The sequence below is a fragment of the Solea solea genome, chromosome 8 (genome assembly GCF_958295425.1).
Source record: "Solea solea chromosome 8, fSolSol10.1, whole genome shotgun sequence".
NCBI lineage: Eukaryota > Metazoa > Chordata > Actinopteri > Pleuronectiformes > Soleidae > Solea > Solea solea.
In genome coordinates, this window is record NC_081141.1 from 14,458,319 (window position 1) to 14,742,062 (window position 283,744).

The 283,744-nt window shown below is 40.2% G+C and overlaps 23 protein-coding genes and 2 long non-coding RNA genes across 37 annotated transcripts; 16 read left to right on the forward strand and 9 right to left on the reverse strand.

The window, feature by feature from the left end:
* Window positions 1-7,488: 7,488 nt before the first annotated feature.
* hic2 (hypermethylated in cancer 2) lies at window positions 7,489-25,939 on the reverse strand. Its single transcript, XM_058635965.1, has 2 exons — window positions 25,643-25,939; window positions 7,489-15,335 (listed from the first exon to the last, which is right to left on the reverse strand). The coding sequence occupies exon 2, from the start codon at window positions 15,241-15,243 to the stop codon at window positions 13,495-13,497; it is 1,749 nt and encodes a 582-aa protein (XP_058491948.1). The 5' UTR covers window positions 15,244-15,335; window positions 25,643-25,939; the 3' UTR covers window positions 7,489-13,494.
* Window positions 25,940-27,190: 1,251 nt separating this feature from the next.
* LOC131464271 (beta-2 adrenergic receptor-like) lies at window positions 27,191-29,655 on the reverse strand. Its single transcript, XM_058636674.1, has 2 exons — window positions 28,689-29,655; window positions 27,191-27,977 (listed from the first exon to the last, which is right to left on the reverse strand). Exons 1-2 carry the CDS (start codon window positions 29,546-29,548, stop codon window positions 27,926-27,928), a joined length of 912 nt encoding a protein of 303 aa, XP_058492657.1. The 5' UTR covers window positions 29,549-29,655; the 3' UTR covers window positions 27,191-27,925.
* A 2,683-nt stretch (window positions 29,656-32,338) lies between these two features.
* On the forward strand, window positions 32,339-33,763 carry LOC131464454 (C5a anaphylatoxin chemotactic receptor 1-like). The gene is made up of 2 exons (XM_058636930.1): window positions 32,339-33,362; window positions 33,461-33,763. Exons 1-2 carry the CDS (start codon window positions 32,473-32,475, stop codon window positions 33,510-33,512), a joined length of 942 nt encoding a protein of 313 aa, XP_058492913.1. The 5' UTR covers window positions 32,339-32,472; the 3' UTR covers window positions 33,513-33,763.
* Window positions 33,764-35,200: 1,437 nt separating this feature from the next.
* On the forward strand, window positions 35,201-36,643 carry LOC131464399 (delta-type opioid receptor-like). The gene is made up of 2 exons (XM_058636853.1): window positions 35,201-36,290; window positions 36,376-36,643. The coding sequence occupies exons 1-2, from the start codon at window positions 35,422-35,424 to the stop codon at window positions 36,431-36,433; spliced, it is 927 nt and encodes a 308-aa protein (XP_058492836.1). The 5' UTR covers window positions 35,201-35,421; the 3' UTR covers window positions 36,434-36,643.
* Window positions 36,644-37,618: 975 nt separating this feature from the next.
* Window positions 37,619-38,772, forward strand: LOC131463831 (mu-type opioid receptor-like). Its single transcript, XM_058635883.1, has one exon. The coding sequence runs from the start codon at window positions 37,900-37,902 to the stop codon at window positions 38,770-38,772; it is 873 nt and encodes a 290-aa protein (XP_058491866.1). The 5' UTR covers window positions 37,619-37,899.
* A 2,621-nt stretch (window positions 38,773-41,393) lies between these two features.
* LOC131464488 (kappa-type opioid receptor-like) lies at window positions 41,394-42,449 on the forward strand. Its single transcript, XM_058636980.1, has one exon. The coding sequence runs from the start codon at window positions 41,537-41,539 to the stop codon at window positions 42,422-42,424; it is 888 nt and encodes a 295-aa protein (XP_058492963.1). The 5' UTR covers window positions 41,394-41,536; the 3' UTR covers window positions 42,425-42,449.
* A 2,002-nt stretch (window positions 42,450-44,451) lies between these two features.
* On the reverse strand, window positions 44,452-50,418 carry LOC131463401 (protease-associated domain-containing protein 1-like). Its single transcript, XM_058635083.1, has 5 exons — window positions 50,191-50,418; window positions 49,831-49,931; window positions 48,111-48,220; window positions 46,367-46,534; window positions 44,452-46,281 (listed from the first exon to the last, which is right to left on the reverse strand). The coding sequence occupies exons 1-5, from the start codon at window positions 50,264-50,266 to the stop codon at window positions 46,161-46,163; spliced, it is 576 nt and encodes a 191-aa protein (XP_058491066.1). The 5' UTR covers window positions 50,267-50,418; the 3' UTR covers window positions 44,452-46,160.
* Window positions 50,419-52,540: 2,122 nt separating this feature from the next.
* On the reverse strand, window positions 52,541-54,793 carry il12b2 (interleukin 12B 2). Its single transcript, XM_058636824.1, has 6 exons — window positions 54,712-54,793; window positions 54,361-54,609; window positions 53,829-53,928; window positions 53,541-53,728; window positions 53,112-53,260; window positions 52,541-53,021 (listed from the first exon to the last, which is right to left on the reverse strand). Exons 1-6 carry the CDS (start codon window positions 54,791-54,793, stop codon window positions 52,899-52,901), a joined length of 891 nt encoding a protein of 296 aa, XP_058492807.1. The 3' UTR covers window positions 52,541-52,898.
* Window positions 54,794-57,958: 3,165 nt separating this feature from the next.
* On the reverse strand, window positions 57,959-60,954 carry LOC131464213 (transcription factor BTF3-like). Its single transcript, XM_058636577.1, has 6 exons — window positions 60,863-60,954; window positions 59,752-59,820; window positions 59,543-59,656; window positions 59,077-59,278; window positions 58,935-58,991; window positions 57,959-58,312 (listed from the first exon to the last, which is right to left on the reverse strand). Exons 2-6 carry the CDS (start codon window positions 59,818-59,820, stop codon window positions 58,266-58,268), a joined length of 489 nt encoding a protein of 162 aa, XP_058492560.1. The 5' UTR covers window positions 60,863-60,954; the 3' UTR covers window positions 57,959-58,265.
* Window positions 60,955-61,097: 143 nt separating this feature from the next.
* On the forward strand, window positions 61,098-65,722 carry utp15 (UTP15 small subunit processome component). Its single transcript, XM_058636576.1, has 12 exons — window positions 61,098-61,280; window positions 61,660-61,767; window positions 61,861-61,953; window positions 62,105-62,289; window positions 62,653-62,831; window positions 63,165-63,290; window positions 63,383-63,518; window positions 63,697-63,781; window positions 63,998-64,153; window positions 64,343-64,444; window positions 64,673-64,806; window positions 64,910-65,722. The coding sequence occupies exons 2-12, from the start codon at window positions 61,678-61,680 to the stop codon at window positions 65,199-65,201; spliced, it is 1,578 nt and encodes a 525-aa protein (XP_058492559.1). The 5' UTR covers window positions 61,098-61,280; window positions 61,660-61,677; the 3' UTR covers window positions 65,202-65,722.
* Window positions 65,723-66,332: 610 nt separating this feature from the next.
* LOC131464630 (rho guanine nucleotide exchange factor 28-like) lies at window positions 66,333-103,771 on the forward strand. Of its 8 annotated transcripts, none has more exons than XM_058637219.1 (41): window positions 66,333-66,531; window positions 67,744-67,776; window positions 69,963-70,104; window positions 71,729-71,838; window positions 72,453-72,639; window positions 73,990-74,173; window positions 74,564-74,765; window positions 74,977-75,052; window positions 75,817-75,851; window positions 76,738-76,810; window positions 77,274-77,315; window positions 84,842-84,963; window positions 85,121-85,455; window positions 86,107-86,281; window positions 87,880-87,991; window positions 88,221-88,301; window positions 89,190-89,232; window positions 90,457-90,546; window positions 91,136-91,259; window positions 92,419-92,563; window positions 92,797-92,852; window positions 94,251-94,308; window positions 94,884-95,016; window positions 95,162-95,289; window positions 95,420-95,560; window positions 96,084-96,334; window positions 96,405-96,530; window positions 96,625-96,742; window positions 97,087-97,341; window positions 97,431-97,507; window positions 97,593-97,771; window positions 97,865-97,962; window positions 98,163-98,354; window positions 98,971-99,099; window positions 99,397-99,527; window positions 100,422-100,469; window positions 100,741-100,845; window positions 101,004-101,168; window positions 101,286-101,537; window positions 101,631-101,985; window positions 102,751-103,771. In XM_058637219.1, exons 2-41 carry the CDS (start codon window positions 67,744-67,746, stop codon window positions 102,936-102,938), a joined length of 5,496 nt encoding a protein of 1,831 aa, XP_058493202.1. In that variant the 5' UTR covers window positions 66,333-66,531; the 3' UTR covers window positions 102,939-103,771. The 8 variants fall into 8 exon arrangements, with proteins under 8 accessions (XP_058493202.1, XP_058493201.1, XP_058493205.1 ...); XM_058637218.1 differs by having other exon boundaries at window positions 66,334-66,531; window positions 99,394-99,527; XM_058637222.1 differs by lacking the exon at window positions 90,457-90,546 and having other exon boundaries at window positions 66,334-66,531; window positions 99,394-99,527.
* Window positions 103,772-103,813: 42 nt separating this feature from the next.
* Window positions 103,814-115,163, forward strand: osmr (oncostatin M receptor). Of its 2 annotated transcripts, none has more exons than XM_058637227.1 (17): window positions 103,814-104,041; window positions 104,135-104,289; window positions 104,463-104,616; window positions 105,023-105,292; window positions 106,815-106,944; window positions 107,673-107,821; window positions 107,968-108,095; window positions 108,615-108,756; window positions 109,234-109,319; window positions 109,411-109,624; window positions 110,242-110,424; window positions 110,504-110,605; window positions 111,086-111,253; window positions 112,476-112,634; window positions 112,771-112,852; window positions 112,947-113,031; window positions 113,101-115,163. In XM_058637227.1, exons 1-17 carry the CDS (start codon window positions 103,954-103,956, stop codon window positions 113,512-113,514), a joined length of 2,709 nt encoding a protein of 902 aa, XP_058493210.1. In that variant the 5' UTR covers window positions 103,814-103,953; the 3' UTR covers window positions 113,515-115,163. The 2 variants fall into 2 exon arrangements, with proteins under 2 accessions (XP_058493210.1, XP_058493211.1); XM_058637228.1 differs by having other exon boundaries at window positions 103,873-104,041; window positions 110,519-110,605.
* A 256-nt stretch (window positions 115,164-115,419) lies between these two features.
* Window positions 115,420-119,877, reverse strand: sb:cb288 (uncharacterized). Of its 3 annotated transcripts, XM_058637231.1 has the most exons (5): window positions 119,372-119,860; window positions 118,899-118,953; window positions 118,227-118,298; window positions 115,782-115,866; window positions 115,420-115,551 (listed from the first exon to the last, which is right to left on the reverse strand). In XM_058637231.1, exons 1-5 carry the CDS (start codon window positions 119,444-119,446, stop codon window positions 115,503-115,505), a joined length of 336 nt encoding a protein of 111 aa, XP_058493214.1. In that variant the 5' UTR covers window positions 119,447-119,860; the 3' UTR covers window positions 115,420-115,502. The 3 variants fall into 3 exon arrangements, with proteins under 3 accessions (XP_058493214.1, XP_058493215.1, XP_058493213.1); XM_058637232.1 differs by lacking the exon at window positions 115,782-115,866 and having other exon boundaries at window positions 119,372-119,871; XM_058637230.1 differs by lacking the exons at window positions 115,420-115,551; window positions 115,782-115,866 and having other exon boundaries at window positions 117,872-118,298; window positions 119,372-119,877.
* Window positions 119,878-121,212: 1,335 nt separating this feature from the next.
* ykt6 (YKT6 v-SNARE homolog (S. cerevisiae)) lies at window positions 121,213-124,990 on the reverse strand. The gene is made up of 8 exons (XM_058637229.1): window positions 124,794-124,990; window positions 124,241-124,415; window positions 124,050-124,132; window positions 122,900-123,000; window positions 122,694-122,798; window positions 122,534-122,599; window positions 122,143-122,244; window positions 121,213-122,046 (listed from the first exon to the last, which is right to left on the reverse strand). Exons 2-8 carry the CDS (start codon window positions 124,342-124,344, stop codon window positions 122,011-122,013), a joined length of 597 nt encoding a protein of 198 aa, XP_058493212.1. The 5' UTR covers window positions 124,345-124,415; window positions 124,794-124,990; the 3' UTR covers window positions 121,213-122,010.
* Window positions 124,991-128,463: 3,473 nt separating this feature from the next.
* Window positions 128,464-135,384, forward strand: gck (glucokinase (hexokinase 4)). 2 transcript variants are annotated; one of them, XM_058637161.1, is made up of 10 exons: window positions 128,464-128,628; window positions 131,530-131,692; window positions 131,820-131,974; window positions 132,082-132,201; window positions 132,334-132,429; window positions 132,547-132,646; window positions 132,739-132,922; window positions 133,595-133,750; window positions 134,097-134,330; window positions 134,533-135,384. In XM_058637161.1, the coding sequence occupies exons 1-10, from the start codon at window positions 128,581-128,583 to the stop codon at window positions 134,672-134,674; spliced, it is 1,398 nt and encodes a 465-aa protein (XP_058493144.1). In that variant the 5' UTR covers window positions 128,464-128,580; the 3' UTR covers window positions 134,675-135,384. The 2 variants fall into 2 exon arrangements, with proteins under 2 accessions (XP_058493144.1, XP_058493143.1); XM_058637160.1 differs by lacking the exon at window positions 128,464-128,628 and adding an exon at window positions 131,194-131,383.
* Window positions 135,385-136,147: 763 nt separating this feature from the next.
* myl7 (myosin, light chain 7, regulatory) lies at window positions 136,148-138,873 on the forward strand. Its single transcript, XM_058637162.1, has 7 exons — window positions 136,148-136,255; window positions 136,415-136,516; window positions 136,886-136,961; window positions 137,056-137,160; window positions 138,281-138,359; window positions 138,472-138,520; window positions 138,602-138,873. The coding sequence occupies exons 1-7, from the start codon at window positions 136,253-136,255 to the stop codon at window positions 138,704-138,706; spliced, it is 519 nt and encodes a 172-aa protein (XP_058493145.1). The 5' UTR covers window positions 136,148-136,252; the 3' UTR covers window positions 138,707-138,873.
* Window positions 138,874-140,033: 1,160 nt separating this feature from the next.
* Window positions 140,034-141,178, forward strand: LOC131464655 (uncharacterized). The gene is made up of 3 exons (XR_009241193.1): window positions 140,034-140,114; window positions 140,215-140,257; window positions 140,996-141,178. It is a non-coding gene; the product is annotated as an uncharacterized LOC131464655 (long non-coding RNA).
* Window positions 141,179-142,029: 851 nt separating this feature from the next.
* Window positions 142,030-147,928, reverse strand: agpat9l (1-acylglycerol-3-phosphate O-acyltransferase 9, like). The gene is made up of 14 exons (XM_058637265.1): window positions 147,838-147,928; window positions 147,077-147,333; window positions 146,910-146,976; window positions 145,803-145,951; window positions 145,572-145,714; window positions 145,283-145,357; window positions 145,116-145,205; window positions 144,926-145,019; window positions 144,726-144,841; window positions 144,390-144,445; window positions 144,080-144,165; window positions 143,855-143,983; window positions 143,444-143,523; window positions 142,030-142,501 (listed from the first exon to the last, which is right to left on the reverse strand). The coding sequence occupies exons 2-14, from the start codon at window positions 147,218-147,220 to the stop codon at window positions 142,393-142,395; spliced, it is 1,338 nt and encodes a 445-aa protein (XP_058493248.1). The 5' UTR covers window positions 147,221-147,333; window positions 147,838-147,928; the 3' UTR covers window positions 142,030-142,392.
* A 2,857-nt stretch (window positions 147,929-150,785) lies between these two features.
* On the forward strand, window positions 150,786-173,801 carry adamts12 (ADAM metallopeptidase with thrombospondin type 1 motif, 12). Its single transcript, XM_058636179.1, has 24 exons — window positions 150,786-151,103; window positions 152,017-152,378; window positions 157,184-157,361; window positions 157,537-157,748; window positions 157,873-157,956; window positions 159,924-160,048; window positions 160,184-160,333; window positions 161,320-161,463; window positions 162,556-162,700; window positions 162,789-162,881; window positions 162,999-163,144; window positions 163,238-163,407; window positions 164,109-164,242; window positions 164,400-164,520; window positions 165,428-165,672; window positions 165,801-165,942; window positions 166,044-166,170; window positions 167,331-167,541; window positions 167,611-168,744; window positions 169,555-169,707; window positions 169,861-170,034; window positions 170,938-171,084; window positions 171,181-171,334; window positions 172,558-173,801. The coding sequence occupies exons 1-24, from the start codon at window positions 150,968-150,970 to the stop codon at window positions 172,671-172,673; spliced, it is 4,803 nt and encodes a 1,600-aa protein (XP_058492162.1). The 5' UTR covers window positions 150,786-150,967; the 3' UTR covers window positions 172,674-173,801.
* A 6,792-nt stretch (window positions 173,802-180,593) lies between these two features.
* On the forward strand, window positions 180,594-187,308 carry LOC131463448 (fibroblast growth factor 10-like). The gene is made up of 3 exons (XM_058635161.1): window positions 180,594-181,053; window positions 186,099-186,202; window positions 186,506-187,308. Exons 1-3 carry the CDS (start codon window positions 180,594-180,596, stop codon window positions 186,695-186,697), a joined length of 756 nt encoding a protein of 251 aa, XP_058491144.1. The 3' UTR covers window positions 186,698-187,308.
* Window positions 180,854-185,080, reverse strand: LOC131463449 (uncharacterized). Its single transcript, XR_009241043.1, has 3 exons — window positions 184,798-185,080; window positions 182,806-182,896; window positions 180,854-180,995 (listed from the first exon to the last, which is right to left on the reverse strand). It is a non-coding gene; the product is annotated as an uncharacterized LOC131463449 (long non-coding RNA).
* A 2,996-nt stretch (window positions 187,309-190,304) lies between the features above and the next one.
* paip1 (poly(A) binding protein interacting protein 1) lies at window positions 190,305-197,299 on the forward strand. The gene is made up of 11 exons (XM_058637195.1): window positions 190,305-190,713; window positions 192,122-192,273; window positions 193,332-193,529; window positions 193,614-193,726; window positions 193,819-193,930; window positions 194,633-194,758; window positions 194,843-194,949; window positions 195,055-195,172; window positions 195,259-195,313; window positions 195,693-195,780; window positions 196,199-197,299. Exons 1-11 carry the CDS (start codon window positions 190,509-190,511, stop codon window positions 196,296-196,298), a joined length of 1,374 nt encoding a protein of 457 aa, XP_058493178.1. The 5' UTR covers window positions 190,305-190,508; the 3' UTR covers window positions 196,299-197,299.
* A 6,821-nt stretch (window positions 197,300-204,120) lies between these two features.
* On the forward strand, window positions 204,121-221,035 carry LOC131464482 (integrin alpha-2-like). The gene is made up of 30 exons (XM_058636973.1): window positions 204,121-204,230; window positions 207,292-207,415; window positions 208,142-208,251; window positions 208,338-208,429; window positions 208,890-209,004; window positions 209,891-210,018; window positions 210,113-210,261; window positions 210,489-210,639; window positions 210,829-210,994; window positions 211,098-211,174; window positions 211,587-211,725; window positions 212,741-212,886; window positions 212,966-213,109; window positions 213,271-213,474; window positions 213,567-213,697; window positions 213,806-213,969; window positions 214,198-214,349; window positions 214,465-214,575; window positions 214,864-214,949; window positions 215,230-215,371; window positions 215,543-215,626; window positions 215,706-215,782; window positions 215,863-215,946; window positions 216,042-216,144; window positions 216,251-216,361; window positions 216,487-216,597; window positions 218,758-218,871; window positions 219,004-219,093; window positions 219,308-219,424; window positions 220,172-221,035. The coding sequence occupies exons 1-30, from the start codon at window positions 204,185-204,187 to the stop codon at window positions 220,247-220,249; spliced, it is 3,546 nt and encodes a 1,181-aa protein (XP_058492956.1). The 5' UTR covers window positions 204,121-204,184; the 3' UTR covers window positions 220,250-221,035.
* A 3,148-nt stretch (window positions 221,036-224,183) lies between these two features.
* fsta (follistatin a) lies at window positions 224,184-229,461 on the forward strand. 2 transcript variants are annotated; one of them, XM_058636822.1, is made up of 6 exons: window positions 224,184-224,330; window positions 225,504-225,701; window positions 225,863-226,081; window positions 226,217-226,441; window positions 226,946-227,176; window positions 229,154-229,461. In XM_058636822.1, exons 1-6 carry the CDS (start codon window positions 224,240-224,242, stop codon window positions 229,237-229,239), a joined length of 1,050 nt encoding a protein of 349 aa, XP_058492805.1. In that variant the 5' UTR covers window positions 224,184-224,239; the 3' UTR covers window positions 229,240-229,461. The 2 variants fall into 2 exon arrangements, with proteins under 2 accessions (XP_058492805.1, XP_058492806.1); XM_058636823.1 differs by having other exon boundaries at window positions 225,504-225,695.
* A 1,405-nt stretch (window positions 229,462-230,866) lies between these two features.
* Window positions 230,867-251,586, forward strand: ndufs4 (NADH:ubiquinone oxidoreductase subunit S4). The gene is made up of 5 exons (XM_058637188.1): window positions 230,867-231,016; window positions 234,855-234,933; window positions 249,762-249,934; window positions 250,035-250,108; window positions 251,380-251,586. The coding sequence occupies exons 1-5, from the start codon at window positions 230,934-230,936 to the stop codon at window positions 251,481-251,483; spliced, it is 513 nt and encodes a 170-aa protein (XP_058493171.1). The 5' UTR covers window positions 230,867-230,933; the 3' UTR covers window positions 251,484-251,586.
* The last annotated feature ends 32,158 nt before the right edge of the window (window positions 251,587-283,744 follow it).

The window sequence follows — 283,744 nt, forward strand, 5'->3', positions numbered from 1 at the left end:
CCAATCACCATATGCCAAGAATGAGCAGAGGAGGCTTGGGGGAGGGCATGGAGAAACTTGGGAGCGAAGAAAACACGGATGAATCCATGGGCTCCACCATAAGCTGCCACTCATTCATTCACTGCAGGTTCCATTATCTCCTGAAGGGTATCAGACGCGGAAGTATCCGATTCCACAGGCACAAACTGACGCTGCAACAACACACGTGCGCGTGCACGCGTGCACTTATTACTGACATCAGCGTGCACAAATACAGGATTGCTCTCGTAAGCTCTCACTGAACAATGCCACCACAATTGCTATGTAAGCATTAGCATAGTAATGGTGTCTTGAATACAGGGTCAGGCACAGCTCTCAGGTTATTAGACCCCCTCCAGGTGCCTCAAATCAAAAAATGACCCCATTCAGCTGTGACTGTGGGCTGTTTTTCTGTGTCAATAAAAACTATTCTTTGTCAGGGCTCGCTGATATTCATGGAATCAAGTATGCGTGTGTACATAAGCAAGCTAATTGTAGTGCAAGGTTCGGGGGCAGGAAAGGATTAGGATTCTTTTTAAAATTATCTTTTGGTTTGCAATGTCCACTTCTGTGTCTATTCTATTGGTGTTAAGTAGAATTAGAAACAGAAAGAAAATCTACAGCTGAATATTCTTGGTAAGACAACTCCTTTTCTTTTCTATTTCGGTCTCTATACATTGATTTAAAAACAACCTCACTAAATACTGTATAAAAAATGGATATTCCCAGGTTTTAATTCATTGTGTGTTGATGAATTAAAAAACATTTTGTCCAACATGATACAAACAGGTTTATTGTCTAGTATTAACCCCATTTCCTCTTGAACGCCCATGTATTCACATGTAATACATTTTAGAATGTCGGAATTATTATTATTAATGATTTTCTTTTGCTTTGCTCTGAAACCCATATCATGAGGCTCTTGGAGCTAGATCATTGAGGTTGGTTTGCAGTGTTTATCACATTAAGTCAATAAACTGGTTTTTATTAATATAAGCTCCATTATAAAGAGGTTCATTAATGAGATTTACTTCAAATGTGAGAATTTATTAGAATACATTGTTGCCATTTTCTCCACAGAGTTCCGACAACAGTGGAAACAATCACAAAGAAAACACCCTAACGCTAATGCATGACTGTTTTGCATTAATATTACATATTGCTGGGAAGGCCAGAGCAAACAATCTAATCACTCCTCCCTTGGGTGAGACTACCTCTGCTCCTTCCCATAATGCTCTCTGGTGGCCTCAGAGCAAAGGGTGTAGCTCTTTGCCACAAGAATTTCCTCCTGCCAAAAAGCATGGCTCTCCTTAACTTAATTTCATTTCCCCTGCTTTCTTCCCAGTTCCTGCTCTTTCTCTGGCACTGAACACAAATTAATATCTTAAAAGACAGTGAAGATAAGGGGGCAAGAGAGGGCAACGCAGACAATGAGCAAAGCTTTCAAACAAAAACACTGACTCTATATCATTGTAGGGAAAGATAGCAAGATAGAGAATTAACCAAAAAAAGGAGGAAAACAAGGACAAATGAGACAGAGGAAAGAAAGAGAAAGGAAAACAGATCAAATTCTGTCCAATTACAGAGGGAGCTGAGGCGTAAAGTGAAATGGGTAGAGGAAGGATGAGGTACTCTGACTAAAGTAACTGGACAGGAAGGAGAGGAGAGGAGAGGTCAGTGGACTGTGGTATTATTTGTTGAAATGAAACATGTAGGTGATCAGTTTAGTAAAGCATGGTCATATGTGCAAATATACCTATTGAACAATGTCTAAACAACACACACACACACACACACACACACGGTATTTTAATTCAGCCTTCTTCCCAATTAAGCTGTTTTCATATGGAACAAGCATGAAATAAAACTCAGTCCATCGAGACAGTGTGTTAACCAGCAGTCACTTCAAAGACATAGCACACTCCTAAGTTATCGGTGTAGTTGGCAGTGCTGGGGGAATGTGAAAGTAAAAACAAACAAACAAGAAACTGTTTTTTCTTCAGACCTCCATGTGAAACCATGCCTGCAAAAACACATGCACATGCATCACAAACGTGAGCGCAGTGTCTAACGCTAGAGCTTGTACACAGCACAAACTGTTCTCATGACTCATTCATGGGTAAGAAAAGCACCAACCTTGTTATTATTATTATTATTGTTATGCCAGTTTGAGTTGTGATAGAAGACCCAACCTGCCTGTCAACATATCTGCCTACATTGACAAGTGGTTCAGTCATCTCACGTGGAAGAAAACTGATTGTTTGAAAAGACTTTTTACATCCTCGCAGCTTCCACAGATAAAAACAACTAATGTCTGTAGCATTCGATCTGTTGTCAAACAGTTCTGATTAAGACTATCAGCTCTACACAACTACTGTGATTCTTAGCAAAGCGTGATTAGGTTTCCCCACGCTACAGAGAGGCAGACACTCCCCTCAGTCACACAATTAATATCATCAAGAACTGCTTTAATTTATTCATTGCAATTAGTATGTAAAGAGCATTTGAAGACATAATGACAATAAAGCTTGTGGCAATGGCCGTGCACAGTGAAAGAGACGACAGACAGGTTTGCTTGAGGATCTGAAGCTGGAAAGTATCCAACGTTTGTCCAAATACAGTAATCACTCATTTTTTTCTTAAGTAGTTGAGAAGAAGCCAGAAAGAACCGCTGATTGAAACATTATATTCACATACAAGAAAGTAATGTGTCACTTTTTAACTGAACTTTAAATGCGTTTCTTCAATGTTTTGTTTTAGGTTAGAAAACAGAGAGGTAACAACTGTGTTGTAATTAAATGAACATTCACGTTTCACTGCATGTAAACAGCAGCCATTCATTTAACCGCAGTTTTTTTTTTTCCACAGAAGACAGTGTGAGCGATTGTGTGCACGAGTGTTTCACTGTGTTTGTGATGCACACACTGATTAACACTCGAAGGCGGTCAGCGAATGACAAATTAGGAGCAAGTTTTAATTCATTTCGCCCACTGAAGGGAATTACAATCCAAATACAGAGATAGATCGACACAGAGAGAGAGAGACATAAACAAATGAATAGAAAGGAGGAGGAGATTAGAGCAAATGAGTTTACCTACAAGCCATGACGCTGATTACTCTTTGAGACAAATATATTTCTCATCGTGATATTCTCCTCCTCCGTCTCCCACGGATAATCTCATAATGGCTTGACTCTGCTTTGTGTCTCATAGTCAAGAAACAGTTGCAAACAGTGGGTGACATCATATTTGTTTTTGCACAGTGAATGAATTTGATATTTGTACCAGATGCTATGAAACATTAATGATCTGCTAACTGCCGCCAACGACTCTTTTCTTTATTTGTTAATTAGCTGACGTTAACAATACATCAATTTGTCACCTTCCCTTTTGACCTTGGAAAGAGCAGTCCATACAACCTTAAAGCAATTCAGTGTTTTTGTTGCTATGTTGATACACTTTGTCTGCGCAAGGGCAAGAATGTCCTTTAAAACACAACATTTAAGCTGGATAAGGGTTTTTTTGAAAAATGTTAACTTATAAACATCTGTATTTCCATGACAACTATTCACTGATGATATGAAGCTTGTGTTGTTGAGAGGACAACTGGCTGTTTCCCAAATCGTACCACAGTGATACTTGGCACCAACTCTGTACAGAGATTAAGATTAAGATTACCTTTGCTTTCCTCGGAGCAATAGGTACGTGAACAAAGCTGAAAAACTGAGACACTGCAATGAAGCAGGTTAGCCACTCGCTTGTCCTTATTTAGCCCTGAAAATGGGATAATGACGATAATGAGTCTGATTACTGAGATGGAAGTCTTGGAGCACAATAAACTAAACTGTCTGTCACAAAGAGAAAAAAAAAGCATTTTTGTGTGTGCCTGTGTGTTACAGCATACAGTACCACTCTGTAAACGAACTGGCATTAGCATGCTCTGAAAGGAGCAGAGCCTAGGGTTGAAGAGAGCAGGTGAAAATCTCACTTTGAATCATTTCCCCTCCCGGACCCTGCCATTGTTCCTGTCCACACACATGGCAGAGGCAGAAAGAAAGGATCCTATTATTCCAGCCCAAGCCTGTTCTCCTCGTTTATCGTTTAAAGAGGGGGAAGAGAGGGGGATATTCTGATGGAAAGCAGGGCCTCTGTGGCAGCCTAGCAGTTGTGTGCCAGCTCAAAAGACTCTGCGGACTGAAGCCGCGGCGGTGCCCACCACCTGCCGAGTTCTTTCTCCTTCATCTCTCCCTTCTCTCTCTGCTCTCTTTCTCTGCCTTTCACCATCAAGCGCTCGGTGACTCAGCAGCTTGGTTCAATTCAGGCTGAGGCCTCGGGAAATAAAGAAAAAAAAAGACGGTTACAAAAAGAGAGAAAAGATTAATTTCTTGAGTGGGGAGAGTGAAAAGCGGTGAAAGAAGCAGACACATACATAGGTACTGTATTTTGTTTTGCCAAAAAGAGAAGCTTCGGCTGCACCTGGCTCTGGATCTGGAGGTGATCTTCAGGGCGGATTGAAGAACTACAAAGTTAATCTCAGTGTACATGTCTTATATAGATCTGAATCTGTGTCTATTTGGCCTCAGCTTCTTGCCAAACCTGCAACACAATCTTTGGACATCCTCCCCGTGCAACATAAACAGACTCGCTGAATTTAAGATCAGGTATTGATGCTCAGAGTGTACTCAGTCCCCATCAATACTGATGGGTTATTGATGAAGGAGTGAGTGAATCCTTGTATCGCACCATAATGAGACCAGTAGTGAGTGAGCGTATACGAGCATGACGAAATAATGAGATATGTCTTAAGTGAGGTGTTTTCATACATACCGTACGTGTGTGGACTCACACAGCAAAATCAATAAAGTCCTACACAAATGGATGTGTACATATATATACCTTGCCTGCAGCGTTGCACTTTTGTGCCAAGACACACGTCCGTCCACTGGGACCAGATCTACTGCACTCTTCCCTAAGGAAAAAAACTAGGAGGAGGGCACATTTAACTACGGATGGAGGGAATGGCCTCACAGGCAGAGGCAGAGGGAGATGAAAAGATGAAGCCGAGATGAAGAAGTGTTGGAGCCTGGGATGCACAAGACTGAGCTTTCTATCAGGGGTCAAGGTAGCAGTGAATCAACATTTCCCCGGATCTTTCCCCTGCTCCACCATGATGCTTATACAGACAACATGGTGCTCTGAGGCATTAATTCAACACACTGTTAATAATTGATGTGCAACGAAGAACACTGAAACATTGTGTATATGTATGTATATATATATATATATATATATATATATATATGTTCAATGTTCTGATGCAATCAGTCTCTCTCTAGCTTTCCTTCATGCTTTATAGCAACTTTGGACCAATAGTAGGTTTGCCTTCAGCGCCTGCCGTCTCTGCTAACCAATTTTTTAAAACATCTATACTTGAAATCACTTTAAAGAGCACATGCAACGGAAAGTTGGTTTATAAAAGGTTTATAAAATTGCATTGCCATTGGTCTGCCTATAACTGCTGTGAAGTACCATAATAAGCTGCACATGTAATGAGTAGAAAGGTGTCTTTACATTTACTGTATATTAGAAAATACACATTTAATGATAAGACGGGGGAAAAACAAAACAGCGAGAAAGCAAATACAGCCTTTTTTAAAATGTTAAATATTTTCTCATATTGAGGTTAAAACAGCCGGGCAACCAAGACAAGAGTCCCTCTGTTAAATATCAGCATTGGAAAAAAGCCGTCTGGTGTTGTAGATAAAGGTGGGTGTGGGATATGTTCGTGTGTGTGTGTGTGTGTGTGTGTACCACTTAAAACAGACGCTGTCCATCTCCCTCGCCCAGCATGGGCAGGCCAGGCATCTTTCATCTACATTCCTCTGATTATAGAGGGACAAGCAGAGGCAAGCCTGGACCCACCTGGGCAGACCCTGGTAAATTCCACTCATGCTCAAAGACCCACTGGGATAAGAAAGTTGGGGAGAAGTGGGGGCGTGTTTTTTTTTTCTCTTCCCCAGCTGAAAAAATATACAGATAATTTACATATGTATCCGCTATGTTTGGGGCCGGTTCTTGAGGAGCCACTACAGCTCTGAACGTGAATGACCTCTGGCAGGCGAACAGGCACTCCAGGTTTTTGCAGTGGGTACCCACCCACCTCAGCCACCCCCCAGCTTTCGCTATTGTGTTTGCTTGGCGCTCATGTTAAGGGGAGAGAGGGGCTCGGGATGGGGGAGGGCAGAGTAGGGCTATCGACACCAGGGCCATTGTTTCTCAGCGACCCCATTCAGGGTCATTTAACATGTGACACCTCTAAGGGCATGGTGAATATCTAATGGAATAGAAGAGCAATAAATGTGCCAGCTCCCTACACTCTGATCAGAGTCAGAATGATATGAAATAAGGCAGGATAGATATGGGGAAGGAGCAGTGAGTGGCAGAGGACACTCACTGGACACTGGACACAGACACAGACAGATAGACATAATGGGAGGGTGGCAGTGGGACAGAACAATGTGAAGCAGACAGCCATTAAGGTGGCTATCTACATACCTGAAGAGGGCGTGTGCATGACTGTGCTGAGAATGTGTTTACTGTGAGTGATGGGTAGGCCGGCAGCCCACAGCCAAGGGCATTTCTGCCTGGGCATCAAAAGAAATATTACAAAGAGACAATGGAGGGAGGGGGCTGCTGATACCCACGTCTGCCTTATAACTACAGGGGGTGGAGATGACAGGGTGGGTGATGGGATTAGTGATAGCAGCATAATTATCTCAACAGGTGCTACTGTTAAAGCTGCTGCTATTTTACGACACTATTTCATTACAAAAGTGCTCTTCTTTGAGACTGGTTCTGCCACAAGTGCGTGCTCGTTGGGAACTGTCGGGTTTCTCTCTGTAATATTGTATGGTCTCAGCCTTTAAAAAGGTAAAGTGTGTACAATTTAGCGATGTTTATTGGCGAATTTGTTGTTGTAGTTGAACATCTCTCACCTCACCCTTCCCTTTCAAGTGAGTTGGAGAGCAATTGTAGCCTCCAGTTTGTGTCAAAACTCAAAATAAAGCCTCTGTACTGGAGTGCCGTGAGATAATCTAAATTGGCACTATAGAAGTAAAACAATGTAATGTTATGTTGAATCTAAAATAATAAACATTATTGTCACATGTTTTTTTTCTGTCCGATGCATGTTGTAAGTGCCCATTTACAGGAGGAATCATCTAAGTTGAAATAATCGTGACTAAATACTGCCAAATATAAGACAACTTGTCCATGAGGGACCTGGGACCACAAGTTGACATGTACAGGCAAAAAATACTTGAGACAAGACACATGTCACCTGTGTGGTGGGGGGGGGGGGGACATCATTCTTTAGGTATTATCTATGAACAGGATCACTTTACACTCACAAAACAATAGAATGACACTTGAGTTCTAAAATAATAAAAAAAAAGAATCCCATAGACAAAGCTTTGGTTTTCAATCAAGCTTTTAATGAAAAGATCATAAAATAACAGTTTATTTTTCCTCACTGCTGTACATTAAGACTGCAAGGTTGTGAGTGCTGAGGTCAGCTGTATTACACTTTTATGACACTTTGAGTTTGCGAGCCCCGTCGTTATGCACGGCGGTAACTCTGACCTGAATACGAGCTCTCAAAAGGAGTGGAGATAAAGAGAGAGCCCAGCCTGGGTGCTGCCAAAAGCCACAAAAGGGGGTCCAAGAGCCCCACCTTAAATACTGGTGTGTGCAGATTAAGTTGTGTTTGAAGTCCACGCGATTGCATCGGTGTTTGCATGAGTGGAGGTGTAATGTGCATGCATGCCAGCAAAAGTGGACCTGGGTGTGTACACCTTTGCATACGAAGTGTGTTTGCCAAAGGGGAGGACTTCCTGGACTTTAATTATTCATCAGCAAAGACACTAAATGTCCATTCCGGAGCCTCTCAGCCCACAGATCCTGATACATTATTGAGAGACTGTTCCTGAAGAAAATGGACCAGAGGGGAAGCTTGATACACCCATATCATGGGCACCTCCACTAATCAACTCTTCAAGTACTACTGAGACACTGACACTGAGCCTTAATACATTTAAAAACTGACTATGTTAATATGTTGCTACAAACTCCATTTCAGGAAAAAAAACACATTTTGGTAATAGATGGACGGCAAAGAAACAGCGGGAGTGAGTATAAACAGTGAGATGTGATGTGAAAAAATAGCACATTTCTGTACAACGTCTGAGGTAATTCTGTGTTTGAGTCACAACTGCACGTCGTCAAGGGAGTTACAGCTGATTCTTACGTGAAATATAAAATGCGGCAGGGCAGAGGGTACAGTCGCCTGGGCATCAACAGAAATGACAGAGGGTCAAAGCGCTAAAGCAAAGGGTCAGACGAATCTGAGATAAAGCAAGGGACAATAAAGCTTAGAGAAGTTTTAATGGCACTGGAGGCCATTTTGAAACTGGCTTTGGTTTAGTCTGCCGAGGTAAGAAGGAACAGCTCCATAATAACTGGACAGACCAGCCCCTCAACTATACAAATGCCTGGAGAGGATGGAAGTAGAAACAACTGTACATGGTGCAACAACAACGCCGAGAAATGAGATGGCAAATTGAATGCTTAGAGCGGAGCATAGTCTCAGTTGAGTTTCCTGCTTTGTAAATTCATTTTAAAGCTTTTGTAACACTGCATAATGATATTTCAAAAACACACAGTAACAATCAAAGGGTGAGAAAATAAAGTCTAAGAGAAAACTACTGTATTGGTAAAATGGAGCGATATTGAAGCACCTGGGTCTTCCCAGAGGCCGTGAAAAACGTACAAAGTGCACTTAGTAAAGCTATCTCACCCATGGTTTCTAAAAACCCTCCACTGTGGAACAGACAGACACTGAACTAAAACATTAAACTTCTTGAAAAAAGAGATAGGAGGAAGTGGCGAGTGGTTAAAGACAAGAACTGTAACGACAGTCTTAGAGGAATATTACCGTTCAGTGGAAAGAAATGTTGATTATGTTCATGTTTCTACTGTGTAAATGTCTTTTGTTTTTTTAATGGTAGCAGCATGGCAACACCCAAGGAGAGCATGTTTGAAAAGATACAGTAGCCTCCATTCTGCACAGGCAGGTCACAGTGTCCTGTCTGTGTCCACAGACACACAAGGAGTTAAAGTTCATCTCCCCTTACGTGCAGTCATTCAGCGAGAACTCAAGAACACATGGGCAAAAAAAAAACACCCAGAGTGAAATACATGAAATTAAAACCCTACAGACTGTCATATATAACTGAGAAAAAAAAAAGATATTAAATGCCATAGACCATTTTTTTTGAGTTCAGAAACATAAAATCAGTTCTCCCTCCAAAAAAAAGTCAACTTCACAGATCATGGTTAATGGCTAGGTATTGGGTCTCAATTTTGATTCTCAGCTAGAAATCCTTATAAACAAAAACAAAAAAAAGGGGGTCCTGCCTCAACCTCAGACTCACACACTGAGCTAAATCTTTGCAGAGGTGAGGGCAGGACCAGAAATAAATACATTCATCACTGACAATAGACATTTGATAAAAAAAAAAAAGAAAAAAAAAAAAAAGAACACTGTCAATAAGTGTTTGCACCAACTTTGTGTGAGGGCCCGGCCAGTCAGAGGTTTGTGCTGCTTTCACCCCCAGAACTCAGGCAGCTAAAGAAAATAGTTTCAAAAACGCCATAAACGCAGAATATAACATTAACATTCACAGTTAAGACGACCAGATGAGCCTGTTTTACATGCAGTGAACAAATCAAAGCTACATTCTCCACATAGGTTTTAGGAAGAGCCAGCATAAGAGATGTACCATGTCACTCGAACAACCCAAACCATACATACACCCACTTCTACATATTAAGAGACCCAAGCAGCAGAGTTAGTCTTCAAGAGCATTTGGGTAAACACAGAGACACAACGTTCAGCTAAAGACCCTGACTAACAATGCCTTTTGATTAATACATCAAGGATGCACAGCAGACCCCCACCAATGCAGCTCCATCAGAAGATAGGCCAGAGGGCAGGGGGACTGGGGCGCAGGGTCACCCCAAAGCCAGCTGGCAGAGGAGGAGGAGGAGGAGGCAAGGTGCCCCTAAAAACACACACCCCTCCCATGAATTGAATATACAACAGTTAAACCTATGTTTGATGCTATGCCTTCATTTTTGGCAGCAACCTCTGTAGTAAAGCATCAAAAAAATAAAAATAAAGACACAAGATCAACCCTCTGAATGGCCGAGCCCCGACTGAGGTCTGTAAAACTGTAAGAGTTTATGTAAACAATGAGATAAATACATACGTTTCTTTTTTTAGAGCCACACATGGTTCCATAATCATTCAAATGTGCTTTGGTTTAAAAAATAGTTTGTGGATTTGGGTATGAGCTTTTCTTTTTTCTTTCTCTCTCTCTCTTTTTTTTTTTTTTAAGTTCTTTGTACAACTTTGCAACTATTTACTGTGTAACTAACTCAAATGTAGACTTGTTTCAAGCTGCCTGGCCTTTGTCAAGGCTCTCTGTGTTAGTTGATAAAGTACCCCCCTGTATATCTTAAATATGAAACTAGTGTTTTGCTTTTCCCATATGATTAAAATACAGAGAAATTGATACAATACTATGTCATACAAATGTAGCTGAGAGTCTGCATTCACAGATGCGGAACAATCCCTGAAGTATTTGAATAGTAGTAGTACTAGTAGTAGTAGTAGTATTAGTAGTAGCAATAGTAGTAGTAGTAGTATGGTCACAGTTTGGAGTTTGGAGGTTTTTTTTCTTCGTTATGCGAGCATTCAAATGCAGCTGCAAAGTCTTCTGCAGAGATGGCTACAGATCTTGTTCTACAAAAACACCTTTTGCATGACAGACATTATGCTGTACTGCACTAAGTGCTGACAAGTACATGTAACATTTGAAGGCAATGCATTGTGGACTCCCTCTAAAGCCAGAAGAGAACACAAGCAACAACAGATCAGGCGATAAATAACATGTTTGTGGTCGGGGGTTGGGGGGGTAAGGAGTGTGAAGATTTCACAGATGTACCATGCAATCCCTAAAAATGTGACAGCTCAAAACAGCAAGACACCAACATCCATCATAACCAAGTAACAACTCTGGGAGTCCAGGACGCAGGTACCTTAAAATGAATGTTCGTAACTGCAGTGGTATCCTGATGACAAATATTTCACAGACCATAACATAAGGAAAAAAAGAGGAATTTCTTAAAAACCAAGAGGACACTTAATCCAACATAATAGAGGAATGCCTATACCAAAAACTTGTAGTGAAGGTTCATGCTCCACAGAGTAACTGTTTAGAGTAGATACACTGGACAGGTTTCCGTGAAACCCCCAGAAAAAAAGAGGAGTCATTCCCAACTCATGGTTGTTTGAGGTAAAGCTTTAAGGGTTCAAAATAATTTAAAATAATTCTGTGATAAAATGAAATACAATCTAAGGATGCTGTAGGAGACAATGAGTTGTCCAGCTGTCCAGTGCATCTCTGCGCCTCCCTTCTTATTACAAGTTTTCACAAGTCTGGCTCAAAAAAAACTAACAAGCAACTTGAACTTCACATTTAAATTCTGATTATAATTCTTATCTTTTTTTATCTTTTGTTTTCTTTTTTTTGGTCTGAAAAGAACATACACAATGTCATCATGTCCTGTTTTTAAAGTCAGGGAATATAAAGTGATAAGGACTCTGGGGGGGAAAAAAAACAAAAAAAAACAAACATGTACAGGGGACATGTTTTAAACTTTACCAGTTCCGTAATGTGGTAAAGTTCACATTATACCGGCCCACCAATCAGCACAAGCTTTCCTTGCAAACTGCAAGAACCTTCCTCAGTCTCAGAGTCATTGGCCAAAACTCCATCAACAGTGGATTTCTTTGTCTGGACTTAGAATATAATTCATAATTTGTTTTATACAGCAAAAAGAAAAATCAAAAGCAAAATAATTTAGTATGCTATATATCTTAAGTACATCTTTTTAAAAACTTTGGTTATGAACTTGTCTAGCAATGTTTGTTAGTTAGCTCTGTTCTCCTCAACATTCATAAGATCTTTGGAACACTATACATCTACACTAACTAACTAACTATTTGCTCCAGGCAGGTAGCTACAGTACACTTTGAAGCGGGGCCACACTGAGCATGGCACCCAAAAAGCTATATTTGACAAGTAAAACAATAGTTAAAACAATATTAAAGTGTAAAATCTATGACCATTAAAAAAAACCTGTGTTGAGAGTTGGGCAGGTTAAAGCATTCGGTGAAAAGTTACCATAATCTACACACTTTTTACAATTAATTACATATGAACTTTAAACTAAACAACAGAGTTTGTAAGAGTAATCAGAGGTAGCAAGGTCAGAAGTCTATACAAATAGACTTTTTTTTTCTTTTTTCTGAGGGGAGGAAAGCTATACAGACAAAAAAAAGCAATAATCAAAACGTACCCACTGAACATAACGTCCAGACTAAAACACCCTTTTCTTAGCCCCATTAAATCCCCACCCCAAACCAAATCCCTCCCCTCCACAAGTTAAACCCCAAGACCTTCCAGTTTTAACATTCACTGAAACATTACAAGCTCTTTAAGTAAAACAAGTACCTCAAAGGGTTCATCTTTCCAACCAGTAATTTCTCCTGGAAGGACTAGCAGGCAAAATTGAAAACAATGAAAAATCCCCTCTCTCTATATATATATATATTAACGTGAACAGCTGTAGAGGACTTAGAATATTTGTTGCCTGTAAAAACTAAATCTTAATTCAATGGTATCCCACCATGGACCTTCTTTCAGGACTTTCAGTTAAAGCATGCAGATGGTCCCAAACCCAGTTATCCCTTCTGTTACATACAGATCCCCATCACCAACATAAAGGATATAAAGCTGTCAGGGTAAAAATAATCTTTTTGCTGAATTATTGCCAGTACTGTTTGCACGGGTTTTTGGTCAAAATAGCACTGAAGAGGGGACTCTTGAGTTCATCCGTTTGAGGAACAATCTGAAAAACTCCAAGAACCATCACTCAGTATAGAGCAGTGGAAGGTTGTTGGTGGGGGTATGAGGTGGTGGTGGTGGGGGGGGGGGGGCTTTATAGTAGTACCCACATTCACATTTGATAGACTTGCAGCACGGACAACAGGTCATGCCACTCCACCATGGTTTCGTGACTTTGGAGAGTGACAGGAGTAAATAGTTCATCTAGAACTCCTGAGAGGTGAGCAAATTATATAAATGATGACATGATTCTTGCATCAACAAGATCCCACTGTCACCAACGGCAACATCATTCACTTAGCCGGGGCACTGTAAACTGGAATTCATATGAAGTACTATGCATGTCTGCATGTGAATGTGTTTGTGTGCGTTTCTTTCCTGTTGAGATGGAAAAAAAGTAGAGAATTTTGTTTTCTATTCCCAGAGTTCTTTGGCTTGATGCAGTTCTAAGAGGGTGAGGTGTGCATTCTCAGGTGACTGATGAGGTTACGCTGCTGGGTAAACTTCCCACCGCACAGCTGGCATTCATACGGCTTCTCCCCAGAGTGAACACGCATGTGCTCTGTCAGACGGTACTGGCGAGTGAAGCGCATGCCACACTCTTCACATGCAAATGGCTTTAGGCCAAGGTGGCTGCGCATATGGCGTGTCATGGTGCCCCTCTGGGTGAACATTTTGCCACAGATGTTGCAAGGGAAAGGCCTGGTCAGCCAGTGGCTCTTTTCATGTTGTCTCAGCGTTGCTGGGTCTTTGTAGCTCCTACTGCAGACTGTGCACTTGAATGGACGCTCAGAGCCTAAGCTGGAAGGACCTACTGGGGCAGACAGGTCCTCTGCTTCCTCTTCATCTTCCTCTTTCACAAAGGTCCCTCCTTCCTCTTTGATGTAGAGCTCATCCTCAGTGTGCGTCTCCACGTGAGCATTGAGCTGCTCAGAACTGGGGAAGCCCTTACCACAAGGAATGCACACATAGAGGTTGTCTCCAAATGCTGGCTCAAAACCTTCCTGTCTGTACACATAGTTGGTGTTTTGATGTCCCCCTCCTGTTCCTCCTTTACCTCCTGCACTCTCTCCATCACTCTGACCACTCTCATCACTGTGGTCCTGGCCATTCTCTCCTCCTTCTTCCTCATCTTTACATTGGAAGGATTGGTCAGAGGCAAAGCTACCACCACTACCCCTGCCAACCCCAGAGGAACGGCCATCTTTGGGACCAACTATCACCCCATTAACCAGAGGCCTCTCATGGTCTTCAGGCTTTAACCCTGTTGCCTCTCTCTTGGGCCATTCATTCTTGCGAGAACCTTGCCGGGACTTCTTCTGGGGTGGGGCACCATCAGGCTGGTTTTGGGTTTCCTCTGAGGTTTTAGAGGAAGGGTTGAGCTCCGTGGTTTCTGTGTCTACACCTAGTAGGGTGGCAGAGGAGTCATCCAGTGAGGCACTGTTGGTTGTTGATACTGAGGCAGATTGAGGGGATTCTTGTGAGTTACTATGTGGGCTCAGGGCATCAGTGGCTGTGCCCGAAGAGGGAGGGCTCTTCTTTGATAGGTCTAGTCCAAGGTCTGGTTCTCCAGCACTCCCTCCACTACTGAGGTTACCGTTACTGCTGCCATTACCACTGTTCCCATTCTTCCCAGAGCTGCCGACAAACATCTCATCATCTGAGAGTTTGTCCCGAAGACCTTCATCTGGCTGTGGCTGGTCTGTGTCAGGTGTTGGAGGATAATGGTTGTTTGGGCCAGCAGGGGTTGAGGAGGACAGTCGTTGGTTGTTGATACGTAAGCGGCTATGGGGACCTGGAGTGGAAGGTTTACCTGGCAGAGGTTTCCCACCACTGCGCTTAAGCTTCTTTCTGCACAGAGCAGCGAGGTCATGGAGCTGGAGGTAGCTGGCTGCGGTTAAGAGGGCACTGAAGTTCTGCTCACTGCTCTGGTCCGATGAGGACAGGAGCTTCCCAGTGTAGATGAAGTCCAGCACTTGTCTGAATACAGAGGGATTAACCATCTCCGTATCAAGGTTAATGAGGTTATCGTGGAGGACCAAAGATTTGAAGTAAATGCTGCTTGCGGCCAGAATGTTCTTGTGGGCACGGAAGAGTGCATTCTCCACCACAATGATAACATCACAGAGGAAGCCTTTGGCTCTCTGCTGGTTGAGTTGCAGCAGCAGGTGTTTGGCATGATTTGGCAGTTCCATTTCCACCTTTCTTCCTTCTTTCTTTCTTTCCTTCCTTCCTTCTTTCCTTCTCTCTCTCTCTCTCTCTCTTCCTACACGAACACCACCTGAAGCTGAAAGAAAAATAATGAAAAAAGTGATTAGTATTACATTGCAGACATTAAGAAGTGATAGATTGGTATCAAATAATAGGTTACCCAACTGTGTATAAGGCAGGGAAATTAAATTAATGTGTAATGGTCTTGTACAGAGAACACCACATTTGAGCTGGTAAACATTTGCGCCAAACCCTTGCGTTCCTCAGCCTTTAGTTAAAAAAAAAAACAACTCTGACATATCTAACAGTGAAACTCCACATGTCCCGTCTCCAACTGTGAGTACATCAATCCAAGCTTTTAGCTCTCACAGGAAATTAGCAACCTGTTAGCACATCATGCCACACAATACCATGGCAACTTAGAAACAAGAACCCTCCTTCCCTCTCATTTTTCTTTTCATGCAAATTGCAATCCTACATGGGTCAGGTTCTGATTGCACATATTGCACAGAAACCGAAGGCTGGAGAAGAACAAAGAGTAAAGTAACTACTTTTCGAAAAAAGGTGCCTCCTCTCATCTTCTTTTCCATATCTATGAGGTGCAACTCCAGTTTCGGTGGGATGCCCTCTTTGGAAAACACATCTCCATTAGGTCATGGTAATGTCAGCCCTGCCCCATTGTCTAGAGGCGGGGAGGGTCAGTGGCACAACAGGGCCTGGGGAGAGGGATTAGGTGACACCTGAGCAGGTAAAACTACATAGGAGCTAGGGCAGAAGTGGGTGGGGGTAGGTGGCTCAAAGACAAGGACAGTACCACTCGATCCTCCAGAGAGGCACCCATTTATGGAATTAGGGCAGATGAATCTCTTTCACTGTTAAACTACATACTGATGACCTATTACACACCATGGTGCTCCACTTTTATCCTGACAATGAGGGCACACTTTTTTGGAAAGAAATTTAGCAGAACTGATTTGGAACCTACACACAGCTGTGTGTGTGATGGTAACAGTCGGGTTAGTCCTGCTTTAGACAGCAGGGCATGTCCCTGACTCATGTTCAGCATGCTTTAAAGCCCTGAGCCTAAAATGAAACCACATCTTTAATGCCCATTATCAGAGTACAGTATGCCATATTACAGGAGATTACAGAGTGATGCAGAGAAATGCTTAGCTGAAGCTGTAAATACATATGGATGTGTGCCATTTAAATGCTGTGCCAAATTAGAGATTGACTGAAAATCATATTTCATTATATGCAGTAGGAGAAAAGTGGTTCCTTTAGTTGCTTGAGACACACACACACACAGACACACACACACACACACACACACACACAACTACACAAAACTGAACTCATAACCAAAACATCTCAGAGGTAATGCTGCATCTGAACCTATCAGACCAAATCACATTCTATAAATCACAGAAATCAGGGTTGCTTGTGTAGTCTGCAACAATGCATTTTTTAATACTAATGAAGAACAAATATTTATAAACGAATATAGTTCACCACCAATTCTTTTTGGATGGAAGAAATGAGAATTCAGGTAGCTTATGCTGGATCTGCGAGTCACAGAAACTGAAATTTCCAACCTAACATTCGTAGTTGAGTGAATAACTTTAAAACTGCAAACTGCCCTAAAGAAAGTGATAATAAATGTAAGACTTGTCAAACATGGATGTTCAATATACTGATGTAAAAGTAGTTCAGAGGTTAGAGTAAATATTGTGCAAGAAAAAAACAAGGGTACTTTTGTAAAAGGGAGACGTCTGGTTGATGAACCCAAGTCAGCTCTGTGGAACATTCATGGTAGCTGATACAATCAGCTGGAGTGATCATTACTCTCAGGACCAGGCCTGGGCTTGCCCCTGATGCTTTGACACTACCACTCATGGCCGTCTTCACCATCCCCCCATCTTTCTGATGCTTTTCTCTCTCCTCCCACCCTCACCAGTTTCTCACCGGGCATGCAGACACATCCCAGAAACAGTTCACAATGTAATTCACAGTGACCCATTCTGCAATACATAATCAAGGTCTGCTGCACTTAATTGCAGAATGTGCTACAGGGGCGTATGGCACTCAAACCTGCAGGCGGTAAGGGATAAGAGGGCTGCGAGAGAGAAAGGCCTCTGCTGCGATGCCAGCCAGGAAGCCATATATCAGTCAAGTCTTTCTCTTAACACACACACACACACACACACACACACACACACACACCTCTGTGGGCTTTATGGGGGGATTCAAGAGGCTTTTCCAGCAGACCGACATAAAAGGGGGCTGGGCTCAGAGTAGAGAAGCCAGCTCAGGAGGAGAAAAAAAAAAAAGAGCCATCCCCCACCCCCTCCTCCTCTCATCCTGAGTCCTCGCTCTCCTCCCCCCATCACCCACACAGCTACCCTCTCCAACTGGCCTCTCCAGTGCTGTGCCGTGCCGGTTGGATTCCAGGGAGCTGCTAATGGATTACGGCTGATCTATATGCAGCTAGGGTGGTACACGTGTAGGCCCAGCTCCCCTTCCAGTGGCGCTGCCCAGGAAAACAGGCTTAATACCACAAGAGACAGATAGAGCGACCATGATGGTGCAGACCTATCAGTGAATGCACAGTGCTCTTTGTGGGAACATATCATTTCAAGATGGATGTTCTATTACAATAACAACACAGCAAGCACTATGGTTAAAGTGAAAAGTCACCGACGGATGAACCCTTAGAAAGATGATGCTTACGCTGGGTATGCACGTTTCGTTGTTGGCAAGCAACAAGGTATTATGCCCTGGTGAGGACTTCCTCAGACCAAATATGGCACTACATACCAACCAATACCAGTGCTTATGCTCGGACTGCAGACCAGGGTAGATGTTGCCCTTCAAGCACAGCTACAGGATCAACTTACCTTGCTGCAGTGTAACCTTTTTATGACATGTGGCATAATGATAGAGGAGCCAAGTGCATTTTAAAAACACAGCAACCTTCTGTTGAGCCTAAACATTAACTTGGTTCAGCGGCCTGCTGATGAATAGATGAGCAGGGATGTTTACCCCGACTTGACAGACAAGTTCTGGATAACATATCCTGTGTGTTGAACTAGGACTGAAAACTGTTAAAATATGAGTCAACTTGCCCCCAGCAGTGACTTAATTTCAGTCCTTTTAAAATTAAACTGGTTACACTAGGGATCTGGACGATCTGGTTTGTCTTCATTTACTACTGCCTGCCCCACTGCATCCCTTTTCCACGGAGTTTACAGATTAAACAGTGACCAAGTAAACCTTTCAGAGTCAGTGTTCATGCAGCGAAGGTGACAGAGAGCGGTGGGCTGTGGCACTAATCTCCTGAGCAGAGGGTAGAGAGCCAGGAGTGAGGGGCAGAGGTGAGGCAAAGTCCTGTGGCGGAATAACAAAACACACCCTACTACTGTGAAAGGTCGTCCACTAACAACCAACGGAAAGCATGGCCAAGTGGGATTTTAAAACATATTCAACCTGGGCTTTATAGCAGGGTTCTATGGTTCATACCAAATCCTTTACATATTTTACAGTAATGACTTTCAGAACTGTGTAGATGCTCACACTGCACAAGGCAGAATTGGCAGAAGAGAAGGATTTGCAGGTAAGCAGACAGAGAAAGAGAGCCAGTCTCAAGGCCTGTATTTGATGTGTGTGTGTGTGTGTGTGCGTGTGCACACACACTCAGAGACAGTGCACTTAAAGACATGCACACACGCCTGGAGTGTATGCTGGTGGGCAGAGGGAGTGGGGGAGGGGTTAGGGGGATGGTACAAAGCCAGTTTGAAATACAAACACAGAGCGACCACCTCTGAGCCATTTCAACATGGCTGACGTTGCTGTATGGGTAAGGTTGATCCGAGCAGGACTCCTGGGTACAGCAATTATTTGAGTTTCACTTCTCTCGTGAGTGAAAGGACGGCTCACTCAATGCAATGAGGAGATTAAACCGAGCAACTGTGGGGGGTTTTTCCTGCAGCCCATTCTGCGTGCTCCTTTACACCTGTGTAATACCTGCTACGTTACAGGAAACATCACAACCATTTCTGTAAATGATTTGTGATTTCATTTTCAAAAAACATATTTTTGAAACTTTGACAGGTAACAAACAGATAGTGGGTGAGCAGTTTGACACCTATATAATTTTTTTTTGTTTTTTTAAAACAGCGTTTTGGACTGACAGTATTTTCTTACTGTACATGTTTCACACATAGAATGCTGTTCTGCTGTGAAAGCCAGCTGACTTGTTTCGGTTGTAAATCGCAGTTGGGTGTTGGTTACAAGGAGGCACGAATACGAGTAATGATGTTTCCATTCATCCAGCAACACTGCTGTCACAGCGATACCATCGCTGCCAGGTCTTTGTCAGGCTCATGGACACAAGTGAAAGTCTTTTCATGAAGCCTGTTGCGTGTAGAAATTAAATATTTACTCCCTGGCTGAAATAAAGCAGCGCTAGCCCAGTTTTCTTAATACCTTTGTTCTTAGTGTATTAGTAGTATTCAGGAAACCATGTTCTTGCTTGAAGTAGACAGTGTGCAGCTAGTTAGGATAAAGTAAATGCACTGATTTGCCCTGCAATTAAAACAGTCATCTGTTTAATTTAATATGTCTCCAAGGTTCGCAGCACATTAATCTTATATTTCAAAAAAAGCTGTGTGTCGTTGTAGTCACTTTAAGTGTCATTGTTGCTTTCCACTGGCAGCCCATAGAGAGAGCATGGCTGTTCAAACAGGTGCCATGTTGTGCAGACAGCTTTTAGTCAGAGACTACAGACGGTGAAATAATAAGTGAAATCACCTGCTGTGGGCTTTTCTTAGACTAAAAACCTTGCCTATATGGCCAACGGTTTGAAAAGCTTTAATACAGGGTATTTGCTGGAATTCTGGACGTGGATCCAATTCCAGTTACGAAGGCTTCAGAAGAGAAGTTCTGCTGAAGGGAAACATGAAGAGAAGCAGCAAAACGTGGATCTGTCCTGTGCACAAGATGGATTTCTGCCGAATTGTTATACAAGATATACATGCTTGTGTGCAGGTATGTATAGTCTTGGTAGAATACACACACACATACACACATAGGACAGGGCATTAATACCAGTGGGAAAAAAATGGCAGCAATGTGAGTCTTAACCCTTTTTTTCCTCCATCACATCACAACAGGAGGTCATGAATGAATGTGTTCTGTGGTGTACATGTCAGCCACAGGTAACACTAGACACTAAAGCCACAGCCAAGTCTAGAGGGAGTAACAGGTATACAAGTGTGCTCTCTCTCTCATGTGTGCATAAATAGCACACACACACACACATCAAAATGTTCCCAAAATTCCTCTCCCTCACATTCGCTGTTCAGTCATTCAAAGCTAATTAAACTTCTTAGGTCCCTTCTCATTTAATTCAATGTGGCATTAGCTCCAGAGATGGGACAATTTAAAGTCATGATTAAAAGGACATGATAAAACATCAATAACAAGCTATCGGATTACGACACACACACACAGCGGAGGGGAGATGACTGGAGCAGAAGGCCAGATGTAAGCAGTGCTAAAAGGAATGTTAATAATTTCACTTCAATTCCAGTGTTCAGGCAGCGCTAAACGGTCATTATATGAGGCTAAAAATAAAGTGCTAGTGTCCAGATGTCCAGTATTTTCTGTTTTTTTTTTTTTTTTTACAGTGTTTTTACCTTCTGTCTTTCTAGCAATGCAGTACTCAAGAGATGTCACTTACTGCCAACCTCTTTTCAATACAGCTTCATTTTCAATTAGGCTGTTCCCATCATCCACACATTAAGCAGTCATTTCCAAGCTGCTGCACTACAATCTTTATTTCAGAGCAATGCCGCCTGACAGATTAACCACATGTATATAAAAAAGTTAAAAGGCAACGGCTGAGCTGTGACTTCTGCTACATTTGCTTATAAAGCAATCACTCTGGGAGAAATCTTTGGAGTGCATTTTACGTCCATGACAGCTGCTGCTGTGTGGTCAGTTGAATGACATGCCGAGAGAGGCGTGCAACCTCAAATGGAGAAATACTGGCTTCCGAGTGCAACTAGGGTTCATCTAAGCAGATGCTGGATTGGTCACAAGGTGGGGTTTTTTTTTATCCAGGAGAAAAAGTCACTTAAGGAGGGTTGTGAGAATGTGTAAATCTAGCAAAAAACGAGGTAAGTTTGCAACACTGCCTGTAAATATCCCCTGATTAAATAATAGAAACGGTTTGCGGCAAATCACTGTCAATCATCATTGACAGAGCAGTGGTTGATGGGGAGACTCCAGCACCAGCAGTATATACACAAAGTGAGGCAAAAAACATATAATAAAAATATTTGAATGAAAAAACTAACCAGGTGGTACTAGTAAGGCTTATCTTATTTGTTTTCATAGTACAGAATTATAATGGATCTAAAAATCAAGAGTTAAGTCTTCATATCAACATATCTTAATCCTTTCAAAATACCTGAATGGGTTTGTCTTTGTGACACAATGGATCCAAGGAACTTCATGAATGTTGACGTTCAGATCACATGTATCCGATTCACACTGGTCAAAAAACCTGCATAATCCCAAATTTAAACAGGTCAAATAAATAACTGGTTTTAATCAGCTTTGGCTCTGAATGGCATTAGTGGGAATGCAAGACAAAAGTGAATACGCAAATATCTTCTTAATCCGTTTCATTTTTGGAAGTGATGCACAGTCGGGCAAATTCAGAGTCGGACTCTGACACTTTTTTAGCAGGTTTGCACAGGTTTATAAAAATCCCAGGTAAAACTGCTAACGTGCAAATCCAGGTATTAAATATAAGGTTACTACGGTCTTTCTGTTGTGCGTGTTTCTTTTTCACTATACTGCATTTATTTTGTGACTCAATCGCATCTTATGTTCCCCGTGTAGAAATGAATTAGAGACTGAAGAATGCTTAGACTTTCACTAAAAACACCAGCGATACTATTTAGCAGCTGACACACACACACACACACACACACACACACACACACACACACACAGAGAGAGAGACTGTACCCATCTCTGTGAGCTCAGCAACGTTCTGTATCATCTAAGCTTTTTTTATCCACAAGAAACCAGCATTGAAGGAGCACCGAAAAGCTATTTTTAGGTCCCAAAGTGAAAGAAAATCTGAAAATGTCACCCTTGCAGTTTTGTGTATATACAACTAATATGCTATATGACGTCATCTTCTTATTCTTATGTTTGGAGTGTGTTTGGTCACTTTATGATGATTCTTTCCTTTCCTTAGTCCCACTGGCTTTCTTTTCTGTGATGTGTATACACTGTAATATATACTTGTCTGAATAAAGCTTTATTTTAAAAGAAAATTGATAAATAGCTGTGTCTATGGAAAACTTTTTTTTTTTTAAATGAAAAAGATTATACAGGGAAAGTTCTGTTTCCATGTGGATTTTTTTTTTGTGTGTGTATTTTCTCTCATTTTCGTCTGTCCTGTTTTCTTTGTTCTATCCTGATACTATTGTTGTTTGTTTGTTTTTAACCGTGTCTCGTTGTATATTATCTCTTTTTCAAAATGGAATAGGGTTTGATTATAGAAAAAAGTGAAGTAATCACCTACTTCACTAACAAGCAAACATATGATTAGTGTGATTAAATGCCCTCTGTCTTTCGGGAATCAATTCTGATGACGAGATTAAAAAGAAAAACCTACATAAAAAAGCAGCAGACCCACATGACCCAATGCCTAATGTTTAGGTTAAGGACAGAGGGCACGTTGGGTAAGGAAAAGATCCTGTATGGTCCGAGGTTTTACAGAGCTGCGGCCGCCCCCCTCCTCTTCCTCCTTCAGCCTTTACACACTGCATAACCTTCTGGCTATCAGCACTACATTCCAATGACTGTCTTCTTCTTTAAGAACAACAACCCTGCCCTAAGGAGTTTTTTTTTTTTTTTTTTTTCACCATAGAACAAACCAATCTGCCCTGGAACAGACAACACCAACACACAGATCTGTACAGACATGACAGCAGCGCACAATCTTTAAGTCCTCGTCCAACATGTCAGCAGAACGCATTGCCTTCTTCACTGCATCGTGTTCCTTACACATGCCACTGTAGGCCATGGCCACAATGTACACAGGATACTACTGTGGGCCTGTTTTGAGAAGAGGAAGGGACAAGTAGGATGAGGCAAGACCAACGCACTGATCATGAGAATCATGAGGCACACACATGGGCCTCATATTACACTCCAGGCTCCACTTTGAAATCCATAGTAATCAATCAAACTAGTCACACTGATCAGTTGTCTTGATTAAATCAACTTAGATGTACCAATGTGTACATGTCTACATTTGAAACTTGGCAATACAATATGGCGGTAAATTGACAACTACACATTTTGGTCTCTTTTCTGCTTCTGTGGAGTCCAGGTAGTGATACCAGTGTGTGATTACCTGTTAAAGTTAGTTAAATCCCAGGGTGATCACACGGACTACACTCATGATGGCAGTGCAGCCAGGAGCCGTGTTCCGGCTTCACAACGCCTCAGCAAACGTATAGACGGTGTAAAAACTCACATCCATTACGCCAAGCCTCGAGTTCATCTGTGTCGCCCAAAAGCTGACAAGCAACGCTGAGCTAATTGGCCGACAGGCGGTGGCGACTACACAGTGTAACTACTCATCTGGGAGGTGTAACCTATCACAATATAGTCCTATAATCTTCATATAGACTGAACCACACTTTAGCCCCGAGCAGGAAGAGAGGTTATGAAAATAGATGTTAGCGTGATCTTCGTGTTTGCCCTAAAGTGGCGACTGAAGTTGTATGAAAACTAGTGTCTCATCATTAAAAGAACACGGAAACTCTAGTTATTAATGGAGGGGGGAAAAAAGGCACCGAGTGTCATAAAAGTGAACACAGTGCTAAAAATAAAACATTATTAATGCAAACTGCATGTTGTTGTTGGACAAGTGAGGACCACTGTCCAAAACCTTTAAGTCAAACATCCCAAATATAATATTTCATAAAACAAACTGTCAGAATGACTTACATTGTATACAACAGAAGAGGCAAAATAGGACTATATAATGTGTTTTCCCTTCCCTGTAAATGTGTAGTGGACCGGGAACGATTTTCACACATACACACAACTGAAATTGTGGTTAAAGAAAACCACATTACTGGGATTCCTGGGCCTTATTATCTCCAAGCCCCTTGGTACTTTTAACCACTCTAATCACCTGAACAGCCGAGCTGCGTCCACACCTGAGCTCATGCATTGTTTTAGCAGCAGCAGCATTCAGGAGCCAGGTGAACTAATGTTCAACCTTTGTTTGTGTTTGTGTGAAAATCAATATCATGCAACAGTGTTTTATAAATAAAAACTAAAATGCAGAACACAAATAAGCCACAATGTAACGTTACACCCACACTGTACTCACAAAGATAGTCGATGGAGAGCAGTAGCTCACCTATAAAAACACACACACTGTATCAATACGCGATGCGTTTAGGAACCTTATAATGTAACCGTGTGCACACCACGGTGGCTAATTATGTGACACAGTTTTGATTCGCCTTACCTAACACTCGTGGATCGTGTGCGACACATAAACAATGAAGAATGAACTGCTACATCATCATCATCAACATCAGTGATTATCAGGATGAAAGCGCAACAACCCGAGCGTAAAATCCACAACAACACTGCGAAATCAATTAACGCATTAATTGGAAACTATTGCTCCATATGTATGCATGTAGATATAAACATTTAGGGGGGGGGGGACAGGTAGATGTATCATAACATGACGGCGATCGATTTACACGAAGCCTTCACTTGATTAGCTCAATGAACTTATTGGATAATGAGAGAGAGAAAGAAAGAAGTGAGGAAACGTGCTGCGGCCACACGGCGCTGGATCATTTTCTGTCGCTTTACCAGAAAACCTGGTTCATTATTTCATACACACACACACATACATACATACACTCACTCGCCCAGAGAGACAGAGACAGAGAGAGAGAGAGAGAGAGGTGTCTCTTACAAATCGCACGACGCCAAAAATAAACAGCAAAAAACATTTTTGCAAGCGTTAGATTTCACGGCGAAGAGACGCGGAGGTAGAGTCGTACAACCACAGCGAGGCTTCTGCCCCAGCGTGCCCAGCAGACTGGTACAGAGCCACAGCAGAAGCTTTTTGTTGGCACGCTGTGGAGAGAAAAAAAAACACACACACACACCAACGAAAACCGTGCGATTCGTGCAGCAGCTGAGAGAGAGAGCGAGATAGAGAGGGGGAAAAAACACACAATCCGACGCGTATAAACGTAAAAAGGACATCGCGACACATTCACACTCCAAGTCAAAGAGGAAACGTTTCTTTAAAAATACCTTATCACATCGGTAGGATCGGTCTCAGGCGTTCTTTACCATCCTCTAGCTCATCTCACAGCTTTCGGGACGCCATGTTGCAAGCTTATGACGTTAGGCTTCCTCACCCCTGACCCACATTTGAATAGGAACCAGCCCCAGAGTGCAGCAGCAGCAGCAGCAGCAGAGAAAACGTCCCACTGTGGGAGGGTTTGGCCACTTTCTCAGCAGCCCAGGACCCCCGGCAGGCAAACTGTACCTGCTGCAAGATGGCAGAGAGGAAGAAAGACGAGAGAGGAGGGAAGAGGACGATCTACTTTCTATACCATACATATAAATATATAAATAGAATCTATAACATTGCTGGGTCTTCAGCAGCACCAGGCATGACCATCTCCTCGCGTAAAAGCTGGATCCTTGTCTGTGCTGCAAACAAATGAGCTCCTTTGATAACGTGTTTTCAGTCCTACTCCCTCAACAATAATGAAACAAACCACATTGTTTTGACAGGGCGGTGGAGAGACTCGCACCTTCACTTGCCATAATAATAGCACGTGCTGCATTCGACATGGTCGTGCATTTGAAATAAAAAAAAGTGTATCGTTGATTTATTTTATGCTTTATTAAAGATAAACACAAATAACATAGATTAAGATTAAGTTGACATGTTTTTTGCAGTGTGGACTGTTTTTTTTTTCTGGCCACACAAATTCCCATATCTCCCATATCAACATCTAACCTGATTATACAGTATATGTTTCTATTTTTTAAATGAATTTATTATCCACTGTGCATATTTTAGGTTGCGAAATATAAAAAAATTCAATGAGTTTATGGGGTCACACATACAACATGTGATTGGTATGTTTTTTGTTTTCTTTTCTCCTGAGATATTGGTGACTAGATGAGATGATTGTGGGCCAGAAATTGGGCACCAGATGTGCGGAAGCGTGGAGATCTGCTGGCTCCTCCTCTTAAAACACACACACACACACACACACACACACACACACACCAGTCATTCATCCAATAGAAAACAAGACACACACCCATTATAACGCAAGCTTTATTTGACCTTATATCTGCCACATGTTTTATTTTAATAATAGAATCTGGTTATTTTGTTTTTAACATATGCATGTATTTTCTTGCCAGATCACAAGTCCCACACTGATCCAAGTATCTCACTTCCTTCACACCCATGTTTCTCACACCGTGACAGTATGCCTTCATGGCGCCGAGCCAAAGTGCTCTTCTGACACGTTGTGGTTGCCGAGGAAACTGCATCACCAGTGCGTAAAAGTGCCCTGTTTACACTCTCTGCACATGTCTCTGGATTATTAGCTCACACGTGTTTAAACAGAACACAAATCATATGTTCTATGAAGCTGATGCATTTGCTGTTAATGTTTTAGTGACTTTTTTTCCCCTTTTTATTTATTCATTCTTTTCCAATATTTTCACTTCAACCAAACCTCAAAATTGATGAATTGCACATAAGATGCATCAAAGCAGATCTCACATTTTAATAACACAGACAAGATAAACAAACAAAACATTAGCTCAGGTTCATATAAATGAAAAATCATGTGTTACATCATATATATATATATATATATATATATATATATATATATATATACACAATAAAGATAGTAAACAAACGCCCGGTATTATGGTGGCAGAAATACCAGGTTTTAAACATTTCATACAGAGTTCCCAGACTAATAAAAACTTGTCTTTTTAGCACACATGTATGTGGAACTAGATCACACTCCTCTCTGTCAGCGCTTTATTTTTTGATCCACTGCAACAAAACATTTTTCCTCACAGTGTAGCCTAAGTAAAAAAGTATGTACAGTCGCATTGTTTCTCATGACACATGCTTTATGTCCGTGTTTATGCCCTATAGGACGTGACCAAAAACAAATCATGCAAGTGCCATTTCTTGTTTATGAAGTGGTTGAAATGCCAATAAGCACACATACTTCCCATTTGTATCCAATACAACAAGTTATTCTGAATTGAATAAACACAAAGATCTACAAACAAAAAATGACTGAAAGAAATGGGGAAAAAAGGTTGTAGTTGACTTTATGGCTATACCACAAAAGAAATAAGCCAGTTCAAAAAAACACTCCAGTGATAGTTTGTGTGTTCATTACACACAAACTACCTTCATTGTCCATCACTTCTTTGGGGATTAACATCTGAAATGCATTCACCGTGAAATGAAAACATCAAGACAAAACAATAGACAGACGCAACAGACAGCTGTCCTGCTGAAGCCATCATGCAATTTGGTCACTTAGTAATTGCCTGAGTCTTTCTGATGGAGCTGAATCGTCCAAGGCACCTGTGAAAGTGAAGGGGACAGAGACATGGATTTAAAAACATCTTCAGCAAGATTTATATGTAACAGTCAAACATATAAAGGCATTAATTTAAAAAAAAAAAAAAAAGTGCCACATGTAGAATTTTTGACTGGCTACTACTACAGATATTTACAGTGAATAGTTGTGTCACTTTCAATGTATTGTAACTAATGCAAGTCATGCCATATATTACAGTGATTTACTAGTATTAGTCCTAAAGAAATACTGTATTTAACTGTAACTGCACATGTCATACACAGTATACTGGTGATTAGTGTTTTCCTTCATAAATACTGTATTTCAAACACACTTCAGATACAGTAAATACCCTGCACAGCCTATATCCATTTCACAAACTGTGGTATTATATTGTAAATAAGGCCTGCGAAACCATAATGATGTGATTAATTGTGAAACCCTGGAAATACTTTACAGCGTATGTGTCAACATGTGGTTACATACAGAGTATTAATGCCTGTGCGTACACGTATTTGCACTGTAACACCTGGGGCAGTCTGAAACCACATTTCGATCTCATGCGTAAACTGGAAAATGAGCTGAACTGAACTGAACTGGCCCCAAACTAAGTCATTAAATATAAAAAGAAGTCATTTATCTGCTTTTCTTATTCTTTTTTTCTTTCTTAAATCACGTTTTAAATATCACCCTCCTCCCCCTCCCCCTCCTCTCACCTCCCGCAGCAGGGTCTCCACACTCTGGTGAGCAGCGTGGCTCTGAGTGGAGAGCAGCCACAGATGTACAGGATGGGGGTCAGTGCTGCATTCATGCGGGGCAAAATGCGCAGAGGGTCGGTGCCTTCGTTCTTAAAGTTGTAGCAGACCGAACCAATGAAATTACACACGATGATATGACAGAATATCGGAAGCCACGTCGCCAGGAAGAACACAGCCACGATCAGAATGAGATACACGGACGCGCGCTTGGTCTCCCTCTCTGCAGAGTGCGGCTCCCTCTCCAGCTGGTACCTGGCGACGATGAACAGCTTTATATTCAGCCCGATCATTATAACCACTGTGAATATGTTGGCCACGAACGAGCTGATGCCCGTGATCTGCTTGGCCACACCAAGTGCGACCAGGTTGTGCAGAGCCACAATAGCGAAAGCATAGATCCAGTACGCACAGATGACTATCACGGTTCTGTTTCTGGTCATGCGCTGCGAGTATTTGAAAGGTGACACCACTGCGTGGTACCTGTCGGCCTGCGCGGCCAGAATGGCCATGTAGGACAGACCTAAGAAGGTGGGTACGATGTGTAACGTGCTCGTGGGGGAGTTGAAGGCGTCCCTCACATCGAGGACGCCGACATAGTAGTAAGACACGCCGGAGCAGATGTCACTGAGGCAGGTGCTCAGCATGTACATGAAGCGGTTCTCGCTGCGCAGCGCCCTGTTCAGTAGGATGGAGAGAGACACGGACATGTTGAGAAAAATGATGGCTGTGGCCAGGAAAACACTGAACAAAAGCACCATCACATTCCCAAAGCTCGTAGGGGGGAGAACAAGAGACAGGCCCTGGCTGCGGTTACTCATCAGTGCGAACAGAAACCTGTGTCTGACTATGAAAAAGAGTTCAGATCTTTATCCCTCAGCAGCAGCAGCAGCAGCAGCAAAGACAGGCAGCTGTGCTGCTACTCTACATGTGGCTGTTCAGCTGTGGCAGGTGCACTCTCATCTGATTTTTGTAGTCAAGCTTTTTGGTAGCCAACGGTCGACATGGGTGACTTTTCCCCACTGAAAACAAGTCCACAAGCTCCTTAATGATGACACACATCAACAACAATTGAGGCCTATAAATAAGACAAAACTAATCTTAGTCATATTTATTCCATATTTATTTTTCTGCACAAATACTACTATGGAATCTATGTTTTTATCTTTGTCTATGTACAGTTCCTACTATCTATCTATCTATCTATCTATCTAAATACGGATGTACTTGGATAGATATCACGAACTGTACCGATACCGATATCAGTCCGATACAGTCATTTTAGACCTGAAACTATGACGACACAACAACAACAACACATTTAAGCCGAGTCATTCCAAAAATACATAATTCTCCGACTGTGTAACAAACATTGTTCTCCCAAAAACAACACATAAACAGTCCAAACATGACTCAGCTAAAATGCTACTCATAATGATGTAATCAATTTTGAAATCCTGGAAATAATTTACAGCATGTGTCAATATATAGTTACACATAGAGTATCAATGTAGTACATACACATACTGTATATGCACTGTAACACCTGGGGCAGTATGAAACCACATTTTGATCCGAAGGAACTGAAATAGCCCAAAACTAAGAAATAAAAATAGGGGTCAGTTTTCATTAGCATCTGTAAGTGATTAAATTAAATGATTTGATATTTTGCTAACAACCGCCTCTGTTGCATGTCTTTAAAATTCGATTATGCAAGCAATGTATTTTCTATTTTTTTCCACACAAGTTTAGTAGCCATTTAATAATGAAACCTCTGGATTCCCATCAATAAATCATATTTGGAACTTTTGTAAAGTAGTCCTGTAAGTATTCAACAATCACCACATTTATTGTGCTGTTTTATTTTGTATTTAAATCACATAGCGTTTATGAATGAAAGCATGTCAGTAAAATGTATGAAAGCTGCCTGAAACATATAGGGTAGACAAAGACTTTTATATGGGCCTGTTTAACTTAAGGACACTACAGGACATGTCAAACATAAGAAGACGCAATGAAGTCCCTTTGTCACTGTGGCTACTCAGACCTCACATGCACATTGACAGCTGATTCTGTGTTCAAACAATCATTTAGACCTTCTACTATATCAGACAGATAGGTGATTTAATGAAGTGTGTTTAAAAAGTCGATAACGCAATGAGCAGAACACATTTAAATCCACAGTAAGTGGATTATATGTACGGATTTACATTTCTGGACAATTTAATTATACTGAATTGGAAACATAAACAAAACACATTTTCAGGCCATATATGAGCTACTAACATGTATATTAATCTATCCAAGCTCTAGTTGAGATGAATACTGCTAACAATCTCTGCTGATGTGAAACAATGGTTTGTAGCTCCTTCTAGTGGTTGTAAAACGTATAGACTTCCATCAGGCTGCAGTCAACACTCACTAAACGTTGTACACTGCTTTAAAATGTCTGTAATGGCAAGTGAGTTGTTTTTATGATTTAATGAGTATGCGGGATAACCGGAGGACAAACATATGCTGCATCATTGTTTTGTATGGCCAGTAACTTGTATTTGGCACAGTACAATTTAACAGAATCACCCACAATCATATTATATTTCAATGTGGCCCATTGCATTAATTCTCAATTAAAAGCTTGTACTAATACCCCACAGTATATTTAAGTTGGAAGTTGTTGTTCTCACACAATCATTTTGTAAAAAGCCAGTACAGCCATAGCAATCATGTGCACAAGTGTATGTCACTGAAATAAACAACTATGTAAGTGAGTAGATTTGCCTCTGTAACTTTCTTCTTTTTTTCCAGTGTATAATTGTGAGGGGGTGCCTTTTTTAATTGAGCCACTGCCCCCTGAAATCTCTGTGCACACCACTGGAAAGAAAGTGCTACTTGGAAATCATACAGAGACAACATTTCACCGATACTATATTCTGACTCTGGACAAAGTTGTGTGGGTCATTCACATCCCACAATCACAATCTTTGGAGACTTCACCAGAAACAAGGGTTTTGCTGAAGAATATTCGTGTTTTGACTATTTATGATTGAGTTTTGCGGAGAAAAGTGGAAGAATATTGATAAAAGGGAGTGTTGGAGCCATTATACGTTGTGTGAAGCTGTGAAGTAAAGCCACACCATGGGTTACGTGCACATGTATGGCTCACAGACCGGTATTGTTTGATGGTATTTTTGACCATGAGGCTTTTGACCACTTTTACACCTATGGTTAATTTAGAGTGTCCAATGCCTAATCCCCCAATCTGCATGTTGTTGGACTGTGGGAGGAAACTGGAGAACCAGGAGAAAACCCACATGCAGAAGGCCGTTGTTCCAACCGGGTGGCGAACCTGGGCCTTCTTGCTGCAATGGCAAGAGAATACGTCCAATAACTGTCAAACAATACTCATACTAAGGAGACTACAGACCTAATGTGAGAGGGAAATCATTTTACACAAGCCATGGTTACCCACGACCATGTTGTTTTCACCATGTCCTTCTTACTACGGGCCTGTCCTGTCAGAACATTCATCCATTGACAATGGTCTTTGAACTATTATGGAAAAGGAGAAAACTCACGCACACACAAGGAAAACGTGTAACCTCTGTTACTGTGGGAGAAGATGGTAACCACCACACCACCCACGCGTGGTCCTCCACTGAACATGTCACTTGTTTATGTCAAAGCCTCTGTGGAATAGGAGCCGTGCGTAAAGTCTGACAAACAGCTGCCTATTTAAACATGATCGATGCTCGTCCTCTGCTGGAGCTTCACGATGCTCCTAAACGCCACCGTCACTCTGTCGGTGGACTTCAATACTCCGGAGGACTTCCTCATCTTCACCTTCCATGTCCTGTTCGCCACCAGCGCCGTGCTCGTCGCCGGCTCGGTGGTGATCGGTATCTCCTCCACTCGGTCACTGCGGGGCCAGAACCGCTTTATATTCATGCTGAACACGAGCATCAGTGACACACTGACAGGCTTCTCGGTTTACTACCTCGGCCTCTTCGACGTGCAGGAGGGATATCCCTCCAGAAACGGAACATTTTATATTCTACCCTCATTCCTGGGGGTCAACGTGTTGACTTTCCTTTTTGCGCAGTTTGACCGCTACTTCGCCGTGTGCCACCCGTTCTTCTACAACCGCTACATCACGCGCTGCTGCGTCATAGGTATTTGCGTGTTTTGCTGGACTTACACGTACACAATCCTCACCGTGCAGAACATGGTGCCAATTTCAAAGGCGGCTCAAATAAACGCGTTCGGGGTGATGACTCTGCAGATTATTGTTGTCGTTAAGGTGCTGATGACAGTTAAACTATACATCATCGCCAGGAATCAACTGGCGAGGGAGGCGCCCACCGCGGACAGAGACAACAAGAAGGAGTCGCTGCGCATCATAGTGTTTGTGGTTATTTGCTTCTTGGCTCTTTGGTGTCCGTCATTTGTAAATATTATAGTCAGACAGTTGACTAGAAAAGGTTTGACGTTTAGGAATGAGGCCACTAACCTGTTCGCCACCATGGCGCGTTTAAACGCGCTGGTCACGCCTGCCCTGTACATCTGGGGCAGCCCGGCGCTGCGGAGTGCAGTGTGGAAGACAGTGTGGCGGAGGGTCTGTCCCATGTGGAGGACAAGGTCAGTCCCAACAGTCAAGTTGTCAGTTGTTTTGCGTAAAAAAATATATATATATATATATAATGTAAGAAAAATAACTATGTCCACCCTCACCTTAGGTTTCTCTCCAGAGTTGGTTTCACCACTGATGGAGTGACAAACAAACCATGAAGGAGCATCTGCATCCCCGCATGCACGAAGATGAACTGCACTGCACGTGAGGCACATATTGTGGTTCAATCACGTTGTAAAAAGTTCTCAATCATTGTGTGTGTGTTTTTTTGTCTTTTTCAGACTGCAACACGAACCTGCACATAGAGGAAAATGGTTTTACTGTATGTGAAATGATGAATCAAAGGTGAAAGAAAGACTGAACGGTTTAAGCTTTGGTGACAGAAAGTTAACTACACGTTTTAGACATATCATAAACGATGTTAAATGATTAAATTAAATTAAATTAAATTAAATTAAATTAAATTAAATTAATTTAATTTAAAATGGTTACCAGGGCAACAAACAAATCACTCTAATTATCATGATGAATCTGAAATAATAATAATAATAATAATAATAATTTTTCTCATGCAATGAAGGTTAAATAAGCTATAGTCCATTGTGGTTTAAACACCTTGGTGGACACAGAACATGAAAAACGCAGAGATGCGTTTCACACATCTGAGGTGCTATCACAACATGTTGAACGATTGTCTTTTTCCAGGTTTTAAGAAAGAATCTTGGGGAAATGACATCAAACTTTGTAACTCAATCCTTCGCAAGTGAGTGAAAAAACAGTCATACTGACAACAACATGTAAAATATGTGACATTTTCCCCTCCGGTGTACTAAAGATGACATTTTCTATCGCCAGGCCTAACTTGTCTTGAATAACACATGATAGGCTGTATAACCTGAGTCTCGAGATCATGTTTGAAAGTGGAACCGCATGTACCTGTAAGTTCAGGTTCATATTTATTCATAATTTGACGGTGTTTTACAAAAAGGCCGCTGTCAGCCGCACGTTCAGGACCATGGTCAGCTCCACTGTCACCTGCAGCCACAAGACTCCAATTGTTGTTGTTTTGGTGGTTTTGTTTGTGTGTTTACCTTGGCTGTAATGAGTGGTTATTTATGTTACTGTTACCATTCATTTTGAACCAGTTTGATCGCTGACCTCTGATCTCTGACCATGTCTGCATGCCTAAATCAATATTAGTTTTGTATCAAATTCAAAACTAATTCATGTGCATTGTTTACACCATACACTGAAATGCAATGACTTTATTTCAGTTTCTGCATTTCCACTTTCCTTGTACAAACCTTGTCAGTGTTTAAGATACTGAACAATGGTGTGTTTTGTAATTTAAATGACAACAATTATTTCTAATATTCTATTGCTTTTTCTTTTTACCAACACCAACGGTTAAATAGCAGATATTCTGGGTCACAAATGTTGTGTAAATATGCTTTACGAGTTATAATTTGCCTAAAAGAAACTAAACCTTCATTTTGCTATGGGCTTCGAGTTTTTGTTGGTACTGAACCGATTAGTGCAATCTACACAACTGAAATAAAAAAAAAGAAGAGAAACGCAAACTTGTTTTAGCACTCAGTGCAATTAGAGAAGATAAACCAAACAAACAACTATCTTTAACTACAGCAAAGCTTATTGTAATCACGATGATGGAGCTAATAAATGAGATGAGGTCATGTCTTATGGGAAAAGACGTGAGGTTCATCAACGAGCTATAAGACAGTTATTGCTTCTCTCTGACACCACAGACCCTCTGTCGACTACAGCAGCTCCCTGGATTATCTGGGGGGGGGGGTTATTTCTCACCTCATTAGAGCATCATTATTTTATTTTTATTGTTGCTGAAGTCATTTTATCATAATTGCACCATCAAATCTGATAATAATGTGCTGCATGCGAATGTGGAAATGTCGTTCACGGTGAATCGAAATCTAATTTTATAATCTAATCTAAAACCGCATGATATGAATAAGGCTGTTGTGACTTGTTTTATTTATTTATTTATTTTGGTTAAATAATGGCAGCGCATCTAAGTGACGCCCGTGAACAATGCTCTTCTCTAACCTCTCCTTAGTCCCTCTCTCGGTGGACTTCGACAGTCCCGAGGACTATTTCGTCTTCATATTCCAAATCGTGTTCGCCACCACTGCGGTTCTCGTGGCAGGACCGGTAGTCGTGGCAATTGTGCGCACCAGAGCGCTGCGCCTGCAAAACAGGTTCGTTTTCATGCTGAACACGAGCATTTGTGACACTCTGGTCGGACTTTCAGTCTATTACCTGGGTCTGTTTGATGTTCAGGAGGGGTTTCCGTCTAGAAACGGCACTTACAATATTCTGTCTTACCTCCTCGGCGTGAACATCATGACGTTTTTATTTGCGCAGTTTGACAGGTATATCGCCGTGTGTCATCCTTTCATTTACTCCCGGTTTGTAACCCGGCGAGTCATCGTCGCTATAAACGTCTACTGCTGGTTTCACGTGTACGGACAGTGGATTATTTCCTACACTATCCCCGTGTCCAAAGCCATTCAGCTGTACGTTTTCACTATTGTCTTCTTACAGGCCGTCGTGCTCACCAAAGTGGCCATGACTATCAAACTGTATGTCGTTGCCAGGTACCAGCTCGACAGAGACCCCCCGAGTGCAGAGAGAGAAAGCAACAGGGAGTCGTTAAGAATCATCATTTTTGTTGTCATAAGCTTCTTGGTGTTGTGGGGTCCCTCTTTTGTAAATATTATACTCAGACTGATGGTGGGAAAGGGGCTGTCGTTCAGGAACGAGGCCACGAACCTCTTCGCCATCATGGCTCGTTTGAACGCAGTGTGCACACCTGCGGTGTATCTGTGGGGGAGTCCGGCTCTGCGGGAGGCCACGATGAGGACAGTGTGGCGCAAACTGTGCCCGAGATGTAAGAGGAGGTAAGAAAGACGCGGCCATGTCACCAGTGCCGCCGTTTCAACAGCAAACATGTTTTAAACACATTATAATTCCCTTCGTTCACAGAATTGGCGCAACTCGTGTGAAAGGAAACGACAAAGGGAGGCCGATGAAGAGTCACTGACAGTGAAAACAAGGAATCCTCGGCTTCAGTGACACCATGGACATTAGATTATTGTTTTCAACAAGAAATATACACATAAATCATTTTCTTTGCAGATAAATATTGGCTGTTACTAGAAATAAAATTCAGTTTGCCTGTGTTTGGTGCAGCTAAATCTGCAGCGCTTTGTTTTATTTTATTTTCCTATAAGCCCGATAAGCATTATTTAAACACACGCGCACAGTTTACGGGTGCACAGTGAAGTGATATATTATTATGGGGTATACATTTTGAGTTTTAAAAAAGAACTATTTGTCATTTGACTTATTTACGAATGGCTCTAAGATGTAAAAGTAAAATGTGGGCGAGTTCAGCTTCAACTATGAAGTAATGGCCTTCACTGTATCAATTTAGAGAAAATCGACACAAGTCGTACACCTTCAATCTCAGCAACGCTTGATTTAAATCAGGCTTTTTTTAAATTCTAAAATGTTGCACCACCTGTTTGTTTGTTTACCTTGGCTGTAATTAGTGGTTATTAAAGTTACTGTTACCATTCATTTTGAACCAGTTTGATCGCTGACCTCTGATCTCTGACCATGTCTGCATGCCTAAATCAATATTAGTTTTGTATCAAATTCAAAACTAATTCATGTGCATTGTTTACACCATACACTGAAATGCAATGACTTTATTTCAGTTTCTGCATTTCCACTTTCCTTGTACAAACCTTGTCAGTGTTTAAGATACTGAACAATGGTGTGTTTTGTAATTTAAATGACAACAATTATTTCTAATATTCTATTGCTTTTTCTTTTTACCAACACCAATGGTTAAATAGCAGATATTCTGGGTCACAAATGTTGTGTAAATATGCTTTACGAGTTATAATTTGCCTAAAAGAAACTAAACCTTCATTTTGCTATGGGCTTCGAGTTTTTGTTGATACTGAACCGATTAGTGCAATCTACACAACTGAAATAAAAAAAAGAAGAGAAACGCAAACTTGTTTTAGCACTCAGTGTAATTAGAGAAGATAAACCAAACAAACAACTATCTTTAACTACAGCAAAGCTTATTGTAATCACGATGATGGAGCTAATAAATGAGATGAGGTCATGTCTTATGGGAAAAGACGTGAGGTTCATCAACGAGCTATAAAACAGTTATTGCTTCTCTCTGACGCGACAGACCCTCTGTCGACTACAGCAGCTCCCTGGATTATCTGGGGGGGTTATTTCTCACCTCATTAGAGCATCATTATTTTATTTTTATTGTTGCTGAAGTCATTTTATCATAATGCACCATAAAATCTAATAATAATGTGCTGCATGTGAATGTGGTAATGTCGTTCACGGTGAATCTAAATCTATTTAATAATCTAATCTAAAACCGCATGATATGAATAAGGCTGCTGACTTGTTGTTTTATTTATTTATTTATTTTGGTTAAATAATGGCAGCGCATCTAAGTGACGCCCGTGAACAATGCTCTTCTCTAACCTCTCCTTAGTCCCTCTCTCGGTGGACTTCGACAGTCCCGAGGACTATTTCGTCTTCATATTCCAAATCGTGTTCGCCACCACTGCGGTTCTCGTGGCAGGACCGGTAGTCGTGGCAATTGTGCGCACCAGAGCGTTGCGCCTGCAAAACAGGTTCGTTTTCATGCTGAACACGAGCATTTGCGACACTCTGGTCGGACTCTCAGTCTATTACCTGGGTCTGTTTGATGTTCAGGAGGGGTTTCCGTCTAGAAACGGCACCTATAATATTCTGCCTAATCTCCTCGGCGTGAACATCATGACGTTTTTATTCGCGCAGTTTGACAGGTATATCGCCGTGTGTCATCCTTTCATTTACTCCCGGTTTGTAACCCGGCGAGTCATCGTCGCTATAAACGTCTACTGCTGGTTTCACGTGTACGGACAGTGGATTATTTCCTACACTATGCCCGTGTCCAAAGCCATTCAGCTGTATGTTTTCACTATTGTCTGCTTACAGGCCATCGTGCTCACCAAAGTGGCCATGACTATCAAACTGTATGTGGTTGCCAGGTACCAGCTCGACAGAGATCCTCCGAGTGCAGAGAGAGAAAGCAACAGGGAGTCGTTAAGAATCATCATTTTTGTTGTCATAAGCTTCTTGGTGTTGTGGGGTCCCTCTTTTGTAAATATTATACTCAGACTGATGGTGGGAAAGGGGCTGTCGTTTAGGAACGAGGCCACGAACCCCTTCGCCATCATGGCTCGTTTGAACGCAGTGTGCACACCTGCGGTGTATCTGTGGGGGAGTCCGGCTCTGCGGGAGGCCACGATGAGGACAGTGTGGCGCAAACTGTGCCCGAGATGTAAGAGGAGGTAAGAAAGACGCGGCCATATCACCAGTGCCGCCGTTTCAACAGCAAACATGTTTTAAACACATTATAAATCGCTTCGTTCACAGAATTGGCGCAACTCGTGCGAAAGGAAACGACAAAGGGAGGCCGATAAAGAGTCTCTGACAGTGAAAACAAGGAATCCTAGGCTTCAGTGACACCATGGACATTAGATTATTGTTTTCAACAAATGTATACAAATAAATTATTTTCTTTGCAGATAAATATTGGCTGTTACTAAAAAGAATTCAGTTTGCCTGTGTTTGGAGCAGCAAAATCTGCAGCACTTCCGATTTTCCGATAAGCCCGATAAGCATTATTTAAACACACGCGCACAGCTTACGGTTGCACACTGAAGTGATATATTATTGTTTTAAAAAAATAACTATTTGTCATTTGACTTATTAACGAATGGCTCTAAGATGTAAAAGTAAAATGTGGGCGAGTTCAGCTTCAACTATGAAGTAATGGCTTTCACTGTATCAATTCAGAGAAAATCGACACAAATCGTACACCTTCAATCTCAGCAACGCTTGATTTGAATCAGGCTTTTTTTAAATTCTAAAATGTTGCACCTCAAAACCTGAAGAAAAACTAAAGAAGAAATTAGAGATTAAATATCTCCCTTTTTTTCAGGTTTGATGATTAAAACCATTCATTCTGTTGAACTTAAAGGCATAATCAACACATTCGTCTAATGTTAATGTGGTCAAGACAACAATGTTATACCATCAATCACAAAAACACAAAATGAGAAGAATAAGTATGGGTATTTCATTAGAGGCACGAGTATAAGAATATTTTGATATTTTATATTATTAAGTCCTTTTATTCCACTACTACATTACTTTGCATGAGTGCAGCACGCACGCACACCAACAATGATTCTGCTTAAATTATTTATTTATTATTTATTTATTTATTTATTATATGGAGCAAAGAAGGATGAACACATTCACAAAGAAGCAGCTGGAATATCAGACTACTTGGTTTGATTATTTAAAATGTAGATCAGCGCTGGGTTAACACTCACTTTGTGAGGAGGTTGATCCGAACATTCCTTCCCGTCTCTGAATCTTGGATACCTTTCCTCTGGGCAGGTTTTAACGTTCCTGTGGGCAAAACTATAATGAGTAAATGTACATTTCTACATGCTAACAGTTAACAGAGGAAATGCTACAGCTTCTCCTTAACTCACTCCTGGAAAAAAACAGTCCAATGTCACATGGCCTTCTTGTCTTCATGTTCTTTAAACCTGTGAAGGTGATGTACTCTGATGTTGCTCTAATGACAAAATGCACTGCATATGTTGGTCCTATAGTACAAATTTGAAATGGACTCCAGATGACTGTGAAAAAAGAAAGCAAAATTGGCAATGCAAGCACCAAAAACCAAATAAACTTGTTTACACAACGTATAGCTAAATAATAATTGTTATCTAAATGTTACCATTTCATGAACTGACGATAAAGTCACAATGTGTCAGTGGAGACAGAAAAATGCAGTGGAGACAGGGATAATACAATGGCCCTTTCGAAAATATATCTAATTGCATATCGTTTAGAAATGTCAGCTTGTTTTAAAACCTTTCCAGCTCAAATACTCTAAATGAGAGACATAAAAAAGTAAATGTTTGTAGCCTACATTTAAGCCTTAATAAATAATGTTGTATCCAACAAGAACAAGGACACTGATATCATTGACGTGCATGGTTCGTTTTCTTTACAGCAAAAATGTTTAAGCATAAATTCACTGCACAGTTTGGATAATAGACAATAGATAAAAGATAAATGTTAATGCAGAGTCTGTGAATCTCAGTGAAACATGAGGTGACAGCAGTTTGGACGGCGTGGACAGTTCCCGGTGCTGAAATGACAGCCTTCTAACTCTCAAACTCGGGTCCACAGTCATGTCCTGCAGCCCTACACTTATTCTAAAATTATAATAAAAAACTGGTCCAAACTGTAAAATAGTTTTTTATATTTTTATTTTTATTATTATTATTATTATTATTATTATAATAATAATAATAAAAATAATAATGATAATAATACATTTAACATTGAATCATATATAAGGGTGTATGGTGTTTTAAGTAATGGTCTACATGTAATGTTTGATTTCAAGTTTTGATTCTATTTGATTTCCGTCTGTTTTTGTTATTTACAGGTTCATTTTGCATCCTAAATAGTTTTAATGGCACCATCATGACGGATTATCAAGATATGATTTTCATTTATAATCCTTAAATAGTATTTTTCTTTCCCCTAAACTGTTCAGACTGGTTATTATAATAAAAATACATTTATTTTTTAAATACATTCTAATACTTTGAAATGTGTGGACTTGGTTCATTGTAAAAAAAATCCTCTCACATATGATTTCAGATTGTTGTACAGGTTTCTATTTAGTGCAAATATGAATTCGAGAATATGTACCTGCACGTTAGATTGACAAATGCTTCGTATTTGGTGTGCACGTGTACATACATATAATATGGTTTGTGTGACTAAATAAAAAAAAAAATACTATCCCTTCTCTATTTCAGACACCACAGCGCCCTCTGGTGTCCCGTCTCATTACTTGTAATTTGTTATTGCTTGGGGCGTTTGATTATATGACTATAAGTGGATTACTATTTGCTGTATCTGCACCTTAACTTACAGAACTATAGTACAGCATCCCACGAGGCTGGTGACGTCACAGTTAAGATATAAAATAATTGCAGCACTTCACTGACGCCCGTACACAATGTTCTTCTCCAACCTCACAGACTCCATGACAGGTGGAGTCCGTCTCTCTGTGGACTTCGACAGTCCTGAAGACTATCTCATCTTCATATTCCAGATCTTATTCGCCACCGCCACAGTCCTCATAGCGGGAACAGTGGTGATCGGAATCCTGTTCACCAGAGCGCTGCGCCTGCAGAACAGGTTCATTTTCATGCTGAACACAAGTATCTGTGACACTCTGGTGGGGTTCTCAGTCTATTACCTGGGCCTGTTAGACGTGTATGAGGGTTACCCGCCGAGAAACGGGACTTATAATGTGCTGTCGTCGCTCCTCGGCGTGAACATATTGACTTTTTTGTTCGCGCAGTTTGACAGGTACTTCGCGGTGTGTCACCCTTTCATCTACAGCCGCTTCATCACGCGCCACTTTGTCATTGGCATCAACATCTATTGCTGGCTTTACAACGCCGCGCACCTGCTGGCCAGGAACGTGCTGCCACTGTCCAAAGCCATGCAGCTGTACGTGTTCAGCATCGTCTTCCTACAGCTGATCGTGCTCACCAAAGTGGCCATGACCATCAAACTGTACGTCATCGCCAGAGTGCAGCTTCAGAGAGACCCTCCGAGCGCAGAGAGAGAAAACAAAAAGGAGTCACTGAGAATAATCATCTTTGTTGTCATAGTCTTCCTGCTGTTGTGGTGTCCCTCTTTCGTTAACATTATCATCAGGTTTGCCGGGGGAGGCGCAATGTCGTTTAGAAACGAGGCCACTAACCTCTTCGCCATCATGGCTCGTTTAAACGCAGTGTGCACACCTTCGGTGTATCTGTGGGGGAGTCCGGCTCTGAGGGAGGCCACGATGAGGACAGTGTGGAGGAGACTGTGCCCTGGATGCAGGAGGAGGTAACAGAGGCACAGCAACACTCTCCAGAATGTGGTCTATTTACCTCTCTGTCGGTGTAAATATAGAATTTAAAAATACATTTCTATGGGTTGATTTTTCTTGTCTTTTTACTGTTTGTACATATGCGTTGCGCAACAATTTGGTTATATTTCTATTTTATTCTCTGTCCTTTAGCTGCTGCAAAATGTGAATTCCCCCAGTGGGGGATCAATAAAGTCTAAAATAATCTAATCTAATCTAATCTAATTATAGGGCCGGTCCAAGGCTTCATGGGGCGCTTTATCAAGGCCAATAATAAAGCAGTAATTATATGAATTTCTGCACAGTTGTAGCCATGTTGCATTTTCTTATACTTATGACTTTAATCTTAAACGAAATCAAATCTTGTGTTCAAAACACTAAAATGTGAATATGGTGTTGGCCCAATTAATAGTAATAAAATAAAACCACAGAAGGTGCATTTAAAATATACTATTATAATTATTACAATAATGATGATATTAATAATTCTCATTAAATATTAAAGTTAAAATAAAATGACACTAGAATGAAAGTCAAATATAGCAGCACCTCGTTGATTCACAAATAAGTGCAAATGCACAATCAATAATAAATAATTTAGAAACACATACTTCAATAATAAATGGAGATGGAACTGTAACAAGGAGCCGAATGGTTTAAGAAGAAAATATGTTTAAACAACTTAAACCATGTAAAATTGGCAAAACACTCACTTATGCACAAACAATTCAATTGAATTCAAAAATAAGATCATGAAATGCTCAATATGAAATTGCTTATACCTTGGTAACAATAGTAATAAGTTTATAATAATAATAATAATAATGATGATAATTATTATTATTAGTATTAATATTTTGAACAAATATTTTGATAGTTTAAGATCAAATTTGAACATTTTAATGGACAGATAACAAATAAACACTTATTAGAAACATCTCACAAATCTATGCATTGTTTCTCAAATATCCTTAGTGCTGTGCGAAAGTCTTAGGCAACATCCAGCTTTGTTGTTTTTATGTCAGTTAAATCCTGTCACCGTCGTCATTTGGATTTGAATGATGTGATTGAAGACATCACTTTCATTAAAAAAAATTTATTAACATGAAGCGTGAAAAATTAAGGTTTTTTTTCCACCCATTTTTAATCATTTAACAAAGCCAGAGCCGTTCTATTGTTCAAGTGTAAGTGTTCAGTCACACTGAATATGTAGGTTTCGTTTCTTAAAGAATTGTTGTTTTAAAACTGCATAAACGTTATTCCATTTAAGTGACAGAGAAATAAATAAACTGTATATGGTCATTACAGCATTGGTAAAATAACAAATCAAAGACTGTGTGCTTAAGACTTAAGCAGAGTACAGTATAATGAATATATTGTTATTGAAATACTGCCAGGCACCAGACTGTGAGAGAAATCAATATAGTGATCAATAAGTCAATACTCACATTGTGACTCTTTTCCTCAGAGTGGAATCCTTTCAAGGGAATGCAGATAAATCAACCAAAAATTGATGGACATAACAAGAACCCATGAAGACTCCACCTCCCATGTTATCATCCACGCGTTCTTCATCATCATCTCTGCATCTCCCTCTTTTCCTCCTCTGTCTAATTTTGTAAAGGCCAAGTCGTAACAAAACAACACAGGAAACACACTTTTTCTTAAAAAAACAACAAAAAAAAGAACTGTAACTGAGGGATTTGTGTCCTGATCGTCCCTCTATAAAATGTGAAACTACTGCTGTCGTGTTGCTCTGTTGAGAAGAGAAATCTAAACTATAAAATGTAATAATAATAATAATAGTAATAATAATAATAATAGTTGTATTTCATTTATTACCAACTTTATCAAAGACTCACAAGAGAAGCAGGTAATAAACAAATACAACTTTTCCAGAGTAGATTGCTGTTTTAATGATGTGTTTCAGGTGAACAGATCATGTTTCATTGGTGAGTTTAAACCTACATTAAATTAACAAGAAAAAAAAACACTGGGTGAAAGGGAACTGTGGAAAACACATAAACACTGATGGTTTATCTTTGTTGTGAGGACTGTCGTTGTCCAGTCTGGGTGGATGTATTTATATTTATACATTTAGAACCACACAAATACCATAAATACACTTTCTGAGCAAGATTTAAATATAAAGAAGTTATGTGACCTCCATGTGTATTATTTTTGAAAGAAAAGGGGAGCAACTAATGGCTTAATTTACAGTGACAACGTGCAACTATTTGTACCTATATTTTTTACAAACATGTTTTTTATCATTGCTGCAATAGCTTCTCGTCACAGGCTGCAATCTCTTTAAATCTTAACTAAGAACATTTGAAAAACAGTTGCAGTGAGTTGAGTAAGTTGTAGAATTATTTCATTATAGAATGTTTGGAGCTTTTAAAGAACAATTTCGATACTTTGGAAAAACAGCAGATGTTCTGATATTGTCATAAATTGTCGTACCTTTCAGGAACATTTGTAGAACTGCTCACTTTTCATTATTTTCACGCAACTTGTTCATCTGATGAGTATTAAAACAATACATTTGTTAGTGCGACATAATAAAAGGAAACATAGTTGTGCTTATATCAGTAGTCTTGGTGATGCAGGCAAACGTACAAACAAATGTACAAAAATGTATAGCCATTTTAAAAAAGGTGTACATCAGAAATGAAATAAATGACTGCTGTTCTGTAAAAAAAAAAAAAAATTGTGTGATCTCGTATTTATTTACCAAAAGAAAAAAAACTGATCAGAGTTTCACCCTGTTAGTTCATGCAGATAAACAGAAATGTATTTACATTTTCATACTAAGATGCCATATAGTGGGCAACATAGCATTTGCAGTCATAGGCTGTTTTTTGTTTTAGGCTATGTTACATTTCATTCTCATACGTTACTATCAGATACGCAGTGTATAGCAGCAGCTTTCAGACTTGCATGTATGAACACAGATGCACACAGAAGTCACTTTGGAGATTCTCTTGATATTCTTCTGCCAGCTTCCTGGTATAACCTCTGGTAATTGTCAGAGTGAGCTTGTGTCAGAACGCAGAAAATTCACAGCATCTCCTCACCGGCTCAAGTTGTTGTGAACGTGTTTCACTTCAACAAGTCAACCGCTGCGTTCATCCACATTTCAACGGCAGACTCTGTTGTCAGAGAGTACTTCAGTTTGTATGTGTTGCATTCATCCTAATCACTACTCACTACTCACTGATGACCAACATACCATGAATACACATTCATGCCCACTCATCTGTTTGACTCACAGAAAATAAAAGTTAAAATAGTATAATTTATTACACCTACACAACCGTCTGATGTCAAATAAGCTATGACTGAAGCTCTATGTCGGACAGGCACAACTTAAAAGGGCACTGAACAAGTATTTCAAACTTCAGCTTAGCACCTAATGAGCACACGCATGTCTCTTGTTTCTCTGTCTTCAAATGTTACCAAAAACTCCAACAAAGAGGTTTCCTCCACATGGCCCTGGTTCTGTGTGGAGGTGTGATCTAACCACGTTATCGTCCACTTCGTGGGCCAATTTTTTTATCTGTTCATCTCTCGTGTGAAATTTCTTTAACCAACATCGATGGCTTTCCTGTGAGGCTGTGCGTGCATTCGTGGCTGACAGGATATGAAGAAAGAATGATGAGTGACTGACTGACTGACTGACTGACTGACTAAGAAAGGGGGTGAGTGTGAGTCACTTCTACCACAGTGTCCATGGCGGTTGCTTCAGAGGGAATGAAGCAAGGGAGGAAACGTTGACTGGAATCGAAATAACAGCCCAAGGCAAAGCTTGTCTTTGAAGAGATCGTCTGATCATCATCCTATAACAAAAAACAGGGGAAAGGGAAAGTTATGCTGAGATAGAACAGCCCTAAATGACTGTGAATGTGCCTGCGTCTGACTTACCCATCACGTCCCAGTAGAAACAGAGCAGGTATGTTCGGTTTGGCCGAGGTTCCATCGGTAATCATGTCAAGGTACTGACTGTCATTGTCCACTGCATTATCAGCAATCAGAACAGCTTTGCCTCCTGCTTCTTCTACATAATGTGTCTTTTGTACAAAGGAGCACTCTCTGGAGTAAAACAGAAAAATAAACACTCTTAAAATGTCAGAGCAGAACCAAAATAATTATATTATATGAATGTTCTTGTGTTACATATTTCTTCAGACGATTGAGACTATTGAGAAATGGCCCCATTCCATCTAGAGGTTTCCTTCACACATAAAACCTCTGTATGGGGCTTGAATCACAGTATTTAACATGAGGAATATTATTTTTTACACATTAGTATACAACCAGTGATCCGCATATTTAATTGTATTATTTGGTTGTGGATTTTGCGAAAAGGATCTACAGTAAATGGCTGTGGTGAATACCTACTTCGGGAACAGGAGGAGCATAGAGTGTGACCTGTAAGAGTGGAGATAGACTGTATACTACGCAGGAGATGCCGTCTGAAAGAGATAGGACATTGCAAGGTGATGCCAGGGGAGAAGGTGGAATGGTGGAAGTGAAGCGAGTGTGAACATACAACTAAAGTGGTGAGGGACACAGCCAAGAAGGTGTTTGGTGTAGCTAGGAAAGAGGATAAGGAAACTTGGTGGTGGAACAAGGAAGTACAGGCAAGTACCCAGAGGAAGAGGATGACAAAGAACAAAGTGGAAAACACTTATAATCAGTTGTATGAGAGACTGGAGACTAAGGAAGGAAAGAAGGATTAATATCGATCGTCTCAACAAGAGAGACAGATCTGGAAAGGATGTGAAGCAGGTTAGAGTGATTAAGGACATTGATGGACAAGTGAACAGACTGCGTTGAGTAGTTGGAAGGAGCTGATTGAGCAAAGTGAGAGAGAAAGGAGGAGAGATGGGATTAGTAAGGAGCAAGTGAGGGCTATGAAGAGGAGGAGGAGTGGGAAGGCAGATGGTCCAGATGACATACCTGTGGAGGTATGGAGATGGAGAGAAAGCAGTGGACTTTTCGACCAGTTTGCTTGTGTGGTGGTATCCATCTTTAAGCACAAAGGTGATGTGCAGAACTATAGTAGTCACAGATGTATAAAGTTGATCAGCCACACAATAAAGATGTCTCATTTAAGCCTAATTAAGGAAAGAAGTGAAGATCAGCGAGCAGAAGTATGGGCTCATGCCAAGAAAGACGCAATCGATTTTTGGGTCAGAAGTCACAGAATTACACTTTGTGGATCTAGAGAAAGCTTGTGATCGGATGCCAAGAGAGGAACTGTGGTACAGTAACAGGAAGAATAGGTTTTTTTTTTACATGCATTCCACCTAAGCCCCTCGTAACCTGTCTCCCCTCTACCCGTCTCTCTTGTCCATTTACTCCAGAGACTGGGTTTGGACCCACAGATGAGTGGATGCTAGATGATCATTTTGCAGCCCACTTTTCTTCAAGTCTGCCCTCACATTTAACCTCACAATCATTAATTGAAACCCTTTTTATACGATTTATTGTCAGGTGTCTCTGCCCCACTCTAGTTAACCTTTGATATTTATATATGATGTAAAACACCTCGATTGATCAAATGGATCCATCAAAGCCTACGTGCGGTTTACCTTCATGGTTTTGTTTTTACATAGACTGACTTATACAAGTGTTGTATACATGCTGAAGAATGTTTGAATACCCTCTTTCCACCAGGATTACTTGTCCTTGGATGATTTCTCTGTCCTTCAGCTCTGAGCAGGCATCTGCAGGCTCGGCTGGCACCAACAATATCTCATCATAAAACGAAGTCTGGTATAAAAAAACAAAAACAAAAAAACAAACAGCAACATCATCTCAGGTTTGATAAGGCTAGTTTGAAGTCATTGGTTAAAAATATCCATGTGAAAACCAGTGTCACTGCCTCTACATTTCCATGCAAAGGGCAGTGTGTCAGATGTTAAGGAACCACAAAGATCTCTGGTAGAATCCCACATGACAACAAAGAAATGGAGATGACATCATGGATAATGAAGAAAGACACAACAGGTCATATTAACAAGAAATATTTTCTAATGTTGGAGTAACAGATACTTCTTCCAGGATAAAGTGCCTCTTATGCCTTAAAAACGAACAACAACAAAACTACAGGTAGTATTCATACCGCACCACTCGAACTTGGAATACAAGATCAACTGTTATACTGTATGTTCTGATGTACAGTATGTGTGTATATATATATATATATATATATATATATATATATATATATATACAAACATACATATACATATATATAAATATATATACACAAACATATATATATAAATATATATATATATACACACATACATACATATATATATATATATATATATACACACATATATATATATATATATATATATATATATATATATATACACACATATATATATATATATATATATATATATATATATAGAGAGAGAGAGAGAGTAAGGCCCATATATATTTGGACAAAGGCACTCATTTAGTCAAGTTTGCCTCTATACACCACCACAATAAATTTGAAATGAAACAGTCACCGTGTGATTCTCAGCTTCAATTTGAGGGACTGAACAAAAGTATTGCATTAACTGTTGAAGAACTATAAGTATATATATATATAAATAATATTGTCCATTTTCAGGGGCTCAGAAATAATGGGACTGTCAGACCCATTTGGGACAGAATAACTGTATCTTTTGTTTTGTTAAGAATAAGTGAGTCCACAGTTTATTCGTATCATACTTAATTAAGGTTGTTACAGGTAACAGGGTTGCCTGTGCTTGTTAGATAGAACCACTGTTATTTTGCATTTATTGTACTTATCATGGCCCTTTGTATGACAGAAGAAAGTTTCAGTAGACAGTAAAAATGAAGAACACGGTCTAACACGGAAAAGCACATCATCATCGTCAACTAGTATATGCTTGGATTCTATGGCTTAAGTGGACATTTTTCAGAAGAGACGGAGCCACAGTAACAGGGACAATTGACTAAAAAGCAGTTTCATGGCCAGGTATGGCCTGTGACCTCACTATTCCCTGGTCTGTTGCTGACTGCAAGTGTTGAATTTGCATGTTCCATGTGTTGACTAATATTTTCAATAAGAGGTCCAAAGACCTGCCAACGCAAGTGAAGAAGGCCATCCTTTGAATAAGAAAACAAAATAAACCTATCAGAGATACAGCAAAAACATGTCTGGCATTGGCCTGTCAAGGGAATGATGGTGGAAATTATCTTTGACTATAATCTTGCTTATTTACATTGATATGTTCATTATTATGTACTGTCCCACTATATGTGATATATATGTGGCTGTACACACACACACACACACACACACCACATGGAATGAAATAAAATAAAATAAAATAAGGAGGGAATAAATGACTTACAAAATCTCCGCCAAAGTCTTTGGCAGGTGCTGCACTGAAGATGTAACCAATTTCCTCTGGACTGATGACCCGGAAATAAAGCAGCTCGTTGATCCCAAGACCTGGCGGAGCGTTCCAAGAAATAGAAAAGAAAAGACAAAAGAGATGCATCACCAACCATGTGGTCAGTTCTGTGGATAGTGACATCAAAATGGAAATTCACAGGGGATGATGACTCAGTTCAGACCTCGATGCGTGATTCAAACAACAGCATAACGCATGTACCACGAGTTTTTAGCTAACACCGGACTGTTCGCTAAATTAGCCACTAGCTAACACCGATAGCTCGCCTCAGCCCTGGTGATTGAGTCTTTCTCTCACCTGATAGGCCACTGAACTGCACGAAAACACTCCACAGGTATAAAAGTAACGCTGCAGCACGAACAGCGTTTGCCATGTTCAAGACATTTGCAACATGAGACAGACTGGGCTTCAGCGTGGCTTCAAATGTGTCACATGTACTGTGTCCATTTGTTGCGTTTATTGTATCTGTGCCAGTGGACAACAAACCCGCAGGTTGACACCATCAAGTCTCCTTGTAATGCGCATGCGTCAGTTGCAGAGGCGGCTCCAAATGCTCGGGCGCCGCCAGGCAACAATGAGCATTTTGGGCACCATTGAATGCAACGGAAAACACAGGATCGGCCCAAGCTTTCATGGGGCCCTAAGTAAAAATTAGATTTTGGGGCCCTTTATCAACACCAATAATAAAGCAGTAATGCCATGATGTTTGTGGGGGAATTCTGCACAGCTGTAGCCATGTTGCATGTTCTTACCCTTATAATGACTTAAATCCTAAATGGTAGCAACATCAAAATAATGCTCTTGTGTTGATTTTCACATTGTATTCAAAAATGGAACATAATAATATGTGAATATCTATTAATCAATTAATCAATCTAATTTAATTTATATAGTACTTTATAGTATCTGCAAGGAATAAAAATAACACTTAATAAGTTAGCAGGAGTAAACTACACAATAAAACAGTAAGGAAAACCAATAAACCAATAAAATAAGAATCAATAAAATTGGAAAAGGTACAATTAAGAAAGTGAAAGTGGTGAACATGGGGCCCTTAGCAGGTGCTTAGTTTGCTTTTGTCTTGGGCCGGCTCTGGCAAATGTGAAAATCCTATGGGCCACATGAAAACAACATAAAAGTATATCAAGAAATTAATTAAAAAAATTCTTAAAACAGGGTCCTTATTGTCAGACGGCAAAGGGAGGATTCAAATTTAAATATTTCAACTTGAGCGAGTGACGTGACCGAAGCATATTTGCATTGTGCTATTTGTGTTGTCCAGCATCACAAAATCAATATTTGCATGTATTTGTATTTTGTATATTTGCATTAACTTTGCACTGTGTGTTATCTCGTCATGGGAAGAAAACTGCATCATGTTCGATGTGACTGCACCGTTAATCATTTCCAATGTTTTATTTTTACAGGTACTAACACAACAATAGCTAAAGCAAAAAATAATAACAATAACCACAACTCCATTCTTCATGTAAAGAACATAGCGCATAAACTATGATAGTTTTAGCAAGTGAGTATTAAACACACACCACGCTCATACACAAAGACACATGTCTGACGTGACTTGGCCTCTTCGTTCCTGTTTTCCCCCCTTTCTTCTTGCAGTGGTCTAAGGAGCCAGATGGCAATTCTTGACAGCATTATTGGTCTGTTTTTCTGCTTTTGCACAACTTTTGCAAAGTGTCACCTGCAACAAGTTAGTGAGAGATCAGAGTTTGAAATTATTGCAAGAAAAGTGAAAAAGCTTAGCTGTAAGTTTTACAAACTTCACATTCATTTTGGCTATGACTGTAAAAATGGCTTATGAGCTGTAAGATAAGTAAGATTTGCACCAGGTTAATCTTTGTGACAAAAGGAAAGAAAATAATAAGTAAACCTGTTGATTTTAAATGTGAACCCTTTTCCCTTATTTCGGCTGCTTTTTTCCATTACTATGTTAAAACATACAGTATATACAGAGGCTGTAAGAATGTGCAATATAGAGTGTCTTATATCCTTTTTTTACAACACAACCTCAGCAATCTGATGAAACATGTTTTTTCATTTCTACTAACAATATAAGCACACCTGAGCAAAAAGAGCTGTTTAAAATTGGATTGTATTTGTGAAATTTGGAAATACGTGGTAATTCCAAATACGTATAAGCATCTAAAAAAAAGTTGCTTATAAGGCCTATTCAAGAGATACTTGTCATAGTAGTCCTTGTTTCTAAAATAAGTAGTAGGGTTAAATATAAAACCTAAAGTGTATTCTGAAAATTAGCTATTGCTCATTCACTATCACTAACATCAGCTGAATGTTAAAAAAAAACAATAATTCACCCAATACATAAATTGCCTAATAAACAGTATTTGTATACTATTAAACAAGCATCCTGTTGATTTGTAATGAAAAGTCCTATCATCTAGTTAAGTTTTTGTCCCTTTTTCTGGTGTATAGTGACTTTTCCATTTTAAATTCCTGTATATATCATTTTTAAACATCTGCTGCTTTAAAGGAGCAGACATTTTGTCCACCCATTCATGTAAGCTACGTAAATGTGGTTTGACACGGCGTAAGACTGAAGGCAGACTTCTGTTTGTTGACTCAGAAAATGTACAAATGTCATGACAATCACATATATGAGGAAGGAAGCACAAGCTTTTAATAGACATGGTTTTTTTGCACATCAGATCGCCAAAATACACAAAAAATATCAACTCTGAACTCTGAAATACTTCTCATGACAAACGTACCACCCAAAATTGTGGAACATACAGTATTTACTATAAATAACAAATAAATAAACAAATAAATAACTTGAACATGGTCAGGAATAAAAATAAATAACACATAAATGCTTTGTAAATGAAAACTCCTGACTTATCCCTGAGCTTCTGGTGAGTGTTGTCTTATCTCTTGGCCAAAGGGAGACATGTGAGAGGATGGAAGAGGAAATTAAGGACAAAGACAGAGCAGTAAGCAGACCGTTTCAGCTTTGAATAATATCACTGGGTTACATTTTTCCACGGAGTCCACTCGCTCCACTTTGAAGACACCAGCAGGTCTCTGGACCGAACCTTCATCTTAACGATGCCCTTTGGTATCAGGGCAGACAGAGAGCTTCCAGCCTAAAGGTCAGACAGGTCACACAATCAGAATACAAACTGCAGTGGACAGACAGACACACGTGAGGAGATCAGTGCAGAACTTGTTTGTACCTTGCCATCATGTTTACGTATGTATTTGATTTCATGCTCCAGACGGAAGAAACTGAGAGGAGTGGACCACGTGGACGGCGGGTCAATGGTCACTTTCAGCTCCTGTCCCACGTCCTGCCACTTGACAATCTTGGGACTATCGGGTCGGACTTGACAGAAAAAATTCATAGTAAAAAAAAAAAAATGAAAATATGTCAGTAATGGACAGAATACTATAAATGAACTGCAAAAATCACATGTATTTAGAAAACGGTGAACAATGTAAGCATTTCTTAATTACCTCTGAATTTTAGTGTTGCATTTTCAAACTTTCACAGTTGTTTAATAATTCTTTGAAATTGATTTGCCCATCATTTTTGATTGTTGCACAACTTTGACTGGCCTATATCTTCGGTTGAATGCCTCTAATGTGGTTCAGCCTTCACTTACTGATGTCTCTGAGATAAAACGTCTTTTTTATCTTGTGGATGGAGTGGTTCAAAATGGCCTGGGCGGTGAGTTCGAGCATGGTGCTTTCCTCAGCGTAGGGTGAGAGGGAGTGTGACAGCACAAACTGGAATACCCCACCCTGGAGATCATAGCTGCTGACCCAGTGACACGACTTCCCACCTTCAGTGCTGTAGAGCCAGGGAGTAAATCACACACTGGGTGAAATGTGTACCTGAGAAGGATAACATACTTTCTATCAAGTGTACTCTTTTTGTTTTCTTAATTTACCATTCAGGGCCCAGTCCAAGACGCACTGAGTATCTAGTGTCATTCCAATTACAGGTGAAGTTGCAGTTATAAGAGTTTGCCCTACAGCTGATCAGAGAACCTGTAGAGACACACACACAGTGTGAGTGAACACACGTTTAATGGAAAATGGCTTGACTCTGTCATGAGGAGCAAACATTACTGAATAAAAGAAAGTTGGTTGTCATCGGGAGGTAATGGTTCTTACTTTTTCTTTTTTAGTAATTTACTAATATGATAATTATCAATTATGTTTCTCAAAAAAACATTTTTTGTGGATGTATGACACAGGTTTTCTCATTTCTAACTACCAAGCTTTGAGCTGGATATTACTTTGGAAATAACAGTATTACTGGAATATTCTTTCCTTAATTATTATTATTATTATTATTATTATTATTAATAATTATCACCATTGTTATTACAAAGTTGGAAATTGCAGTTGAAATAAGATGATAATAGCTTCCTCATTTGCAGACAATGGAATAAGTGAATCATGAAAAAAGCATCTCACCTAAATCTTCTTCCTCCTGAGCCTCCAGCAGTAGATAGGTTGAAGATATCATCTTCTCACCAGCCCAGCAGCTGTACTCCCCCAAGATGGGTGAACCGACATCTGAGAAGCTCAGATTTTGACCTTTGTGCTGAATAATGTCGTCCCCATAGTCTTCTAGCACAAGATCACCATGTTTCCATGTGACAGGTCCCTCCGTTCCACAGGTCAGTATGACGGGCTTTGCATCATTCATTTTTGCCACAACAACTATGCACACACAGAGCGATATACAAGGTGAATACATTTATAACCTTTGAAAATATGGAAGAAATGCATATTTTCAATGATGTGGATCTACATAGTACGTACAATTTTCTGGAAAGCGGCTTAGTCCATGAGTTCCTGTGATGCTAATGAGCAGAAGCCCAGATATCCACAGAGACATGGTCATCTAAGGGACGGCATGAGGAGACCATTAAAAAAAACAACTAATTATGTCATCTTAAATTGCCAAACTAAAATAAATCACTTCATCAGACTTTCCAAACTGCTGAATGCATTTGATTATAAAATATGCAATGTACAATATGATCAGAAAAGCTAATCAATTATTTATCACAGACTATTGAAAAGAAATAATCAAACGAAACATTTAATTAGTGACTTTTAGTAGAAATACTATTTCTTACTGTTGAGATGCAACTGGAAGAAGCGCTGCCAACAGGTTTGTAGTAATCCTGACGGTTGAATGCACTAACTGCCCTCTGAGCTTCATATTTATATCTAGCCATAGAGCATGCATCATCATCATCATCATCATCATCATCATCGCTGTTTCTCCCCCGAGAGAGAACCTGTGATAATAAACTGATTATAGAGGTGACAGGCAGTGCATTTCCTCTGTATCGCTTTGCAAGACAAATTTTGTGAACTAAAGGGACTGAGAGGTGGAGATAAGAGGTATTAGTGTGGGTGTTCAGTGAGGCGGGGGGTTGCCCTCTGCCTTTAAGCTGGAACGCTGTATAATGAGTGAGAAGTTTTACAAATTCATCACCGCACTGGTCATTGTTTTTCATCCATTTATTGTTTCTTTCAAGCCATTTTCTTTAAGGGAGACCATATCTTAAAAACATGGTGGATTGTCCAGCGACTGGGTGTTTTCAAGCTACTGAGTCATTTTCTTAAAAACTAAAATGTCAGATCCATGTTAAATATATTAAAAAATATATTAGTAACTTATATGGTATACTGTGGAAAAGGTTCAATCCTAGAAAGTATAATGAAAAGACACACACACACAACCTTTAAGAGAAAGGGACAGACAAATGGACTTCCCCTGTACATATGGGGCAACCCAATTTATTTTTCCAGCCAAATGTCAGCTTTCAAAGAACTAGGTCATTCAAAAAGAGAAAACAAATTTGCATTTTGCTCATGTGTTGATCGTCATCATATAAATCATGCGTTCACCCATTAGGTCAGACAAACAGAAATAGTTCCTCTCATGTGTCATTTCCTTAAAAGCCTAAAGCCTGTGAAGAAAGATTCTAAGTAAAGCCACCCATGGTATTTCTATGTTAACTTGCTTGAGGTTCTTGCAGATGTTTCACTTGTCACTTAAAAGGCGTCTCCAGTTTCACACGAGAGTGCCATATCAACAGCTATATTTCTGTAAAACTATGATTATTATTATGCATGACCTAAATGCACTTGAATAACCCTTTTTTTCAATCGCTGCAGTGATGCCAGTGAATGTTTTGGCTGCAAAGACATCAAACTATTTGAAACATATACGTTCTTAAAATGTTATTGTGACCACAGAGGTGATGAAGGTCACACATACTGTATACTGGACAACATTGTTAGTACGCTTTGTTAATGAAAGAAAAACTCACAATGTTCAAAAACTATTTAAAAAGCACACTTATGAAACTGGCCGGACAAAAACGATGATACCCTTAACTTAATATTGTGTTGCACAACCTTTTGAGGCAATCACTGTAATCAAGTGATTCCTGTAAGTCAATGAGACGTCTGCACCTGTTGACAGGTATTTTCAGAATAGTCCAATGTTTTGTTTTTAGCCATTCTTGGGTGTTTTGGGTCATTATCCTTTTTTGGAGGACCCATGACCTGCAACTGAAACCAAGCAGCAAGGCAGCCCCAGAACATAACCAAGCCTCATCCATGTTTCACAGTAGGCACAGTGTTCTTTTCTTTGTATGCTTAATTTTTTCTGATGTGACTTGTTATTATGTATTTTGTATCAAATTCCGATCTCACTTTTTTTATGATTTGCTTTAAACAGTGGTGTCCTTCTGATGGTGTGATCTGACACTGATGTTGGAGTTCACCTCTTATCTCTTTGGTTACCATTCATATCATCAATGTTCCTCTTGCGGCCACGTCCAGGGAGGTTTGCTTGTGGACCTTGAACTTCAGAATCAAATGTGCAACTGTAGTCACACGAACATGAAGCTGCCTGGAGATGGTCTTACTTCTTCTTTCTAATCCCCAGAGACAACTCTCCATGTTCAGTGTGGTACACACCATGATACCAAACAGCACAATGAATACTTTTCACCCTTTAAATACTGACTGATTTCACACTGAGGACACCATAGTTTAACATTAAATTATTTTCAATCTTTTCTAGGGTACCATCATTTTGGTCCAGGCCAGATTCATTCATTTTGTTTTGTAAATGATTCTGTTAAACCACAATTCAAAAGCTGTCTGATTTCCATTAGTATTATAAGTATAATGTATTCTTGCATATTTCCTTGTCAGTTTCAAGTTATTTTAGTGACCACTGTGGGTTTTTCTTTCTTTAACAGAAGGGTAAGTCCCAACAACTTTGCCCACATGTGCACGTGTTAATGTTGGCTGTGACTATAGTCTTTATCGGAAATGTCAGGTGACAGATAGTGCCATAACTTTAAATATTTACAACAGAATATTCAAGATTTACTTGAGGCCTATGATTACTTGCAAGAAGCTGAGCATCACAGATATCATGTGATATACATTAGCACCGATGCAACATGACCCATGTCGAGAGATGGGGTCACCTTGCACTTATGAAAGAACATTATCTTTTAAAAACTGTGAAAACATCTGGGTAGAATTTTAAAAACACAGACTGATACTTTTAACATTGAAGGATTATTAAACTGTGTTTTTTTTCTTATTGGCACCAACAGCCCACCACTGTTTTAAGTTTGGTTTATTCACCACATACTTAGGGACATTTAGAGGGAACTTGGCTTGTAACCGGAGGGTCGCTGGTTCAAGTCCCCACCAGGTCAAAAGATCCTAATTCTAGGATCGGTCAAATGCAGAGAAATAATTTCCCTAAGGGGATTAATAAAGTATAAGACTTAGAAGATGCTATGTTTAACTCATATTTATACTGTCTGGGTTGTAGGGAAGTTAGAGCCAATGAAACAATAGGACTACTGAAGCATAACTTTGCTGTTAACTGCCTACATTTCATGTTGTTCAAGTGCATTTAGCATTTAGTATTGTCACTGTTACCTTAAGATTTATATCGACCAATGATGTCATTAAACTGGACATTCTCTCAGTAAATAATGTGGACTATTAAAAAAAGTGATAAACTTTAATGTAATCTTTATTACATGATTAATTCCAACAATGCAATTTTGATGTGTGGGCAGGAGAGGCAACATGAGAAAGACAAAGCTCTGCACATCGCACCGAATTAAATAAAATCACGTGTACTGCGGGATGAACTAAATGAGACAAAGGCATAGGTCACAGTTGCCATAAAAATATGTTTTTACTTGTTTTACACCAATTCTAGGTGTTACAATAAAAAATGAAGTTTTGTTGATGACCAACTCCATATGCAGAAATGTGTGTGTGGAGATATGGTGAGACAAATGTTCAAGGGTGTTTTGTTAGTTGGCCTCATCCTTTGAAGCTTCATCGAAGTTTTCAACAAGATCTGAAAATTAAAACAGAAAAGTGTAAAATATTGGCTTAGAACAGAAAACATGAATAAATCATAAAATAAACCTTTAAGTACACTACGAATGTAAAAAAGGCCAGGCTGTTCCTGTTTGTGCAGTTTTAGCACCCCCTTGTGACGAGTTCATTAATACTGTTTAGTTTATTCAGGCATGTTTGTGGCCACCTAAATCTAGGACCCATGCCTATATTTGATGGAAAGAAAAAGGGGTTTTGTTCAAGTTCTCCCTCTCAATTGTTAAATCACTACATGTGCGTGCATTACCAATTTATTTTCCATTTGTATTTGTTTGAATTTGCAGAAACCACACACATTCGAAGTAAACACGTTAAAAGACAAGTTGGCCTGGTTATTGCTCAAATGGACAATATTATGTTCTAACCGGACATACTGCAGCGGTTATCAACCCCCAAGTTTTTCCTACCAGCTTAATACTTTTCAAGGACTTAACTTACAAACTCATAGGGACTCTGATGTGATTAGAAGTAAATACCAATAACAGGTCACCTCTCTCGTGCTCTTGTGGACTGATACGACTTTGGTTATATGGAAGAATGAATGCAAATTGGTTTAAAACCGGTTGTGTATATTTGCCTACCTGGAACTTCATCATCCTCTTCTTCAGCAGCAACCATGGGGGCTTTGTTCTCTCCAGCTAAGAAACAAGAATCACAAGGGATTTAGTCACAGAAAACAGACAAAATTATTGATGTATGTAAACATATCAGTCTAGAGGTTACCTGGTTTAGGAAGGGTCTCTGCTAATCGCCTGAGGCTGGTAAGACTGTCAGCTCCCAGCTGGTTTAAGATTCCAGGAAGCATCTCTGTGAGCTGCTTGTTCTCAGCATGCCCTGTGATGGTAAAGGTGTTGGCAGCCAAAGAGGCCTGAACCTTTGGATTATTGAAATGGATCACTGTGCCCTGGTTTGTGAACATATTCACCTACAATGAAGTGATGAATGGAACAAAGGGGAAGAAAAATAAGAGGAAATTGAGATCTGTGTCAGAAGAGATAATGCAACAGCTTGACAGGCTGTGTCCTCTTCAGCTTATTCAACATTTTACAGCTGCGCTAAAGTTGTTGATACACTCAATGCTTCCAGCATTTAGTGTCTTATATAATAATAGTAAATGTACACAACTGTAAACTGACAGACATTTCTGCATATTTATTACTGTGCATTTTGGAATCATATGGCCAAATACCTCCTCAATGCCAGAGATGTTGTTGACTCCTAGTTTCTTGAGGGAGAACTGCAGCTTCTTGTCGTCTGCTGTTGCTGTTCTGTGCACCACCTTCTTCTTTCTGCGGGCTGACCCCTACAAAGAACAACAATGAGCTTTGATAAATAAACCAGTAGCCTGATGACTAACATTTTCTTACATCTGTAACCAGCATGTGTGCACTAACTCACCTTGCCGCCTATGCGGACCTGCGCCTGCAGTTTGGCAAGCTTCTCCTGATTCATTATCGACTCCTTCATCTGAAACGGCACATAAACCATTTTCATTCATATAAAAATGGGTCATTTCATTATGCTGTTGTCTGGAGATACAGTGAATTATTCATTATTAAATCAATCACTAACAAAATTGATAACTTATTAAATAATTTGTGTTTTTTCAGCTTCTTATATTTTTGGCTTTCTTGATACTTGATGACAATACTCTGAATATCTTTAATATGTGGACAAAACAAATAATTCATATGAGGCTTGGGAAACAGGTGAACATGTTATAACTCTGAATTGTAAGTATTAAACAACTACTTATTAATCCAGAAAATAATGGACAGATTATTCAATAGTGGCAACAGTAAGTTGCAGTCCTAACACGACACTGACATGATGGGGATGTTTAGCCAATGCAGATTTACAACAACACCTATTTTCTCATGACACATTTCACTCACGCACGCCATTGTGATAGCGGGAATTAAACTATGAGAATAACACTTACGCAGAAAAACCCCCCCCAACACATGTCTAACTACACTAGACAAAAGGCTATATAATTCAGATGAAAAAAAACACCCATTTAAAACTCAAATAACTGCAGACGGACGGTTTCCCCCAATCTAACAAGAATGCACAGCTGTCAGGGCCCCCAAAATAGCTGCACATACTGAAGACTCGACACTGCACGAATAAGACAGAGATTAGAAGCTAAAGTTGATGGCTAAGTTCGGTTCACAGCCTTTCCAGAGGCGAAAAGGGGCGAATCAGCTAATAACCACGTCGTGTCCTTATTTTAAGTGAGTCCTAACGAGAAAAGTCAAGCGTGAACTGCCACTATTTGAAAATGTTAATAAACCCAGACTGTGAGAAAATGATGTCACTGAACTGTCGGCTAGTTAGCAAACCATGCTAGGCAGCTAATTTAGGCCAATCAAACAGACGTTCAATTAAGATTGAACATTTCCTCACAATTCAACACACATTTACAATGGAAACTGTATTTTCTTCATAAAATCTAGACCATCTGAGTGTGACACGATTGAAAAAGGCCACAGAAACACCAACTGACCTGTGAGTGTGTAAACACGCGGGTTCCACCACCGACGGAAGGTCTCGGAGAAAGGAACGAAGGCCGGAAGTGACGCCCCTAGATTATTTCACCTAAAGGGAATATAATCATTAAAAATGAATGTATACTGCCAGTTGATATATTTTTTACACAGAAATAAAACATACCAAAATAAATCAGCGTAAGAATGCAAAAAAGAATAAGGATTTCGAATTTGTAAAAAGGATTTCCTAGTTTTCGCAGCGGAAGTAATTTTCGGATACAATCATGGCGTCCTCCTGTTCAGTTAGAGGCAACGTGATCACCCGTTGAAATAATCAATCCATGGTTTTATTGGACTGTCGGTGTCTGTATCATCTGATTTCAGTGCACCCTTCATAAAACAGCCGTTGTTGCTCCAGGACATTTTCCCGTAAAGGTGAGAATCGCCATAAGAACCAGATTAGAAGAGAATGCTAACTGGCTAAAGCGCAGTTTGCTAACGAAGTTGTGCTGCTCAGACCACGTTGGCAGAGGAAAATGTCTCACAAGTTGCTTTTGTTTTCAAACCGAACACAGTAACTATCATTTATCCTCCGGGAAAAGTAAAGTAAACGAATTGTATCTTACTTCCACAAATGAATAACAAATATGACATTTATTGTCATTAATGTTGTAATGTGGTAAAGTCCGATAAATCGTGATTATGATGGTACAACTTTTACACATACAGCTTCGGCTGTAAATGTTGTACTGTCTCCATTGCGATGTTTGTGTACTGTATAATAATGTTCCTTTTAATTTGTTTGTATCATCAGACATTAATTACCACAAAAATGGCTTCGTTCAAACCTACAAAAGTACTACTGTATCCCAAACTTGGAGAAAAAGTCACACAAGACACGCTGTATTGGAAAAACTACAAGGTGAGTCTATTCTCATGTATTCCATTTCTATCACAGACTTTATTTTGGACTCATCCCTTACCTAACAAGACATTATTTTTCCTCCTCCCACAGGCTCCGGTGCAAATAAAGGAATTTGGAGCAATCACAAACATAGACTTTTCTCCTGTGGCGCCACATAATTTTGCAGTGACTGCATTCACAAGAGTATGTTGGTTTTGCTTGTATTAAATTCATATATTTTTTTCACACTTCAAACTAAATTCACTTCAAAATCGGCCCTGACTGAGCAATTTGGTATTAATAAGGTAGCATTTGTTAAAGATGTGTCCTCATTTTAACGCTGCTTTCTCTACAGATCCACATTTATGGGCCGTTTTCCCAGGAGCCTGTGAAGACATTTACAAAGTTTAAAGACACAGCGTACTGCGGGAGGTTCAGGTCAGATGGCCAGCTGCTCGTTGCAGGATGTGAGGACTCTGTTGTCCGTCTATTTGACGTCGGTGGCAAGGTGGCACTCAGGATGTTCAAAGGGCACACAAAGTAGGTGTTGATGGTGGTGGTTTACTTTTACTTTTTCCTATTTTCAGTTGAATAGAATCAGTGTAAGAACCACATTGACAGACTCTGTATGTGTTGTGGTGTTTGCACGTGGATTTTTCCTCTGATATTATGTGACAAAAATAACAGTTTGCAGACCACTCCTCTCACCCACCAGTCTTAGCAGCTGCACAGCACTAGAGTCTGCTATTGTCAAAGAACTGTTGAATGATGATATCTTGAGTGATCCATCGACTGAATTTCATGATGAGCTCAAGAGTTCTGACAACACACAAACTGTCATACTGACCTATAAATGTCTCTCAGTGAAAGGTGGCTAATGCATATTTCTTCATCCCTATTAAGGGCTGTTCACGTAGCGGACTTCACGTCGGACAGGTACCAGATTCTCACCGGTTCAGACGACTACACCTGTCGACTTTGGGATCTTGCAAACGCAGCAGAACTCAACACCTACCAAGAACACACAGATTACATCCGCTGTGGTGTCACGAGCAAGCTCAACAGAGATCTCTTCATTACTGGTCAGAAGGAAGCTATATTTGTATACTTTTAACAGCCAGTATGCTTTAATCAACCAGTGTATGATGTGGCTTTTAGATTTAAGTGACATGACAGCCTAGTATTTTTAAAATTGGATTTCTAACAGTATTTCTTCTCTACGGGCCACAGGATTCATAAATAATGTGCAAAAAACTAACATGAGAAAATATTACCTTTACAAACTTGTCAGCTTTAATAATTTATATGCAAAATTTGTATTGGCTGCTAAAAAGTTCTGAGTAATGAAATTGAGGATCAGGACAAAGTACCTTTCTCTGTGTATGTGTGACTAAATATTTGTTGTCTGATCCTAGGATCATATGACCACACACTGAAACTGTTTGATGCCAGGGTGAATAAGAGTGTGATGACCATGGACCATGGTCAGCCGGTGGAGAGTGTCCTCCTCTATCCCTCAGAGGGTCTCCTTGTCTCTGCAGGTAGCCTGCAATATAAACATGATTGTTGTTATTTTCAGTGATGTTCACAGAAAACATCCGAAAACTTTTTTGGACAAATTCTCTCTCTGTAGGTGGGCGCTATGTGAAAGTGTGGGATCTGCTAAAAGGAGGCCAGCCTCTGGTCTCCCTGAAGAATCATCACAAGACTGTCACCTGTTTGTGTCTCAGCAGCAACGGACAGAGACTGCTCTCTGGTTCTCTGGACAGGTATGGGACGGGTGAATGTACAACATGTGCCGTCTGACGTGGCAGACGAATGGAGACAAATCGTAACTGTAGAAATCACAGAGGCCACTCTTGTGTAGCGGTTTCATAAATATTTATGATTGAATACTTCAAATTTGAAGTTGATCTAATGCAGAGTTCCGGTTCCCGTGTCTTTCAGGCATGTAAAGGTGTACAGCACAACCAACTATAAAGTGGTCCACAACTTCGACTACGCCACCTCAATCCTCAGTCTGGCTTTGGCTGTAAGAAATTTCATTCAACTCTTAATCATCTGTATTCCATTTTTATTTGAAGAGTAGACATGAGTGAAGCATTATTTGTCTTGTACTTGCAACCCCTTTGGATTTCCTTGTTAAATTGCCATCACAGAGCTCACTTCTCTGTGAGGGATGCGCACAAAAATAGTTTGAATGCCTGACGGTAAAAGTATCAATATATGTTCATGTTTTTCTTCTCAGCCGGATGACGAGTCCATTGTTGTGGGTATGACCAACGGTATTCTGAGTTTGAAACAGCGGAAAAAACCCGAGGACTCAACGGAACTCTCTGACCAACAGAGGCGACGGCCGTCATATCGTGTTTTTGTGAAGGGGAAGAACTATGTCCCTAAACAGGTACTTTTTTTCATTTAGAAAAAAAGCAGTAGCTGTGGTTTAACTGTCTGAGCCACAAAGAGGTCCTTTGAGTCATTGTCCCAAAATGAAGTGTAAGGTCAAGCTGTCTGACACTTACTTCATTTTATCTTGACAACTTTTTCCGTGACTCTGGGTTAATTTATTACTCATTTCTCTTGTTTTTTTCAGGATGATTATCTTGTCAGTAAACCAGTGAAACAGCATTTGGAAAAATATGACAAGCAACTGAAGAAATTTAATGTATCTAAGGCTTTGGATACAGCTCTGGAGGTATATATTTTTTGTTTGTTTTTTTACATTAGCAATGAAATTGTATCAGTTGTAATTACTGTGTTGAGGTTTTTAATGTGTTGTTTTTTCAATTTGCAGTATAAAAAAATCTAAATCTATTCCATTCACCTTATCATGTAGAGTGGAGTGTTTTATATGGGGAAGCCCCCCACCATTTCTGATGCACAGTGGGGATATTAGTTTATAAGTATATCAATTTCTTTATAGTCATGGACAAGATTGAAAAAACCAGAGATCACAGTGGCTGTTGTAAAGGAGCTGGATCGAAGAGGAACGCTGAAGAACGCTCTGGCAGGAAGGGACGAGCAAGGGCTCTCTCGTATTCTTAATTTCCTCATTGGGTAAGATAAAAAAAGATAAAATCAACTTTGTCACCTCGTGTTGACATCCTGTGTTATACGAAGTCATGCAGAAACATCGTGACGTTTTGCTGCTTTTATGCAGGAACTTGGTGGACCCCAGGTTTGCTCCTGTCCTTGTTCCAGCGGCTGAGATGATCTTGGACATTTATAAGTCAGTGATCGGCCAGTCACCGGTCGTGGACCGACAGCTGCTGCGTCTACAGGAGCTGCTGGAAAAGGAAATTGACTACCAGCAGAACCTTCTGGAGGTGCTGGGCATGCTGGACACAATGTTCGCCTCCTCCATCCCGAGGAAGGAAGTGCCCTGCTCCGCCATCAGCAGGTCTAATGGCTTGGCTCAAGGAGAAGCAAGGCCACAGCTTCAGGCCACCTGAGGCCTGCAGCAGGAGGAGACACTGCTTTTGGACTGGGCTCGAGACCCATCACAATTCTATAAACCTCTGTTTGAAACGTCAGACACAAACTGACATGTCGGGCTACATGTCACCAAATGTGAGACAAACAAACTAAAGGGGGGTCTCATTTTGGAGTTTTAACACAACATGACTGACGGCACAACAGGCGGCATAGAGAACATGCGTCGACTGTATGAGAAATGTGTGGCTGTAAAACGAGGCGTCACTTATACTGGAAGTGTAAATTGCACTTTCAGTAGTTTGTGCCTCAGTGTGTGCATTGTAAATGTCTGCTTTGATTTTTCATAATATTTGACATTAAGAACTGTTTTATAAGCAAATGAAATAAAATTTTGTAATATTGAAAGTGACAAATCACAAATGTTTTGTTAAAACTTTTACTGTTAAGCATTTACTCTGCCGCAGCATAACTAGTGACTGGTTTTACAGTTTTGGTACATCTATGTGTTTTTGGCTCACAAATAAATATATAAAATACACCTAATGGAGTGGCACCTGATGTGGTCTCCTACTGCTGTAGCCCATTGGCTTCAAGGTTTGAAGTGCTTGATGTTCAGAAATAGTCCTCGGTTGTTATTTTAGTTACGATTGGCTTTCTATCATCGCAAACAAGTCTGCAGTCTGGCGATACTCTATCTGCTGCACTGCACACTGGATTTTCTCTTTTTGGCTCATTCTCTGTAAATCCGAGACATGAATGTGTGTCAAAATCCCAGTGGAATACGAGTCCCTTTAATCCCATTCTGATGCTTTCTTTGAACCTCAGTAGGTTGTTGTTTTTTTTGCAGTATCTTAATGCGTTGAGTTGTTGCCACGTGATTGTGTGATTAGATATTTGCATTTGCAAGCAGTCTGACAGGTGTAACTGAAGGTGGCTGGTGAGTAGTTGTTCATATGTCAGTGCATATACAGTACATGTACTTCCAATGGGGCGGTGTGTGCATGACGAGAGTGAGTACTGTTTCTTTTTCCTGCCCTCGTCACTGTCTTACCTTTATCCATTAGAGGGCGCTGTAACTTCAATCACGAACATATGAGGAATTTGCTTTGCATTGATCAGGAAGGAAAGACCGGCAGAGCGGAGGCGGAGGATGCTGCTCCTGCTGCTCCTGCTGCTGCTTACACTGGAAACAGAAGCAACAGCTCCACTGACTGCACTGAGCTTTAACACCGACTCTTGAGGGAGGATGAGTCCCAGTTAAAGCCTCTGCTGTCTGCTTCTTTTTTTTGTGTTTTGTTTTAAACGCACCACCAGGTTTCTTGTGCTGGAGTTGGAGCCTTTGTGAGGGTGAGTACCTGAGCAGCACTGACGCTTTTCTACAACTCCAGGACAAATACATTACATGTTTTTTTTTGGGCGCGAACAGATGCCAATAATGTCTTATCTGTTGTGATGAGTCATGAAGCCAGAATGGCGCTCGTATTTTGAACTTTGACGTTTGGTCGACATAATTATATCAATAAGTGCTTTTTTTTTGTATAACTACTTAATTATATTTATATCTTTTGCTACTGCCTTTTATATATTTGTGTATTTGCATGGGGAACAATGTCTTTGTAAAATGGTTGTTTTTGTTTAGACAGTGTTGTGTTCAGTTTAGAAAGTGACCAGTGATGAAGAACAGAGACCTTCAATTGATTTCCCTCTCTCTCCTGGAGACTTACTCTAACCTTAACCATTATAACCACTGACCTAATCCTAACCCTGAACCTAATCTTCACCTTGAAATGTAGTCATTTACGTTATGGGGACTAGATTTTTGTCCCCATAAGGACGACAAGTCCCCTTAATGTTTTTGTGTAAACAGATTTAGGTCCCCACAACATAAGGAATACCAGGTAGACGCACACAGCTGTTAGGACTGCGTTGACTCATTTGGACATTCTATCTAAAGCCTTATCTATGGCCTAAACCACAACCACATCAATTAATGCCTTACCCTAATCTTAACCTAACCACAAATCACATCTCACTAACCCAAACCAGAGCCACCGAAATGAGCGGTTTACCTAATTAGTACTGAGCTTTGATCTGAAAAGAGGACTACTGGAGGCCACACAGAGGTGACAAACAAACAAACACATGCATACATTACACTGCATACTTTCTACATATCATATTTGGGCACACTAGGTTAGGGCTGTAGGAAGAAACCAGTTAGCTTTGTTTTTAAACGTGTGATTGTACAATGCACAAACATAGATTTTAATTTAATTCATTAATTACATTTTTCACTTAATAAGGTATTCAAATTAAAAATATATTGGTTGTGTTATTGCCCAGACCTACATTTGGTCTGGTATCATCATTAAAATCATTACACACATCACACTGGTGATCAAAAGATTATCCTGTCTTGTCAGACAACCTCTGACTCTCTCCACATGGCACAGATGAAGGTTTGATAATCTCCTTTGGATCAAAGGAGCAAACAGAGTAAGTGAACTAAGCGAAGACTTTTTAATTGTTGCATAATTCCTTTGTTTCATGTCTGTACAGATGGAGCTGAGCAGGAGGAAAGTGCCTTTGTATGTAAGTATTATGTCCTCCGGTTTGTTTACAGCCCAGTTGAGCCCAGAGCAGCTTGTTTTCCAGTTAATCCGAAGGGTTTGTTATCGCTCTGGAAAATCTCTGAAAATTGGGTTTGGAAAGTAGCCAGAGATCAACAGCAGCTTCATTTATATATATATATATATATATATATATATATATATATATATATATAAAAAATAGGATGGAAATGATTAGAAATGAGCTTATTCAATGTACAGCTCAGGTTCAACAGTTTGAAGGGGAGGGAGAGTGATTGTACTGGGTAAGGGATGTTGAAGATGGAGCTTCCTGGCAGCAGCAAAAGAGGAAGACCACAGAGAAGGTTCATGGATGCTGTGAAGGAGGACATGAGCACCGTTGGTGTAACAGAAGACAACACAAATGATAGGAAATGGTGGTCCACTAACTGATTGTATGTGTGAGACGGCAGATCTGTCACAGAGGTTGATGAGGGCAACGTTGTGAAAGATGTTTCTTTCCCTGTTGATCAAACAAGGCCTTTATTGGTCTTTTGATGGAACAATTGTTGGTTTAGCTGTTGGATTATTTGAGCACTGAATCATAGTTTCTCCAGGAAAAAAAATAAAATAAACGTATCCATCAGCACAACAGTGACAATGACAGCCTGGCACTTTTGTGTCTAACTAGCAAATCAATAGCTCTGTTATTCATTCACAGTGGTGTTTTTTGTTTGTATTTGACTTAGTCAGCGTTGGATAGGAACTCGTGTTTGCTCGCAGTTTGATTCGTGATGCATCGGGTCATGGGAAACAGTTGGTTAAGCTGTAGTCAAACAAGGTATTATACAATATTTTATGGGTTTCATTGAGTAGACACACATTAATAAGAACTAATGCTCTGAAGGTCAAAGACGAGGTACAGTTCAACATTTAGTCAATAATAATTTGACATGTTAAATGATGTTTTCCTTTTTCGTGAGGTTACGTAAAGGTCACTATGCTTTGTTTGTTGATGCTCCGCCTCACAGCCTTTACATTTAGGGAAGCAATTGCTGTGCATGTTTTCTCCAGATGCCCACAAATGAATGCGCAGATAAATTAGTGAATGCATTTCTGCAGCAGAGGATAGTTTGCTGCAACACAGAGTGAACTGTTGATTTAACAAGAGTGGCCCACATTTGGCCTACAGTGGCCTTGGAGCAAAAATGCTAACAAGCCTAGCCCAGATGCTCACAATGGCCGTGCTAATATGCTGATACATATCAGGTAAATCATATTACTATGTGAGCAAACAACATTTGTTCATGGCATGAAACAAAATAGATTTGCCTTGCAATTAAAAACAAAATTGTGGGAACACGCAAAATTAATTTGACCAGTTGTTGACAAGAAAAGTTCCACTTCATGGAGGGCTGCAGCTACCACTTCATTTTTCTTTATTATCAATTAATCTTTTGGCCACACGGTTAGTGTAGTGGTTAGTACTTTGCATGTACGTGGGTTCTCTCTTCGACAAATTGCACACTCTAAACTGACCATAGGTGTGAGAGTGGATGGTTGATTGTTAAGCGGTAGAATTAAGCGGTAGAAGATGGATGGATTCATTATTTTCTCGATTCAGTGATGAGTTGTTTGTTTCATAAAAACGCACAAAATGGCAAACAATGTCGATTGTGTTCCCCCAACCCTCAGAAATGACGACATCCACGTCCAAGTTTTATGGACATGATTAGAGTTTGGGTAGAGTACTGGCTCTAGTGTCCAAACTTCCAATTTACACCGTAGATAAATCAGTGACCCGAGAGCAACTCACCCTGAACTTCCTGACCTGCACAAGTGTTTTTTGTAAAAAAAAAAAAAAAGTACCAATCAGTGTGCATATCCGTGTGAGTGTTCAGGCCTTTTTCATGTTCCTCTGCCTCTGATCTAAAGTGTTTTGCCTGTTGGGATCAGTGCAGGTTTCCACAATAGACACTTAAGACATTCCTGTTTTTATTGAGGGGTAATGTTTTATTATACCCTCAAGAGGAATGCTATCAGGAGATTTGGTGTACTTTAGAGAAAAGTAGAACATTAGAACACCATACTCTAAAAATGAGCCTGCAGCTATGGGAATAGATTTCTTTTCTTTCTTCTTTTTTTTGCTCTGTGGCATGTTCCTTTATCAATTTGCCCCACAACCTCTCTCACCTTTCTTTGTTACAGGGCCAGGCCAAGGTGTTTGCATTGCTGGAGGGTTTGGACTCTGTGCCGCTGGATGCAGAGGTCTATATTGTTTTGGAAGGATCCACACTTGTCCATGTCACCAGGGCTCATAGTGATGTCATGCTCTGCTTTATAGTGCCTGGTACGTGCACAAATATATCTGTATCTGCACATGTACTGTATTTCATTATATGAATGTAAAGTGAAAGGATGGATGGATGGATGGATGCTTTCTCTATTTGGCCAATTTATGATGTTAAACGTCCAAGGAGAATTTATCTTGCACAATATCCTCATAAGTCAAACCGCACATACTGACAACCTCAGGTTTTTTAACTCCATACTGTGTGGAGCAGTGTATCCCTAACCATAACCCTATAAAACTTAATACCAGTTCATTCCAGACCCCTACCATAACCTAACCACAATTCATATCTCAGATCTAAACTCAACCAGTTCCTCAGAACTGAGGTTCTGCCTCATTACGACCAGGTTTTGTTCTATTCGAAGACAACTGGTCCTGACAAGGTCATTGTTTATCCCAGAAAAGGTCCTAAATAGGTAAGAAATACAAGTAACACAAACACACTCTTGATACATACAGTAGTCTGTGTTGAGGTCTGGAACGGCACAGAATCTTATCAGCTTCCTCTCAGGAGGGAAGCTGTACCATATAAGCAGTATGTCATCATTAGTGAGCCTCTGTGTAGGCCGACACAGACAGCAGGAAGTCCTGCAGGCTTGTGCACAAGCCTGATGGAGTAAGCAAAACAGGTCTCGCTGTCTCTCTTTGATTATATGTAAAGAAAAAGGGAGAACATTTGAATTACATTGGGGCTTTTTCAAGCACTGCGGCATGTAAGGCATTACAAGTAATGAGTTGTTTTGTATTTATGACAGACACTGTGTGTAATTGTACTTGTTTGACACGTTATTGTAGTAATCAATTCAATAGAAACAGTGGACTTTCTCCATGCTTTAGAGCTCCTGATGTCACGTGACCCAGTTTGCCCACAGTGCTCCTGAAAAATGAGCAGCACCAGTGCCAGTTTCAAGCTTTAAGAGTTCAATGCACACTTTAAATCTGCAGAGATCAAGCAAAACATTTTTTTTTTTTAAATCACAGAACCTGTCAGACTGAATATATCTAATCCTTACAAAACCCCCGGGGGAATTTCATGAGTATGGAAACAGCTACATTGGGCATTATTCCAGACTTGCGGCATTGCATCCTCAAGTTTCTGATAAACTTTCCCTCATTCTGCTCCAGAAAACACTTACACGTCACAGTTAAAGCATGTAAAACAAACAAGATATTTAAAAATGCATTTTTCTATCATGTCAGTGTGTCTTAAAATACAGTAAGGCTTTACGTACACATACTTTTACATCAGTAAGATGAGTAAAAATGCAATGAGGCAACAGGTATTTGTGCCCATGAAGCATCGATGTGGTATGACTGAAAACACAAAGAATGGAAAACTACTGCTCGTTCAGTCTTTTGACAGCATAAACACTTGTTGCCCCCACCCGCCCCTGAGCTGCTGCTGTATACATACAGACGCCCTGCTCAGTCAATGCTGATATTTGCTTGTTGGCCCATTTTCACTCATGAATGAGTCATCATACAGATAGCGTTACAGGCTTTCTGTTCACAAAGACCAAACAGGCAGAATAATAACATCACCAACAAGAAAAACAGAATCGCCAAACCTTACACAGTGCAGCTTTAAGTTTAGCTTTTGCTGTGTTGTATTTCTCTCTAGGACATAACAAGGCTGAGATGGTCTCTGTCCAGGCCTACCTGTGCTCTAAAACCACACCCCTCATCTGGGTGGGCGGAGCCTCACTGGAGTACGTACAAGACGATGCCCAGGTAGGGACAAATAAACACACACATGATCGCATATGGTGCACACAAAATAACAGTGTAACTTAGATTTTGTTCTTTGCAAAATGAAAAGTGTTAATTAGGTTTTATGGTATTTGTAAATGAGGGCACCATTATGAAAGATGTTTTCCCTGGTGATCAGACAAGGCCTGTATTGGTCTTTGGGTGAAACAGTAGTCAGGTTGTTCTTGGATTATTTGAGCACTGAATCATAATTTCACTGGAAAAAAAAGATTTTTTTTTTTTTTTTTTATAAATGATTAATCTGTTGATCATTTTCTGTATTCATTGATTAGTTGTTTTGTCTGTCAGATGTCAGAAAATGATGGTCAGTGGTTCCCAAAGTCAAAATGCTAAAGATGGAGGGAAGGGATATACGAGTGATTTCTGTTACATCATTTCTCCACATTTCTACAAGCTGATAAAACAAATCTGACATAATATTCACAGGTTTCATCAAATGTATGCTTTTTCTACTGGGTCAGTGATTCAATTACCTCAAGTCATATAATTTCCTATATTTGGCCTGCAGCAGCTTTTTTCATCACTGCTGTTACCTGTTATCTCAGTTCACATCTTCACGGCTGCTGTTTTCTCAGGACCTCGCAGAGCACCTGGTAATCCACGGACATTGCCTGAGCCCCACGGATCACAAAGAGCTCAGGAGCTTCTTCAACGTGGGTCAGGAGAGTTCTCGCTGGGCTATGGATCGCCGCGTGGCTCTGGCCATGGCCAACCTGGACATCCCTCAGAACTGGAATGTACTGGGGAGCCACAGTGGAGAGGGTGAGCGCAGGATTATCTTACCTTGCCAAACGGCATTGCTGCACAGATCTGTTTGATAGTAACAAATTGGTGTTTATTTTCCAAAGAGGGACCTAATTAGTTATTAACATGTCGGTTAATAAGCCAAAATTCTTGAGGCTGTAGTTACTGAGCATAGACACAGGTTTAATGACATCTTCATCTGTGTGGCAGGAGAATGTGAACTTTTCAACTCTCATCCACCCTCCTATTTTTTCTCCGCCATCATTCCCATTTTCCATGCTCACTGGGCTGAAGTCGGAAGTGAACATGGTCATGTGACCTCCTGTTGAATTCATCAAAGTCAATCAAGCAGCGTGTAATGTGGTTAATAGAGCCTTTCCAGCTGGAAGTAGCCCTCGGCACATCTCAATAAACCTGTGTGTGTGTGTGTGTGTGTTTGACCACTATGACTACTCGATGCCACCATCTGTTTGTATGATTTGAGTGTTTGTGAAGAGCCACCTACATAAATAACAAACTAGATTTAGCACTAATACTGTTATGGCAGTCTGTTTCATCGCAGTGTCGCCCGCCTAAATGTCTGTGTTTAATTCGATAATGTCACCCATGACATCACTTCTTTGCTGACGCGGTGTGTGACTGAATTTTCAGTCTCCAACTTTTCTGTGGTGTTTATTACATCAGCATGTTTTCTCTGGAAAAAAAAAAAAGCAATCAAATTCAGCCATAGTAAGCATATGCTTCCTTATGGAATCTCTTCAGGAACGCGGGTGGATATTTATATTTATATGCAGAATATCCTTAAACTTCCACTTCAGTAAAGGGCTTTTTGGGGGTGAAGACCTGGTTTTAGATTTACAGTTAGAACTGGGTTTAGGTTAGGGTTAGGGTAAAGTGCAAACGTGTGTGTGTGTGTGTGTTAGGGTGGGGCTAATGATATTGTTTGTGTGGTCTCACTATGAGTACGCTTGAGACTTTTTATTGCTTACTTTATTTGTTTTCGTGTCCTCTTTTTTCCCTTCTCTGCAAAGCACATTGAGTTTCCTTGTGATAAAATGTGCTCTGTAAGCAAAGTTGCCCTAAGAATAAAAATAAACACACCATTAAATACTGTAAATGTAATTATCTATTAGTTTTGAAGTCTGTTTTTCGAGGTATGCTGTTGGAAGGAGACACAGAAAAGTGTCTCTTAAAGTGGGTCAGTGGAGCAGAGAGATTCAGAATATATTAATATTTAGGTTAATTATCATGAGGAGGTGGTTGTTGAGAGTTGGGGTTGGCTCCGCCCCCACCTCGAGGACCCTGTAATGTGTGACTGGTATCATTCTCCTCTTTTATGTCACACTGTATGTCTTTATTCATCTGCAGAGCACAGTCCCAGGGAGTCCCTCCTTCACCTGGCCGTGCGTTGGGGTCTTTGTCGACTGGCGGAGCTGTTGCTCTGTCAACCAGGGGGCTTGATGGCTGTAAACCTGCCAAACGAAGAGGGAATCACACCACTGCAGCTGGCACAGACGGCAGGCAGCACTGAACTCCTGGAGCTGCTCACACAGTAAGATTATACGCTCCAGCAAAGGACTTCAGTGAGAGACACTCACAAATGAATTGCTGGTCTATCGTAATGTGATGAGTTCAGTGAAGAGTCCTTCAGAAAACAAAAAGTAACCAAAGTTAGAGAAGGTTTTCCAAATGTGAAAAAAAACAACCCACTTTTGCTGTTTTTTATTCACACCTAGTGTGAATCTTGTACACTTACCATGCAATGCTCAAACTCGGCAATATTTGTTTCAGTTAGCCTGGATCCAGACTTTGTGAGAATATAACTGATGACAACATTTAACACTAATTATAAACACGTTCTCATCACTAAGACATACTTTGAGACTGTAAAATCGGTAAATTGAGATTTTTTGATTAAACTAATCCAGCTGTTGTGCTCCAGCCCACCCAACCCTTTAGCCACGCCTCCGGCAGGTCTGTCCCAGGTGTGGGCAGACCGAACACGCTTGCTGAGGTTCTGCCATGACACGGGGAACCTGACTTTGACCGTGCGACAGAACCTGAGGTGGAGCTCAGAAGAGAGCCGGCACGCGGACATCCTGCTTCTCAGAGAGCGACTCAGAGACGAGGACTTCCTCAGAGCGGTGAGCACATCTCATCAGTGTTACCAGATAGTTGATATGAGCTCTTTACTTTTGTATGTCTTTAAACTCTTGGTTAAAACAGAACATTTTTTATATGGTGATGATAAAGTATTGAAACAAACTGGTCATTTATAGACTAAAATCACCAATAAGATATTTGTATATAATTTATTGCATCTTATTATTTACAATATGACCTGTCTTCCCTCAGATCAAGGCACTAAGGAGGGAGAGATTGGAGATCAGCGTTGGGAAGGAAGAACTTGTGGATGATCCTGCAGAGAATGGTATCATACACTTCATAATCGTCCTGATTTGTGGGATTTGGCCTGGCTAAACCAAGACTCACATTTGCAAAGACTAAAATAATTTGGCTGCCCTCTTCTGGGGCAATAGAGGTACTACATGTGTGTGGAAAAAAAATATCCAGAGAGCAGCCAATCTGTGCAGTGTGTTTAAAGCAAACTTTGCTGGGCAGCAGTGACCTCTACAGCCACAAGTGGTTATTCATTCTTGGATGCTGTGACTTCAGGGGTTAAGCTTTTAATATGTACAATAAAAGGCCTATTAATCTCATGACTGATAGTCTGCACACTCCCACCCCTGAACTGGAACACAGCCAAACAGTATGCATTCCTTATGATTCGTTGAATGATTTGTTTGAATGAAACACAGACACACATTCGTCAGTTAGGGGCTTTGTTAAGTGTTTTCCTTGCGATGACATCTTTGTCTGGTTTTTACCTCTATATTTACTTAGTGTTTTTGCTGAAGCTACACATTAAACCACCCTTACTTGAAAGTGTATGTCGCTGTGTGATCATACAGTACACTGTGTCTTTTAAACTGGGATCCACATGGTAGAAAAGCTCAAATAAAAGGAGATTAAGGCCATACGCTAAGAATCGCCTCAGGTTATGAAAAGTAAACTAACATAAGACTTGACACAGCATTGTTGGAGACTGCCAAACATCTGCGCTTACTTTAGACTCTTTTTGAATTTTTGTTGGCTACGTCTGAATATGTTCTCTCTTCTTTCATCTGTATCCAGATATCAGTGGAGGAAATTCAACAGTGGAAGAAAATGTACGTATTTGACAGTAATTGGTTTTGTCGTCATAATTCACGTACTCAGACAATCAATTTGTTCTTATAACGCAAATTCATAAATCACACTTTGCATGAAGTGATTTCCTCTGTCCTTAGATCTTCAGTTGGTCAGAAACTTTAACAAGTTCACTGTTGTAAATGTGATTATATACCTTTATCTATTGAGATGAGCCATGAGTGGAATATACCGCTGCTGTGGTGACCCGAAAGAAGATTACATTTTGATCAAAAACATACGGTCAATTTAGAGTGTCCAATTTACCTATTCCCTAAATCTGCACATTTTTGGACTGTGAGAGGAAACCAGAGAATGTGGAGAAAACCTACGCACACACAGGGAGAACATGCAAACTCCATGCAGAAAGGCCCCTGTTTCGATCGGGTCATCTTGCTGTTACTTGCCCCGACCAAAACATCCATGATCATTTTGTTTGACAGTCTATTTTGCCACTGGATGGCTTCATTTCGAAATCCAAAACTCTCAAAGCTCCATTCAGTCTCCATGAACACCTGCATGCGCCAGTGAGCCACTGCATCCACGGCTAATAACACAGGACTTTGACTGCTCCTCAATGCTGCACATTGTTTCACATTCATTGTTGAGGTGTTGGAGTTGACACCTCGCACATGCCACTGAATAGGTGACTATGTTCGTCGTCAGGTGTCAAGCGTGTATTCCACGTTTAATGTGGTGCAGGTGGTAACATAAGTCAGTTTCTATACACTGCACTTGCCCAAACACTTGCATTTCTGTTCATTTGCACGGCTTTTTCTTTAGTGCATGTGTTAGCCTCGTAGCTTGGTGAAGTCTGAGTGCGGTTGCACGCTGATGAGTGAACTGTTCCCCCGTTTCTTCACTCAGGACGACGAGGAGCCGCTAATGTTTTGCCTGAACGGGGAGAATGAAGAGGACGATCAATCACAGTCAGACTCTGGTAAATATGTCTTTTTTTTAAAAGTCTTTTTTAGCTTCTTTCCCAGCAAGGTCACTTTCCCTGTTCCTGGATATGGTTTTGTTGTCTAGCTTGTGGTGCTTCAGCTGTAAATCACATTTTGCGCTGACTGAAAGCGATCGTTGTTTTTCTAGGTGTTGTTATATTCATAGGAAGTCATCCAAGTGGCTAACAATCAGGAAGGAAACGTTTTGTTTCCTGAACAGAACTTGAAACTCAGCTCTAGTCCTTGCCTGTGGCTGTCCACTGTCCCAACAGACTGAAAGATCACATTTCAGCCGCTACCTGGCTTTTCATGTGGCCCCCCCCCCTCTCTCGCTCTCTCTCTGGAGAGTCTTGTCACTCTGTAGCTCATGTTCAAGTTGGAAATGTTGTACCACTATTCCCCCTTTGTTATGTATAAAAGGTAAAAAAAACAAACAAATTGGGGGCGTTCTTTTTACAGCTTCATGCTGGTGGAATGATGTAGAACAGAACAACCAACAAGGTAGGACAGGATGATGATGATGATGATGATGATGCTGTTGCATGTCACACCTCTGATTTTGCGTGCGCCAGCTAGTTTGGTGCCGTGTAAACAAACAAAGACGGCATGACGAACCGTCTTCTCGACAGCAATAAAGGGGGATTCTGTGTGTGGATGTTTAGTTATTCCTGCCAGGAATGACAGGGAGAACAGGCAAAAAAAAAAATCCTAACTAGGTGGTAGAAGGTGGCTTCACTCTGATCTGCTTTTGGATGGGAAGGGAAGGATTTGGGTTAGAGAAAGGGAACATCCTGTGGGTTAATAATTGGCTCGTGTTCTGCAGGGCAGACTGATGCCTTAGTGTAAGAATGCTGTGGTTACAAGCTGAGGCTTCAGGCTTTATAACACTTGGCGCTGGACATCTGCAATCTGAATGTCCTGTGGCTGGTGTTGTTTTCCATGCTATATTTCCATTTGTATGTGCGTTTGTGTGTGTGTGTGTGTGTGTGTGTGTGTGTGTGTGTGTGTGTGTGTGTGTTGGCTGGTTTCACATTTTCTGTGCAGTCATTCAAGGCTGCCTGCCGATGACCCTGTTCAAATCCCTCAAAGGCCTTTTGTGGTTCAGACGAATAACATTAGTCACTTGATTTCTGTTTTCTTCAAGTTTCCCTTCAAGTTTCTTCCTGAATTGTTCGAATGAAGAAAAAGAAAAATGGATTGAAAATGACTCAGGATTTATTCATGCCATTCTTACGGGATTACAGTGTTTATTTGATTTTTTCCTCATTAGGCTTTTTCAAAGTGACAGTTATTCCAACAGAAATGAATCATGTGTTGTGATTCCAGCCTGTTTTCTTTGCATGCAATGTGGCCGTTTCCTTGCGCTAATGCGTCATCAAATAGACAGACAGAGCTTCTATAGCCCGAGCTTCAGCAAGAGATGTGGAATTTTGAACGTAGCTGTTATGTCCTTTCCTCCCTCTACTTGATGTCAGCGCTTTCCTCTTTTCAGTTGGAAATGACCATGATTTTATGAGCACGACTGAAATTAGACACAGACCACATCTTTCATTTTCTATACCAGCTCACCTCTGCCCTTCTAATTCACCCAACATTCAAATCCCCCACCCAAAACACACTCTTGCACCCAGATACCTACACACACATTTATGCCACCGTACATTCCCTGTCCCATCTTCTCAGGACAGCATTTTAATTTGGGTTCAGTGAACAACAAGCAAAAGACACTTCATCCTGAGGAGCTCTGCTGAAAGTTGTTGGTGTGTGTGTGTGTGTGTGTGTGCGCGTGCGTGTGTGCACACACACTTATGTGTTTGAGAGGGAGCATGTGGTAGGAAAGAGCACGCTGAGGAGGGCAAGGAGTGTGGGGAAGTGAAAAAAGGGGTTGTTTGTAGCTGAATGGAGGTTGCCAGGGCTTTGCTGAACACAGTCTTCCCATCAGTATGTTGAGGTCCCCAGAGAGAGGTGAGAGTAGGAGTGTGTGTGTGTGTTTTATGGGAAAAATAGTTTGGAAGAGTGGGAATTATTTGTGATATAAATAGTTTGGCATGGTGACATAAGACAATGAGCGAAACAGCAGGAACACTAACAAGCTCTGACCCCAGCTGAGGGATCTAATTGGGTATGGAAAAAAAGACAAAGTCCTACACAGACCCCTCAGTGGCAGCATGAATGCTCTGCAGTACAGTGCCAGTACACTCACCACCCACACACACACACAGTTTTATATAGCTATTTTAGTAAGGACACTCAGAGACATGCATTCCTTAGCCTCTAATCGTAAACCTTCAACATCACAACTAAATAACTAACCCTTATCTAAACCTAATTCTAACCCAAACCCTAAAACCAGGTTGTAACCCACAATCAACCCATTTACCATCTACGTCCTCACTTTTTGTCCTCACCTCCAGGGTTTGTAAGTCAAAATGATATACATCCAAATACACACACACACACACTCTTTTTCTTTATCACATTCCTTCATTTATGTGCGTTTATAAACGCATGTTTGCCCTCTTTCCAGAGAGCCTTTGTACGGTGCGTCCCTTAAACCCCCTTTCACCGTCCCATTCTCATGATTATACCGCCTCCACCCAAACTCGGATGCGAAATTTGCTGTCGCAAATATGGAGCTCTGTACGCTCGCAGGTTGGCAAGGGGGGGGAATAGACGGAGAAAACAGCGGCGGCTCTCACTGCCGTCTCCATGGTGAGGCTGCTGACCTGCTGATACCCTCCACCCACCCCCCAAGCACACACACACACACACACACACACACACACAAACAAACAAACATAGAGAAAACCCTTTTGCAGCTTGACTCTAGAATGATAGAATATATAGGAGGAATAGTGTGATCCTCAGGCGTGTTCACGGTGAATGAGTTGGCAGCGCTCCGCAGCTCTGCAGCTCTGCAGCCTTACATATCTGTGAGACAATCATGAACTCACAGGGTTAATGATTTCTCTTGCGTCTGAGACTCACCTCCACTAAGCTGTCTGTGCTCATGTTTGTCTTCCCTGTAGGTTCTGAAGTCACTCCTGTGTTTGACTTTGTCTCCCCCTGTTTCTTTCTCTCATTCCCTCATTCTTTCCGGCTGTCAATACTGTTCTCCCCCCCCCACCCACCCCTGCTCTCGCATTGGTGACTCTATACCTCTGCCTTCATACTAGAGGTTTAGCGAATGAAAGTAATCGGAGTGTGGCACAGATTTAAGTGAGACAAAAAGAAGACAAGGATAGAGTACGGAGACTGAGAGAAAAGTCACTAAGACGAGAGGACGCAGAGTTTGGTCCCGGCACTGTCTGACAGTTGTTTCAGACTTGTGCAGGGGGGAGGGGAGGCTTTTTTAGGGGGAGGGGTGGATGGGGGAGACAGAGGGGAACATGCTGCCTCAGTCCTGAAGTGTCAGTGTCTACAGTGGAACTCTGGGAAAAGCAGAGTGAGTGCTGCACTCTGTTGAGCCATGAGGGAATGGATGTTGTAAACTGCTCCTTTTTATTTACCAAACACCTTGAAGTGCTTAGATGAAGATTACCTTGAAGGCATCATATCATGGATTCTGACTCGGACTCTCCTTTCAACTACTCTTGGCCGTCTTTCCCCAAGATGAGGATGCGCAGGAAGACAGGACAAAAAGGTAACAAAAGGTGGAAAGTCACTCTTGCTTCCCCTGTCACTCTCTGACAGTCGCAGCCAGAGATATTGGCCGAGCCACTTTCCACTTCACAGGCAGAACTATTCATGTGACATGTTGATATTTGAAGTGTTTGGCAGACTTAAGACGCGTGTGGATAGAATTTCAAAGCGAGAGCCGGCGAAATGTACACAGAGCTAAGCCTTGTAGCTGCGTCACGTTACAGATGACAAATGGAAAACTTTACTGCAAACTGCACTCTTGGCAGACACGTTTCACCGTCCACTGTGGAACAATAAAGTTAAAGACCATTCCCATTACAGATTTTTACTCACCGGCCTCCACTGCATCACCAAGTCGCAGAGAGTGAGATAATGGCGTGTTTGCCGGTGATGTAACCTGATATGTGACAGTATGTTGGGGAATGTCAGATGTCCACTCGAGGCTGATTAAGTGGCTTGGGGCTTTAGGCATTCTCAGGCCACACTGGTGTGCATGAATGAACCCTGGTGAGGAGTTGTTGTGGCCTCACGTGACAGCTGGAAGTGCAAAAAAAAGAGCTCATGAGCTCAGGCACGCGCAATTGATAATCAATGATAATCAGTTTTTTGTTTCAGGTGTCAGTGATGTGTCTGTGTGGGAGCTCAAGTTCAGCCTTTACCACAGTTTTACAGTCGAGTCATCAGAGACTGAACCACCGCAGGGAAGTCAAATCCTGGATGCTTCAACTTGCACAAACTCAACACTGAGCCAGAGCAGTTGGGGAAATGTCTTTGTACTGAAAGAGAGCGAGAGAAAGAGAGAAAGACAGACACAGGGCAAGATCAGGTTACTGCCATGTCTGTGTCGTGGCTCAACTCCAGTGATTCTTTTCCTCATCTTTCACTCTAAACCTCTGCAAGATTATACACGTTATTGCTTCTTAATTGTGATTGACGTCGGCAAAACTTCACACAGTCTGTTGGTGCTATCCAGTTGAATAGCAGAAAAAAAACACCATGTGAATTCGGATATTTTTAGACCTTCATGCATTTGAAGCAAAACAGTGCATCGGCACAATGATATGTGTTTTCACGTGTGCTTGTTTCTTCACTCTGAGGACCGATAGCTGCTCTCTTGGGGGGTTTCTCTCCTCCCGGATCTCTCGATCCGTGTGACACGCTGTAATGTAAACACAGTCGGAAAACACACATGTGTGATGCTTGGATCGGGATCATCTGACCACAGGTGTCATAACTCGGAGTGAGTTTGTAGATTTTGGTAGATAATAGTGCTTATAATTGAAATGGCCTTTCCCGGGATACCTCTCCCTTCACCATGTAATAGCACCCTCTGTTGTGATTATTTTTCTCCCTTTTTTTAAGACTCTGCTTATTATTTCATTCTGCTCCTAATTTCTCCCAGCTCTCTCCAAAGTGACGGTTGATTAGTGTGGTGATTTAAAACGAGACTTACATCATAAAAGAAGGTACAGCCTGGACAAATAATCCTTTTATACTCATAATAAACAAGCCGAGGTGTTTACGCACTTAAAATCATAATCCTGTGTTTATATTAACCTTTTTGTTTTGCACTGCAGCTCCTAAATTAGAGTGAACGCTGAGAAAGAACCCCTGTGACAGCCCGTCCTCCCCCTTTTATCCTGCTTTCCTCAATCTCTCTCCCAGGGGTGTGCATGGGTTGAAGGGTCACACTCTGTGTTTAACTGCCCTGTTCTGGAAACCTGGCTGTGACTGCTGTCTTTGTCTGGCTCTCTGTAAAGCTCCAGCTTTCTCTTTCCTCTCTTCTGCCCGCTCAAGGCGCTGCTACTGTATCGGGTTGGCTCGCACTCGGGGACATAAATATCACAACACTCGAAAGTGTACTTTCTAATCCCCATTCAAATAGCCGCGCACACATATATGCTCTATACGCTCTTTAAAAGTGACTCTGTCTCGACGAGCCTCTCGCGACGAAAGATTGATTTTGTGCGGCTTAAACGTCGAAGTAATATGAACTCTCTGCTTCTTTGTTATTCCACATGTTTACTAATGTTAAACACAGATCACAGTGCCTGACAGTAATGTTCACTGGAGCGGCGTTTATGGGTCAGAGGTGTGTGAGTGATCGGGCCCACGGCGGCCAGCTGTGGCTTTGGATCTGGCCCAGAACTTCAAATATTAGGTCTGTCTGTCAGGTTCCTGAAGTGAGTTGATATGAAATAGTATCTGCTTTCAAACAGCAGTCTGACCCACGTCCAGGACGTGACCCCCTCCCTGGATCTGATTTTAGACTTAAACTAATCCTGCGATACGTAGTAGGCGATCTAATGTGACTTGAGCAGGTATTATGGATTAGGGTTCAGGTTCACACACTGTCTAATGTTTTCATGTAAGACCTTAGAAGTTGTTGATAGCAGAAGAACCAGTTGTACCGTTCAAACGGGCTTATTTCAGCTCTAGTTCTTGGAGATGACATACGTTTGGAGGCACAGTGTTGGTGTGGAGTGGTTAAACTGGAGTCTGTTCCTTTGCATTTGGTGTGGATGGAACAGGCATCATCTGGTGTCCTCATCAACGTCCGCTTGACTCCGCGTTGCCTCTCAGATTTATTGGATTCACCGCCTACAGGAAGCACAGCCAATTGTTGGTCTGATTTATTTTCTGTTGCAGATGCTGGACGTGGCTTATTTTTGAGGAGTCTGTGGCTTCATTTGTTTCTATGAATGGGTTTTAAGTGAACATAGTTTACAATTCATATATAATAACGTATAATGTGAAATCACCTATTCGGCGTTGCACCTGTAATGCATAATAACATGGTCATAACAGGTAAGCTTTAACGTTCACCCACAATCTGTTTCTGTGAGCTTTTATAGAAGCTTCACTGGACAGGGATTGGAGATTTATGACAAGTATGAGCATTAGGTCCCTTGTCATTTAGTGCTGCTAAAACTAGTGTCCATAAATAATCTTATTTGTTGAAATCCTGAATAATAGTGTCTTTTTTAAAAAGAAACGGCATTTTCACAATAAACCAGAGAGGCAAACACTACTGAAGCAGAGAAGATAGAGACAATAGCCAGATATATGTTTGAGTGAGTCACAGACAACTGGCCAGCTTCAGTTTTTACTTTAATCTTTACAGCCTAAACATTTCCATTTCTTTATTCTTCTCAAATGATTTGTGAACTAATGTTCAAGTTAATATTAAACTGAAAGTGATAAAACTGCAAGAAAATGTTGTTTACACAGTGTGTGGGACGCACCACACTGACTCTGAGATTTGGTAAATTTGGACAACAATGTTATGTTCCCTTTTAGGGCTGAAACAATTAACAACAATTAATTGACTATGAATCGATCACTAAATGAATTGTCAACTATTTTGATATTGGATTAATGTGAATATTTCCTGGTTTCTTTGCTCTACATTATAAAGAAATCAACAAGACATTTGACAACACTGAGCGCGCGATTACTCGAATAATGGACACATTAAACGATTGAGAAAAGAATATTTAGTTGCAGCCCTATTCTCTTTACACCTGGTGGAAACTATGGCACATGTGGTACTTGACCTAAGTTAAAAGCGAAGGTTTTCATCAAGAAAACACCCTCCTCCGCCTTTGGAGTTACAACCTTAAAAACAGCTATAGAGTTATTGAGAGTTTATTCAGTTCTTTATGTTTTTGTTGAGCTGAAACCTTTTTGTGTTTGTTTCCCACTACAATTTGATTCACTATTTCATTTTATTAGGTCTCCAGACACTGTACAAATAAGCTTCAACAATACATCACTGTGCTGCGTGAACGTCTCATCAAAGGTTTGTTGTAGTGGGGCTGTGGTTGAAAAAAAAGCGCTTGGCTTGAAAACTCTCTAAGAACGTGTGTTGTGGAGAAGCTGGTGCACAGAGCAACTTCCCAGAGGGAGCTGTGTGTGTGTGTGTGTGTGTGTTTTGAGAGAAGGAGTGTTTTCTTCTGTTTAACAGCAAAAAAAAAACTTGCCGACGGCTCACAGTGACTCTACTGTGCTGAGAGACTTCAAGTCAATGCTACTGTGTGCTCACCCGGAGTTATTTCCACTCACCCAGTGTAGCGAAGGTAGGGTGGGGGGAAAAAAAACATGCCGACAGATGCCTACTCACAAGTCCATGCACACCCATACACGTGTGTGTGTGTGTAGAGCCTTTCAGACAGACACGCACATAGAGAGACTCATGGTTCAGAACAATGACATGCAACTGCCCAGGATGTCTATGTCACTTCCTGTGTTTGTGAGGAGTTATTTGGTGTCGCTGTGGAAACCAAATGTAATATTGAAAAACCCTTCTCTCTCTCTCTCTCTCTCTCTCTCTGCCTCCCTCCCTCCCTCTCTCTCTCTCTCTATGGCTCCCTCCCTCTCTATAGAGAAAAGCCAGTCCATAAGAGAAAGCCAGGCCTCATCCCCAACTCTGGCTGCGGCTGCCAGACTGACGGCGATGATACACGGCAAAGATCGAGTGTATGCCAACGCCATGCTGGTGGACCAGGTGAGTTGGGCTTGGATTATTTATTCAAATTCAAACTCAAGTACAGTTCAGGTCATTAAGTCAAAAAGAAACCCGAATGCAAAATCCAGAAGAGACCAGTTGTTCCGTGAAATACTTTTTTTCTCTTTGCCACTAATTTCTCACGTTTCTGTTCCAGGTGGAGGAAGTGGACATTAGATACCGCTCTCCGGGACAGGAGGAGGTGAGCCCTTTCTCCATGACTCCCCCAGACTCAGGAAACTGTCCCCAGCACCGGCACCCATCCTCACCTCATAATGAAGAGAGGCGAATCCAAGGCCCCAGTCAGGAGAACCATCGTATGTCTCCCCCTTCTCCCTGTGCTTCCTCCCCGTCTTTTCCTTCCTCCCCCTTGGCTTCTGCCTTCCGTTTGTTTGAAGGAGCACATAGGCGTCAGAAACAGTCGTGCCTCCCAGCTTCTCCTAGTTTAAAGCGCAGAGGATGCAGCTCGACCGAGGCAAGCCGCGGCCTGAGGTAAGACGCTATTCCTCTTGGTTCTCGATTTAAAAATCCAATTCACTTTTATTATGAAATAGTGTTGAACACCTCACAACTGATTTAGTTTGGGTTTTTTTTTTATTTTAATGAGAAAACTCTACACTATGGCCAACTTTATTCCTCAGTGATGATGTCTTATCACAAAACAGTCCAGTGACTTCATCCCACTGAGACAGCAGTATCAGATGTTTGGAATGTTAGCAGAAGCACTTTTTGATGTTCCCATGCCGTGATTGTTGTCAGTGAAGGTGCGGAAAATGGCAGGAAGTCTGGACACGATTGAGCTGTTTGTTTTGCAGTTGCTGAACATTCCTTCCAATTTCCTCAGAGCTGCAGCTTTTTCTGTGCTGAGACATGTACAGTGCGACGACGGCCTGTCGGTGGTTGTTCGTGATGATTTTTATAGATCGTCTGCACTCATCTGTGCTCAATGGCGAAGGTCAATACGTTATTATGCTGTTGTGGACCAGTCGGAGGCGTCAGACTTTCAGAAACTTAGCAGTTTCATTCATGCAATGTCTGATACCATAACATCCAAAAAAAAAAACGAGATACAGCCATTGCGGAATATTGTAGCTGCAGGCTCATAACCTAAGCATGTGTTTGTGTGTGTATTTATATAAATAGTCCTAGTCTGGAGTGTGACAGTGGGGAAGAGGACATACTGGGACATTCCTACCCCTGCTCCTCTTTAAAGCAGCAGCCATTCCTGCGCTCCAGCTCAGGAGAGGAGAGGGATTCTTTCAACGCGTCTCCGGACATAAACTGCATGCAGTCCAACAGCACACAGACGCCCACCAAGGTACACCATCGGTACAAATGTGGACAGCTTTCATGTGAGGGTTTGAACAAAGGAATCACATTTACTCTGAGAAATTATAAGCAGTTTTATGCATTGTTTTCCATTTTCAGGGGCTACAAAATAATAGGACAAACTCATATCATGATAAATAAAAGGCTTGTTTTGAAATGACTGCCTGAAGTCTGGAACCCATGGATATCACCAAATGCTTTTCCTCCCTAGATATTCTAAGCCAGGCCTTTACTGCAGCCTTCAGCCTTCAGTAACTGAAAAACATGAGCTCAGGTGACTGACTTGGTCACTGAAGAACATTTATGACTATAAAAGCTCACATTTCATTACCTTTAAAAGCTCTTGTGCATGCTTTTGCAGCATGTGTTGGGTCATTATCTATCTGCATGGAGAAATGTTGTCCTGTCAGTTTTGCAACATGTGGCTGAGTCTGAGCAGAACGGACTCTAACCCTGTACACTTAGAGCCTGGTCCACTTGCGCTGCCATAACACTGCCTCCTCCATGTTTGACTGATGACCATGAGCTGTTCCTTTCCTTCTCCAGACTTTTCTCTTCCCATCATTCTAGTACAAGTTCATCCTTGTTTCATCTGTCCAGAGAATCTTTTTTCCAGAACTCTGTAGGCTTTTGATAAATTTTAATTCTAATCTAGCCCTCCTGTTCTCGAGTGTTATCACTGGTCTCTGTATTTACATTCATGAAGTGTCTCTTGATTGTCGACTTTGACAATGACACAACTACGACCTCCTCAGGTGTGTTCTTGACTTGGCTGGATGTTGTAAAGTGGTTTTTCTTCACCGTCAGAAGAATTCTGCCTTCATCCCACTTTACTTGTCTTCCATGGTCTTCCAGGGTTTCTGCTGTTTCTGAGTTCACCAGTGGATTCCTTCTTTTAAAGAATGCACCAAATTGTTGATTTGGCCACTCTATGTTGGTTTCTCAGTCGAATGATGGCCTCCTTCACTTGCATTGACATATCTTTGGACATCATATTGATCATTTCAGTAAAAAGCCACCAAACGCAAATTCAGCACTAGCAATCAGCTGCAGACCTTTATCTGCTTGGTCTGACAGGAAATAGTGAGGTAACAGGCCACGTCTGGCCATGAAACTCCTTTTTAGTTAATTGTCCAATTATTTCTAAGCCCCTGAAAATGGAAAATAATGTATGAAAATGCCTATAATTCCTCAACGGTTAATGTGTTGTTGTTTTTTTGTTCAATCCCTTTAATTAAACAGTCCACACACCTTCACATCTTGATTTTTAACAGTTGTCTTGGTCATTTTATAGACCAATTTAGTAATTAGTTAGCTGATAGCATCAAATTACACAGGCCATCTGTGTACCATACTTCCATTACATTCATTTAACTTTTTAGTTTTTTGTTAGCAGACTATTTTGCAGCTATAAAGTAAATACAACATCAGAAACACAGGGAGCACAGTGTCATACATTCAAATATCAGCTGATAAACCAAGATCCTCAACAGACGTTAGTCTGTCAGGATTCTGCTGACAGTCTTTTTAACAACTGAACCTGTAAACATCTGTTTACTGCTCCGTCTGATCTCCTTGCTCATCCAGAACCCAGAGGAGGCGGAAGTCCGTCTGCGTTCCTACTCCTACTCTTCCCCCAAAGCAAAGCCATCAAGGCCGCTGCTAAACCGAGACGCAGCCGTCACTGACCTGGCAGAAGGTGAGTGATCTTTGACCCCTTTGCCCTGTGACCTTTCTGTTCTCAGGAGCCAGCTGAACGGACACATGTGCCACATGTCTAAAGAGGGGGGGAGGCCACGTGTTGTAAATGAGCTCTTTAGCGTATGTGTTGTATGTGGTGTGTTGCAACAGTCGACTTTGGTACAGCACCACTAGTCCCTCTGTGCGAGCGAGTGTGCAGCATTAAGGCCCTGCTTTGTCCCACATAGATGGTGCGTTCAGCAGCGGCAGTCGTTCTCTACTTCAGGCTTTATTTCTCTCTAAATCCCTTACTCGTCTCAACCAAGTTAGTAAGTACAAGAGCAGTCCTGGTTGGTTGGCTGGTGAAACACACTTCTCTACGTCTTTTTGGCTCTTTCTGGGGACAAACTATGGGACAATCTTCTGATTATCAAGAGCTGCACAATTAAAAGGCTCATTTTGGTGCATTTAATAAAACATTTGCTATGTTTATACACGCCAAACATGCCTCAGACATGAATTCATTTCAGCCTATGTTTAACACATTCTCTACATGGAAGTAAATGGAGTAGAGTGAAACGGGTTTTTCAATAGTCACAAATGTTTTGGATGTAAAACGGTACACAGCAGCCTTTCTCGTTGTGGCCATAATTGTGCATCTCTTAATTTGTGGTAAGACGTTTTCAATGTAAATGGGAGTGTGTTTTGGACGTGCTGGTTAATCAAAAACACACTTTCTCCAAAGTTTAATGCCAAGTCATCTTAATAAAAATCCCATCTCTAAAAATGACTCACAAATAAAGGTCTGAATCTGTAAGATTTCTATATCCCAAGGCTTTGGAAAAATGTTCTCCACATAACTCTGATAGTTGATCTGTAGGAGCAGTTGTTTCTACTCTGAGGTTTCTTTTTTCTTTCACTCTTGGTTTTTTATTTTTTTCCATGTTTACTGTCATCTGGATTTCCAAGGCAGAACTTGTTTGCTGTTTGTTCTCTCTCTGTAGAGGCTTGCGGGATACTGACTGCTTGAGGGATTCTTGTATTTCTAACTCAATTTCATTTGGAATTATTGACCTTATCAGCTGATTAACTTTGTACTATTGTCTTCATCTTTGTCTGATTGTAATAATGTCTTCATCTTTGTCTGATTGTAATAATGTCTTAAAATGTCTTTTTGCCTGGGCTAATTTGCTCGTTCTTGTCTCGCTGCGTTACAGAGCAGAGAGCGTTCACCCAGACAGAGACGCTGAGAGAAAAGAGGTAAAACCAGTGTGAAATTCCATGAGTTCAGGCAAGATCCGCTGGACTGTGCAGGGTCTTGCAAAGTTGCCCCTCCCTTTTTTTTGGTATCAGTGTTGATGAGTGGTTAGAGGTTGGCTCAGTTGGGTCTGCATGTGTGTGTATGTGTATCTCCAGGGTGAACTGTGTGGTTGGGGTCTGACTGTGCAGGATGTGACATAGACCGGGGCAGGAATAGGCTTTGATTGCAACCTCAAAAACAACCGTAAACACTAAACGGCAAAAGCCAGGGTTTTCCTGGACACAAAACCTCAGAATCGTCCTACTCGTTTCTGGATCACATGGACGATGCTGGCGTTGTATACTGTATTCTATACATTTTTACCGCGTGTACTGACTCACCATCCAGTCCTTGGGGAAAATGTTTGTTTTCTCCGGCAACTACCATAATCCATATTCATGTGTTTGTTTACTTCATCTCACAGCCTCATACATTTATCATGTGCTAATATGCTTCTTGTTTGCTAATAACTTTGCAGTGCAAACACTTTTGAAGATCACATTTATCGTACTGGATAAATTGATTGTTGTCTTAGAATAGGCCATGTTAACACTTTAATGTTAATATCAGACTGATCACAATAATTCGATCCATCCATTGTTCACAAAATTGTATGTCCTTCACTACAACTAAAAATGTAGCACTAATAAGTGCATTTGTGAATACTTCACCAGGCCTAGAAGAGGTTTGTAGACTTAAAGGAATACTTCTCCCATTGGCATTTAGCTTTGTATTACTAAAATAGGGGTAGTATTTTTGAAAAATTGTGCTTCCCAACCTCAGTTTCATTCCTTTTCTTTGTTACGTGCCCACCAGTGACACACAAGGCTTGAAATTGCAACGCTAATTCCCCACTCGTAGGGGGGCGGGACCACATTCCCAGAATGTAAACAATGTCCGCCATCTTTGCTAACAGTTACGCTAACAGGACCAAGTATCACTGGTGGGCATGTAATAAAGAAAAGAAGGAAGATATTTCTCAACTCAGGGGAAACTGAGGTTGGGAAGCACAATTTTTCAAAGCTGCTACCTCTATTCTAGTAATACAAAGCTAAGTGCAAATCGGTGAAACGTTCCTTTAATCATAGATGACACACACACACACTCAAACACACACACATTGTTGTGTCTCCTGATGAGCGGACGCTCAAAAACCTGGTCTGAGGTGTGTTATATCCATGCAGGGTTTTGGGTTTCCGTAAGCGGGCCCAGTCAGCAGAGGAGGAGAGCAGCGCTTCACTCCAACACCTCACTCTCACAGAGTTCCTCAAAGAGTATGTTTTAGCAAAAACAACCCCGCGGCCAAGCATGCGTGGCTTAACTCATTCTAACCCCATCAGCAAAAAAAAAACGTTCTCCAACTCATCCATTAACCTTGTGGACATAAAATATTATTAAATTAATATCACAATGTAGGTTTGAATGTGATGTTGCATGTCATGTTTCTTTTTACTCTCTTTGCTTTGTTTTGCTGCCTCGCACTGAGAATGTCTAATGCAACAAGCATACGTTGCTGCAGACACCTGACACATTAATAATTGCATCTTGTCAAGGTTGTACTATAAATAGTATCCACTAGAGTCCATAGTGACTTCCAAGCATGCCAAGCATGTTGTTATGAGTAATAGTCTGTAGAGCAGGGGGGGCTAGAAGACTGTCTGGACATTCTTTCATTCCAGCATGACACCAGTAAAACCAGATGATTAACTAGTATATTAAAAGATACTGAAATAAGGATTTGCCTGTGTAAATGTGTGCATGTTGAGTTGGAAATCTGCGGTGTTCCATAAGCCAAAGTTGTAATATAATGTGCAGAGCTGTGAATAAAAATGACCACTGACTAAATGTTGGCCACCGAAACAGGATTGAGGATGAGGAGTGGGATAAATACATCATCCCGTCCAAGGTGGAGTCGGAGAAGTACAAAGTCAGCCGGACCTTCAGCTTCTTAAAGAGCAGGATGTCCAGCACCCGCAACAAGACCAAGGTGAGGTGCTGGTGATAGCCTGAGCGTGAGTGGAGACGAGGATTTGCAGCTGGATGTAACGATGTATGAGCTAATATCCAGCTTTTATACATTATCTGAGCTGTGTGTTCTAAAACAAAAAACCCCCGTCTAATTCTGTATTTTGATTAAAGGCAAGAATACTACAGTGCTTAACAAACCACCCAATGTAAAAAAATAAAAAAAACATCAAAAAATAGTAACGCACATTATTATTTCACGATTAAGATGACAAATTATAGTTATTTACTTGCATTCATGAACAGGAGCCCAGTGAGTTAATGAAAAGATGAATTCAGGTTGTTCTTTGCCAGATAAATAACTTTTTGAAACATTTCTAAAATATTTCAGTTTTCTTTGTGGGGTGGTCTAATACATTTGTTAAGCATTGTGTATGATTGAATGAACTGTGGTTATTCAAAGATAGCTGATAGTGTGAAAGACTATCAAACGACTACTGAAAAAGCCCTTTCGTGGACGTTTTGGAGTAAAGGTCAGACTGGAAGACTCTTCCAAAGTCGAGCAGTAAAAGGTTTATCACTTTTCAGACAAGCCAGGTCAGAATTCCTGTGCTGGGGAGCCATTGTATGTTCACTGTGCCTTTATTTGGCAAGAGAGAAAATTCTCTCTCGACAGGTCTTAGCAACGGGATACAGAGAAAATATCCTCTTACATAATACATAGACCCCCCTCCACACAGCATGAGGAACCAAAACACATTCCGTAGTATACTTTCAATTATATAAACGTGTACATGTGCTCGACGGCGTTTTTCCACGTATGTCACAGACGCGCGATGCACACATGCAGTCAAAAAAAAACAACAAACACGCTCTCTTAGACTTCCCTGTACAGTCTCATTTGAAAATAAACATTGTCGTATGGCAGACATAAAACAGAGGATAAAGCTCCACAACAGCAGCTGTCCCCGTGGACCTTAAACAAGTAAATAGAAAAGTTCATTCTGAGGCCTCTTTATCTCCACTAACGCAGCTTTAACAGGTGTGTTTCAGCAAGAAGACGACCACCACATGTCTCTTTCTGCCTGTGGCTCAGAGTCGTGTTATTTTTAATTTTGACTTTGAATTGATATCGTGGCACTGAGTTAGTAAATTAGGAATATTTATGACTTGTTTCTCAGGTGAAGGGGAAAGAGGTGAAAGAGGGGAAGGAGAAGTCGGGAGCTGTGAGTGGACACCAGTTTGTTCCTGTCTCTCCATCTGGTCCTGCTCTCTGTGTGGCCTGTGATAAGTCTGTTTCTGGGAAGGAGCTGCTGCAGTGCTCCAGTGAGTATTACATTGTCAGTGTTTCTGTTGTTTGATGTCTTGTGGTGGCTGAACTGTTTAGGATTTGTGTAAATCTCTTTGCTCGCGTTGCCTTGATGTTGGGAAGAAGTCAGTTTCCTCCCTCCCACAGAAGAGGTCACCGTCGACCATGAGTGGCAGAACGCACGCAGCAGAAACACATCTGGACACGTGCTTTTATTATCACTGAAATGATCATTTGCCTTCGTCTGCAGGCTGTTTCCTGAACGTCCACAAAAGCTGCAGAGAGTCAGTTGCGGCCTGTGTAAAGGTAACTACCAACATCACATGATGAATCTGAAAACTTGACTTTTAAAAGGACAAATCCATCCTGAATTATTAAATGTGTTTTTATTTTAAAAATGGATAAAGGTGCATGTAAACTAGATATTTCAAGACATTTGCGAGGATGACAAATTATTTAGTGAGCCGAACTCAGTGACCGTTTTCTTTCTGGGCCATACGTCAAGTTTGAGAAAATAACTTATGACAATCCTTGGTTGATCCTGGAGACTGCAAAGTTGTTTTGGACTTTATATACAGTATGTCATTTGCAAATCCAATCAATACGTTCCCAATTGCAACTTTTGTGTTCCCTAGTTTTAACAAACATCACAAGTGTATTTCCGTAATCATCAAAACAGTTGATGAACCATGAATTATGCTTCTGTGCTTCGTGCTGGGGTTGAACGACCGTTTAAATGACATGTACGGCAGTTCTGTGATTGCGATATAACTTTAAGTTGAGCTTCAGTTCAATATACGGCGTGTTATTGAGTGAGAACAAGATGGAGCGCCGCCACGCGAGATACCATCAGAATATTAACCACTCTGCTGTGATGCAAGGATGACAACTTTGTCATTTTCTTATGGTTTCTCGTGGCTATTTTTGTATGAAAACCAAAATGTTGTTCAGCTCTACTTCATATTGTATATCTTAACATGACATTCGTACAATGGAAGATTCCTATCAGCTTTTTAACATCCCCTCTCCCCCACTGGTCCACTACAGATATGGCCTTTGCTGTCTGGTTGCGAGCCCCTCTTTTAAAAGTCTTTGAATAAAGCATCCTGTTTCCATCAATTGTCCGTCAGTGGAAAGTCATCAAACCACTGCTCACACTCACCCATTTGTGTCCGAGACGTAATGGAACCATGGCTCTGCTGTGTTAACGTTGGTCAAAAACGTCAAATATTGCCTTTAACTACAGTATTAACACTTTCTGTCCACTGTCCACTCCGTGTTATGACCAGAGGACGTTCACATATTATCACTTGGTTGTCAAAAATTCTTCTTTAAGTGTCCACTGACTGTGTGGCAACAACATCCCAAGTTCAAATCTGGCTTTTACTGCAGGTCATTCTTTCCATGTCTCCCCTCGTGTTTCCTCTCACACTCGGAGTAAAGGCTTGATGCCAAAAACAATATATATGAATCAGTCAGTGTAAAGTAGAGGCCGACTGAGAGGAGGTGGGCACAGACAAAGGAACTCCTGGAATGTAATGAACAACAACAAAAAGGGTATTGTCTGTGTAGACGGGGGTCTATTTAATGTTCTATCTGGACATGAGTTGACTCCCGTGTCATACAAGCACAGCAAGTCGATATTTGCCACAGAAAACTGTGATTTCCATCTGCTGTCGCTAATATGATTATGTCGTTCCCCAGAAGCCGCAGGAGAGGAATGCACTTCTGGTGAAAAGCAAGACCTTGTCTCTCCCACAGAGTGAGTGAGAAATTACAACGTGTCTCCCTCCCCCCCCTCACCTCACCTCTGCCGTGTCCTCCCCTCCTCTGGTCTTTGATTCATGTGGTTTTCACCTGTCCTCCCTCGTTTTACATGTCATGTATTAAGTAAACCATTTCTCCTCACCCTCCACTCTCATTCCCCTCCTCCCTTTTGTTTTTTTTCCGAGGTTCAGAACAAGTTAAATTTTAATCTTTCTCGGTAGGGGATCTGTCCAGGATTGTGTTTACACGTGTGTTTGTGTATTAGTAATTGGGACGAGATACTATGTCATCAGCAGAATCATGTTATTTCTCAATGTGAAGATCTGTCTTCACTGTTTTGGTGTCTGATAAAGGTCAAATCCAATGTTTATTTCAAACTGTATTTATCATCACATCATATACATCAATAGCCTGGAGTTGTATAAGCCAGTTGCTGCTGCATTCAGGGACTGCACAGACGCAGACAAAACACCGAAACACAAAACAGACTTTTGAAGTTTTTGTTTTGTTGAAGTGGAATGCGTCCAAAGTGTTGCTGAACCTCGCTGCTGCTCCTCATTTCCTATTCAGACTTGATGAAGGACAGCTCTCCAGCCTTCCTCCTCTCCTCCTCTTCAACCTCTTCACTGCCAGCGATGACCAGAGAGAGAAGAGACACTGTCGCTCCCTTCACAAAGAGCCTCTCCATCTCCATCGACAGCAGGTATCCAAACAATACTTCCATGTGTGACATTTTGAAACGTGACAACTCCTACGGGGTAGTTTTTCCGTCTTCAGCCTACGATGAAATAAAATGAATAAATAAAAACCTTTGCACACCATCAACTTTGTGATTTGTGTGGCCACAGGCGTCTGAGTGATTCGGCGGGGATTGACGGAGAGTGCGCGGCCTCGCTTTGCTCTAACAGCTTGTCTGATGAGGGGACACCAGTCACGACGACTCCCCCCGCCACTGACGCGCCAATCGCTACGCAGGGTGAGTGAAAGAGAATTAAAGGAGTCACATGCCTCCGTCAATGTAGAGACGACTGTGATTCAAGGTCTCAGTATCACTTTTCTTCATAGTATCATATCGGCTCATCCCTTTTTTTTAATTGTTCTCACAGATGCTGTTGATGCTCCTCTGATGAGCGACTTGTCAGCAGACCTGCTGGGACTCGATGCGGAGTCATGGAGTCTGGCAGTAAGTCCGGAGTTCTGTAGACAACACGACAGGCACACCGTCAAACGACAGGATGTCATCTACGGTGAGATTCTTTCTCTCGTCTGTCCTTCAACAACTAAACGTGCTTTACCCAAAGAACCTTTGCTACGTCTGGCGACAGTAGACCAGTCCATCACAGAACACCCATTCATTCTCATACTCAATTTGGACTGTCCAGTTTGCCTAAGCTCCAAATCTGCATGTTTTTTGGACGATGGGAGGAAACTGGAGAACCCAGAGAAAACCCACGCAGACACAGGGAGAACATGTAAACTCCATGCAGAAAGGCTAAAGCAGACCCTATTTGGAACTTATTTTCATTGAAAACAATGGAAAGCCTGATAATATTCACGATACATACAGAATATCCTTATTGAGTCCAAAGACATCTGTTTTTAAAAGGTTAACAGCCACTCTCTCCATGTGTTTGTTTGTATGAAATTATGTTAAGTGCTGATAGTTAATATAAATAGGCTACTGTGGGTTCTATAAATAAACACATCATCTGCACCTGGTAACATTTTCACAAGATGTCACCATAATAACTTTTCACTGGTGTCCTGCAGAATTGATGCAAACAGAACTGCACCACATCCAAACCCTGACGGTCATGTCAGAGGTGTTCAGGAGAGGGATGCTGGAGGAGCTACAGCTGGACATGGACTGCGTGGCCCGGATCTTCCCATGCTTGGATCCCTTGCTGCTCTTCCACAGGAACCTCTTCGGAGCGCTGCAGGAACGCCGGCAGGCCGCAAGCCAACCCGACCACCCCCAAGATTATCTCATCCTTCACATCGGCGATATCCTGCTCCAACAGGTTGGCGAACACTCATTGGTGCGCGTAAACGCATAGACACAGTACGTGCGTACTCAGCGTGCTCTCTCAGTTCTCAGATGAAAATGCTGAGAAGATGAAGGAGGTTTACGGCGAGTTCTGCAGTCACCACACTGAGGCTGTCAACGTCTTTAAGGAGCTGCAGCAGCAGAACAAGAAACTGCAAAACTTCGTCAGAGTAAGTTACTTGGAAACTATTAAAAAACAAAACAAAACAGTAAAGGGTTTTACAGTAAAATGTCTTGACTGAGTGTTATTTTTGCTTTTCACAGCAACAAAGCAACAACTCTCTGGTGCGACGGCGAGGGGTGCCAGAATTTATTCTGCTGGTGACTCAGCGCATCACCAAGTATCCAGTGCTGCTGGAGAGGATATTACATTACACTCAGGGTAGGTCAGGTCTATGTTGTCCTAAAACTGTCAATCAATAACCTTTAATATTTTTTGATTATTTACTCATACATTACTTCTACCACTCTTACTATTACTGCAACTGTGTTAACTACAGGGGAAACCTATGGTGATCACACACAAGAGAGAATGACGTGTAGATATGTATTATACAAGTAACAGAAATGAAAAAGTTTATAGATGTTTGAATTCATAGTATGAGGATGCCACATGGTTAGCATGTATTGTAATTGTGTGAAAAATCCTCAACTTTTTTTATCTTAACTTTCGTTGCAGCATTGCTGAACAGTTTTTTTTTTCTTGTTCACTTTTTCCCTTGACAGAGGGAAGTCAAGAACACTCTGACTTGTCAAGTGCCTTGTCCCAAATCCGTGACGTAATTGCTGCAGTGGACCTGAGTGTGAGTAAGTATGTGAGGTGTCAGGAGCTGCAGGAAGTGCTGGCCCGGCTAGAGAACAAGAGCTTCGCCAAGCTGAAGAATGGCAAGGTCTTCCGGAAACAGAACCTGCACAGCTCACACAGGGACCTGCAGTATAAAGGTCTGGTCTACTGGAAGACTGCCACAGGACGTCTAAAAGGTATGTATGATGTCATCAATACCGGTAAGATTTTTTTTTTTTCTGTTTCGAGATGACCAGTGCACATGTATTTCCACTCCTGTTTTCAGATACTCTGGCACTCCTGCTCACAGACGCACTGGTTTTCCTACAAGAGAAAGACCAGCGCTTCGTATTCGCTGCTGTTGTAAGCTCCAAATCCTTTCAGATCGGAGACACACTTGCTCTCTTACTCTCTCCATCCCTTTAATTTGCTTTATCCACATTTTCAGGACCAGAAGCCTCCAGTAATCCCCCTGCAGAAGCTCATTGTGAGAGAAGTCGCCAATGAGGAGAGAGGGATGTTCCTTATCTCCGCCTCCTCAGTGGGACCAGAGATGTATGAAGTTCACACGACCACCAAGGAGGAGAGGAATGCATGGATGAAACACATACGTCAAGCTGTGGAGAGGTGTGTGTGCACACGTGTGTGTGTGGGGGGGGGGTCAGTGTAGTGTGTATGAATATGTGTGCGTTACTGATTATCTGACCCACTTGTTTACAGTTGTCCCGAGGAAGAGGAGGAGGAAGAACGAAGTGTTGAGTCAGAGGAAGTTAAGCGAGCTGCGGAGGCCAAGGTTCAGAAGATCACCAAGTTCCAGGGTAAATGAAATAATACAATACACAATAACACAATAACAATAATGGGCTGTAAAATCGCTTGAAACAATCAATGGTTTCCTTAATCTGTGATGACATTTTATAGTACATAGAGCCACTGTAACAATTACCCGTGTGTATCAACGTGACAGATTTCATGACGTAATCCATCATCGACGAAACTCCACTGTATGTTTGTGTAGAGACACTGCTGGGTCAGGATCAGCATATTTGCAGCAGCCTGGAGGAGAAGCTTCATTTGTATGCTGAGCTCACAGAGTTAACCCTCCACTCACCAGAGCCTGTGCCACACCGCCACCTGCTGGTACAGCCAGACACGGACAGCGAGACGCCACAGCAGGCGTCCTCACTTCTCACAGCTGCGCTCAGAGAAGGTGAGGGTTCTTGCTGTGTGGCTTCAGTGTCGCTCTCTGAGTTTCATCTCTACACAGATGTGAAATAACTACTCACCCCCCCCCATCCCCACTTTTTCCACTTTTTGTGTTATTTTGGTTAAATAATAACACTATTGTAAACCCCTAATATTCAACCATGGTTCACCTACACTGATACTATTTTGTAATCCACAGATCATGTTGTGTTGACATTACGTAGTTGTTTTTATGTGAACAACTATAAAGTGGATATGGCCTCCTTGGACACCAAATAAAGCAACCTAATCGAATTAGAGAATTCATTCTGGCTCTAAGAAATTCACTTTCACTTTAGTTGAGTTTGGAAAAACAACATTATTCCTTAAGCTCATCAGTGCTGCAATGTAAGATACAGATACTGAGCCTTTGTTTTATTTTAAAATGTCTTCAGTTTCTCTGTAGATATCAATATCACACAGTATTGAAGGAAACAACTAAATTCAAAGACGTATTGCATTATTGTTGTTGCCATTTGGAAAAAAACGTTTTTTTTCCCCTAATAATATTGCATTTTGACTTACTATATCTATATATATATATATATATATATATATATATTATATTTTGACTTTTGCAGCAGAGAACCTGATCACCATCCTTCAGGCTTCTGCTAATGCTGCACAGAGTCAGGAGTCTCCTGTGCGAGGACACGAGTGCTGCAGCTACAACAGTCATGGCAGCAGCATCCAGGAGTCTCCCTCTGAACGTGAGCCACAGATATACTGTATGCTGTAGTTGTGAATATGACTTAATATGATTTTTGACTGAAATTGCGATGTGATTTCGCGATGTCAGAGGGAATGGAAATGTTTTTAAAAAAAATAATTTTTATTTACAAAAAAAAAAAGTTTACTGGGTGATATTTGTGTAGATCTGTGAGAATCAATGTTGTTTTCTTCAGTCTGTTGAATATTGGACAATATTTAATCTAAAAACTACATAGTATAATCTAAAGGCAGTGCCATTCACCATGTTCACTCAGTATGCCTTGTTCCTACAGCAGATTATCTCAGCACGCACAGTGTGAGCTCCACCTCTCTTGGATCAGACACCGAGTTGACGGGGTTGGACAGCGTGTTGTGGGGCTCCGCTATTGAGCTGACAAGAGGAGACACCAAAGGGACGCTGTTAAAGGTTCGACTACTGCAGTTCCTCATTAGCAACATCTGTGAATGGATAATTATATTTAACCCTTAGGACACAGAGCATTTCGGCTGCTTTTTTCCATTACTATGTCAAAACGTACAGTGTATACAGAGGGTATGAGAATGTGTAATATAGAGTTTCTTATGTTCCTTTTTTTAGCACAACCTAGGCAATCTGATGGAAAAAAAGTACTCAAAATGTTTAAAAGATGTTGAAATTTGGAAAATACATCACCGTTCAAAGTTCACCTGGCTCGTTTTTATGAACCAAAAGAAAAGAAAAACGGTGTTTTTTGATTATTTACTTCTGCACAATTATTGCTCCTTTATATCACTACTAAAACTCTAAGGGTTAATTGTGCCATTGTGTAACTTCTGTCGCCAGAACACTGCGAGTGTCACCAAGCTCCAACATTGGGTTTTCTGAATTCATTCAGTTTTTCAGAGAACTGGGGGCAAGTCCTTAACCTAAAGTTTGCCACTGTCTCACTCCACTTGAGTGTCACCACAGACGCGGAAACAAAATACTGTGCAACGGTTTGTTTTGCATTTCCATTAGGAATCGTACCAAAATAACCAGCCCCAACTGTTCCATTTTTCAGTACGGCGCTGGATGTCCTCCATTCTTCTTTTCTGCTGTGTTGTTGTCACTTTTGATGTTGTTGTTCACTGTCGTCGCACTGGTGTAACATCACGCTACGTATAAGTAAAGGTAAAGGTTCAGAAATGCAGAGAAAGTCATGTGCAGCTGAAAGGCTTAATCCTCAATGTGGGAATTAACTTGACAATGGCTAAAAATGTAGCAGATATCTGTTTAAACTGAAAAATGACACACCACAGCTTTAACTGTTTGACGGGAACTCATACGCCCTTTGTTCTGTAGGTGGCAGAGAGCGTCCAGAGCCTGACTCAGCTTCTCTATAGTCTTCAGGTAAGAAAACAAACAAGACAGAGAAAAGGAGTTGTTTTGATGTGTGGCTACCTGAGTGAGTTGAAAAGACTTGATGGATGATGGCGTTGTTCACCTGCTCAACCCTGTTAAAATTGTTTACAGCAGAGGTCAAACATGGCAGATAAGATAAGAGATAGAGGACTTGAATAGATGTAGGTTCAGATTTGAAGAGATGCTTTTCAATTCCCAATCTTAAGGTGGTAGCGTTCACGTGAGACGAGACGATTGAGCAGGTGTTTCCTTGTTGCAGGCTGCTGTAACCCTCCAGGACAGCTGGTACGAAGTCCATAAACTCCTTCTGCAGGACGGGGAAAGACCACATCTACGAACTCTCTCTACCCTCCAAAACAGTCTGGTACCTGCCACATTATTTGCATGATAAAAATGTTTTTACCACATACTGTATAGGCTACCAGGGTGTAGTCTAAGGGAACTTGGACTGTAATTCTGTTGCTTTTTTTAATTGTTGAATAAAGTCAGAAAAGAGAAATCCATTTTCTGTTTTTAACCCAGGAGCAAGAGAAGCAGAGGAGCCTTGATAGGAGGAAGGAGGAAGCTGAAAAAAAGGGTACAGACAGGAAGAAAGAAGAAGTGCATGAGGTGCAGAAACTCAGTATGAAGCTGAAACAAGAGCAGCAGCGCTGGGACAAAGAGTGTCTGGTCAAAGAGAAACAGCAGGTGAGCCTCTCACATTCAATGGAGCACTGGTTTAAAGTTTGGATCAGAGCAGTTTAAAGCTTTTAAACTTGTAAATGCTGCTGTTTTCTGATGTGCGTATGTCCTGTTTGGTCACAGAGTGAGCAGGAGAGTGTACTGGAGCAGCGAGAGCAGCAGTGCCTCCTTGAGGCCGAGCGTCTGCGCTGCGAGCGTGAGGAGCTGGAGGCCCAGCTGCTGGAGTATAAGCAGAATCTGGACAGACTGAGGGAGGGCCAGAGGAGTGTGGAGAGGGAGAAGGAGAGGATTGAAGCACAGCAGAGGCTTCTCCAGAGCTGGAGACACAACCGCCAGAGCAGCTTGCCTGTTGCAATACCACTGGATGGTTTCAAGGTATGAGAGGGATTAGGAGAATAGGTGAATACAAAACACTGAACACTGCTGAGCATATCACGTCCCTCATGTCTCTGATTTCCAATGTCCCAGGTGTCCGGCCACAGCCGCTCAGGCAGTCTGGACGGTTGTTCTTCGGTGTACAGTGAAGCGGCCCTGCTCACCTCGCTGCAGCAACACCAGCCCGTCAACAACAACCAACACCAGTGTCTGAGAAAGAACCGCGACGACGCCGTGCTCAGCTCCAGCTACGCAGCCAACCTGGAAATCAGCGCCAGCCTCTACAACAGCCTCAACACCCTGTTGAGTCAGGCCCACAGCAAACAGCCCCCTGACTGTCTGACGTACCCCAAATTCGGCAACAGCCACAGCTGCCCTCAGCCTCTGAATGACTCTGTCCACCCGTTCAACAGCAGAGTCATGGCACAACCACAGCGGACAAATACGAGTAAGACTATTTACTGTACATGAAATCATACAAGTTTGTAAGAAACCTTACAGTGCCTTAATATGATGCCTTACATCATAACAGAACACATTAAAGGGGCTAAACTTAACTGAACTTGACGCTGAGCTTAAACTGTTCTCTATGAGACGCCACAGGAAAGGTTTTTTTTCACTACGGTGAGCTCGGCGGCGATTGGACAAATGCGGCAAAAACGTCACTTCCATGGAAGCTCAGCTTCTCTGGGATGGCTGCTGGGCTTCTGCATGATGATTGGAGGAACGGTCTGAAAGGCGGAACCAGTTTTTGAGTGACAGCGTTGCAGAAACCTGTGTGTGAGAAGTCTGGAGACAAATAGCTGGTCGTTTGTGTGTTATTTGTTGGTCGATATAGTTCATTTTCATTCATACATATACACTGTAAATAAAAACACTATTATAGCATTTCGGTTTTACATAATTATTGCATTTAAATATTATTATTTAAATAATAAAATAATCGACACAAACTACAACAACTCCTGAGGCACATGGGTGCATAACGTCCCATCCTTTCGTTCTTCACTGAAAATATGATCCCATTCAAATTCTTATACTGTATGTCAGTCTACAGGCCATTGAAGCCAACAGAGGAGGTTGCAGACGGTCTCATTTTTGAAGTCACTTTACGATCTTTTTCATTAATTGGCATTAAAAAGGATTAAGACACGAATGATGTTACATACTGCATCTGCAAATCACTCATGACGTTGTCTTCTTCCTCCGTCAGGTTTCACTCCACCATCGGACAAGCGGTCCCTAAGTCCTTGGAGGTTTGAGGTCACAGGTCATGAACTTTGCGAGGACTACTCCTCCACCTCACCCTCTCTCACCCCACTCCTTCACCCGCAGGCGTACCTCTCGCTTGAAGGACAGAACGGGGAGGAGGGAGGCGAGGAGAATGTTGTGTATCTCTGAGAATCATGTGAGAGGAACAAACAACACAAGCTGCCTGACGTATATAACTGGACCAACATTAATATATATATGTGTGTATATATATATCTGTTGCTTATATGTATGTGTTTGTGCGTTTGTATCCATCTGTGTAATCACACAAGGGAACAATTGTAAGGAGGAAGTCCTATTTGATGTGCCTTAATTAGCCATTACTCATTCTCTTTGTGATCAAACCATTGTGCCTTTTTGCAAACGAGCATTTCTATTTGTATTTGCTGTGTTTTTAATTTGACTTGTTTTAATATGCGTTTGATTTGTTTGACGGGAGAGGAACCTTTTGTTCTGCAAACACTGGGAGCCAAAGTGTCAGGAAATCTGGATTATTATTTCCCCCCCTAAGCACTTATACGGAAATGGAAAATATTTGAGAAGAAGCCAACAGAGAGGGCTGTTATTGTTCATATGTCATGTTCAGCGATATTTATTAGCGGTTGTGAGCGTCTGGAAGATATAAATTATATACATGACATCATTGTATAAATAATAAATATATGTATAGTGTTATGGACAAGCTACCTATGCACAACTTCCTTTTTCTTTATTTTCACACAAGTGCCAAAAATCTTCTGCTATCTGATATGCTCTAATTGTTTTCTGTAAAGAACGGCTGTGTTTAGTTTTTCTCTGTTCACCTGCTTTTCCTGATAATTTATTGTATGTAAATGACTTCATACACTATCAAGATTAATAATATTGTGTTTGATATGTGTGCTCTTGTAATCTTTGTAATCAAAAGTATGACGCACCACATTCGTATTGTGCTGTATATAAAACTGTGGTGGCAAACGTTAGTGTTTTTGTCTGTGTGTGTGTGTGTGTGTGTGTGTGTGGGGGTTATTACGTAATACTTTCCGCTGTAATTGTAGGCGGGCCGCCAATAACTGTTCATTTGTGACTCTGTTAGATAGTGTGTACAGTGAATGGATAGCGTTTGACTCTGGTTATACCTCCGTCATTTCTCTACTTAATTAGAATGAAAAGTTTCAGGATATCTTTCATCAACCTTTTGTGCTTGTATCTGAGGTTTTCTGAGGATCACGGCGGACGCTGCTCTGACACTGGTGAGTTTGAATCGTTTCAATTCTCTACGTCCCTGCTCAAAGTGTCCTTAAATATTCCCCTGTCACTTAACACCCATTGTGCACCACTTTCAGTTTGGCAGCTACCGGAGCCAACTATCAGTCATCTGGAGGCTGTCAGTGACAAGCAGAGCCTGGTGGTGAGCTGGCTGCTAAACCACAGTAGCTCTGCGGGTGGCATCAATGAGATCCAGATTAGCCGCACTGAAGACCACGTCATTATTTACAATGTGAGTAATTCGTTTTCCATCACGGTCATGCTGTTTTAAGCCTCTGTATAGTTGCATCCCTGTCACTTTAACAGTACTGACTATTACTACTTTCTTTAATAGGATTTGCTCTGATGGTGACACCAATCAAAACGTATTATCTGTTATATTTCTATCTGTCTTTGGTTATCTAGAAAAATGTCAGTGCGCGGTCTGTCGGTTCACATGGATACGAATGGACCTGGACCTCAGATCTGCCTCTGGAGTGCGTGGATCACTTTGTCAGGGTGCGACATTTCTACAACCGGTCTGTTCCAAGTCCCTGGAGCAAATGGAAAGCTAACAGTGGTGAGATGATGCCATTCTGATCCTTGAACTTAATACAAGTTAACACACAGGGGACACGTTAATCATCAGATATTGCAGTATTTCCTGTTTTCTGCTCTCGCCATTCTTAATATCAGTGTTTCACAACAGGAGTTGCAGCAATTGGAAGTGTCTTTTGTAATGCACCTTTTGCAATATGTCTATAGTGTGCTTGCATAGGTAAAGGTTTAATTGTAGGAGTACAGTAGCACAGTGTTGTTGTTTTTTTCAGTTGTTTTTTTTCATGTATATGTGACATTATGTACATTTCTCACATTGTCTAGTATCTCAAACTAATTAAGGAGTGACAGCAGAGAAGGTTTCAGTAGACCTGGCAAATATTTCAAATCGTCTTCACACTGCATGGTAACGACTCTGTGTCCTGCAGGTGCAAAGGCAAAGACGATCACAATGTTTCCAAGGGACCAGATGCTAAAAGTCGGCAGCAACGCCACATTCTGCTGTGTTCCCCCGGCAGGAGTCAACATCACCAGCATTACCCTCAGTGACCGGGAATACCCTCTGATCAGCATCGGAGCCGGAGTTAAGGCCATCGCTGTAGAGAACCTGCGTTTCCCAACACATATATTTAAATTCCTAATACTCAATTGCAGGGATTCAACAGGCATTAGCAGGTCCATCATGAACCGTGTCAGCTGTGAGTTTGAACGCTCCTTCACATTAATGGGGAACACTTTACGTTACAGTACAGAAACCGGAATGATAATATTATGGTGGTTATTTTTGTTTTTGGGAGGTATTATTATGGTAATGGCATATTATTTGTAATTCAACTTCCAGCTCGGTGATAACATTAACAACAGGTGTGGGTTTACATCGTACTAAATTATGTCTAAAGTGATATCCAGGTTATAGGTTGATAATAATAAATTACTATAGGCTACCATGATTAATTACCATGTTATAAATGTGAAAACCAACCTCCCTTATGCCCTGCACACATTTTCTATTATGATTACTACAGAAATAAGATGTTATTTCATATTACTATATTACTATAATAGTATTTCCATACTATTGCCATACAGTCAGAGGTGCAAAGAGTACTGAAATATTCTTCTAAAGTACCACTATTTTGATAACATTTTACGGTAACACTTTATATTAAGGTACACATATTCACCATTAATTAGGTGCTTACTAACATGCATATAAGTAGCATACTAGTCCTTTATTAGTAATTATTAAGCACGTATTTTGACACCTTATTCCACATAACCTTATTCTACCTCTATTATGACTGGTTATTCACACCATTATTCAGAAACAACTATTGCATTCATTTACAGTGATAGAGGATAATTAGGAGTTAATTTCAGGAAAAATCTTAATTAATGTCCTAGTTAATGGTGAATATGTATACCTTAATATAAAGTGTTACCCATTTTACTTAAGTAAAAGTACGGGTCTAAACATGTTCTTAGGTTAAAGTAAAAATTTTCAATAAAGTTTCTTGTCTCGCGCAAAACGGACAAGGGGACACAAATCTCACATGAATTGTTTTTAATTAAATGCAAAACCTTTACAAATTAAAGTGCTGACAGAATAAAATATGTAAACACATAATGTGTCAGTCAAAATGGGTCGAAGGTCACAAATGTTTTAACTTTCTCACTCAGGGACCTTAACGCCAATTCACCTTTCCTCATTCATTCATTCATCATTCCTCATTTTTCATTCACCTGTCCTCAGCATTCACCTGTCCTCATTCACCTGTCCTCATCATGCATTCACATATTCTCATCATTCACCTGTCCTCATCATTCATTCACCTGTTCTCATCCTTTACTTGTCCTCATCATTCATTCACCTGTCTTCATTATTCAACTGTCCTCATTATTCAACTGTTCTCATCATTTACTTGTCCTCATCATTCACCTGTCCTCATCATGCATTCACCTGTCCTCATCATTCATTCACCTGTCCTCATCATTTACTGCCAAAGTTTCCAGTGGGTGAATTTGACTTTTTAAATTCAGGCCAACATTTCTTTACCCTTTAAAATGTATTGAAGTACAATACTTCCAAAAAAGCATACTTCAGCAAAGGTAAAATTACAAATTTTAAAAAGTACACAAGAAACCTACGCACCTACAGTAACGTGAAATGTAATTCATTACTTTCCACCTCTGCATACAGTTTTCTATGTTTTTCTGTAGTTCCTCCGCAGAAGCCCAGAAACCTCAGCTGTGTGACCTCATCTATGACAACTGTTACCTGCACCTGGGATCCAGGCAGAAAACTACACCCGAATGACCGCAACAAGCGAACATACACCCTTCATGTAGAGTAAGCACACACGTCAACAAATGTTTACATAAAGAATTTATACAGAATGTTTAAAAAAAATGAATCAATCAGTCAAAACACAGGGTAAGGTTATTGTAGTTAACAAAAAAAAAAACTTTAACTGAAATAATAATTAAAAAAAGATAACTACCTATTTCATACGTAAGCCTTTTGGGTTCATGTGCCGTCAATTTGAAAGGTTGAATTTGCATTCATAATAAATGTTCTCAATTTGTTTTTGTTTACAATGTGGGAAATAAGGCAATGCGTGAGTTAAACACAACATTCATTATTGGGTTTATGTGTGTCTTTAGTCTGTTGGCTATTTGATTTTTACCTGACACACTAACTGCATCCAACCTCAGCAGTATTATGCACATTCTGCACTTCAGGCTAATTTCTTGTAGACTGTTGTATTTGATCCAGAGATGGTTGTTCATGTGTCCTATAAAATGGCATCTTTTGTTGGGTTTTTATGACACACAATAACACTGATTATGACCTTTTATTCATCTTGCATACTCCATATTACATACGTACAACTAATAAATACTAAGCATTTACATAAAATAAAAACTAGCAAACCCACAAAAACTAATTAAAGCTAACTAATTCCAACAGTGAACCTGAGCAACAGATATAAGGTCACCGAATAATAATGTTCTGTTAAATATCTTTTAAATATAGACTTTTTTTTTTTTTAAATGTCTTTGTTGGTGTAAACACAGGAATACAGACCTGGCTCCCATCGAATGTCAGACATGGTCTTGTACTTTCCCGTCCATACCACACCTGAACGAATACAACGTCACTGTGGTAGTGAAGGACAAGCTGGGAGAGGAGGCACAAAGCTACAGCTTCAATATCTCCGACCGAGGTCAGACTTTTTTCAAACACCAATGTCAGTTGTATGAAATTGTGATGTTTGTGCAGTTTGCACAAACTACATAATAAATAACCATAATATCGTGGGAAATGACCTTTTTATCAAGTGTGTGGGTTTCATGTCTGTGTGGCTGTTAGTGTTTCCTGTTGTGAAGTGGGACAGTGTGAGCCCAGGAGTGACAGACGCCACCATGTCATGGATCATACAAGGGAACTTCACGCAACTCTGTTGTCAGCTCACTGTCAACACAAAGGCCACCACAGCGGTGAGGTTCATCCATTTTAAAGCTTTTTTTTTTATTATTTTTTATTGTTGATGTTATTTTTCTACCTCTGATTACTCTTCCTTAGTAGAAAAAAAAAAAAGTATCATTATTTGTAAGCTGCGTCCTGCCACGCAATACTGTCATACCTTACCGAGGGAGCATTTGTGTGTATACAGCGGCACCACAGGGCTGGGAAGGTGCAAGAAGCATTTATCCCATCAAACTTGCTCAATGACAGGTTTTTCAAGCAGCAGAATTCACTTCTGAAACTTTTGTGGGTGCTTTCAGTTTATTTTCCGCTCCGCTTTACTAGCGATGTAGTGCACTGTTGCCTCCGTCTGTGTTGACATGAAACAAATCACCTCCTATACTCCTGTGTGCAAGTGCAATAATGTCATTGGGCGACACAAGATCTATGTGGAAAACACAGGGTCGCGGGGAGCTGGTCGACGTTAACAGTCTGAACTCATTTGACAATAGTTTGAATGTAACAGAGATTTGTTTGTGTGTTTGTCAAAGCTGAACTGCAGTGGCATAAATGGACCCTGCAAAGTCAAAGTGGAGCATCTGCTCCCCAGCACTCACTACTCTACCAGGGTGCGCTGCTCTGCAAATGGCATGCTTTGGGGAAACTGGACGCAGCCAAAACCCTTTATGACGCGTGAGTACAAAACGTTCGCATCACATGTTGGATTGTGTTTGTGTTCATGGTGTGTAAAAAGTCCTTTGGGGTCAATGAAGTTTGAGTCAAGACCAAAGAGGGCCCACAGAAGGCATTTTGCTTGTATGTTATCAAATGTTATCTTTATTTGAAGCAGCTTAGGAAATAAAGCCTTGACATCACAACACTGGTTCAAAGCCAAACTCTAGCTTCCTGCTGTACCATCATACTGGTAGTTATACCATCATTACATGTGCACTGTAACATTATGCACAACAAGCTCATTTTAAAAAATAATAAACAATAAATCCCAAACTAAACTCACTTTCTTTAATTATCACAATTATCTTTTTCCTTCTTTTTGTTGTTGTCTTTGTTCGTGTAAGTTTGTACTGTTTTCTATATCATTGTCACTACTCTTCATGTATATGTGTGCACTAAATAATGCAAATAATAATGTGCATGTGCTTCCCTCAGATCCACTGGTGACCTTAAACTTATGGAGGAAAATAAAGCAGCTGTCTTACCCCTACACTCGTCAAGTTACTCTATTGTGGAAAATGGTGAGACTCTGCCTGAAGAAGTGGTGCACACTCTTTGTTTTTGTTTCAGTAGAACCAGAGCATCCACTGTCATGACCACCTCTGTTCCCAGGATGTTTCTGGCTCAGCGGCCACCGAGACTGCCAAAGCTTACACAGTTCAATGGTGGCCGGAGGGCAAGAACAAGACTGTGTGGACAGATGGTGGACAGACCCAGGCGCAGGTTTCCATTGGCCCACAACAGTGTGACTTCACTGTTAAGGCTGTTCTCCACGCCGGCTCCTCCATCCCTGCTCGTATCACCATCCCAAAGTTGGATGACAGAGGTGGGCGAAACATGGGCGTCAGCTGAGATCCTCTCATTTTCAGATGCTATTAGAGCTCCAACTATCGATTATTTTCATAATCGATTAATCTGTCGATTGTTTTCTCGATTAATCGTTTGGTCCATGAAAGATCAGAAAACCTTAAAAAATGTTGATGGGTGTTCGTCAAACCTGGAAATGATGATGTTCTCGAATGTCTTGTTTTGTCCACAAACCAAAATTATTCATGATTCAATGATTTCTTTGTTATCCAGAGCAAAGAAATGAAGAAAATATTCACATTTAAGAAGATTAAACAATCAGAAATCTTGAAACTTCAAACCGATTATCGATTATCAAAATAGTTGCCGATTAATTTAGTAATCGGTTAATAATCGATTCACCGATTCATCGTTTCAGCTCTAGATGCTATCGCTTTCATGTCTTCATCTTTACTTCCTCTCAGATGTTTTTCAGGGGATTTTGGGGCTCCTCCTAAGCAAAGGGAAAGTTATGAGTTTGGCAGCAAGTGTGTGATCCACGGCTGGTTGCTTGCCGTCTTTTGAACATGGTTAATTACAGAATTAAAAGTGACAGAGCACTTTGACATAATTGTATATTAAATGTTTTCTGTCTAGAGAACCTCCCAGAGGAGAAGCGGTTGAGCAGCGGCTCAGCTGCTGGTTTCAATCTGTCCTGGTCCGAGTGGGACCAACCGACGTGTGGCTATACAGTGGAGTGGTGCATCCTGGGAGATCCTGTGTCGCCTCTGCAATGGAAACATATCCCAGAGGGAAACAACACATTACTCCTCCCTGCTGGTAATTGTTTTTAATACAAGTTCATCATATACGGCATATGAATTGTGGCATTGACAGTCAAAGACCTTTATCTTCTCAGGGCATTTCAAACCAGGATGTAGGTATACCTTCAATATCTATGGGTGCACAGAAAATGGACACAGACTGCTGGAGATACAGACTGGATACTCACAAGAGCTTGGTAAGTGTTGATTCTGACTCTGTGAGTGACCCTTGTCCTACGTAGAGCTGGTGTTTGAGTCGACATGGCGAAAGCCAGAGAGCTCTTTAAAAATAAAACGTTGCATCACAAGGTGTAGAAGCAAAGCTTTTGACACAGGATGTCTTCATCTGAGGCTCTTGTGAAAACATCATCCAGCTGTGACCTTTTCTTTCCTGTTTGTAAGATATATAGAGAGGAGGTAGCAGACACAAGAAAGTGATAATAATCTTGCTTTTTGTAAACATGCCGTAGTTGAAAAAACACAGCATAGCAGCATATTTTTTTATTATCTTATCAGATGGAGGCCTTTGCTGCAGATCAGCACTCAGTGTTTACGTATTTGAAGTTGTTTTAATTCTGACTGATGTGTCTCATGTTTGAAAGAGTAGGAATCAAACATATCTGCTGTCTCATTACATGTGGCAAAGAAAAAAATAAAACACCTCATTTTCCCCACAGGAGCAGTACCGTCCCCGAGTCTGGTTGAACCTGTTCAGACTACATCCTCATCTGTGACATTAGAATGGCGTTACAGTGAGGACGATCCGTCCCATGTGGCATTCATCACTGGTTACCTGGTTACTGTAAAGGAAGTGGGACCTAACATGCTGCCATGTCATTCCGCAGGTGGGTGCAGAGGAAGGATTACAGGGGTAAACTTTACAATGACTCCCTATGAGGTACAGGACTGAATTATAATCCTGCTGGATGAAGCTTTCAGTGGCCAAGTACAGGTGGCTCCTCTCCAACCAAGCAATATTAATCTGGAGCTGCAAAACCAATTTGACACATAAAATGAAAATAACATCACGTATATTGAGTTTTATGCATCGATATACTATGTATAAAGCAATTCTAGTTTGTTACATTTATGAAATTTAACGACAATTTACTGTAATTGCTGCATTTGCCTGTAAACAAAGGAAAAACAGTACTACGTAGGCCCATTTGAGTCCTTCCATTGTTTGTGGAAAATGAATGAAATAAATTATAACCCACTTTGAAATAATAATATTTTCTTCATTTCAGTGCTGAATGCCTTTGCGTCGCACAAAAACAACTTTGTTGGGTTTGGGGAGGTTTTCAGTGTCACAGTTGACGTCATAGACATAGGATGTGTCACGTATTTTGACCACATATCAAAACACTTTAACGCCTTGATCTTTAGACAGAGGTGTTTCTTTGAAAGACGCAAGTTGAATCATATAAAAATAGACATGTTTTTTTTTTTTCAGTTGTTTTTCAAAGCTAAAACAACTTTACAGTTGTTTTTCAAAGCTAAACAACCTTAAACTTCAAAGCTATGAGGAGCCACTGCAGTGGGGCGGAAGAGCCACAGGTTGCAGATCCCTGGCCTATAGTTCCAATATAGTTCCAATATGAGTGTATCAAAGACATGTTGACAGATACAGACCAGCTTGAACTCCCAGATCCACAACTCTGAAGTGTACCAAGTAGATTCTATTCTGAAAAATAGACACTCATCGCTGAACTCACACGTTGTACGTCTTTTTTTTGGATCTATCAGAGCTGCAACTAGCGATTGAAATGATGTGGTTTTGTCCACAAACCAAAATGATTTACTTTTAATGATTTCTTTGTTCTCCAGAGCAAAGAAATGAAGAAAATATTCACATTTCAGACGCTTAAACAATCGAAAATCTTGTTTTAATCATGAAAAAAGCTTCAAACCGATGAATCGATTATCAAAATAGTTGTTGATTCATTTAATAATCGATTAAAAATCAATTAATCGTTTCAGCTCTAGTATCTATGTTTGTTTGTACAGTGCCTGTTGTTTTTATGTCAGACAAGGCCTCCTTATAATAGATTTAATGCACTTTTACAGCGATGGATGTCTTCAACATATCAGTGGCCGACCCTCGGAGGAAATCTGTGACCGTAGAGGGTTTGAAGCAGAGCCAAGAATACACTTTCTGTGTGAGTGCTCTCACTAAGAACGGGCCGGGACAACCAACCAGCATCACCATCGCCACCAGAACCGACTGTGAGTGCCATTGCGTCCACTCAAGTCATACTAGATTCAAAAATATCATTCACTTTATTGATCATATTCCAATACTATGGCTTGAGTTCTGCTATTTGCTTTGTGTGCACTGCTCATCCCGTGTTTCCTTTCCTAGACTCCACTCAACTGGTCAAGATACTGACTTTTACCCTGTTTTCACTCAGCTGCATCATATTACTGTGGTGTCAAAGAAAACTGTGAGCAGCTTGATATTTAAATCTATACATCAGAGTTCCGTCCTGCAGAAGATGACCAGCGACCACATCTGTTATCGTTTTGTTTCACCTTCAGGTTGAAAAGAAGACTGACAGAGGTTTTTGTTTATCCTGCTGGTATGAGCATCAAAACGCCTGAGTTAATCAGCTTCCTGCAGCAGGTATGGACACATTTTTTCTCTTTAAAAATTAATGTACATTAATATAATTCACTGTACTTGTTTGCATAGACTGGTGAGAGGGTGCCCTCCCACAAGATGGAGGAGTGCATCACCTGTGACATTGAGATCCTAAATTCTCACCCTCCTCTGGTCAAACCATCCACACTGAGAGAGAACCGTCCTGTTTTCATGAGCACACCTTCTCCTGGTTCACAGTCGTCCGATTCATCTCCGTCGCCTCCGTGTGTTGTGCCGGTCCAAGACTACTGCCCACACTCGGTCACACCGCTCCGCGAAGGACCTGCCCTTCAGCAAATAACTTGCATGGCAAACAAGAGTTACTTTTACCCCATGGTGGAGGAATCCCCGGAGACACAGGGAGAAACGACGTCCAGTGAAGTCAAAGCAAGCTTCGATCTTTCCGATGGTCAGCAGAGTTCATGCACAGTTACATATGGTTATGTCTCCAATGATACTCTGTAAGTACAGAGTCCATTTTAAGTCTAAATACTATACAGGGATGCTTTTTTGTTGTCGATAATTTGAATTTGCAGCTAGTTTTTTAACCAAGTAGTCCATAATTCATGCTATTGGTTGCACTCGTTGTGCAGCGAGTGGAGATAGTTTTTTATTATTATTATCTACAGGATGCTGATGATACCAGTGATAAGGCAGCTAAACATATCAGGCGGAAAGAGAACTAAGAGCTGTGTTGAATTATAAAGTAGGACGAGGATGATTCATTCACGAGCATTATGTTGAAAATGATTGACCATATTAATCTTATGGTCAGGAGAAACCTTCCCTTCAGTTCTCTGTAGTGGAATCTTACACTCGACTCCTACATTTCGGAACAGGTCACTTGCTGATAGCGGAAACCTGATTGACTGTCGGTGAAGTCAGCGGAGTGAATTCTTCTCACACTTTACACCTTCATGAAGAAAACACACATAACTGGTTCACAGCAGGAAATCGGTCACTTTACCAGCCACTGCTGTGTTTCCGCATGTTCCGGATTTGGACTAGTTGTGAGAAACACGTCAATACTACTTTTAGCCTCAAAATTCTGTCAATTCCATCAAACAACAACAGCTTCCTGTGAGCTTCTGCTCCGGCTACTGAAGTTCACGGACATATTCGGAAAACCAGTGTGAGACTGTTGACATGTTACATTAATATACTAGTCGTTACCACTAGAGGATACTAAAAGGTGACCAATAAGGGAAGCACTCAACTCATAAAAACTCATGCCAGGAAAACCTTCCCGAACACACCATTACACCAGAGGCAACAGCAGCAGTTTCAGCCTTAAGCTGTTGCCAAAAGGCAGGTTTGCTCTATCGCTTTCTGCTGTATACACCAGATATTGACCTGGGAGAAGAACTCATCAAACCAGGTTGTGTTTGATACAGCCTCTGATTTCTGACCTTAGCAGACAGAAGTGGAGATGGCCTGAGATCCCGTTTTCTCTCTCATGCCTGCACACCATCTTAAATTCCAGAATGGTCACAAGTTATGATTTGCAGTGTTAATATTTAGTATGACAACCATAGGTTATTGAGCAGTTGTCTCATTTGACAACACTATTCCAAATTCCACCAAACCACATTCCCTGCCCAATACTTCCATTTGTTTTGTTAAGTTGCAGAACTGGTCCTGAAAACTGTCAGACCTCAAACCTGGAGCTGTGACAGAACTTATGGGAATAAAAAACCCCAAACATTTCAATTTAAAAAGTGTTAATGTGAGTTTAATTTGAAGTGTCTCTAATACTGCACAGTAAAAATGTCTACTTTCCTGTATGTTAGTATTCATACATGTCCTGGTCAGAACTTATGGAAAGGTTTTGTGTTTTCTTTTTTTATTGCATCTCAAAATTGACAATTTTGTCTATATAAAAAGTGCAAATGTGGAACTTTTAACTTTTAAATTTCTCTAAAACTGTACAGTAAAAGTGTTTTGTTTGTGACCGTCAGACATTAAGTTTATACAGCGACATCCACTAGAACTAACTACAATTTATTGTAAAATACAGCAGCTCCAACACCCTGAGTAAACAACTAAATAAACAATGTGGATTTCCATGAAGACACAACGAACAAATATTCATTTAAAGTAAAAAAAAAACTTTAAAAAACCCCACAACAATTTCCATAATAAATACTGTCAAGTGGAGACGATTGGGCATTAGTTTTTCAAATCAAAAAATAATTTAAGTGTGTGTATTGGTCACAAGAGTGAGATGTGGCCTAAACTGAACGCAGTGTTGAAAAGAAAACAAAAAGGGAAAAAGCAGCACAAAGTAACCTACTAAAAATGATCTTTGGATCCATTTGGAGAATCTTCAGTGGCATATTTTACCACTTGGTTGTTCTCATATGACTGGGAGCAAAGTCTGCTCTCAGATTGGAGTCTGTACCAATACAGTCTTACATTAACCTGCTGAACAGATGCAGCCTGGAGGCCAGTCTTCACACAGAACTCCTCTGATGTATTCTCACCCGCACCTTGCTGTGCTTTCTGAAAGGGAAACACAGTGAGTGAGTGTTTTTTTTGTTTTTTTCCCCCATGACAACTACAGTTGCACAAGCGCACCAAATAATATGAGGTGATAAGTATTGCTTGTTTTTATATGCTGGGTTACATTTGACACTAGAATGAAGGCCGGTGAATAAGTGACAGTTCACAAGATCGCTGGGTTCGACAACATCAAAACCGAAGCTCCGGTAAAATCTTTCCCCCGTCTTTACCGTTGTGGTGGCGACACCATGCACTTCCAGAGGACGGCATATAGAGCAAGTAAAAGGGCGATGAACACTGTAGCTGCAATTACACCTAAAAGCAAAACAACATGGTTTTTTTTACAAGTTAAAATAAAACTTTGTTACACAATCATACACATGCCCTAATAAAGGCAACAGCAGTGGTGCTTCAGTTTTGTTTTTTTTAAAGATCTTATCTTCTGCAGAGAGTTCCATAGAAAAAATGTGTTTACTTGCTTTGAGCCTTGTGTGATTTATGTGCATGCTCATTTGTGTATTTGTACTCGTCATTTTCATATCCATCCTCGCTGCATGCAGGAAAAACTGGTCTGGTCTTTTCACTTCCTAGTAAAGCACTCCTTTTTTCCTTACACTTCACTTTATTTGTGCTATATACACAGTATTGTCATCAGTGCTTTAATGACCACACAGTATAATTATGATTCAATAACTTTATTAGAACACATTCCCAGAGTGGACAATAACACTTGAATAGTATGACCCAGGCTCTCTTAAAATTTAAATGTCAGTGGTCAAACCTGTGTTTGTGCTGCTGTGAAAAAGCTCTATTACTCCAGGTTACACTGGGTTTTATAAATACGACGTTCCCTGAGATTGTGTCATCGTTTAAACGTCTAACGCGGTGTGTTGTCCAACTGCAGAGGTGCAACAGAATCTATAAACAGAACCTGTAGGAAATATTTGCGATTCTGTTTTCATTAGTCTATTATCAGCTAAAAATGAAGAACTGTTATGTTTTCATTACACTAGAATAAGACCCTTATATACAACAAGAGCCAGTTGTTGTCGATTATGATTATGTGGCGCAAAACTGACAAATCAAACACTGGCTCGAGGGAGGTCTTTTTTTTTCTACATATTGTTGGTTGGCAGGTTCAACCACACACGTACAATTACAGCAATGACAATGGGATGTTGCGATACTACATGCAAGGATGATGTAATGTATTTATACATAAACAATATTTGTTACTTTGTCTGGTGATAAGGGTGGAAGTCAGGGTGAGGCAAATCGATGAAAACCTGCTGCTAACTAGTGGTTGGAGGCTTAAATATCCATCCATTTTCCACCGCTTTATCCTCCACAGGAGGGTCGCGAAGGTGCTGTGCCAATCTCAGCTGATATAGGGCGATCAGTGGGGAACACCCTGGACAGTTTGCCAGTCCATCACAGGGCCATATATAGAGACACTCACTCCTACGGTCAATTTTAGTGACCAATTTACCTAATCCCCATATTGCATATTTTTAGACTGTGGGTAGAAACCAGAGAACCTGGAGAAAACCCACACACACACACACACAGGGAGAAAAATGCAAACTCCATGCAGAAAGGCCCTCTTTCCAACCGGGGCTCAAACCCAGGTCTTCTTGCTGCAAAGGCAAGAGTGCTAACCACTACACCAATCATGTGGCAGGCTTAAATATACAAGGGAAAACACACACAGCTTATGGATATGGCGCTTCAAAGAACCGATACAGTATCATGTTGTGAAATATTGCAGTATTTTCTTACATCCCAACTAAATAACAACAAAAATATTACATAGTCTAATATTTAGTTTGTGTTGGGACCAGTTTATTTAAGCTGCATACACAGTGTTTTATGATAAGTTGATGAGAGCAGTGGCCAGTGGGTGTGGTTTTCATTGTTCAGTGGTTTGGCAGGTGGAGAGACAAAGATAAGGGCTTTGATCGGCATGTCTACTTTCAGTTTGTATTTGTTCATTTATTTTACATAAATAGTCAGACAACACAATTACACACACACACACTAAAAAAATACTAATAAAGTGAGTTGTCAACACTGAAGTAATCTGGTTTATGTACTTTCCAATACATCATGACAGTTAAGAGACTGGGTCGGGACCCACATATGGGTCACAGGAAATTATTTTTTGGTCTCTAAATAATTAGCAGAATCTGTTGTTGGTGGTGTTACAGAAATGGCACTAAAATTGTCAGAAACGTTTCCTTTTTTCCCAGTGGTGTACACAGAGGGGGCCCCTGGTGCCCTAATGTCCTATCAACGCACATCAACGTTCCCTCTAGAGTGGTAAAAACATGAAGTGCCCTACTGGCTGCCACTCATATGTGAGCTCTAAAGGAAAATATAAATTTAAAAACAAGTATTGTTTCTAAAGGAGTGCCTTTCTGGTGTATTAAATTGATGCAGTGACCTTAAAGACGCCCTTGCAACTTCGTTCTCAGTCATGTGCTAAAATGACCTGCCAAATAAGATGTTTTCAGACCGTGTTTGCCGTTGGTGGTGTAACGTGGCTCCTTTTTTATTTGTGAATTGCAAGTGAAGTAAGTGGTCTTTGTTCGCTGTTGACTCAGGGTGGCATGTCTTACAAATCAGCTCCTGGATCTGTACAGACATGACATGATTGTGGTCAGAGTGCTTCTCACCTGGGATGATCCCACTGCTCTGGGTTAGAGACTCCTCTGTGCTGGAAGGATGAGTGACAGCTATTGTTGAACCTCCACAGAGAAGAGAGAGAACATTAACAACAAGGCTAAAAGCTGCGAGTGTTGAGCATTGACCTATTCCACAAGTTTATTTGGAAAAATATTAATATTTTCCAAGACAATATGCAGCAATTCAATTATGTTTTTATAAAACCTACTAGAATATGCTTATTTGTGAACAGGTTTTATTCCAAACAACTGTTAGTGAGCACATGGACTGCATTGTCTGTGGTTATTTATATATATTCAAGTTCTCTACACCGATTTTCAAACAGCAAAAATCAATCAGTTCACTCTCCTGATCAGCTTATTTACAATATATACATTTTAAGACGGTCATATTATACTGGTTTTACAATTAGTATTAGTATTAGTATTAGTAGTGTCTGTCTAAGCATGTTCAGTTTTGTCTACTACTGCTGCTCTGAAAGAAAGTACAATTCTTGGATAGCTTTGATTAACATTGATGTTGACTGGGAGATCAAGTTGAAGTACTTTTAACTGGGATTTGACTTTTAAGTGTTTTCCCAACTGTAGGGTGTGTATTTATGTGCATACTAAACATACTCAATTAGAGCTAAACATTTGAAGACAGAGGAAATGAGCCCTCACCATTCCTCTGCTGAACAGCGTGTAAAAGCTGTCGTGGAAGATCTGGCTCAACCATCTGAAAATGCAGCAAAACATTCGTGTCCGAATAGAAACAAAAGGTAGAACATGGGGGCAAAGACAGGACAGCACACACACCACTTCCAGGCTCATTCTGTGCAGCTTATGCCACTTATGTTTGTTTGGATCAGAGAAATCGAAAGAAAGAAAAACAGCTGAGATGAAACCTGCTGCAGCAGCAGAAGGAAGTCCAGTAATGTGGAAAATCTGAGGGTTTATTGAGGTAAGACAGAAAAGAGGGGACATTACAGAGTTCCACAGAGACGTAGTAGTGGCTTACTCTTAATGAATGTGTGTTACATGTACATATTTGCTTAAACCCCGCCATGTAATGCCTGTAAACAAGAGTGTAAAGTGTCAGTAAAGTTATAAAACAACAATAACTCCAGCCCCTGTATTCAAGTTCACACGCTCACCTTCGAGCCGTTTCGAACGTAGCTCTTGTTTTTCACCTCGGTCCACATTTGTGAGCTTGTGTTTTCAGACTTCATCACGGTGTTAGTTTCCCTCCTTCACCTCCTCTCGTGCTGCGTTCAGGAGCTTCTGCTGGAACCAGTGCTTTAACACACGCTGTGTAGACGCCAATAAAGGCACATGTTGTGAATTTGAAGCTGCGCTCTACCTGACGCTCGTTTCTCCGCGAGCAAACTGACGCGGAATTGTAACGCCCTCCTTACGCAGAATTTACGGTAAAAGCCTGCGCACCAATGACTCAAGCTCATTTGTTAGGATATCAACATCCGGTTTTCAAAATAAAAAACACCGAGCTCACTATCTGATATGGGAGAAATAATGAAACCCCCCACAGCTCTAAGTTCCAGAGGACTAATAATGTGACTTTTTTTTATGGCCGTGACTATCGGCCATACAGTTAATAAAATTATTTTCAAATTTGGAAATGAGCTTTTTTTAACCGTAAAGCCTTTGTAAGGAGGAAACGTGTAGACATATGATTTGGATACAAGGTGTGGAAGCGACTGCAAACGCTGTTATTTGTCCATAAGAAAAACCCAAACTGAATGTGTTCTTTCATGAAGGGTGCTTTAAAAAAATAAAATAAATCAGCTTACCTTCCTACAGTGAGGTGGAGATGAAATGTTGACATAAGGTATATTTAAGAACAGGTTTACCTTAACCTTGTTTTACAGGATGTTCTGCAACTACACACCACTACCACCTGAGAAAACGCTTTCCCATTTGCATGTTTATTTTTTTCTGTTTATCTGAATGAGATCCTATTTTCTGCATTTGAACAAAACTGTGTTTCAAGTACAGACTGTTTATACTGACTGAGAAAATAGCTGATTATAAGTCTTTCTAAATATTACATTTGCAGATCACATCCACCTGAAAATGTTAAATGTAGACTGTTCAGCAAGAACTTGCCTGTAAATAGCTAGAGTAAAACGTAATATAGATTTGCTCCCCATTACCTGCGATTTGTGAAGACAAAAAAAATCAACTTAACATCTCAGAAATAATCCTTAAATGAGTTAGTCATTAAAAATAGCAAATACAAAGGTGAATGTATTGTCCTTTATGGTAAATATTTCAATTTTTTCTCTTTGCTTTACACAGCAACACCAACAGTCTGCAGAGATATTGCACAAATGTTTACACTGTAAAAGCAGAAAGAGCAAATTCTGATCGCTCGCACACAAACACACAAGCACTCAACATCATTGCAGCCTGCGGATGGTGTAGATCAGCAAATCACATACATACTGCAGAACGGGAACAGAGCAGATACACATCTAAAAACACACAACCAAAGGCATGACTTAATTTTAAAATGATTCTCACCACTCAGCCCAATAACAAACAGTCAGCGGTGGAGTGTCTTACAATATGAAATTACCCATTTATAGTAACAGTATATATAATCAGAGGACAGAGTGCAACAGCACTGCCGGTTCCTAAGATCCATGTCTCAAGGACAGACAGTAAAACTTCCATTTTGGTAAGTTTGAGAGATGTAGACGAGCCCTGGTGGGCCTGCGTGGAATAGTGAACAGTAAAAACCTGTGTTGTGCGGCAGCTACCACAGTGACAAGCATGGTGCACAGATCAACAGAGAAAAGCTTACAAGTCCCATTCTGCTCATTAGATGACACAATTCTTAAACAGGACAGGAAAGTTACACATTACTCACACTGTGATAACGCTGCATCTATGGAGAAACATGTATCGACATTTAAACATCTTATCTCCATCTTGACATTGTATCGCTCAATATAACACAATCACCAAAAGCAGGAATGTTTAAGATTTTATTTACCACTACAGGACAAAAAAAAAAGCAAAGAAATCCTGTAACTCAATCCAGTATAATTAAGATTTTTTTTAAAATCAACGTAAAATTCTGAGAGATTTTGATATCACATGTCCAAGCAGCCGCTTCCAGGCATCTTGGCTGTGCTTAGGTAAACCTCAATACTGAAGCTCAGTTGAACACTAAAGTAAACAGGGCCACCTAGTGGACATAAAGGTTATGTCTGGGAGTAAAGTGAGTGTAGAAGAACTGAACCGTAACAGTGACACACTGTATGAGTTCACAAGATAAGAAAAATCTGGGATTGTCAGAGTTGCATTGACGCAAAAGCACAACTGTGGTTAATACTCTGTTGGAGGAAAAAAAAAAAAGAAAAAGAATTGAGATCAAACTATAAAAATTTGATTCAATCCAAGTAATATTAAATGATTTGAAGATAAAACACCACCAACATACAACGTCACACCATTATGTCCTCAGCTGGTTTTAAAACACCATACAGATAGTTACCCTTTGACAAGGTTAGTAATAATTCAAACGTTACTTCTCCCCCTGACTAAACCCCATCACTCCTTCAACCCCCCATCAGTCACAATCCGGATAGGTCACACTTAAGACAGTATATCACCTTCCACCCTCTCCTGCTCTCATCCTGGCACCCCACTCCTTACAAGACGTTTGTTCTGTCCGTTGTGTTGAGAGCTGGTAACCAGTGCATGATGGGAGGTGTAGGAAAAGCAGAAAGGCAGAGACACACGTTTCCAAAAGGACGAGGCAGTGACATCACATGATTTCACAGCATGAGTTCTGTTTCCGTGCCTGCGAGGACACACATGCACACAGTCAGGCATCTTAACAGCAGCCGGCCAACTGCCTTTACAGTTCAGTGCTAAGATGATGGTGGTCAGTACTCACAGTCTTGTAGAAGGCTTTAGACTGGTTTCCCAGGTGTTCTGACTTTGCCACAAGATCATCCAGTTTCTCTCCTCTGTCCAAAAGACTTTCCATGGTGTTGTGCTACATAAAACAAAAGTTAAATATAGAAAGCACACATGAGAGCGCAAATCTCTGGCAAGGCCACACAATTTACCACAGTATTAATACATTCCCCATAACTTCCTCTGCAGAGTTAAATAGGTCATGTGTAGTGAAAAGAGAATGACTTGATAAGTTAATAGCAAAAGCAAGAAGGTAATTCAGACATGTGGAGTCACAGTAAATAATGATAAATTAAACTGATGAACTTGTAATAGATGCCATCCTTATGTTGAATATGCTGTTTCAGAAGTGTCCGGAGGTATTTTACCAAAATGATCTTTGTCTCATCCAGTTCTGCCTGCACTTTGGTCATTGCATCTGCTTCTCTAGGGTTCTGGGAAGAACAAGTACAACAAAAATAGTTAAAAAGATTCTCTGATTGATGTAAAACCTATCTGATAAACATATTACATTACATACACACTGACCTGGTATTTAGACAGGTGAATATCTAAGGCTTTGTAGTTTATGGTTTCAGGATTACCAGAGGGCCAGTCTATACTGTCCACTTGCCTGGAGAATTCCTCTAGTACCTAAAAACAAACAAGGAACGAAAACAGGTAACCATCTCTTTATACAAGATAACATGAAAGTGCAAAATGATGCGTCTGTATAGACATGTTTTTGTTCAAACCTTTTCCAGCAATGTGAAAGAGACTCTTTGTGGATACTCTGTATCTGCAATGACCACAGCACCCAGGTTATCATTCCTCACGTACACATGGCACAGGTATTCTGAAACAGAAAGAAATCCCATATTCCACCATGAGCAATGGCCTTTCTTGGCTTCATGGTGCAGCTGAACTCAGTCAGTAAGTGCACTTTGTTAAGAAAAACAGAAATAAAACACAGTCTCTTAAATAAAGCTTATAATGTTGACCCTAAGACTGATAAGCACACATGCAATTTGGCTGTGCATTCTGTTATTTAGTAACTAGCTTCGTGTCACTTGATTTGGCATTATGGCATATCTGATGGCGAGGCAACATATTTTCTACAGCGACTTTCATTTAGAGACACCATTTAACTGCTCAACGCAAATATCAAATCAGCTAATCACACAACATCAACTCCATGGACTTAGGCATGGAGACATGGTGAACAATACCTGCTGAAGTTCAAGCTGAGCATCAGAATGAAGACGAATGGTGATTTCAGTGACTTTGAACACAGCATGGTTGTTGGTGCTAGATGGGCTGGTGTGAGTATTTCAGAAACAAATGATCTACTAGGATTCTCATGCACAAGCATATCTGGAGTTTACAGGGAATGGTCTAAAAAAGAGAAAATATCTAGGACAAAAATGCCTTGTTGATGCCAGGGGTCAAGATGAGGATGTGCAGACTGGTTTGAATGATAAGAAGATAATTCAAACGTAAACCCATTAAAATCGAGGTGTAAAAAGATCATCTCTGACTGCACAATGCGTTGAACCTTGAAGCAAATGGCCTACAGCGGCAGAAGACCACATCGAGTGGCACTCCTCACTTTAACAGGTGTTCCTTGTTGAAGTGGCCAGTGAGTGTATATTTTGTACACGTGTGTGTTGAAGACCAATTAAGGGGACAAAATAAACACAGGACTTAGTGATTGGGAAATGAATCCACTGCCAAAGCTACAAGTCACAAAACACAGATGTAATGTACTGATCTGTTGAACACTATAAATTGATAAATACAATGTGTCCCATCTAGACAGTGGTCACTTGTTAGCATCAGTTTAAATTTGAGTTAAGTCCAGAATTATTGTTTCCATTATTATGGGTCGTTTTGTTGTTTTTTTACCTTGTTCTTTGACGGAGGCACGGCTTCCTTGTGTTGTTCGTTCAACAATTAAGGCACTGGTGAAAGTCATGAACTCCTGAACACTAAAATCAAAACAACACAGTCACTACAAAGAACACCCACATATGTTGAGCTCCACAGTCAAACCGAAAGCAAAGATGAAAAAGTAGTTGTTGATCAGTTAGACTCACCTGGAGCGCTGAAAGAAGCTGAAGGAGGACAGGTCATAGGCCGCTTTGAGAAGGTTGGCTTTGGATGCTCCTTTGTAGATGATGCTAAGACTGTAGAGCTTCATGCTGCCGCCGTATCAGTTCAGAATCAGTCAAGTCTCTCTTTCTCTCCCTCTCTCTCACGCACACCACAGCCCTGGCGACCCAATTGTGGATATAACACAAGCAGAATCACATGAGAGCATTAATCCTTGTCCAGCTCAGCCACTCAGTCTCTCTGCTAACGACACGGCTACAGAAACTTAAATCAAATTCACCTGACTAGTGAAAGTAGCCGAGCCGCCCTGCTAGAAGCTAACAAGCTAACTAGCTATTGTTAGCCACGATACACTAAAGCAAGACTTTTCTTCTCGGGCTACAATTGATCTGACAGCGCCATATTTTGACTTATCATACAGTGACGGTGATGCAGATTAATGTAAAAGCTTGTGCATACTTGTGAAATCAAGTCAACCACAGTCAGTGTTAGCTACAGATGTTACCCTGGTCTTCGTTCGGGCCTCGGGTAACTTACCAGACAAATTAGCAGCAGACAGTACAAGTCTCGTCAAAAGAAAGGGATAAACCTGTTACTCCACCCGAGATAGCTTATTCCAACAACTCAACCTCGATCTAATTTTGCAAACGTAATGTTTTTCGCGATAGTACTTGGTAACCAATCACCACGTCACGATCATCAAACAGTCCAACGGCTCTAGCGCTCCGGTAGAAACAAATGCGCCACTGTTTTCATAGTTCCCGTAGTATCGGAAACGTCTGACTTACTCAATGTAAAATATTCACATCTACAGAACATCTCGTAATTCCAGTTATTAATCTTACATTTAATAAATAACAACAAAAATAATAATAATAATAATGATGCCTGGAAGATTTACTTATTATTTTTGAATAATATCATATCATGATATTGCTGTAAAGGCACAATTCAAAACACAATTCCTGTTCTCGATCGTCTCAACTACCTGTCTGGTCATTTTCAAGTTCATTTACTGTAGCATTTTTGATAATAGCATGCCAAATTATGAAATTTGATTGTTTCTAAAGGTGAAAAAAAGTGATTCAGTGCCCTATACAGTGGTTCCCAACCTTTTTTCCTTGAAGCCCCCCCTTGCTTGTGTCCACGACAAACCAGGCCCCCGACCCGAACCCCTGTCCAGGGCACACACCACCACCAGTGCACAGTAGGTGCCCTTTCCCTTTTAATTTTTCGAAGTAGGGGCCATATAATTTTTTGTCCCTGCTCCTGAACCCCCATCTCCAACCCAACACAGTTAAACACACAAAAGCATGCAGTAATTTCATTTATTCACCAGGGGGGGCTCATCATCTGTGTAAAAAAAAGTGAGTTTGACAAACAGGGGAGCACATAGGAAGAATTCATATTCAAAAAATAAATTGACTTTCATGAGCACCAAACCGAAACTTATAGGTTATAAAAATGCTAACTTTTTTCTGAGGCTACATCCACACTGATATGTTTTCATTTTACAAAAGTCACATGTCGATTTAGAGGTTAACATAAAACGTTGGTGTAATTTAAGAACACTCAGTTTCTGTTTGTCCACTTGAAAACACAACCCCACAGTTTCCAAAATAAAAGGAAGGTGCAGGTTTTGTCCACACTAACAGACATGCCCAACGATTTCAGAATAAATGTCAATACAGTTTCTGTTCCACACTAAAAAAGAGCCCCGGGGATTCAAAATAAAAGCCAGAGGTCAACGAGGCATGGATGAAATCTTTAAAAACGTACAAAGGAGTAATTTTAAACTTTTAACTCTCCTCTTTATCCTGCCGAAGATGAAATATAATGGCCTTTTTGATGTATTTTATAATTACAGATGTAAACATGAAGGGAAACTTGGAGGGAAATGTGAATATTTTGTGCCTATAGCATATAAAGGAGGAGACTGATTGATTGATGACGTACAACACACCTGGCCATCTTCAGGTGTTTTCAATCAGCTGATAACCGCGGCTTCTTCCTCCTCTTTCCCCAGCCAAGTAGGCTCAACGCATACTTCGAAGAGAAGCCCCTTGAACGAGCCGCAAAACGATAACAACAAAACTGCCGGAGTGACCGCAGACACTGAAAAGTTAGTTGCGTATAAAAATGTAGCAAGGACGACCTGGTTCACGTTGATGACTCGTCCAGAATGGTGAGTAACTTGGGCTCAATTATATGCTCAAAATTAGCTTTAGCTCCATGTTAGCCAAGCTGTTCTCCTTAATAAGATTTAATAACCCTCCTGCTGCCTTGTGTGGGTCAGTTTGACCCACTCGGTTCCGAATGACACTGTTCCCCCTGGCTGTGGGATATGGAGGAAGCAGGAGGGCACTTTATTTGTCTGCAGTGGGAAAATTTACAATGTTTTTTTAATGTTTGCTAATTTGCCCAATTTCGGCTTTGGCTCCATGTAATCTCACTGTTAACCCAATTATGGTTTAGTGTTTGATTAAATATTAGCCTTGATTCATTGTTGTCTACGTTGTACCAACATAAATACATATTTGAGCCAACAGGATGAATTATGTCAGGTCAAGTGTGGCTCATTGTTATCTGAATTGTTAGCCATTTTTTCAGGTCACAGCAGGCAAATCATTAGAGTAAATTGGGCTCGACTAATGTGTTTCATCTGTAAATTTTCTTGTTTGGTCGGTAAAATGTTTGCTGTTTCTCAAATTTCTAATGATATTCTCAATCCCCAAATTGTTCAATTTCAATGGTTACTTTTATATGGAGCAAAGAAATTGGGTAATATCCACATTTAAGAAGATAAAAAAAAAAAAAATGATAACCCCCTGTTGCAGTCAATCATTACTATTGAGTGTTGGCGTGGTGGTGGCTGCAGCAGATCCCTGCATCAGAGGACTCCATGTTGAGTACCACAACCTGGTAAAGTCCCGTCCTGGATGGCTGCGGTGAGGGCCTTGCCCATGGTGAACCGATCCTTCTACAATGACGCCTCTTTGCCATGGGATGTCTTTAGGTATGTTTTTTTCAGATAGTACTTACTTTTGTTTAATCTATATTTACATTATACTAAAGTAGATGTAACGACCATAGCCTTCCAAATTGTACACATGCCTCAATGGCTGCTACATCACTCTGGCTAACGGGACATGGTCACAGATCCAGCTCTGTCATTTTTATATTATTTTTTTAAATGGACTTTACCATCTAAAGCCAGAAACTCGTATAACCCCCTGCCCTCACTGACCCACAAACACACATCAAATGCAGCACAACACTAACATATAGACACTGCTACTTTCAGCCTGTAATGATTGACATTGAAACCTGTTTTTATTGCCATCTTTTTATCGAGTTTTTCTTAACTTGATGGTTGACTTGTATTTTTTTTTTCTGTGTTTTGTATTGACAAGTTAGTTCTTTGAACTTAAAGATATGGTATTCTTTAAAAACAAATTTTATTAACATGTTGGTGTAGACTTGGCACCCTTGACACTGGGATTATACAGGTGCTGCATAATCGTAGATGTCAACATTAACTTTTATATTCACCGGATCTCCTAAAATGCAACTTGAACTAAATGAACAACAATGTGTGGAGGTCCATATAGAGGTCAACATGACTATAATATATACAGTATATGAAAACACCATGTTGACCATGTCATCCACTACTAGCTACTGCTTTTACTGATGTTTTCTTCGTAATCTTGCTCCATTTAACAATGTTCCCGGCCACTTAACTCAGTCAGTGGTAAGTGTTTTCCATGGCAGAAGTGTGTCTGTAATGCATCGCCAAGGCAACACATTGAAACCACTTCAACATGGAAACGGCAAAGCCCCGGGTGCATCTGTCTCCCTACTATACCGGGGGATTCTTTTCTTTCTTTTCTCTGGTATAGCGTCAGTTGCTGAAGTTGAACCCATGATGATAACAAGTAGCTGCCAGTTTCGAACTGGAACTTAGTCATAATGTTTTTCTCAATTTTTGATGCCATGAAATGTTATGTTTTATTAATGAAACGAAGATTTGAATGGGATTTTAAAACTACCAGCTCATTTCACGGACATTGGATGATGGCACATGTGGATATTAACTGGACCATTTAACTGCAAGAATGAAGACAAATGCACAGGATTTACTTAAACCTTGAAAAAACATCTGAAAGGCCTTTTCTGTTACATATAACCTGTTTATAATGTTTGGACAGTTTCCCATTTACGTGTAACATTCTTTACAATTCATGCAGGGGAAACACTGTCCTCGAAGCAGAAAATTTTACAACTCTTATAAAAAGGAGTGAACTTTCACCGCAAAGCCCTGATGTTTGGCAGGACACTGAGGAATCTTCGTTGTGATATGATGGAAAAGGTATCTATCTGTGAAATTATTATAATAGTATCTTCCAAACAAATGAGCCACTGTTGGGTAAAGCTAGTGAAGTAATCTATATATATATATATATATATATCAAAACTGTACTGTAATTGCTCATCAATGTATCTGATCAACTATACAGGTTATTGGGTTTAAGTCGGTGGTGATCTGTGTGACTGTGTTGAGGCCCATGGCTACATAATGTTATAGTAATTTATTGTTCAACGGCCCTCTAAAAAGAGCTGCCTTCATTTCAAAGGGGGATAAGTAAAGGTACAGAAGCTATGTGTAACAAGCCTCCACCGACAACTTTCCTCTATGCAAACGTAAATGAATCAACTCACGTGGAGCAAGGAAGAGTTGTGACACAAATTCCTTGATGTATAGTATGAGGTAATGTTCCACAGATCTTTGCATTTCCTTTTCCCTGTAATCGAGTAATGTGTTGACATAGTCATTTACAGCGCAAAAGACAGCTGGCTGAATGGAAGCGCATCAGGCAGCTCCTTGTGCAAACAACCCAGTTGGTTATATTAAGCAGATAATCTGCAATTGACAAGCACTTGGCACACTTTCAACTCTTACCTGCAAATGAACACAACAAAGTGAGTGTGTTTTGAGTGCAACTTATGTGCACATGTACCTTTTTTAAAATTCTTTATTTCTTTGAGCTCTACTACTGCTTTATCCTTGACATAGGGCGAAAGATGGGGAAAACCACGGAGAGGTCGCTAGTCCTGTCTATCGTAGGGCCAACATATAGAGACGAACGCTTGCACAAAATGGGTAGTTTAGAGTGTTCGATTAACCTCCTGGATGTTTTATGGACATGAGGGACAGAGTTCCTGGAGAAAACCCACGCGCACACATGGATAGCAGAGAACGGTTCGGACCGGGACATGAACCAGTAAACCTCCTTGCTGTGTGCCAACAATGCTAGCCACATGCACCACTGTATGACCTGTGTTAATCATTATATAGATCACATTATATTTAAATATAATTGTATATTACATAAATTATAGGTAAAACATCTTGGACATATTCCAACACCACATGCTGTATATTAGGGGACTGTTTTTGTGAATTAAAGGTGTACCTTAATTAGTATGTGACTATATGTCTTTGGGTCAGTGTCACCATTTATGTTTACTTACAAAACTCCCAGTCAGGACACTGGGGCAGAGGGTCACTGTTGCCTCACAGCCCAGATGTCAGAGCTAAGAAAAGCTCTGACCTCTGGTCAATTAAACTTAAACTTCTGCTGATAAGCACAGAAGGCCCTGACCTGCAGCATACTATTGTTAGTTTTAGAGGTCATTCATCCCTCACTGTTGCTAATTTTAGACCTTTTTGTTGAACAAATATATATTTAACCCTGCCTTTTGAAGTACCTGAATTGAGCAAGGTTTCTAAAAAAAGATGATGGCTCAAGAACACAAGTTTCACATCAAAATGTATCTTTTTATTTCTATTTTATTTTGTCATGTTGCTGGGCTGTAAAATGTTTTCTAGGTCATCGCCACATGAAGGCAAAAAATGATTCACCAAATCATTTAGGTGATGGTTTTTGCAAAGTTAAAAGTTAAAACTGTTCATGAACAGTGATCAGCATTTCATTTTTGACACTGACAGCCTCGATCACAACCTTTATTGTTAGATCGTCTTTTTCCTTATTTACTTTAATTTAACTAGAAAAATGTCTTTTGAAAGGTTTTCAAACCTAAGGTAACAGCAATGAAAAGAAATACAGACAAAACTACATAAGCCAACATGTTAAAAACCTAAGTCACAAGTTCAGAATTAGATTTGAATAATGTATGATTACTTATAATATAAATTCTATCACTATCCATCTATTCACTTTTTTCAAAATAATGAATCGATTAACAATTTTGCATAGTCATTCATTGTGTATATACATGTTACATGCTTGTGTGTGTGTGTGTGTGTCTGCTTGTTTGTGTGTGTTTCAGGTATTACTTTGTTGTAGGGGCCATAAAACATGAGTTTACACAGTCATATGGGGACTTATCTACAAATATCAATCATGTAAATGATTACATGAGTAAATTTCAAGGTGAAGACATGATGTATGGTTAGGATGGTGTGTGTGTGTGAGAGAGAGATTGAGTTACATGTTTGAGTTTGTGCTGAGGGTCTTTTTCCTGTGTATGTTAACTGTTTTAGTTTTACATTTGTCTCACACCAGGACTTCTTGGGGAAAGTATAACTTTGATGTATTATGAGATAAAATGTGTTATGTATTTTTTAATGCTTAATGTATGTAGAGTATCTTGTCCAATGTAAACAAAATCAAAGGTGGAAAGCATATATTTAAACAATTATTTTAAAAAAATATATATATGTTCTGTATATATGATGAAATCATCATCTAATCAGTGATACACTGTAAAATAGGGTTTTTAAACTCTGTACAGAGGTTGTGCACCTGCATGTGTGCGTCCAGATGGGGTGATGTTAGGAAGGGGTGGGCATATGTCGTGGCTGATGCATCCAGCCCACTTCACCTGAGCATATAAACAGCTGAGGTTCTCATTCAGAGTCACTCACACTTCACTGACTCTGCTCTGCACACACGGGTGGACTCACACTCACAACACACCTAGAAACACACACAGAAGCTCATTTAGTTAAACCTGTAAAGATGCTGTGTGTCACCTCTCATGTTGACCAGATGGTGAAGAAGCCTTATAGCTACAGATCTGTGTTTGATAAAATCTTAATGGTAAGATTTTGTTTTCTGTCTTCAGTTTGAGATTTCTATGATATACGCTGATATCACAAATCTTGTGTCCAGTCATAGAACCAAAGGGAAAGTGTGTGTTTTTGTGTGTGCAGCTGCTGACCTGCTCCTCTCTCCACTCATTACAGGTCAATCAGATTCTGTCAGAGTTCCAACTGAAGAAGGAAGAGCTCAAAGAAATCATGAAGCGGATGCAGCAGGAAATTGAAAGAGGACTGCGTGTAGAGACACATGAGGAGGCCAGTGTCAAAATGCTTCCAACTTATGTGTGCTCGACCCCCGAGGGCTCAGGTAGAAACTCATTTTTCATCCTAAAATGACCCTTTTTGTCCTCAAGAATCAAATGTTCAGGATTCAGAATATTGGATCACATAATGCAGTACATGTATTCAAATGCCATGTATGTGTGTTTTGACAGAGGTTGGTGATTTCCTGGCTCTGGACCTGGGAGGAACAAACATCCGTGTCATGTTGGTCATTGTGGGTGAGGATGAGGAGAGCAAATGGAGGGTGGAGACCAAGAACCAGATGTACTCCATTCCTGAAGATGCCATGACGGGGACCGCTGAAATGGTCAGTAAATGCAGAATCCAGTTTTCCACTTGTATAGCTGATAAAGGTTTATGACATCTGTCGTCAGGTCTTTGTTTTATAAATGCTGAGGATCTCTTTTTTTGTAGCTGTTTGACTACGTTGCAGAATGTATGTCAGACTTCTTGGACAAGCACCACATCAAGCACAAGAAGCTTCCTCTGGGTTTCACCTTCTCCTTTCCAGTACGACATGAGGACATTGACAAGGTAGGAAGTCAAAAGTAAAATGTGTAACGGTGACCTCCACCAACACCCCCCAAAAAATAGAATGCATTTAACTCATGGTCTGTAGTTATTATCAAACTTTCACATCTGAGCTTTGTCTCTTTCTTTCCACAGGGAATTCTCATCAACTGGACCAAAGGGTTCAAAGCCTCTGGGGCAGAAGGGAACAACATTGTGGGTTTACTCAGAGATGCAATCAAGAGACGTGGAGTGAGTTACATTTAATCACAGTCTATCCTTTAAAAAAAGTAAACAAGCCAGTGAAGATGTTTACCACCTGTACGTAGATGGTTGTAGTTACATTGTTATCCTCACTATATCATTCAGGACTTTGAGATGGATGTAGTTGCCATGGTGAATGACACAGTAGCCACCATGATCTCCTGCTATTATGAAGATCGCAGCTGTGAAGTTGGAATGATTGTTGGTAAGAAGTGTTGCTCTTATAACCCTCATGTTCACACACACACTTGCTGTGATATTGCAGGTCTAACGTCTGTTGCTTTTCTTTTAATCCAGGGACTGGCTGTAACGCCTGCTTCATGGAGGAGATGAGGACTGTCGAGTTGGTAGAAGGGGAGGAGGGGCACATGTGTGTGAACACAGAGTGGGGAGCTTTCGGGGACAACGGGGAGCTGGAGGACTTCAGGCTGGAGTATGACAGGGTGGTGGACGAGACCTCGATTAACCCTGGACACCAGCTGTGAGTGAAACATTTCCTTCACATGCACATGTCATCCAATTTACTTTGCATGTCGTTCAGCTTGCTCTGCTGTATATGCGCATGTGACGTTTATTATTTATCTGTTTGTGAAACTTAAAAGGGGGGTGTGTAGTAATTAAAAACATGCCAAACACATCCCCTTTCACTCAGCCTGAACCCATCCCACCACTTATCCTCTGACTGTTGTTCTAGATTAATCTTGCTTTTGTGGCAATACTCACCAGACCCCTATCTGAGGTTACTAGGAAAGTCCTGAGCTACCAGCTGTTTTTGTGAGGATGTTTGTAAACGGCCAGGGCCCACGTACGTCATTGGCTAACCAGCAGGTGGATGTGTCAGATTAATGATCTCTCTCTCGACTGCTTGTCATGGTGCCTGTCGGCCTAATGGTTGTTTGCCTTTTGCACCGGCGGCCCTTTCACACTGAGAAATGCTGAGGCCAGCCTCAGCATTGACGTTGTCATCCTCACCCCCTCACCCCTGTCTGTGCAAAGGAAGATGGCTGTTTGAGAATGAAATTTGTTTGCTCATGCAGTGCACGATTCACTTCCTCTTTGTTCCCCCATTTCAACATCCTCTTTTGGGCTCATTTACCCTCAGTATTCCTATGATTTTGAAGTGACCTCTCTTCGTTGGTGTGGCCTGCTGCAGGTACGAGAAGCTGATCAGTGGGAAGTACATGGGGGAGCTGGTCAGACTTGTTCTGCTGAAGCTGGTGAACGAAGACCTGCTGTTTAATGGTGAAGCATCAGAGCTGCTGAAGACGCGTGGCAGCTTTGAGACACGTTACGTCTCACAGGTGGAGAGGTGAGCGTCAGTGGCTCTATTTTTCCAACAGCTTATTGTAAAACGGCTACATACAAAGTGAAAGTTGCCTATCAAATAAATAAAATATTATTCATATAGACAGTCATTGCATTTGCATAAACGGAGGGGAAAAGCACTACAAAGCATCTTTTGGGACGCATCAGTTTATGCTGATGACATTCAAAAATGTTTACATAAATATTAATAGGGGAAGTTAAGAAGCATTTTCACCTCACATTACTTGAATAGACTTGATAACTACAATATTGAGCCTTTGAAACAGTGGGATATTTTTTTTTTTTTTACAAGCTACTTCTCTAAGTTTTGCCTTTTGCTCTTTTTTTAGTGACACTGGTGACAGAAAGCAGATCTACAACATCCTGTCCTCACTGGGTGTTTTGCCATCAGAGATGGACTGTGATATTGTGCGTCTGGTCTGTGAGAGTGTTTCCACACGCGCCGCTCACATGTGCGGTGCAGGGCTCGCTGGTGTGATCAATAGAATGCGGGCGCGGCGCAGTCTGGAAGCCCTGAAGATCACGGTGGGGGTAGATGGATCTGTCTACAAGCTGCACCCCTGGTGAGGAATGCTGTTTCTCACATCAGTTTTCTAAATAAGAAACTACAAAGCAGAGAAGCAAAGAAAAGATGCTTCTCATATGATGATTTAACACTTTTCACTGGCCTAACTCCCCAAATCCTGTTTTGTATGATGAAATAATGAGGATGAAAGTGAAATACAGGAGGCGTGACGGATTCATTATATTGTTTCTCTTTCTTAGTTTCAGTGACAGGTTCCACAAAATCGTCTGGGACCTCACGCCTCACTGTGAGATCACCTTCATCCAGTCAGAGGAAGGGAGCGGACGGGGGGCAGCCCTTATCTCAGCAGTGGCCTGTAAGATGGCTTCATGCATGAAGTGAGCAGTGAACTGAGCTACTTCCCTGCAGGACAGTGGTGAGGTAGACCCGAACCCTGATCTGGCATCACTGGTGACATGTCATCCACAGACATGACGCTCTGGCCTCTTTCAGGCTCAGAGAGATGTGCTGGATACTCATGGTTGGAGGATGAATTGACAAGAAAGCAGTCAACTGTTTGTATCATAGACCACTGTATAGTACTGGACCAACTGATGGCAATGTCTGTGTTATTGAACGTTAAGAACTTGTTTACTGTTGGACCCAAAACTTTTGCTGGCTTCTTGTGTGTGTGTGTGTGTGTGTGTCACTGTCTCTTGATAGTATTTGAGTTTGGACTGGTCCAGCTCATAAATAGCAAATGTAATATTGATAATAGTGTATTATAGTACCAGTGAGGACTGGTTGATACATTTCATTTTTGTAAATGCTCTTGTAAACTATATGGATAGTATCTAATATATTCATTGCTCTATTGTGTAGTAAGTTCTGCTTGTGAAGGATGACATATTACTTTTGGTATTATACATTTTAATATTATGTGTGTGTGTGTGTGTTAGCTTGTTGGTTTTTTTTCATGATGTCCATGATAAAATATATGATGAATACTATAAACTAACTGTAAAAAAAAAAAAGTATCTAAATAACTGAACTTCAATGTTATTGTTTTTATGTTTTTTCCAAATATAATAAAGTTAAAATGGATTAGCAAATCTTTTACTGCGTTACACAAATCCTTAAAGCCCAGTGAACAGTGTCCATTGATGTTATACATATGAAGTAACATCTTCCAAGCATGAATATAATTTACTTTCCTGTATATACAACAGTTATTGCTATAGTGTCACTAGATTAACCATAAACTAATAGTGTAATTGCACCCAGTACAGTTATTTATATTATTTAACCCCTTTGTACAGCAGATATTTTGACATTTTTCAGCAGGAACAGTACATAATGTTACTGATCACGTCAACCTAGGTTCTGTTCAGTCCATACATGTCAGGACAGTGTGACGGTGAACCAGCATGTGCCTTGAAACTGAAAATGCTAAATGAACTCAGCCTTTAATATTTTGATTATTTACACCTGTGACTTTTCTACTGTGAGCTTTTTTCTTTTTTGAAAAGAGAAATTGAATAAATTATAGAAACACCAGAAACTACATATTATACAAAAAAATAGTTACAAAATATGAGCTACTCCACATGTTGAGACTCCTGAGTTTATCATATCTCCATTTGTTGAGAGTATTTTTTTTATTTTTTATTTGCAGACCTAAGATGTCTAATTAAACTTTATATACATTGAATTTCAAACAGAGGTCACTTTCCCCCTGTCTCCTTGCTCAGTGTTGGCTACTCGTATCTCTATTTTTGTTTCCAGAGGAATCCTGGCTGCTTCACCTCTTATCAGGTCCCTTTACTGACACTCGCACAGAGCAGAGCAGCTGTGGCCATGTAAGGGACTGTGCTGCCCACCACAGGCTATAATGGGATGGTAGAAGATAAGATGGGATATACATAAAACCCACCCCAGCATCACACCTCTGCTGGGAGTCTGTGTCAACATCAGTCAGACATGGTAAGTCTTTTCCAGTCTTTCAATATTTGAAATTTGAAATTTTTGAAAGGAAAGCCAGATAATGTAATTGTTGTTGTAGATTTAGTCATAACTTTGCAGCGGTGAAGACGGTTGTTTTATACACTTTTATACAAACATGACATGTGTTCATCAACTCAGGCAAGTAAGAAGGCCTCTAATAAGAGACAGAGGGGAGCACAGAAGTCCTGCTCCAATGTTTTCTCCATGTTTGAGCAGTCCCAGATACAAGAGTTCAAGGAGGTGAGACAAAGGAGAAATTGTTTGTTAATTTAATTTCTTCTTAAAGGACGTGCATGAACAAAAAGTATATCCGCATTCTAAATCATGTTTCTACATGTTTCTACATGTTGCACCGAACAGCCAACTTTTTGTTGGAAAATGGTAAAAATATTACAGTATTGAGTTAAAAGCGTCAGTATTTTATTGACTCTAATTATCTTTGACTATAAGCAGTTCTTTGTACAACGGGTCAAGATCAAGAGTAAAACAGAAAAGAGTGGAAAAAGTAATTAAATATCGGATTAAGGGAAGAAAAAAACCCTCATTTTGTGATCTACAGGTTATGTTTCAATATTACAATTGTAAAAACTTTGTGCTTTTACCTGATAGGCTTTTGGTTGTATTGACCAAGACAGAGATGGTGTTATTAAAAAACAAGACTTGAAGGAGACCTACGCACAGCTGGGTATTTATTATTATTTACCTTTTCATTTTATGTTTTTTAAAATATGTTTTTGTACATATACTGTATCTACAAATGGATTGTGTGTGTGTATCAGGGAAGCTTAATGTCCAAGACGAGGAACTGGAGCAGATGTTGAATGAGGGGAAAGGTCCTCTCAACTTCACTGTGTTCCTGAGTCTTTTTGGGGAGAAACTCAATGGTAAGAACATTTCACATGAGTTTAAATACATGAATGATTTTATTAAAGGTCTACAGGGTTGTCCAGGTAACAAAGGTGACCTTCACATACCAGAAAGGATGATGTTACTCTTTGTTAAAATATAAGCCTAATGCTTTAAAATGTGAAACTTTTTCCATTATACATTATACTATACATTTCTAACACGTCTCGACTCAGCTGCTTTTCCATAAGCAATAGCCCCTGGTTCATGTTACTTTTTTAGTACCTGCTCCAGTGAGCTGATACTAAAATGTGACATCGACAGACTGCCGGCCACTGATTGGTCAGAGAGTGTCGTCAATGGAAGAGTCATTAGGGCGACGTCCGACACAGGAATCAAACCGAACAATGCCGAACTGTAGATCAGTTAAGAAGATTTAGAAAGGAACTATGGAGTATTGGACAATGATGAGCTGATACACAAACCAGCCGAGACGAGTCGTGTTAAAACTGTTTAAAGTGGAAAAGTGCCATTAGGTTCTCCTTTCAGCGTGAAATATGACTGCATCCCAACCAAACTTGTCATTATACACTTATACAGACACATGTGGGGAGTATATTCAATTTCTGCCGAAAAACACTTCTCGAAGCTATGACCTTAAACCCTTAGAACACAGAGCATTTCGGCCACTTTTTTTCCATTACTATGTTTAAACGTACAGTTTATACAGAGGTTATAAGAATGTAGGACAACCTATAGGCAATGTGATGAAAAAAACATTTTATTTTCACCAATGGAAATACGTCACAGTTCAAGGTTCACTTGGCTCGTATTTATGAACAAAAAGAAAAGAAAAACGGTAACTATTTTGTGACTTCTGCAGAATTGTTGCTACTTTATATCACCACTTAAAATGCGATATAAAATGAATCATAACTCTGACTCAACAACACATCAGAAGATGGGAAAAAAAAACATTTTTTAAAGCCTGAATATGTGACCTTTAAACACACACCCCCAGGATGTCCATATAAGGAGTTGTGTATTATTCCCATGGTAGTTTACCATGGATGCACCTGTGGCACAGGTCCGTGCCGCGTGTGCACTAAGGGTTAAATAACAGATTTCTAGATTATAATAGATTTTTTTCTCTGTCAGGTACTGATCCTGAAGAAACCATACTTGCTGCCTTCAAACTTTTTGATCCAAACGGGACAGGCTTTGTTAATAAGGATGAGTAAGAACCTTTGTTTGTTATTATTATTATTATTATTATTATTATTAAGAAGCTTCCATGGCAACATCTTATTGATCTCTCCTTTTAATACTGTTATATTTTGTTCATGCAGGTTTAAGCGACTGCTGATGACCCAAGCTGATAAGTTCACACCAGATGAGGTTTGTTGTTTTCTATCGTCACAGAGCCGGATGTTCAGAGTATTTCCTTCAGATAATAACCTGGACTTACTAAACCTCCAGGTGGATCAGGCCTTCTCTGTCGCTCCCATTGACCCGACGGGTAACATTGACTACAAGTCACTGTGCTACATCATCACACATGGAGATGAGAAGGAGGAATCCTAAGAAGAACGGCCATCCATGTTGCCAGATCCTGGGTCGTGTAAACCTGCAGGAAACATGAATGTTTCAAATCCAGCTGTTTCAAATCGCAGTCCTGTTGGTGTGACAAACTGTTGAAAACTTATTTGTTTGCATGATGTGAAAATAATAAAAGTGTTGGCTCCTCCAAAGCTTCTTTGCTCAATCTGGTAAACACACACAGATAAAAGGAAAACTAAAAACTCCTCATTACGGCAGTGATGTTTTCACTTTATCTGACATTTTAGAGACTATTCCCATTGCAAAAGACTTGTAGCTACCTCTAGGTTAGCTCTTAAACCCAATGAGTGATGAATTAATAAATACACCAAGAAAACATTTATTCATTCAGTCAGAGAGAGTGGGAGACTGTGCAGACGAGTTGTCAGCTACTGTCACTGAATACTCCAAATACTGAGTCCCTGTTTAAAGCCAGTACGGTAGCTAGTCTTTGGATTCATCACATTCAGAGAGGCCTTACTGTTGTTCCATTCTTTTGGGACACCGTTGCCACGGATACCACAACAAACATCCCCATAAACTCCATGGCCACTTTTTTCTTACCCTCACTGCAAATGGCCAGTCAAGAAAAGGACGTGAGCAAGATTATCTCAAAGTTATCTCATCGAGCACCTTCCAAATGACAGAGTTTTTCTTTTTTTTTCTTTTTTTGAAATCTCTGAAATTCTGTTGGCAAAGATGCCTATTGCATCTGGAGCTGCTGGCAGGGTGGATGTAGGAGAGGATGTAAACACAACATGGACACCAGATGGACTGAAGAGGAAGCCCAAACCTGCCTACAAGAACCATATCTGCAGCGGTGGGTAGATTCCAGCTCCGTGTAATATTGTGAAAGAATATTGATCTACGTTTCACAGTGTTTTCCATTTTTCACCAGTCGCCACTGTACATGCACTTTTCATGACTTGACAGTTTAGTACCTTTGTTGTCTTGATTCCTGCTGTAATTCCTCTTTGGTATCACAACAAAGTTGAAGTTTTCCAGTACAAAAAACAATACTTTTGTGTAAAAGTATGCAGGTATTACTGCAGGCATTACTATAACCAAGCAAGTGCTCATTTTCAGCAGCTAATTGAATATGCAGATTGTCACGTGGTAAATTCACGGAGATCTGTGATGGAGCTGGTTTAGAGTTTTTACTGCTCAGAGATAAAAGCAGCTTCATCTCCTTTGCACGAATCAACAGCACTGTGCAGTGGCCCTTATCTGGCTAATAAATACAGCAGTTTCTCTTGACTGTGTTGATAAAGGAAATTAGACTCGGCTGAACTTTCTCGGCTGTCACATGTGTGAACTTTTTCTCCTGATTGTTGCCCTTTGCAGGTATAATGCACTCAAGCAGAGCGAGGAAAACAAAAGCAGTGTTTTACACGTAAGTGCCGTCATCAGGTCGATGCCCAAAATGAAACAACGCAGGAACTGTCATGGTCATCACTGATGTGATAAGAGGTGATGTTTGTTTTTACACACAGGTCAAGCAGGAGAGCGCGGAAGAGAGTCATCAAGAAACTAATGGTGAGACTGCTGACTGTTTGAAACTGATAAAGCTCCAGTGTGCAACTTTTGTAGGTCAACTCTAGGTCAACATTCAAACTGTTCTCTTTTAACATTTATTTCATCTCGCTCCCTCACTCATGTTTCAGGGAATTTGAGTTAAGTCCTTAACCTTAATTTATCATTCACGTTTCCCCTAACCCTATTTCAGAGAACCCCAGTTAATGCATTAACCTACGGTTCCTTACATCTCATGCTGTGTTCACACCAGGTGCAATATGTTGCCGTATTTTAAACAGAAGTAACGGGCATTGCTTTTCACCATCAGCTAAAGCACTGTTGCACTCTCTGTTGTGGAAGCGTCTGCAGAGCAGAAACCGTCGTCTTGTGGTCTTGACGACGGTTTCTTCTCTGCAGACGTTTCCACGAGAGATAAAGTTTCGTACAGCTCAAGTGGCGCTTCATATGTAAAGTTGTCGTGCGCTAAATTTGCACAGCATCACTCTGTTAGTGTCACTGTTACTCAGCCTTCCCTCCATTGGCTGTGCTGAAAAAGGCATCACTCAAAAAAAGAAAACACAGCTTTGTTGAGGGACGCAGAGAGAGAGGGAGTCGTGTGGAGCTGATTGGCTTAATCAACGTCACGTGAACTCCTTTGATAATGTCTTAATGTGACCTGACGATGGATTTGTTTACATGAAAACGTTACACACTACAGCTTTAAAACAAATGATTGTTTATTTGCTTCCTTTGCCACAGAAGAGACCCCAGTGAAAAATGGAGACAGTGACGGTCATCACATCATGGGAAAACCATCAAGTGAAAAAGCATCTAAAAACTCCAGACTGTGTGCTCTCCTTTAAGGATTACATTGCTGCATTCAACATCAATGCAACGCCTCTGTAAAGACCATTATTTGTTCCTGAGGAACATTGAGTATGTTGTTGAGCATTGTTTTCATTTGCCCTCTACATATGTTGCCCTGCTCCAACACACCTGATTCAAATCGTCATCAAGCTCTGCAGAAGCCTGATTACGAGCTGTTCATCTGAATCAGGCGTGTTGGACTAAACATGCAGGGCAACATCTAAACATGCAGGGCCGTGTTCCCTGAGGACCAGGGTTGGGATACACTTCTGTATGTAGCTGTGTGTGTATAGCTGAACAACTCAAAAACACCCACCATTGCTGTCACTCATGTAGAGGCAGCGACATAATTACTTCACCGGAGTGGGAGTGAAGTATTTGTGTCTGTGTATTCGTGTTTCCGCACTTACACTTAACAATATGACCAGCAGAGGCCGCCAGAGGCTTGTTTGACCTGTTTTCAAGATGAGTATCTGTTGTCAGAATTTCTTAAAGATCACAGCTACACTTGAACAGGGACGCTTGTTTGTTACAGTGTATTATACTGTAGGAGCTGAGCTGGAAATAACCAGATCAAATAAAAAAACAATCTTGCCAAAATTCATGGCATATGCATGAAGACAAAATGTGAAATCACCTGAATAAAACAATCCCTGAATCAGGAATGGAGATGTATACGGAAGGTGTTTCCTAAATTGACCAATGGTGTGAGAGTGAATGGTTGTTTGTCTCTGTGTCCCTGTGATGAACTGGTGACCTGTCCAGGATGTAACCACGCTTTTCATCCCTATGTCAGCTGAAATTAGTGCCAGCGACCCATGCGACCCGCATGTGGAGGATATAGAGGTAGAAGATGAGTGAGTGAGTGTTCTGTACAACAAAACAGTACAACTACAAAGATCTTGTGTAATCAAACCATGACTATGTCATTTGTAAACTTAATTTTATTTTAAAAAAAAAAACAAAAAAAAAAACAACAAGCAGCTACGAGTCACGAGTCAACTGACTGACCATTATGACATTCATGTTTCCAATGACATCTGCAATCACATATTTTTTTTGTCTCGGCAATAACACACAATCACATGGTCAATATCTCTCACAGCAGTAAAACAAAGAACTGTCTCTCTATCGAGTCATTCTGTCAAAGGTTAATATTGCACATGTGCACATTTGGCCGTGCTGTATCCCACACTCTGTCCAGCTAAGAGAGAGGCCTCTTTGTAGTGTGAACCGTCCAAAAAAACACAGCAAAGGGCTTGTCCATCACCGTGGAAACTCATGGCACCTCAGTCGCTATTGCTGCTGCTGTCGTCTCCCACCACCATGCTGCTGTACTCTTTCTGCTGCTGCTCTTTAAACGTCTCCTTCACCTTTGCTCTCTTCAGGCCTCCGTCCCTGCAGAGACAGGACAGACTGTTCAGCCACATGCACTAAACTGATCGCAGCATTCATTTCATGCTTTACATTCATACAAACAACTCCATGTTCCTCTGGTATCACTTACTTGTGCGATAAGTTAGTGGATTGACATTTAAGATGTCCTTCCCTTCAAAAGGGCTATATGTAATAGGTCTATTATGTTAAGTGAAACGAGCATGAGATGTTAAATTAAAATACTGGCTTCAGTGACAACAACTGTGCAGCCAGTTAATTGATGATTCAAATCTTTATTTTGTGGTTACACAAACTCGACTCACAAACCCAATAATGCAACTCCTAGCACTTCGACACCCTGGTTGTCAAAAAAACACAGAACACAGCTATGTGTTGGAAATGTTGGACATTACCAAACCTCACTACGCCTCACGACTGCTTTCCAAAACGTCTCCAACAGAGGAGTAGAAAACGGAGCGTGTGCAGTACATATGCGTTAAAATACAGATGGCTGAAACCAGAGAGGAAGTTGAAAACACATGCTGCTGAGGAGAGGAATAACATTAGTCACTTGATTTCTGTTTTTCTACAAAACAGGGAGCTTCCACCAAGTTTAGCCAACGTGGCCTCGCTCTTTTATACACAGTGAAAGTGGGTATTTAGCATATATGATGTTTTTATAGCTAGTTATTGTTGCCATGTTGTCTCCACTGTATGTGTATGAACGCATTGTTATGCTGAGTAGAAGCGCAGCTCCTTCTTTTTCCATGTTTTGAAACTTTGGCACCTGTCCTCTATATTGCTGTGAAACGGGAATGCGGTAACTATTTCAAAGGCTAAAAGGTCACTGATGTTCATATGGCACTTATGTTCCCTTTAATGGTCTGATTTATTAGGAAGGATTTTATTTCAAAGAGGACAATTTCACCAGTTTGTAAATAAAAGAAAGCAGTAGAATCTCACCATTGAAGATCTAAAAGTCCCCCCTGGTGAGCGATGGCTGACTTCACTCTGTTGGCAAACTGGACAGCGTCTTCCCCCTCCTTCCATTTTGGAATAAACAACAAAGTCAATCAGACGTGTGTGTGTGTGAGAGAGAACTAAAAACTTATAAACCATAGAGAGTGGCTGGTCCTCACATTCTGTCACCCCTTAAAAGGGCTTTTTGAGAGTTAAGACTATATTTTAGTGTTAGACATTCAGTTGTGATGGTTAAGGGACTAGGGAATGCATTGTATTTATGAGTGTCCTCACAAACCTTTGTGTGTGTGTGTACAGACAAGTAGGGGTTGGAGTCTTCCCCTGTGGGCTGTCCATAAGGATTTATGCATGTATATACATGTGCTCACACGTTTCAGGCCACTCTTTACCCACCTGTTGATGCATGGCTGGCAGGTACCAGACATTACAGACAAGGGCCCAGCTGGTCATCATCCTCAGCAGGTAACTGACCATGCTGTACTTGGAACTGTTCCAGAAAGCATCTCCAAACTTTGGGTCATACTGAGAAAAAAAAAAGTTTGCAACAATTGACATCAGAGGACTTGAAAAAGACTGAATTAGAAAATTGGGCATGACTGACAGATGGGACTGAAGTACCTTAATGGCTACTGGATATATTGTTGCTCCTATTTCAAAACTCCCTTTTTTAAACATCATCACAGATGTGTTGTTGACACAGGTCCCTGCAGAAACCAGACATTGGGTTATTAAAGGAGGCCGAGTTGTCTGAGCTTTGTCCAAACCCACATTAAAAAGCTGCTCATTTGTCACTGCCCAGTGGCCAGACTGCCGTCAAGCCCAGAGCTGAAATAACAACCCTTGCCGAGTCTTATCTTTGATGGTACAAAGGCAAACATCAGACGGGTGTGGATAATGTATCTCAGTCTCTCTGCATGGTCACACTTACCCTCTGGAAATATTAATATGGGAAGCTTTGTCTTGTCATTCACATGATCCGTCAACCTGGAGGCAACACAAAGAGATCATGGAAAACATTTCTTGACTGGTAAGTATCTACAAATTGCTTTGGAGAGGGTTTTTTTTTTTAACCCTAACCCGAGGCCACAGCTGCAGCAAGACTTTTGGCAAATATATCATATTTTCAGATATAAGAATCCAAACTGCAAACTTTCAAATTAAAAATATTCCTTCTTATGAACTTTATTTGATTTTACAGCCAGGAAAATGTCAAGAAAGTCATGCAGTTTCAAGCATGAGAAGTAAAGTCATGAAAATAACTGACCTTTTGGTCACTAGGTGGCGATCCTTCATCTCTGCTCTCTCAAACCAGACATGAGGACAGGACCTCACCATGGCTCTCTGCAAAACTCCCATCAAGCCTCCATGGATTTGTCCCACCTGATAAAGGAGAAATTAGGACAAAATGTCATGATTCAGCACAGACAATGACTTGAAAACAGCATAAGAAATCTTCCTCCCTACCATGGCATAACATGCATCGTTGCAGAGAATCACAACATCGATAGGAGAGGTGTGATTGGCAACACAGATTCCCCCTTTTTTAGGTATGTTTTCCCTGTGGTTAAGAGGAAAAGACATGAAGCCAGAATCAGAGGATGAAGCTTTTCCTGGTTGTTGTTAGACAGGAAACGTCCTGAGAGTGCACACCCACCTGTTGTGATAGTGAATAGTGGCAGAGAGTCCTCGAGCACAGATTCTGTAGCACATCACATGGACCCATTCACTGAGCCACGACTTAACGCTGAAAATCCACATAAGAAAACAAACTCAACTGGAGTGTAAGATACAAAAAAACATTATTGAACTAGTTATAATCACCTTGAGTTTGGAAGAAATCCCACTGCCGATGTTCCTATGACCAACCAGCTTAGGCCAATAAGTGCCAGTGTTATCCTGGATTAAGTAACACATTCAGTTTAAATTTTCAATGGACAATAAATAAATAAATAAATAAATAAACAAATGAATAGTATAAGCTGTTTTCTTTCTTTAGTGGGACTATAATGGACTTTGAACGTGCTATAGTTGTCATAGCTTTATCTCCGTGTCTAAACATTGGTATTGTAAATCTCACGCTGGAGTATTGTCATATGTGCATGTACAGTACCTGAGTGGGGCAAGGATGCAGTATCTCACAAAGATGCCGAGGCCGTAAACCAGTGTCAGCTTCAGGCTGATGTACTGGAAATCGTTGGTGCGAGTTAGTAAGTTCCAGGACACCAGTTCCTCGGACGTGAAACGCTGCGTCACCTTTAAATAAAAAGCACAAACAAATGAAGTCTGAAAGGTAAAACCACACTCGCATGTATTGTGTTCTCAATAATACATGAATAGGTACCTCATCCTCTACAATGCTCTCAATTCCTTTTAGAGTGAAATAAAAACAGTCACTGAATGTAAAATCACCACCGACTGGTGGCTTGGGACGACTGCGTCTGAGTTCCCCCAACTCTTTCTCCATGGAGCCATTTCCCCTCTGTATAAGACCTGACACACACACACACAGAATCAAACTCAATCATCATGATCTCCAAAGCAATCTGGGGAACAAAAGTCAGCCAGGAGAAGAACTCAAAGTTAATTTAGGAAAGCAGTGTTGTACGGTGTAAAAAAAAAAAAAAAGCTTCTGCATATGTCAACATGAAATGATGGCACTAATAAGACGAGATTGAATATTTTATGCCATTAACAGTTCTTGTATCTGTTTGTATCGAAACATCAAGAGCTTAGCTGTCAGAGAGTTAAGACAGTGAGAGAGAGTGTGCAACACCTGGGATCTAACACTGGGATCTCAGAGCAGTTAAGACTCCACACTATCTGACAACTCAACAGGCAAAGTCCAAAACCTGGATTATCGAACTCTGCATTCAGCATTCATTCAAAAATGTCTGAACAAAGTCTGCCTCATCTATGCCATGCAACACTTTCTTTGTTTTTATTTAAACAAACAATCACATTTATTGAACTTTGCATAGACCACATGGGGCCTGACATAACGTGCAGTGTTAGAACAGGGGATACAAGCCTGTGTAGCTTAGTGTGACTCATAAAATGGTCTGCGATTGCATTTTGCGAGAAACTCAAAGTTTGCATGGCCACCTCACCCTGATGTGAGTTGTGAAGTGACTGAGTCACGGTGCTAGACCAAGACCACAAAAGCAGAAGAAAATGCACCAGTTCAAATGTCTTTGTGTGTAGAAAGTCATTCTTTCACAATAAATGTCCATCACAACTGAATATAGGGGTACATGATGTCACACTCCCTGTCCAAACTTGCAATCGAGTATGTTAGGAAATTCAGTATTGCAAGGCACGTAACTGTCACTAAATCACTGAATCTTTCACAACAAAGGATATGATTACTTTTTACAGACACACCCCTCTTTATCTATCTATCTATCTATCTATCTTGAATAGCCTCTCAGACAAGCAGTTCTCATCTCACTGTTTGATGCGGAGACGTTCAGTGTCCGTTCGACTGTGTTCGCCCTCTGTATCTTCAGAGTGGCCCACTGTGGAGAAGGACAAACAGGAGACATCCATGGTCATTGCTCATATATACCAAATATCCTCATAGCTTAAAATACGAGAAGAGACGCTGGATGACGGTACCTCTAGTGTTTTGACAAGAATGTTCATATATGTTTCAGAAATGCCCAGTGAGAAGCCGAACATGGCTGGAATCATGATGAGGCCGACAATGAGGTACAGCCAGACCCTCAGTGCCCAGAGGGCTCCGGCCCATACGTCCTCCATCTTCACCCTGTTTCCTGAGTGAGTGAGTGAGTGTGTGTGTGTGTGTGTGTGTGAGTGAGAGAGTGTGCAAGTGTGTGTGAGTGTGTGCCCTGTGGCTCAGCTGTGATGTGGGTCTGAAACATGTATGTAAATGTCACAGTAATCAGCATGTGGAGATCAACGTCAATCACAAAGACAAGAGAAAAACATAGTAAACACAATGTTGTAGTTGAAGTAATCAGGAGTAAACACACAAACACACACACTGGTTTTGCATTCTTTGTGTTGACACTCGTAGACATAATGCCTTCCTTAGCCCCTTTTCCTAACCTTAACCAACACAACTAAATGCCTAACCATAAAACCAGGTCTTAATTCTCAAAAAGCCCGTAAAAGTTGTGTGGACCTGCCAAAATGTCCTCACAAGGTCAAAAATGTCCCCACAAAGATAGGGTTTCCTGACAATTGGTTCACACAGCCTACTCAAGACATGTACACACACAGAGACAAAACACGAGTATTATCACGTCCTCTTTTTAAAATAAACTTGTGAATAAACCAACTATGACAGAGCTTTAAACAGCTTGAAACTGCAGTTTTTTAAGGTTTCTGAAGTTACTTAAACTATCGTATCTTACCAACCGACCGCCAATCCATGTCCGTGCTTCCTGAAGTGTAAAGGGCTGGAGCAGCAGCTGAGTGACAGCTCGTTTTACTACTAGAACAAAGTTCAGTGGAGGTGTGCGCAACAGCGCCTCCCGTGGACACAGAGGGGAAACGCAGACACGTGGACCTGGGAGTAACTCGAGTAAACCTGCATGGTGGGGGAACTATTTGGTTTATTTTTGTTCAGTGTGTAAAGGACAGGGACACCTGGACTTTATTGTATATTTACCTTTGAGTCAAATTTAAATGTGTCATTTCATGGTAATGCTTGTGTGTTCTTATGAAACTAAAACACAATTGAATTCACTTTTGGTTGAATTTAGATTATTTAACTTTAACAAACAAAAATGGGTGAACCCTTATTATGAGGGCCACCTATTTGTTTTTTAATGAGAGCAATTTGCTTTGAATTGACATAAAGACCACAGTACATGGCTTAAAATGTGTGTAAAACTGCTCAGGTTCACTCTTTTAGCATCCACTTTACTATTTCCTAGATGAAATGGGCTACTAACCTATGATTCAAAGGTGGTTTTCACTCTAAATAATGTGTTAATAATGTTTTTTTTAGGCAGAGATACACATTTTGAATTTCTACTGTGTTCCAGATTCATTTACTCTCATGTCTTGACAGCTTCTTTTTTTTTAACATACAGACCATGTATGTAATTGTGAAGATATACTACTCCATTCATTTTGAGTAGGTAATTCTGGACTGGAGGGAGAAAAAATAGGCCTTGTATGGAAGAGGTTAAAGACAAAGTATATGTTTTGCTGATGACAAAATATGTTAAAAACTGAAAAGAAAAAGAAAACGGATCATTGGTTATATCATATTTTATCATTATTTTTCCTTTGTCTGTCTGTGAGCACTATAACTCTGATAATTGAGGGAAGTAATTGTAAGATTTTTTTGACTGTGATCTGGATATAGTTTGCACTCTCTGAGGGTTTTCTGAAGTTTTTCTGCGGTCATATAATGACAAATTACCTTTGTCACTTTGTCTTTTAAGCCAGCTGCTTGAAAAGATGTATTCATGGAACCACTACGACTGAAGTAATAAACCATAAACCTTCAGACAGTTTAGTGACCTGCACAAAAGGAATGATAAATCCCGGTCTCTGTGGTACAGACTACCTGACACCTAGACTAAAAATGTCTCCAGATGGAGACATTTAAAAGTCTGTTGCACATATTGTAACGGTACTTCACGGGGGTCAGCATGGGTTATATCTGTGGGAATGACAAAGGATAGAGTCATAGTGGGAAACTAATACACATATAGAGCTGTCTGGACCATAACCCAGCTCCTTTTCAAAGAAAGATTGGCTCTCTGCCACAGTAACATACCAAAAGAATAATGTTTGCCATATGATGAAACAATCCATGTCGGAATAAAAGTGTTACATCTTCATCCATCTTCATGAGACATTCCAGATGTGTAGTAAAACACTTGCTAATAATGCACTATTTACCTTTAATGTGAGGGTGTGGTAGTTCTTCTAAGGCACGACCGTTGTTTTTTTTTATCTTCAATCCTCAACACAAAGCGGTTACTACTGTAGGGAAACACCCCAGTATGGTTCATTAACCTCATCCTCCTTGACCCTCTTTTTGAGGTCCCTGTTCAAAAATGAAATGCCCAAACTATATAGACTATATCTCTGCAATTACAAGGTCTATGTGAATTATCTTGGTCTCAAATATCACCTTTAAAAATGTGCATTAGGAGCTTAAAAACTCATGGAAGTCATGTAACAACGTGTGGACATTAGCTGTGCAAAGTCTGATGATGCTGAAGTGAAGCAGAGTAAAAATACAAAGGTTTTAGTGAAGAGATGCCTAGGCGAGACTAGTTTGGCACTATCTATGAAACTATATGAAAAAAAATTATTAAACCTATTAATTAAATTTTATTTACATGTCACTATTGGTCTAATAAAAACTTGTTTTGAATTAAAAAAATAAAAAATGATTAAAAAATCTATATATTTGGGGCATTTTTCTCTGGAGCGTCAGCCTGTTCAGGGCCATATCTCCGGCTGTGATTGGCCAATCTGGGTGATTGACAGCTCGCTTTAATCATCAAAGCCAATAGGATCAGGCTGTGGATCTGGACTGATCAATCAGACCAGGAAGAGGCCCCAAAGCATGTTGGGAAGTCTAGTTCTCCGTTAGAAGCGGTTTTGTTCTGGTGAAAATAGCTTGTTTTGCTCAACAACAAGGGTAAGACAACATTTCTGGTTGTATTACTTGAAAGTGAGTTGTTGTTTTGCTCTTATTTTGCGTTTGGACCCGTGAGGTCGTAGAGTGATATAAATGGTACCGTTGTAATCTGTGAAGTCTTCTGTTGAGCACATGTTTTCGGCTAGTGTTGGTTAGATTACTTGGTGTTTAGTCTGTGTTTGGTGAACATACAAATGTTTTTTATGAGCTTTTAGCTGAGTTTCTGAGCTTCCTGTGGGTATGCAGCATGTCGATATTGATCAAAGGTAAATGTGCCATTGATTAATTTGCGTCACGGTGAGTTTTTTGCCCCCAGTACCGGGGGCTACCGGGAAGAAGAGGAAAATCACATACACAAACAAAATAAACAAACACAGAAAAAAACCTATACGAACTCCAATATTCTGTGTCAAGAAGAGTAAAGTTTGCAAAGTTGTGCTCCTCTTGCATAGAGCACAGTGGGTTTATTTGGAAAGTATCAGAATATAGCCAATTTCAATTAAACAACCCACTCTATTTGCAGGCATGCAGTGACAAGTCTGAACATAAAGCAGATCAAATGAATGAATCTTCTCCTTCCTCTCCTCTCCTCTTCTCCTCTGCTCCCCCTCACTCCTGTGAAGAAAGTAGCCAGTGGCTTAAAGAACACTCCCCCTCCTCCTCCTCCTCCTCTTCTGTGAGCCGGAGCTTTCTCCCTCTCCAAACCATGGTCTGTCTCTCAGTCAGTCTACCTCTGTGCATGTTGCCCTTACTAAGCCGGGACTTGTGAGCGTGTTCATGTCATGACACAGCGCAGCGCACGATCCAAGTGGTCGCGGGAACTCCTCCACTGCCCAGGACTCTTTCCCTGCGCCTTGAGTTTGGTTACGTGAAATATGCGATGTTCGCAGGAGTGTCCGGTTCTTTCTCTGCTACTGCACTTTGTTTTCCTCCTGGCATCCGGCCAGGAAGAGCTCCCTCACTCTGGCAGCAGCAGCAGCAGCAGACTCTTCTCCTTCTCCACAGAGCGAGGTTAGTGCAGACACAAGCTGCGTTTCTGGGCATGTCTGCATCCTTTAATGCATGGCTGGAAACATTTGTATGGTTGGATGCATATTGGAGCTGCAAAGAGCAACTTCAATATGCATCCATAAACTAATGCATAAACCCATCGAGTATTAATCAGTTGATTAGTTGTCAACTATTGATAATTGCAACGATTATTTTCATGTTTGATTAATCTGTTGATTGTTTTCTCGATTGGTCGAGTAGTACTTGTTTGGTCCATAACATGTCAGAAAATGATGAACAGTGTTTCCTCAAAGCTGGAAATGAAGATGTTCTCAAATGTCTTGTTCTGTCAAACTGCTATACATTTTTTTCTGTTCTCTTTTATAATTTCACAATTTTTATGCTATATTTTAGTCATCCAATACTTTAACAGTATCTGTTATATCCAAGGAGAACAGACCTGCTGTTCTGTCTGTTTGTTATCGATTAAATTTGTGGGGAAAAACTGAATATCTTCCGTTTATTTGAGGTTTGGGAAACTAGATAAAACTAATCGTTTAATCCAAAAAAAATCAAAAGATGAATCAACAGTGAAAATGATCATCACTTGCTGCCTTAGTTAGGGATTAACAATTAATCTGTTTCAAAATGGAAGCACAGTTTGAAGCAACACACATGCTGCTGTATGTGACTCATACTTGTTGGAAAGAGAAGTTTGATGACGTCGGATGGTATGATCCACCACAGTTTAAATCTCTTACACTAAACCTAGAATTACAAGAAGTACGTCACTATTTGAAGCGCAATTTACGTCACAATCGCAAACGCAATATTTGTCAAAAACACATCAACTAGATATATTCCCCAAATCGTTCAGCCCCACTGCATTTCAATGTCATTAATCTGCTTTGTTGTGTTGTTTTTCCTTCTGCAGGTCAGTTGGTGCAGTCAGAGTCAGCTGTGCCCATTTACCCAGAGAAAACTGATGCACATGGAGAGTTCATCTCCCACTCACTGGCTCACCACTTCCAGGGTGGCCGAGTCAGGCGTGACCTGCAACCCTCTTCACCTGAGGGGCAGGTTTACTACAGGGTCAACCACGAGGGTCGAGCTTTAATGTTCAATCTGACGACAAACGACAACCTGGTTTCAAATGACTACATCCTGGAGAGGAGGAACGGCAGTGCCGACAGGACGGAGCATCGCCGCTCGGGGGGGAATTCCTGCCACCTCCATGGCACCGTGGAAACCTCTGATGTGCGAGGATCTGCTGCCATTAGCACCTGTAAAGGACTGGTAAGTTATGTTACTACACAACAAGCTAAAGGAGTCAGCGTTAACCTCGGTTTTATTCAACAGATTGAGCCTTTTAGTCCACTTAAATCTACATTGGGGACCACATCCCTCTGTGACTTTTAACAGGAAGGGTTTTTAATACACAGAAGAGAGAGGACGTCTGTCTAGAGTAGCTGCTATCTGGTTCAAGCTGTTCAGCAAACCCTTACATCAGACAGTGCCCCGACTGTTCGCTTGCTCTTCCACCACTTCCTGACACTATTTGCAGACCAACTGTTCTGCAGACCCACTTACTGATCACTGCTGCTTTTCAGCCAACCATGAGATCCCCCTTTCTTTTCAATTCTTTTTCTTCCAGGTTATTTTCCTCCTTACTTCCACCGCTCACTCGTCCATACACATATCCGTCTGCTTTGCATAAATTCTTTGCAGCCAATCCCACACTTGTGTGCAGTGCATGCAGCGATACTTTGTTCTATATGCTGTGGAGCTTTTATCGACTGGAGCAATAAGGTTTAACAGATGGAGACCTGGGAAAAATGGCTTTGCTCTTTGTAGAACTTTTCTCATCGTTGAAATTGAGATGAAAGAAGACAGCTGAAAATCAAATAAAGATGAGTTATCAGCTCAGCACAAGAAGGTTTTCTTCTTATCGTTATTTTAAGACATATAATACGGAAAACGCGGCAACGTGTTTCAGTACCTGTCAAATTTAAAACCGTCATGCACCAAATAATAATCATTAAGAACAGGTTTTTTTTAGACTCGGAATAGGAAGAGGGTGTTGAGCCTGTGAAATGATGGGACGTGTCAGTCTTAGTCCTGAAGAATGTTTCGGTGTTCGTGTTTGATTGTGTCCCAGCAGGAATGCCTGTCCTGCATGATCTTGCCTCCTGCCTCTCTGCAACGCTTGTGTGGGTTGCTCTGCCTCTTCCTATCACATCCTGTAAATATAATTAATTTGCTACGTCTGACTCAACCAGACTAAAGTGACAGAACTCCTCGCACCGCCGTGATTTATATGCGACCCACTTACGTACCCTCACCTGATCCTTGTGTCATTCAAAAGTCGATTTATCTACAACCTGCCGCGCTGAGACATTTGGTTTCTCCAACAATCCTGAATGTAACCCTTCTCTTGAACGTACCGGGGAAACCACTGTGAACTATTACACAGATTTTCTGCCCTGAGATTTTATAGCAGCTAAAACCACTAAACATTGAGACTCAGCCAGACAGATGTTGGGAGTGAAACACTGTCAGCTGTTGTGGAGGTTATTCACCTTCTGGAAGTAGATCGAGATGCAGCTTGACCATAATTTTTAAGCTTGTGTAGAACACGACCAAAAGTATTAAGAAATTGACAAACAGAAAATGATATGTCAAGCATTTATGGAGACGTACTGGAGCATAAAACGATTATTGTGCAGCCCAAGTTTGGTGGATGTGGCAAAATCTGGTGTGAAACTAACATGAAACATGAATCCCATGATAATGTAATCAGTCCTAACCAAACCATAACTTTGAACATAATGTAACAAATGGAAAACAACAGCTTCTTATTTGAAAACCTCTAAATTACTTAAAATAAGTAATTTGTCAAAAATACAGTCCAGTTAATTGTCACAGAATGAGCCTCTTATATCAAAACCCTGCCTCTGGCTGAAGAAAGAGATCTCAACAGTGGGAAATACCATAGTTATCTTAAGTGCAACGCTATGACTTAACTATATCCAGGTTACCCTTTACATCTACTGTCAGGGCAACTGGGCGGAGGCTGCTGTCACTATTTTTTCCTCTTTCTTTGGGAAAACCTCCAAATCAAGCAACGCTTTGTCAGTGCAGTCTTTCATAATCCCCAAGGCATGATACAGAGCATGAACATGCAGGTTCAAACCTATTACACTGGTATTTTCCTCACTTAAATGCATGTTTCGTCTCACTTTGTAGATGGAAAACTATTATATCTTTGACCTCTGTGGAACAAAGTAGCTTTAAGGCAGAATTATCCTGTGAAATAATAAAAAAAAAACACAACACAACACTGAACGAAGTGCAGCGAAGCAGTAATCATGTAGAAAACAGTTGACTGAGGAAAAATGTGAGTATCATGGAAAACTGTTTGTGATTAATCATATTGCAGTAATGAGTACCAACCACCGCCCCCACCTCTGCGTCTCTCCCACTAATCACTGCTGTAATAGCAGAGACTTTATTCCAAACCCAGTTTGGCCAGCACTACAAATCCCACAGAAGCAGGAAGCAAAAGTAAAACAGTTCCACATGGCCAATGAATTTAGAACAGAGACCTGTGTTATGGTAACCTCCTCTGGCACTGGCACCTCACACCCAAACACACTTCCTCTATAGGTCACAGGAGGGGGGGGGGGATTCATGGAGATGAGGAGGAGGAAAGGAGGTGGTAGAGGAGAGGTGGCAAAGGTGCGACATGAACTCTAGACTGAGGCTGCTGCAGCTGGCCGAGCCCTCAGGATTTAGAGCCAAAAGCTGTGGTGCCAAAATAATCACTTAGTTTTATTCAATTGGGAAACTAGTTGGTGTTCATGCAAGTTGTCTTTGTTGAGCGCGGACATCACACGGCAATTGTGCGTGGTAATTTAAGGATCGCAAGTAACGCCATAATCATAACTGCTCATGCAAAGCCCCACATGCTGCACACTGCACGCTGCACGCTGCACAGCGAGACTGCATTTGGTGCACAGATCATACACATCATGCTGCTTTGCATGTTTGGATGGGCCTCTCTGCAGCATTCCTTCCTGGTCCATCTGCACTCCACCACCTGCTTTTCTCTGCTGGGACTCATTTAGAAGTTAAGCTCTCCGGGAAAACTTATAGGAGGCAAGAGGGAAGTATGAGGACACATACAGCCAAAAACTGCATCCATGCCTTATGCTGCACAGAACGATGATGATCCAAATGCAAAAAAAACAAACCTTAAGCATAACCGTATAAGATATTAAACCTGTCAAATGCTCTCTCTCTCTCTCTCTCTGTTCTTGTATGGGTATCAGTGTGAGGACAAAACACATATAAACCATCAGGAGGACATTTTTGGAAAGTGAGAACATTTTGGCTGGTCCTCGTGTTCTGTCACTCCTTAAAAGGTCTTTTTGAGGGTTAAGACTTTGAATAAGGTTTAGGTTAGGGTTAATGTTCATGGCATTAGTTAGGGTACGGGGTTATATGTCTATGAGCGTCCTCACTATGAATGCTGCACAAACATGCGTGTATGTGTCGAGGAGGACATGCAGAGCAGCAGGGAAATCAGCTGTGTGTTTTGTGAGCAGGGGCCTGTGGGAGACTCCCCCAGCTGACTGTACACATATCAGCTTACATGCTTTCTGGATGAGTCCACCACAGCTCTGGGACCTCTGGCTGAGGGCCATGCACTGAGGTCCGTGCTGGAGATTTCTTTCCCCGTTATCTAATTTAATCGTGTGTTTGGACAAAATAGAACTTTGTACGTGTGAATGTTTGCAAAGGCAATTGCGGTAGTAAAGGTTTTGCATGAACAGGGCGCAGCAGCTTTGTCTAATCCTGCAAAGCAAATCCAGTTTGCAGACACTGCAGGATTTTACAAGAGTCTTTGTAACAGGTGCCGTTATAGAGTCTTTAAAAGGGTAATGTTACCAGGAAATTTGCACTCTCTAAACTCCCTGAACGGAGGAACGAGGAGTCTTTCCAAAAAACACATGTGAAACTTTGTCAGGATTTCCCAGAAAGCAGAGCAGTGTGTAACTGCAGGGAATAGCAGGGTAGACCCTTGTAACCACACTGGACCAAACTGTAACGCACTGCATGGCCTAGTTTTTCCACATCTGCCTTTTGATCCACACACACTTGGAGGAAAGAAAGAATCACCAAGGCAACACTCTTCATACTGCCCTTGTTTGACACAATATGTATATATATGAGCATGCTTTTTTTTTTTTAAACTGTCATCCCCAGGATACAAGTATTCATGTGTTGAAGAATGAAGATTCTTTTCTCTCTCTGCCCTGTGAAAGATTTATATCCCCCATTCTCTCTTTTTGCAAGTACATTTAAGGAGAGGGAAGTGTTCATCCCCAGTCTGGACTTGTTTCAACTCAGTTTGACAAACACACCCATGTTATATATAATCACCTCAACAATAAGGACTTACACACTTTGAGCTGGAGGATGAATATGTCTTTTAATACAGTATGTATTCTTACAAGGAAAAGACAGAGACCTGACCTCTTTCCTGTGTCTGTATGCGTGCATGTTTCCATGTAGATGTAGAATATTTGTTACTACAAACCTGTCTATGTGTGTTCACTAGCAGACCTCAATCAGTAAGTGAATAGCCTGCACCTGTAAGAACACGCATTGGCATACTTAGGAGAAAGTCTTTGTATTGCTGCTGCTGCTGCTGCTGCTGCTGCTTCTGCCGCAGACAGAGAATGTGCCTCGGGGAAGGAGAAAGGTTCATTTTCAGATCTGTTGACTAATGGTGGATTCCACCCACATGGACAATTGCCGAGGGATGAACTTTTCAGCACGCTTTAGGGAAAGTCTACTTACTTTTCTTCAAAGAGTGGCAATTATAAAAAGTGCTACAATCTCTGGTGATTTGTAGTTGCATGCATAGGCGTCACATGACTGCTTTAGTCACGGTGAGATTGAGTGAACAACCTTTTTAATCTTACAAATTGAGCCTCTGATCTGAGGCCAATCGATATGTGTGTGTGTCCTGCCCTTGTCACAGCCACTTTCTCGCACTGCATATCATTCATGTATTTGATTTTTGTGTTCTTCAGAGAGGCTTCTTCTCCCTGCCAGAGGGACAATATTTTATTGAACCTGTGCAAAAGTCTCCCGATGATCCCGCGGGGACTCCCGAGCCCCACGTCATCTATCCAAGAGTTACTGCAGACAATCACAGAAACAAACGCAGTCTTGAGTCCAAAGAAACACCCAGTCCATGTGGAGTTCAAGGTGTGTATCTGAACTAGTGTGTCTATGTGTGTGTGTGTGTGTGTGTATGATCCTGCAGGTGTTGATGCAACTGTACACAAGTGAGCTTTTTTCCCACCCCCTGGCTGCGCCTGTGTGAAAAGGGGATAAACCACAAGTGAACGCAGAGTGCTGTCTTCCATTATCAATGCTGTAGATGCTCCAAGTGACTCTGTCCAGGTGGAGAGAGACAGGGACGAATGGGAGAGGGAGCAGCAGCAGAGGGGGGAGGACGACGCTCGCTCTCGCTCACAGCGCTCGGTCAGCAGAGAGCGCTGGGTGGAGACCATGGTGGTGGCCGATTCCAAACTCATCGAATATCACGGCAGTGACAACGTGGAGTCCTACATCTTCACCATCATGAACATGGTGAGGAGTTAGATTTAACAACTCCTTTTATATATATTTGACATATATAAATATCTATATATATATATATATACTGTATGTTCTTCGTTATAACTTTTATTCTATCTTTTCTTTGTGCCCACAGGTGGCAGGAATCTTTCATGATGCCAGTATTGGAAATGCCATCCATGTCATCTTGGTTCGTCTCATTTTGTTACAGGGAGAAGAGGTAACTCTTAACTGAAAGAAGTCTTTAACGGCATGTCATTTTTGCCTTGTCTTCCCCAAGTGGGACAGGGAATTACGGTGACCTTCACACACCAGAGAAATACAAACATACAATTACAAATATAGTTGTAGAGATTCATGTTCCGCCAATAAAGAACTGCATGCACAGCCATTTAATATACCTTAAGTTGTGAGGGGTGGAGGTTTCAGCCCTTAGCACTGACCGTTCAACTTAAAGCCGCTATACGCAATGCCGTCTCCTGGCTCCCTTTATGATATATAACTTCATGTCCATTGCTGCTGTTGGCATTTATCCACATTTATCTTGCAATTATTCACTGTCAAACCACTGCCTCTTTGTGGAGTTCTGGTTTCTGAGTGGATTGAAGAGTTGTCGGATATTAGAAAAGTACTAATGTCAGAGTTCTAGCTCCACTCGGCTCCACATGGTTTGGTATTAGGCACGTCATTTTCCATTACTCCATAGTACCTCTGCAACGTAGGCGGAGTCGTCGTACCACAGCTGCATGAAAATGCCATGACATTGTTTTATATGTGACACAAACACGCAAACTAGTGACAAACAAGGCAGTTGTTTCCGGTGTACTGAATCATTAGAATCAGTGAATTAAAAAGATAAGTTCAATACTTCCTGCATGACGGGTTTTGTTTTTGTATCTCAATACAAATATTGCGATTTGAGACATTTCCTTGCTAAATGCTGGATATTAAAGCATGTTTTCAGGAGTCTTTTTAACTGCTCTACAGTTCGGCATTGCGCGGTTTGATCCTTGTGTCGAACGTCGCGCTCATGACTCTTCCAGTGACGACACTCTCTGACCAATTAGTGGCCGGCAGTCTGTTGACAGCGCGATTTAGAATCGGCTCAGCTCGCTTGGAACCTCACCAGAGCAGGCACTAAAAGCAGCACCACGTACTATTGCTAATGGAAAAGAAAAAATGAGCCGAGGAGCGCCATGAGAGGCCCACTGACCAAAAATCCCTGATAGCTGTTTTCAAAAAAGGTACTTAACACACATTCTCCTTGAGGTGTTTCACTGACAGAAGCCTTAAAGTTGAAGCCACCTCAGATGTGGATTTGAAGTCAGCTGCTCGTGCAGGCTGTAAATGAGGGAAGTGAACTATAACAATGAAACAATGATTGGACTACGAGCAACACAAGTTCTTACTTATTTTAACATTTTATATTCATCGTTTTTTTATTTCATTGGATGAAGCAGACCTTTTGGCATGTCATCATAGGAAAAGCACAGATGTAATTGGAAACGCTGATTATCACTGCATTCCATTTAGCTCAGCTAGTCTTCTGTATTGTAAGGTCTCACTGCGACACTTGATTGAACTGAGCCTTCATAAACCAAACCTGTTCTACCTGTGCTTGTTACAAGTCAAAACATGTGCTACTCTGTCACCATGTCTGTAATTAATACAATAATTCCTCACAAAAGAAAGTGCCTGAAAGTGAACCCCTGCTTTTGCAAATCATCTCAATGCAAAGATTATGAGTCTAACTACTCTATAACGTGAACACTGAACAAAAGTTTCAATGTTAAATTTATGATATGTAACATTAGAATCTCAAAAAATGATGAGACTCATGTGATATCATACGCACATAAGCAAAAATGTACGTACACTCAAAAACACTCAAACAAATCAATAGCAATCTGTATTTCATTTTCGTCACCAAAAATATTACTTCATCCACTTTACCCATCTGTGCTGTAACATCCTATAAATGTCCACAAGTACAAACGTACATGAGAGCCAAACCTCACAACAGGACTCCCATGATCCCACACAGTTTCCCAACATCATCCAACTTTGCAAAGTAGGTCTTTTGTTATTGCTTTTGTTATCGAGAGACCCCGGGCTTCAGAAATGACATGACAAAATGTAAGTCATATGGATGGTTGACAGAAAATGGATCCATTTTTGTTGTTGCAGAAAGGCTTGAAGATTGCTCACCACGCAGACAGCACTCTGGCCAGTTTCTGTGCTTGGCAGAAAAACCTCAATCCTCAGAGCGACACACACCCAGCTCACCATGACGTGGCCGTGCTTATCACCAGGCAAGTCAAACACACACAAGTGCGCGCACAAGTGTAGTACTGATATATTATGTGCCGCGATACCTTCCCCTCGTTAAAATACGATGTATGTAATTAGCTGGTTGATGTGTATTTGTGTCCCCCCCCCGCCCTAAGGAAAGACATCTGTGCTGGTATGAACCAGCCCTGTGAGACCCTGGGTCTGTCTCACCTCTCTGGAATGTGTCAGCCACACCGCAGCTGCAATATCAACGAGGACTCAGGGCTACCTGTCGCCTTCACTGTCGCTCACGAAATGGGCCACAGGTCTGTGTGTTCATGTGTGTGTGTGTGTGTGTGTGCTTATGGGCATGTGTGAATTGCAACTGTGAAAGACTGTCAGTTATAACAATGGGCCATGTGACAAAGAAAGCTTTCTGCGATCATAGGGGGAATATACTATTACATTATTAAATTTGCTAACTTTAGTGCGTTGACCTGTCGGTGAACCCTTGAATGCAAATAATAGCAGGTTTCTTGTAACCAGACATAAAAGGAGGCCTGTGTGGTGTAAATGTCGGAGATTTTAAGACGTTCAAAGTGAACAGACGGAGCAGTTACATTCATTACAGTATAATAGACTATAATTAGAATTTAAAGCTTTGTTGGGAGTTGAATCAGAAGACACTGCTTGAGGAATATTAAGTCTATGCTGCCAGTGAATTCATCAAAAACTATTTTTTTATGGTATTTAAACCCATGTGACTGAAAAAAAGTGACTTGAGCTGAATCTATCGTTGACCTCACTGCAGCAAACACTCTAAAACAGTTATCGCTGTCGGAGCTATTGAACACGTTTTTAACCCTTAGTGCTCATGGGGCACAGAGTAGCGAAAATTGTGCAGGTCACATAATCGACTGGTTTTTATTTTATTTTTGTTCATAAAAACGAGCTAAATTAACTTTGAACTGTGACATATTTCCAAATTTCAGGTGTGTTTATAAAGTTGGTGAAAAAGTAAAAAAAATAAATAAAAAATAGTTTCTTAAAAAACAGCATATAAGACACTCTATATTGCACATTGTTAAAGCCTCTGTATATACTGTACATTTTAACATAGGAACGAAAAAAAAACACAGTAAATGTTCTGTGTTCTAAGGGTTAAGTTGATTATGAAAATTATATGACTGATTTCCACTACACTTACTTTCACTTCTTCAAGCATGAAGACCATCTATTGTTATCGTCTTTATTCAACAACAATAATAACAATGTAAATAATTCTCGTTTTCTAATTTGTGTGTCAATGCAGTTTTGGAATCCACCACGATGGTCAGGGCAACGACTGTGAGCTGGAAGGGAGGCACCCATTCATCATGTCCAGACAGCTGATGTACGACAGCTCGCCTCTCACTTGGTCTTCCTGCTCCAAAGAATACATCACACGCTTCCTCGAGTAAGGTTGAACTCATAGAATATTCTGAGTAATCACATGATTCACGCGCCTTTAAAACTCTTTCTTTTTTTCCATGTACATTGCCAGGGTTGTGAATGTATTAGAAAAGAAATTCCACACTGTGCAGATAAAGTTTATGCTATAATGATATATAATGATATATCATATATAAGTGTCATACTGTAGTAATATAAACATATAAACTGATTCAGAACTATCTTGTCTAAACTTTTAACTTGATTCAATTGTGGTATTTTCTGCTCCTGGTCTCTACCTCACCTTCCTCTTGTCCTTTCTCTCCTCCCCCTTTTCTCTTCCCCACCTCTCCTCTGTCCCCCACTTTTCCTTTCACCCTAACCGGTCGGACATTGCACATCTCTGAGTCTGGTTCTCTCAGAGAGTTCTTCCTGTTAAAAGGCAGTTTTTTCCTCTCCACTGAGGCCTAGTGCTTTGCTCATTGTGTACTATGTACAGTGCCTTGAGATAATGTATGTTGTGATTTGGTCAAATTGAATTGAATTAAAATAAATAGGACAGGCACAGAGCCTCCCATGGCCCTTATGTGGAGGATAAAGCAGTAGAAGATGGATGGATGGAGGATGGATAGATGTGTACAAAACTATGATGGGCAAAGTTTTTAAAAGAACTTCGGTTCATATACTGATCCGGCACAATCGATGATAGAAAATGAGAATGAGACTGCATTCACTCATTTTTGCCTTGACTCTCGTTACTTTCTTTTGAAAACTGTGTCAGTGATAAATCCAAGAATTCCTTTCTGACAACAGTTTATCCTCCTCCTCCTCCTCCTCCTCCTCCACAAAGTCAGAGGTCAGAGCTCATGTTTGTTGAACGCTGACCTGTGAATCGGCATGTTTTTCAATTAGAAGTTGCTCCCTAGACACTAAGTGTTGCTGGTGTTTTTTTTTCTTCTGTTCTGAAGACTGCAAAGTGCATCCACCAAACCAAACGTGTTCCCTGTTCATGTTTTGACATGACATCAATTTTGTACTTTTTTTTTTGTCAAAGAGAACACAGAGTTTACAATCCATCAAACTCCTCCCTGCTGCCTTGTCTATTGATTTCTCTTAGTCGTGGCTGGGGGTTCTGTCTTGACGATCGTCCTTCCAAGAGGGATCTAACAACCCCGCTGGCTCGCCTTGGGGTCCGCTACACCACACACCACCAGTGCCAGCTCCAGTATGGGCCAAATGCTACCTTCTGCCCTGAGGTTGATGTGAGTATTGAGGAAATACGCATCAGCCATGAGTTATATTTTATAAAACAGTGTTATTTATTGTTTCTGGTGTATGTCTTTCTCTCAGAACGTATGCCAGATCCTTTGGTGTTCAGTAAACGGCTCCTGTCGCTCCAAACTGGACTCACCTATAGACGGCACTCGCTGTGGACCAGAGAAGGTAAACAGTTAGTTTTCGTTTGTCCGAGGAAGGACGTGTTTAGCACTAATGCTATGATATGCGTGTTTAGTGTTAAATGTGTTGTTTGAGTGAATTTACTTGTACTTTCTGTGTCAGTGGTGTATCTCAGGAGAGTGCGTGATTGTGGGTAAACTCCCAGAGACCGTGAACGGAGGCTGGGGACAGTGGAGCACGTGGTCTCACTGCTCCAAGACCTGCGGCACAGGCGTTCAGTCAGCAGACAGGGAATGTAACAACCCCAAGTAAGATGTGTTTCGTAGATGTGTGTCTAACGTCGTCTTTTCACAAATGACACACACTGAAGCAAAACTTTACCGATGTTTTTTTTCCCCCAGACCAGAATTTGGCGGAAAGTACTGCACTGGGGAGCGGAAGCGTTATCGCACTTGTAACACAAAACCCTGCCAGAATAATAAACCCACCTTCCGGGAGATGCAGTGCAGTGAGTTTGACACCGTTGCCTACCAAAACGAGCTCTACCAGTGGATTCCCGTGTCTAACCCTTGTAAGTGACTCAAGCCTCAAATATAATGTATTGTTATTTATTGGCAAATAGCAAACTGAATTCACCTTTTTATATCCAAACTTGTGCCAACTCACTGGTCTTCGGCAGAAATTAATCACATTCAAGCACTAAATTAATGTTTTTCTTGTTCGGGAATGCAAGTAAATAACTATAATTTGACATCTTAATCAAGAAATAATAATGTGCTTTACTATTTTTTACATTTGGAAATTCATGGATGACACTACTAGTTATATTTTAGCATTAAAAACACAATTTCAGTTAAAGATCTTCCACAGACGGGTGTATTAACCATTGCAGAAACACAAACAATGATGTTGCTGTTCATTTAGGACAGCTGTGACTTTGGGTGGTGTTCTAATAAACGTGTTGACAAACACACTGTTTTGCACTTGTATACCCATAAGCAAAATAGAAGCAGTTGTATGGGTTACCCAACAGGGGGCAGCACCTGCACCAGAAAGGCATCAGTGATGATGATGACACATCACTTCTGCAGTCAGAGTGATGACTGCTGTAATTCTGTAGTCTCCTTCTCAAACATATCATATTCTGTCCCAAAATGAATTAATTAAATAAATAAATGAATGGTGGAGATTTAAAAAAAACCATTTAGCTCACATTAGACATAAGTAATCAACTCTCACTCATCATTCATGAAAGTTGTTTTTTATCTTTAGTGAATCCCTGTGAGCTGCACTGTCGCCCCGCCAGCGAGTACTTCTCCGAGAAGATGCTCGACACAGTGACTGACGGGACACCGTGCTTCATGAACAACAAGTCGAGAAACCTCTGCGTCAATGGAGTGTGCAAGGTATTGTGGCTGGGTAAGAGACTAAAAGAAGCTGGAGGGTGGTGCAGGATAGTTATAAGAGCGGGAGGAGGTTTTCTGTGCAAAACTTATAACGTTTTTGTTTATTTATTCGTGTGTGTGTGTGTGTGTGTGTGTGTGTCTATGTCTTGGTCTGTAGGAGCTCGGCTGCGACTACGGCATCGACTCCAACGCAGTGGAGGACCGCTGCGGAGTTTGCCTCGGTGACGGCACCAGCTGTGAGACGGTGCACAAGACATTCGATCAAGCGGAGGGCTTTGGTGAGTTCGACCCAAAGGATGTTTGAGCAGCTGGAAAACAGAATTCAATTATCTGGTTATGAGAAATCATACAATTCTAAAAGATGTAGTAACACAAAACAGACTACCTATTAATGAGAGCGCACTTTGATGTTCTAACTGAAGCCGTGTGAGAAAGAAAAAAAAAAAAAGAGGCTGAATTTAAATTTATGTCGGCAGACTTCAAGTCGTTTCAGGACAGGTCATTAACATTACGCCAGTGTGTTGTTTTCTTGTTGTCATGGCAGCTTTCTTGTCCACACTGTGCAGCTGTTTGTCCTGCTGCACTTGGCCGGTTTAATGTCTATGTGTGTGTGTGGGTGTGTGTGTGTGTGTGTGTGTCTGCAGGGGCCATGTTTGCATTTGTCAAGATACACACGTTCTTGGCTGTTTTTACTCTCGCCTGGAAAAGCATAACTCACCCTCAGAATCAGCATACCATGAAGACAGATTAATAGAGAGGCTCTAAAACAATAAAACTCCCCTCTCTCTTTCTGTGTGTGTGTTTGCCCCACACAGCATCTTTTCCAGATAACCAGTCCAGATGTGTAAGACTTCAAAAGACACACCATGAGCACACCTCCCCACCCCCCCCCCCCCCCTCTTTGCACAAACACTGAAACTCACACACCTTCCCACAAACATCATTAAATGCCAGAGACCGACTCATAGCCGGCTTTCTTACTCCCCCATCCAGTACCCCACATCCACACACAGTAAAAAAAAAACAGACAGGACAGTGCCCCCCCACACTGAATATGCACACACAAACACACATGCCAGGCACCCCCCACAGACTGAGCCCACCCTCTATTAAAGATCAGAGAAAGAGCGTGGCAGCAGCCATGGTGGCCCATTCATTACCTCGCTGTGACTCTGACTCTCCCAGGGTACATGGACGTGGGTGTGATACCTGAGGGGGCGCGGGACATCCTGGTAAAGGAAGTGGTGGAGGCAGGTAACTTCCTGGCTCTGAGGAGCGTGGCTTCTGAGGAGTATTTCCTCAACGGCAACTTCATCATACAGTGGAATGGGGAGTACGAGGCCGGAGGGACAACATTCTACTACGAGCGCAGTGGAAATATGGAGAATCTCACGGCTCCCGGACCCACCAAGAAAGCAGTCATGCTCCAGGTATAGGCCTCACGCACTGAAATGTCAAATAGGTCTCAAGGGTTTGCTGCCAGATACTGGAAACTAATTATAAGAAGATGTGTAAATATGTAACACCAGTGTTTAATCTACTTTTTGCGATTGTCCAGTTGCTGTTTCAGGAGAATAACCCGGGTTTAAAGTACGAGTACATCACTAAGAAGACTAAAGAGACAGGAAATGAGATCATCGAACCCATTTACAGATGGAGACACGGGGCATGGACTGACTGCAGCACCACTTGTGGCTTAGGTTGGTGTTGGCGTAGAACTACAAAAACGTCTTATTCGATACTCTATGTTTGTCGTGGTTGGTAGGAGTTCATCTGCCTCCTGACATGCTGTCTGTTGTAGGTGAGCAGTACCAGCCTGTGCGATGCTTTGAGATGGATGTGGGCGTCGTGGATGAATTCTTGTGTGACCCCGAAAGTCGTCCAGAAGATAGACACAGAAAATGCAAGACTATGGATTGCCCCGCAAGGTCGTTACAATCAAATGTCCCTTTAACTGATATTCTGTTTCTCTCAGTGTTGTTTGTCCCCCACTGTATTGTGGTTACACAACCAGTCTTTTATGAGAAATCTTTTCAATATCTGAGTCTAGAGTCATAAGAGATGGGTACAGAGACAGGAAACACTCACAGGAAGCAGGTGAGTCTTTCCTGAGCTTCAGAAAGCTCCTACATGGTGAGGCCGTCTGATCAAGGCGGACAAAGCAGGGGAGGAGCAGGCAAAGATTCATAAAGCAGGGAATAAAGCAGCGTTGAAGTCTTAGAGATCAATGGAAACACATGAAAAATAACAATATAGACCATAGATACTGTATAGACTGTATAAGTGTAGATGCCACATTATCTTTATTTGCCCATTGCAGCGATACATCCGATTATAATTTTTATATGTAGTCATTTGTATTCTTACTATGTGAATGAAATTTGAAACAAAAGTGTTTTGTATATTATAACATCTCATGGTTAATAATCTAAACGTAGTGATGAGTAACAGCCCCAAGAAGCATCTCACTCTCAGTGTACTGTAACTCCCAAAATGAAGGGCAGATGGGTCATGGGAGGTAGGTGGGGCTGTTAAGGGGAAACACTCAAGGGCTTCAAGTAAAGAGGATATATACTGTATATAAGAGGTAAGATATATCAAAATAAAACAGGCAATGCTACACTCACACAGGAGTGGTTTGTGACAGGCGTGTGTTCTCTCGCACTACTCCTGAGTTTCATTATGGGAGTCTAAGGGAGAATAAGCCAATAAAGCATTTTCAATCTGTAATGTTTTTATTTTTATGGCCTGGTATGAAATCTCTGTTTTTTTTTAGTTTTTTTTTTACTTTGTCTGTAAAATAGCTTCAAATAACCTATTCAAAAGTGTGTAGTTGCTCTAAAGTCTTGCCTATAATCTGATTCAATCCTGATTCAATCCAATATAAAAAACGCTTGCACAAACTAAATAGGTTTTAAAACATTTCGTGTTCAAATTTGTCCTTTCTTTCAATGACTGAAAACCTGCGTTGTATTGCTAATGGTTTCAACAAGATAACAACTTACCAAGTGCTTCCCATTATGTTTTTTTTTTTTTTTAAATCGTTAATTATCTCCATCTCTCTCTGACTCTTTTCTCTCTCCCTCAGGTGGTGGGTTGGGGGTTGGCAGCAGTGCACAGCCACCTGTGGATCAGATGGTGTGAGAAAGCGAACGGTTCTCTGTGTGCGTACAGTCTCTGCAGAGGAGAGGGTGCTTCACCCTGTGGAGTGCAAGCATCTCCTCAAACCCAAACCTGTGGTGCCGTGCAACAGAGATGTTCCCTGCGGACAGGACTGGGCGGTCGGGAGCTGGCAAGAGGTAAGGCTTTCTTAATGTTTTTGATTTTCTCCTCCTTTCACCTCCTCAGGGCAATTTGTTTCTTTGCAGTGTCCCGTTACATGTGGAGGAGGAGTTCGCTCACGTACGGTCACGTGTGTCATCGCTCCCCTAAAGACCTGCGACCTCTCGACCAAGCCTCGGTCCAGGTCACTGTGTGCCCTGCAGACCTGCCCTAACTCGGGCCTTCGTAGACGACCTGGGCCTCCGCCGAAATACCGCCACCCTTTCCCACGTAAGAGCCACCCTACCCAGCCCCCTGGTTCACCTACCTCAGCTCTCACGACTACAGTTGCACCCACGACTACTACACCTGTAAAGAATAAAACAACCAAACAAAGTACGACGGCTTTCATCCCGACCACCACGTCCCTTTCAAGCCCTGAAACCACAACTTCTGACATCGTTGACGCAGATGATTATGAGTTTAATGTTATAATGAGGAAAAAGGGGGATAAGAGAGGGAGGGTTCTCCCTTCTACATCCAGTCCCGTTAAAATGGACAGGAAAGAAACTGGTGTGCAAAAGGAAATCGTTGAAGAAGAGGAGGGAAGCACACCAAATGTGGTGATGTACACTCCGGGAAATGATTATGTCATTGATGAGAGGACAACTGAGGAAGAAGGGATTATTGACCTGGATGTTTTTACCACAGCGACACCATTCAGAAATGTCCTCAAGTCAACCACTGTACAAACAAGTCCAACTTCCATGCACACAACCAGAAAACACACCACAACAACCTACCCCACCCCACACACCAGCACTGAAACATGGGTAAAAACCACTCCCCATTTCACCAATGCAAACACCAGTACATACAGCCCGTGGACACACAGGGCTCCCCTCGCCACTCCCACGACCAAGAACCACTCGGTCTCACAGGAAAGTGGCCTCCGCACAACACGAGCTCCCTCCACAACATCGAGGAAACTCTTCACCACGGAAAAATCGCCCCAGTCTACAGTAAAGATCATTAAAGTGAAGAAACCTGCCGTGACGCCGAAGAAAAATAGTCCTACCTCTCCCGGTAAAAAGGCCTCTCCGCGGTCCAAAGGTTTCCCTAAGAACCAAAAACAGCAACCACAAAGACCCAAGAGTAGCTCCACCGGTGACCAAAGCAACCTGATGGCCAGAGAGCCGGTCAACATGGACCTGTACTGGGATGTGGGGAACTGGAGTGAGGTGGGTACAGATATTTTATGTCATACCAGTAAATTTGCATGTTTTACCCTCTTAAAAGTGTTGTGTGTAACCTTTAAATATCAATCAATGTCAAAACCATTGTCAGATTAGTGGACACAGTGCTAATGAAGCTCAGATCCGCATGACACTCTCTGTGTTTCTCAGTAAAGCAGTGGTCTTGTGTCTGTTCCCGTGCTTCATACAAGAAGTTATTTGTTTTGTCTCTTGGCAGAAGTAAAGTGAGACGGCTGAAAACAAAGAGAAGTGAATTCTGCTGCTCAAAAAAACTCAGTCATTGAAGGAAAAAAAAGTTGCCCTTTGACATTAATTCCAACCATTTTATAAGGCAGACAATGATTTTTAGGATGGTTTAACCTTCTGGCATATTCTAACTGTAAGGCAACTGAAAACTGACTTGCTCTCATGATTGAAAATTCTCCTGCAGCTTTCATTTTCCAGACTTCTGGCAACAAAACCTACTGTAGATGTTGGGAAAATCATTTAAATTCTACAACGTCATCCCCAAATATACCAAAGAGGAGAGTATTCAACACTTGTATAGTCATGGTTACTTCCATAGTCCACTTCATAGTTAGGAGGTTCATCAGTGATGCGTTCTGATTTACAACAGAGTCACAAGAGTTGCTTCTATCAGACTGAAACCTGTAAAACCACAGGTGCAGTCCCATCAAAGCTATGTTGTTGTTTTTGGGCGATTCATAAAACACTTACTCATACATAATACATACATAATAGCATTGCCTTGCATATACATAGAGTTTTAACAGGGACATTCTCATCCCTCCCCAGTGCTCAACAACATGTGGGATTGGCGCAGTGTGGCGCATGGTCATGTGCAGCTCTGGGAACGATGAGGACTGTGCCAACATGAAGAGACCTGAACCCGCACGCACATGTCAGCTGCAGCCCTGTGCCATCTGGCAAAGTGGCAGCTGGAGCAAAGTGAGAAAAATGTGAAATTACTGAATCCAGTAATTACACTCCATTATTTTTTGAAGTTAAATAGGTCAGTTTTATTCCTCCGGATGATGAAAATACGCAGGTGTGTGTGTTGTCAATATCAGTTTATTGCATTGTGATCATCGCGGTCCACAGTGTCCAGACTGCGTGGCGGCGGGGAGGAGGTACCGCGACGTCCAGTGCGTTGATTCTCAGACTAAACGTCCCCTCAGACCTTTCCACTGTCAGGCTGTGTCCAGCAAACCCATCAGCTCGTTGACCTGTCCCCACAAGCCCTGTATGACCTGGAGTGTGTCGCCCTGGAAACCGGTAAGAGAATGTTTACACCTAGTGTACATGTGCACATTCATACAAACCTTGTGCATAATGCACTGGACTGTGGAGATACTTTAGTTTTTCTTTGTCCACGTTTTGTTCTACATGTAGCGGTTTGACATTTCTACCAACATTTTTTTCAAACTAAAGTTGAAAAATATGTTACTTAATTGTCTAATTTAACCTTTTATTAACATAGAAAGATCAAAACATAAAGACACACAGCAGGCAGATAAATGAAACAGTGGGATCAATAAAGGCTCAACTAATCTTAAAGTGAAACTAATATATAAATATAAAATATAGAAACATACTCCCTAAAAGAGTACTGTAAAAAATGTATAAGAACAATACAAATAAACGTGGTACAATAAAAGCAATAAAAACAATAAAATGAATGTCTCATTCAAGATATGTTTTTAAAAATTATTTCAAGGCAAATAGTTTGACAAAGATTAAGGTATTTACTCTATATTTTGCCAAACTGTACAGCTGCACTGAAATAAATATGATTTCATCATATGAACTATATGGTTTTATGTATAGTTTTCTTCAAATGATAAATACAACTTAATTTGTCTAATATGACTCATTTATTCTAAGAATATTGAGACTGCGCTCCAAAAGACCAAAAGAAAGAAGAAGATTATTATTCCTGAATTTTTTTTGTGTTATTTTGTATTTCATCTTGTACATTTTTCCTCTGGCCATTTTCGGACATGAACTATGAACAAATTGCAAATAATTGGTTCTGCACACTGAAGACACTCAGATGAATGTCGTGAGACGTCGTCTACGTCAGACAAGTTAACAACAGCAGATGTTGCGAGAATTGATTTAGATTTCAATCACTGCACAAAACAGATACTCGCCTTAAATCCCTGTGTTTTTCCTCAGTGCTCCAGCAGCTGTGGCAAAGGCATCAAGGAGCGTCTGGTTCACTGTCCCGAGCCTCATCGATGTAGCAGCCCACTGAGGCCGAACAGCACAGAACCGTGCATTCTAAAGCCCTGCACTCAGTGGAACACTCAGGACTGGGAGGAGGTCAGTCACCTGTGATTGAGAGTCTCTTCATGCTTTGAAGCTTTTTTTTGTTTGTGTGTTTGTGTGTTTATTCTGTGTTGATTTGTGACTCTGAAGTGCTCCGCGAGCTGCGGTGGGGGTCAGCAGCAGCGTCAGGTCAACTGTGTGAATGACCGGGATTTGGCTGTAGCGCCAAACAACCTGTGCGAGAAGAAATCCAAACCAGAAACACTCAGGAAGTGCAATATTCAGGAATGCAAGACCCACACAGGTTTGTACGCAGCACTCAAACGATCTGGTCTGGCTCACACACACACACACACACACACACACACACAAACACGCTCTGGTTTCTATGACTTCAGTAGACCTTACAAAGTCTTCACCTTAAAATGTAGTCATTTACTTAAGGAAGACAAGAAGACAAGTCCCCATTATGTGACTGTGGAAACAGATGTAGGTCCCCACAACATATGGAATACCAGGTACACACACACACAGGTTTGTGCACAGGTTTCGTCATATGACGCTGCGTTAACATCACTTAAAAAGTCAATATTTAATTAATTTATTTATTTACTTGATTTATTTATCTATTTATTTTCCTTTTGTTACATGCAGATTTGGGGATTAGGCAAATTGACCGTGAGCGTGCGTGCTAGAGTGGATTTATCTCTACGTGTCCCTGCGATAGAGTTCCGCCCCTATGTCAGCTGAGATTGGCACCAGTGCCGCCCGCGACCCTCATGTGGAGGATTAAGCAGTAGAAGATGGATGAACATGAATTCATTGGACAGCCTAAATAAAGCATTGCCTAACTCACCAAGCCAACTGACCTAACGCCAAGAAAATGCCCAAAAAGACACAAGGCATTTAAATAGACACACACACACACACACACTAACACAGATGTGTCACTGCAATTTTTGTGCCAAAGTGTGTGGTTATAAATAGGTCTACATATTGGCCTGATTCAGACCTGGTATTAACATCTTTCCTGAGTGATGTGATCACAGCTTCAGATCTAAACACTCCCAATCTGTCCTAAATGTGTCCTTTGATCTGATCACACAAATCACATTCAGGGGTGGTTTGCAGACGCATGTGTAGCTCACATTCCTGAGCATGCATGAATGCAATCCATCCTCTGCTATCACTCTATCAATCTATCTACAGTATGTCACTCATGCATACTTACAGACATTGATGCAAAAACGTGCACACACACACAAACACAGACACATCTGTGCAGTTAGTCTCATTATAAACACACTTTTTAGTTTCTTGTGCACAGACTTAACATTGAATATAGCGTGGTTAAAGTCAGATTTGATCACACGTGGTCACAGGAAGCACATCCAGGATGCCGGGTGTGAACAGTCGTACTTAAGGCTGCAGGATCACTCTGCACAAATGTTAGCACGAGGGCTGCGTGGGGCCTTGGTCTGTATTTCATTGAGTCGTAACATTTGACCGACGTTCCTTCTCGCGCAGGTCCAGTTTGCAAGAAGAACACCATGTCCTCCCGCTTCTGTGACAAGCTCAAGCTACTGGGCCGCTGTTCTTTCCGGTCGGTCCACAGACAGTGTTGTGTCACCTGTGGGCCGTAGCCAGTGTGACCTACACACATTTATGCTAAGCACAAATATTATAATGGACACATGCCAGCTACAGTAACAGTTGTTACTGCATGAAACTGTACGGAACCATCCGGAGACATCGTCTCCTCAACCAACGTCCAAGACACAACAACACTGCAACAGGCACAAACAAACATGGGTCAACTAGGATTTGATTATTTTTATGTTTTGTACATTTGAGTAACTTATCCCAATCAAACATTCAGACACATTGGCAAAAGAAAGAAAGGAACAAGCCAAACATTAATGTGCATCAAACTGTGGTGCAGTGAGCAGAAATGCAGGATGCAGGTAAATCCCAGTTAAAATGTTTTTATTATTATTGTTATTTTTTTTTTTAAATTGTGAATTTCTTAGCAGGCAAATAATTAAATAAAAACATACTTGATTTTGTTTTTTATATAAAAAATAATTTAGAACAATAGTCACACAACTAAAGCTAAAGAGCTTAGATTACAACACAGGTACAATATGCAATATACAAAATAAAAAATAAAAAATCCTATGATTTATGGTGCAAATCTGTTGGGGTCAAAAAAGGCTCTATAAACAAGGTGCAAATGATACACACATACAAAAAAGTCCTATTTTTAGTTCAACGTGAACTGGTGCAAACAGAATGTAAATAAAGATTTTGTTGTGATTTATGCTTTATTAAATTGTTGATCATCTATGTTGGGTTTTTTTTGCTCATATATTTAGCCGTTTCTGCTCGTGTTTGTTGTTGTTTCGTCCTCAGAGCTGGCGCTGTGTGTTTACATTATTCCGGTACACATTCCTATTTCAGTCAGTTTTGATTTTTTAAAGTGTCAAAAGATAATCTGCACCGTTTCTCCAGCTGAGCCTGTGGTGCTCGTCCTCTGATGTGAGACTGACCAGTGAGAAAGAGGTGTTGCAGGTCATCCCTCTCAGGTCCCTCTAAAGATGGCCACTGTGTTTTGCTTTTTCTTTGTGATATTGTACAGGTGTTACCGTTGTCATGATCTGGTACATCACTGCGACTCATTTTGTCTGTTTCATGTCTCCATCGTTATGTTTTGACAAGATATTTGTGATAAAACTGCTTGAATAAAATTTTCTTTTCCCATCTTGACCATCCATCCATCCATCCATGCATTTTTTTCCCTGTTTCCATTAACACGCACAGCCGTGGCACTGTTTGAATTTCCATAAATAACAGTATTAACACCTCATGTTCACAGTTTCATCCGGTGCTTCTTTGAATCATGGCAGTCTGCTTTTTGACCTTTCATGTTAACAAGGTCATTCTCGCCTCAGAGTGCCAGATGCTGCTGGATGTGTAACACCAGAATCAGTAGCGCCGAGCTCCGTTTCAGGAATCAAGTTCAGCTGGCCCAGATTTCCCAGGCTTCTCTGTTGCCAGATAACTTGACACGGACGGACGTGGCCCGGCTTCACACACCCCGATGCTGTCATTCAAGCCAGGACCAAGAGTTAGTCAGCAGTAATGGAAGGAGTAATACAACCCTGGGTCAGTGTGGAGCATTGAGTCCTAAAACACTGTGTGTGTGTGTGTGTGTGTGTGTGTGTGTGTGTTATCATGACAGAGCAAACAGCATCAACAGCAGTTGTATTGCATAACCACATTTCTGTTATGTCATGTTGTGTTGCTTCATTTGCAGAGTTGCACAATTGTGGCTCGAACGGAAATAAAAGGATCAATAAGGAAATGCCTGACAATATCAGAACAGATTCTGGCTTGAACCTCTCGGCAGTGAGTATTTTAATAGCTTGATTTATTGTTTACAATGTCTATGGCTGTATTTCTACTCGGAATCTTTACGCTTTAAATTATGTAACACTGAAGAAAGCATTCAGAGGCTGCAGATGTCTGCAATTCTCAATCCAGATCCATAACTCAATGTATTAATACATTCCTTTGGCCATTCCCTTTTACACCAGAAAGATTTACTTAAAAAGAAAAAAAAAACATCTCGACGTAGGTAATGACGGTGTTTTTCGGTAATCGTAACAGTTCATTTAAAAGAGAAAATAATGTAATCTTAAACTGTGAATTACCTATTACAGTGAGGCACCGATTCTTCCTTTAAAAGGGCAAACGGAGCCCTAAAATGACTCTTAACAGCTCGTGCAAGAGAGTTCAAGTGTTCTAACGCCAAACAGAAGTGGTTTTGGACAGTAGGATGTTTACTTCATAATTTTTATTTTTTCCAGATGTTCTTTGCACAGTAACAACAGTAGCAAATACATGTTGCCTCCAAAGTTTTGGGGTCATGTTACAATATGGGTTAGAACATGTGTGACTGGAGGCAGGGAAGTTACAACATACTGGAAGGGTGTTTCCAAATACGTATGTATTAAAGCTTGCTTTTTTTTGGACTCTTTTACATTATTGTTTTTATTTACTCTCTGTTCACATCCACGGCTTTTCTGTGTAGAGTTTTTTTTTTTCTTTCACTACCCTATCTTCCTCCCGACAGTCTGAAGACATGCAGATTTAGGTCAGGTTTATTGGAGAGTCGTCTCTGACTGGAGGTGTGAATGTGAATGGTTTCTGTATGTTGGCCATGTGATCAGCTGCTAACCTGCCCAGGGTTCCACGGTTATTAGAGTTAACGAGAGCTAACGAAATAACGAAAACTAAAATTGAAAAAAAAAAATTTCCGTTAACTGATTTAAAATAAAAACGATAACTAACTGAAACTGAATTGTGTGTTTATGAAACTAACTAAAACTAACAAAAATTTCGTGACGACAATACTTGACTACACAGTGTCATTTTGTATTAAAACACTGATATATTATGAGATTAAAACTATAATAATTCAATTTGTGAATGGTTTAACTTACCATAACAAAAAAACAAACCTCAATGTTAGAGTCTTGTTATTATGGTTAAGAATGTGCTGTCACCTGATGTTGCCCTGTTCACTCCGGAACAGTTGATCCTGTGTCTGACCTGTAAGTAAATTCCACTGCCCAGCTGAAACTGACACTCACCAGAGGAGGATGATGTAAGTGCCCGTCAGGAAGGGCAAGATAACCTGACGAACATGTATTGATCACCTTGAAGAGGGAAACAGCAACCTCATCTTGTAGGTTACCAGACACCCACTAACACAGCGGCCAGGAACACATTAAATATTTACATTTGATGACCAACAGAAAAAGGAGGCCTCCAGTATGAACTGGGCATCCTGTGTTTATGCAAGTTATCTCCTCGGAGCATAAGGTAACATGTTTCCCTGTGATCTATGAAAACCTCTAAAAGAGAATGTTACTTTAATCTTGCTGCTTACCCCTCAAATCCCACTGTAAACCCACAGCGGAGGAAGGCACAGGAACATAATCCTCGCACCGACTGGATTTTGGTTTGGAGGAAAAAGCCCAGTCTGGTGGCTCTCATCTGGACCCCATCAGGCTGTTTGTCCCCAGGCAGTCAGACTGGCATCCCTGTACCAGGCCCGTTTCTTTATTAAAGCCTCAGCCTCCCCTGACCCAGCACACAAAAAAGCAAGGCCCCCAGGGAAACACAGACAGAGACACACACACATGGTTCCCATAGGTCAGTATGGTTGTTTGTGAGTTGTGCGTTTGATTCCCTCATAGACCACATATGGATTTGAGCTTAAGTAATGTGGAGTTAGGTGCTTTTGGTCGTAAAACATCTGCTTAATGATAGTGCACCAGAATGGAGGGGCCAGCAGACACACAATGAGCCCGGGCTAAATCAGAGACACATGACATAAATAAGATAGATTTCCACAGTTCGACTTGCTAATGTGATACAGTGCATGTGGAGCAGATGGAGGAACAACAGATAAGTATGGTGCTGCGGTGTTGGATCCACCTGCTGACCGGGATTCAACCAAATTCAGGTGCTTAGGCCAAGTTTTCACATCGGAATCGGATCAGATGACACAAATATAATCACCTGGTGTGTCAGTAAAAGTCTTACATATCCATTGAACGTGATTTAACTTTGAGTGACATATAAATCACTCATAATTAAAGCCATGTACCTATTTCTACGTTTCTTTTCACTCAAGCAGGTCTTAAGAAAATAAAATGTTAATTAAAAAAAAGGGATACCGATACCAATATCAGTCCGACACAGTCATTTTAGACCATTTATGAAATATGAAGCTGGTAATAACCCATTTTGCTGAGTCATTTCAAAGACATAATTCTCCAACTGTGTAAGAAATAGTGTTGTCATAAACAGCCCAAACATGACTCAGCTAAAATGCTTTTGCTGATTTTTACTTACAGCTTTACAGTCTGTGCATAGTGAAGCATGCGGCATATATGATTTTTGGATTGTAACAGATTTTACATTTTTACCTTTCCAATATTGGACCGTTACCGATTCCCATCCCTAGTAAAAAACATCAAAAAAACAGCAGCCTAGTTTGTGAGAAAAAAAATCTTTCCATATTCTCAGGTAGATTACCACATAATCTTTGCTTTCAAAATAAAAGCAGAGGGAGAACTCCTCAGTTCTCATGTTTAATTGAACAAAGATTCCTAAAAATTGTACTTTGGTTCTGTTCAACATCCATGACTATAGTATATTAAATTCAGAAAGCAGTAATGATTATCTATCACCTGAACACACAAAAGATAAACGATGATTTATTACTAATTTACTAATTTTATCCACTACAAAAGTGGATACAACTTGTGTTTGCTTTTTGGTGCTAAAGTGTATACATAGCCTTTTCATTTTGATTCCTTCTTTTTTTGTATTTGTGAAATCACATCTCCACTGACACATATAAATTTCCGGTATTTGACTTCTTGTTGCATTTATTGAGATTATGTTTTTGTTTTGGAGAAGAGCATAAGAACCCAGGTCGAGCCACAGCCTGTAGGGAGGGATCAGATGCACATTTGTCTGTTTTATTGCCTATTGTTTTGAACTTTAAAAGGCAATTCAGGGAGATAGATCTATAAAGATACACTAAATACTAAAGTCGAAGAGTCGTGAGCTCATCTCTACACCCTGCAAATCTCACTTATATTGCATTTAGAAGAAAAAAAAATAGAATATACTCCTAGGCCTGTAAAGATTTCCAAGATATTTTGCTTGTCTGTCAGCATCATTGCAGGCCCACATCTCTCCTGCACAGAGATTACATTCTTCGTAGAAAGAACAGTGAGTGCTGAGGATTTATTTGACTCCTCAGTCTGCCAGCATCTGAGAATTCTACATCATGCCCTCAATGTCAAATGCAATCTTGGTGCATTAAACTGAGAGAATGTATGAGTTCTGGAAATACTTAGAACTTAGTTATCATGTAGAATAAGTGATGAGCAAAGTAATACAGTCAAAAACATTACATGCAAAATGTCCAAACTTAACATGGAATCTACAAACGTGCTTTTCTTTTAGCAAATCTAACAAATCGGCTTTATGTTATTACAGTGTTGTTATTCAAATCACACAAACAAGTCAGAGGCACTGAATGATTCAAGCGGGATATCGCGGGATGTGGGCAAAAAGTCAAAAATTGTGCATCCCAACATAACACTACAGAATAAACCTCAGATATATTATTTCATTTTTATCTATATAATCATTACCAATGTAAGTGATGTCTGCTCCTCCCAGTTCCTCAGCAGTTGCCACTGCACAAATGTCCGGTTATCACCGTGGTGAGCAACTCCACAAAGGAAGTGCTGATAAGATTGCTTTGTTTGTATCCTCAGATAAAGCCATGCCAAGACCAGAGTTAAGACAAGACTGCTCCTCTGGTCGTAGATCGTTGACAGACATTAAAGCAGGCTCTAAAAACTTGCATTTAAAGGAAAGGAAAACAGGGAACGGGACAGACCCCGACATTAAAGACACGGGGATCATTGGGAGCAGATAAGGCACGTCAGCTGTGTGCGTTTCTGGAAATGTCACTGGTTTGTTGATCATTATCTTCTCACTATAGTTTGAGCCCCTAAATGCACAAACCATGTCTTTAAACGGACGAAGAACAACACACGTAATATTTTGCACATTCAGCATGGAGGCTGTACTTGTCTAGTCAACTTTGTTCATCCTGTTCCTGCTCCTTTGCCTTGAGGAGAGAATGATGCATGGTGCATAAGAGTGAGTCTCACTGGCTGAGATCCAATCAGACACTCGAGTCACAGAAGGAAGACAGAGGTCTGGTGAGTGAAACTGGAGAGCTTCATTGCATTACAGTGCTGCAGGGAGAGATAACACTGTGATAAAGTGGCTCGAGGGAAAGAGAGAGGCCTTAGCAAGATGACCACGATAAGGCAGCATACAGACATGGAAGCAGTCTGCAAAAGTAACTTAATAGGATTTCTATCTGAAGAGACAGACGAGGACGGCCACTTGTCAGGATTATCACATCCTAATGAGTAACAAGTGGGCCAATCTCAATTTGTGATATTCATCTCGCAAACACAACCTCAAATTCAAACTCATCACCCCCACATGTACTGTGCGTGAATGGACTGGGTTAAAAAAAAACGCTTCCACAACATGCTGAGAGGAAAACACAAGTAAAAGCTTTTATTTTCTGCAACCCATGCACAGTAAAAACACGGCAACCACTCTTTGATTAACCAATAAAGCAATCATCAGTGCAAACTGCCGCCACAGGGAACTGATGCAATCCTAGCACACAGCTTCTTCCTGCTCTGCAGCATCTAGTCAGATAAATCCTGCTATCACCTCTAGATTTGCGTGTATGTAGGAACACACAAACTCTGGTTTGTGCAACTATTCTTCTGAGGACACTGTGTTGACTCACCGTTCATTTGGACAGCCTGAATAAAGCGTTATCCTTTAACTTTAAAAATGAACCAGATAATCCCTTGGGCCTAACCACGACTCAAATCTGAGCCCCAGATTCAACCAGTGCCTTAAAAATGAGGTTCAGCGTCATTAAAAGCAGTTTCTTTTTGTGTCCATGAGGATTACTGGTCCTGGCAAGGTCAGTGTTTATGTCAGGAAAGGTCCAGAAGAGGTAACAAATACAAGTGTACACACACACACACACACACACACACATGCAGAGCAGTACTTACTCCCATATGTGAGAGAGGGGAAGTTGAGTAAAGGAGGGAGGGATCAAAGTCACACAGCTACATACAACACAGTCATTTTCTGTGATCACCCCTAAGGTGAGGAGATCACTCCAGGAACATTCACATTAAAGCCGAGGAGTTGAACAACTCTGGCTCTTAATCCCGAGGGAGAGAAAGACCACCCCACACCGTTACCCCCGATGCTGTGTGAAGGTGGAGTCATTTGGGAGTAGAGAGAGAGGGAGCGAGAGAGAGAGAGAGAGAGAGAGAGAGAGAGAGGGAGACATGAAGAGAGAGCAGGAGACACAAGGCAACAGAAGAAGACATGGATTATCTGACATGCGCCTGGACTGACCAACATTCCTCTTTAAGACTTGAATCCTGTTTTCCTGCTCTGAGTGAAATCTAAAAATGTTTTCCTGCACATGTGGAGTGGAGCAGCTCTCTGACAGGTAGTGTGTGTGCGTGCGCGTACATATATATATTTTTTTATTATTATTTCACTGGAACTAAGGACATTTTGACGCGGACATCACTAACTTTCCAAAACTGAGCAACTGCCTGGAAATACAAGGGTCACAGTGGAGCAGCAGAGCAGTATCAATTGACTGAAGACTTTTTTCGCTCATCATTTTACAAAGAGAGTGGAATATCAACGTGAAACACAAGAGTGAGACCGGCATTTCAATACCGCATATAATTACAAGGCAAATCTAAGCATTCGGACTCTGCAGGGGATCTCGACCAGCCTGTTGTGTGGAGGGCATCCCTCCTTGCCCTTCCAGCATTTCCTCACCCCCAGCAGCATGTCCCAGGCTCTGAGGCTGCCACTAGCCCTCCACACAGCACACTACCATGATCAGATGGGCTGCTGGAGGGAGTAAGGCTGCCTCTGCCTCATCCTGCTCCAGGGCCCAGTTAGGGGCTCATTCTGGCTCTGGGACTAATTCCAGACTAAAGTCACCAGCGCTGTGTTCCTCCCTGACTTTGCCCCTCCTGTTGGCCCTGGTGGTTTTCTCCTTGTCCCTGTCCGGGGTGGACTGCCATCAGCTCCACAGAGAAAGACTGAGGCTCGCCAGCCCACGAACTCTCAGAGTCCCACTGAACATTTCAGAGACTGAACTTGTCCTTAGGACCAGGAACGCTGGGGGCCCTCCAGGTCGGACAGGGGGGCCGCAGGGTAGACATGTGCGCAGCTACCATCATCTCCAGGGGGATGTACGGAGGAGGAAGCTGTTCTCTTTTCAGAAGTTCTTTCTGAGGATCGATAAGAATGGAACAGTCAGTGGCACAAAGCGCAAGGACGACCCGCTCAGTAAGTAACTCAGTGAGTATGTCAATGTTGCGGTGCAGTCAAAACTTAAAAAGCAGCAATTCAGGTAAATCAGAGGGAAACCGAAAAACAAGTGCATAATAGAAGTTTGTATGTCGAGACTAAAAATGATGCACCAGGGAGTTTAAAAGTAAATGGCCTCAGAAGACACCTGTTTAGTGTCATTATTCAGGGACACTGAGAAACGCCTGTAATGTTCTCATTTATTTTGCAGGACGCTCTTCTCACATTAAATGTATATTTCAAACGAAGCGGCCTGCCCCATCGTTTGGAGCAAGCATTCCTGATTAGCCCTCTTTTTTGTTTTAAACCAGACATCCCACTGATATCTCTCCTGTCCAAACACTCAGCACAATGGTGGTAGCTCTCAGATGGCTTAAAAAGGAGCAGGGGCCAGATAACCTGGTCATTATCAGACAGTCTCCACATCCCAGGATAAACAGCACTGATAACAAGCGCAGAGGAACAGCGCTGGAGCAGGGGGGGAGGACGCGGATGTCAGTCTCATTGATGCTTTTTGGGCTCGTTCTGCCTCTCTGTGTCTGCCTCTCTTTCACTCTCCCACTCAGATTGCCCGCCCGCCAGCCAGCATCGAAACAAATTACATACCCTCAGTCAAAGATCAGACGTTTGTTTAAAGCAGTTTGACGTGCTCACTCGGAGAAACACGTCTTTAACGTGATTACACGTTGTATGTTTCGGCATATCAGTCACTCAGTAAAATAGCATTCTCATTAGTGTCCCAGCATTCCCACTGAGCTACGTGTGTGTGCTATCGGCCAGTGGGTGTGCGATCATACAGCAGCCAACGACGACACATGTGCGCGCTTATTACTGACACACACACACACACACATGTGCATGTACTTCTCACATGCTATTTTTCCCTCTCTTAGCTCGCTGTCTTGCAGGCCCATGGCAAACGTACATGGAACCTTTTCATGCTTCTCTTGGGAGACATAAACCACACATTCAATCAAAAGTGACATGGGGGAGAATGGCGCGGGGAGGTAAAATGTCAGGGGAGATGTTTGTTTTGACAAGGTCATGGCAGAAGCAACTTTATTTACTGACCATAATGCATTGCAATGTCTCCACCGCCGCCTTTGTACGCAGTTTCTTTTAAGCTGTAGACGCTGAAATTGTGTGTGTCCTGGTGTGTGAATTAAGTCGTATTTGTTTTATTGACTCACAAATCCACATTTTTTACAACAGTGTTGGTTTTTTTTTTTTCTTCCCCCCCCCCCTTTCAAATGCGTATTTGAGTAGAGCGTGAACCGAATGACTGAGAGCGAGGTGAAAGAGAAATCCTCAAGAGGCACAAGTTCATGAATGACACGGCTGAACATCATTGTGACCACATCAAAGCCATGTGTCGTCCGTATCAATGGTGGTGCCATCAAAACGCTGTGTCCTGAGGGGGTCTGGGGACACTGTGTGTGGATTATGCACTGTCATATCAGGTTCACATGGTAAAGGATACTACACAACAGTAGCTTCAGTCTTTGCTCAGGCCCCTCGGGCTAGACATGATCCCAGGACTGATGTTCTTTGTGGAACATTGATGATTCCTTGACGTGACAAAAATGTCCTTTGATGAATAGTGAACGACAGTGTGCCTTATAATACACATATACATTATGTATATGTGTATATGGGCAAACTCCCCTTTCTAGATTAAAAAATAATTATCATTTAATAATTTAATGAGTGAATGTTGAAGAAACCACTTACTTGTGGTCCACAGACTTCCTCTGCAGCCAGGCTCCGATTGGACGATACGAGCTGTCAGGCTGTTGTCACCTTTACTATTGTCTACTTTTCTCTAGATGGGAACAGAATTTACATTACTATTGAAGAATAGCTGAAACTATAGCAACTGAGACCATTAACTGCTCCGAAAAATGTTCTTTTTGCAACCACCAGTCGCCCCCTGGAGGCTGTTCATATTTATTTTTTTTATTTTTTACCTCCGCATCAGGTGTCGTGGTTAAAACACAATTATGCAATTATGTACCGCTTCTTAAGGTGACTTTGCACATTATATTGATGTATATCGAACCTTTGTGAAACTAATATTCAGGAAAATTATATCACAATACATATATATATATATATATATATATATATATATATATATATATCATTATGGAACTACTGCCCAGCCCTATACTTATCCATATACATATACACATACATGTACACATACCGGTGGTTGCAAAAAGAACTCCATTTGATGGGAAGTTAATGTCAGTTAACATTTTCCTGAGGAGTTAATGGTTCATGTATGTATATGTATATGTAAGCTGCAAGGACCCGGCCTTCTGTCTGTTCTTAAAGAACTGGTATCCAGCCCCCTACAGATTTATGGGGATGCCAACGTAAAACTGTCCCACATGGTCCTCATACCCGCAGGGGGCCTGTGCTGAAGTTAGGGAGCGGCGCAACGAGGAAAAGGATGGAGGTTATGTTCAAGTCAGCAAAGAAGCGATACCATACGAATCCTAGTACTTCACAGCTACGTTGTCATAGATTTACAGATGACGAGCAGCTCTGAACAACTCAGCGAGTAAACTGGTGACGTACTGAAGCAAAGGTTTGTTGGCTGAAGAGTTGAGTATACATTATATTGGATGTGGAGCACAGTGCAACGTGCTCCTGGACATCTCCTTTAATCAAAGCAGTGTCGTGACAAAAACAAAACAAAACAGATGGCACATTATGGAGGCTTAAGGAGAGAGATGTATAGCTTTTCTCAGAGGTGGTGAAGGTGGATATCCCCTCTAAGTAAACACAGTCAGTGTGGTCCTTATCAAGAGTTAGTTCCATACTTCGCTCCACTTTTCTGTACGAGAGATCAAAATTTAAATTTTTACTGATCTGGACAAGGATTATTTTGTGCGGGCATAAGAATCAAAGAGGGGAAAGTAGGAGGAAAAAAAAAACGTAACAGTACAAGCTGGAAAGCACATGTTTTTTGGCATCCCACTGTGGAAAAACCACCTTTAATTCTCACTGGCATTGTGTGCCTCCATTCCCCCCGACTAACGCACCATTTACTGTTGTAACTCCAAACAGAGCATATCAAATAAGCCACACATTAGGGGAAAAGCAACCAGCATGCAAGAGAAAATCAGCTTTCTCCCTGCGTAAACAGCTGAACTTGGCCGGCTCACTTTAGGCAACATTTCTTTTCAAATGTGGTTTGTAAAATTTACCCCTTACAAAGCATCGCTGTCACGTTTAAGGCTAAAGGCCTTTAATGCTGTAATTTGTGAGAGGGAGCTAAACGAGGAGCAGATTTTGACTTATGCCATTCTCCCATACTTGCAGCCGTAACCTTATTACTCTCCGTTCCTCGGCCAATCTCAGGTTCCACCAGAGAACAGTAAATGGAGAGCTTTTAGCTTCACAGCCAGGTTGAGTTTGTAAGTTGTGTGCAAGTGCATATTCACCTGCTACTGCTGCATGTGTGAATGTGTGTTTATAACGGCAGTTTGTGTGTGTGTGTGCGCGTGCGTGTGTGTGTGTATACAACCTGTCTCGCCCCTGCCTCCGGTGGCTGACTTTGATCAGTGATCATTGCAGCCTTTCTAATCCTCACTCCACCCCCAGTCTCACTGTCATGGCTCCTCTGTCCTCCTCTGTTCTCCCTCCTTTCATCCCTCCCATGTTTACAGAGCAGCCAGAGACTGCCATAGATTGTCTTACATCCTCACTCCATACCTGACACCTGATCCCATACAGAAACCAGCTCCTCTTAGATCTTCAATGGCCGTTGTATCACAGTCCCCACCACTGCCTTTGCCGACTCAGGCCTCACTGCCCCAAGGTGCCAGTGTTTGAACTAGAAACTGATACAGCCCAAGACCTCGCGGACGAGGAAAGAAGCTGCTGTACTTTCATGAGAGGGGATTGTTCTTTGGGGTCACACCTGCATCCTCAAGCTGCCCACTCATGAACCACACTGGCAGCTCCCGAGGCCCCACAGCCACCGGTGAGTGGAGCTGACAGCAGAGTGGGCTGATGCACAAACAGTCATCAGACAGAGGAGGAGCTGCTGATGTGATCAAAGGATGTTGTCGACGTTCTGGAGTTTACACCCATACACCGACACATGTGTGTCTGTCTCTGTGTGTGTGTGTGTGAGTGCGCGCGAGTGTACACATAAGTGAGCTTATCAGGATAAAATAACGACAGCTCACAGGAAGTGTGGAAAGGAAGTCTGAGGCATGAGCTCCAACATGCCATGGGAACGGGCATGGTTCACTCACTCATGCATGCACACACACACACACACGCCTAAATAAGTGGGTTCTCTGGTCAAAGGACACATTAGGAAGTTATATCTCTCTGACCTCTGATACTGAGACCACACAAATAACCAGACCTGTCTGCAGCAAACGCATCCCCTTGTTAACAGGGCTATAAATTAGCTCCTCTAATAGCCTGTGAGAAACCTGAATATTTATATAAACAACAATCAGAGAATCTCTCGGGCGTCTACCCACCTACAATTTTCAGACTTAACGACCTTTGCAGCTGGAATCTGTTACACAGGTGTAGGTTGTGAAGCAACTTTATAACATCACTGATGTGATTAAGTCCTTGACGTCACGCTGTATCCGTCTGTGTCTAAAATCTGAACTGGCGTGGCCTCTGACCGCTGTTGACTGCTTCTCGATGAGTCAGGAAAACATCCTATCACCTTTACTTCCTCTGCATTGACTTTTTTATTTGTCAGTGTGTGTTTGGGGGGGGGGGGGTCAATTTGACTTAAAATAGAATAAACACATGCTTGAAATAGCTTTACCTTTTTGCTTTCGGTGCTATGTGTTTGTTTTTCTGTCTGGCTATGTGACGTTTTGCCCTCATGTTTGTTTGTGACTTGAGGAATTATTTAACACTTGCATGCATCTCTGGAGAGATCCGTTTGGTAACAGTAAAATCTGGTGCAAACCCACTCTTCTGTTCACCGTGAAGGTCAACACATCGTGACATCGTCCCTCTTTTCTTCCGAATCGCAGGTATCCTGGAAATCACCTCGGTGGACGTGGGAGTGGTGGCCGTCAAAGGGCTGAACACCAACTACTATCTGGCGCTCAGCAGGAAGGGGGAGCTGTATGGAGCGGTTAGTATCAGAGTCAAAGGTCAATCTGGATGCTTGTCAAAGAAGGTCTTATCTTTAGTTTTCTAGCCGCTGCATCAACTCCGAATCGCTACCAGGCCAGAGAATGCACGCAAACCTCTACAACTAGTTTCCACACAAGCACACAAAGTGACATTTAGTGTTGATTAAGGGGAGGTAAATAAACATTGTACCATGTTCGACCGCAGACAGTGGATTTGCACAAGAAAATGATCCGTGTTTTGCCTTAACCTCACACGTTGGGGATATAACACTGAAACGCGACACCTGCTGTGTTTCTTCCAGAGGGAGTTCGGCATCGACTGCACCCTGAAGGAGCGGATTGAGGAGAACGGCTACAACACGTATGCGTCAGCCGAGTGGAGGAACAAGAAGAGGCAGATGTTTGTGGGTCTGAACGTCCACGGGAAGCCACTCAAAGGGAAGAAAACACGCAGGAAGAACACGGCCACCCACTTCCTTCCAATTATGGTGTGAGCTGAAGAAATCCACGGCAGAGGGGAGGATGAGCAGCACTGGACAGAGAGGTTTTCAATACTGATAAGCTGTAAAATTAAAAAAAAACAAAAAAAAAAAAACAGAAGACATTCACTGGAAATCTCTAATTTGGAAACAAGGCACTAACACTGTTACACACCAAATAACACACATAAGCATGGTTTCTGCAAGTGACTGTGATTGAGATGAAGGTGATATCTGTGTTTTCTGTGGCACAGGATGCCTTTCTTTTCTGTGCCAAACAGTTTGCACCTGGAGTTTGTGTGTGACGGCGACAACACGGATACTGCCCCAGCTAATGAACTGCAGTAGATACAGATGTTATTTATAATCCATGAGGGGGGAGAGGTAGATGAAATACGAGAGAGAAATGCTCAGTTTATTGTGACAGCATTAAGTAATAGCGGATACCACACATTTAAACAAGCAAATGTTTAATACTTAACCACTGTGTTTTTTCGACTGTATTGTTATGATTTATTTATTTTGTGAAATATTTAACTGGAGGGGAAATCTCACAAGGCAAGCATTCCTTTGCATGCTTTACTTTTTATAGGAACTCTATATGTGAAAATAAAATTACCATTTTCTCCTCTGCAACAGATTTTTTGTTTTTTGTCTTCTACCGGAGAACTGAGAAACCCTGGCAAATGTTCAGGTCTATTCTTATCTGGGGTCTCTCTGAGGTAGAAAAGGGGACAAAAGGCAACCATTAATGCCCAGCCAGATAGTCCATGTGGCAACCATTGCACTAATGATTGGTTTCCAAACAAACGGGAAACACACAAGACAAACCACAACAAAATGGGAGGGAGGTAAATTCTCTGGTATGCCTGGTAGGTGCTGACATCATTCCCCGATTTTACCCAAACGCTGTGAAGCGGCAACATTCCACCATTTTTGGACATGGAAAAAAGGGCTTCAAAAGCACCTGCTGATAATACTAGTGGCAATAAACTCGAAAAAAAGAGAAAAAAGTACTTTCCGCAACCTCGTGGGTTTCCATGGATCTGCATGTAAGTGAGGGAAGACATGTAAATGAGGGAGAGAGATATGACCTTGGTGTCTGACCACCTACTTCCCTCAGTAATCATCTGCAAACACACTAATCAATGGCAGCTGCCCTGATGCCAGATGAAAAGACCACAGGGAGAACATTATCACTGCAGGCTTCCGGGCCTCATGTTCTCTTATCCTGCCTCTCAGAACATCTATCTTAGGACAGGCATGAAAAACAGGGAGGACAGGAGGTGAGAGAGGATTTTTTTTTTTTTTCATCCAAGATGGCCTGTGAACATGACCGACAAGTCCACTGACCTAAAGGAGTCCAGAGTACAGACAAGCATATTGTCCTTTCAACCATTGTCGAAGGAATCACCACAACATCTGGTCAATAGCGAGGTTTCCGCATGCGGTGAGTTTCACTATGACAGTGGCAACATATGGAACACTGAAAGTCCCTGTGTGCACCATGCGCAGCACCATTCATTCCATTCCCTCTGTAGTGGTTGTGCACTGTGATACGGCTGTTGCATCTATAAGGCCACATGCACAGCAGAAGAAACCCAGTTACCAGACCAGGTGCCAAGTTACCCCAGCCATTTGTCGTCGTGTGCGTTTTCCAAGAATTGTGAATGTTTGAACTCTCCCCAAAGACACTTGCATGCTGCAGTCACAGAGAAGAGAGGCCGTAATCTTTTATCAACGTGGGTCTCCACATTTCTGGCATGGGAATTCTCTGTGGCATAATGTGATCCAGCTTTGAGAAACAAGTGGAAAATGACTGGAGGCTAAAACAACTAATGAATACTTACACTAAGAGGTCTGGTGCAACATGTGTTTGTGGAGGGCAGCTACTGAGTGAGTCCTGGCTGAGGAGGAGGAGGAGTTACACGCCTCCGTAATCTTAAATATGCATCGGATATTTGGATACATGCAGCTTAATGCAATTATCCAGCCATTGGTGCTTTAGCAAATATCTTATCTAACAATCAGTGCCTAACTCCACAAACATGTGACCGACATTGAGGATTTTTTTTTTTAATTTAAATGTGATTGTGACTGAAAACAAAATAATAATGAACTAAAATTAATATAAAGGTTTTACCATTTCTCAACAAGAACTCCTGCGCAATAGAGATTTTCTGAAACACCATCAAGATAGAGACTATATGAGGAAAAAATATAATAAGTTACACTGGATATTTAAACGGACACATGTAAAATAAATATGTTTTACATGCTTTTACAGTATGTGGAGGTGGAATTTAAGAGGTAGGTTTGGACTCATGACCATTATTTAGTATATTTCCAAAATCCCACCCACAGCAGTTTACACAGGGAAATGATAAGTCCTACTTCATTATTTACTTTGGACCACACCCTTTCTTTCTTTCTTTCTTTCTTTCTTAGTGCTCAAAATGGCTGCATCAAAAGTAAATAATCTTTTTGGTTATGGTTTGCATTGGTTTTAATGTTCATATTAATCTCTGTGGCATATGAATTTGAGTATGGAGTTCATGACATTGGTTAAATGTGGTTATTATATATACTGTATATCATGTACAGTATATTGTATAATTACTGGACTTGAGTGAAAGAAATTGTGACCCTGTTTTCTTCATTCGTTTTCATTATCTGCCGCTTGCCATCTCTGCCTGGAGTTTTCAGACGAGTTCAGCAATTCATACATCAAAATTCACAACATTTTTGCTAAATATATTCGGATTATTATACTTTTTCAGCAACTTGTTTATAAGAGAAACACAGACAGACACACACACACAGAGTGCATGGTCTCAACTGTCCCAACTGCATTTTCTGAGGAAATGCAAATTTTCTAGTTAGTGGGATTCCACAGATTTCTTCTTCTCATTATTATTATTATTTATATTATCATCATCATTATTCTGCCAATTTGACTGCTAACTAGTTGTACATACTTCAATAGAGAAGCTTCATTCAAACCTCTAAATCTCAATTAGGAGATTATTGCTTGTTTTTTTTTCTAATTGGAATATTTAATAATTTCCAAAATGTGTTATGTGCACATTTTTCCCTATTAAAATGAACTGAAAACTTCAAAACCGCAACATTTTCAGCTCCTTACAAGTTCCACATACAACGTTGGGACATCATTTAGTTCAATCAGCTATATTTTCTTCTTTCAAACCCTCTTTTGCACTCATGTTCAACTTATTTCCTTAAAATCCAGACATGCAGTTAAACTCATAAACTCATTCAAACCAGTTCAATGCTGCATGTCAGATTGGCTTCAGTGCCATTTCTTTGGAAATTGCCTTCTGTTGTTATTAATATGTTATTATCAGCTTTCAAAATAATAATAAATAATAATAAAAGGACACTTATTATAAGAGGAAGAAGAAGAGCGTGAAGGACAATTTCGAATTGTGTTGGAGCTTCGAGCTGTGATTACGGACTTTGGACTGTGGAGGGCAGCATTACACCTCTGAGTGTACAGCCTGCCACAACCCATTGGAAGTCCAGCGCTTCCACTCCGTGCCAGCAGGGGGGACTAGTATTATTTTCGTTACCAAACACACTCGTGGATACAGCGACTTTGTTTTTAAAGGAAGTGGCCAAAACAAGTTGTCTACTCTCAGTTTATACTTTCCGATGAAGGTAAAGACACTATGAAAGAGAGATAAGGCGCAATTTGCAATTGCCGCAACACGGAGTGAAGACAAAAACAGCGGTTGGTTTCGTGACAGCGTTTCGTCACCGTTCTTCAGATGCTGCTTTGAGAGACGAGGCTGACAAACGAGCAGTCATGAATCAGAATTTTGAGCGAGCTCGCGGAGCTGGGGGGACCCGGAATTCTCCAGGGCAGCCCGGATTCGCGGTCCTCGGCGGGGATGATGGCGTCGCCGAAACGACGCTTTTCAACCAAAGCGAACCGCTGAGACAGCCGCGGACGATGCCGCCACTGTCCGAGAACAACATTAGCGCGACCAGCGACGCGGTTGTCGGTGGAGGTAAGGCACCGCTTACATTAACGGGCAATGAGCTAATTTAGCTAGCTAACATTACATTCACTGTTAAGTATCTGTAACTCATAACCAACGTTATTATGGTTTAACTATCTTACTTGCAAGCTAGCTGTCGAATACCATTAACGTTAGCTAGTATATTGACCGCCGTGAAGATGGTTTTAGGTTGGGCATTCTACATGACTCCGGTCATGTAGGCTCTTTCTTTAGGGACCGTCAATAAATTGCAGCTTGGTTATATTTGTGCCATTTAATCTATTGATGCCTTGTTCTATTAGCTTTAAGCATTTCTTGCGTTTTTATATTAATATTTATGATATAATCTCCCGATTTGTATTCCGGTTTACCAACGTTCCGCTAAATTGTGTGAAAGATAAAATACACTTTCTTTGTTCCTCAATTTTTGATAATCAAGTCAGTGCAAAACCATGACAGAACAATTGCCAATTAGTCCATTAATAGAGATTGTTGGGTTTGTATAAGAAAAAGGTGAATATGTCCCATGAAGTGGAAGCTATTGAATACAGTGTAGCTTTCCTATTTAAATGGGAGCTTACTGACGGTCCCTTGAATATGCAAGTTGAAACCAACTTCTTCGCAATACTTTTAGCAACCTGCAGCTGTTGGATTGTTTTTTCATGTCAAGTAGCAACATCTAAATAAAGCCCCCCCACTCGGATATCACATAGTAGACTAATGTCGTCTTCCGCAGCTACGCAGTCTCTTTATACGTAAAATGGCAACGCACTTCCAAGAGGAAGCATTAGTTTCACTTTCATTATCTGATAAATCTGATCACCAAACTCTTGCATGAGTTTATCAGTGTCCATCGTCTATAGTTGTGCTTTTATACGGTCAAGACGTCTTTTTTGCATTGAACTGCGTCTTCTATCTCAACTGACATTAGTTTTTATGTTATATTTTTTTGTAAGAACTACAGTGTTATATTGGAATGTGTACTGTCTACTTTGTTATGTGCAAACTGGTCTCACTCTTGGATAATAAAGTAATATGCTCTTACTGTCACAAAAGCCTTTTAAATAAACAATTCCACATGCAAGTTTTGTGTTTTAAAAGTTTTTTCCTCTACTGTTGTTCATAAATTAATGAAAAAGACAATTGAATTGTATTACATATTTTTTGTGTCACCTCACTGTGTGATACAACATTGAACTGTTGTGACATGTCCCTCATTACCATGAACCTTGGTACTTTATTTATGATGAGTTTATTTTAAGTTGATCCTACTTTAACATCATGTGTTGGCTCTAATTTCAGCTGCTATTTGTGATTTATTTCTCAAGATGTGTGCTTTGGTATGGATAGTCAATAAAAGTAAATAATAAAGATTGTTGACAAAGCCTGAGAACCATCTGTTTTCCTCCTTTTTCAGAATGTAAAAGACGGAGTAAACTCCAGCAAAGTGCAAATACCAACGATATGCCTGCCTCTCGAGAATGTTATGATGTGGACTCCTTGGTCAAATCGTCAAACCTTTCTGCCACCGCTGCAGAGTTTGTCCCCTCTGGATTTAACACTTACGAAGTAAGAAGAATTTTTCTCCATCACCACATTTATCCTGTAATTAACATTACATGTTAATACTTATGTTTTTAGCTTCTAAATTGGTGCATTCATCATTAATGTTGTACAGGTCATAATATTAAAATGTTAAAGGTGTGGCAAACAATGTTGAGGAATGACTATTTATGTTTTATCTCAACAACAAAACAAATACAACCACCCCTTCCTTGCAGCTTCTTTAGTGCCACCCTCAGAGTACATGATTTGAGACCATTCCTTGATGGTAGAAGGCAGAGGATGATAAGATTATCTTATTTGAGATGTCACCATTGATCTTCCCACTAGGCATGATTATCCAGACCTAAATAATTGTAATATAACTGTAAAAATATGCTTTAAACCTTCCCATTTGTCTGGGCTTGACGGCACTAGGAGTACACTGGATGTGGCCCCCAGTGGCTGGGATGAATTTAGAATGTCCAATCAATAGGGAGCAGGTACCTTGCTCAGAAGTACACCAGCATGACAACCCTCTGATTACAAGCCAAGTTCCTTTCCACTTGACCATGGGCTGCATATTTTAGTGAAAAATAAGAATTTTCTTTAAATAAGAAAATGAATGCTCATCTGTTGAATGGCCAAGCGGGCATTAATTATAAGTAATAAGGTTCTGGAATGACTGGAAAGATGCAGACTTACTCTTGTGGGACTTCAAGTCAGATGGAATTCAAATGATATTCACCTATCACAATTATACCGATAATGGTAATTCACCATGATCAACTGATTCCAAGTGCTTTTTTATCATCATGTATTTACCGTGTGTTTCCCCATCCCTGGTTCCAATACATTTTACTTATAATTTGCTCCAAGATAGAGGATTATCTTAAAGATAGCTTGTGATATTTTATGAACAACCCGCTCCCACACTGCCCACTCCTCATCCCTGTTTTCCAAGTGCAGAGCTAGTGTTGTACCCCACTTTAATATGTTATTGTTTATGGATTAGCATGTCAGTGATATGTTATTTTCCTATTTTGTTTTTGATCTTTGCATTGTGTGATTTTTTTTTTCTGTAGGACCCTGTCGTGTGTGATGACAGTGAAGGCTATTACAGTGATATTAACTTGGCCGATATGGTGACAGACTTCCTCTGTCACTTGAGCTCCTCACCAGGGTCGTTTGAGTCGGACATTGAATACATGACTAGCATGCTCAACTCCTTTGTTACAACTGAAGAGATGCTGCAGAATCTGGTGGAACTGATTTATCAACAGGTTTGGAGATACACATACCGTCTTGCTTTTTTTAACAGTCAATGTAAATAAATGAATGAATAAGTCGTTTTCTTTTCATTGTAGTCCACTGCCATTCCAAACTTCTCTTACACGGGTGCAAGACTCTGCAACTACCTGTCCAAACATCTCATCGTTAGCCCATCAAGTGGTAACTTTCGCCAGCTGCTCCTGAAAAGGTGATTTTGTTATGTTGTTTATTCTCCATTTTAAGCCTGTCTGTCATTTATTCACACCGCCTTTTAAAAGGTATGAATAATGTCTCTTGTAGGTGTCGGACTGAGTATGAACAAAGGGATGTCGCCGTAAGTGGAGATGCAGACACTCAAAAGAAATTCCACTCCTATGTGCTCTTTCTCGGAGAGCTCTACCTGCACTTGGAGGTGAGAGCTTTGCCTGATGTGAAAATGATTGACAGGTTGTCTTTCATTATTTATTTGTTTTTATTTTTTTAAATCAATGTATTAACCACACTAATATTAAACGCAAGGATGGCATCTGTTTTGAACTGCTGCCTAGTTATGGCTTTTCATAATCAGTTAACCTGTCAATTATTATTGTTTGGTGCTAAAATTATTTCAAACCTGAAAATGATGATGTTCTCAAATGTCTTTTTTTTGTCCACAAACCAAAAATGAATCAGGTTTTAATAATTTCTTTGTTATATGGAGCAAAGAAACCAGAAAAAGATTCACATTTAAGAAGCTCAAAAATCTGAGCATGCAGACAGACATTCATTTACATTGTTAAATAACTGTTTTTGGCAAAAATTATTGTTTGCAACCTTTCTCCTATTATTTAATCTGATATTTATCATGTTTGCAGCTGACCTCTTGGCCAGGTCACCCTTGGTAAAGAGATTTTGATCCCAGTAGGTTTTTACCTGGTTGAATAAAGGGTTAGGGTTAGATAAGTAAAAATAAATGTTTATAATTCCATCATTTGTTTGCATTTATGTAAATTGTACTGAATATTTGCACTTTTTATTGCAAATAAGGGTACATATGCAATGACATACTTTGAGTTTTGTGGCTTACAGGAAAGTTGGACACATTTATGTAAATGTGTTTTGTTTTGTTGTTTAGGTAAAGAGTATAAAAGGACCTCCAAATAGAGCAGAAGTTCTCCTCAATGCTCTGAAAGACCTAATGTACAGTCTGTTCTCCAAACCTGTGGACTCAAACCTCATCTGTGCTGTCAAACTGCTTAAGGTTTTAAGTCTCATTATGACACATTTATTCATTGATATGTATATTGTCTGTTTAGGTTTAATTAGAATTTGTTTGAATTGAAAGCTTACAGGCTCGGTCCTGGATGACACATGGAAAGAGAGAGGACAATCACACATGGATGATCTGATGCAAAGGATAAAAACGGTAGTACTGGATGCCACATGCAGCAGGTGTGTTTCTCAATAGGGCCTTTTGTTAGTAGTTACTGTTGATACTTAATGAGAATTAAACTCTCATAGACATGCTACACTTAGCTTTCTGATTTGTCTCCTCAGGGATGTTCGACAGATGCTTCTGAAGCTTGTGGAGCTGAGATCCAGTGACTGGGGCAGAGTTCGTGCTGCTCCATTAGCGAGCAACGCCACGCCAGACAACGACCCCAACTATTTTATGGTGATTGTCGGATACTCCTCAAATGTTCTATTTTTATTATACATTTTTAGTCTACTAGTTTGTCATTGTTTTGTTTTTTGTCCCAGAATGAACCTACATTTTACACTGAAGATGGCACACCTTTTACAGCAGCAGACCCAGGTAAAAAAAAGAGATGATCTTAATCTTGGTATCATTATAGAGTCACAAAAACAACATAATCTAAACAAATCGATTTTTACAAAACAGTGCCTTTCATTCTGAATGTAACTCTATATTTAGTGACTCTTTTTCAAAAAAACAATGGTTCCAATGGTTCCAAAATGGAACCACTGACATTTACTGTGGTGTATTACTTGCTAGTTCTGCTGATTGTACATACATAATTTAAGGTGCTTTTAAATGACATCATGAAGGAGTATGTATTAATTAAGACATTAAAAAATTGATAATGGGTGTTTCTTAAACATATTCTACTGCAGCTCATTGATGAAGCTCATTGGCGTGCTGCGTCTAAATGTCCACCTCTGCCTTTTTTCAGAATATGCTGAGAAATACCAGGAGATCATGGACAGGCAGGACTATTTCCACGATTTCGATGGCGAAAATGGAAATAACCGTGATGACTCGTAAGTACCCATTTTTGCGATGAAACCATATATGTGGGTGATGTATATCCACAAATGAAACCTTAAACCTTTTAAAGCTTTTCCTTTTAATATCACTTCTTCAGTGCAACTTGAGTCATGTGACTGACTGCAAAGTGGCTTCTCACATGACCACCACTGACACATAGGCCCCAGAATTTGGCCAATGTTTTTGACTAGCCCACAATGCAACCTCGGATTTGGTTTAGTCAGCAGTTTAGGTGTGAAAGAGGGCTTAACTTTCTCTCGTGTGTGTGTGTGTAAGCTTGTGGTTTTTGCAACTGTGGAAATCCTGCACATTTTAGTTTATGTGAATATTATTTACACAAGCCATTTATCACACTGAAAAACACATTTGTGTTATGATCTAAAATGAACTCTTGTTTTTTTTTGTTGCCAGATACGACGACGACGACGATGAAGATGAGATGGAGCCTGAAATGGAAGAAGCTTTTGAAAGATTTTGTTTAGAATCGGAGCGAAAGCGACAACTGTTGTAATGTAATGTTACCACTCGGCTTACTGGAATGTTTCAAAGCATAAACAAACATTTATTGGCAGAATTGAGGTTCTAACTTTTCCTTTTACTGCAAAACAAGCATTTTAACAAAAAGAGCTGTTCATAGTAGCACCTTTTTTCCTGTCAGTGCTGATTAGAGAATGGGGACAATCAGTAGAATAATTGTTCAAAAAGTATGAAGGTTTTTTAGACACAAGTTTTCTTTGTCGTTTTAATTCTTTCATGTATTTCTGTCATTTATGCCTTTTATGAGGGAAAAGTGTGTGCTGTGGGTTATTTGCTAAAAGGCACATTGGGGTCATCATCTCATTCTATTTTAATTTACACCCCATGCATAAGGAACTGGCCAAATGCACCATAGATAGGAGATTTTTCTCTTTAGTACACACCTACATAATACCTGCTTTTACAGCCCTTTTTCTCCACTGTTATGGATTCATGTCCCATTTCATTCAACAAAAGTAAACACATAATTTAAAGTTTACCCTGATTACTTTGACAGGAGCTAAGTTCTTTTCTTTTGGGGTTAAAACAGTATAATACGTATGAAGCACATGCCTCACAATCTTGAGAATGCTGTGTGCATCCAAATTCATTTATTATTAAATAAATATAAGACGGTTTGTTTTCTAGATGTAGCTTTAAATATCTGCGCATCTGAGGTTTTTTGCAGTTGTCCCCTGATGCAGTTCACTGACGACTGTGCTTAACATAAAAAGGAATGTTGCGTTTTAGTTTGTAAATATTATTTATGACACTATTTGCCTGCAATAAATTCTTTATAATGTGAGTTTTTATTTGCTTGATTTGTGTTTGAGCTTCCTTGACTTGCAGAGGATCCACCGTGAGCCGAGACACAAGTTACTCAAAAGTCAGCTGTTCGTACTGTACCAGAGCCATTTCATTTGAATTTATACCTCTAACATTGTTTTTATGTTGCACTGATGCTGATTAAAGTACATTTGAAGTTTTGACACATTATTCTTAAGTATTATTGTACTGGAGTGTCTTATGTTAAAATGTGTAACTTTTTTTTTCTCTTCTTATACATACACAGGCAGGCAAAATATTATACATTATCCAAACCTCACTGTTAACCACCAGAAAGTTTTTTGTATGTCTGAGCAGTGATACTTAAAAAGTTAAGAAAAGATTTCAATGTGACTGTTTAGGGTTAATGTAGTTTATGGCCCAAGTAGGAAATATTTTACATGTTGGTGGTGGTCCAGATTTGCCTGTATTGACAAGATTTGCTTTCTCTCGTTTTAAAAGTTACCTGGCCTACCTCACCTTTTTCCCTGTGGTGTTGTAGGAGAACAAGTACAAACTAGAGGAAGTAATTTATGAAGAAACTGCAGTGGGATTGCTGCCTGAGCCGAATCATCTGGCATGCTGCAGTGAATTGGTATGAATGACAAGTTTCTAATAGAAATAAATGGTGATTCTGTGAAGAGTCATGATTGAGTTAGAATATACAGATGTTATGTTTGACTCTGTCTCCCCCCGGTGACCATGTTGAGTAATGTTATAAATGTCAGCGGTCATTTCATCAGTCAAGGGACTTTAAATGCCTGTTCCATTGTGATACACACTGAATTGAATGATCACTGATTTCAGATTAATATGAAGAGCAACCAAACAAATCCCTTATATGTGATATTTTAGCTGAGAAAGGCACAAAAAGAAGATTTAGTGTTTAGTCCAAGAATTAAAAAGTATAAAAAAACAATACAAGCCTGTGTCCTTCATAAGGCAGATTTTCCCTATCCAGAAAGGATAAGGAAACTGCATGTTCTCAAATAGGACATGAGAATGCTTAGTGTTTCCATAGTTCAGAGGAGGATGATGGTCATACCATGATGTCCTCTCAGCCTCAGTGTCCGTGCAGTCATTTTTAGGCTACAATGAAGGACTTCTTAAAAACAAGCACATTGAAATAAAACAAAAAAACTTGCAATACAACCTTGATTGTAATGTGTTTTACAAAATACTTCCATAAAAATGGAACAAAGCAACAATGGAGGAAAACAATGCATTTTCAGTTTTTTATTCATGTAAATCACAAAATGTGTTTTGTCTACAAAGTCCAGGCCTGAATCAAAAAGTTAACTCTCAGCTCCCCAGCTGTAGTAAAACGGCAAACCAATTCAAGACGTAAGTGAGTTTTTGAATTATATTATAATTCAAATACACTGTAATGTACAGCATAAACCTTTAACTGTTTGTCCTCTTCTTTTTTTATTCTCTTTTAACTTATTTTGTGTTTTCTCTTTCTGTAGAAGAACAACGGATGCAAACTGTAAAGCAGTAAAGAGAATATGCATGGACTGATATTGGGAAAAGGTATAAACATGTAAACCACACGTTTGGGGACATTTGTTGCATGTCAAAAATAAAAATCTGTCATAAAATGCTATCAAGTTATTATTTAATGTAGTTGTCCTATCATATTTTACATTTAAATATATTATGTATTTAGCCTAAAGTCAATCGATAACTGCTATTGATGCTGCTGTAGACGAAACAACAGTTAAATGGAAGCCTTTCGTACAAATGTAGAGATGGGACCATGTCTGATATAGATATCACAAACTCACGTATCTACCGATACCGAGTCTGATATGTCGTTTTAGTCATTGTAGACCATTTATGAACACATTTTGTGCTGAGTCATTTCAAAGACATAATTCTCCTTTTCAGAAAGCTCAGAGACCTTGGAGGAGGAAAAGACTTCCTGGACCTGATGTGCAAATCCCTTGGCGTAAGTCTTCTTACTTTTCACTTTCCTGCCTGGTATGGTAGCCTTGTATTAGCGGCAAAAAATAATAAAAATAATAAGCTCAGTGGAAACCAAATGAATTGATAAATGGCAGGAATAATTGCCTTAAACTGAACAGAGGAAAAAAGCGTAAGAGTATCCTGGCACATAGCTCCCATCTCCTGTTCTGTCAGTTTGAGCCTTTTGAGCTCGGGAAGGTGCTACAGAGTTCCCCTGGCAACCAAAAAGGAAACAAGAAAAAAATCATTAATCCCAAGTGCAAGTGTATTCTTAAATCCACAAGCTTTAATCTACCGCTGTATCAAAGAGCAGTGTCTATGTCAGTTTCTCATTTCTTCACCACCTCTTCCACTATGTACTGTTTTAATTAACTTCTGTTCTCCTTTTAACTTTTATGGTTACAGTAAAGTTCTATTCTATTCTAACTGTGTAACAAATATTGTTCTCCCAAAAAAAGAAAACATAAACAGCCCAAACATGACTCAGCTGAATAGTTTTTGCGTATTTGCACTTTTACAGTCTGTGCTGTGTGATATATAGGATTTTTGGATTGTGTCAAATTTTTCAATTTTATCTGTCCAATATCCAATCCAGTGATTTTGACCAGATTTTGACCAGTATCTTTCCCCAAGAAGAGATGGTTGCACTTATAGACTAATGAATACTCTTTGTACACTGTCCACTGTTACATTTAAACTGTAGTGTCTCAGCTTTTCTTTATTTAGTAAAACATAAAAAAAAAAAAAAATCTTATACATTGCCCTAAATACAAAACAAAAACCAAATCTCTAAATGATCTGAGGCAAAGAAATGTACCGGTGTGAATTAGCCAGCCTCTCCACCGGCTGTCAGGTCATGTGACAGGTTGGCAACTTCACCCACAAGTCTCATTACCTCTGTATGTCACTCATTGATTTGTGAGCCGCAGTGAGCCTGCTGGACACGAGCGTCCACATCACAATGCAGCAGCAATGCAACCCCACACAGCCTTAGATTCCCACTGGTCAGCACATAGGTGTGAAAGAGGGATAAGCTCCATGCAGTCCACTCATCCAGAAGTCTGTGTGTGTGTGTGACTGTATTCTGTGTTATGTGTAACTCAGTAAAACAGGCGTTGAAAACAATAATACACATGTTTTCATGGAAACACATTCGTCTGGAAGCAGCAGTGACAAAATCTGTGACTTTGAATCACTGGATATTTTTGTTATCACCACTCACACACAGTTTGTGAGAACATGAGACTGAACACCAGAAAGCTAATATGGACATATTATTCATGACATGTTTGAACAATATTTGTTTTCTCAATGTCCATAGAATTTGTCTCCTTGGTGATTTATGTTTTTAAATTATTCATACCAGGAAACAAACAACAACGGGAATATCTGTGAGACACATGCTATAGATAAACGGTGCATTTAAGAGGCTTTGCTTTGTTCAGTTGGTACTTTGTGCTGCTTGAGTGTTGCTTCGTTGGTGTGATGATGGTATGTGGTTGTGTTGAAGGGGAAACTACCAGCACCTCAGGTTTGTAAGCTTCAGTGAATGCAGCATGTTTAGTGGATGAGCCGCACAAAAAGGCACGGTGCGGCTTAATCGCTTAGATCCTTGGTTCTCAAACTGTGCCTTTCCAGCCTTTCCCAGAAAGGCTTTGCATCAAAATGCTCTAACTCATTGCTCATTATGGATTCTCTAGGTGTCGTTGCTCACCAGATGACGTACACACGAATCATGGTTGCTCAAACAGAGGAGTGGGCGTAAGGATCCAGCTAACGCAGACAGTGCATTGTTTTCATCCAGGAAAACCCCAAAACACACACACACACACACATTTTACAGACTCACTGCATCTCAGCCCCCAATTTGAGCAGATACATCAGACTATAACCGTAAACACATTACAGGTGGCCACTAATGATTGTTAACTTTATTAAATGATGAGTTATTTCAACCTTAAAATGCTGAAAATGTCAGTGATAACAGATGATGTCCCCAGTTTGTTTGTCTTCTGTTTAATCGGAATTTTACTTTCATAGAGAAACAAAGACGCTGGAATATATTCACATTAAAGAAGCTGAAATTTTACAGAGTGGGGGTATTTTACAGAAATACCCCCACTCAAACCAAATGGTGACTCATGAAAATAGTTTTTGCAATAGTTGGCCGATTCAGTAAACGGTTAATCGATCAATCGCTGCAGCCCTTGTTTAAGTTGCATCACAAATCTATCTGTTTTTGTGTGTTTTAAGGTTTAAACAAGATCTTAATGGGCATTTAAAGCTGTTATATTTCATATAGACATCCTTATAAAGGTTCATTTTTCATTTGAGACATTTTTTTTGATTTGCTGAATTATTAGATTACTTCATTTGTCATTGTACAGCATATACAACGACATTTTACATGCTCATGTACAACGGATCTCCAATAACACAAACAAGTACTTTAAAAGTAAAAAAAATGTGGTGATATAAGATTTGATCGATTTGATTGTGATAGTAAAAGCTCTTATCTGTTGTCACACATACTATGAGTTTACCCGTCTTGTTAAGTGGACTTCAGTGAGTGAGAAAGACTTGCTCCTCCCTCTGGAGCAAATAATTTACTCTCATCTGCTCCACTAAAGCTTCTCGCAGGGCAACAGGTCAGACCCTGGTTGCGTGGACTCATAACTGTTAGAACTGAATGTTATCACAAGAGTTCCAGCAAAATACAACTTGACTCACAGTGAAGTGAATTAATAACTGAGTTTGTGCTATTGCCACCCTGCAGCAGAGACACTGTGAGCTCCTACATTTCCCATAATACATCCAAACAGCATCTTGTTTCTGTTTTTTTTGACCCTGTGCCTTCACATCCTTCAAATTCCTCAAACCCAAATCACAATGCGGGCTTTGTGCGACAGATCTGGAGCTGAGATGATGCCATCGGGGTTATTTTCTCACACTTCCGCCAGACAATGACTCTTCACAGGCTGAGTCACACTTCTAGTTACTATTAAACTGAGTTTTGCTTTAATGGTGACATTTATTTATTTATTATTTGTTTCCACAGTAATCTTACATGACTTGCTCACATAACAGCCATGAATGAGACTAACTCTTTCATTGTCCTTCCCATTTGTTTCACAAGCGTGTTCCAGCTGATGCATCAGTGTTTTCCCGAAAAGAAAACATGGTCATTCAGACTTTGTGGTTCAAACTGTGGGTCCTTGATTCTGCACAGTACTTGACTTATTCTTTTCTCAGACTCTCTGCTCCACAGTGAGTCGTAAATACAGAAATTACAGGGTTCATGGTGATGGGACAGTGTGAACTGTTAATTAATGATGTGTGGGTTGTTGTTGTTGTTTAAATTAGATGGCTGTTGATTGTTTTCCCACTCGTGATGTGGCTCTACTATGACGATTAAAAGCACTTTAATAGAGCGTTATGTGAAGGCTGATGGGCGTGGACTTGTTTTGAGCTCAGATTACTTAAATTCCAATTGTGTTTGAATTTTTTTTCATTCTAAATCAAATCAAAAACACTGTCTGATCAATACTGTGTTTTTAGACTACATATTTTCTTTGACTTGTGTTGGGATTATAGTCCCCAGATTTAAAAGTGTATCTTCAAAACATTTTAAAAATATCTAATTGTGTAAACTTGGCATTGCGAGGGTGTTTCTTCATCCTCTGTCCGCTCATAAACTGATCTCTATCAGCTGAAGTCAATCTGACACAGACTGTGTTCAAACAACTGTCTCTGCCCAGTCACTCTTTATCACAGGCTTCGTTCACACCCTTGAAAAATACTTGGGTCAAACTTTGTACCGGAACGGTGTTGCATCAAGTTCGGTTCCTCCGTTGAAATGTGTTTCCCCCAGTTGTGTTTCCCTGTAAAGTGCCCTCTTCTGCACTTTGTGCTAGGATACATTCGGGTTCCAGTTACAAAGTTTTCCTAAATAAAGATATTTTGAAAACTTAAAGCTCATGTATCAACAGCATGACACCAAACTGCTCTTGTTTACCTACAAACACCCTGATTGCACCTGTGCAAACTTCACCAAAACCAGAACTCATTTTACACACACTTTTAATTTGGTTTCATTTTGTCTTGTCAATATAATTCATTCTTTTCAGTTTATGTTTAGAGACATTTAACACTCAGGCTTCACTTTAATCTACTACCCTCTTATGTCATAATGTCTGCTTCCAAAAACTGTTTTTTTTTTCTCAATATTTCTCAAAAAGCAATAATTTGAATAATCCTTGACATATTCAAGACAAATCCCCCAGCCCTCCCCCCCCAACATGTGTTATATTGGTGTGTTTTTTCATAAAGAAATATTATCATTGTGTACTCAAACTGGCATTTAAGGGGTTAACATCCTGATAATTATTCAACATGTGGTCATTTTGATCAGGACTACATTTCACAAGATTTAACCACAAAAAGCAGAAAGAATATTAATCTGTACTATTTTTATAGCAGATTTTGGAAGTGGACATTTTTGTCCTTTCCGACATAAGAGGGTAGTACATTTTAAATCTGATGCTGCACAAAAACTAATAATGCATCAAAGTCAATATTTTTGGCAAATCTTTGACATAATATATATCATATTGGTAAATGGTGTCTTTTTTCATAAAAAAAATGTATTGAATGTTTGGTAGTTTTCAGCAGGGCTGGAGACTTATACAGAAAAAAATAGAAAACATATTAATCTGTTATGTTTTTGGAAGTGGACATTTTTGTCCTCTAATGACTCAAGGGTATGGACAGTGTTCTATTGAGCACTACATTGAGCTATTTTTACAAAAAAGAAAAAAATGAAGCCTGTGGGTTAACCTCTGTCTCTGGAAAAGTGTTAAAACTGTTAAAAATGAAGCCATAGGATTATTTGACAACACATTTTTGACGAGGATGACAGATTTGGTCACAACACCACCAGCAGCACAAGTAGGTATGAGGGCAAACAGCCCGAGTCCTTATATGGAGGACATTTCCGGCGCGTCACGGCTGAGACTTGCTGCAGCTTCAACTTCTGACAAGTGCGGCAGCTTCGTTTATTCACCTCGTACACATGGAATAAAGAGCACGATGGAGAACCTGTGGGGGAATATCCTGTTCGCTGTTATAGTGATGAGTAAGTACAACAACTATTATTATCTCTTTTTTTGACCTGTTATGACCGTGAACCGTCGAAAGAATAAATAATAGTTCTTACTTCGCTGCGGTGAAAACTGGGACATAGAACCGTCACTGGCGAGCAGATTCTCCTTTTTTTTTAAATGCCAGTTTTCACCACAGTAAAGTAAGAAACAATTATTTTTTCATAAAGTTAATCATTTACCTTTTTCATTCGCCTTGACATTTGCACTTGTACTTGTGTGTTTGGTTGTATACATATTTTACACACTAATTATAAATACACTATGTTGGAATGTACTGCATATAAATGTGTGTGGGTAAGTACAGAGAAATGCAAAGAAAAGCAGATTTTATATCCTCTTAACTAAAAAAAAAAAAAAGCCTGCTAAAGTAAGAACAACTTTTTCTCACTCTTGGACATCCTTTTCTGACAGGAAACTGATGTTGGTGTCAGTGAAGCAGAAAACCACATTTTTGGATGTGCACACATAATAAAGCCGATTCTGAGTCTGATTCTTAAATCAAATTAAGCTCAGTGTGAATTCCCCTCAAGAATCTGTGCCTTTGTTGTGGATTACACTACACACCATGCTGCAAATCAGTTCCTGGATGAAACAAAACCAGGTTGTGTGTGTGAAATCTCATCCCTGGTGTTTCTTGCTGTCTGTGAGGAAACTTTTAATTATGATTAAATATGCTCCGTTCTGACGTGAGATGACACACATGTAATGTGTCTGTGGGCTTAACAGAGCAAACAACAGGAGGCAGAGTGTTACTTTGTGCTGCAGGTAAACAGGTGTGGCAAGAGTGTCTGAAAAAAGTCTCCCGACTCCAGAACCCATCCACATACCTCTGCCTGCTGATAGCAGGGGAAGGCGGGCTGACGGCTGAGCTCTGCCTGTACGGGCTTGTGGGCTCGCTACTGCAGAAACACTCACTCGTTTACAAGGAAATTCCATGTCCTGAGGGGGTTCAGAGCACGGCAATGCCTGACACAGTTTGTCTGTGGAGAAACACACAGGCGGGTTACGCAATCCTCAGCACTTCTTGAATGTAGTGACCTTCATGTGTTGCAGAGCTTGAGTCACCGAAACAAGCCGATGAGGTTTTTAGAAACATACAGCATGACTCGGCCACAAAACCCTACCCACTCACACTAAACAGGAACTCATGATGGCTGAGGTTTGCTGCATAAGATAAACCATCACTTCCTTCCCATTGGCACAGTGAGGATGAGGATGAAGGGTAAGGCATATACTGTACATATGTTAGTAATGTTTACAGTAGTTGCACTACAAACCCCATTTACAGAACAGTTGCTAGAATGTTATAAAAACTACATTTTTTTAATAACTTCATTTAACAGAAAATAGGATGTTTCACTGACAAATCTAAATATGTTAGTAATGTATAAATCATTTAAATGTGATGTGTTATGAGGAGGAGAATCAGACATCAGTGACCACACACTTTTCCACAGGTCAAGTGTTGTATACAGCAAGAAAAGGCAAACATTGCACATGCAATGCTGCAATAACTAGGATCTTCAATTCTGAAACAATTCAAATGTATAATTTTTAAAAGAAAAAAATAGGGGATGTGACCCAGTGGTGAACTTTCCTCTGTCCAAACTTTTGTTTTATAAATAAAAGTTTAAGTGAATTGACAATTTACAGATTTGAATGCGCTGAAGATGGGGTTTGTAGGTACAACTGCTTTTTCAGAGTCAGTGGCATTTTAATGGGATCGCTCTCATTGTGTTGCTTTTTTTTTGCCTCCTGCCTTTGTTTTTGTTTTGTTATTGTTTTTTTGGGCATTTTTTAAAAATTTTCTGAGGCATAATTCATACATTACATTGGTCTCATGTACATAGAAGACCATATCATATAATCCCAAGGTCAGTCTACACAATCCTTTGGTCAGGTTGGATGATCACTTTAAGTCACATTGTGTGATCGCAAAGCCGTGAATTTGTAGCATGACGAGTCCAACAGACTGATACGATGAGATTGGGAGAAAGAGAAAAGCCTGGATGATGGGGCAGACAGGGCCCCCACAGGCCCCTGGAATCCTTGAAGGTTTTTGAAAGTCTCCTTAAAGACGTGGGTCATTGAAAGTGCTTGAATTTTGTGCAAGAAAGAAGTTATGTTGATCTTGAGGAAAATGTCTCCCTAGTGTTGTTGTGGACACTGTCCACTGTCTCTCCGCCGTTGACGTGAGATTCCATGCTGATGGGAAATGCAAATTCCAAGATCTCCGACTCACCAAAGAAACTTACAAAGACCGATTTGCCCAAGATCTCAAGGACAATCATTTGGCCAGATGCTGCAAATCAATAAAAGTGAACACCATGGGGCGAAGCGGCTCTTTCAAGTTACCCTCCCAGCTTAAGCTGGGTCAGCACATTTGGTCCTTGAATTTGAGCAGTATTTTGAGTAGGGCTGGATGATACTTATCAAAGTAGGCTGTAAACAACGGAATCTGAAGCAGTGTGTATGATATAAGATTGAATTAATTATTCATTGAACTTCTACTGCTATATCCTCCATGTGAGGGTCGTGGCGGGTGCTGGTTCCAATCCCAGCTGACTTGGGTGAAAGGCTGGGTACACCCTGGACATGTCGATATAAGAATTAGAATATGATCATTTAAAAGTAACTTAATCACTCCGCTTTCATTTCTTCATTTTGTTTGTTTATGCCCATTACTTTTGCATGTGCAGAGTTCTCTGTCCTCTCATTGGTCAACATCACTGGTATGACAGAACACAAAGTAGAAGGCAGAGAAAAAAAAATCAAACACACCTTCTTTCGGGAAGTCGTGAGACATCCTAGACTGTCTTTGATTGCCATTAATGATGTCATACTACAAGGGTCCCAACACCCTCTGTTGTCTGTATGACTGGGCTATAACTGTAGTGTATCCTCGGAGTTCTGTCTCTCAGTGTGTCCTCTTAGCGTGGAGCACCAGGTAAGTGTCTGCTCCTCCCTTGATCCGGGTCAGTATCCCCAGAATATATGTTTCTGTTGTCTAACTTCAGCTCTCTCTCCCACCAGTTGACAGAGTATGGCAGTCAGAGTCCTTCAACGTGGGCACGGCAGGTGCAAAGATCTTCACTGGTCCAGCGACGGAGGAGTTTGGCTACACAGTCCTACAAACAACAAACCATCAAGGCAAATGGTGAGAATTTAAACAGTCACTTCAGAATGTATTTAGTTCGGTGAAAGGACGGTGATTTTAAACAGCCGTTGTGACACACTGATTGTTCCTGATGCATTTCATAGTGAATAAATTAGAACTCAGTGTTGAAGTTGGTTGTGTGTGAAAAGTTGTCCTCGCTTCTCACTAATACAATACCACAATACACATCGTCTTTCCTATTTCACCACCATGAGGTGTGAGATTTCTACTGAATTTAAGTAAACCACCAGACCTGTGTGCCCACATTCTGCTTCACAGAGCATCACAGAGGACTCTCAGTCTTTGTCTTTAACAGTCCCCCCCCTAATACTGTAAAAAGATCTTTTCTTTTCACAAGCAACATGCAGGCAAGACTGATAGTAGTAGTAAGTAACCAATCTCCTCAGCCGTGTCTGGAAGTTACACACTCTGAGTCACAGTCTAAGAGTCACTCACTGTCTGGCGTGTCCACTTTGTGTAAACTGGGGGATTTACATTGACATCTGACAGTATTTTCCACATTAGTTAACACATATATTATCTTGACCTGTACTAAAAATGACTTCATTGACATCTGTAAATAACCATTTCCAAGCAGCTTAAGTCTGATTCAGCTCCTGCCTGTTTACACGATTGTGCACTGTAAACAAAAACACACAGGCTTCCCTCTCACGGTGGGAGCCCATGAGAGTGGGTGGAGAGATGAATATGTGTGGTTTTCTGCAGGCTCCTGGTCGGCGCTCCGTGGAGCGGTTTCAGTCGAAACAGGAAGGGAGATGTTTACAAGTGTCCAGTCACGGGGTCCAGAAACAGCTGTGACAAGCTCAATCTTCAAGGTACGGCTTGACGTTTTAATGTGAAACTGTTCTAAAATCTCCACGTGAACTTTAATCGACTGCTGTCTTTGCCACTGTGTTCACAGATTCCATCAGTATTCCAGATGTTAGAAATGTCAACCAAAACATGAGCCTGGGTTTCACTCTCAGCCGAATGCCTACCGTCGATGATCTGATGGTACGTTTGTGCATGTGAACGTATGTACATGTGCATAGGTGTAAAAAAGGTTAAAAAAAAGAAATCAGTGTAGTTTTAACATGTTTAATCATGTATGTGTTATTATACTGTTCATGTTAAACTAGCAATAGCTATAAACTCTATGTACAGCACATTATTTTTATTGGAGCTATGTTAACTGTATTGACTGTACTGTATTTGAATAAAGCTCTATTCTATTCTTTGACATTTATGTCAACATCTAGTTTTTAGGTGGCACGAATTATCCATCATGTAAGTGAATTTATAGCTGCAAGCAGGAAGTACTGAGCACCCACTGAGAGGTGACGCACGTTTCACCTTAGCCATATTTATAAATAAACACAGACATTAGACATTTCTGAGAGCCTTTTAAGGATGCTGACAGACTTGAACATCTGGTAATATCTCCTCTTTCTTCTTCTGTGGTCATCTGAAACAGGTGTGTGGTCCTCTCTGGGGACAACTGTGTGGCTCTCAGAACTTCTACCCTGGAGTATGTGCAAAAATGAGCCCCCTCTTCCAGCCTCAACCTGCCTTCTCCCCTGCTGTCCAGAGTGAGTGTTTTATGTAGCAAAAATGGCAAAGTTTCAATTCAATGTTTTCATGAATAGGTATTTTTAATTACTGTTTGTCTTCTGGCTTTAAAGCTCATTAGCATGATGGTGTCCTGTAATTGCAGCTGTTCTTACACATGATGCGTTTTTAAAGCTGTAGTGTGTAACTAAGCCTGTCAGCGCCACACGACTCTCTCGTGACAATCCTCAACATAGCAGTGTTTTGTTTTTGTGTTTGTGGTGCCGATGCAGGGAAGGTGGAAGCATGACAGGGAGATGACAGCGAATGTTAGGTTATTGAATTGTCCCCAGTTCTCTGAAACATGACTGAGGTTACACTAAATGTGCAATTTAGTGTATGTTTTTCTGGCTGCTTTTTAGTCTGGCTTTAGCTGGCTTTGCATTAGGGCTGAACAATGAATCGCAATAATGTGTGTCAAACTATCCTTTTAGATGAATTATTGTACTGATCTACACACATCTTATTCTACAGACCGAAGAGAACATCTTTGTGTCTCAAAGATCTGTACAAATAGCACACAGTAATCAGTTTTATTAAATATAATGATGAAAATAATGACCATTCCCTCTGATATCGCTAGTTATATCGCAATCGCAATTCCTGTCAAAATCACAAATCACAATTAAATATTTATTCAAATATTGAAGAGAACAGTCGGGATACGGACCTAGTGGCATCCTTTCAGAAAGCTCTGCAGGCTCACCTGAGACGTGGGGTAGCGACACTAACAGTGTTATAGTGACAGAAATTACACACTAAATAACAAAAAAGGCCACTCATGGCTCGTCTCTGAAAAAGAAATGTTTTTCTTATAGCTTTAGTGAAAAAACTGAACATAATTGTTTTCTCTTGTGATATTTGTAGCATGCGGCGGGCCTATGGATATCGTAATTGTTCTGGACGGTTCCAACAGCATTTATCCTTGGGAGCCAATGACCCTTTTCCTCAAGAAACTCATACCCGCACTTGACATTGGGCCAAAAAGCACACAGGTAACAGTCAGGAAGCAGGAAATACAACTCTTAAATTGATTTAGTTTGCTATTTTATTGGCTGAGGTTTGTCGAATCATCTTTTCTTGCGGCAGGTCAGTGTGATTCAGTACGCCGTCGATCCCAAGTTTGAATTCAGACTGAACGACTTTAAAACCAAAGAGGAGATGATCGCTGCGGTGTCAGAAATCACACAGATGTATGGCCATTCTACCAACACTTTCCATGCGATCCAGTATGCCAGGTTTGTCTTACAGCTGACAATAACCTGTCATTTTATTATCTTTTTGCTTCACCTATTAATTGATTGTCTGTTTACCTGTATTTTCTGTTATTCCCTGATTGTGTTTTTATTTTAATGCACACTGTATTTAAGCTTTTAAATTTGATTTATTATTATTTATTTACCGATATATGACATTTTGTTGAACTAAAGTAACAGAGGAAACAATGTGTGTGCACTCTTTGCAGCCAGTGGGGTTTCAATCCAGTGAATGGGGCTCGTACTGGTGCTGCCAAAGTAATGGTGGTCGTCACTGATGGAGAATCTCATGACGAGGCTTTCAGAGATACAGTCATTGAGGAATGTGAAAAGAAAGGCATCACCCGCTTTGGTATCGCTGTAAGTGAGAAGCTGCTATTGTAGCAACTCATTTATGTCTCATTTAATCTCACATTTAGTTGCACTTGTTTGTTATGTATTATAATCTGCAGTCATTCTTTGATAGTCATAGCTAAACCAGTGAAACGGTTATAACAGATTATTTCAGTTGGCTCAATAATGATGTCTGATTTTTTTTCTTGTTTCTAGGTCTTGGGTTATTATATAAGAAACAACATCGACACAGAAAATCTCATCAAAGAAATCAAATCCATCGCCAGTTTGCCCACTGAGAGGTTCTTCTTCAATGTGTCTGAAGAGGCAGCTCTGTCCACCATTGCTGGAACACTGGGAGACCGCATCTTCAACATAGAAGGTGCATATTATATTTCTCCTTTCTCCTGTCTGTTTTTGTCCTGTCATATTTGCTTTGAACTTGTGTTGAGTGTTGATCTGCTCCACTGTTTCTGATCCACAAGGCACTGGAAAAGGGGGTGACAACTTTCAGATGGAGATGTCACAGGTTGGATTCAGTGCGCACTACTCCAGCCAGCAGGTACTGCCTTTTATACTTCCTAAACTTATTACTTAAACATTATTATGCCATTGCAACTTTATCACATTGTGCTTCGTTAGATAGATTGTTTGAAAGGGAGTAGGGAGAAGTATAAACTTAGACACACAACTCAAGTTATGGACTACTGTATCCCATATTTACATATTTACAGTATTTTAGAATACGTCTGGCTTTAAACACGACCATTTCCATTACGGTCCTGGATTATCCTTACATTTATTTAAACTTTGTGTTTTTGCTCACATATTAGCTGAGATTAAGGAAGTCCAGGTTGAAGCCTTAATAGATTTCAATGTAGTACTCAGGGATTTTCACTCCTTTTAGCAAGAATTCAACATATCAGTGAAGTATAGTTTTAATACTTGTGTGTTGCCAAAATGTGTTGTTTTAGAAAGTGATGATGCTGGGAGCGGTGGGAGCCTATGGTTGGAGTGGGACTGTCGTCCATCAAAAAGGGTCCAAAGCAGACATTATCCCTTTCTCAGCCTTTGAGGAGACGCTTCAAGACAGAAACCACAGCTCACTGTTGGGTATGCATTCACAGTTTATCAAGTCAATCAGTTTATTTTAAATGTGATGTGTGGAAAGTATGTACAACGGTGACCTTTAGTGCTTGAAACGGCTTCTGCAATCCCAATTCAAAACATTGAAGAGCGCAGCACAGCGACTGTTTTATTTTTATAGATATTGAACCTATTTTTTTAATTTTCACATCTCAGCAACAGGTCTAGGGCCACACGGTGATGTAGTGGTTAGCACTCTTGCCTTGCAGCGAGAAGACCCGGTTTCGAGCCCCAGTTGGAACAAGGGCCTTTCTGCATGGAGTTTGCATGTTCTCCCCGTGTGTGCGTGGGTTCTCTCCGGGTTCTCCGGCTTCCCCCCACAGTCCAAAAACATGCAATGTGGGGATTGGGTAAATTGGACACCCTAAATTGACCGTGAGTGTGAGAGTGAATGGTTGTTTGTCTCTATCTGTGTGTGGCCCTGCGATGGACTGGCGAACTGTCCAGGGTGTACCCTGCCGATGACTGATGATGATGACTATATGCATCAAGTATCTGCAAACAGCGTGTATGAAAGAGGGAGAGAGTGTTAGTTTGCTCCCCTGTCCTGGAGAAAATTATCCACACCAGCCTTTTTTTTTTCAATTTCCTCTCCACTGTCTTCAGTGCTTTATTTTTTTAAACACATGTCCTCTGCAGACCCTTGTCTTGTTCATCCTGTGGTTAAGATGTTTTTGAGAGGGGCAGTGAGACTTTTTAGGTTTAGTAAGATTCAGAATACTTGACCGTAGCTGCAGCTTGCTGTGTACATTCTGCTGGTAATCTGTGAAGTGAAGTGGTACGAGCTGTGTTATTGTGTGGATGGTGGTGGTGGTTGGGGCAACAGACCAAAACACCAGAGTTTGCAACCCACAAATGAAAATGTATTTTGTGAATGTACTGTCTGATCCATTGCTTTTAGTAAAGCCAGTGTTGGCAAGTACAAGAAAGAGACGGTAGAATGTCTAATAGGTAATGTGTTAATACTTGTGGACATTCCCAGGTTACTCTGTCACCACACTGACTGAAGGCTCTACAGTGTACTTTGTGGCCGGTGCACCTCGCTCCAACCACTCTGGTCAAGTTATCGTCTACACTGTCAACGCTCAGAAGAAAACTGCTGTAATAGATCATGAAAGAGGGAAGCAGGTACTAACAGTGAAACGTGTGAAAATACCTATGAACATTTGATGTGCAACCATAAAAAATGGTTTCATTTTTGTCGTAGATCGGCTCATACTTTGGGAGCGTCCTGTGCTCCCTTGACGTGGACAAAGACGGGGTGACAGAACTCCTTCTGGTTGGTGCGCCAATGTTCATGAGTGAGCTGAACAGGGAACAAGGCAGGGTCTATCTCTTCTCTGTCACCAAGGTAAAAATGAGTAAAGTGTCAAAGTTTTGTTTGACAGTCTGGATCTCAAGTGAACAAGAGATGATTGTGGACATATACATAGTTCATTGTGATAAATTTGTGTTTCCAAGTTGGTGACATTAATTTCTTCCAGTCTCTGCTCTCCGTCTTTACATTTAAAGGGTATACTGAATGAGCAGGGGTTCCTCATTGGTCCACCTGCCACTGAAAATGCACGTTTTGGGATGGCTATCTCTGCCATTCCTGACCTGGACCTCGATGGTTACAATGACGTTGTGGTTGGTGCACCACTGGAGGACAAACAAAAAGGCGTCATTTACATTTACAATGGAGAGAAGAAGACATTAAACAAACAGTTCTCACAGGTTTGATTTAGATTATCCTGTGTCTTTGAGTTAAAAAATACTACAATATTCTGATTAATTCAGCTCCTTGTATGTAAAATTGTCTTTTTCAGAAAATCCTCGGCTCCAAACTGGATCATCAGTTGCAGTATTTTGGAAGGTCCCTCGATAGCTTCACAGATCTAAATGATGATTCACTCCCAGACCTCTCTGTTGGTGCATATGGCAAAGTGGTGCAGCTCTGGTGAGTTAAAACATGCAACATGTGCTGAATTCTATCTTGTGATCAACGGTGAATGAGTACATTATGTAATGAGTAACTGATTGAGTCATTTTTAACCCTGTTTTCCAGGTCCCGAGGTGTGGCAGTTGTTACAACTAAAGCATCTTTCAACCCCAATAAAATCAACATTTTCAACAAAGCCTGTAACATTAATGGACGCAAGCTTTCGTGTTTCAACACCAACCTTTGTTTCACTGCTGCATTCAGGCCTAAGAGTCCTGTTGGACCCATTGGTAAATCAGTTTACTCATAGACTTCTTCAGAACATGTAGATTTTGTTTACTTAAAATAACAGTTCAGTTTTGTGGGAAACCTTTTGGGAAACTGTTATCTTTGGATGGAGTCAACTAAGCTAAGCTAACAAGCTGTGGACTCTAAATATGACTATTTAGACATCAAATCATCTAACTTTCAAGAAAAATATCGCTGAAGAGTTGATTTATTGTCTTTCTTTCTTTTAGACATATCGTACACTTTGACTCTCGACGCTGACTTAGAAGCCTCACGAGTGACATCAAGAGGAATGTTCACAAAAAACAACGAACGCTTCCTCACGGAAACGGCAAAGGTGTCATCTACACCTCTTTGTCGAGACTACCAGGTCTATGTTCAGGTAGTTGATTTCATGTGTTGGTTCCAGAATCTGATTAGAGAGTGTCAGTAATTGTTGTTTTTATTCGATATTAAAATGATCTCAGGATTTATCCATATATGATTTTGTTCCATAGGAGACACCAGACTTTGTCAATTCCCTCAGTCTGAAAGTGGAAATCGAGCAGAAGAATGCGGATGTGAATCCTGTCCTCGACATGTTTGCTCCCAGTGCCTCGCAATTCTTTGTAAGTGACTGACACAGTGTTGTTTTCTAGTTGTATTTGACCCTAAATGACCGACAAGAAACACATCCAGTGACACACGGCATTTAAAATTACATGTTGTTCATGGGTGAGTGCGTGTAATAATTATGTGGTTTCAAAAAAAAGTACAGTTTTTCAGTTGGTCACGCAAGTTTTACAGACACACACTGTGTGTTTACCCCAAAACAGAATTAAAGTGTATCCAATGCATCACCACTGAAGTATAAAACAGCATCCTGTGCTGAATTTGCTGCTCTATTATTGTTTCAGATCCCCTTCACTAAAGACTGTGGCTCTGATGAGGTGTGCATCAGTGACTTGGTGCTGAGTGTTAAGACGGACTCAAAAGCGTCCAGGTAAGAATTCATACTCAGTTACATACAGTATATCATATGTACAGTATAGAGGTCATTCATGCTCAATGTCATTGCCTTGATGTAAGGGTTTGGATCCTCAGGATTCTGAAGTTGAAAGAAAAATAATACTGTGCTACAGAGCTAGTTCAAGCATGACCGTGCCTGTCTTTGCCATGAGTCATTTGGGAAGTGAGGATAGGTATATTTAAGGCAATCAAAACCAGAGCTTTTTTTTGTTGGTGTTGTTTTGGTTACAGTAACCTGAGCTTTTCTGTTGCAGCTCGGCTCCCATTCTGGTCAGCGCTAATAACCGAGAGCTCTCTTTTCAAGTTGCTGTGAAGAATAAAAAAGAGAACGCATACAACACTCGGGTCGTGGCCACGTTCTCCAACAACCTCTACTACTCCTCCGTCTTTCCTCCTGTGAGTGAAAAAGAATTAACAGAGAGCAGGACATTTTTTTTTAGGCACATGTTTCACCAGGTTACAACTAATACATTCACTGAAACAAAAGGGTGTAAAGGAATTTGTGTTGTGTTTTTTTGTCTGTGTAGGTGAGGTGAATTGATAAGATTTCTTTGGTTTTTTTTGCAGACGGACAATGTCAAATGCACCTCGACACAAGCAGAGACCGTCACATGCCTGGTGGGATACCCAGCGTTAAAAAAGAATGAAGAGGTATGAGCCAAGAAAAAACTGAATTGTTGTGGTCGCTGTTGTCACAGAAAGTGACGTCAAACACTTTATGTTATTGCAGATCAAATTTCAGATCAACTTTGAGTACAGTCTTGAGGAACTTCAAAAGCGAGCTGAGGTGAAATTCGAGGCCATGAGGTACATTAAGCAATTGTGTCTTGTAATTAAAAATGTAATACTTCTTTATAGTTCCTTGAGTATTTGTCTTTTCTTCACAGTGACGGTAAAGAGGAAAGACCTGCAGACAACAAAGTGGACATATCCATTCCTGTTCAGTATGATGCAGGGATCATTTTATCACGGTGACTTACAATTTTCCAGTCTTTTCCCTATTTTCAGTCATGAAGTCATTGACATTTAAATAAATGCTCATGTTTGTATAATTTATTCATCACAGGCAGTCAAATATCAATTTCTACGTGGCAAATGCAACCACAGATGTAGTAACGACGGTGGACTCTCTAGAAGACATCGGCCCAGAGTTTAACTTCACAGTAAAGGTGCAGTAAATTATTCTTCAAATTCAAAGGTATTTTCCCATTTATATTAAAAAAAGAAAAAAAGAAATCATCATAATATAAATATATGTATATGTTCTTTTTAAAGGTTTCAACAGGTCACTTTGTGGTCAGTCTCCTATATCTGAGTATTGATCTGCCGATTACCACTAAAGGTGGAAATCAGATCTTCTACGTTACCAAAGTGGACACGCAAACAGTGAGTACTCAAAATGTTATAAAAAATGTATTAATAAACTTTTTTTTAACCAGATTAACATCCCAGTTGACACAATCTGATATGTGTAGTTACAACATAACTGGCTAGGGCTTCTCTACCTGCAGGGAGGTTCTGTCACCTGTGATTCTCAGGGCCTGGTTGATCCACTGAAGATCGGGGTGAAAAGCCAAAAAGTGTCTTTCTCAGAGGAGAGCTTCAGAGGTTCAGACAAACTGGTCAGTCATTCTGTTTTTTCTTTAATTAATATTCTTATCATTTTAATTTACTGATAATGCAGATGCAGATCTTCTTTCGGCTTCTCCCTTTAGGGGTCACCACAGCAGATCATCTGCCTCCATCTTGCCCTTTCCCTTGTGTCCTCCTCTTCTGTGACACCAACTGTCCTCATGTCCTCCTTCACAACATCCATGAACCTTCTCTGTGGTCTTCCTTTTTTCTTCCTGCCCCACAGCGCCATCTTCAACATCCAATATGATCACTATCCCTCCTCTGCATGTTCAACCTGAGCTGTCCTTCAAATATGCTAATTTAATCCAGTCCATCCTGGTCACTCCCAATGGTAATCTCAGCATCTTCAGCTCTGCTGATCCCTGATGTATCCCACTTTCACTTTCAACCCAGGAATCACTCCCACTGCACACCTCACCACTGTCTCACTGTCCTCATACATGTCCTGCATCACCCTCACATACTTCTCTGGCTCTCCAGACCTCTTCATACAATACCACAGTTCCACAAAGACACAGTGCAACTCCTTCTGAATCTTCTCAGTATTTCTCGCATCTGTGGTTCTCTTTCTTGGCATACAACCATATTGCTGCTCACTGATCTTCACTTCTTTCCTTAACTGGGCTTCAACAACTCTTTCCCACATCTTCATGGTGCAGCTGATCAACTTTGAACCTCTTTCATTACTACAGTTCTGCACATCACCTTTGTTCTTAAAGGTGACACCACCACACTTCTTCTCCATTCCTCAGGCATTTTCTCACTCTCCAAGATTGGGTTCATACATCTCCATACCTCCACAGGCGTGTCATCTGGACCCCCTGCCTCCCCACTCTTCATCCTCTTCATAGCTGCCCTCACTTTCTCCTTACTAATCCTCTGCACTTCCTGCGTCACTATCTCCCATCCACCTGTCCTCCTCTCTCTCTCATTTTCTTCACTCATAAGAAAATAGTCCTTCGATTCAAGTCCTCCTCTCCTTCCCTAGTGTCCAGCCTCTCATTCAACTCAGTATAAGCCTTTTCCTTTGCCTTTGCCACCTCTACCCTTGCTGTATACCTAGACTCCCACTACTCCTGCCCACTTTCTTCATCTCCCTGGCTGTCCCACTTTTTCTTTGTCATCCTCTTCCTTTGGATACTTTCTTGTACTTCCTCATTCCACCACCACGTTCCCTTATCTTCTCTCCTCTGGTCAGAGGAAACACCAAACACTATCTTGGCTGTATCCCTCACCATGTTAGCTGCACTTTCCCAATGATCCGGTAACTTATCATTACCTCTCAGAGCCCGTTGCAACTCCTTCCTGATCTCTGCACAACATTGTTCCTTTTTCAGTTTCCGCCATTTGATCCTCGGCTCTGCCTTCACTCGCTTCCTCTTCTTGGTTTCCAAAGTCGTCCTACAGAATACCAAACGATGCTGCCTAGCCACGCTCTCGCCTGGCACCTCTATCACCTTGCACCTCTCCTATCTCCTTCAGATGGCCTCTTCTGCATAGTCTCCCTGTGAAGATCTTCCTCCACTCTTATAGGCCACCTTCTGTTCCTCCCTCCTCTTGAAATATGTATTCACCACAGCCATTTCCACCCTTTTCACAAAATCGTCAACCATCTGTCCTTCCACGTTCCTCTCCTTAACCCCACACCTGCCCAACACACTCTAATACTTCCTCCAACTTCCTCCAGACCTCGTCTTTCTCTTTTACCTGACAACCAACTTGTGGGACATAAGCACTCACAGCATTCGACATCACACTGTCTATTTCTAGCTTGACACTGATTCTGTTTGACACTCTCGTCACCTGCAGAACACTCTTCCACTACCTCTACCCCTTCTATCTATATAAGGCGATACATCGCTTTCTATCTACACCAACATTTGGAATACACCTCCGATGCCTTGCTTCCCTTTCTATATGGTCTCTTGTACACACAGTATATCTACCTTCATTCTCTCTGTTATATCAGCCACTTCTGTCCCGTTACCAGTCATAGTGTCTACATTTCAAGTCCTTACACTCATCACCACACTCGTACCACTGGATGTGGCCCCCTTCAGTGGCTGGGTCGATAATGCAGATGCAGATAATTCTTTGAAATTGTGGCTATGCTGAAATGTACTCATAAATGGTTTTTTTTTTGACAGGACTGCAAGAGTGCAACATGCAAGAATATAAAATGCATCCTCAAAGACACTAAAGTTAAGAGTGACTACTTTGTGACAGTGAAAACACGGATCTGGAGTGGCACGTTTATTAGGGTACATCATTTCTCTAATAACCTTTTTTTATGTCCATCTTTATTCCTGCCAATACTTTTCTTATGTTACTCATCTAGAGATTAATTATGATGGTTTTTAGTTGTTTTATTTGTATTTTTTTTGTTATGACAGGCCACCTATCAGAGCGTCGAGCTGACATCCAGTGTTGATATTGAAACCGCCAACCCGGATCTTCTCATTATCGGCCTCAAACAGCTTCCTGTAAGGTCCCATTTCACAGCAACCATGAATCATGAGACTTGCTGTCTGATATTGAACGTGTTTTACCATCTACATTAAAACACCTTTCATTTGATTTTTGAACATTTGACTCATGACATAAGACACATGATTGTTTACAAAATTGTTTCTAAAAATGTGATTTACAGGTGTGAGGTGTGAAGTGCTTGTTTATGTTTCTTCTCCTTCTGTCCAGGTTGTGGTGACGATCAGTAAACCAGGAGAGAAAGGGGAAGTTCCAGTTGGAGTGATAGTTGGCAGCATTATTGGAGGTCTGGCGCTGTTGGCTCTGGCTGTTGTACTCCTGTGGAAGGTAACGTTTAGTTAGCATTTCAGTGTACAAACATCAGGAAATGAATGCGTAAGTGCATTTGATGAGTCATTGAACAAGGTGAGAGGGAAATGTTCACTTAAACTATGCAACACAATGGAGAATAGGCTATTTAAGATATCTTGACACTGGCACCTGCTGTAGCCAGAGGTGTTTTGGATTTCCCCCATTTTTGTGAACACGATATCTCATGAGGGAATCATTCCAGATTTGGCACAAACATGGATGAAGTGATTAGATCTTGATGGTCAGAGGTCAAGATTACTGTAAACTCATAAACCTTTTTTTCCCTCTTTTCATTTAAAGCTGTGGTGAGTAACTTTTAAACAAATGTCTGTTACATTCACAGCTGCCAACAGGTTGGATTATGGCTGAAAACAAAAAGAAGGGCCCATGTTTAGCAATTTAATGGTGTGAAACACTCCCTGAGTCAGGACTGATGGATTTCACTTGAAGGATGCAGCATACAAAATAAAGTTACATTGTTTCTGTTCATGAAGACCAAATTATGCACTGCAGCTTTAAGAACTCCTCAGAGTAATCCTTTCAATTTCGATTTTGGGTGGTCAAAGGTCAAGAGGTCAAGGTCAAAAATGTCTTTTAAATGAACATGCACATGTTATTTGAGTCTGGAAAAGATTCTGTCGAATGAAACTGTTGGTCAATATGCGCACATTTTATAACACATGATTTAAACTGTGTGTGAAATGTTCTTTGTTTGCTTTCCAGTTTGGGTTTTTCAAAAGAAAATACAAGCAGCTTCAGCAGGCCGATGAAGGACACACAAACGCTGACGAAGTGCTGTGAACTGATGAGGAGACAACTCGCAGCCTCCTTGTCTGCACTGGAGTTTTTCCATTGTGGATCCATGCTGGTACTTCTTACTGGTTCTTGTAAAGTGCAATTGGACTGTAGCTCAATCACTGTAAATTATGCATTTTTAATGAAATGAAAGCTATTAAGTTTGTGGATCACTGGGATTGGACTGTTTTTGCTTTGTGGGCTGTATATTGACTTTTCGCTGTTATGCACTGACTTTGAGTAAATGTTAAATCTGTATTTTCCCAACCAATAGAACCAGAGATATTATATTATTTTATTTAAGGTATTATGTTGTTGTCTGAACCCTGTACATATCTCATTTTTACTTTGCTATTTGTTACGGCAAACTCTGGGCTGCACGGTGGACAATAACATACTGTCATAAAAACTCAATAATCATTTGACGATTCACATATATACTGTCCAGCTGTGGTACAAAACTGCAATGAGATCTACTGTCACCTTTGACACTCAGGACGTTTCTTGCATTGCAACTATCTCAATAGTTTAAGTGCAAACAGAAAACTGTATTTTTTTCTAAAAAGAGTAAAACATGTGTTTGTACTGTATATATTGTAGAGCAGATTTCTTGTTGGGGTTTTTTCATCTGAAAAGGTTTGGGAACATGGAGTAGCTTATTTTGTTATTATTGTTATGGAAGATATTTGTGATATTCTTGACCATTGTTGTATTATAAGTGAATCATTTTCAGATTGTGAATGATTTTTTTGTCTAATACATTTCAGGAAATACAATAAATCTCTCCTGGAAGTTTGTGTTGGGTGTTTGATGCGGCGCCATCTAAATATGTACTGGCATATGTTTTCCACAAGATGGCAGCATGGAATCAATGACACCCTGGCACCATGTATTATTGTTTCCACGCTGCACTGTTGACGAGTTGAATACCACCATCAATCTATATGACCCACTTGTTTCTCCTCTCTGACCTTGCTGGAAACCCACTTGAAGCACTTCCTCTCCAACAAACGGGCAACTTAGATTTTTCCCTCAACTGCAATTAATTTCTTCTCACATTTTTGACTGCTGTGTTCTCCTACAGTTAGCTTTGTCTGTCCCCTGACTGTTTGGGAATGTGTTTCTGAATATTTTTCCTCTTAACAAGCCAACTCCAGCACGCAGCAGAATCTTTAGCATCCATTTCTTTGGATGTGTCCAGGTGGAATATGCGATTTGTCTCTAATAAGTAGCACATTTTATTGGTTGACTGGGCCTGGGGCCTGCTTGTTGGAGAGAATATATAGATTTTGATAAATGATCGGACTGGTCTGATCCACAATTACTCATGCAACACGGTGTTGTGAAACAGTCTTTGGATTCTATGTATATGTGTACAGGGAGCAATGAGGAAATAGTTGATGAAACGAGATCCAGTGGAAATGGTTGACACCTTTGTAATTCCATCCCTCTGTGGTTTCCTGCAGATGATTGGCAGTTATAGCAAAACAACTGACCCATGTCACAGCGAGATGATTGCTCACAAATTGCTGCAGTGTTGCTGAGGATCAAAAAATGATGTAATAAATTATTGAATAACAGTTGGCCCTTTTTTTTTTTGCACTTAGTTCCTAAATCTTTAAAGACGTCTTTTAAGACACTAAAAGATTAATAAGAGGATTTTCATTAACCTGACAAATCACTGATGAGCTGGTGTGAGGGAGGCCAAATTATAAAAGCTCAAATATTTTGTCAAACATGTCCACACTAAGTTGTATCGGCAATGTTCGTTTTTTAATGCAAATGCTGCAGATCACATTTAAATGGCACTAAAGTGTCACTCAGTACTAATGATTCACTGCATGGGTCCGTTTGAACCAAATTCAGCTCAGCCTGGGACGAGCAGTGCTAGCTGTCCCTCTGCTAATGGCAATAAGTGGCTTCAGGAAAACAGCCAGCTCTTTAAAATTTATACAGTACGGCAAAAAGTGTACTCTTGTGTCAAGAGCTGATTTGGAAAGTCCAACTCCTCAAAGACACTGATCTCATAAATCACACACAAAATGATTTATCGAAAGAAACTCAGCATCAAGTGAACCTAAAAAGAAGTTACTGACAAATACTGACTCGCTTAAATAGAAAGTTTAAATATTCTGATAATTCCAACACAAATTATAAATGTGAAGTCATTTATGTACAATATTCAGATGCCTCATTTAAAATCACAATACCCCAAACAGACAGGTTGACTAATCTGACATTCAGTTGTGAAAGGATTCAAATTCATGAGTAAAATGAACCAACAAACTTTTTTTTTTTTTTACCGCTCAATACAATGACAGATCTTTTACTAAAAGATCTAAGCTCCTCGAGTGATGTATGAGTCTATCGTAAATGTATGCCTCAGATCTCATTTTATGACAGAGATCTTATTTTGTCTTTCAGTCTCTGAAGAAACATCTGCGAACATCTTCAAAGTATTATGACTAAGATGCTTGGTCTTAATGACAACATGGGTAGATTATGATGTTTCTTCACCTAATAGTCATCACTGAATAGCTTTAAAAGTGCACGTTTGTTCGTGTTAACACTAAAAAGATATAAGATCTATCAAAAATGTTTAAAAAGGACTTCACATGTATACAAGAGCTATAAGGACAATGGTCAGAGTATTCATTTTAGTGCCATATTCTGGGTGTCTGGGAATATTTGATTGACAATTATCTTTATTATAATTGACAATTTGATTGCTGATCATAAATTAAAATCTGGCAACAAATGAAGTGGCAGTGGAACGTTGAGACACATCACCCTGTGTCTACTTGATACATCACATTGCCTATTCTGTCTGGCGGACAGAGAATAAACTCTCTGACGTCTGAGTCGTGCAGCTGACACTTTGCTCTTTGCTCTGGAGAGCTGTACCCTCAGTTCCGCTGAAGAGGTCGCACAAGGACTTCTGAAAGAGTTCAGACTGTGCGTCAGCGAGTGGAGAGCTCTGTGTGTGTGTGTGTGTGTCTGTGTGTGTGTGTGTACTTGTGTATTTGTTACCTCTTTAGGACACTTTCAGGCATAAACACTGACCTTGTCAGGACCAGTAGTCCTCGTGGAGACTAAAACCTGGTCCTAATGAGGTATCAACTGTTATGGTTAATGTTAGGGATAACCCTGTCCAAATGAATGAAAGTCAGTGTGCGTGTGTGTGTGTGCGCGTGTGTTTCATTCAGTGAAACGCAACACCCAGCTCGTCTGTCTGTCTGAAGCCTCTTCGGAAACAGGTTTGATTATATTTAAAAAGCTTGACCCGGGAGAGAAACCCAAACAACTGTCTGCTCTAATATTAGCAGTGTGGCTGCGGACTACTATGAATTCTATTATTGTCTGGGCTGGGATATATTCCAAAAGGCAACTCTCATCCACAGATTTACACTTTTGCCCACATGTTGGTGGAAAAAAAACAAAAAACCTCACTCTTAATTTGAAGGACTGGTGATGAACCCCAATAGGTGCATCACCAATGAGCCTAGATGATAACATGGTAATAAAAAATATTGTTATTATTGTTATTGTTGAAGAATAGTCATCGCAAGTAAAAGCAAACTTTAACTCCCCCATTGTTTTAGTTTTATCTTTATCTTTATTTTGTTTTATCTTCTCCTAATGTGAAGTAAAAAAAATAAAAAAGTAAAATATAAAATAAAATAAAAATAAAAAAATGTCATAAAATGATAAATATTTCCATGTTCTCCAATTGTCGTGGCAGGAGAAAGTTGCCTGGAACGATGTCACCTGATTGGGATTGAAAGAACTTTGGTAAGAAGAAAAAAAAAAAAAAAAATCTCCCCACCCCCACAGAAGAGGAGACCGCCCACCAGAGACAGTCAACCCGAGACCCCTTATAGATTTAAAAAGAGAGGCTGCATTCTCAGACTGACACTTATTCAACACTGCCACCCTAAGCAGATTACTTTTGCGCTGCCTGTGTGTCAAATACGTGGTTGTCTTTGCCTCCCCATCATGTTTAGGATGCTGAAACACCAACTCCACCCAGGCATTTTTCTCTTCTTCATATGGCTTTGTCACCTCATGGAACATCAAAAAGTTCAAGGTAAGCTCTCTTCATCCGTTTCCTCTCAATTTCCACCGTTTTGGAAAAACTTCCAGCGCTGTCAGTGGCACACGCGCGCGCGTCTGTCCGGAGACCTGCTGCAAAGCCAGCGACAAAACTTTTCTGAGTGACTTCCATCTTTTCTTTCTGCCCTACGCGGATCAAACTCTCGATCTCTTTGCGCCAGACAGTGCGTAAAGTGTCCATAAAACAGGTGCCATGCGGGACACTTCAGAGTGAGACTACATGGCAAGTTTTGCAGCCTTCGCCAAGGGCACACACTTTACCCGCCACGGCGTGTTGGTGGCAGCCACACCTTTCCACGCAATATTTCAGCATATTCTGATGCTTTGGTGTGAGCACCGAGCCGTCTCACAGTGTCGTGTAACAAACTTCCACAGAGACTTTATGTCTTACTTATACATTTCCCGTACGGAATCGTTTCAGATTGTGTGCGTAATGTCTTTCTTTTTTTTTTTTACCTAAAAAAACAACAACAATAAAACATGAAACCTTTACTCTAGGGGAAGATGGAAATGAGTCACCAATTTAAGAAACACACTATGAACACTTTATGCCATGTGTGTCTGAGACCCAGACACACATGGCACCATGCTGTTATCTCATCAAATTTTATTGGAATGTGTTTAAAATGAATTTGACAGTTGCTTTAATGGACATGGTTCTGTTTGGTTGTGTGAGCTGTCTGGCTGTGTTGCTCTGAGGCGTTAGGGGCAGTGGTGTGTTTAGCTTTGCTCCCTAAAGACTGTGTTTTTCTGAAGGAGATTGGCTCCTATTTAACGCTGTCTGTGCGCTGCGTGTACTCTGTCCACTGATAACAAGGAGACGTGGGGGGAATAGAAGACATCCCCCCCCCCCCCCCCCCCCCCCCCCACCACCTCTTAAGATTATGATCACTTCTTTGGTTTTGTGGCTGCGTGGTATAAGGACTGTCATTCACGCATGGGACAGTGTTAACAGTCTCAGACAAATCAGACAAAATACAGCCGGGTGGGTGAAGGGAGGGGAGGGCGGGGAGCGGAGCGGAGCGGAGCGGAGGGGAGGGAGCGTCTCGGAGAAAAATCGGCTGCGTGAGTGTCTGGTGCGTCTGGGTCAGTGGCTTCGGGCGTTCGTCGTGCTGAAGAGCTTTTCGTGTTGTTTTTGTCTTTTCAGCTGGGAACTGCTGGCTGCAGCAGGGGAAGAACGGGAGGTGCCAGGTGCTCTACATGCCCGGTATGAGCAGGGACGAGTGCTGTCGAAGTGGAAGACTGGGGACGTCCTGGACCGAAGAGGACGTCCCTAACAGCACGCTCTTCAGGTGGATGATCTTCAATGGCGGAGCCCCCAATTGCATACCTTGCAAAGGTGGAGGTGCACTCATTTCCCTTGGTTTCCCCCCCACACACACACTCACTACAGTAAACGTTTAATAAATCATGTGCTCTGATTAACGCCAAAAAAAAAAAATGTACTTCAAGTGTCAGAGTCACAAAACCTCACCAGCATCACTTAATGCAGACCTTTTATTTTAGAAACCTGCGATAATGTTGACTGTGGGCCCGGGAAGAGGTGCAAGATGAACAGACGGAGTAAACCTCGCTGCGTGTGCGCTCCAGACTGCTCCAACATCACCTGGAAGGGACCGGTCTGCGGCTCGGATGGGAAGACGTACAAAGACGAATGCGCACTGCTGAAGGCTAAATGTAAAGGTCAACCCGACCTAGACGTGCAGTACCAGGGGAAGTGCAAGAGTAAGTCAATATTTTCTTTAATTCTGCGTGTCCCAACGAAGAAGAAGAAGAAAATCCCGCAGTCTGTTCTTAATTCTCCTCTGTATTTCGATCCCGTTTTAACAAAAAAATCCACCAATGTCTTTGTCTCGACAGAAACGTGCCGTGACGTCTTGTGCCCCGGCAGCTCCACATGCGTCGTGGACCAGACAAATAATGCATACTGTGTGACGTGTAATCGGATTTGCCCCGAGGTGACGTCGCCCGAGCAGTACCTGTGTGGAAACGACGGTATCATCTACGCGAGCGCGTGTCACCTGAGAAGAGCGACCTGTCTCCTCGGCAGATCTATCGGAGTGGCTTATGAGGGGAAATGCATCAGTAAGTCTGAAACTAGAGACGTGAGAGCGAATGTCTCCTCTTCTTTTTTTTTCTTTCTTCCTGGCCAGATCTGCAGATTTTCACTGTTCATTTTTGCCAACATTCCACTGAGGAGGGGGTCTGAGGGAGAGAGTTTGGTAGTTGCTTGTGTTTGCTCAAGAAATGATAGACATCTTATTATTTCCTGATGTTGGCAGCACTATCCCATATGGGAGAGAGAGGAAAGAGGAAGGGAGGGAGAATGTGCTGGGGGCCATGAAGACATGCTTAAATTTAATATTTGAGTCCCATGGATTGTGAACCAGAAAGCACTTTAACTTTAGTGAGAATACTAATTAAAACATGACATTTTGTCGCCTGCCACGAGACCTAATCTCATGAAAACAGGATGTCGTTCTCCAAAACACTGCTGTCATCTGATCCTGCTTGAAAAGCACTGGTGATAATCCACCTAATCAAAGATCCCCCCCCCCCTGTACTGGTTCCTTCCTTTTCTCTTTGTAGAAGCTAAGTCGTGTGAGGACATCCAGTGCAGCGCGGGGAAAAAGTGTTTGTGGGACGCTCGGATGAGCCGAGGCCGCTGCTCGCTGTGCGACGAGACCTGTCCGGAGAGCAAGACAGAGGAGGCGGTGTGCGCCAGTGACAACACCACGTATCCCAGTGAATGTGCCATGAAGCAGGCTGCTTGCTCTCTGGGTGTGCTGCTGGAGGTCAAGCACTCTGGATCTTGCAACTGTAAGTAAATAGCGAAAAGTGAAATATGAAAAGAAAAAAAAAGAAAAAGTCAATCAAAAACAACCCCTACGAGCAAAAGACAATACTACATTTTGCTTTCCCAACAAAAACCTCCCCCTGAAAGTGCCCCCCACCCCCCTCCCCCCTCCACACCGACCCCAACTTTCCCCCAAGCTCCCACAACAGCTACATCACCAAGCACAGCTCAAGCAAAGCAGAAAGGACTTGGGGATGGACGAACTTGCATGACATTGTCTTTGTTGCTGGCTTCTGGTCTTGTGTTCTTGTTAGACTTTTTATTTCACTTTATTTCACAAATCTTCTGCAAAACAAAATCACAGGTGAATAGGTGAAGGTGAATAGAAAAAAAAAAACAACAACAACAAAAGACAGACAAGTCTATCTGAGCAGACTCCACACTCCAGGAGTCTAGGGGAAAAACTTCATTCAACTAACTTGAATAGTAAAGAAAGGCTAGTTTTGTTTGCAGTGGAACAATCCTGATATTTAAACGAGTTAAGATTATGGCCGTGCTAGTGAACTGCAGGAGCAGGTTGCCTTAAATCCCATACAGTCTTTTTTTTTTTCCTTTCTTTTTTTTTTTAAAGATGAAAAATGTTTTATTTTTTATGATAGTGGTCAAATCTTTGCAGCTTGTAAATTCCATGGTCACGTTGCTAAATGTCATAGTAATGGGTGTATTTGTGTGTTTGTAATGTTCTTCTTTTGGCTTTAATCAATCATTTCAAAAATGCACTGCCCCTCGTGATATACACACACCACCGACATGTCCATAAGAACAGAACACCTTTGAAATATACCAACATGATGTACATAAGGTGATTGTAACATTGGTGCCATGTTAGTGATGATGGATTTTAACATTCTTCTTCATGTAGACTACCTATCTGCAGACCAGAGTGAGTCATTCATGCACTCACAAATCTGGGGGGGGGGGGGGGTAAACTGTCATATTGAACAATAGCCTGAAGGAAGTGTCAAATTTACATTCCAAGTTGCTATGAAGAAGAATGTCTTCCTATTAGTTTCTCTTTTCCTGACTAAGTACCTTATTATGATGTGCCTAAGGTATGCAAGGGAATCCAAGGGACCAACTTTATGATCACCTCATGAGCTCAATATAAATGTGATACTTCACCGTGTGCAAGATAAGCGTAGGAAGCTTGTAGAACCATGCTCTCTTTGTGAGGAGAAACGTTAACATTTTATCAACTAACTGTTATTGTCTGTGCCGTTTCCAGTGAACGTGTTGTCTACCAGAATATTATGTATCAGAAATTACAAATCCATTTTGGATTGATGAGGGCCTGCCTGTTTCTTTCTTTCTTTCTTTCTGCTCTTTTTTTGTATTGTCACTCTTGCTTGTGTGCTTTTTAAAAAAAACAAAAAAACAAAACAAAACAAAAACATATCCAATGTAAATCTCTTCTGTAAAAAGAAAGAAAAAATACCTCAGAATTGTCGATGATCTCCAACCTGCTTGTCAAGTCCAGGCTGTGACACAGAGTCCCTCCCTCCCTGCAAACGCTCTCACGCCATTTGAGCCTGATGCTGAAATCATAATCTGGAGCAAAGAAATGAGCGAATCCAAGTACACAAGGGCACTTTTCTGTGTTATGTGTGTCTGCTTTCAGGAAAAGAAAACCGAGCCACTGGAAACCATCAGCCCCAGTGCCCCCTATACTCGCCAGGCACCCATGCCCCCACCCTCGGCCACCCCTTCATTTCCATCATCCCACTTTTCTCTCTTGTTACAGCCCTGACTTGCTAGATTGTGTAAATGGTAGCCGCATAATTGGGGATGCCACAGTAATTACTGATGCCAAGGCACACAGACACACACAGGCTGTGTGCCTGTGGCTTTGCTGTGAGATTTTGATGATAGAACATTCTGTGATATGCTGCGTTGTTGTGGTCCACATTCATACAACAGCTACTATATATTCTCCCATATAGCCATTGCAGAAGACGAGGTGGAGGATGAGGAAGATGAGGACTCAGACTACATGGCCTATGTCCATTTATCTTCTATACTGGATTGATAGGCTCCCATCACTAGGGGAACAGTCCTAGGGCGAGGAATCATGTCCATACTGTACATTATGTGTATGCTTATTTATTTTTAAAGAAAAAGGAAGTATACATATAGTTCAGTCAGATGTTTATTTATATTTTTTTTGTGTTGTATAATTTATACATTTACAGTGTCGGGCTTACTATCTACCATGATACATTGTGTTACCACTCATTCCCCCCCCCCCCCCCCCCCCTTTTTTTGTTGTTGTCCCTTTTACTTTTTTATCATGAAGAAATATATTTGTCCAAAGAAAAGCAGTGTTATTTATTTGTCATGTTACTGTGTAAGTATAAGTCCTCTACAAGCTGTACATTGCATTCCCTGAGCTGTAAAATTCTGCTTGTTTCTGTCAAATCTCTATCACAGATGTTTATGTCACACATACGTAAATGCATGTTTAGGCTGTGTGTTTATTTATTGGGAATATATCAATCATTTTATGTACATAAAGTGTTTCTGGTTTGTTTACAACTCATAATAACTGACCAAAGGGATTCTCTCAATGGTTTTGCAAAACAGTGGTGATGAAATGGAAGAGAAAAAAAAGGAGCCATTTGTTTTTCTTTTCTTATTTTTATTTATTTTTTCATTTCATTTTATTGTTATTCCCCAGTTTAAGCCCTTTAGATTGTTTTCAAATGGAGATGATAATCATAGACATTATTCAGTAGACTTTGTTATGTCTCTCCACATTAGACAAGAGGTAAGTTTTGAAACATACTTGATTATTTTGCAAATAATGTGCCATTAACGTTTGTGTGCTGTTTTCTTGCCAATGTGCTCCATATTGCTCTCGCAGAGCTAAAAACGACTGCGGTACTCAACACTATTTCAGACTTCATCGCTGTGTTTATTTTTGTTATGTTTTGTTTTTTCTCAGAAAGCATTTTATGTCAAACATCACAAGATAAATACAAAATTCTGTTATGAATATATAGTTTTGTATTTTTTATGTAAATGTCACATGTACATACAAAGTTTGATGGTATTTGTACAGATATGAAGAGTGAAACAATAAAAGTTTTTTCCTTATACATTTCCCTCACCATAATTATTACCAATTAGTGAATAAATGTGAAGTCCGTCTTATTTAACTGTATTTATACATATTTCCTATGTGTGGGCAGGAGTTAGCATTTGTACTTTAGATCGTCAATGTATTTTTAGTGAAATCAAGCATCTTTTGGAATTTACACTGGAAAATTAAATATACCTAAATAAAGGCTTTTATCTTATCAATATTACCTCAAAACACTGACTTAATACTTAATACATTCTATAGTCAAATGTATTTGACTATAGAATGTATTAAGTATAATACATGAATATTAAGTATAATAAGGGGTTTTCGTCCCAGAGTAATTGCATAAATCATTTATTTGCAATGACGTATGTACATTTGTATACAGAATATCATAATGTATGTATATTAGATGTAAGAATACTATAATCAGTATTTCAGGCGTGAATAGATATGCCCAGACATGTCTAGCTGTATGTAGCACAACCCCCTTCACTGTCAAGTAATATTAGTTGCTGGCATCAGTCCTCCATGTTCAGGTCCCAGCCGGGCAGCCAATAGTAGCCAGCTGCTGCCTCATCACGGCTCACACTAGTTTTTCCCTTCTCGTTTGCCGTACGTGATCATTGACAACAATCATGGCGTCTTCAATGTCACTTCTCAGCTTAGGACGTTTAACCATGATCAATACAGCTTCTAAAATGCTCCTGAACCCTCTCAGGTAACATTCAAATATTGTTTTATTATGTTAATATACCTGCGTGTTAATATGAGTCTTTTATGATGTATTATTTCACGCTAGTTTGGCTAAATATTAAGAAAGTAGGCCGAGTGATAGCTAGTAAGTGATAGCATGCTAACTACGCTCCAGTAATAAATAACTTAAATAATGCACGCATAAGGTTTCCGCTGTTTGTCGGACGTTAGCGGTGAGTTTTTACACTTAATATGAGTTATTGTTGGTAAGTTCAGTTTCCGGAGTGTAAGCAAACATTAGTGTTATCCCTTGTCCTTACACAGTTAGCTCGCTAGCTGATTATCAGGTCTATGAAATCTACGCTTACGAAGTTAAACGGCACTCATCGTTTATCACACGTCTCGTAGTATATCCACATTTATTCAGCTGGACGGGAAACTTTGTGTGTTAACGCACCTCAATGAGAAACATGGATGGCTGCTGGGAAGCTAACAACTAACACCAATCTCTGAAGTGCTAGAGTTCTGTTTTCTGATTTTAAAGATGTATTGTTCTCTGATATTATATAATATACATGCTGCTTAGTGTGATGAAACACGTGACATCTTGTTGTCAGCACACTAATGCAGTAAATTATGCTGCAGCCAGGTGTGTTTAGGCTGCGGTTCTAGCTTTTAAAATATACTGTTTATATTGTTATACTGACCTCAAGGTAGGTCAAACATGTTTAACCTTATGTTATACTGTTAGGTTATTCATGTATTGTTATGCTATCTGTTAGGACCAAACAATTCCTTGTTTTCAAATTGAAATTGCATTTTTCAAATAATGCAAAAAGAAAATGACAAAAGCTGCAATTAATGTATTATACTTTACATTGTTATATGTGTTTTGCAAGTTAAAATGTGATGCATACTCTATATATGTATATATAAGTATATATATGTATGTATGTATGTATATATATGTTTATATATGTATATACATACATACATAAGATAAGATAGCTTTATTTATCTCACAGTGGAGAGAAAACGGCATTACAGCAGCTCAACAATAGATAAAAAAACAAACAATATACAAGTAAGTAATACAGTAAATTATTTACATATATATATATATATATATATATATATATATATATATAAATATAAGTATAAATATAAATATACATATGTAATAAGGTGCAGATTCTCTCGGTGGTAAAAATTTACAATGAGTGTAAACATGGCGTTATGGCAGACCAAAAATGAAATGTGGTAACAACAGGGACATAAACATCGTTATAATATTTATACACTGTTGTTGTAAAGTCGTACTGCAGTTGGAATGAATGACATGCGGAGGCGCTCTGTCCTGCACTTAGGGTGTATCAGTCTCTGACTGAAGGAGCTGCATAAGGACCCAACAGTCTTGTGTAGAGGGTGTGAGGTGTTGTCCATGATGGCCGATAGTTTGGCCAGGGCCCTCCTCTCATGGATGACCTGAATGGAGTCCAAAGAACAGCCACAGACCGAGCCGGCTTTCTTTATGATTCGGTTCAGTCTGTTTTTGTCCCGCACAGAACACCCCCCCCCCAACACACCACAGCAAACAGGGCTACTGACGCGACCACAGTGTCATAGAATGTCCACAGTAGTTTCCTGCACACTCCAAAGGAACGCAGTCTCCGCAGGAGATACAGACGGCACTGACCCCTCTTGTAGAGTGAGTCAGTGTTGTCAGACCAGTCCAGTTTGTTGTTTAGGTGAATACATACATACATACATACATACATACATATATATATGTATATATACTTTAGAGATGTAACGATATGAAAATTTCATATCACGGTTATCGTGACCAAAATTATCACGGTTATCAATATTATCACGGTATTGTTAGATGTGTTCAAAATGTTCCAAAAGTACTGAACACACACACACTGAAATCTTTTAACCAAGTTTTATTTAAAAAAAGATATTTTATATTATATGATTATTATTATTATTATTATTATTATTATTATTATTATTATTATTAATAATAATAATTATCATCTGACTGACTGACACACACACACACACACAGGTCCTCACTCTGTGTCGGATAATAATTAAGTAGCAGCGGTCGTACACAGCATAAAAATAAAATAAAAAAACACAGAAACAAACACATTTTGGTCTGCTACGGTACCTGTCGTCTGCACACTACTCGCTTTCGCGAGACAAACCATGACGTTTCCCACTATTCCGAAATCCCGTTTTTGTTGACTTACCCGCTGAAAAGTTGTGTGTGGTGGTCACGGAGATGGCTCATCATATTGGAAGTGGCTTCGCGCCGCGAAGTTCGCGGAGATTTTTTTTTTGCATTTTCTGCACAAGCATTGATTGTCTTCAATTATTTTACTCTCAACATCCTTTAAAAATACAAAATATGCCCAGATTTCTGATCTTACGGGGGGTAATCTCTGGAGGGCAGGTGGCTTCAGCCGTGTTGTCGCTGGACAGACAGTGCAAACTGCGCATGCGCGCCCGCTTGAGCGAGTGCCGTTCAGGTGCTGCTGCTTCTCCAGGAAATGAGCAGTATCACTGTGAGTTTTTCGGTAATCAGTTGCGGTAATCAATCACGGTTTTAACGATAATTAAAATTTGAAACGGTATGATAACCGTCGGGAATTTTACCGCGGTTTATCGTCATACCGGTAATCGTTACATCCCTAATATACTTATATATACATATATATAGAGTATGCATCACATTTTAACCTAATGGCAATTTACTATTAGAATAGGAATGTGCATGCAAGGTTGGAAGTGGTGTTGGAGATACTGTAATGCTTCAATATTTGATACATGATAAGGTATCAAATATGATAATGGTGCAACAATGTTAACAATGTTGATTAATTGATTTTGAATCAACCTGTTTAACCAATACTTCAACTAAATATTCCAAAGTTTTACTTGATTTTAGCTTCAAAACTGTGGTCAGTTGTAGTCTTACCATGACTTGATAGCAGATACTGTTTAGGAAAGAAACAAATATCATGACATATCAATGTTCTGTTTTTATTTGACTGACTGAGTTTTATGCAGTGGACAGTTTTTCATACTAGTTTTTTGCTTTGTGGAATGATCCATTTTGAGAACATTGTAACATTGCATACAATGGCGTTGTGTTCAGCTGAATGATTAGATATTCGCCTCGTCATCCAAAAGATGGGATCACTAAATAACAGATGACAGGTTGGATTTTATTGCTTAACTGCGAGATATCTAGTGTCATCCAAGTGAATATTCAGTTTCCAAATCAGAAGTTGGTTTCATGGCCTAGAAGTGAGTAGATAAAGATATTGCATATGAAAAACAGATGGTTTTGATTGCTTAGACAATTTGCTGGCAAATAATCTTTGGCTAAAATCCTTCAGCACAGCAAGGAAGAACAGATGAATAGTTCAAGAACTGACAAACTATTGGACATGATCCTCACTTTAAGAATAAGAGATTTTGCCAAAAGATTGAACAAAAAACTGATTTATCAGTTGTTTTTTGACATTTGCTTTATCAGTGGTGTACTTTATATACCAGTATTTACTGTATATGATGAAAGAGCTACACAGTCCTCGTCTGACAGTTGACCACAGGCAACACTGAGCATGTCCTGTCATTACTATATCCTGTCATTACTATAGAAGCAACAGAGATTCACAAGTCCTACTAGCATGTGTCAGTGGGACATGCCTTTTTGCTATATCCTTGCCTCATTTTTTCCTCTTAGATAGTTAGTGTTTTAAAAATATCTTGTTTGTCATTTGCTTCTTTTTGGCACTGTGAGGTAGTTTGTGCTTTGTGTGTAATATTTATCCAATGGTTTTCAGGTTTACAAGCACATCAACATTGAGGCTGGCAGAGAAACCAGGACAAGATACACAACTTATTAAAGTCGATGAGAAGTTGGTAAGGATCCCTCCCTGCTCAACATGATAGAAGATTTGGTGTTTGTTTGATCTTCTGTTGGTCAAATGCTTTCCTGGAAATTTTGTTACAAAACTCTCCTTACTTTGCATCTACCAAATAGATTACCAACTTCATTTTAGAAGATAAAAGTAGTAAAATTAGGAGTCTCATGACTGAAAAATAAATGTATTATAGATTAAACAGATGTCAGTGAGATAAATGGTTAGTGGGGCAAGCGTGTTGTAGCACTATTGGACAGACAAGACCAGCTGATTAACAGCTGACATCATGGGAAATGACAGCTATAAATTGACAGTGTGGCGTCTGTGCTTGTTTTAGAGGAGATGACATCACGGGAAGTATGACAATGAAACCATGACAGAAGCACTTGTTTCATAGTAAAAGAACCGTAGCATCCATTCAGTTTTTTCAACAAAGCTTTTTGTATATATTTTTAGGACTGCATGGTATGCATGGCTACTAAAGAGTTCTGGCATTTTGTTGATTATGTATGAGTATTTAGAGTATTTAAAAGTGTATTATTATGATTCTCAAATGCAAAACCTAGGTAAAACATAGCAGAACCTCCACAGCAGACACAGCACCAAAGCCGTCACTCATTGCACACGCATTCACTGTGGACCCAGCCTGGGAGTTTATTTTAATTTATGGTCAAACTTTGTATGTTGACAACTTTGTACATGGAAGTGCATTCAAAGATGTCAGGCAAGTGTAATAAATCCCACCAAAACCAAAGATGAATAAACGTCAAACCCTAAACATCTGTAAGTCTGTAATCTGTAAGTCAGATGTCAAAAATATTAACACTTCACATGCACACTCTGGCCACTGCGTTTTGTGGTCAAGCAAATCTGATGCTGATGGCAAGGGAACTAGGAAACTACAGCTGCACACGCAGGCTTTGATCCATCTTGGTCGTCAGAGACGAAATATGACTGCTGTTTTATAAGACTATTATTGGTGGGGTTAGGCACAAAATAAAAATTACAAAAAAAAATTAATTAACTAATTAATTTACAACAAGTTGATCAGATTGCCTTTAAACGGAGGCTGACCAAAATATGTGGCAAAGGTGGCACATTTGAGTTGTAGTTAGTGAGTTAGTGAGTAACATTTAGGCCCCGTTCACACGAGGACTCTTGCGGGTAAAAACTACAAAATATTTTATCGGAAGTGCCTTTCGTTTAGATGGTGACGGCGTTTTTGGGGCTTAAAAACGCAAATATCTGAATTCACCCTCCAGAGCGGAAAACTTGAATGCGCTCCGCCATATCGTCTCCGTTTACACTGGCAAGATGCAAAACTCTGCTCAGATCTGCTCACGTCGCGTACGTGTTTACGTCACATACATGCGCCAGTACAGGGAAATAACCAAACATGTCGGATTATTTCCATGGGACGGACCTTCAAGCTGCTCTGGCAGCTTCACTCAGAACTAAAATGTCGTTGTTGTCTTCTATGACGGTGTCAACAGATGATGTTCCCGTATAAAGACATATTTATACATTTTACTTGTGTGTGTATAGTAATTGTATAGATCATAGATGTGTAAAAGATAGTTATTTTCCCATATCGTGTTAGTGTTTTATTGCTAACAGCGGGCTAGCTGTTATCAAAGTAATAGTTAGCATCTCGATGTTTAGTCTGATCAAGTGGGAGAGAGTGGTATGGCAGCGGTAGTAGAGTGAAGCAACAGACGAGGGAGGGGGAGTGAGCAGCTGCCAACACAGAAGAAGAAAGAGAAGAAGAGAAGCTCCTCACACACTGAAGACAAGTAACAGGTTTGTACTGATGATATTTTATGATTTTCTTACCTGGTCTGTTCAGTAACAACAGCAGACATACAATAGGTATTTATATAATGCTAGCATCTACGTACTTTACATCATACTGTAAATGACAGCGTAATCTACAACATCAGTCTGATGTGTTATCTCATTACAATATTTCAGTTGTTGACTGAGTAATATCAGTGGAACGATTATATGAAAACTGGGAGGGAGAATTATATAAATGTTTATGAATTGACCAATTATGTTCCATATTTTTGTTATTGCTAAAAATAGTATGAATACTTTATAGCCTACAAACCCTAACATGCAGTCCATTGTCATCTTATCTATCAAACATCATTCAAACAAGCACTTTCTCTTTTGTATTTCATGTATATAGATTTCTGGTGGAGATGACTCTGGAGGAGCTCAGAGATCTAACGGCTCAGCTGCTGGAGAGACCACCAGGTCTAGTTTTTGATGCCCTGATGATGCATCAGTGCATATTTAAAAGTAATTTTACACTATTTTACTTGTATATTTTGCTGGTACAACCTGAAGAAAAAATAAATAATTAAAGATGAACAGATATATGTGCTGTATTCATTTCAATAATATCACATATAGATATCTATACAGTAAAAAAATGTTTGAGAGGCACATGATTCAGTGATTTCTTGTTGAGTGAAACCAAAGTGTGGTGAACTCTACTTGTTTTCAGTCCACATCGGCAGCTGTATGGAAACCAGGTCCTAAACCTGGTTTAGAACCTGGTGACCTAAACGGGTGACCAAGTTTAGGTCACCTGGTCGAAGGCTCTGATGTTGAGGCGTCCTCTGCATAATCCTTGCTTGTTGCTCAGTGATGAAGGTGTAGGACTCTACCCGCCTGTATGATTTGTCCGTGTCAGGCTCCTGTAGAAATAGTCATAATTAGCGATTAGGAGTAGCGACCCATGACTATATTATTATACAAAGGCTTATTCTAAGGCTACGAAAATAATAAAAACAATTATTATGTGGTGTTTGTATAACATTGTTATAATTTGTTTGGATGGTAAATATGATTTCTGCTAATATAGCCCCAGAATTACTACACACTAACTTTAAGTTTGTTTGGTGTATTTGAGCTTCAGTGTGTACAACACGGAGCAAAATTTCAGGGTTTCAGTGATTGAATAGTAACAGCAATCTTTGATTTTATTCATGCATACACATGCACATTGCACATCATGCTGAGATGCTGCGTTTTTGTGTTATGACTCTTGAGTACCTGCCACTTCACTGTCAACAGGTGCGGCTTGTCTTTGGTGATAGTTTCACCACATGATAAAGCACAGTCTAAAAAGTAAGAGTCCAAGGCTAGCAATGTACCAACTCTACAAAACAGAGGGAGAGGGACCTTTTGAAGTGAATGCTTTGTCATTAAAAGACGAAGGAGATAAACGATAATGAAGAAAGGGGGGCTTATTTGGAGAATGTGGGAGTCTGTTGTGGATTTCATTTGGGAGGGGGGGTTGCTGTGTGTGGGCAGCGTCAGTGTGCTTTTGTCCTAGACCAAAGCTGACCATACTGGCAGACAAGCCTTTGGCTGGGCAAAGTGTCTGTCTCTGTCCTCTCAGTAGGGGCCACTGAGAACAGCAGAGGAGAGAAGGGCCTCTAAAAAATGAGGTGGGGTGAAAGAAAAGAAGCTTGCATAGAAAAAAAAAAAAGTTTGTGGGTCACCCTGAGACTCACGAAAAAGACAGTGGCCACTTCAGTGTTGTTGGCCACAGAGGTTCCTTTGTGGCATGCTGTTGCTGGCGACAGCGGGAAGTACTCTAATGCTTATCCAGACGGACCAAAATGAGAGGCCTCAGCTGTTTACAGTACAGTGGTCTCTGTCTCACATGGAAAAGGGCAATGAGAGCACTCTCCCTTTTGGGTATTAAGCACATGTCAGCTTGCTAGTCATTCATCAGGCTGTCAATAATTGTGAATTGCTTTCTGGTTAGACCAATCAGACAATTGTCTCGATCCACTGCAAGGTTATGCCAGGTTTCACTCGCTGTCGCTCTCCAACAGCCTGAGGGAAAGTGGCCTACCACTTATTGAGCAGTGAACGTTTCTGAATAACCTCATTTGGATGAGGTTGCATTTTGATCAGGGCAAGCAACATTTTGAATTTACTCCGGAAACTCTCTGTCTGACAATATCTGTGAGACACTCATTATCTTGTCCTTAGTTCTCATCTGTCTAAAAAATGCAAACCTTACAGGAACTCGCTATCTCTTTTTTTTTTTTTTTGGCTGTCTCCATTACAGATAAATTTAGGCTATGAAGGACAAGAAACTTCTGCAGGTCAAAAACATGAACCACCTTTTAATGGCATTTGCAATTTTACTACAGTTTGTAGACAGAAAAAAAATACTTAAAAAAAACTCACTTAAATGTTCATTAAAATTACTATAAACAATGCTTTATAGTAAATCAAATTCACATCTATAGTCTGTTAGACATTTGTAGTGGTGGTTTATTATCTTTCAGCTAGGGCTGTGCAATAATTCACTATATACTACACTGTAATTATAATTATTCTTTAATTGCAATATAACAAATGTTTAATATGTATGGATAAATTGTGTATGCATTGTGCAAACACATTTTGAGAATGTTTTCCCATGTGTGATACACTTAGATACATTTATCGTCCGAATTATTGTTATCAACTGATTTAATGTATTTTTTTGGCCAATAATATCTGGCCCTATCATCAAGCCCTACTTTAAGCTCATTGTTTTAGTTTTCTGACCACTGTAACTGCTTTTTATGCAACCTGCAAGGCACCAAACAGCAGACAGACACGGTTAGTGACTAGCTGGTGAATCTAGAAGTGACGTACAGTATTATTTCCTCCCAGTGTGGACATTATCTTGTGCCGAGGATGTTTCCACTGCCCCCAAGTGGACAGAGACATGTTTTTGAGTGATTAAGGCTAAGTAAGACTGTTAAACATTTCTCAATTCTTGCTTCTAAAATAAAATAAATGCTGGATTTGTTTATATATTGGGGTAATAAATCAAGTATGTATTGTTTTTCAACTCAACGTAAAGGAAACTAGATGAACATTGTTTTCATGATTTTATGACCTTTATTGAATCAGTAGTAAGGTTAAATTAGATTATGAAGGTAATTGGCAGATTAAATAATGAGAACTACTTTGCTACAGCTCAATTGTGGATCTTGGTAAATTTTATTTATTTCCTTAAATTTAAAAGCTTGCTAAAGTGAAACATGATTTCTATGAACAGATCTTTGAGAGCATTGTTAAAGCTTCAGGAAAAAGCCAAATGGAAAGACCTGCATGATGGCGCTCCAGTGCCCTAAGATATTCCCTGGAGTGCCCATGCCGACCTGCTTTTGTTTGTAATTACTGTTTGATTAAGCATGCTGGGCAGCTCTCAGGGTCCAGCTGGCTGGTCACTGACAGGCAGCCTCACACGTAATGTCTGCAACCTCCATCAATTAGTTTTTGGGCTCTTGCAGAAACAACTGTGGCTCTAATCTTTCTGTTTTAAACTGTGATAATACAAAATGTATTTGTGTCTTAAGTGTCTACTCCTGCATCAGCCATGGCAAAGTGTGCTCCCACTCTTCACATAAAGGCAACACCATAATCTTGAAGTGCTTGTGAAGCCTTGTTATAGAGTTCTCCAAAGGCACTGGGGTTTTATGAGACGGAGGAGGACAGTTATTAGAGAGCAGGGAATTAAGAGGGAAGGAGGGAGTAAGAAGGGGAAAGGAAGAGGAAGTTCAATATCTAGGCCAATTTGATGCTTGGGATCTTGAATTTGTCAATCTGAAATCTTTGTTTCTCACAAATTTAGAGCTCAGTGTGTGCTAGGCAAGTAAAATCACATCTGGACTTAAGATGTAGGGATTGATTGTGGTAATGTAATTGAGTCTAAAGGGCAGGTTGTTACTTGTTTTTGAAGACCTGTATTAAATCAGATTGAAAGATCCTCAGTCTGTCAGCCATGATTTATCATGCAAAGAACAAAAAAAAAATCCCTAGTATGAAAATTATTCAAAGGAAGCAGGTTAATACAAGACCCTCTCAAAGTACCACCAGGCCTTATCAATTGGATTCATCAGTTGCATAGTGTCACTTAGCCTCAGAATTAAATCAGTTTCTGAAAGTGGCCATGGTACTGCTTTCACATTTGGCAATTACAAGAAAATATGTGCTTAGGACAATGAAGACAAGACACCATGACAATAAAACCTTGCCATCCCAACTTTGAGGATAACTTTAGCACAAGCAGTCTGCAGTACAAGTCTGCAGTACAGCAGTGTATATTCTCTAAGTCTGTCTATCCTCAGACAGTGACGTACAGTGGAGCAGACCACATTCACCACCTCACCAACCCACCCCCCTTTCTCTCCCTCTCATCCCTCTCTCCCACCGTTTCTCCCTTCTTCAACTTAAGAGTCTGTTTTGTCTGGTTCCGCTTTCATATGGCGCGCTTATGCTAAAAATATTTTGCCACAAGTTTGATGTAGTGGGTCAGAGGATATTGGTTTTTGAAGAGTGGAGGACAAGAGGATTTGTTATGTATCAGCCACTAAACAGTGTTTCATCCATTAACACTCTCTTCCATAGAGACTGAGCTTCTTGAGAGGAGTTATCAGCCCTGTCACTTCTGTGCAGTGTTGTGTTTGCATCTTGGATAAAAAAAAACGTTGCTGCTCCTGTTTTCTTACACTTAAGTTTATCCAATGGTTGTCAATCAATAATTTTTAGTAAACTATATATAAAAACCAAACAACAACTTCAAAAACATGATAAAATACTTTTGAAGCAGCATCTTTGAGATACGAAGATACAACAACAAAAAAAAAACCACAAACACACAAAGACAATTACATGTGCCCACATCCAACATATTCATAAATGACCTTCTCCTCTGCCCTCTTTTTCCAGTCTTCACCGGTATGTGTAATGTGAGATTCAAGATGACCCTCATGCCAGCTGCTTCTTGTTCTCCAGAGTTGAACCACTCCTGCACATGAGCAGGCAACATAATATTTGTTTCTATTAGAGACGCCCCCTATGTCCAATCAGTAATTGGCACGCTTTTTCCACTTCAAAGATGTCTGAAGGTGGGAACTGGCAGAGGCTGTTGAGTGAAGCTCTTGGCCTGGGTGTGGGCTGGACAGTGGGGGGTTAAGAGTGATGTGCTTGGGCTTTCACCACATGCTGACTCAACATGATTCAGCTTGGCTGACCTTATGACCTCCCCTGGCTGTCGGGCTGCAGTTTTGTCACACGGGTTTTTGCGCTATGATAGGATGCACCATACTCATATCGTGGCTGTCAGAGTGTCCACCATTAGCTGTAACAAGAGATTGTGGTGCAGAAAGTACACCATGCACTGTGCAACATCCAAAAAGACCATTGTTTTTCTAGGATTTGAAGATGTACATGTCTAATTATATTCATTACTTATTAATTAATTAAAAGTTAGACCATTGTGAAAATTGGCCTTTAACACATGGAAAGCACTATTCAAAGCTTGATGAATTGTATCACTTTGCTTTGTCTGATGCATCCAAGTGTGGTGCTTTCTTATTGGCAAACCACTAAGTTTATTCTCTCAGCAGGGGTGATTCTTCTCACTAAGAGAAACACACATTTGTACTAGATCTGCAAATGATATTAGATAGAATAGAATATATTTTGTGTTGCCAAGGAGTCAAAAATAGGTTTTATTTCCACTGAATATACTGTTGAATAGCCGGAAACTTCGACATTCACCTGCAAATCAACTGAAAGTGACAAGAAGTGTCAAATGATCTGGGGACAGTAGTGGCTGGAAGACCGTTTAGGATTTACTCCAGTGTCAAATAAAAAGAGTCTGTGATATGCTTTTCTTAAGTCTGGTTTCAAAGTGCTCCTTTTTTATAGCAACAATGGAATGAAGAATGGTGGCTTCATTAATTAAATTCCCAGCAATGTTTTTCACTATTTTCATCTTACAGTTAAAATGTTGTTTGACTCTGCCAAACTGTAATGTGTTTCCCACTAAATATGCTGCAGGTAATTCTCAGAACATTTTAAACGATAGTGTAACTACTAGTTACTAGCCACAAGAATTGCCCACACTTTTCTGCCATTCCTCTTTGCACATCTCAAGCTCCCCGTGGTTGGTTGACCATCAGTGTACATCCTTTGTCAGGTTTCTCCAGAGATGTTTTATTGGGTTCATGTTAGGACAATTGATTGCATTTGCAATAATAATTCAGTATAATCAAATAAGATTTTCCAACTGCAATGGCTAAGATCACACATGACTGGAAAGCAAGAGTAGTGCGTCAAATGACTTGCATGATAGAGCAGATCAGTCAGCTGAAGGAGGAGGGAAGAGGCTACCTGTTGATCAGTGGCCTCAACAGACCCTGGCATTGAGGACACTGTAGTGTCAAAGAGGAACAGTACGTCAGGTGTGTGAAACTATTTCAGCTTAAAAAAAAAAATTCTGCAGATTCCTCCTTGCTACAACATGGGCCAATTATCATGAGTGTGATTGTGTGTGTTTACTTTTTGTTTTGTGTCTGTATGCATGTGTGAGAGATTGTGAGTCACTGAGTGAGTAAATGAGAAAGAATGTGAGTGTGTGTAATGGTGTGCCTTGCATCACACAACTCAAACTGACTGAGGCACTGAAGGAGCTCAAACTCCTAAAACATAACTCCAACTTAACATTAAAAAATTTAATTAAATCACAAACACAATATTGGTTAAAAGAAAAAGCACTTTGATAATTTTTTCCAAATTGTCCAGATCAGTAGCTCAGTAGTAGAGTGAGTTATCTTTCGACTGGAAGGTTGTGGGTTTGATTCCTGGCTCCGCTAGTCTACAGTCCTTGGGCAAGACACTTAATACCACGTTGCTCCTGACGGCTGTGCCAGAAGCGTGTGAATGGGTATGAAAGATGTGTAATTGATAAATGTGCTGCACATAGATGGGCTGTGTAAAAGTGAATGGCAGAACTGTAGTGTAAAGCAGCCTTGAGTGGTCATTAAGACTAGAAAAGTGCTATGTAAATACAAACCATTTACCATTAGTCCCTAAGCTACTTATGACTTGTCAGTTGGCTCTAAGCCAAAGGTCATTGACCTGTTGGAAGGTGCACATTTGGGCCAGTCTGAGTGTCCAGATCCCACTGGACCAGGTTTTCATTAAGGATATATCTTGGACTTGGTTTACACTGAATTCGTTCCTGTTTGATGTCTCTTTGGGCCTAAAAAGACCATGCCCGCTCAACTGGACTGCAAGATGTTGTGCTACAGGGAGAAAGCACAGTATGTGTGTATGGAACACATGGAATCAAAGTGGAGATAGGATTTTTCATAGTTGTTCATTAGCAGTTCAACCTATGAACACACACATTGGCAGTGGATTGGCTTTGCATTTTCAAATTTAAGTTGAAACTGCCGAATCTCACACTGCCTTAAAAAGAGGCATGGTTTACAAACATTACCATTTTGTAGGCTGCACTGGCAAATGTGGTCCGCAGTTGTTACACACTTGTCCACACACAAGTGAGTGTAGGTGAATACGCATTGGTTTTTTATTGCACTGGCATTTGGTCCTCGTGGAAACAGGTCCCAGAATGTGAAAATCTCAAAGCATCGCCCTTGCGTTTTCGTGTAGACAACGAATGCACTACTTTGGGGAAGATGATAATGTCATAGTCCCGTCTCCCTCTTGCCCTGGCATTCACTGTCCCTATCTTCATTGTTGTCGTCATCATACTCTTGTGTTTGGACATTGTTTGGCTAAGATATAAATAAGTGTTAAAGATTATCATTGAACCTAAATAGTAAAATAAGTGTAGGAGAAGTGTTTCACAGTGTTTCTCTCTCTCTGTCTACAGTCAGACCTATTCTCCTCCCGCAGTAAATACAGTTAGATGAAGCTCAGTCGTGTAACAGAACTGGCCATCACCTTCACCTAAATATAGCAACACCAAGTTGGTAATACTGTTGTTTGGTCTGTTTCCTTTATAACTTATTTATTTATTTCCCTGGCTTTGTTCATTCTGCCTGTGTTTTTGTCTGTGATTATATACATTGCAATGTGTATAACATCGTCTTCTCTGTTTGGTGTAGTGCCACTTACAGGCCTGGCATATGTACTACAGTATTTTGAGTTGTTTTGGGGGGTTTTGTGTCGACGGAGACGTTTCCTAAAATGATGCAGTGTTTATGGGAAACTTTCAAACGACAAATAATAATATTTTTGTTTCATTTCCACGTGGATATGCCTTAGAGTCACAGAGGCCTCACTGCACCCGTTTTTTGTTGCCTTCCTCAAATCGGTGCCTCAATACAGCTCTCTCTCTCTCTCTCTCAATCTCTCTCTCTCTCTCTGACCATGGCTCATGGCTTGGTTTTTCATTGATATTTACTGGCAGAAATAATTTCGAATCAATGATGTCACCACAGGTAGACTCCAATCAATGTGTAGAAAGATCTCCAGAACAATGGGAGGCACCTGCCTGAGTGTTAGGATGTTTCCATTTAAGTAGAATGAAAAGTAGAAAAAGTAAAATACATACTTGCCTAAAATGTAAAGGGGTTTCTAGTTTAGATTGAATGATTTTAGCTCCAAAAGGTTTACCAAATATTTCAGTGGATTGTCTACACATAAGTGCAACGAGTATTTTTCTTGTTTACAAAGAAATTGTCTATCCCAGGTCTCTGTTAGAGCATTAGGGGTACCAGAGTTCAGCATTCTGGTGGGCTCAGAGGCCCCACAGCGACAAGCTTTTTATTTGGCACGCAGCCTGGAGGTGTCAGAAATATTGACACGCTTTCACGTGACGGAAACTTTGCCAGCCTTTTTCCCCCCTTTCTTAAGCTCTGCATTCTGTCTGCCCAGCCAGGTATTGTAGGCCCCCGTGAAGGCCCTGTGAATAGTGTCAAACTTGATAGTTCTCATTTTGCTTCCTGTACATGGCAGAAGAAAAAGTGCCCGCCGTGTGGGTTTTCCTTTTGTGATGGCCCTCTCTAGTCTTCCTGGGAACACACCACATTCCAGCCACAATCATTTCCTTTGTGAATCTGGGTATTGTGGGTGAGTCTGTTATGCCAATAACTCTTCTAGCTTTCAGTGTAATGCGTGCACGTATCATCGAGGTCTAGACTCGTATTTTTTTTGCAAACAATGTCTGATAACGAGCAGTGTTTTCAGTGATTTGACAGGGCTTTTGTTTTGACACATACTCCCCCCCCCCACACGTTACAAAGGACCTTTTGTGCTCATCCATACCTGAGATGTGAGTTAAGGTCTGCTACATCTGGACAAATTATTGCACCGGTTTACCATACATGGTCCTCATGTGTCATGAAGTTGTAGTTTGTGTAACCATAATCCAGTCTGCTAATCTCAGGGGTATAAATTATTAGCGTCTTTAGAGAAGGACATTCATGCATCTGTCCCCGTGAACAGACCAAATCACAGACCTGCTGTATGTGTTGATTTACCTCGAATCAGTAGGAAGTTTTGTGCTCGGGTATGTTTTCAAAAAGGTTTTCTCACCTTTACTAATATTCTGAATATGATGAATTGAAAATAAAAAAAACACACTACCCTTTTTAACACAATTTTATTAACCTGCAGCAGACCCAGACAGAAAAAGACACCAGAGAAATCTGGTGTCTAATTTTGTTGCTCTCTCACACCGTCTTGTGTATGATTGTGTCATGAACTATCCACCATTACCCCCTTTTGGGTGAAGGGAACATGTTTTCCTCCTCTCTCTGACAAGAGGGAATTGTCAAGGTTAAGTAGATAGGGCAGCCGGAAATAATTACCAAGCACTTGTGAAATCCCCCCCGTTCCTCTTTTCCCTTTCATTTTAACACTCTTTTCAACATGCAGATCTTGTTTGTGATTAAACTCAGTCTCGTCTTGCCTTGTAACACGGCAAAAGATATTTTCCTTAAACAAACAGTAGTTTAAAAACAATTGAACCTGTAATTTCCTTCCTAAATGCCATTGGAAGCTCTCTTGCTCAGGGAATGGCAGGCTTTTGTGTCGAGTTCACGCAAACGACCCCCTTTCTACAAATCATCTAGTAGATGACAGACAATGATGAAAAATTGATTCTTTGAAGTTGTAATGGCCTTTGAAACGTGTAAAATTCTTGCACTGAAAGGAGAGCACCCTGAAAAGCCCCGAGTCTTGGGTGGCTGCTGTGTGCATGCTGGGAGGTTCGTCTGTGTTTTGTCACCGACTTCCCATTGCTTGTTTGCTAATTCCCTGAAGAATTGGACCAGATCCTTGATTGGAGCTTGAAGGGGCTCCAGTTGCTCAGAAATATGCATTTAGTACGGCCAAAGGCCCCTCCCCTTCCTCCCCGTCCTCCCCTTCCTCCCCTTCCTCCCCTTCCTCCTCCTCTAGTCATGCTGGGTTACTTTCGGATAGTCTGGAATAACTAAGTATTAGGGATTTATTTCATCCAGCAAAAGCATAGTAATAACAGCATCAAATGTTAATCCAGGATTGACTTTTCCCACATGTAAGCTATCATTTCTTGTTCTTGTAAACAACAACAACAATCTTTTTAAAAAGAAAAATGCAGCCCATTAAACGCTGATAGACGCTCACAAGCAACATATCAAAAGTAAAGCAAAGGAAAAAATAATATGTAGTTGTAATTGTGCTGCCAGAGAAAGAAATACACACAGAGTGGAGATCAGATCCCAAAAAACTATAAAAATAGAATCCAAACTTTTATTGTGGCTATAAAAAGTATTCACTCCTTGGATTTGTATTGTGTTTCCCCCCCTTTACATTGACGCTGCATTCCAGCTCTATTGACCCTGATGTTCTAAAGTGAAAATAAATCTCAGTGTGAAGTTCAAAAATATAAAACATCAAGTAGTTGATGACCCAAGCACTTTTTTATAGCCACAGAACATTTCCGAGCCCCATGTTTGACATTAGAACACACTATCAGAGTTACAGGTTGTATTGTTTAACACCTGCAACTTTCACATGACCTTCCTCCACAGATGTAGATGCATTTGTCTTTTCAGTAACCCCCTTTTTCTCTTTTGTGGGGAAAAAAAGTAATCAGTCAGCAAGTCAAATGAAGGTCACAGCAGTTCTGTAAGAGCACTGGCTACCAAAAACATGTGTGATTTTAGTAGTTTACCCTCTGAGTCTCTAAGTTACATTTTTTGTGGCAAGTAGATTATTATGAGTCATTTATTTTATGAATCATTTACCTTATAGATGTTGAAATGTCTTTAATTAGGACTGTATTGTTTTTCTCTCTCTTCTTGTTGAACATACACAAAAACCCATGGAACTTTGCCTAAAATTCAGCACCTGAAAAAGAATCCCACTCTTTCTGCTGCTAATAATTTTTAAATATGAAACCTTTTTTTTCATAGAACATGAAAGGGGACTAACAGTGCACAGTCTGCCCAGCACAGATGCCAAAAAAGTTTCTGACTTCCACGTTTATTTCCGGGTTGTGTAGAGCATGAGCATGTGCAGTAGTGTTACCCCCCATGATGCCTTTCGGCTATGTAAACAAGCCGTTCGCGTTCTCGACTTGCTCGGCGCGTTAAAAAAATGTAAAAGAAAACTACTAATTGCCTTCATTTATTCACATTCTCGTAAAGTTTTCACATCGTACACTCCCCTGACAGTAGCCGTTCCCGCGACGCCACATGACCACACTTTGCTGTGCCACGTACACAGCTGTGATGTCACTCTGAGAAATAAGATTTTTCTGGGCTTTTTATGGCCTTTGGGAAGGTTTTTCAAATGTGAAACTCCATGAATTAAAATATAGAATATGAAGATCTATACATGCCTATGTCCATGTCTCGAGGTGTCCTGTGAACAGTTTTGGAGGCGTCTGTTTTACTATTGTGGTCAATGGGAAAATTGATTTCTGCAGTTCACAGAAGTGGCCACCATGCCAAAATTGTCTTCAAGGCAGAGGGGGCGGTGCTCTATCCAGTTCTTAAAAATACATCCATGGTCCATCCCCATTCATTTTCTATGGCAGCCTGTGTGGTGTGAAAGCCCTACTTTTCACTGTCCAGCATGCACACCCGACACACACGGAAATATGAAGGCCCGGTCAGTGCTGCTTACACCTTTGGTTTATTTCTAGTTTGAATAACTCCACTGGCCAGTGTATTTCTTTTTTTAATTTGTAACCCTCTCATGACCATCGTGATAATCAGGCCGCCTAGATTCATATTGATTTTATGGCTGTAGTATTGTCAAAAAAAAAGTTCAGTCTGCTCATTTTTCCATGATAACGTTTGCTTTCGATATCTGGCAGTTATGCAACCGTTTAGGAATACTGTCGTCAGTGATGGTAACAGAAGAGACTACATTGCAGAAACATGTATATATTCATTCAGAACAAATACATACATATGTACTGGTATATTGACAGACAGAGAGGATATTTAATAATAAACATGACAGCCCTACATGGGTTTATTATTCAGTGAAATTAAATTAGGTCAAACCTGGATGTGGAGGGGGGCCACACGGTGGTGTAGTGGTTAGCACTCTCGCCTTGCAGCGAGAAGACCCGGGTTCGAGCCCCGGTTGGAACAAGGGCCTTTCTGCATGGAGTTTGCATGTTCTCCCCGTGTGTGCGTGGGTTCTCTCCGGGTACTCCGGCTTCCTCCCACAGTCCAAAAACATGCAATGTGGGGATAGGTAAATTGGACACTCCAAATTGACCATAGGAGTGAGTGTGAGAGTGAATGGTTGTTTGTCTCTATCTGTGTGTGGCCCTGCGATGGACTGGCGAACTGTCCAGGGTGTACCCCGCCTATCGCCCGATGTAGCTGAGATTGGCACAGCACCCCCCGCGACCCTCTGGTTGAGGATAAAGCGGTAGATGATGACTGACTGACTGGATGTGGAGGAGTAGGACTTACAATTTCAGGCTGACTCATTAGAATGAACTCACGATGCTTCTTTTTTTTTTCTTTTTTCTGTCTCTAGGACATCACTTGTTTGACGGGCGTCCCGGAGGAGCATGTGAAGACACGCAAGGTTCACATCTTTGTATCTGCCAAAACAGCGATGCAGTCAGGAATCAACAGCACCAAGAAGTGGAAGATGGACTTTGACACCAGGGAGCGCTGGGAGAATCCACTGATGGGCTGGGCTTCAACGTACGTTTCTGTCAGCGTCACTTTTAGCAAAAGTTGTTTTACTCCACTACACGCTATATATGTACATTTTTGGATTACAATTCCTCCTTCTGTGTTTCAGGGCTGATCCCTTATCCAACATGGCACTCTCGTTTACCTCCAAGGAAGATGCCATCGCTTTTGCTGAGAAAAATGGTACAAAAAAGAAATTCACCACATTTAAATAGAGCCTAAAACAACATACAACAGTGAATACAGTGCCTTCACAGTCTATAGTTTTGCCAAAGTTGAATGTACAGCCTCATTTTAAGTAAATGCTAAAGTATTTATATTAGCATAGAATAAATCTTTATTGTCCACTGTGATGGAAAATTGTCTTTGGCTCACCAATTACAGACGTCAAAACAACACTGATTATACTAAAAACAAGACATTTATATAATTTAAAATAACAGCACATTTTAAAATAAGAGTAAAGAGCTGTTCAAGTGGATGTGAATTATCAGATGTGGTAATAATATTACTACTAGGAATCGCAGTAAGATAGTGTTGTTGGTGTACGGTACCACGACAGTAACTGGAAACACAACTTCACTTCTTAGAGGAGACCGAAGCAGGTGAACGTCACTGTTTGTGCAGAATATAAACGCTCCAGTATCAAAGCACGTGTTTAACAAACATGTAATGAAGCGACATTTTCACCACTGTGGGAGAAGTTTAACGACATACACAAACACAGGGCTGCTTTAGTTACAGCCCTGCGCTTTTTTTCTGTCGTACTTCTGTGCTTCATATTCTCGTCTGTAGGAGTTAACAGGTAGTGAAACATTAAAGGGCAAGTAAGATAAAGTGTGTAAGAACTAGGGAACCCTAATGATGAGGTCAGATTATCCTTCTGTTTCCAAAGTGCACCACAGAACAGTTGTGACCTTTACACACCAGGAAGGATGTTGTTTTGTTGTTTTCGCCTCATTTGTGTGGTAACGCTAATTGCGCACTGTAGAAACATGAGAGCACAAGATGGTGGCCTCAGTAAAGCAAGTAGAATGTATAAAAGGCTTTCTGTAAGGCTACTAAAATCAGATGATCTTTATTTTTACATGATTATACAATTATATAAACATACTTAGGTAGAGGCATGTACAGTTTCTGCCAATAAAAACCTCCTAAATATTACACACACACCTTCAAATCAGATCTCTGTCATTTAAAGTTAAACATGGCTTTCCACTCCACTTTTTGCTGTTTAACTCGCAGAATTGAACCATCTGGGAAAGTTTGTTGAAAGTAAGCGAAGGAAAATGGCTTAGTCTGTTTATTGCACCATGAAAGCGATTAGTGCACTTCTGACTGCACACAGCCTGTTGATGTCTACAGAACACCTCATTGTGTTTGGAACTCGTCCAAAGTGAATAATCATGACATTATCGGCCCCGCGGCTCACTCTGGTGATGTTTTCGCTTCAGGTTGGAGTTACGACGTCACAGACAAGAGGACCTCAAAGCCCCGGGTGAAATCGTACGGGGCAAACTTCTCCTGGAACAAGAGGACCAGGAGGTCCGCTAAGTAAACTTGGGATGCACATCTGTTTGTTGGCTTGACCTCAGTTTGTCCCGCAGCAGACCTGTATCATTCTTGTCAATAAATGCATAATTATATACCTTGAAACCAAACATTTGGGTCATTATCGCTTTTCTTTTTCAAACACTCACCTCATTACTGACTACCTAATGTTGCTCATGTGATTAATGAAGTGTTGTGAGTCAAAGTTGTCCCACAGCATTTCAAAGACGAGCAGTTTCTAACTATTACAAATTGTTTAAAGTCGAGGATGAATATGTGTGTGTGGGTCGGCCAAAACCACTGTAATTCTGTTTCTGACATGTTGAACTGTTGGTGTTTGCTGAGCTGCACGACTGGAAGTTCAATAGGAATGTGGGAAACGTTTTGTTTCTGATGAAAGTTAAGTTCATCATCATTTTAATACATTACATGTTTTAGTTTCAGAGATGTAAACCAGTCTTGTATAAAGTATCTCATAGGGATAAAAGTACAAATACCTTACCAGAAAAGGAATTTGGTAGAAGTTGAAGTCACTTTTTTGTAATAATACTTAGAAAAGTCTTAAAGTATATGACATTTACTTTGCTTAAGTGTCAAAAGTACTAAAGTATTAAAGTGGAGAGTAAGGATTGAGCCATGGTAGATCAGTGGTAGGGTGAATTGTCTTTCAGCTGGAAGGTTGTGGGTTAAATTCCTGGCCCTGCTAGTCTATATGTGTCCTTGAGCAAGACACTTACACTTAACCCATGTTGAAGCGTGTGAATGGGTGAATGGCAAAACTGTAGTATAAAGTAGTTCATCAAGATTCTAGTCTGTGTCCTTGAGCAAGACACTTACACTTAACCCATGTTGAAGCGTGTGAATGGCAAAACTAGTAGAAAGTAGCTCATCAAGACTAGAAAAGCGTTATATAAATAAAGACCATTACCAACTCTTCTACTGATTTTATTTGGTAGTAACGAGTAACAAAGATAGAGGGAAATGTAGTGAAGTAAAAGCACAGATATGTGACTTTGTACTAAAGTACAGTAACAAAGTATTTGTACTTTACATTACAAGATAGATGTAAACATAGGTTAGTATGTCATCCAAAATGTGAAAAAAAGTCATAGGTTAGTATATCGTCCAAAATTTGAAAAAAAAGTCGTAGGTTAGTATGTCGTCCAAAATGTGAAAAAAATGTCATAGGTGAGTATGTCGTCCTAAATGAGACAAAAAAGTCATAGGTTAGTATGTCGTCCAAAATTAGACAAAAAAGTCATAGGTTAGTATGTCGTCCAAAATGTGACAAAAAAGTCATAGGTTAGTATGTCGTCCAAAATGTGACAAAAAAGTCATAGGTTAGTATGTCATCCAAAATGTGACAAAAAAGTCATAGGTTAGTATGTCATCCAAAATGAGACAAAAAAGTCATAGGTTAGTATGTCATCCAAAATGAGACAAAAAAGTCATAGGTTAGTATGTCGTCCAAAATGTGACAAAAAAGTCATAGGTTAGTATGTCGTCCAAAATGAGACAAAAAAGTCATAGGTTAGTATGTCGTCCAAAATGAGACAAAAAAGTCATAGGTTAGTATGTCGTCCAAAATGTGACAAAAAAGTCATAGGTTAGTATGTCGTCCAAAATGTGACAAAAAAGTCATAGGTTAGTATGTCGTCCAAAATGTGACAAAAAAGTCATAGGTTAGTATGTCGTCCAAAATGTGACAAAAAAGTCATAGGTTAGTATGTCGTGCAAAATGAGAGAAAAAATTAATTGGTTAGTATGTCGTCCAAATGTGACAAAAAAAGTCATAGGTTAGTATGTCGTCTAAAATGTGACAAAAAAGTCATAGGTTAGTATGTTGTCCAAAATGTGACAAAAAAGTCATAGGTTAGTATGTCGTCCAAATGTGACAAAAAAAGTCATAGGTTAGTATGTCGTCTAAAATGTGACAAAAAAGTCATAGGTTAGTATGTCGTCCAAAATGTGACAGAATAGTCATAGGTTAGTATGTCGTCCAAAATGTGACAAAAAAGTCATAGGTTAGTATGTCGTCCAAATGTGACAAAAAAAGTCATAGGTTAGTATGTCGTCCAAAATGAGACAAAAAAGTCATAGGTTAGTATGTCTTCCAAAATGTGACAAAAAAGTCATAGGTAAGTATGTCGTCCAAAATTTGAAAAAAAAGTCGTAGGTTAGTATGTCGTCCAAAATGTGAAAAAAATGTCATAGGTTAGTATGTCGTCCAAAATGAGACAAAAAAGTCATAGGTTAGTATGTCGTCCAAAATTAGACAAAAAAGTCATAGGTTTGTATGTCGTCCAAAATGTGACAAAAAAGTCATAGGTTAGTATGTCTTCCAAAATGTGACAAAAAAGTCATAGGTAAGTATGTCGTCCAAAATGTGACAAAAAAGTCATAGGTTAGTATTTCGTCTAAAATGTGACAAAAAAGTCATAGGTTAGTATGTCGTCCAAAATGTGACAAAAAAGTCATAGGTTTGTATGTTGTCCAAAATGTGACAAAAAGTCATAGGTTAGTATGTCGTCCAAAATGTGACAAAAAAGTCATAGGTTAGTATGTCATCCAAAATTAGACAAAAAAGTCATAGGTTTGTATGTCGTCCAAAATGTGAAAAAAAAGTCATAGGTTAGTATGTCGTCCAAAATGTGACAAAAAGTCAGGTTAGTATGTCGTCCAAAATGTGACAAAAAAGTCATAGGTTAGTATGTCGTCCAAAATTAGACAAAAAAGTCATAGGTTTGTATGTCGTCCAAAATGTGACAAAAAAGTCATAGGTTAGTATGTCGTCCAAAATGTGACAAAAAAGTCATAGGTTAGTATGTCGTCCAAAATGTGACAAAAAAGTCATAGGTTAGTATGTCGTCCAAAATGTGACAAAAAAGTCATAGGTTAGTATGTCGTGCAAAATGAGAGAAAAAATTAATTGGTTAGTATGTCGTCCAAATGTGACAAAAAAAGTCATAGGTTAGTATGTCGTCTAAAATGTGACAAAAAAGTCATAGGTTAGTATGTCGTCCAAAATGTGACAAAAAAGTCATAGGTTAGTATGTCGTCCAAATGTGACAAAAAAAGTCATAGGTTAGTATGTCGTCTAAAATGTGACAAAAAAGTCATAGGTTAGTATGTCGTCCAAAATGTGACAGAAAAGTCATAGGTTAGTATGTCGTCCAAAATGTGACAAAAAAGTCATAGGTTAGTATGTCGTCCAAATGTGACAAAAAAAGTCATAGGTTAGTATGTCGTCCAAAATGAGACAAAAAAGTCATAGGTTAGTATGTCTTCCAAAATGTGACAAAAAAGTCATAGGTAAGTATGTCGTCCAAAATTTGAAAAAAAAGTCGTAGGTTAGTATGTCGTCCAAAATGTGAAAAAAATGTCATAGGTTAGTATGTCGTCCAAAATGAGACAAAAAAGTCATAGGTTAGTATGTCGTCCAAAATTAGACAAAAAAGTCATAGGTTTGTATGTCGTCCAAAATGTGACAAAAAAGTCATAGGTTAGTATGTCTTCCAAAATGTGACAAAAAAGTCATAGGTAAGTATGTCGTCCAAAATGTGACAAAAAAGTCATAGGTTAGTATTTCGTCTAAAATGTGACAAAAAAGTCATAGGTTAGTATGTCGTCCAAAATGTGACAAAAAAGTCATAGGTTTGTATGTTGTCCAAAATGTGACAAAAAGTCATAGGTTAGTATGTCGTCCAAAATGTGACAAAAAAGTCATAGGTTAGTATGTCATCCAAAATTAGACAAAAAAGTCACAGGTTTGTATGTCGTCCAAAATGTGAAAAAAAAGTCATAGGTTAGTATGTCGTCCAAAATGTGACAAAAAGTCAGGTTAGTATGTCGTCCAAAATGTGACAAAAAAGTCATAGGTTAGTATGTCGTCCAAAATTAGACAAAAAAGTCATAGGTTTGTATGATGTCCAAAATGTGACAAAAAAGTCATAGGTTAGTATGTCGTCCAAAATTAGACAAAAAAGTCATAGGTTTGTATGTCGTCCAAAATGTGACAAAAAAGTCATAGGTTAGTATGTTGTCCAAAATGTGAAAAAAATGTCATAGGTTTGTATGTCATCCAAAATGTGACAAAAAAGTCATAGGTTAGTGTCATGGGTTATCACTTCTTTTAAGTATCTTGTTCTGTTTTTTCCCTTCATGTTTCATGTCTTGTCTTCCTGTTTCATTTTGTGATCACTCACCCCTGTCTCTGTTTCAGGTTCCTGTCTGCCCCGCCCCCTTCCTCGTCTGTGTGCACCTGATCCCTGACTTTCTCCCAAACCTGCATGCAATCACTCCCCAATCAAGCCCTGCTTATATTCCCCTCTGTGTCTTGTCTCGCTGCCAGTTCGTTGATGTTCCAGCACTCTTTCCACAGCCTTTGTCACAGTCTTCACGTGTTTTGAACCTTGCCTACCTTTTTGACATTGCCGGTTTTGCCTGACGTTTTTTGTACCTCTGCCGGATCTGATTGACCTCCCGTGTACCAAACCTCTGCCTGGAAATAAACTCTGTTTACTGACTGAATCGTGTCCAGAATCCTGCCTTTGAGTCCTTTGTTCTGAGTTGCAATAGTTCTTGAGAGGTTAGTATGTCGTCCAGAATGTGACAAAAAAGTCATAGGTTAGTATGTCGTCCAAAATGAGAGAAAAAATTAATTGGTTAGTATGTCGTCCAAATGTGACAAAAAAAGTCATAGGTTAGTATGTCGTCTAAAATGTGACAAAAAAGTCATAGGTTAGTATGTCGTCCAAAATGTGACAAAAAAGTCATAGGTTAGTATGTCGTCCAAATGTGACAAAAAAGTCATAGGTTAGTATGTCGTCCAAAATGTGACAGAAAAGTCATAGGTTAGTATGTCGTCTAAAATTTGAAAAAATGTCATAGGTTAGTATGTCGTCCAAAATGAGACAAAAAAGTCATAGGTTTGTATGTCGTCCAAAATGTGACAAAAAAGTCATAGGTTAGTATGTCGTCCAAATTTTGAAAAAAATGTCATAGGTTAGTATATAGTCCAAAATTAGACTAAAAAGTCATTGGTTAGTATGTCGTCCAATATAAGACAAAAATTTAATAGGTTAGTATGTCGTCCAATATAAGACAAAAAATTCATAGGTTACTATGTTGTCCAGAATATGAAAAGAAGTCAGGTTAGTATGGCGTCCAAAATGAGAAAAAAATGTCATAGGTTAGTATGTCGTCCAAAATTAGACAAAAAAGTCATAGGTTTGTATGTCGTCCAAAATGTGACAAAAAAATCATAGGTTAGTATGTCGTCCAAAATTTGAAAAAAATGTTATAGGTTAGTATGTCGTGCAAAATGTGACAAAAAAGTCATAGGTTAGTATGTTGTCCAATATGAGACAAAAAAGTCATAGGTTAGTATGTCGTCCAAAATGTGACAAAAGAGTTATAGGTTAGTATGTCGTCCAAAATGTGACAAAAAAGTCATAGGTTAGTATGTCGTCTAAAATTAGACAAAAAAGTCATTGGTTAGTATGTCGTCCAATATAAGACAAAAATTTAATAGGTTAGTATGTCGTCCAATATAAGACAAAAAATTCATAGGTTTTTATGTCGTCCAGAATATGAAAAAAAGTCAGGTTAGTATGGCGTCCAAAATGAGAAAAAAATGTCATAGGTTAGTATGTCGTCCAAAATTAGACAAAAAAGTCATAGGTTTGTATGTCGTCCAAAATGTGACAAAAAAATCATAGGTTAGTATGTCGTCCAAAATTTGAAAAAAATGTCATAGGTTAGTATGTCGTGCAAAATGTGACAAAAAAGTCATAGGTTAGTATGTTGTCCAATATGAGACAAAAAAGTCATAGGTTAGTATGTCGTCCAAAATGTGACAAAAGAGTCATAGGTTAGTATGTCGTCCAAAATGTGAAAAAAATGTCATAGGTTACTATGTCGTCCAAAATGTGACAAAAAAATCATAGGTTAGTATGTCGTCCAAAATTTGAAAAAATTGTCATAGGTTAGTATGTCGTGCAAAATGTGACAAAAAAGTCATAGGTTAGTATGTTGTCCAATATGAGACAAAAAAGTCATAGGTTAGTATGTCGTCCAAAATGTGACAAAAGAGTCATAGGTTAGTATGTCGTCCAAAATGTGAAAAAAATGTCATAGGTTACTATGTTGTCCAATATGAGACAAAAAGTCATAGGTTAGTATGTCGTCCAAAATGTGACAAAAAAGTCATAGGTTTGTATGTCGTCCAAAATTAGACTAAAAAGTCATAGGTATGTATGTCGTCCAAAATTTGAAAAAAAAAGTCATAGGTTTGTATGTCGTCCAAAATTAGACAAAAAAGTCATAGGTTAGTATGTCGTCCAAAATTAGATGAAAAAGTCATAGGTAAGTATTTTGTCCAAAATGTGACAAAAAAGTCATAAGTTAGTATGTCGTCCGAAATGAGACAAAAAAGTCATAGGTTAGTATGTCGTCCAAATATTGTAAAGAATGTCATAGGTTAGTATGTCGTCCAAAATTTGAAAAAAAGTCATAGGTTAGTATGTCGTCCAAAATTTGAAAAAAGTCATAGGTTTGTATGTCGTCGAAAATTTGATAAAAAAGTCATAGGTTTGTATGTCGTCCAAAATGTGACAAAAAAGTAATCGGTTAGTATGTCGTCCAAAATGAGACAAAAAAAGTCATAGGTTAGTATGTCGTGCAAAATGAGAGAAAAAATTAATTGGTTAGTATGTCGTCCAAATGTGACAAAAAAAGTCACAGGTTAGTATGTCGTCCAAATGTGACAAAAAAAGTCATAGGTTAGTATGTCGTCTAAAATTTGAAAAAATGTCATAGGTTAGTATGTCGTCCAATATAAGACAAAAAATTAATAGGTTAATATGTCGTCCAATACAAGACAAAAAATTCATAGGTTACTATGTTGTCCAAAAATTGAAAAAAAGTCAGGTTAGTATGGCGTCCAAAATGAGAAAAAAAATGTCATAGGTTAGTATGTCGTCCAAAATTAGACAAAAAAGTCATAGGTTTGTATGTCGTCCAAAATGTGACAAAAAAGTCATAGGTTAGTATGTCGTCCAAAATTTGAAAAAAATGTCATAGGTTTGTATGTCGTCCAAAATTAGACAGGAAGTCATAGGTTTGTATGTCGTCCAAAATTAGACAAAAAAGTCATAGGTTAGTATGTCGTGCAAAATGTGACAAAAAAGTCATAGGTTAGTATGTTGTCCAAAATTAGACAAAAAAGTCATAGGTTAGTATGTCGTCCAAAATTAGACCAAAAAGTCATAGGTTTGTATGTCGTCCAAAATGTGACAAAAAAGTCATAGGTTTGTATGTCGTCGAAAATTTGACAAAAAAGTCATAGGTTAGTATGTCGTCCAAAATGTGACAAAAAAGTCATAGGTTAGTATGTCGTCCAAAATTAGACAGGAAGTCATAGGTTTGTATGTTGTCCAAAATGTGACAAAAAAGTCATAGGTTAGTATGTCGTCCAAAATGTGACAAAAAAGTCATAGGTTTGTATGTTGTCCAAAATGTGACAAAAAGTCATAGGTTAGTATGTCGTCCAAAATGTGACAAAAAAGTCATAGGTTTGTATGTCGTCCAAAATGTGACAAAAAAGTCATAGGTTAGTATGTCGTCCAAAATGTGACAAAAAAGTCATAGGTTAGTATGTCGTCCAAAATTAGACAAAAAAGTCATAGGTTTGTATGTCGTTGAAAATTTGATAAAAAAGTCATAGGTTTGTATGTCGTCCAAAATGTGACAAAAAAGTCATAGGTTAGTATGTCGTCCAAAATGTGACGGAAAAGTCATAGGTTAGTATGTCGTCCAAAATTAGACAAAAAAGTCATAGGTTTGTATGTCGTCCAAAATGTGACAAAAAAGTCATAGGTTAGTATGTCGTCCAAAATGTGACAAAAAAGTCATAGGTTTGTATGTAGTCCAAAATTAGACAAAAAAGTCAGAGGTTAGTATGTTGTCCAAAATTAGACAAAAAAGTCATAGGTTTGTATGTCATCCAAAATGTGACAAAAAAGTCATAGGTTTGTATGTCGTCCAAAATTTGATAAAAAAGTCATAGGTTTGTATGTCGTCCAAAATTAGACAAAAAAGTCATAGGTTTGTATGTCGTCCAAAATGTGACAAAAAAGTCATAGGTTAGTATGTCGTCCAAAATGTGACAAAAAAGTCATAGGTTAGTATGTCGTCCAAAATGTGACAAAAAAGTCATAGGTTAGTATGTTGTCCAAAATTAGACAAAAAAGTCATAGGTTTGTATGTCGTCCAAAATGTGACAAAAAAGTCATAGGTTTTTATGTCGTCCAAAATTAGACACAAAAGTCATAGGGTTGTATGTCGTCCAAAATTGGACAAAAAAGTCATAGGTTTGTATGTCGTCGAAAATTTGATAAAAAAGTCATAGGTTTGTATGTCGTCCAAAATTAGACAAAAAAGTCATAGGTTTGTATGTCGTCCAAAATGTGACAAAAAAGTCATAGGTTAGTATGTCGTCCAAAATGTGACAAAAAAGTCATAGGTTTGTATGTCGTCCAAAATTAGACAAAAAAGTCATAGGTTTTATGTCGTCGAAAATTTGATAAAAAAGTCATAGGTTAGTATGTTGTCCAAAATTAGACAAAAAAGTCATAGGTTTGTATGTCGTCCAAAATGTGACAAAAAAGTCATAGGTTAGTATGTCGTCCAAAATTAGACACAAAAGTCATAGGGTTGTATGTCGTCCAAAATTAGACAAAAAAGTCATAGGTTTGTATGTCGTCCAAAATGTGACAAAAAAGTCATAGGTTAGTATGTCGTCCAAAATGTGACAAAAAAGTCATAGGTTAGTATGTCGTCCAAAATGTGACAAAAAAGTCATAGGTTAGTATGTCGTCCAAAATTAGACAAAAAAGTCATAGGTTAGTTTTTCGTCCAAAATTAGACAAAAAAGTCATAGGTTTGTATGTCGTCCAAAATTAGACAAAAAAGTCATAGGGTTTTATGTCGTCCAAAATTAGACACAAAAGTCATAGGGTTGTATGTCGTCCAAAATTAGACAAAAAAGTCATAGGTTTTATGTTGTCGAAAATTTGATAAAAAAGTCATAGGTTAGTATGTTGTCCAAAATTAGACACAAAAGTCATAGGGTTGTATGTCGTCCAAAATTAGACAAAAAAGTCATAGGTTTGTATGTCGTCCAAAATGTGACAAAAAAGTCATAGGTTAGTATGTTGTCCAATATGAGACAAAAAAGTCATAGGTTAGTATGTCGTCCAAAATGTGACAAAAAAGTCATAGGTTAGTATGTTGTCCAAAATGTGACAAAAAAGTCATAGGTTTGTATGTAGTCCAAAATTAGACAAAAAAGCCATAGGTTAGTATATTGTCCAAAATTAGACAAAACAGTCATAGGTTTGTATGTCGTCCAAAATGTGACAAAAAAGTCATAGGTTTTTATCTCGTCCAAAATTAGACACAAAAGTCATAGGGTTGTATGTCGTCCAAAATTAGACAAAAAAGTCATAGGTTTGTATGTCGTCGAAAATTTGATAAAAAAGTCATAGGTTTGTATGTCGTCCAAAATTAGACAAAAAAGTCATAGGTTTGTATGTCGTCCAAAATTAGACAGGAAGTCATAGGTTTGTATGTCGTCCAAAATTAGACAAAAAAGTCATAGGTTTGTATGTCGTCCAAAAAGTGACAAAAAAGTCATAGGTTAGGATGTCGTCCAAAATTAGACAAAAAAGTCATAGGTTTGTATGTCGTCCAAAATGTGACAAAAAAGTCAAAGGTTTTTATGTCGTCCAAAATTAGACACAAAAGTCATAGGGTTGTATGTCGTCCAAAATTAGACAAAAAAGTCATAGGTTTGTATGTCGTCGAAAATTTGATAAAAAAGTCATAGGTTAGTATGTCGTCCAAAATGTGACAAAAAAGTCAAAGGTTAGTCTGTCGTCCAATATGAGACAAAAAAGTCATAGGTTAGTATGTCGTCCAAAATGTGACAAAAAAGTCATAGGTTTGTATGTAGTCCAAAATTAGACAAAAAAGTCATAGGTTAGTATGTTGTCCAAAATTAGACAAAAAAGTCATAGGTTTGTATGTCGTCCAAAATGTGACAAAAAAGTCATAGGTTTTTATCTCGTCCAAAATTAGACACAAAAGTCATAGGGTTGTATGTCGTCCAAAATTAGACAAAAAAGTCATAGGTTTGTATGTCGTCCAAAATGTGACAAAAAAGTCATAGGTTTGTATGTCGTCCAAAATTAGACAGGAAGTCATAGGTTTGTATGTCGTCCAAAATGTGACAAAAAAGTCATAGGTTTGTATGTCGTCCAAAATGTGACAAAAAAGTCATAGGTTAGTATGTTGTCCAATATGAGACAAAAAAGTCATAGGTTAGTATGTCGTCCAAAATGTGACAAAAAAGTCATAGGTTAGTATGTCGTCCAAAATGTGACAAAAAAGTCATAGGTTAGTATGTCGTCCAAAATGTGACAAAAAAGTCATAGGTTAGTATGTCGTCCAAAATGTGACAAAAAAGTCATAGGTTAGTATGTCGTCCAAAATTAGACAAAAAAGTCATAGGTTAGTATGTCGTCCAAAATTAGACAAAAAAGTCATAGGTTTGTATGTCGTCCAAAATGTGACAAAAAAGTCATAGGTTACTATGTCGTCCAAAATTAGACAAAAAAGTCATAGGTTTGTATGTCGTCGAAAATTTGATAAAAAAGTCATAGGTTTGTATGTCGTCCAAAATTAGACAAAAAAGTCATAGGTTTGTATGTCGTCCAAAATTAGACAGGAAGTCATAGGTTTGTATGTCGTCCAAAATTAGACAAAAAAGTCATAGGTTTGTATGTCGTCCAAAATGTGACAAAAAAGTCATAGGTTAGTATGTCGTCCAAAATGTGACAAAAAAGTCATAGGTTTGTATGTCGTCCAAAATTAGACAAAAAAGTCATAGGTTAGTATGTCGTCCAAAATTAGACAAAAAAGTCATAGGTTTGTATGTCGTCGAAAATTAGACAAAAAAGTCATAGGTTTGTATGTCGTCCAAAATGTGACAAAAAAGTCATAGGTTAGTATGTTGTCCAATATGAGACAAAAAAGTCATAGGTTAGTATGTCGTCCAAAATGTGACAAAAAAGTCATAGGTTAGTATGTCGTCCAAAATGTGACAAAAAAGTCATAGGTTTGTATGTAGTCCACAATTAGACAAAAAAGTCATAGGTTAGTATGTTGTCCAAAATTAGACAAAAAAGTCATAGGTTTGTATGTCGTCCAAAATGTGACAAAAAAGTCATAGGTTAGTATGTTGTCCAAAATTAGACAAAAAAGTCATAGGTTAGTATGTTGTCCAAAATTAGACAAAAAAGTCATAGGTTTGTATGTCGTCCAAAATGTGACAAAAAAGTCATAGGTTTGTATGTCGTCCAAAATGTGACAAAAAAGTCATAGGTTTTTATCTCGTCCAAAATTAGACACAAAAGTCATAGGGTTGTATGTCGTCCAAAATTAGACAAAAAAGTCATAGGTTTGTATGTCGTCCAAAATGTGACAAAAAAGTCATAGGTAAGTATGTCGTCCAAAATGTGACAAAAAAGTCATAGGTTAGTATGTCGTCCAAAATGTGACAAAAAAGTCATAGGTTAGTATGTCGTCCAAAATGTGACAAAAAAGTCATAGGTTTGTATGTAGTCCAAAATGTTACAAAAAAGTCATAGGTTTTTATGTCGTCCAAAATTAGACACAAAAGTCATAGGGTTGTATGTCGTCCAAAATTGGACAAAAAAGTCATAGGTTTGTATGTCGTCGAAAATTTGATAAAAAAGTCATAGGTTTGTATGTCGTCCAAAATTAGACAAAAAAGTCATAGGTTTGTATGTCGTCCAAAATTAGACAAAAAAGTCATAGGTTTGTATGTCGTCCAAAATTAGACAGGAAGTCATAGGTTTGTATGTCGTCCAAAATTAGACAAAAAAGTCATAGGTTTGTATGTCGTCCAAAATGTGACAAAAAAGTCATAGGTTAGTATGTCGTCCAAAATGTGACAAAAAAGTCATAGGTTTGTATGTCGTCCAAAATTAGACAAAAAAGTCATAGGTTTTATGTCGTCGAAAATTTGATAAAAAAGTCATAGGTTAGTATGTTGTCCAAAATTAGACAAAAAAGTCATAGGTTTGTATGTCGTCCAAAATGTGACAAAAAAGTCATAGGTTTGTATGTCGTCCAAAATGTGACAAAAAAGTCATAGGTTAGTATGTCGTCCAAAATTAGACACAAAAGTCATAGGGTTGTATGTCGTCCAAAATTAGACAAAAAAGTCATAGGTTTGTATGTCGTCCAAAATGTGACAAAAAAGTCATAGGTTAGTATGTCGTCCAAAATTAGACAAAAAAGTCATAGGTTTGTATGTCGTCCAAAATGTGACAAAAAAGTCATAGGTTAGTATGTCGTCCAAAATGTGACAAAAAAGTCATAGGTTTGTATGTCGTCCAAAATTAGACAAAAAAGTCATAGGTTTTATGTCGTCGAAAATTTGATAAAAAAGTCATAGGTTAGTATGTTGTCCAAAATTAGACAAAAAAGTCATAGGTTTGTATGTCGTCCAAAATGTGACAAAAAAGTCATAGGTTTGTATGTCGTCCAAAATGTGACAAAAAAGTCATAGGTTAGTATGTCGTCCAAAATTAGACACAAAAGTCATAGGGTTGTATGTCGTCCAAAATTAGACAAAAAAGTCATAGGTTTGTATGTCGTCCAAAATGTGACAAAAAAGTCATAGGTTAGTATGTCGTCCAAAATGTGACAAAAAAGTCATAGGTTAGTATGTCGTCCAAAATGTGACAAAAAAGTCATAGGTTTGTATGTAGTCCAAAATGTGACAAAAAAGTCATAGGTTTTTATGTCGTCCAAAATTAGACACAAAAGTCATAGGTTTGTATGTCGTCCAAAATTAGACAAAAAAGTCATAGGTTTTTATGTCGTCCAAAATTAGACACAAAAGTCATAGGGTTGTATGTCGTCCAAAATTAGACAAAAAAGTCATAGGTTTTATGTTGTCGAAAATTTGATAAAAAAGTCATAGGTTAGTATGTTGTCCAAAATTAGACACAAAAGTCATAGGGTTGTATGTCGTCCAAAATTAGACAAAAAAGTCATAGGTTTGTATGTCGTCCAAAATGTGACAAAAAAGTCATAGGTTAGTATGTTGTCCAATATGAGACAAAAAAGTCATAGGTTAGTATGTCGTCCAAAATGTGACAAAAAAGTCATAGGTTAGTATGTCGTCCAAAATGTGACAAATAAGTCATAGGTTTGTATGTAGTCCAAAATTAGACAAAAAAGCCATAGGTTAGTATGTTGTCCAAAATTAGACAAAAAAGTCATAGGTTTGTATGTCGTCCAAAATGTGACAAAAAAGTCATAGGTTTTTATCTCGTCCAAAATTAGACACAAAAGTCATAGGGTTGTATGTCGTCCAAAATTAGACAAAAAAGTCATAGGTTTGTATGTCGTCGAAAATTTGATAAAAAAGTCATAGGTTTGTATGTCGTCCAAAATTAGACAAAAAGTCATAGGTTTGTATGTCGTCCAAAATTAGACAGGAAGTCATAGGTTTGTATGTCGTCCAAAATTAGACAAAAAAGTCATAGGTTTGTATGTCGTCCAAAATGTGACAAAAAAGTCATAGGTTAGGATGTCGTCCAAAATTAGACAAAAAAGTCATAGGTTTGTATGTCGTCCAAAATGTGACAAAAAAGTCATAGGTTTTTATTTCGTCCAAAATTAGACACAAAAGTCATAGGGTTGTATGTCGTCCAAAATTGGACAAAAAAGTCATAGGTTTGTATGTCGTCGAAAATTTGATAAAAAAGTCATAGGTTTGTATGTCGTCCAAAATTAGACAAAAAAGTCATAGGTTTGTATGTCGTCCAAAATTAGACAAAAAAGTCATAGGTTTGTATGTCGTCCAAAATTAGACAGGAAGTCATAGGTTTGTATGTCGTCCAAAATTAGACAAAAAAGTCATAGGTTTGTATGTCGTCCAAAATGTGACAAAAAAGTCATAGGTTAGTATGTCGTCCAAAATGTGACAAAAAAGTCATAGGTTTGTATGTCGTCCAAAATTAGACAAAAAAGTCATAGGTTTTATGTCGTCGAAAATTTGATAAAAAAGTCATAGGTTAGTATGTTGTCCAAAATTAGACAAAAAAGTCATAGGTTTGTATGTCGTCCAAAATGTGACAAAAAAGTCATAGGTTTGTATGTCGTCCAAAATGTGACAAAAAAGTCATAGGTTAGTATGTCGTCCAAAATTAGACACAAAAGTCATAGGGTTGTATGTCGTCCAAAATTAGACAAAAAAGTCATAGGTTTGTATGTCGTCCAAAATGTGACAAAAAAGTCATAGGTTAGTATGTCGTCCAAAATTAGACAAAAAAGTCATAGGTTTGTATGTCGTCCAAAATGTGACAAAAAAGTCATAGGTTAGTATGTCGTCCAAAATGTGACAAAAAAGTCATAGGTTTGTATGTCGTCCAAAATTAGACAAAAAAGTCATAGGTTTTATGTCGTCGAAAATTTGATAAAAAAGTCATAGGTTAGTATGTTGTCCAAAATTAGACAAAAAAGTCATAGGTTTGTATGTCGTCCAAAATGTGACAAAAAAGTCATAGGTTTGTATGTCGTCCAAAATGTGACAAAAAAGTCATAGGTTAGTATGTCGTCCAAAATTAGACACAAAAGTCATAGGGTTGTATGTCGTCCAAAATTAGACAAAAAAGTCATAGGTTTGTATGTCGTCCAAAATGTGACAAAAAAGTCATAGGTTAGTATGTCGTCCAAAATGTGACAAAAAAGTCATAGGTTAGTATGTCGTCCAAAATGTGACAAAAAAGTCATAGGTTTGTATGTAGTCCAAAATGTGACAAAAAAGTCATAGGTTTTTATGTCGTCCAAAATTAGACACAAAAGTCATAGGTTTGTATGTCGTCCAAAATTAGACAAAAAAGTCATAGGTTTTTATGTCGTCCAAAATTAGACACAAAAGTCATAGGGTTGTATGTCGTCCAAAATTAGACAAAAAAGTCATAGGTTTTATGTTGTCGAAAATTTGATAAAAAAGTCATAGGTTAGTATGTTGTCCAAAATTAGACACAAAAGTCATAGGGTTGTATGTCGTCCAAAATTAGACAAAAAAGTCATAGGTTTGTATGTCGTCCAAAATGTGACAAAAAAGTCATAGGTTAGTATGTTGTCCAATATGAGACAAAAAAGTCATAGGTTAGTATGTCGTCCAAAATGTGACAAAAAAGTCATAGGTTAGTATGTCGTCCAAAATGTGACAAATAAGTCATAGGTTTGTATGTAGTCCAAAATTAGACAAAAAAGCCATAGGTTAGTATGTTGTCCAAAATTAGACAAAAAAGTCATAGGTTTGTATGTCGTCCAAAATGTGACAAAAAAGTCATAGGTTTTTATCTCGTCCAAAATTAGACACAAAAGTCATAGGGTTGTATGTCGTCCAAAATTAGACAAAAAAGTCATAGGTTTGTATGTCGTCGAAAATTTGATAAAAAAGTCATAGGTTTGTATGTCGTCCAAAATTAGACAAAAAGTCATAGGTTTGTATGTCGTCCAAAATTAGACAGGAAGTCATAGGTTTGTATGTCGTCCAAAATTAGACAAAAAAGTCATAGGTTTGTATGTCGTCCAAAATGTGACAAAAAAGTCATAGGTTAGGATGTCGTCCAAAATTAGACAAAAAAGTCATAGGTTTGTATGTCGTCCAAAATGTGACAAAAAAGTCATAGGTTTTTATTTCGTCCAAAATTAGACACAAAAGTCATAGGGTTGTATGTCGTCCAAAATTAGACAAAAAAGTCATAGGTTTGTATGTCGTCGAAAATTTGATAAAAAAGTCATAGGTTTGTATGTCGTCCAAAATTAGACAAAAAAATCATAGGTTAGTATGTCGTCCAAAATTAGACAAAAAAGTCATAGGTTTTTATGTCGTCCAAAATTAGACACAAAAGTCATAGGGTTGTATGTCGTCCAAAATTAGACTAAAAAGTCATAGGTTTGTATGTCGTCGAAAATTTGATAAAAAAGTCATAGGTTTGTATGTCGTCCAAAATTAGACAAAAAAGTCATAGGTTTGTATGTCGTCCAAAATTAGACAGGAAGTCATAGGTTTGTATGTCGTCCAAAATTAGACAAAAAAGTCATAGGTTTGTATGTCGTCCAAAATGTGACAAAAAAGTCATAGGTTAGTATGTCGTCCAAAATTAGACAAAAAAGTCATAGGTTTGTATGTCGTCCAAAATGTGACAAAAAAGTCATAGGTTAGTATGTCGTCCAATATGTGACAAAAAAGTCATAGGTTAGTATGTCGTCCAAAATTAGACAAAAAAGTCATAGGTTTGTATGTCGTCCAAAATGTGACAAAAAAGTCATAGGTTAGTATGTCGTCCAATATGAGACAAAAAAGTCATAGGTTAGTATGTCGTCCAAAATGTGACAAAAAAGTCATAGGTTAGTATGTCGTCCAAAATGTGACAAAAAAGTCATAGGTTTGTATGTCGTCCAAAATGTGACAAAAAAGTCATAGGTTTGAATATCGTCCAAAATTAGACACAAAAGTCATAGGTTAGTATGTCGTCCAAAATTAGACAAAAAAGTCATAGGTTAGTATGTCGTCCAAAATGTGACAAAAATGTCATAGGTTTGTATGTCGTCCAAAATGTGACAAAAAAGTCATAGGTTAGTATGTCGTCCAAAATGTGACAAAAAAGTCATAGGTTAGTATGTCGTCCAAAATGTGACAAAAAAGTCATAGGTTAGTATGTCGTCCAAAATGTGACAAAAAAGTCATAGGTTAGTACTTTTGTTGGTCTAGTTGTACTTTTGTATTTCCATGTTTGTATTGTAGTTGCTGCCTTCCTGTTTTATATTTAACTATGATGTTGGCTGCTGCCTTTCTTGGCCAGGTCACCCTTGTGAAAGAGATCTTGATCTCAACGGGTCTTTTATCTGGTTAAATAAAGGAGAAATTAAAAAAGAAATTAGCTTGGCACCTTTCTTTGCACGTTGACCACATGTGTTCCGGCCTTACGCAGGCTCAGACCTGTTCAAGCTGTGAGTGAAATAACTTTAAATGTGTCATGAAAGTTGAAAAAAAGGAAATAAAAATAGGTAATTATTATCCTCCCAAACAATGACTTTCCTACTTTTCTGGAACTTTACAAACTATTTCATAAATAAACAGCATTAGTTGAGTCAGGTTTGTAATTCTCGCGACCTTTTCCATATCAGCAACAGTTGTTTTCACGAAAAAGAGGATAAAAGTCAGACTCGTCACACACACAGGAGAGCTGGCTGTCTTTAATCTGGGAGAGTTTCAGTCAAGAATTTATCTTAATTCTTGGTTTGGGGAAAAAAGGGCCCATTTACTTATTAGCTCTTAAGTACAGCAGATAAAATACATGGTTTATTGTACCATAAAATAGTAAAGTATGTAAATCTGTTCAACTCCCCATTGAGATAAAGTTGAGTTCTTTGAAAAAGCTGTAATTCTTTTAAATGCCCAGCTATTCACACTTGGCAGTGAACTTGTTTATGGTCTTTGTGTTGCGTAAACAGTGGTGTTGCTCTGCGTACACTGCGTGACTGCACTGATATTCACACACCAATCATGAGCGACTAATTGGTATAGCCGTTCGTTAATTAATGCACTGCATTTGAAATCTTTCACAGCTTTGCGCTCGCTATTTATGCTGTTGTGTCACTCGACACATCAAACGCACCAATCTGATATGAGCGTAATGGTCCATCTGAATGGTCGGGACATGAATGACAGCATGTGTTGCCTTTCCCCCTTTGAAATCCCCTCGCAGAGAAGCAGCGGGGAAAATGCTCTTGGCACAACGTTGTACCATAAAAGTTGAAAGCATTCCGGCCGTCTTGGCCCATAAGCACAATAATGTATGTGAAAGAAGAAAGGCTGAGCGGAGCCATTGTTCAGAATCATCATTACAAGGCAAACATCAGGGATACACCAGCTCTGATCAGTCACGACATGATATACACAGGCCTACGTTCACTTATCTGCTGTTACATCGTGTCAGCAAGGTTACAATTCTACCACCCAACTGAAGAATTTATTTTAAAATAAATCTTTAGAAATAGAATAAAGTCGTAATCTTTCGAGAATAAAGTCGTAATCTTTTGAGAATAAAGTCATAACATTAAGAGAATAAAGGGGTAATATTAAGAGAATGAAGTTGGAATCTTTCGAGAATAAAGTTGTAACATGAGAATAACGTTGTAATCTTTTGACAATAAAGTTGTAATCTTTTGAGAATAAAGGCGTAATATTTTGAGAATAAAGTCGTAATATTACGAGAATAAAGCCGTAATCTTTCAAGAATATAGTTGTAATCTTTCGAGAATAAAGGTGTAATATTTTGAGAATAAAGTTGTAACATGAGAATAACGTTGTAATCTTTTGACAATAAAGTTGTAATCTTTTGAGAATAAAGGCGTAATATTTTGAGAATAAAGTCGTAATATTTTCGAGAATAAAGCCGTAATCTTTCAAGAATATAGTTGTAATCTTTCGAGAATAAAGGTGTAATATTTTGAGAATAAAGTCGTAATATTTCGAGAATAAAGTTGTAACATGAGAATAACGTTGTAATCTTTTGACAATAAAGTCGTAATCTTTTGAGAATAAAGGCGTAATATTTTGAGAATAAAGTCGTAATTTTTTCGAGAATAAAGCCGTAATCATTTGAGAATAAAGTCATAATCTTTTGACAATTAAATCGTAATCTTTCAAGAATAAAGTCGCAATCTTTCAAGAATAAAGTCGCAATCTTTCGAGAATAAAGTCATAATCTTTCAAGAATAAAGTCTTAATCATTCGAGAATAAAGTCGTAACATGAGAATAAAGTCGTAATCTTTTGACAATTAAATCGTTATCTTTCAAGAATGAAGTCGCAATCTTTCAAGAATAAAGTTGTAATTATTATTCAAGCAAAATCTCAGCTGATCAGATGCATCGTCAAGATGAAAGGCGGAGCATTTTGTGAAGTTACATTTTGATTAGGGCTTCACAAACAAAGGATTTTTTTTTTAATACGACTTTATTCTGACAAAATTATGACTTTATTCTGACAAAATTATGACTTATTCTATTTATTATTAAATGGTTTTTTTTCTCTTCAATTTGGCCCTAATACCCCGTCGTAGAATTTACACTTATACATCACTAATTTATTTCTTATCATTTCATGTTGACAAAATCAAGATAAATAGCATGTATAGATAGAATCCAGGTGAAATTGGTATACCAGCATCCATACACCAGAACAAGTAGTACACAAGAGAAAGTAAATACTCCTGTTATGCCCCAGTCTAGGGGGCCGAGGACATAACAAGAAAAGGCCTCGTCTTCCCCAAGTCCCAAGTGACCACAAACGATTTTTAGTTGTATATTGAGAAAAATAATCATTTATTTACTAAAGTAGTTTAAATGACAATATAACTGAACTGAGGTATAGGCTTCAGGGTGGACTAAGGCCAAAATAACAAACAAAAAGTTCCCTGTCTAGAAAATAATAAACCTTACCTAATCAACTTTAAGGAAACTAAATGACAGGAAACTTACTTCCCTAACTAAATAAACAGGAAATAACGCTGTAGTAAAACTGGCAGTCCAGCCCTAATACTCGAACAAGAATTAAACTACACAAAAGGTCTACAAAGCTGAAGTGTGGCTGGTTGGGAGAGAAGGAGGATGAGGATGAGGAGGAGGAAAAGTGCCTGCTGCCATCCTGCCATCTGACATCCACCATACTGGCTCAGCCAATCGAGAGCCAGGGCCCAGAACCACTCCACCAATCCTGGAACGGCTATGGCACACACACACACACACACACACACACACACACAAAGCACACACAGCAGAGGGGTATTCCAGAAAGCGGGTTATGTGAGAACTCTGAGTTTGTTAACCCTGAGATGAGGTAAACTCTGAGTTATCCGTTCCAGAAAGAGAGGTAACTTAAACTCTGGGTCTGTTACTGCGGTAACTTACTCTGTGAACATAACCTGCTCGCTGGCAGGTTTACTATAAGAAACCCAGAGTTTCTACCTGTCTCCTCCCACACGAAGAAAGCAGTTAGACATGGATTGCCTATTCATTAGAAATCCAATCGACATCGAAGCCGTATTTATTAGAAATGCATTACGTCGTGAGAGAATCTTCCGACCCAGATTAGACGTTTTGATTAAAAATAAAAGACAAATTCACATGTGATTTGGTTCTTCTTTATTCTCTAAAAGTACAAAAGCAACAGTCTGGATTTGTAATATAGTTCCAACTATTAACATATTTCACATATTCACCTGTTTCACCATGACAATGCACCCACCTCAACTGGCGTTCAAGTAATAGAATTTAGAAGTCTGTTTTTCTGATTTGCCGGTCCAGGTACACCATTTCTTTCTCGGTTTTTTGAATGGTTTAGGTTTAGGTGCACCCTGTACAACTCTTTTACCGGCAACTCGGAAACATATGGACGACATTTAATTCCTGCAGTTCTACATACAGATTTAACATGGTATTGACCAAAAATCTCACTGTGTCAAGCTGTGCTCTAGAAGTTGATGGACCCTCCTCTTGGTGATGCCCAGCCATGTTCTGTTGAAGGACAAGAATGTGCTAGTTTGTCCATTATCTATGCTCATCACTTCAGTGTACATGTCAAACTCCAAATTCCACTCAAGAATGTAAATGAATATGAATGGGTAGAGCAGTGCCAGTAGCTATACATAATATTAAGACACACTTCAGTAGGCCCCTCCGGATCTCTCCCTGTGGCAGCAGACAGCGTTTCCTCATCATCATCCTCCTCCTCCTCCTCTTCCTCCTCCTCCTCCTGTGATGCAGGAAAAGATACTGTTTCAGAATACTTTGAACTACCATCTGAAGCAAGATCTGAGTATGGAATACTTACAGCTGCAGGGTTAACAATTGTTTCAGTCGGAGGCTGAACCAGGCAGATTACACCATCCACAACTGTTGGGTGGGTGGATATATATTTGTTAAAAAGGAGGCATACATATACACACACATACATACATACATACATACATATACACATATATGTATATGTATATGTATATATATATATATATATATATATATATATATATATATATATATACACACATATACATATACATATACATATACATACACACATATATATACATATATACATAACTATAGGCTATGGTACGATCTTACGGTTAAATGTTACGTCAATGGAATAGTACATTCAAACTTACGCGTTGATTCGGGCAGCAATTTTCTCCCATGCGGTCTCTCTCTCCTTCGCTGCTGCAGCTGTGTTGCATTTGCGGCGAAATATGTGCTCATATTCTCCGTAGGTCAGCAAAAGGATCTCCAACTCCTTCGCACTGAAATAAGTTGATCTTTTTTTTTTTCTCGGTTGTCATGGTGACTCGTGGTATCGGGGCTCCATTGATGATGGCTTTTTGTAGTGGTTGTGCACGCGCGTACCTCGAGGTTAACATACTCAGAGTTGATTGAACTAACTCAGATCAGCTGTTCTGGAACCGGATACTCAGAGTTTCCCGACTCAGAGTAAGTCAACTCAGAGTTCAGGGATAGACTCAGAGTGTGTTGAACCTGCTTTCTGGAATACCCCTCAGTTCGACTGAAAAATAATGACTACAGTCATAACACTCCTCTAATGGTCAATCATCGTCTGTGTCCTTCATCGTGATTGGCTGTCGCCTGACGAGGAAGAGGCGTGGAAGTGAAGCAGGTTTCAAACACTAACATGCTCAGTGTCTGCGTGATGACTGTGACTCAATAAAAAACACAGTTTAAATTTTTTCATTTCTTAATGATGAATACTGATTACTGCCACCTGTTGGTAGGGAAAGTATTTTAGTTTTAAGGCACTTTTGGCCTGCTGAAGATACGATGTTTTGGTCCAAATAAAAAATTGGCTCTCGACCACATTTACTTGCTGATCCCTGGTGATTGCGTCATTTTGCGCATTTCACAAAACAAACTCATGGGAAACTGAGGGAGGGAAGCACAATTATAATACCACTATTTTATTCCAAGCTAAATGTTCCTTTAAACTATATTTTATGAACATGTCAGCCACTATATCTTTATCTTGCTGTTGAACAACCTTTTCCAACAGGTAACGTGTTGTAATGTGTGTCACTTTAAAAACTGCTCACTCTCCTTCATTAAAAACACCATGAAGAAAATCAGTGACTTTATGTCAGAGGGACACGAGCGTTGCCCGGCTGTTAGTGTCTCCATTGGTTAAGATAAAATGTGTTATTTTGTGGCTCTGGCGTTGTCTTAAAGCCACATGTCGCATTTAGTTGTTGAGATGTAAACACGAGAAACTGCAGACACACATCTGCACGTATTTAGACAGAAAATCTATGTCAACAATGGACATTGTCGAAGTTATTTGTAATGAATGAAAGAATCATGAACAAAGAGCTAATACAAAAAACAGCCGTTACAAAGAAAGTGTCGTACAGTTTTTTTGCTGTTTTTTGCTGTTTTTTGTCACCTTTTCATGTTGGAGCCAGATTCACAGTGGAGGTGTGGAGGTCACTGCAGTTGAATTTTTATCACACACAAAGTGGGAAATGAGCCGAGTTCTTTCCATTATGGCTCCTTTTCATGTAAATGTTAAAGTGTCTGTGTAAAAACCATGGCAGGGATTTTAAAAATGATATACTTTTATATGCTACACCTTTTTTACATTTCCAACAATAATTGTTCTTTTACCTCCGCTCTCCTGAGGTGAAGTTTTTGTTTTATATAGAATTCTTCTACTTTGGATGACCACTCAATGCTACTTATTATTATTTACACTCATGTCTATATCACACATCTTTCATAACCATTCACACACCGATCAGCAGCAACGTGGGTGAAGTGTCGTACCGAAGGACGCATTGACGAGTTGGGAATCGAACCCACAGCCTAGTTAGTAGCCTAGTCACTTGCTCTGCCACTGAGCGACCATCACATGCAGAAAACTGATATTACTATAGTCACTAATCACTACTGTATCGAGGTTATTATAATTATACAGTAACAACGAAAACTAAAATAGAAAAAATTTATAAAAATAAAAACTAGAGTTAACTAAGTGAAACTGAATAGTTTATAAAACTAACTAAAATTGTAGCAAAAATGTGCTTCGTTTTCATCTTTGTAAGTTAATTTCATACATTTTAAAAACACAAAGTCAAAACAAAATAAAAACTAAAACGAATGAAAAATCCCAATTATAACCTTGTACTGTTTACAGACACACACTAGATTCATGTGTTCATGTGAGTAGGTGGAGGATCTGTCGTGTCTCCAGGAAACCGTATGAAATGTTGTAAAAGTCCCTTCATTTCTCCACCTCACCAAGTCAACACGACTAAAAGAATAGAACAGCAGGACGTCTCTGAGGCAACAGACCACATGAGACCAAATGACTGAAGACTTGTTGAGTTAATAAGAAATCCGGATCTGTTTTATGGAGAGAAATTGTTTTGTATCAGATACCAGGTGCTTATTGTACGTTTACTACGCTGTCATGTCATAAAAGTTTTTATTTTAATTTTTTTAAAAGCATCAATATTTAATATAACTGCAGCGTATTCTTTTGTTTTGCAGAATTTGCATTTAAAAATGCAGAATTTATGTTGTGTCTCAGCCAAGAAATGGTTAGTTAGTGTCACCTTCATTTCACGTTGATATATAAGTTAAGGTTATTTTAGGTTCACATATCTGCATAAGTGCATAAGATCCTGGCAACAGAGCTGAGCAGCATACATCCATACAGTGTAGCACCTGCTCATTATTCCAGTGTTTTATAGTGTTTTCAGTCTCTAATAATGTCATAAGGTTTTATTATTTCATGGGTTAAGCAATAATTGGACTCTCCAGCTGGAAGAGACAATAAAAGAAAAGCTCCACAGAGTTTGTGTTACACTCCGCTCAATCAGCCATTCAAATTTACAGTGTTGAAAGAGAAATGTGGCTCCCAGACGCACACAGTGTTGTTGCAAGAACATAATACAACATAAGTGAAAGAAGTCCTTTAGGAGTCCTGTGTCTACAAGTGGTGAAGAACTCTTAACCCATCACGGATTGTTTTGATTTCCTGCTGTAGAGAGAGCTCAGCTTTCTGTTGTTAAAAGAGAGAGAGAAAACTTTCAGTTGGAACACATACAGGTCATTATTGAGTCTTTCATCCTGCTTTGATTCAGCCGTTGGACACAAATCTGATGTGAAAGTTTTAGTTTGAACCCGTGCCAGGACCTTATTTGTAAATGGAGCTTCTCTAAATAACACAAACACCTTCACTCACGCAAACAGCTTTTCTGGCCCACGATGATCTAATGATCACTGCTGTCTGTGGTCGCTCACGGCTCTCAACTCCCCAACCCAGGCCATGAGGCACGCAAGCATCGGACGCAGCCAAAGACCTGTTTCCCTGTGACAGTGTGTGTGTGTGTGTGTGTGTGTGTCACTGAGAGTGTGTGTGTGTGTGTGTGTGTGCAGCTTGTTTTGATGGGCACAGATCACAGATTGATGATGACGTCGGCTTATCCAAACAAAAGCTCACAGCAACACTGGAAACAACCTGTTTACCTAAAGTGTCCTGTTTATTACTCTGGCATCATTTATTATCTTTCATACAGAGAAACAACAAAAACAGCTCCACCATACTATCTCCTTACATTTGGCTGTTCCTTTCTTTAGAAAAAATAGTCACAACTAGGGTTGCAAAGGGGAGTGTGGTCTTTTAAAATTGGATTGAATTTGTGGAATTTGGAATGACATCATAGTCACAGTTCAGAGGTCGCTTGGCTCACTTTTATGAACAAAAATAAATCTATTTGACTGATTTATCTCTACTACTGTTTTTTTAAGTATATACTTCAAGATGACTTTTGTATTTATTCAGTTCAGGAACGACTTTATAGTCACAACAGGGTGTTTAGGTCTCATGTTGCCGGGTAACATTCCCATGTACCACGCAGGAAGTGATTTGTGTTATGTCCCTACAGATGCAAGCAATGGCAACATTTACAGCGAGTAAAGCAAGATGGAACCACAAAGAGAAGTGAATTCTACTGTCTAACTTCTCTGAGGGAAAACGACAAACATCAATTAACCATTATAGTGGCTTTTATTCATACTGACCATGTCAAAGTAAATTAATAATATTAAAAATAATATCCCTGGTTGTTTTTGTAATTGGCGACTCAGCAATAGAGCAACTTACACTGTATAAAACCTGGTTTCAGGTGAAACAAGTCCCATTTAAATTCACGTATCCGTGTTTTTGTGGCAAAGAATGACATCATATCAACTGTTTTTGACAGAGGAAGGTCAAGACCACAGCATTATAAAGATAAATCGAACAGTTCCCACAGTGAACCAGCACGTCTGTGAAGGTTTTCCATCATCCAGATGATAAAATCTTCAAGAAGCTCAATCAAGACCAGCTGTCTGCTTCTACGTACATGTCCTGAAAGTGAGGAAGTGCTTAGTGACAGAGGAGAGAGAGAGAGAGAGAGAGAGAGAGAGAGAGAAACCCACACAAAAACAGTGTGAGCAGAATCTGACTCAGCCTAGAACAGCTGGATTAAGAGAAAACAGAGAGGGAGGAGAAGAGCTCAGGGTTTAACATAAGGATGTGTTAAAGTGGTCATAATAATAATCAGACTAGTAATGTTAACCGCCCCTTACCTTAACTTTTACCATCACAACTAAATGCCTAACCCTAACCTTTACCCTTACCCCAACTGTAACCCAACTGTAACCCCAACTTAAAACCAGTCTTGTATAAAGTACCTAAAAAGGATACTTGAGTAAAAGTACAAGTATCTAGAGTTGAGGAGGAGGATTGAGCAATGGTGGCTAAGTTGTAGGGTGAATTGTCTTTCAACTGGAAGGTTGTGGGTTAAATTCCTGGCTCTGCTAGTCTATCTGTGTCCTTGAGCAAGACACTTAACCCCATGTTGCAGCGTGTGAATGGGTATGAAAGATCATCATGATTAGAAAAGCTCTATATAAATACAGACCAACTCTTCTTCTTCTTCTGATTTTATTCGGTAGTAATGAGTAACGAAGAAAAAAAAAAGTACACAGTTTATTTAGGAAATGTAGTAGAGTAAAAGTAAAAGTTACTTGAAATACAAATAACAAAGTAAAGTACAGGTACGTGAATTTTGGACTTCCCTCATTCCCTATGATTTATGCGATTTTTTTGGTCAAGTGCATCCATACTGTATCAGTTGGAGCTGCATGGAGCAGGAACAGCAGCAGCAGCAGCTGTGAGTGGCACATAAAGGCATGTCGTAAGGCAGCGGTTTCACTTGATTTGGTTTGCAAAATCATTCAAAATCGTGAGAAGCCAATTTTGTGATTAAAAAAAACGATCTACAGCAGGAGAATGGACTTATAAACTTGTTGCATTCACAGCCGTAGTCCAACTGTACGCAGTCGTCCTGTTTTACTGTCTTTTGTGACGTAAGATGCGTCACTTCCTGTCTGCAGCGTGGGAATGTCGCTGGGGATATGAAAACAAAGCGGGGAGTCATGTGGAGCTGATAGTCACTGTGTAACCTCACTAGTTTTTTTTTTTTTTTTAAACGTTACACACAAGTGAAGTCCAATATCTTTAAACAGAGGTCACTGATTAAAACAAAAGTAATAATAATTCATTTATTGACCACTAATTCCTCAAACATGACTAAACAGTGCATTAGTTGCAGTGCCCGTGTTTATCATGATGGAGGAACATGTCAGTGCAGCACTGAAGTGTGACAACAACGTTCTATTAACGCTCCATCAGGAAACCACTGGTTTTCAAGCGTGTGCAAAGAATCTCGCTAGAAACTGGCAGAAAGTATTCGAGGCATGTCGCTCGAGTTCAGCGTTGCTCTCTTCAAAGGAGCACAGTTAGACGGCGCGACGTCCCCCCCCCCCCCCCTCTGCTTCTCAGGTCTCAGGCAGAAGAAAGGCCGGGGTTAGGAAGGCCCTCTCCTGGGACTGAAGGCATCCACAGCACAACGCATTCATGTTCCGCTATTTATCAGCTGCTGTATTCATCTTTTCTACTTTTCCCTTTGACGCCACTATCAGGTTGGATGTGACACCAAAGCCTCAGAAGGTCAGGAGAACCCCCCCCCCCCCCCCCCCACCACACACACACACACACACACACACACACACACACACAGTTATCCTCCTGAAAGACATCAAAGATTGGCAAATAAGACAAAAGGGTTAGCCGACGTGGTTAGCAGCCCCGTTAGCGTCCATATCCCTCAACGTCTATTTTAACAGCCCTCTGACATTTAAGACAAACTCCACCGCTGAATGTTAACGTCTCATTAATGGGAGGAATAGGCCATAGAAATGTCTCGGCAGACCCTTGACAGACAAGTTAAATGTAGTTTTGTCAAACATAAATCACTCTCAAGCGCAGTTTTCTGGTGCAATGTCTGCCTCACACGTCTTTGGAACGGCATTGAGGTCAATCACAAACTCAACAAATGTCCACACTAATCTCCGTGTTGCCTAATTAAAGGCGAGTTTTTTAAAACAATGTCTGGAAAAGTAATTCATTCTTGCCAGTGTTTGAAGTTGTCTGACACATGGCGGGTGACGATTAATTGTCCCCCAAAGAGTTAATTGATGGAGAGGAGAATCCTTCGGGGAGGAAAGTTCTTCTTTTTTTTTAACCTCCCTGTCCTGTTTGAAGGAGATGTAAGTTGGCAGTGCAGGAGAGGCTTGAAGATTAATGCTCTGACAGCCTTTCCGCTGGTTGTGGTTCTCTTGGGTGGCCCAATTGGTCTTGGATGTCACTTTTGCTACTTAATCTTGTGTATGTGAACCAGGCAGATTCAGAGGAGCTGGGAGGAGCCATCGTTGGGCAGCAACAGGGGAGACACACTGAGGAGAGGGAGAGAGGGAGAGAGAGAGAGAGAGAGAGAGCAAGAATGTCACGCCTTCAACTTTCAGCAGCTTCACTTTGTCCAGGTAAAACAACAACAACAACAACAACAGAAGAGTTCAAAAAATCAATATAGGACCAGAAAAAGTCCTGTAAACAGATGCTTTTATTTACAATGTTGCATGTTAAAAGAGTGTATTAACAAGTTAAAGTGAAGAAAAACAAAAACATGTATTTCGAAAAAAACGTTTGCGTGTTAAATTTGACATTTGAACAGTATGAAATATACTTACGATAACATTTTTGGGAAACAAAAATGGGAAACTATGTACAGGTGTTTTTCCAACTCTCTCCTCTCTGGTGACAAAGATGCAGCTTCTCCAGCTTCCTGAAACAGGGCAAGTACCGTAATAACCATAATAACCATGTTTTCATTTCTCTGAAAGCTTTCACAAACCATTGAAAATGTATGGGGAATTGTGTGAAATATACTAAAGAATGACGTGAAATTGAGTACAAATCCATACATTTATAAGCACTTATCCTTTTATCTCCTCAGTCCCACCATTCGAGGCTCAATTCTGTAGAAATAAAGTGTATAATCTGATATGATTATGATCACATGACACATGAAAAGCTGTTAAATCAGTGCAAACGCTATATAGGCTCAAGTCGCTTAAAGAAGGGAATGAATACACAAAGTACAGCAATGTTGGTGGAGACAGACAGACAGACAGACAGAGTGACAGACAGACAGACAGAGCGGAAAAAGACGCTTTTCCAAACCTTTAAATCATCAGGGATCAGCAAGTAAATGTGGTAGAGGGACAATTTCTTTGTAAGCAATTGTGCCTTAAAACTACTACAATAATGTGGACATTGTCTTGAATCACCAGCTTTTTACGAAGACAAAATATATAGAGATATGTACTCGTAAATTTCAATTTTAAGAATAACTGCTTCTTCCTAACATATGCAAGTAGTTTTTTTATTATTTAATTTACTAACCAAACCCTGGCTGTCCATGACAACAGCAGTGCTTTTTTTTTTTCCAAAACAAACATTTAGTTTAAGTTAACTGTCAATTCTAAACAGAATTTATTTGAATGAGTTCATGTTTTTTCAGAATAAAAGCTCTGTTTTTTGTTTTTCTTATTTGTTAAATTATCTGTTGGGCCAGATACTGATGCTGGCGGGCCAGTTTTGGCCCAAGTGCCACCAACTGCTTACCAATATTTTACATTATGGCACTGCTTCTTACTAAGGAATGTACGGAAGTAAAAAAAAATATATATTCAGAAGAAATCACACAAACATGAACTCAAACATCTGAACAATATTGAGATATTATTGTTTTTGTTAGGTCCAAGTAGCTCAGATAAAAACAGTGACATCACAAAATGTCAAATTCTGATGACAAATGGGACACTGATGATTATTCAGGATTTGTAAATTGTGAAACTGTTGTTGTCGTTGCTGTTATTGTTGTTGTTGGGACGTCACACAGTAGTTGCTGGGCAGTGAGTCATCCTTGGTCAGGTGAGGTGAGTGGACACATTTTCTCCTGTTGGTTAATCTTGTTAGAGGATGTTTAGGCTCAGTCCTCAGAAGGACAGTAAACAGACGAGGAGGTGCTGCCATGTGATTCACTGCGGTGGACACACACACACACACACACACACACACACACACACACACACACACACAGATTCTCAGAAAACAATAAAGGCTTGACTCCATGTGGAGACAGTTTCAAAGAAACCAGGGTTTATTTAAACATCATCAATGTGTGTTAAATGAATCCCCCCCCCCTTAAATGAAACCCCCAAACGTGTCTTTTAACCAATTCTACAAAAACAACAAAATCTTTACAACAGTTGCTAAAAACACACATATTATATATTGTTAAAAGCGCACGACGACGACTCGGAGATTCTGGAGCAGTTGTCCACCGAGCTCCTCGCAGCTAACCTCTCTAAGCCAATCTAAACTAGTCTCTTACATGACCTTTGTGACATTTAACCCTAATCCTCAACACGTTAAACACTATTTCTGGCTGCAGCTTATTCCTGCTTTCAGGCCCGTGTTGGCGTCTGCAGCCTGCTGAATCATCTCCGTGACACACTGTCCACCGTCTTCGCTCTGTGATCGTTCTCTCAGATCTTATTTGTGAATTGGGACTTTGCAGTTTCCTGTGTGAGTCAGGGCCGGGTTTGGAACCCTGGATTTGCACTCGACCAAATATGGCTCTGGTACTGATTAAGCCGCTCTGTGCCAAACCTCTGGCGAAACACAGGTGTTCCCTCTCTGTGCAGCGACCGTGTTTACTCGATTGTCGCTGTGAAAGACGGACTTTTCCTCCTCTTTCGCTTTCACACGGAACGTTTGTATTTTGAGAGCTGCAAGCTGCCCACATAGTGTCGTCACTGGAGCCGCTCTCCCCGTAAACTGTTTGGATTTAATGAGCTAATCCACCTACAGTGTTTGGCTCAGTGCCACGCACAGCACACCAAACAAACCATAATGTATATACATATATATAAAAAAAGGATGAATTTGTGGGCAACAATTAAATATTTATTTGTAACTGATTAATCACCTCGGGCTCATTATACAGTAGGTGTTATCAGAGGCCAAGAAACCTCAATCACAGAAAGGCAAAGAAATGTGCTACAGATCATTTAGTTTTGAGGTTTTGTCTGGGGAAAATCTCCCCATTAACATCTTTTTCACCCAGACTCGTCCTTCTGGAAGCTTGTACTTCATCAGCCGGCATCTGCGCTCCATGAAAGCTTTGACCACCTTGTCAGAGAGCAGCCACAGCACAGCTGTGCCTCGGCTGCTGCACACGTTCATGTGACTCTGCTCTCTGCTGCTGCTGCTGCTGCGTCGGTACCTGTTTTTGAGCGTCGTGACAGTAAATTCTACAAAGTGCACAAAAAAAAGGACGGTTAAAGGGTCGCGTCTGTGTGTCTTCAAAGACTTATGACGAGAGAGTCCCTAGTAAAAAGTGAAAAGTCTGATTGCTATCAGTGGTACGGGGACTCTAGTAAACGGAGCGCTGAGTCTAGACCTCTCGAGACAGGCATGTTAAGGTCACACTCATAAAAGTCCCACAGAAATGGTGCTGCTTATTGGCCTGGAGGGGAAGAGCGAGGGCCGGGAATCACCTGCACAGATGGGTCAGGAGTCGTTGCAGCGCGAGCTGCTACTGGGCCCCATTAGTCGGCCTGAGAGGGCAATAGGTTTCATATGTGGTACATCGTGAATCCGGCTCAGGGTCAAATAACTCACGGTAGACTGAACTGGGCTGTGTGTGGTAGGACGGTGTAAAAGGCCGGGCCAGTCATCTTCAAAACATGTGACAGAGGAACAATTAATACACAAGGAATTCACTCAGAAGACTCGACTTGAATTAGACCAGGATTAGTCACTGGATTTGATGATCTTGAAAACAGTCTTTTTAAATAGTCTCCATATTTTGACTCAAACATGCAACGGATCCTTCCGTGGCCACCACTAATTGACCTTTTGCAGGAATGCAACGCGTTCTCTTTGACTGACATTTGCTTTTAGCAGCTCCTGTGGGATGGAGCAGTGGGTCGGTGGAAGGCGATAGTGGGGGAGATCCGCTGGAGATAAACCGCCATGCCCCCTGTCCCTCAGACAACAAAGAAAGTGAGTGATGTTTGTCTGAAAACCAAGAGCTGCGATCCCTCTTGTTTTGATGTGTGGGCCACCTGGGATGCGGGTCTCCATCAGCACTCGGACCGAGGGAAGAGGAAGAGAAACAGGACTCACACAGATCTTGTCCCCAGGACAAACAATGTGAGTGACAAGCCTGCAGGAATCCCACACAAGTCAGCCAACAGGACACACAGAGAAAACACACGGCGTTTCGGGGACCACAAAGGACCAGAGTGGAATCGCACGTCACGGTTTCCTCAAACGTTTGTCTGAAGATACGAGGAATCCCGACAAGGATAATGTGAAAATTACGGGTGGTATTTTTTGGTGGTACAACTTTTTAAAATGTATTTATAATAGTGCATTTCGGAGAGAAATACTATCAATATAATATTTATTTGAGTGCTACAGTTATTGGTTACTTCAAAGATCAAGGCATTACATAAAAGCGTACATAAATGATTCTTCTTCTTCTTATTAAATGATTATTGCTTATAATTATACTTTTACCTCATAAAATGTGATTAACTGCCACAGACTGAACAGTACGGC

Bases quoted from the DNA above. Each gene is read 5' to 3' on its own strand.
- hic2 (XM_058635965.1), bottom strand. From the start codon at position 15,243: ATGGAACTGCCAAATCATGCCAAACACCTGCTGCTGCAACTCAACCAG.
- LOC131464271 (XM_058636674.1), bottom strand. From the start codon at position 29,548: ATGAGTAACCGCAGCCAGGGCCTGTCTCTTGTTCTCCCCCCTACGAGC. The intron at 27,978-28,688 runs GTGAGAGGAGGG...TCACTTTCACAG, and splicing joins TGGAGACCCTGCTGCGGGAG to GTGCCTTGGACGATTCAGCT.
- LOC131464454 (XM_058636930.1), top strand. From the start codon at position 32,473: ATGCTCGTCCTCTGCTGGAGCTTCACGATGCTCCTAAACGCCACCGTC. The intron at 33,363-33,460 runs GTCAGTCCCAAC...CCCTCACCTTAG, and splicing joins TGTCCCATGTGGAGGACAAG to GTTTCTCTCCAGAGTTGGTT.
- LOC131464399 (XM_058636853.1), top strand. From the start codon at position 35,422: ATGCTCTTCTCTAACCTCTCCTTAGTCCCTCTCTCGGTGGACTTCGAC. The intron at 36,291-36,375 runs GTAAGAAAGACG...CTTCGTTCACAG, and splicing joins TGCCCGAGATGTAAGAGGAG to AATTGGCGCAACTCGTGTGA.
- LOC131463831 (XM_058635883.1), top strand. From the start codon at position 37,900: ATGCTCTTCTCTAACCTCTCCTTAGTCCCTCTCTCGGTGGACTTCGAC.
- LOC131464488 (XM_058636980.1), top strand. From the start codon at position 41,537: ATGTTCTTCTCCAACCTCACAGACTCCATGACAGGTGGAGTCCGTCTC.
- LOC131463401 (XM_058635083.1), bottom strand. From the start codon at position 50,266: ATGGCAAACGCTGTTCGTGCTGCAGCGTTACTTTTATACCTGTGGAGT. The intron at 46,535-48,110 runs GTATTCAAACAT...GTTTTACTCCAG, and splicing joins GTAATCCTGGTGGAAAGAGG to AGAGTGCTCCTTTGTACAAA. The intron at 46,282-46,366 runs GTAAGTCAGACG...TTTTTGTTATAG, and splicing joins TTTCTACTGGGACGTGATGG to GATGATGATCAGACGATCTC.
- il12b2 (XM_058636824.1), bottom strand. From the start codon at position 54,793: ATGACCATGTCTCTGTGGATATCTGGGCTTCTGCTCATTAGCATCACA. The intron at 54,610-54,711 runs GTACGTACTATG...GTGTGTGCATAG, and splicing joins AAGCCGCTTTCCAGAAAATT to TTGTTGTGGCAAAAATGAAT. The intron at 53,261-53,540 runs GTAAGTGAAGGC...TTTTCTGTCAAG, and splicing joins GTTTTATCTCAGAGACATCA to TCCGACCCGATAGTCCCAAG.
- LOC131464213 (XM_058636577.1), bottom strand. From the start codon at position 59,820: ATGAAGGAGTCGATAATGAATCAGGAGAAGCTTGCCAAACTGCAGGCG. The intron at 59,657-59,751 runs GTGAGTTAGTGC...TGTTCTTTGTAG, and splicing joins AGGTCCGCATAGGCGGCAAG to GGGTCAGCCCGCAGAAAGAA. The intron at 58,313-58,934 runs GTAGGCAAATAT...TTTAATTTTCAG, and splicing joins AGAGGATGATGAAGTTCCAG to ATCTTGTTGAAAACTTCGAT.
- utp15 (XM_058636576.1), top strand. From the start codon at position 61,678: ATGGCTTCGTTCAAACCTACAAAAGTACTACTGTATCCCAAACTTGGA. The intron at 61,768-61,860 runs GTGAGTCTATTC...CTCCTCCCACAG, and splicing joins TGTATTGGAAAAACTACAAG to GCTCCGGTGCAAATAAAGGA. The intron at 62,290-62,652 runs GTAGGTGTTGAT...ATCCCTATTAAG, and splicing joins ATGTTCAAAGGGCACACAAA to GGCTGTTCACGTAGCGGACT.
- LOC131464630 (XM_058637218.1), top strand. From the start codon at position 67,744: ATGGAGCTGAGCAGGAGGAAAGTGCCTTTGTAT. The intron at 71,839-72,452 runs GTAGGGACAAAT...CTGTTTTCTCAG, and splicing joins ACGTACAAGACGATGCCCAG to GACCTCGCAGAGCACCTGGT. The intron at 101,538-101,630 runs GTATGAGAGGGA...CCAATGTCCCAG, and splicing joins TACCACTGGATGGTTTCAAG to GTGTCCGGCCACAGCCGCTC.
- osmr (XM_058637227.1), top strand. From the start codon at position 103,954: ATGAAAAGTTTCAGGATATCTTTCATCAACCTTTTGTGCTTGTATCTG. The intron at 104,617-105,022 runs GTGAGATGATGC...TGTGTCCTGCAG, and splicing joins CAAATGGAAAGCTAACAGTG to GTGCAAAGGCAAAGACGATC. The intron at 105,293-106,814 runs GTGAGTTTGAAC...GTTTTTCTGTAG, and splicing joins CATCATGAACCGTGTCAGCT to TTCCTCCGCAGAAGCCCAGA.
- sb:cb288 (XM_058637230.1), bottom strand. From the start codon at position 119,446: ATGAAGTCTGAAAACACAAGCTCACAAATGTGGACCGAGGTGAAAAAC. The intron at 118,954-119,371 runs GTGAGCGTGTGA...CTGCATTTTCAG, and splicing joins ACGTTCGAAACGGCTCGAAG to ATGGTTGAGCCAGATCTTCC. The intron at 118,299-118,898 runs GTGAGGGCTCAT...TTCTCTGTGGAG, and splicing joins CGCTGTTCAGCAGAGGAATG to GTTCAACAATAGCTGTCACT.
- ykt6 (XM_058637229.1), bottom strand. From the start codon at position 124,344: ATGAAGCTCTACAGTCTTAGCATCATCTACAAAGGAGCATCCAAAGCC. The intron at 124,133-124,240 runs GTGAGTCTAACT...TTTTGATTTTAG, and splicing joins AGCTTCTTTCAGCGCTCCAG to TGTTCAGGAGTTCATGACTT. The intron at 122,047-122,142 runs GTGAGTACTGAC...GTGTCCTCGCAG, and splicing joins CTAAAGCCTTCTACAAGACT to GCACGGAAACAGAACTCATG.
- gck (XM_058637160.1), top strand. From the start codon at position 131,303: ATGCTGTGTGTCACCTCTCATGTTGACCAGATGGTGAAGAAGCCTTAT. The intron at 131,975-132,081 runs GTCAGTAAATGC...CTTTTTTTGTAG, and splicing joins TGACGGGGACCGCTGAAATG to CTGTTTGACTACGTTGCAGA. The intron at 132,923-133,594 runs GTGAGTGAAACA...GGCCTGCTGCAG, and splicing joins ATTAACCCTGGACACCAGCT to GTACGAGAAGCTGATCAGTG.
- myl7 (XM_058637162.1), top strand. The intron at 137,161-138,280 runs GTAAGAACATTT...TTTCTCTGTCAG, and splicing joins TTTTGGGGAGAAACTCAATG to GTACTGATCCTGAAGAAACC. The intron at 138,360-138,471 runs GTAAGAACCTTT...TTGTTCATGCAG, and splicing joins GGCTTTGTTAATAAGGATGA to GTTTAAGCGACTGCTGATGA.
- agpat9l (XM_058637265.1), bottom strand. From the start codon at position 147,220: ATGGAGGACGTATGGGCCGGAGCCCTCTGGGCACTGAGGGTCTGGCTG. The intron at 145,715-145,802 runs GTACCTATTCAT...TTTTATTTAAAG, and splicing joins AGAGCATTGTAGAGGATGAG to GTGACGCAGCGTTTCACGTC. The intron at 145,020-145,115 runs GTGGGTGTGCAC...TCTTAACCACAG, and splicing joins ACTATTCACTATCACAACAG to GGAAAACATACCTAAAAAAG.
- adamts12 (XM_058636179.1), top strand. From the start codon at position 150,968: ATGCGATGTTCGCAGGAGTGTCCGGTTCTTTCTCTGCTACTGCACTTT. The intron at 152,379-157,183 runs GTAAGTTATGTT...TGTGTTCTTCAG, and splicing joins TTAGCACCTGTAAAGGACTG to AGAGGCTTCTTCTCCCTGCC. The intron at 162,882-162,998 runs GTAAACAGTTAG...TTTCTGTGTCAG, and splicing joins CTCGCTGTGGACCAGAGAAG to TGGTGTATCTCAGGAGAGTG.
- LOC131463448 (XM_058635161.1), top strand. From the start codon at position 180,594: ATGATCAGATGGGCTGCTGGAGGGAGTAAGGCTGCCTCTGCCTCATCC. The intron at 181,054-186,098 runs GTAAGTAACTCA...TCCGAATCGCAG, and splicing joins GCGCAAGGACGACCCGCTCA to GTATCCTGGAAATCACCTCG. The intron at 186,203-186,505 runs GTTAGTATCAGA...TGTTTCTTCCAG, and splicing joins AGGGGGAGCTGTATGGAGCG to AGGGAGTTCGGCATCGACTG.
- paip1 (XM_058637195.1), top strand. From the start codon at position 190,509: ATGAATCAGAATTTTGAGCGAGCTCGCGGAGCTGGGGGGACCCGGAAT. The intron at 192,274-193,331 runs GTAAGAAGAATT...TTTTTTCTGTAG, and splicing joins CTGGATTTAACACTTACGAA to GACCCTGTCGTGTGTGATGA. The intron at 194,759-194,842 runs GTTTTAAGTCTC...TTGAATTGAAAG, and splicing joins GTGCTGTCAAACTGCTTAAG to CTTACAGGCTCGGTCCTGGA.
- LOC131464482 (XM_058636973.1), top strand. From the start codon at position 204,185: ATGGAGAACCTGTGGGGGAATATCCTGTTCGCTGTTATAGTGATGA. The intron at 207,416-208,141 runs GTGAGAATTTAA...GGTTTTCTGCAG, and splicing joins ACAAACCATCAAGGCAAATG to GCTCCTGGTCGGCGCTCCGT. The intron at 219,425-220,171 runs GTAACGTTTAGT...TTTGCTTTCCAG, and splicing joins CTGTTGTACTCCTGTGGAAG to TTTGGGTTTTTCAAAAGAAA.
- fsta (XM_058636822.1), top strand. From the start codon at position 224,240: ATGTTTAGGATGCTGAAACACCAACTCCACCCAGGCATTTTTCTCTTC. The intron at 226,442-226,945 runs GTAAGTCTGAAA...TTCTCTTTGTAG, and splicing joins TTATGAGGGGAAATGCATCA to AAGCTAAGTCGTGTGAGGAC. The intron at 227,177-229,153 runs GTAAGTAAATAG...TCTCCCATATAG, and splicing joins GCACTCTGGATCTTGCAACT to CCATTGCAGAAGACGAGGTG.
- ndufs4 (XM_058637188.1), top strand. From the start codon at position 230,934: ATGGCGTCTTCAATGTCACTTCTCAGCTTAGGACGTTTAACCATGATC. The intron at 231,017-234,854 runs GTAACATTCAAA...AATGGTTTTCAG, and splicing joins ATGCTCCTGAACCCTCTCAG to GTTTACAAGCACATCAACAT. The intron at 249,935-250,034 runs GTACGTTTCTGT...TCTGTGTTTCAG, and splicing joins CTGATGGGCTGGGCTTCAAC to GGCTGATCCCTTATCCAACA.